The sequence below is a fragment of the Tachypleus tridentatus genome, chromosome 10 (genome assembly GCF_004210375.1).
Source record: "Tachypleus tridentatus isolate NWPU-2018 chromosome 10, ASM421037v1, whole genome shotgun sequence".
NCBI lineage: Eukaryota > Metazoa > Arthropoda > Merostomata > Xiphosura > Limulidae > Tachypleus > Tachypleus tridentatus.
This window is the reverse complement of record NC_134834.1, coordinates 92,777,801-93,066,158: the sequence shown is the minus strand read 5'-3', so window position 1 is coordinate 93,066,158 and position 288,358 is coordinate 92,777,801. Positions and strand designations below refer to the sequence as shown.

Below are 288,358 nucleotides of genomic sequence, written 5' to 3'. Positions count from 1 at the left end.
ATAATACAGGCAGGCCCATTTCTTTCCATTTGCAGCATAGATTGTGTTGAAGAAATTCCCTTAGAGAACAAAATAGATACGAATCATATAAAACTAAGTCCCGTTAAAATGGATTATAATTTACTTGTGACATATAAGACTAATATATTAAAGCCATACACATGTATATATACATATCTCTTTCTGAATATGTGATGGGGTACAGCAAGTTAATGTAATAAATATATACGAGACAATATGCTATATTTCCTAATACATATCAACGAATAACGTAATGCAGTTAATGGAATATGTAAAACTACATTATTTTATCTATGTAAATCTACATTATTTGTCGGGTCTTTCAAAGAACTTAAATAGCAGTATCAGGTTTGAATTTTTTAATAGTCACAATATTATCTTTGAAACATTTTTTTTTGAATGCGCACTAATTGTAAAATAGATAAGTTTAATAACTTTAAACGTAATATATATTTTAATATATAAATAAAATACTAATATTTTTAATGCTAGTTGATACTCATTTGTAGATGTTCACAATAGACAGAACTAGAATATTCTCAAGAATGTGAGAGCCTGGAACTGATAGTACGGTACTTTAATATCTTAGTTACAATGTGTTTGTTTGTTTGTTTTTGAATTTCGCACAAAGCTACTCGAGGGCTATCTGTGCTAGCCGCCTCTAATTTAGCAGTGTAAGACTAGAGGGAAGGCAGCTAGTCATCACCACCCACCGCCAACTCTTGGGCTACTCTTTTACCAACGAATAGAGGGATTGACCGTCACATTATAATGTCTCCACGGCTGAAAGGGCGAGCATGTTTGGCGCGACGGTGATGCGAACCCGCGACCCTCAGATTACAAGTTGCACGCTTTAACACCCTTGGCCATGCAGGGCCGTTACAATATGTATAAGGCATTTAGTATTTTCAATATGAATAGCAACCTATGCAACTCGAGGGCGGGGTGGAAGGCTTTCAGGTTTTAAACGTTTCTAATTTAGAACTGCAGCTCTCCTCTTCACCTACGTGGCGGCTTTAGAAAGTGAATGTCAATCCCACTATTCTTTGGTAAAAGAGTAGCCCAAGAGTTGGCGGTGGGTGGTAATGACTAGCTGCCTTCCCCCTTGTCTTACACTGCTAAATTAGGGACGGCTGGCGCAGATAGCCCTCGTGTAGTTTTGCGCGAAATTCAAAAACATACACTTACGTGGATACTCTTAATCGAGTAACGGAATTTCTGTTACTTTTAATGCTCCAATAGATAGTGTGAAACATGTTGACAGACGTATCACAGGCTCGAAACCTGATCCGCAGTCTCACCAAATGGTAATTTATCTCCGATTATTTATATTATGATTCGCAGACTGGTGTTGACGTTACACTAGAAAGATAGTAATTTACCTTTATTTGATATTCATCACCAGAGGAAGGAATGTTTTTTGTCAACAATGTATCACCGATTATTTGTCAGGAGGGCTGATCAGTAATCAAAAATCAGTCGTTAAGTTATAGGATAAAAACTAATTTTTCAACTTTCATTTGTAAGCTATTAAATTCCTTATCGTAATATAATTGTAAGGTTTGGATCTGACTTACCATATTTTAAAAGTGGAACTGCGATCTCATATCAGTTATTTATATACAGATTCTTCAGTTATGCAAAGTAACTGAGAACACGTGATTTCAGAAGAAAGTAATTAAGGATAGAGAAGTGGGATTTTAATAGTTTCTTTGTTGTTAAGCGCAGAGCTATATACTAATGTAATATTAATAATATAATATATAATTATATAATAATATATAATAGGCTATCTGCGATGTGCTTTTTGCAGGGAGCGAACCCCGAGGTTTGGCATTATAAAACTTTAGTCGTACAGTTGATTCATCGGAGAGTTTTTTTTTCTATGAAACTTAGAAGTACCCAAGTGGCATAGCAATATGTCTGTGAACTCACACCGCTAGAAACCGGATTTCGATACCTGTGATGAGCAGAACACAGATCGCTCATTATCTAGCTTTGTGCTTAATTCCAAACAAAAAAAACAGACTTAGATAAAATATAATTCTAATTAAATAAGGTAAAACAGTATTAAAACTGAATTTCAGTTAAATAGAAAATAAACTTGGTACTACGCCAACTCATACCCTGGTGGTATCTGTAGGTCATCTCATGTGACGTCACTGATAAATCGGAGTAACTTTTATGTGAATTTTCCCATCTTATCTCAATAAGTAAGTAACAAAATAACCTCTCCCCAGTGGCACAGTCTGCAGATTTACACCGCTAGAAATTGGGCTTCGATACCACTGGTGGGCAAAGCACAGATAGCCCATTGTGCAATTTGTGCTTAATCTCAAACAATAACACTATTTATCACTATTATTTTAATTATGACCAATTCACTTTCCAGTTTTGTCAGTGGTCAACGTTGGGTCAGCGTTAAGTTTACGGACTTACAATGCTAAAATTCAGAGTTAGAGTGTACAGAGCACAAAGAACCGAACGAATGGATGGTCACCACAAACAATATTTAGATTTATTTTCTGTTTCTGACGTTTGGTTTTCTGCATATTGTGAACACTTATGTAAAAGTTGTCTACATTTTATTTATCATCACAATAAATAAAGTGAGTTGACAAAATCATTCAACGCCACAATAAACAATACATTCAACAATTAATGTCTAATAAAATATTCCAGTTACATTTATCTGTGTCATGTCATCTGACTAGGACCATGCATTTTCGTGGTTAGTGTCGAAGTAGTTTTGTTTTGTTGGTACGAACCCATAAGCAAGATAACATAGACGGAGAAAGAGGAGTGCATTGGGGATAAATACCCCCAACCTTAAACCAGAAGCAAATGAACTGAATGGAGAATATAGACTTTTAACTATCAAGGAAAGACGCTGTTTCAGATTTTACTTCAATTGTCGCTATCAACATAGAAAGTAATGTGCCTCACAAAGTGTTCCGACGTTTATCTTCTTTGGTTTTTCTCTTTATCAGGGGTCGCAGTTCTTTATATGTGTTGTTGCCCTCTTCCAATCATCTTTGTTCATTGCCAAGTCTTCAGAAGTTCCTTTATTGTTCATGTCTTATTTTATCCCATCTTTACAATGATTAACTGGTCTTTCCTGTCTTCTTTATCTGACTACTAGTGGATCTAATGTTCATTTCTATTGCTTGTTCTTTTTCTCTTCTTATCACGTGACCATACCAGCTCAACCTATTTCTTACGTTTCTTCCTCTATTCTACAGACTCGTGACACTTTCTTCATTTCTTTATTCGTTCTCTTCTCTTTCAGAAAAAACCCAAACACTCATTTTCGCATTCCCACACCCGCTCTTATTTACAAGCTTTCTTTTTTTATCTTTAGGGTGCAAATCTTGGTTCTTCAGAGGATAACAAATTTAATCATCCACTTTGGCTTTCGCTGCCCTTGGTAGCCTTTTGTCGAATATTTGGTGGTTAATTCCTTCCATTTCCACCTGGATTCTATTTTTCACAACTTTCTCTTTCCTCCTGTTTTACTTTGGGTTATACTTCTCAAATACCTAGTTTTCCACTTGCTCTGGCGGCTTTCCATTTACATCTTTGATCTTGGTCTGTTTCTTTCTACTCCTGTTCACCACGACTTACATTTTTCTGGTTTGCACTTTCAAGCATCTTCTTTCCAAACTTTTCTTCTGCACGTTAACTTGCGTTTGTTGCTCATTCTAACTTTTAGAAGCTAGAACAAGGCTATTGGCGAATAATAGTTCCCACACTGGTCTCTTACGATACCTCTTATTCAAGATGTTGAAACAAAGACAGGTAGTAGGGAATAATAGCTGAACGTTTGGGTCAGCCCAATGTTTACATCAGACTTGTCTGCTCTTCCAAGTGGTTTATAATAACACTTATTCAAATGCCTTTTACCTTTCGAGAGCCATACATGACAGAGAGGATTCATGGTTCGAGTCCCCTTGGAAAAAACATGTATTACATTTGAGCCTGAGGAGACGCCATAAAAAAGTAATGACTAGGTCACATTATGATTTTTAGTTTGTTGCTAAACGTAAAAATTACACAAATAAACTATCAGTGTTCTACCCCCTCCAGAGGTATCAAAACCTTATTTTTAACAATGTGAGTCTTCAGACTTACTGCTCAACCAGAGGAAAAAATATGGTTTTGACGTGTAAAAAGTACTGAATAAAATTCAAATAAATAAAAACTGAAACAAGTTGTCTAATTTCTTTTTAAAAATACTTTCTTTTCTAATCTTGTAATTAACACATTGAATGAGTTCGTGGATTTAGGAAAACCATACCAAAGATATGTATATCAATAACTAAATTCAGAAATTTATAACTTCAAAATATCACGAGTGAGTTATTCAATATAACAAGGGCTCAAGCGTGACCTGGTGATTAGGGTTTTTAGCTTACAATCTGAGAGTCGCAGCTTCAAGTTCCCCTCACACAAAATATGGTCGTTTATTAAACCATGGGGTCATTATAATGTTAAAATGAATCCCACTATTCATTGGTAAAGAATTGGTAGTGGGTGATATGAATAGCTTCCTTCTCTCTAGTCTATCACTGCTAATGTGGGAGCAGTCAGCACAGATAGCTTTTAAAACAAAAAAAAAAACAAACTAGTAAACATAATACCCCAAGGGAGATTATAACAATGGTCAATTTTCATAATTAAATGAAAATTTTGTAAAGTAATAACAATTAACACTGAAACGTCGACACATTACTGATTTATAAGACTGAAGTAACTTATTGAAATTGGATTTGTCTGTTCAGTTTAGGAGAAAAATATAAGGATAAAACTTATTTCCTGAATTTGTCCTCAAGTCAATCTTTTATCAGATGATTCACAGACACGATACTTTCTGTTGAACTTATTTATTTGCACATTATGCTTTTTGGTGTTACATACAATGAAGAGAAATCTACAAAATGTACAAAACATAACAATTTCGTTAGTATAAATTCAGCTTGTGGCTCCAAAAGCTTCAGATTGAAACATATTATACAACCTATAAAACAGGGAAGTGACAAGCAGAGGAACAGCACTTCTTTGGCGCAGTCGACAAACAACTCAAGGATATTGAACAAAAACGATACCAGACAATCCCCACATGTTAAAAAGATATTTCGAAGCAATCAAAATTTTACATAAAGCTATTCAAAATATCAAATTAGAAAGAGAACCAAGTTATTGCCAAGGGCCACCACTTGGGACAATAATATATTTCTTGTGACCACCACCACCAGCAGAGCCTCCGTATCCATAGTGTCGTCTTGGTGGGTAATAAGGAGGTGCAACAGGAGCAGAAGATTGGACAACGACATCAGCAGGGTTTTCACTCTTTGTGCCTGGTTCATTGGTGTAGATATGAGCTCTGAATCCCTCTGGACCTGCTGTGTATTGAACTTTTCTCTGGCGTCCATCAGCACCAGAAAGTTTATACGATCCTCTCACCCTTCCGTATCCATCACCAGATTCCTGGCGTGCACTAAACCCACCAAGAGCAGGGGCAGCATAGCTGAAACTGTAAGGTGTAGGAATAGAAGGGTACACTGGTTGTCGGCCATAGCCTCCTCCGGCACCCTATTGTTAAGACAAATACTGTGATTCACTATCACTTCATTAGAGTTATATTAAGTTTAATCAGGTTAATCCAATATATAATTTTTTTTTCATGTTAATCCAATATACAAACAGATTAGACTTAAAAATGATAGATAATTAGACATTGTTTTTCAAGTTTTAATCTGTACCAACAAGAAATAAGCCTAACAAAAAAATATTTACAGTGACTATATTAACTTCTTTGTGCTTCTAAGAACTCCAACTTTGAGAACTTATAAAAAAAAATCGTAGTTCTATGTTTACTTTTATACAGTTAACAAGTTTGAAAAATATCCAGCGTTGCAATTAATGTTTTTTTTTCAAATATATCAAATTTGTTTTTTTCCTTCTATAAATATTCGACTTACGATCTGCACGGGAACCAAGTTGGCAAAGCCACCTCCTCCACCTCCACCATAGAGTCCACCTGTACCCCCTCCTCCTGCTCCAATGTAACCTGCTTCAGTAGCAACGAAGAATCCAAGAATAACTAATACCTGACAAAGGATTGTATAAATTAAAGACAATAATATGAAACAAAAGTTAAAACTCATTTGATTGGCAGTAGATATATATTAAACTATTTCTATTTAACAAAAAAACTTTAAAGCCTGGATAACTGTGATCTTGTACTCCAATTTTGCATGAAAAACTCACAAGCAACATAGTAGCTTTGTCTATATACAACTCGGCTTTACAGGTTTTTACTCGATTTCAACTTATATGTATCAATTCAAAACGAATAGTTTAATATATGGAGTTTCAAGAGAAGTATGACAAATAGTTTCAGTTAAAAGTGGACTAAGTGGAGTCTAATGGTTCTCAAGCACGGCCTGTGAGTCCGGGAATTTACGGTTTGCACCCATTTGCTGCATAAAGGTATTCTGCACTTTGGGCCTCTGTCTAGTATACCAGTTATAAGCTATAGTAGTTCAGGAGTTGGCGGAAGGTGGTATTTACTACCTCGTTTCTCTGTAGTTTATCTGAATACATTTACGGATGGTTATTCACAGAGAGCCCTTGTGTAGAAATATCGTCTTTCTTAAACAAACAAATTTTTTTTTTTTAAAGGCCTTTTAAATACGAAACAATTGCATCAAGCGGGTGAAAATTGCTTCGTAATTCACATGCTCCAGTTTTTCCATTACTCATGTTGAACGTAAACTTAAATTTCTACCTGAATTATTTCACCATCACAAGTTATCAGGAATGACGTAAATAGTGGAAATAACATACATAACACTAAACAAGATATCACGTGACTCATAACAAATGAACAAAAAATTAATTAATCATTGAGTCTCATTAGTCAGTTATACTGCGGATAAAGAGTTAAACCAACTTAGAGCCTGAAGGCCCGACATGGCCAGGTAGTTAGGGCGCCCAACTCCTAATCTGAGGGTCGCGGGTTCGAATCCCCTTCCCACCAAATATGCTGGCCCTTTCAGCCGTGTGGGCGTTATAATGTTACGGTCAATCCCACTATTCGTTGGTAAAAGAGTAGCTCAAGAGTTGGCGGTGGGTGGGGAAAATTAGCTACTCCTTCTCTACTCTTACACTGCTAAATTAGGGACGGCTAACACAGATAGCCCTATGTAGCTTTGCGCGAAATTCAAAAACAAACAAACAGAGCCTGGAAATCTTACCTTAATCATTTCTCAATGTGTCTATAGTTTATTAGCAGAGGATATTTGGTTAAGTGTGCCAAGTGAAGAACTCTATAATGCTTTTATAGCAGCAAGATCCAAGTTTCTTTCGACGTCACTTCTCATAAGCCAATGATACGGGCGATCAAAGTCAGTAGTCAAATGTCGATTACGTAGGCTAATTTCTTGTTCTAATAAACAAAGATCATGAGTTCTTCTGAGCGAGGCGGGAACCTCTGTGATCTATTTTCTGGGCTAATGCTACTGAAATCCTTGTCTCTATTTTCTAAGTAGCATTGGGTTAATTCATCACTTTCTTCTCCACTGAGAAACACTCGTGTATAAAAAACGTGTCCTACTTTTCTAGTTTCGAGGATGAAGGGATTGTTAAAACTAATTAGAAACCACTTTAACATTAATGTGACACGTGATAATAAACAATGACTTCAAAGATAACAAGAGTGTGAAGGTATAGTTAGATTATATTTTTAAAACAGATTATACGATGGAATGTATCTAATATGCTTTTCATTTCGGACACGAAGGTTTCTATTATTTTTATGAGCTCTGAACGACTTGCAGTTTGTAACAGGAGACAAATGTATACGAATGAGTTTCTTCGTTAGTAAAATTATCATTCTGTAGCTTTTCATTTCTCTGATTTAACTACATCCTCTTAGCTAAAACACACTTCAAAATACAGTTTTGATTAAGCCTAAGTTCATCTTGATATCGTATAATGACACAATTATCATGAACAGTATTATCTGCTTCTAATGAACTCACCTTATAGAAAATCTACCCTTAATAAAGTATTTCTTCTGTTTTGTATAACAACAAGTGTTTTAAAGGAAACATTTAACTTCTGAAGGTGATCACCATAATATACGATTTACGAAGTAGTGCAGCTCTGTTCTTTTGTTTGTCAGTCTTAAGTTTAACTTATAAAAATTAATCTTGACAGTTAACTGAAGTAACAATAAATATATTACTTCTAAACAATAAAATGTTAAATGACTTGAAGTAAGCATAAATTGTTACTGGGAATTTGTTAAAGTAAGATGTGAGATTTGCTTCTGAATATCTATAGATAGTGTGCTTGTGAATTACGGATGCAAATTTTCAGTTATTCAATGCGAATAGTAACTTTATTCAAAATCAATCCAAGTTTTCGATCAAGTAATATTTTAACGGGTCATGTCCTAGCGGTAGAGGTAAGAGCTGTGATAAGATGGCCCAAAATTCGAGTCATGTAACACAACCTCCTTTCCAATCGTGGAGTGTGATTATAACCGTGAAAACCAGTCCTACTTTTCGGTTAAGAGTAGTTACATGAGCGGAGGGTGCTTCAGACTGTTTGGCTTGTTTGTTTGTTTTGAATTTCACGTAAAGCTACTCGAGGTATATCTGCGGTAGCCGTGCTTAATTTAGCAGTGTAAGACTAGAGGGAAGGCAGCTAGTAATCACCACCCACCGCCAATTCTTGGACTACTCTTTTACCAACGAATAGTGAGATTGACCGTAACATTATAACGCTCCCACGGCTAAAAGGGCGAGTGTGTTTGGTGTGACGGAGATTCGAATCTGCGACCCTCAGATTACGAGTCGAGTGCCTTAACCACCTGGCCATGCCAGGCCGACTGTTTGTCTCTCTTATGGTCAAATATTCTACACTAAAGATGGCTGTACTTGAACTTTGTTACCTTTAACCTTGTTATTTGACCAATGTTGCTTATAAAGTGTCGTTCCGGTTGAAAATACCAAACTACCTAGTTATAATAGTATTCAGATTTGCATAAATATCACTTCATTATAGAGAACCATTATTTTACAAAATACAGACTTAAAAAGTTACTGAATCGACTCTAGACCGTTCAATACTCTAAAGAATCCAATACCTTATTATATTCCCACATCACACAATAATGACTTTAATGTAGTCTTTATAATAACCGGTTAATGATTAAACTGCTATTGTTTGTATATATTTCTTGGTAAGCGTGAAATGGTAAAATGTGATTTTGGAAGTTGTTATTTGCAATAGAAAAAACAAAAAATAGTAATTTTATAATTGTAAAGTTGTAAAATATGTAAAATAAATAAAATAATAAATAAATAAATAAATAAAATAAATAAAATAATAAAATAAAATATTACAAAAAGCTGACAGTAGAAATACGATCCATAATGGGGTTTATTGTTTACGTTTTTCACCCAGACTTACAATTTTAGATTATATGCTGGACAATTAATTAAACGTAACATTTTGTAGTTTACACAGGCATTATTAAGATAGCCTTTTATTATATTTCCAGTAAGTCTCATAGTTTAAAACGCTAAAATTCGGGTTTTGTTCTGACGGTGGGCAGATCTCAAACAGTCCACTATGTAACTTTTTACATCTCAAATAACGATATATATATTTTTAATTCAAAGTAAAAATATATATCACCCTTATTTTAAAAATGTCATTTTCAATCTTAACAGTAGAGGGCTTCAAGAGTTACCCTACTGTCAATCCTAATACGTTATCTCTTGTGTTGTAGGTCACGTGCTGTGGTGCGTTACAGGTTCAGGAAGTGTAATTATAAAGTGTTGTCTTAATGAGCTCATGGTCGGTCGTCACAGTGGATGAAAGTTGTCATTATCTAATTCAGAAGCCAAACACAGCAATACCTACCTTTATAGAGACAAAGATCCAACCTTTAGAGCAAGAAATGGTTAGGAGAAGTAAATTGGCCAAGACATAATGTAAATTAAATGGAAGGAGCGGTAAAAGGGTGGGTCTATTTTAGATAAGTCAAGAATAATAATAATACAACACGACGAATGTAGGCTGTTAGATCTGAAGGAACCGCTCGCCCAATTGTTTGAGACAGAGGAAAACTAGTCGTGCTCTCTGTGAGGTTATCACGTTTCTGGATCATAACCGGAAGAAAAACCGAACCTCAATAATCTAACTTAAAAGTACCCTTAAAAAGGCAGACATCTCGAACAGTATTAGCTTGTAGTTATAGCGTGCATTACTGTAACGGGAATAACCACTATTCTAAGAAAATATCTGCACGTGTGGGTAACAAGGTCTTGGGAATATAACACCTAAGAACGTGAAGTTATGTGCAAAAGCAGTAATAATAAATAAAACAACGGAAACCATATAATTCAACTGCTGGAAATCAAGGAGAAGACAGAAAGAACAGTTTTGTACCGTAAATGGTAAACAAACAGACTTAATCTGGATCACCTTGAAATCATTTTAAAATCTCTACTTTCTCATGACGTGTTGAAATTGTTATAACGATGACGTTGTGGTATAATTGTTTATGAACAAATGATACTATTTTTTTTATTGGTAACAGGAATACCTATTGAAGGTGATGTATCTGCACGCGAGATGTAAGAACGGGTTCAGATCACCTGAAGCCCAGCGTTTAGTCTGGGGTATTATAACGCTGAAAATGAAGTTTCGATACTCGCAATGGACACAGCACAGATAGCCCACTGTGTAGCTCTGTGCTTAATAGAAAAAAAGAACATTTTTAGAGCTAGCATGGATTTGCGGTTGAAACGATCGGTCCATAATTTGTGAATAGCGGGATCGAAACCAGTTCCCGAACATGCTCGCCCTTACAACCAGGAGGGCTTGTCAAGTGATAGTCAGGTTCACTTCTAAATTAGGAACGGCTAGCGCAGATGGTTTTCCAATAACTGCGCGTAATTTTAAAAGCCAACCAAGAACAGATTTATGAATTACTAATCAGGTATTCTGAAAGCTTTGTATCGAACCAAATTTTAACATATTGGATATTTTTATTTCGAGGTGCTACAAAAATAAAGCTTATGAAAATAAATTAAAATCAGAAATTCTAGTGTGTACTGAAGGATTTGTTTGTTTTGAATTTCGCCCAAAGCTACAGGAAGGCACTCTGCTTTAGTCGCCTCTAATTTAGCAGTGTAAGACTAGAGGGTAGGCTGCTAGTCATCAGACCCACAGCCAAATCTTGAGCTACTTTTTCGCCAACGAATAGTTGGATTGACCGTCATTTTATAACGCTCTCGTGGCTGAAAGGGTGTGCATGTTTAGTGTGAAAAGGATTCAAACATGCTAGCCTCACATTGTGATTCGAGAGCCCTAACCCTATGTCGGGTCGTACTGGAGTGATTTAGACATTCTGGTAATAAAAATAGGAAAAAAAAAACTTTAACTTTCCTGATAAAGATTAAAAACTGTCTTTTTAATTACGGTCAATTTTTTGTCATTGTGGCTTCAAAAAACGAAGAACATTCTGAACTCGAAGATTTTCACAACAATCAGAATCAGAAAACAAGGAGAATGAAAGAAACTCTCTGACCATCATTTAAATAAATAAATAATAAATCTTCAAGTAAAAAAATGAAAAGACACAAGGTGTGCCGTGAAACTGAGAACCCAAAACCGAACAAGAGGAAATCCTTAATAGTCACGGCACTTGAAATTCTTTTAAGAAGAATGAAATTGATTTGAGGCCTTAGGTGTGATCAAATACATCAATCGAAAGGGTTTAATCTTCTGAATCCAAAACTGTAGTTAAATCTCAAATTAGCGAACATATTACGAAGTTGTAAACTAAAGGTTTGTACTTGAAATAAAAAATAAAGCTGTTTTATGAGCCGTTACGTCGCGGTTAAGAAAAAAAAAGAAGATAGAACAGAAAAAGATAGAACCTGAGGTCCTAATAATATGCTATAACTTTATATACTCTACACTGTAAATGTGAATTCAAATTACTTAGACGTGAGTACGTTAAGACATTGGCAGTTTTTAAAGGAACAAAAATCGTATCATTGTAAAGTCTTTCAGTTAACATAACCTTCTGTGAAAAAGTTTAAAAATAACATAAGCTCGTTTGATATTATAAATGTAAATATATTGTAAGGTCACAAGCACAGTTTTAAATAATACGTTTGTAGAATTGGTTACTCTTTGTATAGAAACCAAATTATCATTCATTATTAAATTCTCAATAAATTAATTTCGATAATTACACAATGTAACAATAACACTATGTAACAAAATTTTTACTTTTTACTTGTTCATGGGCAGAAAGTGTTATTACCCAATTGCTTAGGCCTAAAGTAAATAGAAAAGACCTATTTTTCTCTTCAAGCTTTGCTTTTGTGACCTAAGAGCGTATTACGAAAACATGATGGGAGACTATTTGGAGGCTAATACGTGAAAGTGATTTACATTACAGTCGCAAATCTCGAAAAACTTCTCACTTCTAAACAGTTTTGTATAACTTTAGTATAAATACATGTAAATCTTGATTCATATGTTGTTTTATTCAGACCTTAAGTAAATGAAAATGTGCAAATTTACCCGTTTTTACAAAGAAAATAGGTTAATTTCTAAATTTCATTATTCAGGTTACAAAAGCAAAGTTTGAAGGGAATAATGGCCATTTTCTGTACTTTTACAACACAAGAAATTAAGAAATAACACATATTATCTAGGAACAAAATTTGTGTTACATAGTGTTACACAAAATAAATACATTAATTTTTTTATGTCTATTGTACAGAAAACTTAATTCTCAATCTCTGGATTATTATGGTTTATCAAATAAAAGCTAGATATCCCTTAAATGGACATCAAAACTGTGGTATTAATTCATACCTTAAGGAAAAGTTAGCAATTCCTTCATTTAATATTTGAACAATAAGTTTGTTTTTAGAATTTCGCACAAAGCTACTCGAGGGCTATCTGTGCTAGCCGTCCCTAATTTAGCAGTATAAGACTAGAGGGAAGGCAGCTAGTCATCACCACCCACCGCCAACTCTTGGGCTACTCATTTACCAACGAATAGTGGGATTGACCGTTACATTATACACCCCACGGCTGGGAGGGCGAGCATGTTTCGCGCGACGCGGGCGCCAACCCGCGACCGTCGGATTACGAGTCACACGCCTTACGCGCTTGGCCATGCCAGGCCCAAAACAATAAGTTCGCATGGTGCGGTTTTAAACAAAATCCCAGGAACAAGTAGATTGTTTATAAAAATATGTTTTTTTTTTGTTTGTAGTTAAGCACAAAACCCTACAATGAGGTAACTATGTTTTGCCCACTACGGGTATCGAAACTCGGTTTATAGTGTTATAAGTCCGCAGATATGTCATTGTGCCAGTGGAGCCGAAGAAACGTGTGTCTGAAAGAAATGATTGCATAAAAAACGTTATTATAAAGTCGATTATGTTGTAGTTATTTTCATGGTTCAAAGCTACACAATGGGCTATCTGTATTAATACACCGTGGGGAACTTGGAGATTAGGGTTAAAGGCCCTTAAATTTACCTCTGGTTCACTCGGAGACGAGTCGAATATGATAATAATATTATTTGTGAAATTCGATTCCGCGACCCTTAGATTACAAGTCGAGTGCCTTAACCACCTGGCCATGCCGGAACTTTTTATTAATGATGCTTTGTTTGTTTGTTTGTTTTTTTGAATTTCGCGCAAAGCTACTCGAGGGCTATTTGCGCTAGCCGTCACTAATTTAGCAGTGTAAGACTAGAGGGAAGGCAGCTAGTCATTACTACCCACCGCCAACTCTTGGGGTACTCTTTTAGCAACGAATAGTGGGATTGACCGTAACATTATAACGCCCCCACGGCTGAAAGGGCGAGTATGTTTGGCGCGATGGGGATGCGAACCCGCGACCTTCAGATTACGGGTCGCACGCCTTAACTCACCTGGTTATGCCGAGGCTAATGAGGCTTTAAAAAGTGTCGGTGGACAGCGGATTTTTATAAAATGTCATGACAAACTCACGTAAATTAGTTAAATAGTTAACAAAGACAGCTGGATAGCTAATTTAGTTTGGTGTATAAAGCATCTTATGACATACAAAACTAAAGGAAAAAAAATATTTTACTGACACAGCTTAAAGAAACATAACCAAAAGCATATGGACACAGCAAATGACTGTATAATTATTTCTCTTCCCCACTTCAAACTCGTTCTGGAGAAATTAGAACCACATTAAATGCTTATTATTATTACTACTGACATAGAAATATACTGAAGATTTACTTGAGTTTCAAGAATCAACGAAAGGTCTTGTACCGTTATAAAGTTTCAAGGATTCCACGTGACGCTCTTTGATATTAATCTGCCTGCATTTTTCTCACGGCCAGTCAGTCACGTTAGAGAATATCTCACGTTTCTTTGAATCACGTAAGAGATAGTATAAATTTTACAAAACTAAGAAAAAATCTCTCTACACACACAGAAACCCTGAGAAAAAAACAATAGGTTTTCAACAACAGAAGAAAGTAACAAAAGTTTTTGATTTGTGTATTAATGTCATACTTTCAAACAATATGCTAATACTTATTCCACACCTCCTGTGTATGAAATGAAATATAACAAGTCGATCCTGTTTGTTTAGTGTTGCGTGACGAAGGGATTACTGTGTTGATCGTTTCAAATTCTGAATTGATAGACTAGAAAGAAGGCTGCCAGTTAACTCCACCCATCGTCAACTCGTGTTAAACTGAGCAGTTATCCTTCTAACATAACAATGGCCTCAAAGTGTGAGGCGAGTATTTTTTAAGGAAGAGGCTAGCGAAACGTTAACCATTGAACTACGCTCGCTCCAAAATAGTGAGAAGACAACAGATAAACAGAAATGACCACCTGTGCTTGGAAGGTTCTAATCGAATGATGGCGTTTGACCGTCACTCTTATCACGCACTCACGATCCCAAAGTGCAGAATAGGAATATTTGACAACGGAATGTTGGGTTCGGCTGCATGCTTTTTATTATGTTATGCTCGGCGTAAACTAGATCTCAGAAACGAGTCACAAGCGAAGAAGATAAACAGAAATGTTTAAATAGTGAAATAGGATTTCAAGCAGTTGTAAAACTGAACATACACATAAACAAATACAAACATAATCATATTTATTTATATTAATTTGTGTTCGTCATAATGGTCGTTACCTAATATAATTCAATGTCAACAGACTACTATAATTGTTTATAAAAATACGACATTTAAAAACTGTATTAAAAATCAATCCTATTTTCAAAATCACCATTTATCAATTGAACAGCTGTTTATCTAAAATCACATTCATAAAATAAGCAGAAACAGCCTCAGTGAATAATCTGTTGGTTTGACTGATTTTGATATTAAAGTCTGAATAGCATCCGTTGTTCTATTCATGTTAGAACATGACTATAAGAGTGCACTAACGCTTATAAGTTTTATCTGAGAAAGTTAAATTCGGATGTTTAAAAACTTATTATAATTTATATATAAATAAATTAATATGTTCGCGAACAATCATTGATTTTATTTCTGTTGTCTCTTCTTTTCAATTGTACAAGTTCATTATTTGAGTAAAATAGGTGGTTTATTGTTTCTGAATTTCACGCAAAGCTACACGAGGGTTATCTGCGTTAACCGTCCCTAATTTAGCAGTGTAAGACTAGAGGGAAGGCAGCTAATCATCACCACCCACCGCCAACTCTTGGACTACTCTTTTACCAACATATAGTGGGATTGACTGAAACATCATAACATTCCCAAGGCTGAAAGTCGAATCCGCAACCCTCAGATTACAAGTCGAGTGCCTTAACCACTTAGCCGTGGATGTGGTTTATAGGTTCTTGCGACTGTTATTCGGTAGCACTACTAAACAAAGTGACACTGGATGCTCACCTTCGACAGGCGAGATCCCTAGACATTCCAAAGACAGATTTTTGCTGAGGTTTTCTTAAAGACAAACAGTTAATATCTTTTCTGAAAGATATTGAAATGCCCTCTGACTTGTCAAGATTTCCTGAATAATACTAGAACTCTAGTGTGTCTAGAACAATTCGATAAAAGAGCAGTTTTTGTTTGTTTGTAAGTAACATATATACTTTAATCAAACTTTTCGTTTCATAAGAATTTTGCTTCAGAGGCTAACAACCGACCTGCTGTCCGATGTCAAGAGAAGGATTTTTAATTGATTTAACAAGATGTCTTCATCAATATATTTGTTTGTTTCTTCGTAAAAGTTTTATAAAAAAATCCATTTTAAAATTAAATCTTATAACTTATTTTACCTGCCCAAAGTTCACCTTATCACTGATTCACAAGCTCCAAAGTACCGGTCAAGCTTCCCCATTATCGCTAATTACTTCGATAACTACCTCAAGGATACCACATACGAAACCAACCCCTAGTGATACCCAAACACGTGTGTCATGTTTAAAATCGCTAGATGAGGGTCGCGGGCTCGAATCCTCATCACATCAAACATGCTCGTTCTTTCAGCTGTGTGGTTGTTATAATGTTACTTTTAATCCCACTATTCGTTGGTAAAAGAGTAGCCCAAAAGTTGGCGGTGGGTGGTGATGAGTAGCTGCCTTTCTTCTAGTCTTACACTGCTAAATTAAGAGCGGCTAGCGTAGATAGCCCTTGTGTAGCTTTGCGCGAAAATTCAAAATAAACAAACAAACAATCCCACTATTCTTTGATAAAAGAGTAGCCTAAGAGTTGGCGGTGGGTAGTGATGACTAGCTGCCTTCCCTTTAATTTTACACTGCTAAATTAGGGACGGCTAGCGCAGAGAGCCCTCGTTTAACTTTGCGCGAAATTCAAAACACACAAACAAATTATGTGTACACTGTATTTACTGGAAACTTCAACAAAGTTATGAAATTTAGTTCTGAAAGTGTACCTATATATATAAATATTCATAAACACTTAATAATTCCATTATCGTTAATGTGTACTTGCTCAGTAGATTTCCCTTCCTCGAACATAAATTAAGTGCCTAAAATTTATATGTAGCGTATAAGTAACTTATCTTTATAAAAAAGTTAGATCATAGAAGTGATTTCGTCTAGACCCAGAGTTAGAGACAACTGAAAGTTATTCTGTATATTGAAGTTTTTAACATTAGTAAATCAAGCCATGCTTCGAAAGGAAAACACAGTAATAAACCAGATTTGGTTATCAAGACAAACAAATAACAATAGAAATAGTAATTATATAAGAGTTGCAAATTTTCTACAACTTAAAAGTAAACCTTTTGCTTCGTAGACTTGCGCATTACTTATTCTTACGCTGTCCCGTTGGTTGAGAAAAAACAAACAAACACACTCGGAGCAGCGTAGCATGCAGTTTGCTACACACACGCAAAAGATAATTATCTCTATGTGAGACATAGCTGAATAAATCTCGTTCAGAGGACTAGACACATCAACTAGTAACGTTTCAGTACGTTGTTAAAACCTGATCGGAGTTATCATAGCTTCGATGTGGAATATACAGATATGCTCACCCCACCTATAATAAAGCAAACTCGTCTGGTCATGCTCTGTTATACTGCTTAATGAAGCCAGATGTCACACGCTTATCTTAAGTTTATCAGTCGGAACCATTCTGCGCTAAACACTTTTAGAGAAGACAACATATCAGGACGCCAAGTAGTTCTTGATTGTTTCTAAAACTAAGTAAGCGCACTGTATATTACAAGAGACTTTAGCATCTAGTAAGAGCACGTAACTTCCTGATCAAACTGAAATGTGACCTACGGAAGTATCATACGTTTTTTTTTAAATATGATACAGATACCTAATTATTCATTCTCCTGAAAAACGATAGTCAAGTATTTGAAAGCACTCGAGTTTTGGGCCTTTTTTTTCCTTTCATTTTTTATATTTATACAAATACCTCGTAACACGTTAATGTGTAAATCTTATAGACCCAAAAGTAGACCTTCACTTTCAGCAATATCTGATACATACAACCTAAAGCAACATTTTAAGTATTTTGAAAACGCCTATTATTTTAATGGAACTGACTACACTATTGGTTGAATGCTGTAGGAAGCTGTTTTCGCGCTTTGTAAGCATGGTGTTAAAGACACAGGCAGTACACAAAATCTCTGACTCTCAGTGCTGACTTTCCCTCATCTCATCCTACATCCAAGTTCATATTTAACAGATAATTTGATAGCTAAATAAATTATCATATTTGATACTTGTAATCTTACTGTAATGGATATAGCATGCATGTCAGTATCTATGTATGTAACCAAAACCCCTACGCCATCTATTGAACGGCACCACAAACACAAATCAGTAAAATGTTACATTTTGGATAGTCAAGATTCAAACAATTAGAAAAAAACTGTGGTATGTCCAACAACCATTTTGACACAGAACACCAAGATACCCTCGTGGTATGTGTAACAACCATTTTTGTCACAGAACACCAAGATACCCTCGTGGTATGTGCAACAACCATTTTTGTCACAGAACACCAAGATACCCTCGTGGTATGTGCAACAACCATTTTGTCACAGAACACCAAGATACCCTCGTGGTATGTGCAACAACCATTTTTGTCACAGAACACCAAGATACCCTCGTGGTATGTGCAACAACCATTTTTGTCACAGAACACCAAGATACCCTCGTGGTATGTGCAACAACCATTTTTGTCACAGAACACCAAGATACCCTCGTGGTATGTGCAACAACCATTTTTGTCACAGAACACCAAGATACCCTCCTCGGAACATGAACATGACTTTAACCAGAACTGTACGTAAGAGTTGATCATATTTTTATTAATGTAATTTTTAAATGGAGTATTGAGAAACTGGAGTTCTTAAAAACTATTATTTTTTTTCAATAAGCGGTACTACTTTTAATATATGTAAACATATTACAATTTAACACTACAACTAGTAATTACTCGCACCAACAGCCGACTATTATTTTGGTTCGAGACTTAAACAGCACAGATTTGAGATAAAACTTCATTCATGAGTATTACTATTACATTCTATTTTCTTTATTATCTTAAATTACTCATTTAGTCCTTTAGGACAGAAGCTTTGAAGTTGTCATTTTTTCTGAAAGAAATGGAAGAACTGAAATTGCAGTTTGTAAATTACTAAATGAGCCAACAGATCTGCACCTGCAACCTTATTGGTTTTAATGTGCTGTCGGCTGACGTTAATTCCTGGTGTACACACGCATGTCTTGGTTTTTCGTTTGTAATAAAGAAAATGTGGTATTTATTGTTCCGCAATCAATAATTCTCAGAAAATCAACGATACCGCCTGATTCTGACGTGAACTAATTGCTAACTGTATATATTATTTCTTTGTTAGCTTTGTTACAAATGTACTGAAATCATTAAAGAGACCAGCAGGGGAAAGTGAAGCGCTCCCTTGCTTGTAGTTAAAACCACAGCGGTTTATTTCGCAGCCACCACGATTCCTACTTTAATGTCTCTTTCATCTGGTGTCCATACGTTTTACGATATTGGTTCTCTAGATAGTGTGCTCTTATCACGATGTCACGGAAATGTCATATTTTCTCTTTACCAATTTTTAAAAAGTTGCATTTAAGTAAATTGAACATATAGTGCTTAGTAGACTTGTCTATTGTGCTGGTCACACATACAGTTACAACAACATATTCCCAAACAAATCACACGAAGAAGCATAAATTATGCATTGCTCAAGCATAATGAAAGAATATTATATATATATAATGGGCCATTTTACTTTTGTAGTGTTCTTCTATTACACTTTCTACTACAAAAGAACTTCTTTCGTATTTTATACAGAAAATCGTTTTACTGATGTTAAATTCAGATATGGACGTCTATATAATATATAGTTCCAACAGCATAATGAATAACAGCATGTAATATCTGAAACTTGCAATCTAAACTCCTGAAGCAATGTTTTAAGAATGTAGGCTTCAAGTAATTTTTCCCTTCTTTTCAACTTGATAAATGGTCGTATGTTTTCCAGAATTTCAGGATATACCAAACTACCCCACGTGTTTGTAGGACACGCTGACATTTTCATAGTTTTTCATAATTCTACCTGGTTAACACAACGTTAGCTTGTAGTTTGATTATGAAGGATAAAAAAGACTGTTTTTCAAACTACGACTCTAAAGGAAAAAATCTGAAATTTCCATGTTGACAATAGACATTAAAAGGTTTCATTTTTGTTATTTACAACCAAATATAAAACTTATGTAATTACCACCAGATAAAACAACACAAAGAGACTAACCAAGATTAGACTAAACTTTACTAACAACCGGCACAGCTAAACAGTCTAGTTTGTATGCACGTGCAGATTCTGGGAGTAAAAAAAATGAAAGTCTTAACTTCTCTGATTTAAACAGATTTTAAGATAATGTTTCAATTTTCCTGACTTTTCAAACCCTCTTTCAATATTCTATACTGTAATTACTTTGTCCAACCGGTTATATTTTGCTTTATTTTATCATTTAATGTTATTGTTTTCTCGTAAGCGACAAGATCAGTAATTGGTGGTACATTTATAGAACTTGTTACTTGGATATCTGACGTGCAGTATGGGTTGTATCTATGATAGAACTTGTTGCTACTTGGTAAGCCAACTTATAGCGCGTCTGCTTTATGATATGTATGTATTATAAAACTTCTTACTTGGTTAGCCAACTTACAGCTGCGCCTGATGAACTATTTTATGTATATATTATAGAACTTGTTACCGGAATAGCCATGTTAAAGCTACGTTTACACTATGCTAAGGTGTGTGTGAGTTTAAACAGTAATCTGAAAGAGTTTTCTTAAGTCACTAAAACAGTATCTATTTTGTTGTTTCTTAAGAGCATGCTGTGTACTTTCTCTTCTAAGTTATTTATTATAATAATTTTACATCTAAAGGTTCACAATGGAAGCTATATTAACAAGTTTGTTGTGGCATTTAATTATTGAAAACTGCAAAACTTTATGGATAAAAATATAATTGAATATAGTAATATGTCTTTTCTCCTTGAATTTTACCCTTTATCAAAAAAGCACACACATCTGAAACACCTGTTGTAGGTTTTCAAACTTTAGGAAATTATACGAAACATACTATTTAAATTCCATAGGAATATAAATGTCGATGACACTATTGGTTTACTATGCATGTTTACAACGTACATAAATAATTTTTGTTTCAAGTTTTCATTCTAGAGCATTGTTTCTCACCGTGGCTTATGAATGACGTCAGATTGCAGGCCATTGCAACACTAAAACGTATTAATTTTGTGTCAGTTCAACTGATTAAAAAATTTAAGTGGTCGAGCGTCTACCTAACTTCTGAGTTTATTCCTCGATATTTTAAACAGTGGTTCCAAAACTGTGGGGTGCGACGTCCTTAGAGTGTGCAAACGTATGGGGAGGAACATGAGGGACATCAAAAAAATGTATTGTATATCGCTGTCATCATTGACTCCATATATACACGTATATAACGATTTATTTGAATTTTACTTTGGAGAGGAAAGTTTATTACAGAGAAAAAAATGGGAGAATGAACCAAAACGTTTAAAAAGCACTAATTTAAATTTCTATCTGTTTGACCGTATTCAACACGAGTTGAATTGTGCTCTTTGTATTTCATTTACAATTTATGATCTTCAGTCTTGTCCACCATGGGGCTATATAATGTAACACTTTGAACGAACGCCTCCTTCTTTCTCTCTCTCTGTGAGTTTTGTTACAGGAAACTCCAGTTTTAGGAGGATATTGAATTATGTAAACAAATTCGTGATTACTCTAGTGGCTCAGCGGTAAGTTAGGTGGTTTATTACACTGAAACTCGGACTTCGATATCCATGGGCACAGCATACATAGCCCATTTTTTCGCTTTGTGTTTGACAAAAAGGAAACGAAATCATTATGTGTAACACAGATCGTGTTTACAACACTTTCACTCTATTTTCCGTGACATCAAGTAGGAGCTATTTTTATGTGAAATAGACGTGTTTTTTACCCTATCTGGTTTTAGTATGCTATCACGGTTTTGATTATAAGTCCTTAGGATATAATATAAGTTCTAGTTTTTTAGACCAGTAACCGGTTTTAGTTTCGGTTTCGACTACTTTCCTAGACTTTAGCACAACGTTTTGATTTTGACACAAAGTGTATTTCGTTCCGGTACTAATTTAAAATTCTAGTGTACTATTCTGGTTTTGATTCCTGGCTTTAATTTGTCACTTTAGTATCAATTTCTAGCTTTATCACACGATTCTGATTGCGCTTCTGACGCTTGTTTGTTTTTGTTTTTTACGCCCCAAGGAATTCATTCCAAAGTTGTAAGTTACGCTACTACAGTGAGAATGTGCACTGCCATTCTAATAAAAGTAATGACAATCGGAGAGCTCGTGAGTTCTTATGGATTTTTCATTTTCAGGCATAATTTATAAACATCCAAAAAATGGTAATGTCTAAATCAAGAAGTGAAAAGGCCCTTTTAGAGAAATCAAAGTAACTGAACAGACATAACTGATAAAGAAATATTGTAAGATAAGAATGAATTACTGCACTTGTTTAGCTGAAACTATCCTCATATACTAAATAACAAGACTCAATAATGAAAACTCAAATTTAACAGCATAAACTGAAAACGTTCAATCTTTAAAAAAGGTTTTTACCTAGAAAAATTAAATATTTAGAGTTTCACTATGATGCTACTCGAAATACGTAGAAAATATTGTGTTCTAATTTGTTTCATTCATCCTTATAATAACGTACGTATACGAATTCTTTAGTTAAATTCAACATCAAGAAATTTTCTACAGTTAATATTCCATAATGCTTTGATTATAAATGGGCCCAAGCGTGTTAAGGCGTGCGACCCGTAATATGAGGGTCACGGGTTCGCATCCCTGTCGCGCCAAACATGCTCGCCTTTTCAGCCGTTGGGGTGTTATAATGTTACGGTCAATCCCACTATTCGTTGGTAAAAGGTAGCCCAAGAGTTGGCGGTGGGTGGTGATGACTAGCTGCCCTCCCTCTAGTCTTATACTGCTAAATTAGGGACGGCTAGCACAGATAGCCCTCGAGTAGCTTTGTGCGAAATTCAAAACAAACAAATTGATTATAAACGCCCCCTAGTGGAAGGGTGATATTCTACGGACTTAAAACGTTAGAAACCGAGGTTTGATACTCGTGATGTAGAGAGTATAGCTTTGTGATTAACTGCAAAGAAACAAATGATTATAAAATATCTTCTAACACTTGATATAAAACTATCACCATTTTCTCATGTCACTACCTAATTACTGATAAGGTTAAAATAACTTCTTTTAAGTAGTTGTATACATAACCAGATAGTTTGGATGTCGCTAAGACAGAGTTTAGAATTATACCTCTTCTTGAGTAAGATCTAGCGGTTAACAGAGAGGGCTTCAAATGAAAATACCTAATATAGAAGACAGAAACATGTTGTTGAAGGCGTATTATAAAAGTGACAGTCAATATCACAATTTTTTTAAGTATAGCTGTGCTTCTGACTGGTTGCACTTCCTCTGGATCAGCATTTGTAAAATAAAAATGCCTTAAGTCAGAGAACCGACTTCACTGTTAAACGTATATATTGCATAAAGTGCTGTATACGTCAATAAATAGTAAACATTTTCCACATCGGAATACTTATATGTAGGAACATTTTGATGTGAAAGAAAAAGTTCAAATATTATTAGACGGGTAAGTTTAAAATAGGAGATTCAAGCCGGATATAATAAGTAGATTAAGGCTTGTCCATCTGTTTTGAAACTGAGGCATAAATTTTTTAATCACGGCAACTTGCGTTTATTTTTTGTATCTAAGAGCGCCCCTTCCCCCAGAAATCACGTTTCGGTAATTGTGGTGGGCAGAGCACAGATAGCCCATAGTGTAACATAGCGTTTAATTCCAAGCAAGGCAGGACATGGCCAGGTGGGTTAAGGCGTGCGACTCGTAATCTGAGGGTCGCGGGTTCGCATCCCCGTCGCGCCAAACATGCTCGCCCTTTCAGCCGTGAGGGCGTTATAATGTGACGGTCAATCCCACTATTTGTTGGTAAAAGAGTAGTCCAAGAGTTGGCGGTGGGTGGTGATGACTAGCCGCTTTTCCTCTAGTCTTGCACTGCTAAATTAGGGACGGCTAGCACAGATAGCCCTCGAGTAGCTTCGCGTGAAATTAAAAACAAAAAAACAAACAAACAATTCCAAACAAACAAACAGAGTATCTATGAGTGTTTTAAGTAAACGTGAAACTTAGACGCCATCTGTCTGTAACTATTTCCTCGCTCATTCTGGAAATCCCTCTCAGCTGGCAATCCAAAACTTCACAATAAATGAATATAATCATGATTCTATACCTGCATGCACCAGAAAATTGTTAATAATTTCTAACCACTTTCGTTTATTTTAAAGGAATAAAAACGTGTAACATATGCTTTGGAACAATCATTTAATAAAAAAAAACAAAACAAAAATCAGGTTTTAGCAAGTCCTTGATTTCCATGCGGACGTTTCTACGAATAGAGCTGACGAGTAGTCAAATAATTTGTTAAATGCATTTGTAAGCAGACCACGTTACTTGTCCGGTTTTACATGACTGATTCAGCCGTCTTTAACACCGTCTAATTTATGCTGACCTACAACAGTCACGCCTTTCGATTTGGACTCATTCCATCAGTGGAAGAAACGAAAACACAAGTGATAACACCAAGAGGTAAAGCTTCCTGGTGCTTTATTTACTGCCCAAGAAAACTCGCCTCATTTTCACCTGACCTCTTTTCTTCCAATTTTCTAGAACATATCTGCTTTCCATTGCGCACTTGTTCTGCGTTTCTTTCATTGTACTTTTATATCTAAATCCGAACAGTAAGGCTTAGAAGTACTGTATGACAATAAACTAGTCTCTGGATCCTGCCACTTGGGGAAGACAACACTGGTGATATAGATAATGTTATTAATAAAATTATTATTTAATTTCTTTGATATAATGAAAATAATGAATTGTGTTAGTTAGTTTGCTTAGAATTAAGCACGAAGCTACACAATGAACTATCTGTGCACTGCCCACCACGAGGATCGAAATCAGCTGCACCACTGATTATACAAGAAGAATAAGACCCGTATCTAGAGGTCTTCTGAAGCAAGGGTTAAGATGCTTTACGGAGTACTAAATAATAATACACAGAGGTTTAAAAAACGTTGAAAATAATACACGAATTCAAATTTTCATTTCAAAAATCTTTATTTGATCAGACACAAGAAAACTTAAGTACCATTCGCATTTTTATTTGCAGGAATGAAACACATTTCTGAATGAGTGAGCCAAGAAAATAAGTGAGATGTCGCGTTAACCAGTGCAAGGAAGCTTAACCGTGTTTAAGCTCACTTTACTATTCGTTATAGGAAGTCGATTTTTGTCGTTGGCTTATTCACTCAGGAAGCTCAACCGTGTTTAAGCTCACTTTACTATTCGTTATAGGAAGTCAATTTTTGTCGTTGGCTTATTCACTCAGGAAGCTTTCCATTTCTGCTAAATTAAGTAGTACACCACACAGCTACGTAACCATTAGAATATACATATATAAATTCAAGTCTGCTGAGATCGACTAGTAGTTTTCCAGAGCTTGAGTATGTTACATGAAAACGAATTTGGAGCTTCAACACGTCATTACAGTCCACGTCGCCACCTCCGGTCATGCTTTATCTGACGACATTTTATCTTGAGTATAGCTCTTTTTCTTTAACATAGTTTTACCTCAAAAGGCTTCGTTGTTAGGCTGTCACGCCAAAAACGCAGTACTTCTCCATGCATTTTGTCCATAAGCCGTCCAATGTATCAAGACGAGAGTTTTACAGCCCTCGTTTCAATAGTCCGAAGATAGTGAAATCTATAGATGCTGTGTTTCATAACTTTATCAATTATTCAACAGTAAGACTACTTGTTGAATTATTCAGGTCTTTGAGATGTGGTCGCCTTAACAAATGGAATTCTTCCTTGATTACTTTGCATACTATTCCCTGGAGCATGCGAACAGCTTTTGACACTGATCTTGGTGTTTATAGGGTCTTATCTGTTACGAGACGTCGTAATTTGCTTACCCCAGCTGAGGTATGAGTTATTGCAGGTCTCTTTTTGGATGACACTGGTACCCTAGGTTGATACACATTCCCTTGTTTCTCTTGTTTTCTGATCCATCATGTTTATGGGATAGTCACATTTTGGAAGTTTCATGCACCCAGTCTAAACACATTTGTATATAGTGAGTGAGTGAATATTTCGTGCCGGAAACAGCTGTTATAAACACTCCCTAAATGTAATAAATCTTATGTGGATCACACTACCCAGGAAAATAAAAAAATGTTTACATGTAATTCTAATACATACCGTTTCATCGCGATTTAACTGTGGTTGTGACTTGTTGATTTGTATATTCAAAATTGATTTAATATAAGACAATGAATCTTCTGCATGTGTAAGAAAACACGTGTATAACTGTCAAAAGTAGCACAAACTTATAAACACTGACATCATCTCTGCAGTTTATATGTGTTATATAATTAGTCTGTTACTATTTAAACATCTTCTTAAATTTGACTTTCTACTAACTGTAAGAAACTACTGATTCGAATTTCCACAAGATTTGAATATTTATCAGGACGTAGAGACATGTAACTCCTGTATACTACATTGAGAACTGAAGTGAGTTTTGAGCGTATTTTTTCTTACCACCTTATTGCTACATCATCATAAAACTGGTAAAATATAACATCTGCGGTGAATCTATCTCAGGCAGCTAAGCTCCTAAGCCTACAGTATAACTATTATGTAGCATAAAAATTCAAACGTAAGTTTCAAGATTATTGATTTTTTAAAATTTTACTATATTTATCAATTATTAGAACTTATAAGAAGTAACACAAAATTAAACAACATTTGAAACATCAACGATGTATATTTCTATAATTGTTTCATGATTAACCTCCGTCTAGTTGTGCACCAGATGGCAGCAGTGTTTTATCAATGTTAATATTGCCTTCTTTTTTTTTTTCCATTGAATTTCAAATATTGAATGCGTATTTATTAACCAGTTTATATCTGCTGTTTGGACTTGCAATCACATTTGCAAACAACGCGATTCCCAGTGGTTTTGAATCAACTGATTTGTCTTGTCATAGCAAATTTTGTTATATGAGTGAACATGATAAGTGTTTGTTTATTCGTGTATTTAGAAACTAGACACCTTTATTATTTTTCTCATTCGGAGTCTGAAACTATTCAGCTCCGGTTTCCTTGAATATCCCAGTGTAATAAATTATAATATGAAAAGCTTTACATGACATAGCTAGGCTAATGGAAACTGATATAGCGATTGAACGAGATTTTTAATTAGTCATGATGTTGTTACTTGCTGTGATTTTGTATCTACTGAATTTACTGTCTGTACGTTTTTTTTTAATTTATAGTATCAAAAAGAAATAAATTAAAGCTTTCTGTGTTGCTTACCGAAATACCAGAAAATTACATTCCGAGAAGTAACTCACGAGCATTTGACACATTTTTAAAGGTTAACTTTACACCGAAAGCAACATCTTTCATCATAACGGGACATTTGTTGGGATTTCTGATAACAGCATTACTTTCATAACTGAAGCGGAAAGTTGTACTGTGTGATTGTTATTTTTTTATTGTTGTTTTTGTGTTTTAAACCTAGGCCTGTTAATACCTTACTAACAAGCATATTTCATCAACGTTCGGTTGGACATTGTTCAAACATTTAAGTAAATAAAAATCTAGTAGGTTTGCCAAATATTAAAACGTACAGTCTTGATCTACGGACAATATAAATAGCATATGATAATTAAGTGGCATAAAAATAACCAAATTTGGTTATACCAAACGTTATAATTTCCATAAGTTATTTGGCCAAAGTAAAAAAACAACAAACATATTTAATTTAAAAAAATCTCCAAATAATTCTTGCGAAAAAGGACACTGAAAGTTAAACTATGAGAGATTAAAAACACAGCTAAAAATTAAACAAACCAGTAACATCCTTGCTAATGGATTGATTGTAACTTTTATAAAACATCCACAGCTTAAGGTGTGCGTAATAAATATTTCGAGGTTTTAACGGATTTGAATCTGGTTAACCTGCTATGAAATCCAAAACTTTACCACGTCTCCAAGTCGTAATAGAAAGGAAAGAACAAGAAATGTGACAATTGTTCGGATAAAAGAATAAGTTTGTGTGATTCAAAAGTCGTGGAAGGGCTGGAGAAAAGCCCAACAACAACGTAAGAAAAACGTGAACAAAATATTATTTTAGCTCAGACATTTGTAGACATATATAGAACAGAGAGGACAGAATAATAAGTGTAACAGCTGTTCTAATAAGATTGTTGAGGGTTTGGCATGACCAAGTGTGTTAAGGGGTTCCACTCGTAATCCGAGGGGCACGGGTGTAAACAAGTAAAATGTATAACACAAATTAAACCCATAACTTAGAAACTCTTTTAAATGAAAAAAGAAAATAGATAAAGGCGAGAAAATGGCAGGGATTAAAACCCCAATTTTGTAGTTATCAATTGTTCGCAAAAAAATCATACATGAAAAGTGGAATTAGCACGTATTTCATTTCTGGAAATTACCAGTGATAGTGACCCAAAAAATACGTGAAACTTAGAAATACAATTGAAGCGAAACGTGAGAATTGTGTTTGGTAGACAACAACCAGATGAATGAAAAATATCTCGAGTTAAATTGATATAAATACATCAGCCTTTGAAATTACACCTGTTTATTAAGGGTTTCTATTTACTTCTTTGTATATATCACTTAGTTGACATGAGTGGATTTCAGTCTGGGTGTATACTGTCAATAAGGAATGCTCTAGTTCCTAAATTCCCTGATGTTATAGTTTCTGAAACCACTTTTCTTATCAGAGAATAACACCTATTACTTCAGGACAAACGTGACGTGATGTAAAATTACCACACTATCAGCCAAGCGTTTGTATGATTCAGAAATCGTGGAAGGGCTAACAAAAATTAATACGTGACCAAAGTACTATTTTAGCTCAGAAATTCCTTTATATTGCTTTTCTCTTTTAGTGAAATAATTCAGAACGTTTTTGTTTTTATTATTATAATGTAGGCTAGAAACTGCTGAAGGCATCATATTGGAAACGGATTGTTGTTGTTGATTTAGCTCAAACCTACGTTACGTAATTATCTATCTGCATGCTGTCAATTATGGAGAATAGATCCCCGGATATTAAATGTTCTAAGTGCATAAATTTACCCCTGACCCACTAGGGAATCTTTGATGGAGAACTGAACACACGCGAACATTTTCTGCGAAAATAGTCTTAACACTTCTTATAAAGATATGACATTACCAACGACAGTATTTACCTGCACGACGCAAGGAGCCTCAGAGATTATAAATACAAAGACACGCCAGATAAGCAAGTTAGTGGTGTTGAAGTGTTGGAATGATTTCAAAATCTCGTGAATTATGCGAAGTTGAGGAAGGAAAAATACAAGCTACTGAAATTGTTAAACATCAGGCCAATTACAGTGTTACCTTGTATCAGAACAATAAGATCCTTCCCTCTTCCCATTAGGTCAAGTACGGAGTTACCTTGTATCAGAACAATATGATCCCTCCCTCTTCAGGTCAAGTACGGTGTTACCTTGTATCAGAACAATATGATCCCTCCCTCTTCAGGTCAAGTACGGTGTTACCTTGTATCAGAACAATATGATTCTTCCCTCTTCCCACATATAATACTTTGAGATGGTGATATACATATATATATATACATGACTTCTTATAATTATTTACAAAAAATATCTATCATTCGCTGCAAAACTCAAAGCATTACTCACGACTTACAGGCTCCAATGACTTTGTTAATTAAGTTTTATATTTCAGATTTCTTGCTGGTCAGTAAATTAAGACAACTTGTAAGAAACGGTAATGATTTGTATTTATTATAATATTATAAAGAAAAGATAAAACAAAGCCGCTTTGTTACTTTATTCTCATATTTTTAATGGGATCTTATTTGTTCAAATATAAGAAAATCTATATTGCATGATCCACGTTGGGTAAAACCGTATGGATATGTCCTGACTTCATCTATTAAACATGGCTATAGGTTTAAAGTTGGCTAAACCCATATGGATATGTCCTGACTTCATCTATTAAACATGGCTATAGGTTTAAAGTTGGCTAAACCCATATGGATATGTCCTGACTTCATCTATTAAACATGGCTATAGGTTTAAAGTTGGCTAAACCCATATGGATATGTCCTGACTTCATCTATTAAACATGGCTATAGGTTTAAAGTTGGCTAAACCCATATGGATATGTCCTGACTTCATCTATTAAACATGGCTACAGGTTTAAAGTTGGCTAAACCCATATGGATATGTCCTGACTTCATCTATTAAACATGGCTATAGGTTTAAAGTTGGCTAAACCCATATGGATATGTCCTGACTTCATCTATTAAACATGGCTATAGGTTTAAAGTTGGCTAAACCCATATGGATATGTCCTGACTTCATCTATTAAACATGGCTATAGGTTTAAAGTTGGATAAACCCATATGGATATGTCCTGACTTCATTTGTTAAGCATAATTACATGATTAAAGTTGGATAAAAACCCATATGGATATATCCCGACTTCATTTGTTAAGCATAAGTACATTATTAAAGCTCGATAAAAACCATATGGATATGTTTCGACTTCACTTATTACACATAGTTTTCTCTTGTAAAATGTGATACACGTGTACGTTGATTTAGCTGTTGAGATTCCACTTGTTCGTGATAGCCCAAAGGCTCACACGTATCTTGCTCACACGTATGTTGTTCTACGTGATTGGAATGTGCTTTAGTTATTGAACAATCGGAATCAATTTTAACGCATCTTTATATGCATAGGGAGTTTTCATTTTTCATACCTATAAAATTTTATATATTTACTGTTATTCGATATTGAGATAATGTTTCATAGATTGTTCATACAAACATTTTGTAGAGAAAGATTTGAAAGTTAATCGGAATATAAATCTATTTTTGTATATGCTACAAATTAGACACCTGATGATCCATAACACGACTAGAAATGGAAATGATTTATCATTTAGTTTACATTCTCCACAAACGAATATTAAGTAGGGGATACTTTACAATTTTTACAGGGAGTGTGATTTTTAAGAACAGCAAATACACCTTGGCACGGATGTTATGTACTTAAAATTACTTGTCATGACGTATTCTCGATAATTCCTTTGAGAGAACCATTTGACTGACGGTTTTATAATCTGGTGTTACTTGATAGAATGCGGATCATTTCGAAATATAATTTCATTACATCAGAGTTGATTGAGATTGAAGCTGATTGAGGGAACCATTATCTCCATGGGTCAACCCTTTTTGAAGGAAGAGTTATCTGACCAGTTTAACACAGTGGGGGTGGGCTTTTTTGTTTTTCATTAGGCAAAAATCAAGACCATTGTAGCACATACGTGGACACGTGTATGTAAATCTCCCTGTTTATCTTTCTTGATGACATTTCTATCAATCCTGAAGCCATGTAAGGGATGAAGAAAAATATTTGCTTGTGAGAATCCCTAGGTATTTAAAATTTAAGCATAAACATTGTTAAAACCCTAAATACCTACCAGGTAGAAGGATATGATCCCAGTAGAGCCACAATAACTGTGCTTCTCTATAATAATAGATTAGATCTGGTTTCAGATGATTTTCACCTAATATCATCCGCACTTAGTGGCCACTTTATTAGGTACATCTGATCTTTCACGTAAGTAATCAAACATTGAATCACGTGGCTCCAACTAAATATATAAAGCATGCAAAGATGGTCAAGAGGTTCCGTTGTTGTTCGACCAAACATTAGATTGGGGAAGATGTGTGATATAAGCGACTTTCACCATGGAATGATTGTTGGTGCCAGACATAGTTGTTCCAGCATCCCAGAAACTGTTGCCCTCTTATGATTTTCATGCACAACAATATCTAGAGTTTACAAAGAATGGTGCAATAAAAATCTAGTGAGCGGCAGTTCTGTGGGCAAAAGCACCTTATTAATGAGTGAGGTCAGAGGAGAATGGCCAGACTCTTTCAAGCTGAAAGAAATGCTACAAATATTAAAAAAAAAACACTATTTACAACAGTGATGTGCAGAAGGGCATTTCTGAGCTCACAACGTCGAACCTTGAAGGAACTGGGCTACAGCAGCAGAAGACCACGCTGGGTTCCACTCTTGTAAGCTAAGAACAGGAAAATGAGATTATATGGACACCGGATCACCAAAACTGGACAATTGAAGACTGGCAAAATGTCGCCTGGTCTGATGAATTTTGATTTCTTCTGCAACATACAAATGGTAGGGTCACAGTTTGACGTAAACAGCGTGAATCTATGGATCCATCTTGCCTAGTGTCAACAGTACAGGCTGCTGGTGGTAGTGTAATGGTGTGGAGAACGTTTTTTGGCACACATTAGGCCCCTTAATACAAATTTAGCATCGTTTGAATGCCACAGCGTCCTTAAGTATTGTTACTAACCATGTGCATCCCTTTATGGCAACAGCATACCTGTTTTCCAATAGCTACTTTCAGCGGGATAATGCGCCATGTCACAAAGCACGCATCATTTCAAGCTGGTTCCATCAACATGACAGTGGCCTCATTGCACTCCAATGGCATGCACGATCCCCAGATCTCAATCCAATAGAAAACCTTTGCGATGAAGTGGAACGGGAGGTTCGCAGCGTGACTATGTGGTCGACAAATCTGCAGGAACTGCGTGATCCTATCGAGTCAGTATGGACCAAAATCCCAAAGGAATGTTTCCAACAAATTATTGAATCCATGTCTCGAAGAATTTAGGAAGTTCTGGAGGTAAAAGAGGATCCTACCAGGTACTAGATAGGTGTACCTAATAAAGTGGCAACTAAGTGTGTGTATTGAACTTTATTACAAAACACTAGGTACTTTTAAAATAAATTTGTATTGTCCTGCCATCTAGTGATGGTTATGCTAACCATTTCCAAATAAAACCAAAAGAATGGCTGGTTTGTTTCACACTTCCTGAATATTATTTACTAACAGTGTCAAAATTGCTGTTATGAGAAATGATAATCAGTTGTTGATAGTATGTTGTGGAGATCTTATACACTTTTCTATAATTCTTTTCGTTCTTCAAAAACCCTAAACTAGGAAATCATAACGCTGGCATCTATTGAAATTCACTGAAATCGAGTTCTGCATCAAACACTTTAAAACTTATGTCCCCTTCCGGTAGGACAACGATTACGTTAAACACATTAAAACTTATGTCCCCTTCCGGTAGGACAACGATTACGTCAAACACATTAAAACTTATGCCCCCTTCCGGTAGAACAATGATACGTTTAAGAATTTATAACGTTAAAATCAGGAGTTCGAATCCCCGTGGTAGATACAGCAGATAACGCAACGTGGCTTTGCTCTAAATAAAACTTTAAACTTGTTTGGAACACACAAGATATTATTTTTTTCCCTATGAATACAAACCTTTTTAACGTGTTTACAAGAAAATACAATTTCTTGTTTTGTCATAATTAAGTATAGTAATACTTAATATCAAGGAATGTGAAGAAAGAAAATGGAGGCCATAAAATATATTGTTTAAAACTACCTTTAAAGTGTCTAGATATTAACAATGACTATTTCACAGTAATGGCTGAGCAAAACTAAAACTTATTGTACTTATAAATCTCCCTAAATCACTATATACATGTTTAAGAAGTGAATCATAATTTCAGTATTTCAACAAATTTCCATTTAAGTAAGTACGTAAGCGACTTTTCCAGGTAAGGTTACAGACAAAATGACAAACCTTACGGCTTTAATTATTCCACATGACACAGTCGTCTGTGGTCCCAGTGATTTCTTTCTTGGACCGGAAAGGGCACGACCATATATATATATATATATATATATTTTAAGCATTAAATTATATTTGAGGGTACGTTGGTAGATATCCTGATGATAAATAAAACCGGATAGGGTATACACTCGCTCTACCCTTGGTACTGCTGGAACAAAAAATGCAGATAATATAAAACTACTTAATTTTACAAAGACAAGAATGGAAATTAATATACACGTAAACTAGCTAACTGTAGCAATACAGAAAGTTTCAATGCTATAAAAGGTATTGAAATAAGATAGTTAAAAACTACAAAAACTGGGTTACTTATTACTTTATATCTCTACTTTGGCTCAAAGTTGTTTGCTTGTAATTAAGCCCAAAGCCACACAACAGGTCGTCTGTGCTCTGTTCCCCACCTAACGTAGGGGTAAATAAAATATAATTTTAAGTAACTCACTTTCTCTAACTTACACTTTCTTGTTTCAATACTTCCAGTAGCATTAAAACTTTCTACATTACTGTAGCTAGCGAGGTTACATATACACTGCTGGCCAAAATTGTAAGGCCAATGAACATAAAAAAATATGCATTTTGCGTTGTTAGACTCAACCACTTATTTGAGTAGAGCTTCGAAAGATGACAATAAGAAAAGAGAAAATAAAATTTAAAAAATTTTTTAGCATTTAATAGGAAACTGTGAACACTATGAAATTAGCCTAAATACTAGCTGGTCAAAAGTTTAAGACCATACTGAAACGAAGCGTTAATCGGTAAACACATAACGATATTTAATCATTTGTGTTCAAGCATTAGTGTTGTCAACACCTCTCACTGACACTCCTGTGTTACATTAGGTAAAAACATGGCAGTATTTTCAAGCTACAAAAGCAAGGTCTCTCTCAACGTGCCATCGCTGGTGAGATTTGGCATAGTAAAACTGTTGTTGCAAATTTCTTAAAAGACACTGAGGGATACAGAACGAAATTTCAAGTGGTTGGCCCAAGAAAACTTCGCCAACGTTGAGCAGGAGAATACGACGAGTTGTCCGGCAAGACACCAGCCGATCGTCGAACCAGATCAAGGCCCTTACGGACTTAGAATACAGCTCAAGAACAATAAGACAGCATCTACAAGAGAAAGGCCTTAAAAACCGTAAACGTTTTCAAAGGCCACGTCTCCTTCCACACCACGAAACAGCTCGGTTAAACTTTGCTGAGAAACACCAAACATGGGACGTAGAAAAGTGGAAGAAGGTTTTGTTCTCTGATGAGAAAAATTTAACCTGGATGGTCCAGATGGCTTCCAACGTTACTGGCACGATAAGGATATCCCACCGGAGACATTTCCTACACGACACAATGGATGAGGTTCCATTATGATCTGGGGTGCTTTCTCCTTCCACGGAACAATGGAGCTTTAGGTTAAACAGGGGCGTCAAACAGCAGCTGGCTACATTGACATGTTGGAGAGAGCATCTTTATTGAGTAAAGGCCCTCGCTTGTGTGGAAATGACTGGATCTTTCTGCAGGACAACGCTGCAATCCAAAATGCCTGCAGGACAAAGGACTTTTTCATGGCGAATAACGTGATTCATTTGGACCGTCCAGCGTGTTCGCCCGAACTGAACCCCATTCAAAATGTTTTGGGGCAGATGGCATGGGAAGTCCTTAGAAATGGACGTCAATTTCAAACAGTGTATGATCTTCGTGAAGCCATCTTCACCACTATGAATAACATTCCAGCCAGCCTTCTGCAAACGCTTATATCGACCATGACAAAGTGAATGTTTGCAGAGGGGACGAAGAGGAACCACAAAGTTCCTCATCACCCCAGTTGGAGAGAGAATTCTTCAGATTTCTCTCTCTCTAAACTAAACCCCTGATACATTAGTTTGCGTTTGGGAATGTTTGCAGTTATTCGCAATGATGGCTGTGCAACTCACCACTGAGATCTCTTGTTGGGCATTTTCCTACCCTGTTTAAAGCTTCTGTATGGTATGGTCTTAAACTTTTGACCAGCTAGTATTTAGGCTAATTTCATAGTGTTCCCATTTTCTCTATTAAATGCTAAAAAGGTTTTTTATTTTTATTTTCTCTTTTCTTATTTTCATCTTTTGAAGCTCTACTCAAATAAATGGTTGAGTCTAACAACGCAAAATGCATATTTTTTCTTTATGTTCATTGGTCTTAAGATTTGGCCAGCAGTGTATGTAGATCTCTACTTGTTTTTATAAAATTAAAAAAAATTGCATAATTACTATGTGATAATCGTGTTTCAGTTTTATAGTTTCATACGTTTGTCATTTCGATTATTATTACATGCTGCAAACTAATAAAACTGTATTTGAGATTTCATCATCTTTATTAATAAGATGTGAATCACGCGACTTTAATCAACACGGTTCGTCTCTTGGTTGTCTTGTCTACAAATGTGAAGAACAAAGTCAAGTGATTACGTTTTATTGTATTTATTATATAAAGGCCGTCAACCTATTAATTTTATAAAATTGTAAAGGTTTAATGGTGAATGGGTCAGTCTTAAGATTTGAGGTTCTCGGGGTCCGTGTCCTTTTACTGCCAAAAAAGAAAAAATATATCGCAGTCTGCACTTTGGTATTCATAGTGCGTTATAAGAGTAACAGTTAAATCTAATTTTTTCTGTGTTCTATATTACACTACTACAAAGACGAAGTGTATTTTCTTCAAAACTGTGCATTGGGTGTGATTGAAATGTCGAAATTGTAATATTCGGGAAATAAAAATATGTTAGAACAAATTTATATAAAAAAAACTACTTGTTAGTTAATTAATGTCAAATTTATCGTAATATTGAATAGCTTTCAAAGCTAAAGCCAAAAAGTTGGGACTGGAATGAGTCCCTATTTACCATGAAATGTGATAGGATTGGCCCCGTGGTTTGTTTTTGGGGCTGCTAAGGTCCATAGTTCAAAACCTAATGTTGCTTAATTAACACCTTCCACAATTATAATCAACCCCATTAATCAGTTGACTGAGTTAGACATGACCATTCTGCTGCGAGTGATTCTTGCTAACTGTTTACCTTCTGTGCAGTAATTCAAAATCAGGAATGACTCTATCTGAATCCAAAGGGTCTCTAACCTGATCGTTTAGCCCATATATGCGCGAGGTAGCGTTTAGGCTAAAAGTTTCAATTCTGCTCGAAATGTATTTACAGGTAATGTAAAACTTAATACGTTTTAACCTAAAACCCTAAGAGACAGTCAAGTCCTATAACTTTATTCAAGGTTAAGGTCAAATAATTATATGAATCGGTTTGAGCTCATCAAAACCTGAAATGAGAAACTTAGGTGAGGGTAAGTAATACACTGAGCTAGTTTTATTTAACTGATAAGTTGATCTAAGGTAGTTATGTGAAATCAAGTAATTATACCGGTTCGAAATGAATGATAAGTTGAACTGAGATACTCAAATAAACTAATTAAATCTAATTAAAGTGACCAATAATCTGAAATCAGATATTTATAACAATATATTTAGTTTGTGCGTGAAAACTAGCCAAACGGCTCTGAAATTTCAAATTATAACTTATTTGAGGATGTGTAGAAACAAGCAACGTGGATAATATTTGCTAGTTCTAGTTCTCCATATAAAATTATTTTAGAGAGTAAGTCTCTTCATATGACGTTGGAAGTTGGAAGTGATGTTTTGTAGTAATAACAGTTTTCATAATATTAATTATCTCTTTGTTTGTAATTAAGCAGAAAGCTATCTGTATTGTATCAGCCATCGGTATCTAAACCCGAATTTTAATGTTATAAATCCGAAGACTTATCTCCGAGTCAGGACGACTTGGTGTAGGTTGCTGGTTAGGGCAAACAACTCACAACCTGCTAGCCATGGATTTGAACATCGTAATAGAATAAGTTTTGCAGCTAAGCACAAAGTTACACAATGAACTATCTGTGGTCTGCCAACCATGGGTATCGAAACCCGGATTCTAGCGTTGTAAGTCCGCAGACATACCGATGCATCACTGGAGAGTATAATGTGATGGTTAATCTCACGATTCATTGGTAAAGAGTAACCTAATATTTGGAGGTGGGTGATCTCGACTAGCTATCCTTCCGGTATTAATTCAAAATTAGGAACAGCTAGGGCAGATAACTTCACGTAGCTGCGTAGAAATTCATCAACAAAACAAATTTCTGTAGAATCTAAAGAAATACTTAATGTTTTTACAGCTTGACGTTAAATATGATATATCTGGATTTACATACATAAGTACATTACATTAAAGCGATTTTGAGCAAGTCACGTGACAACCACAGCCAGTAAAAATGATGGAACTGATGTTGTTTGCCATTTTGTAGGAAGAATTATGTCGCAAAAAATTATCCCTTCTCGGAAAGGTTAGTAACAGCCTTTTCCGACGAAAAACATTTCCATACTTGACTCACAAAGACTTGCTTAAATCGGAGAATAAAAATTTCCAAATCTGATTTATCCCATATTTGTGATGGCGTTGGAAAAAACAAAGGAATATCTGTCAACTAGGAGCATTAGAATCATCTACAAAGAGACCTTTAACAAGTAGTTCCTATCTGTGGTACAAACAGTGTGTCATCTTGTGTCAGGTGAGACCCTACGAACATAAATTTCAGTTACAGAAGTCGTGTCTGTGCCCTAGGCAACGCTTCGCTCCGTAATTCATATAAAATACAACACAAACCACGTGTACACACAAACTGTTTCCACAACATCTCATCTCAATTGCTGTATACTTCAAAAAGCTGGAGAATGATACGAAAAAGTGTTGGTGAAGTTACCGGCTGCAATGTCTAGAGAGATCGCGCCCTCGTTCAATAGATTGATTATGGAACACAACAGGTAGTTGTGCTAGCCGTCTCTAATTTAGCAGTGTAAGACTAGAGGGAAGGCAGCTAGTCATCACCACCCACCGCGAACTCTTGGGCTACTCTTTTACCAACGAATAGTGGGATTGACCGTCACAGCCCCACGGCTGAAAGGGCGAGCATGTTTGGCGCGACGGGGATGCGAACCCGCGACCCTCAGATTACAAGTCGCACGCCTTAACACGCTTGGCCATGCCGGGCCAAGAGGATATTCAGAAAAAAACAAATTATGATAAGACCATTTTTGTTAGAGAGTAAATGAAACTCGTACTCTCATGTGAAAATGACAAAACTATTCTTAAGAGTGGTGAAAGTTATAAGTACGTCTTGATCTTCGAGAATCAAAAAATGTTCTGCGAACAAAGAAACCAGGAATTTAACAATAATAAAGCTCTCAGTTAATAAAGAGCGAGTGCAAACAATGCATTATTAAATACTGTTTCTTTACTAGACTGAAACTTCGGTTTGAACGTATTTTGAACAAGAGTTACTTCAAAAGTGGCCGTTACAACTTTTAATGCGCCTTCAAGAGTGTTGAAATAAGTAAAGAACATGAAATCGGTTAATTGATGCTGGTTAGCTTTGTTACTTTGTTTGTTTGTTTGGAATTAAGTACAAAGCTACTTAATGTGCTCTATCTACCACGAGTATCGAAACCCGCTTTCTAGCGTTGTAAGCTCACATACATACCACTGTGCCACTGAGAGGCAATAGAGGTCAGCACCAGTAAGCTTGTTCAGTTGACTTAATCTATTTCGAAATTACATTACTTAATCTATTTCGAAATTACATAGTAAATACCGAATAATTTTAAGTTAATTCGAAACAGCACTTCTAATGATTGTACCAACTAAACTTTTTAAAATTCAAATAGGTCAGGGTTTGTTTTTTACATGCTGTGTGCCTCAAAATGAGTACACCTGTTATTGGGGACGTAAAATAATAAACTATATTAATTTTTTCGTTAATAAAGGTGTTTTTTAAAAATTTTGTTTAATTAGTGTCGCTAAGGTACTAGCGTTATATTCACTGGATAAGAAAATAAAATACTTTATACACTATTAAACGCATTTGTGGTGTGTGAATGATAAAAATCAAATGTTTTATTTGTTGTTTCAACTGCACCGATAAGAAAAAATGGAAGCATAGTTACAGTTTGTTTGTTATTGAATTTCCCGCAAAACTAAACGAGGGCTATCTGTCCCTAATTTTTCAGTGTAAGACTAGAGGAAAAGGAAGCTAGTCATCACGACCCACCGCCAACTCTTGAGCTACTCTTTTACTAACGAAGAGTGGGATTGACTGTAACATTATAATGCCCCCACGACTGAAAGGGCGAGCATATTTAATGTGACAAGGATTCAGACCCGCGACTCTCAGGTTACAAGTCGAGCGCCTTAACCACATGGCCATGCCGGGCCGGATAGAGTTATAAAATTCATTTCTGGTTATGGCTTCAATGACATACGTAAATAAGAAAGTATATGACCAAGGTAATGATTGCTGGGAATGTTAATAGTGTGTAGTTTGCAATTACTCTTTATCGTCACACCGAAAACAGAAGTAAAACATCATTGAAACGAAAACGTTTTTTCTAGTTTAGGAAAACTTCATAGAATTACGTGGACATTTCTTCACTATTTAGTGGTATTATTCACAATAAACTACAACAACAAAAAAAGTGAATTGAACTTGTTCCAATTATCATACAACACTTTGGAAAAAGACAATTTTTATAGCAACTACTATACGATAACGATAAAAGAATTTTTGTATCAAAACCAAGGAAAGTGACAAAACCAATTTTCTTACAACCTAGTACAGGACTGTGAGAAAAGACAAGTTTAATGTGACCTACTATGAGAGTACAACAAAATACAATTTTTATATTACTTACTACAGGACTGCGACAAAATACAGTTTTTATGTGACTTGCTACGGGACTGCGACAAAATACAGTTTTTACATGACTTACTACAGGACTGCGACAAAATACAGTTTTTATATGACCTACTATAGGACTGCGACAAAATACAGTTTTTATGTCACTTACTAAAGGACTGCGACAAAATACAATTTCATGACTTACTACAGGACTGCGACAAAATACAATTTTTATATGACTTACTACAGGACTGCGACAAAATACAGTTTTTATATGACTTGCTACGGGACTGCGACAAAATACAGTTTTTATATGACCTACTATAGGACTGCGACAAAATTCAATTTTTATATTACTTACTACAAGACTGCGACAAAATACAATTTTTATATGACTTACTACAGGACTGCGACAAAATACAATTTTTATATGACTTACTACAGGACTGCGACAAAATACAATTTTTATATTACTTACTACAGGACTGCGACAAAATACAATTTTTATATGACCTACTGTGAGAAACAAATTGTTTGACGTACTATAGGACTTTGAAAAAATACAATTTTTATGATTTACTGTACAACTGTGAAAAAAGGAGATTTTTATATAACCTACTATAGAACTATGACAAAAGATAAGTTTGATGTGGCTTACTTTGGGAGTGCAACAGAATACAAGTTGAAACGACCTATTGTCGAACTGTGACAAAAACAGTTGCTATATGACCTACTAGACCGTGACAAACACAATTTTTGTATGACCAATAGTTAGACTGTGAGAAAAAATATTTCTTTGACCTACAACAGGATTATGACGAAATAAAATTTTTATATAACCTATCGAAGGATTGTGAAAGAAGATAATTTTATATGGCCTACTTTAGGACTGTGAGAGAAGATAATTTTTATATGACCTACCGTAGGAGTGTGAGAGAAGATAATTTTTATATGACCTACAATACGACTGTGAGAGAAGATAATTTTATAGACCTACTCTAGGAGTGTTAGAGATGATAATTTTTATATGACTACTGTAGGACTGTGAGAGAAGATAATTTTTATATGATTTACTGTAAGACAGTCAAAAAGCAAGTTTAATATGACCTATTATGGGAATGCAATAAAACACTATTATTATATGACCTACAATACGACTGTGAGAGAAGATAATTTTATAGATCTATTCTAGGAGTGTTAGAGATGATAATTTTTATATGACTACTGTAGGACTGTGAGAGAAGATAATTTTATAGAGAGAGATGAATTTTTTATATGACTGTTACTGATAATTTTATATGACAAAGTCAAAAAAAAGCAAGTTTAATATGACCTATTATGGGAATGCAATAAAACACTATTATTATATGACCTACTACGGAACTGTTATAAAATAATTTATTTTTAGTTTCGCGATGTATTGTACGTTTTTAAAAATTAAATTTCCAGCAATATATTTGTCTTCATATTCCAAACGAAATTACTTATGTTTTCTGTTTGCAAAACTTCATCTGTACCAATACTCTGAGAATGTGGTGTCGTAATTTTTCTGTGAAACGTTGAAAGTTACTTGAGTAATGATTATCTTTAGATGTACAATGTATTTAATGGTTTTTGTTTGTTTAGAATTAAGCACAAAGCTACTCAATGGACTATCTGTGCTCCACCCACCACGGGTATCAAAACCCAGTTTATAGTAGCGCGAGGCCGCAGATATACCGCTGTGCCACTGTGGAGTCATTGTTTAACTTTGGCTTTTTCTGTGAAAGTGATTTTGATTTCCAAGAGCAAGAAAACATTTTATCAATGAGGAAAACAAAACTTGTCATAAATGTTGTACGTAATAATCATGTATAATATATCTTGTTATATCAATAAAACTCTAAGTGATAATCATGTATAACATTGTTATATCAATATGTATAACATATCTTGTTATATCTATAAACCTATAAGTGATAATCATGTATAACATATCTTGTTATATCAATAAAACTCTAAGTGATAATCATGTATAATATTGTTATATCAATATGTATAACATATCTTGTTATATCAATAAAATTCTAAGTGATAATCTTGTATAACATTGTTATATCAATATGTATAACATATCTTGCTATATCTATAAACCTATAAGTTATAATCATGTATAACATATCTTGTTATATCAATAAAACTATATCATGTATAACATATATTGTTATATCAATATGTATAACAAATCTTGCTATATCTATAAACCTATAAGTTATAATCGTGTATAACATATCTTTCTATCTATAAAACTATAAGTGATAATCATGTATAACATATATTGTTATATCAATAAAACTATAAGCGATAATCATGTATAACATATATTGTTATATCAATATGTATAACATATCTTGCTATATCTATAAACCTATAAGTTATAATCGTGTATAACATATCTTTCTATCTATAAAACTATAAGTGATAATCATGTATAACATATATTGTTATATCAATAAAACTATAAGTGATAATCATGTATAACATATATCGTTATATCAATATGTATAACATACCTTGCTATATCTATAAACCTATAAGTTATAATTGTGTATATCTTGCTATATCTATAAAACTATAAGTGATAATCATGTATAACATATCTTGTTATATCACCAAGATTGTAAGTGATAATTACATATAACATCTCTTGCCATATCAATATGTAGAACATATTTTATTATGCCACCAAGGTAATAATCACGTATAACATATCTTGTTATATCACCAAGATTGTAAGTGATAATTACATATAACATATCTTGCCATATCAATATGTAGAACATATTTTATTATGCCACCAAGGTAATAATCACGTATAACATATCTTGTTATATTGTCAAATTTAAGAGAGAAGTGGCTATATCTTACTATAACATCTCCTATATACTTCGCCAGGTTTTAGTAACCAGTAAGATACACCAAACCTTTTTATTAGTAATATTGTGATTATTTACACAACAAGATATGTTATACATGTTGACCAATAAGATACTGACCATATAAAAATATATGTTTTACCATTTTATCATTAATCAAAAGGTGTAGTATATCGTGTTATATGGTGAAATCAGCACGTGCACCGTATCTTTTATATTTTGCAAACCTTTAGTAACCTGCATATATCACACTTTTTAATTACCTCTTTTGATGTTTTTTTTTGTTAGCACCTGAATTATTTACTGCGATTGTCCCATAGGATTAGTAAATGGAACTTTTAAATTATTGAAATGCACAAAGTAGAGCACAAGTTGAGGTTAAAATCCTTTTATATATTGCTTCTTTGTAGATAAATGATCTTAGATTGACTACAAATAAAGCGTGTTAAATGCTTCTGTAGAGTTGAAATGTATATGGTCATTAAAACTACGGTTACATCGAACAATTTTTCAAAAAAAAATATTACTAACAACTTCGAATCTGATTGGGTCAATTTTTTAATATGAGCATTCTCTACGCAAAAGATATGTATCTTTATAAGTATGTCTTTGATCATAATATCTTCAACAAAGTAATTTTTTCAGTGTATTTAGTGTTGCGAGAGAAATCTAGGCTGATTAAAGAAAATCAGAAAAACACCCATTAATAAAGACTAGAATCAGACGTATATTTGTCAGGTCAATTACTAACATAAATTGTTACGACTTTGGCTCGTATAATCTATACAACTTATATAAGTTAAGTTTATTTAAAGTCGTGAAACTCGTATACTGTATGACATAGTTTGGAACTTTTGTCATCTGCCCCCCTCCCCGAATGTCTTTAAGCCTTTGCCAAAGATTGAAAGATTGCTGTAGAAATAACGACAATTTTAGTTTTTCTTGTTTAACCTGGAAAGTTTAATAAGTTAGGTTTACAATAAAGAAAAAGTCACGAACGTGAGCTCATAGTGTTGTTGATTCAATGTCTAAGACACATAAGTTCATATTCTTAAATACCAGTAAAATGTGGTTATTCATACCTCCAACTTGTCTTTCATCACACATACTAAACTAGGGCAGTTTTTCCACCGTCATCCCTTCATGTGGAAGAAGGGGATATTTTGAACCAAGGCTGTTTGAGGAAACCAGAAAGTATCCTACGTGACTGAAATTTGATATTGTATTTTCGTTACTTTAAGATAGAACAACTCCCATTGGATTGTTATGAGTGACGTCAGTAAAGTAACACAGTTCGTGTCAGTATAAAAGTTGCTCAAAATCAAGTAACTAACAGCTTCGTCGAACTATCCTTTTAATACATACTTCCCATTTCTCGAGGTCTGTTTAATAGTTAGAATGATTCAGGTGAGTATATATGTGTATATATAATACTTATTTATATGTAAGTCTGAGTTTCGATTCGCGTCATATCTAGAAAAATAAAGCACACCGTCAATCCAATGATACGATGCATTTCGCTACCATTTCGTTCAAATGAATGCAATAATTTTCAAACTGTTCTCGTAAATCATTAATTATTTCACGAAAATATACTAACCTGTCAAAGAAATTACTATTATTAAGCACTTTCTGAAATACTATTTGTGGTAAATTAAAAACGCAATATGGTTTTATTTGTGTTTACAGTTGTTGCTTTATTTACATATCTAGGTTCTGGTGATTTTGGCATTCTTTGCTGCAACAGAAGGAGGATTCATTGGTGCAGGATTAGGAGGCGCAGGTAGATTTATTACTGGAGGAGGATTAGGGAGATTTGTCGGGGGAGGAGCCAGAGGATTGGCTGGTACAGGATTGGTAGCTGCAGGTGGTTATTTCCATGGAGGACATGCTGGAGCATTTGCTGGTGGCGTAGGAGGAGGCTTAGCGGTAAGTTTTGTTAACCTGGTTTCTGTTAATATTTCAATTAATCTATTAATCTATACCCGTTTCTCTAAGACATTCATATAATACTGTTATACCTACTTGAATAATTTTATAAAAGATTCCTTCCTTTAAAGCCCACTAAATCATCTTCTAACACATTCCCTTTTTTGGAGCAGTAGTGTGGTTTTTGTTTTGTTCGATCGTCCGCGCATCACATTAGTGGTCCATCTGTAATCTAGTAAGCCAATATATTTTATAACCCAGTTAACAATCATATAGAACAAGCATGCTGGGTGGTAAGGGATTCAAACTCATGACTCTCAGATTGCGAGTCGAAAGACTTAATCACTAGGTTATACCAGGCCTAATGTCTTGTTGATAGAAAAACATAACACACACACACACACACACACACACACTTCATGCTAGTTGATATTAATCAGATCTGAAATGCAATAGTGACCTTAAGTTTGAAAAACACGTGATAAAATTGTAAATGTTTGTCTATTCTGTGTATTAAAAAACAAACAGACGTAGAAGAACTAAAGAAAAACCAAATGTTTAGCGCTCCCTCTGAAAACAAATATAAATCTTTAGTTACTTAAGAAAGTAAAATTATAATGCTTTTAGTACCACTATCTCTTATATAGCAGGAAGAAATTTTTTTATTTTATTTTAAATGTTAATGTAGTGACAAACGTTCACCTCGTGGTTTGAAGTGTTAAAGTAAACTTGTTAACAGTTGAAATTCATAAAATTTATTTGTGGTTCATCATCGTTATTTTACTAAAACTTAGAATCTTTATATGAGGAAACTGTTACATGCACAAAGTGTCAAAATACAAAGCTTTCCTAAATATTAGACACAGCCAACTAAGGGGAGGAAAAAATACCAAAGTACAGACAATTTAGTGAAAAAATAGTACCAAATATACAGATAGGGCAAATTAGTGATGAAATAGTACCAAAGTATAAAGATAGAACAGTTTAGAGAAGGAAAAATACCAAAGTACAGATAGCACAGCTTTGAGAAGAAGCAATACCAGAGTACAGATAGGACAGTTTAAATAATAAATAATACCAAAATATACATAGGACAAGTTAGTGAAGAAAACTCACCAAAGTATAGATAGGACAAGTTAGTGAAGAAAACTCACCAAAGTATAGATAGGACAAGTTAGTGAAGAAAACTCACCAAAGTATAGATAGGACAAGTTAGTGAAGAAAACTCACCAAAGTATAAATAGGACAACTTTGAAAAGAAGTGAGACGAAAGAACAGATAGGATAGCTTAGTGAAGAAAAAATACCAACTCTAACGTTTCACTTTCATTTTAAAAAAATGTTACATTTTGTAGTGTTTTTGAACGTGTATGTTATTATTTACATAATAAATGATGCCTTTTTAAAAATTCCTTGTAATGAAATAGGTCAGTCACGATATTGACAAGAGAATATTTAGAAGCGAATAACTCAAAACGAGTTTATTTTTCTGAACAGAGAGGCTACTACGGCCAACAACCAGTGTATCCTTCAGTTCCCACACCTTATTCTTTTAGCTATGTTGCTCCCGCTATTGGTGGTGCTAGTGCCCGCCAGGAATCTGGCGATGGATACGGAAGTGTTAGCGGATCCTATCAACTCTCTGACGCCGATGGACGCCAAAGAAATGTCCAATACACTGCGGGTCCCGAAGGATTCAGAGCTCACGTCATTACCAACGAGCCTGGAACCAAGAGTGAGAACCCTGCTGACGTCACGGTCGAATCCTCTGCTCCTGTCGTGCCTTATCATCCATCCAGAGGAGTTTACGGACACGGGGGTTATGTTGGTGGTGGCCATCATAAATATGTTGTTGTTCCATCTGGCGGACCTTGGCAATAATTTGATACAATTTTGTGGCACCTTGAATAAATCGAAGATAAATATTTTGCAAGCTTTTGGCTTTCTCAGAATACGAAACACGTAACATGTGTCTAATGTTTTTCAGTAAGCTTTCTGTAACTTTTGGATAATATGTTAATAGCTTGATACTTTTAAGTGCTTTCTTTTTACTAGTATATATATTTATTCATAAGATTTGGTTAGCATCTTCTGCGACGGCAAGTTGATTTAGAGCTTTAACTGTAATGTATTGTAAATTTTGTGTATTATTATAATTTGATGTCCACAAGATAAAAATACAGTTTTCGAATAAAAACGTTTTGTAGACATTTATGTATGAGCTACAAGATTACTTGATGAAAATCCAACTTTCACGGTGTAGATATTTAAGAGGGTAGATCTTGATAGAGTGGGTTTTATTTACTAAGTAAGGCCTAAAATGAACATTTCTTTTAGTTTAGGTTGTCATGTTTCACTTCAAAATTATTTGAAAACAAAATAGTCCTTCTGAAAATGTACCGTTCCGATTCCTTTTCATTGGCTTAGAACAATTTTCTGCAAAATTCATTGAACATTTAAACGTCTAAAAGTGGAAAATTTAAACACATTTCCTGATACTTGTTTTATTCAGATGCGTTTGCTTGTTTGTTTGTTTTGGAATTTCGCACAAAGCTACTCGAGGGCTATCTGTGCTAGCCGTCTCTCTTGGGCTACTCTTCTACCAACAAATAGTGGGATTTACCATCACATTATAACGCCCCCACGGCTGAAAGGGTGGGCATGTTCGGTGCGACCGGGTTTCGAACACCTCAACACGCTTGGCCATGCCGGGCCCGCCGGTGTCACTATGGACATTTACAAAAGGGGAATAGCGCCTCGAAAACCCAATAAATAGCTTTAATGATATTTAAGCTTGTTAAAAGAAGTCCAATGTCTTATTTTTAGATATAACTTTTAAACAGATGAAAATATAAAGCGTTAAACTCAGGTTTATACCTGTTAGCAGTTAACACTGAAAATGACGACCATTTGTGTGGACGTTTGATCTCATCTTCTTATTATTAAGAATTCCTGATCAAAATAAGTTATTCATTTAGATCAGATTTAAAATAATTTAAAAAAAACAACAACTAACTTATCCATTACTAAATCCAGTCTGGTGTAATAATCTGTTTAAAAATACTTAACATCATAAACCAAAACACCAATAAAGTAAAACCCATGAGGACCGGAATCCATTGAATTATCACTTGAACACCAACAGAGTGATATTTTCAACTGTAATCGCAATAACACCTCAAGAGGTTCGATTAATTGGAAAATTTTGGGTAATCATAAAACTGTATACTAAGCTAGCATTTCTAAATAATCTCCATAAGTATAATTTTAATAAGAAATGTTCAAACGTTATTAATACATTTATAACCAACAAGCTGAGGTACTCGTCCTTTGTCGGATTATGAACCTTAAAAAGTCTGGGGGTGTATTATTAATAAATAATACAAGAATACTAACTTTCACGCAATTTATTAATAAAGTAACACACTATTATAGCTTTCATTATTACCTCACCAAACGTTTTGTATAAACTTTAATAACTCAATATGTATATACTTAAAACATAGTGTACACTGTGTATTGGGCAGGGTAACTTTATAGGAAGAGGTAGCGACCAAAGTCGTGACGGTAAGGGTATTTTCTGTTACCTGCTTTCAATACCCAACGCTTGCTTGCAATCCTTTCACAGTGTTTCGTCTGATTAATTAATGAACGATAATTGATAGCAGAAGTGTATTATGAGGCGAAGTTGAAAGTTCACGGATCAAAGTATTCCGGAGGTGGGTATAACTAAAAAAAAACGGCTCTTCATACCAGCGTTATGGTATCTGTTGAAGTATAAGTTTGTTTGTTTGTTTTTTAATTTCGCACAAAGCTACTCGAGGGCTATCTGTGCTAGCCGACCCTAATTTAGCAGTGTAAGACTAGAGGGAAAGCAGCTGGTCATCACCACCCACCGCCAAGTCTTGGGTTACTCTTTTACCAACGAATAGTGGGATTGACCGTCACATTATAACGCCCCCACGGCTGAAAGGGCGAGCATGTTTGGCGCGACGGGGATGCGAACCCGCGACCCTCATATTACGAGTCGCACGCCTTAACACGCTTGGCCACGGCGGGCCATTGCTTGTTTGAAATCTCATATGTAATTTGTAACTCATAAGACTTCGACTCATTGTTTAAAAGTTATCCACTTTTATTATTTAAATCTAGATCTTGGCAAAATATTTCACATTTTTTAAAATTCAGATCTCTATTCAAATATATTTCATTACTTGCCCAGTTAGCAGCAGTAAATGTACGGTGTTTTTTTTTAAAAAATATTAATCGAATATTTGAGGCTTTATAAACTCCAAGAATACGCAAAAAATTTTTGAATTCACAATAAAATCTAGACAGACGTTTAAATGAACACTTTTTAAAGTTATATGACCAACCAGAAACGTTTGTATGAAAGTAAATAGATGTAAACTGATTTCAAGTAAAATTATATTACATAAACTGATAGTAAATTGACATTTCTAACCTGCAATACTTGTAGGGAAGTAAGCACATGTAAACAGTTTAGAGTAAAAGTATATTACACTAACTGATAGTAAATTAACAAGGTCAACCATCACCACTTGTACAGAAGTCAGTAGATATAAGTTATTTGGGGCAAAATTATATTACATAAGTAAATAATTGCTTGTTATTATTACTTGTACTTAACAAAAATTCCACAAAAAATCCCATGTTTCATATATATAATGGTTTTAGGCAGTCTTGTCTCAGTTGTTATTTCGAACTGAATTACAGGGCTTACTTAAAATGCTTCAAGTTGTTCTTGTACATAAGTAAATGTCAAAGACCATTTAATCTTTAAAAAAATATCTCTCTGATATTTATGTACTCCATGCTTATAATTCTCCCGAAACGGGCTCAAAGGGGTCACTTCTTTTAATCACTCGCAATATTATACATTATTGTGTTGTCTGTCTGTCTGTCAGTCAGTCAGTAGACACTAAAATGACATTACACAAGGGACGTTTAGCGTTTTTACTGTCACGATGTCAGTAAAACGTGCTGTGCTATGAATCACGAGAAAAATTATGCACAATGAAGGCTGCAACACAGAATGACATTACAAACTTCAAAATCAGTAAATCAAAATATTTGTTGCTCTTGATTTTAATGTTATTAATTTTGAAATAATACATTTTCGGGGACTCTGCGGAAGTACATATAGTTTATATATTTTTGTGGACTTCTCTTCAAAATTTCATTTACTTTATTTTAAGAAACTAACTTTTGGTTTCAGTTCTCAAGATTTATTATCAGAGGTCAATAAAATAAGCTTCGCGTCCCTCTTGTGCTAAAGTTCAATGCCCCTAAGCTCCTTGCTTTTCTTACCCTGCCGTTTATTTGTAACAAATGCCCTTGTTCCACAAATGTGTATTAAAACCATACATTCGCCTTTAAAAAATTAAGAACAAATTAACAAAAATGTTTGTTTGTTTGTTTTGGAATTTCGCACAAAGCTACTCGAGGCCTATCTGTGCTAGCCGTCCCTAATTTAACAGTGTAAGACTAGAGAGAAGGCACATAGTCATCACCACCCACCGCCAACTCTTGGGCTACTCTTTAACCAACGAATAGTGGGATTGACCGTCACATTATAACGCCCCCACGGCTAAAAGGGCGAGCATGTTTGGCGCGACGGGGATGCGAACTCGCGACCCTCAGATTACGAGTTGCACGCCTTAACACGCTTGGCCATGCCGGGCCACCACAAAATGTTACTTCTTGTTTAATCTGTAATTTGAGTTTTTCTCAATAGTTTTTAGGTAATGCTTAAATCTAAAAGCTGTTATATAATTTGCTATCTTGTTTCATTCTTTACTTATAAAAAAAAAAGAAACTGTCGTATTGGATCGAATTTGTGGTTTCTTGGCCAGCTCTACTAAATCTTTAATGATCGTGTTCACGAACCAAAATTTCAACATTTTGTACAATAGCATTGTTACTTCTAACATCAGAACCATTGTCTTTGTGTTAACCATTCAACTACTCTTGAAAATCGTAAACAAACTCTAACAGGGACACGATTCACCTCGGTGGGCTCAGCACATAGCTCAATGTGGCTTTGCTATAAGAAAACACCGACTCCCCCAGAAACAATCTCTAAAAATAAATACAAAAATGCTCTGAGACAATATTTTCACACACCTGTCTTAGCGATACAGTACGGATTGAAATAATTAAATACCGTAATCCTCAGTATTTTGCTTAACAACAAACAAATTATTTACAGTAATAAGCATCATGTAATATATTTGCAATTGGTCAGGATAGTTAGAAAGTTAAACGACTGAGATTGCAGGTCAACCACACTAGCCTTTACTAGAAGTAATTAAGAAACCATTAGTCTCACCTCTTAGGTGTATATCAAAAGTAAACAGTGTGTAGGTGACTATCATGGAAACAAACAATAAATGTTGACTAAAAAATTGGGTTACGATTAAAATATTTAAAATTCCATAACAACTGGTAGAAACGGACATGAAACTTTCCTGTTTCTCGTAATCCAAGGGTCGCGGGTTCGAATCCCCGTTACACCAAACATCGTTGCTCTTTCAGCCGTGGGGGCGTTATAATGTGACGGTCAATCTCACTTGGTAAAAGAATAGCCCAAGAGTTGGCAGTGGGTGGTGACGACTGACTGTCTTACCTCTAGTTTTACACTGCTAAATTAGAGACGGCTAACACAGATAGCCCTTGTGTAACTTTGCGCAAAATTCAAAAACAATCATTTCAGAGTAAAACAATGCAGAATATTTGTTTAAGTATATTAGATTATCTAGTCTACAATAACCAGCCGTAACACTACACTTAGTTAATTAGACATTGAGTGTAAGAGTACAATATTCATATTTTAGAGCCACAATAAACAATATTAGCATGTGGCCAACAATAAAGACATAATTTGCAGGCTAGCTTGATAGGGGTTAAAGAGACTATCTCCTTTTTTCTCATAGAATTAGATAGATAAAGGCATCAAAGGATATCCAAGGGAAATTAAACCTGAGGCCTTATTTTTTAGAAAGAAATAACAAAACGTCAGCTAAATAAGCAGGCAAAATAAGTTGTGGTGATTCAGCGTGATGCCGAAAATCAAGAGAAACAAAAATCAGGTGAGTTAGGTATAGAACTAGTGATAAAAAGGAAAAAAATAATGAATCCAAGAAGAGTTTGTTTGTTTTTTTGCGCAAGGCTACACGAGGGTTAACTGGGCTAGCCGTCCCTAATTTAGAAGTACAAGACAAGTCATCACCACACACAGACAACTCTTGGGCTACTCTTTTACCAAGAAATAGTGGGATTGGCCATCACATTATAATGTTCTCACTGCTGAAAAGTCGAACATGTTTGGTGCGATGGGTATTCGAACCCACGACCCTCGGATTACGAGTCACACGATTTAACCCACCTGACCCTGTCGGGCCCGGAAAAAACGAAGAACAAGGGAAAAGAAAAATGAGTTAAGTTTGATATTCAACCATTGATGTAAACATATGAAATAATGAACCAGGAAAACAAGGAAAAACAAAAATCGATTGCGTTTGTATATAACCTTTGATTTAAAATGGATAAGTAACGAACCAATAAAAAAAATGGAGAACAAGAGAGAAGAAAAATTGGTTGAGTTGGCATACAACCATTAATTTAAAACAACTATACAATGAACCGGGAAAAACATTGACTGATGAAGAGCATCTAAATGCTGGATGTTCAGAGTTTCAGAAGCAAAGTAATGAGAAAAACATGAAAAGACAGAATTTGTAGTACAATAAAAACTTAATAAGAAAATAAAAAGAGAAAATATCATTTGGAAAATTACCAGCTTTTCGTGTAGTGTTCATGATTAGTTATTAGCTTTACTTCAGATGACTTGTTTGTTTAAATTTCGCGCAAAGTTACAAGAGGGTTTTTCGCGCGCTAGTCGTCTCTAGTGTAGCAGTGATAGACTAAAGGGAAAGCAGTTACTGAACGCTACTGAACGCCAACTCTTGGTATACTCTTTTATTTAACGAACAGTTGAACTGGCTACCATATTACACAACCTTAATTACGCCCTGACCACAAGAGCATGTAAGACTGATTTCTGAAATTGGTAACTAACTGCCTGACGATCTGCTTAAATGATAGAAAGTCAATTCTAAATAAATAAAGCAATTCAGCCAATAAAAGCGCAATTATGTCAGACCAAAAAACAAAGTGAACAAACAAAAACATTCCATATATGCATATAATGGTATCTGAATGAAAGCCAATAAATTATAGCGTGGAGTTCAAAATTAACCAGAACCTACTATGAATGTTCATACCACAAGTAACACGTAGTAGTTTGATTGCTGACTAGCATTATTTTAATCTTGCCGATACACCTTCGTTATATAGGTGTGTGTTTTCCTATAGCAAAGCCACATCGAACTATCTACTGAGCCCACCGAGGGTAATCGAACCCCTGATTGTAGCGTTGTAAATTCGGAGACATACAGCTGTACTAGCGGGGACCCTCATTATATAGGTGCAGTTAGGAGGAAAATGTAATACATTTACATTTAATTCAGATGCGATTGCGCAACGCTTTCTTGATGCGTAAAATTATAAATGTCTGCTACGCCAATGAATTTAAAACTATGATGTAGAGAAAAGAGTGAGGTTGAGCCTCGAAAATCGAACTTAAGAGTGTATTTAACAGATATACGAGTTTTCGAAATTTGTTAGTTTCTTAGAAATCACAGAAATTATCGTATAAATAGAATTTTTTAAGTCCTCTAATAAACATTTCCTGATCCGAAGCATGAGAAAATCTTTTATGGACTGATCAGTCGGTCATGACTACTACCGGATCGACTTGGCCAGATGGTTAAGACACTCGACTCATAATCCAAGGGTTGCGGGTTCGAACCCTCGTCACACCAAACATACTCGCCCATTCAGCCGTGAGGGCGTTGTAACGCTACGGTCAATCCCACTATTCGTTGGTAAAAGAGCATTTCAAGAGTTGACGGTGGGTGGCGATGACTATCTGTCTTCCCTGTAGTTTTACACTGATAAATTAGGAACAACTAGTGCAGATAGCTCTTGTGTAGCTTTGAGCGAAAAAAAAAAAACAACCAAACAGTTTATTTTTTTTCAAATAGGTGTTTGGAATTTTACAAAATACGTACGTTGTGATTTGTCAGTGATTTTGGTTTATTCATGTTATAATCTATTGTGGTGGATGCCTACTTTCATTGATGTTTCAATATTACTTTTATATATTTATCCTAGTTTATTAGGGTGTTTCAATGTTACTGCTATGCTTTTACTTCATGTATTAGTGTTTAAATATCAGTTTCACACATTTAAACAACGATAAAATATACCACTAACCTTTGAAAGGCGTGAAAGATGGTTTACAGTACTGAGCAAACAAAAAAAAAAGTGTTGGGACAAAAGAATATTTTGTCATTTTTCCTTTTTTGGGGGCTAATTCTTCCCTGCCATTACAGAATGTAACTTTCAACACTGTGGTAATGCTTCACTGATCCGTACTGTCAATTCAATGAGTCAGGGTGGGAATATTTATTATTTTTTTAGAATTCCCATGTACATGTACCAATGGCATATCATAAAGGTTCTGCTTGAATGAACATACTTTTCAAATTTTGGGTCTAAAATAAATATCACGATACAATAAGCAATGTCTGAGCTACATAGAAAGAAGCTAGCAAGGAGCTAGCATATGATATCGGTATATGCAAAAAACAAAATGATTTTAATAACGTTCCACAAACAGACCTTAATAAAGACAGTGTTTAACATTATAGATTAAGTTTTGTTTTCATATCACAGCCCAAAAAGCGTAGATAATTGTCAGTAGAGCAGAGAGTTATCATAAAAACTTTACCTTATGCTGATTGGATTCTCTGATAAATTGCTCCAGACTCGAAATGTTTTTTCAAACTCTATCATGTACACCCTGGATATGAGACCGAAACAAATAAATCTGGATATAGTAAAGTAAGAGGCAGAACACCTAAACTAAATGATACTGATGCTAAGTATTTTCGTTTATGCAGCCTTTAGGACAGAAGGAAAACTGTTACTGATCTCAAGCATGAGATAAACAACCATGCAACAAATGATAGAAAAGTGTCCAGATGTACAGTATCAAGAAGACCCAATGAAAATGGAATATTTGATCATGTAGCAGTTACAACTGTTTATTTCAATCTCAAAATGTTGTCAAGAAACTGGAATTTGTTAAATTTTATAAAAAACTGGACTGTTGATAATTAGAAAATGATTCATCCAAGTTCGAAATATTTGGTTCAAAACGTAGGTTGTACATCCGACGGAAATATACTTACTTCAATGCATAGCACCTACCTGTGAAGGTTTGAGAGTGTTTTTTTTCCTGATGAGGCAATAAAAATCTATGCAAAATAGATGGAATAATATACCAGTACAAGTACCATCAGGTAGATACTGATCCGTCATGATGTACCCATTTTGTGCGTATTATTGGTGAATGATTCTACTACCAAGAAGGTAGTGACCACAAACACTCATTTGATCTATGCAGAAATTACATAACTAAGAAAGAAGCTTCTAGAATCATTCAAGTAATGCAGTATTTCCCATAAAGACCAAATCTCAACCCAAATGAGCAGATCTGGAATTTGGTAGATTAAAAGCTTGACAAATCAAAGTTTACTAAAGACATTTGGAGCAAAATGCCAAAGAACATTTGATTAAATATGTTGTAACAGTGTCCGAAAGACTCTTCAGTTATTAAAGCCAAAGGAGAACACACAATATTAACTGTTTGTTGAGCACCAGTACTTCATTGAATTTCTGTTGTACTAAAGGTAAATATTAATAATATTTTAATGTTTCACCTGTGATTTACTTTCCATTGTTCTCTGAAAGTAGCCTGAAATCTGCTTTCTCCTAATATATTTGCACACTGTTGTAGTTGTAAATTTCCTATGGCTAGGAAATTATGCACAAAATTATGATAGAAATAAATAAAAACCTATAACCCGAGCGCTCTCAAAAGGTGGGCCTTTCTTCTTCAGGGACAAATTAAAATTGGTAGTGTAATCGAATGAATACAAAACCATGATAATATGTTTATTCCATACTATTTATTTCGTCAGTTTAGTTCCTTTAATTCAAATTAAGACATCGTCGAGGTAAAGTTGTTGTTTTTGATGTGAATGCGATCTGTATGTAGGAATTTAAAGATAATTGTTTTTAAGATAAGTTGTTGTTTTTTATTTTGCCTAAAGCTACACAAGGGTTACTGCGCTAGCCGTCCCTAATTTAGCAGTGTGGGAAAGACTAGTGGGAAAGCAGCTAGTCATCACCACCGACCGCCAACTCTTGGGTTACTCCTTTACCAATGAATAGTGGGATTAACCCTCACCTAATAACGCGCCCACGGCTGAAAGGCGAGCATGTTTAGTGCGACGGGAATTCGAACCCGCGACCCTCAGATTACGAGTCGAACGCCTAAACCCACCTGGCCATATCCGGTCGTTAGATGAGTTAAGTCAATGCTTATTTTAATATAACTTTACAAATAAACATGATATCTTATTGTCTGGTTTGTAAACATTCCCTTCTTGTTTTCAAATATTCTATTATTGTTTTCTTCTTGTTGTTTTGTTTTTTAAAGCTAAACATTTAGGAGGTGCATCTATATCAGTTAATTTATATTAAGTCACTGTCATTTATATAAGCATGACTGATTTTGTTTTTACGGTGGCGCTGATAGCGTAACTGCTTTGTGCCATAAAGTCCCAATTAACCAACGAATATTTTACGATTTACTAGTAAATGTATATTTTATAATGTGGGGCCAGGTATGGCCCAGTGGCTAGTGTGCTGGGCTGAGGTTCCGTGATTTTCGCCATGTTACGGAAAAAAATGCGCTTCACATTTTGGGTCTATAGGTGCGTTATAAGTGTGTTTTTCTTGTAGAAAGTCACATCAGGCTATCTGCTGTGAACCGAGAGGAATCAAACCTGTGATTTTAGCGTTGAAATCCGTAGACTTACCGCAGTCCCAGTGGGAGACGTTATAAGCGTGACAGTCAAAAACCCAATTTTTCTAAGAATAGTTCAAGCATTAGCAGTGGGTGTTTTGACCAATTAACTTTCAACTCATATATTGCCTCAAACGAAGGAATGGATGTCACATATAGCCCTAGATTCAAGTAAGAATCTACAAACAACTTTAACCTGTTGACTGCCAAGTATTTCAGCTGCTATGGGTTTTTTTCAGCAAAATCGAGTAATTTTGGAAATAAGCAACAAATGCTTTTTTTTTTAAGTCAAACTTATAGTGGTACACAAAATGAAAAAAATATGTACAAAACATGAAACAATAATGCACAAAATGTCATTTTTGGGTATTGAAATACATGACACATTTAATAATTCACTTTCGTGTGAAATGTTTTGAAGCAGGTGTCAACAGAAAGAGCCACTTTGCAATCAGTACATTCATATCTGCTTTCCTCCTCGTGGATTTGTCAAAGCACACTTTACGCTTTCTAGTGGGGTTCATTTTCTTTCCTGTTTGGGGAATAAGTGTTGGGAAGTGACGTTCTGTGAGGTAAAGGGGGATTTCCAAGGAAGGCCGGCCGGCCTCCAGTGGATTTTGGGCGCTAAGTGTAGTAATTTTCAATCAGGGTACGGATGACTCCGAGTCTAAACTCCAGGAGAGACAGGTTGTTTCCCAGTGATTTGTAAACTACCAAAGCATTGTACACTGCTATATCCATCATATGAAAAAATACTTTTTTTGTACCACTTGACAGCCTTGCTCATACTCGGATAAGTATGCAACACACCGTCACATAAGTCAACCCCTCCCATATAACGATTGTATTCAATGACACATTTTGGTTTTACAATAGCTGTACCAGTAGCACGGTATATCTTTCCAGTGCTTTGCATGGTATTGTCACGTATTGTACTCAACCTGAAAATGTCCCTCTTATCCTTCCAGTGAAAAACACCAATTTTGTCTTTTTGTTCCACTTCCATTTCTCCCCTTTGGATATTTGTGAAACATTTCGGCATCCCAACTCGATTTTTTATTACTGTCCCATACATATAGGTGTCAGGATCAAGCAATGACTTCGCTAAAGTGGGACTTGTAAAAAAACACGATCCAAATAGAGCTTACAATTTTGTCCAAACAATAATTCCATCAATGTGCGTACAACACGTTCGCTCTGTCCGCCCTCTTTAGTGCTGTACTGTGTAGTAGCACCAGTGTAGATGAAAAAGTCCCAAATATAGCCTGTTACACTTTCACATAGCTCACAACGTTTGACTCCAAACCTAGCCCTTTTAGATAGAATGTACTGTCGAATTCCCAGTCGACCCTTCCTTAGTATCAAAGATTCGTCAATACACACATATTCGTTTGGTACATATGAGGTTCTAAATTTTTCTCCCGTAAATGGTCAATAATGGGCTGCATCTTGTGCTGTCGTTGGTAACAATATTTTCCTGAGTATTGTCAGCAAAGTGTAGCATCGATAGCAGCAAAAAAAAAAACCGGTTTTTTGACACGCACTGACCAAAAATGAATGTGGCAAGCAAAAGGTCAGAACTGAAGTACATGGAAATAGTTGGTTTTCTTTCTATGCCCATTAGCATTATCAGACCCATAAATTCATAAATTTCCTTCTCATTAGTTGACTTCCATGATTTTACTCTAGAATGTTCCTTCAAATCAGCGCGGGCCATCATAGTTTCTGCATATTCATTGGTCTCTGTTACAATATGGTTAATAATTTTGGGAGGGAAGAACTTTTGAAACCAACGAAAGGGCTTTGAGTCTTGGCTCAAATCGTCGTACTGGACATCATGATTTCCTGAGATGGGGTTTATAACTGGAGCAGCAAAGGATTCAGCACTCCAATCATTGTCATTAGGGCACTTTTTCTTGGAACCGTTCTTATCCCGACCTACAATTTTACGTCTGCTCCCTGTTGTTATCACTCGTTTACCAGTGATGGTTGATGGCCAATTATCATCATCTTCACTAACATCTGAGCGTTGTAGTTCCGTATTTTTAAAAGAATCTTCAAAGTTCGAATCTTCTGAATCGCCACTGCTATCTTCAAACTCCGAACCAAGTTCAAAATACAACTCTAATGCTTCTTCATTTTGTAAGTTTTTTCGTGACGCCATTTTGGATCGAAATTTAAACAATTTGTAAGTAGGTCAAATGCATGTATGGTGCTGACATCTAGCGTTGACGTTAGGTATTATTGAGAACGAGAAAACTCGTCCGTGGCACTGTGTTACCGATCGGCTTGGATGAGTTATCTCGTCGACGGCACTGAACAGGTTAACGTGTGCTAGTGACAAATTAATCATTCAACATTATGCAACAACTATGGTACGTTCTGTCTTCGAAGTGTTGCAAAAAGTTACAGTTGTTGTTTAGAGCGCTATTCTTATAGAATGTATCACCCACCATTAACCTTCCAAACAAGTCGTCTGGTGGGACAGCGGTGTGTCTATAGATTTACAACGCTAAAAGCCGGGTTTTGAAACCACTCGCTCGGACACTCCAATGTGGCTTTGCTCTAAAATAAACAAACAGATCTTACAGATAGACTTTAAGCTCGTGCTAGATCAGCTTAACTGGTGAATTCTGGATTTAAATCTTTCTTAAGAAGATACTAATGGTCGACATTAAATTAATAGTGCAAATTTAGTTTTCATGTAACTCTGGTTTTAAATCCGTGAAGAATCAATCAACAAAAAATATCGTGTTAAAAAAAAGTACACTTAAACATGAGGTATCAATAGATATCCCAGAAGGGCAGAGATTTCTCAGATATTTTATAACCTAAGGGTATCAGCAAGTAACCCCCATTGGACACTTCTGAAGACGATGATCCAAATGGAACTTACTGGAAGGTTCCAGAGAACTACAAGTCCTAATGTCTATAGTTTTATCAAAAAGTCAGGCAAAATCCTTCTGGCGTCTCCCGATTTTCCGTGGTGTCTCTAATACTTTCTTTTTCATCTTATATGCAAAGTATGAGCACTCTCCAACAGAATAGTGCAACTGTTTTCTTTAGGGGTTGCACAAACAATTACACTCGAGTCAATAGTGCAATAACACAAAATTCAGTGTTTGAATGTAATTTTAATGAATGAAAATAATACATAATTACATCATTACATATCGGACCTTTTTGTGTATCTGAGTGTTATGTTTCATCGCTTAGTTCAATTTTTACTCATTTAAAAGAAGGTGATAAGGTGCACAAAAAACTAAACTTATTAAAGGGAGGGAACAAAAGTTTGGGAAAGAGTAAGGTAATACAAAACTAGTTATTACTCATTCTAACAACCAAACACGTTTCGTCCTTTTGAATTTTGCGCAACGCTACACGAGGGTTATCTGCGCTAGCCGTTCCTAATTTAGCAGTGCAAGACTAGAGGGAGTGTAGCTAGTAATCACCACCTATCACCAACTCTTGGGCTACTGTTTTACCAACGAACAGTGGGATTAACCATTATAACGCTCCACGATTGAAAGGGCCAGCTTGTTTGGTGTTAGAGAGATTCGAACCCGCGAACCTCTGATTACAAGTGTTCTAACCACTTGGCCATGCTGCGTTTTCTTGATACTGGCGAAATACATTACAATGAAAATTTGTTCTCTTAGTGACTAAGGAATTATAATAACTTGAGATAAAGAAACAAAAACAGGAAACGGATTTTTGTTTCTCATGTGGTAATTTAACTAAGCGTTTAATACCCTTGTATTTATAATCAATTTTTGAGCTTTCGATCTGAATGTCATAAAATGTTTGATTCAGCATAAACTCCGGTCATGAAATTCGAATTTAACGAATAGCTTTACTGTCATCATAACCTGTGAAAACGAACTACATACGAAATGAACAGGACAAAACATTACAGAAATACGACTGTTTTCATTTCATATAAAGTTTTCATTTCACTGAATGCAAAGCGAACACTTTAAGGCGATTCACGAAGGATGAAATAAAAAAAAATGTTTTCTCGTTTATTTATTTGTTAAATTTTGCGCAAAACTGCTCGAGCGCTATCTACATTAGTCTAATATATACTAGAGGGTAGATAACCAGTTAACACCACCCATCGCCATCTCTTACCTACTCTAATAGAATAGTGGGATTGATCATAACGTTATGACATCACCACGGCCGAAGGGATGAGTATATCCGGCGATGGGATTCGAACCCGCATGTTGCGAGTCAAGCACCGTAATCACAAACCTATGGCAAGCCATAATCACGAATAGAGTAACATTTGAAATCAGTTTTAATATGACATGAATAACTTTCTTACAATGGTTCTTAGTAGAGAGTTTGTTTTAAGACGAAATATTATGTTAACTCTTTTGGTGTTTAGAAGTGACAAGAGTTGAAAAACTCACGTTGCACTAAAATTATTACTTCAAATATGATATACAGAATACGCTTATTAGTGAATGATTCTGTAGTTTTGTTAGTGATATCTTGGTAACGTACGTGGCGAGTCTTCTTGATGCATTCTTAGTTTATTTTAAATTGATATCTAACGTTTAATAAACTACACCATTATATTGCTGAATGTGTGAGACAAGAGGCTTTAACAAAATACGTTATTAATAGAAAAAATAGAACATATTAGACAATATGAAACTACACGACAAACAACAGTTGTGTCTTAGATCAAACGAAGCCACAAGACAACTAAAAGTTGAGTCTTAGATCAAATGAAACTACATTACAAAAAACAGTTGTATCTTAGATCAAATGAAACTACATGAGAAACAACAATTGTGTCTTAGATCAAACGAAGCCACATGACAACTAAAAGTTGAGTCTTAGATCAAATAAAACTACATGACAAACAACAGTTGTGTCTTAAATCAAAGGAAACTACATGACAAACAACAGTTGTATCTTAGATCAAATGAAACTACATGAGAAACAACAATTGTGTCTTAGATCAAACGAAGTCACATGACAAACAAAAGTTGAGTCTTGGGTAAAATGAAACTACATGACAAACAACAATTGATGACTTGCCTCTCTCAATATGCTACTTGAGCTTGAAAGTATTTTATAGTACACTCAACAGAACAATAATTATAGGAACTTGTAACATTATGCAATAACTAAGGGGGAAGTAATTGCTACAGAGAAATGTTCATGAACCCTTTCCCAATTTATTGTTATCGAAATCAGGAACTTATGATTCTTTATTCAATCTGAAATAAAAATGAGTGGGTTAATCTGATGTTCATCGCAAGAAATCGAATTCTGGATTTTACCGCAATAAGCTGTTAAACTAACTATTGAGCCATGGGAGGGATTAGCATTGTCTCTTGGGAATTAATCCTATTGTTTAAAGTGTTCTCAGAGGTCCAGTCACAATTCACGAACAACTTTTGTTTGTCATGTAGTTTCATTTTATCTAAGACTCAACTTTTAGTTGTCATATGGCTTCGTTTGATCTAAGACACAGTTGAAACAGGTGTAAAGTTTTTCAAAGTGTTCTTAGTAGACTGTGAAATTGCTTCTAGATTAATGGTTTAGTCACTCAGACATCTGGACATGGTAAATCATCAACCATAACATTCACCTTCTGTTGTTTGTGAATCTTTATAGTTGTAAATCACCTTCCACTTTCTTGTGTATAAAGCATTACATTAACAAACGTATAAACAAAGCTGAATTGAATAATTAAAATACACCTGAAAGATATAATATTTGAGTTATTAATGGCTATAAAAAATAACAAAGTTACCCCACGTGTTAATATTTTTGTAAATCAATCATTTCGTGTTTGGTTGTTTTAGCCGATGCTCTTTAATAAACATTTACTAACTCTATATCGTTACGATTCATAATATTTCTCTTTAATACGAAATATTGCTACAATAGCATACATGGGTGGCCTGTCATGAATGTCACGTGCGTAAGATGTAGTCGCTGTTAAGATCGCGAGGTGTTCTGAACTGTTAACTTTAAAAGGTGTTTTCAGAGCATCTTTAGAATTTACAGTCACATTATGGTATATGACGCGTCTTTTAATAGCATTCAATGCATTACCCATAAACGATGAATCGTCTCTTCTTCAAGCAGTATCATGACTAATTAGCATCGTTGGGGTGAACACTACTTTTCATTAAACTAAATTTTTAGTTCACCACCAGATGGCAGCACAAAAATCGTAGTATGTCGGACCTATAATTTACGGCATTAATGGTATCTTTCCACAAGATATCCACCGATATTTTTTTTACTTCCCCACAGTATATTTCCATCACTCCACCAAATATGTCACTTTCCCTTATACTAATGGGATTGGATTTGATTTCAGAATTTGTCCAAATAAATTTATGCCTGTCGTTTGGTTGCAGTATAAAGCATGTCTCATCCGTGAATTTCAACATGTCGCTGAGCCACTGGCGTGATGTAGTTTGTGTTTTGCTATAAGAGGAATCATACAAACTGGTCTTACAAAGTCCATTTTTAACAAAGTGTTTACAGCATATGACCCACGATTGTGACGAGCCATATAACTATCGGCTTCCTGTGTTGTAAGTGACACAACATCTGGATTAAAAACATCAACGATTATAATATCCTTTGTTGCCCAACGTGGTGCGTCGATATGTTTTAAAGCCATTCAATACTGTGAAAAAACAAAAGTCAGGGATGGCACTGCCAACTGTGCAAAGAAACAGAGTTTACCTGCTGTTATATAAATAATTCTGATTATCATATTTTTGTTTTGTGTAGTGAGGATAATACGTTTTTTCGACAGTCAGAAATCTCAAATATTTTCTAGTAAAATGTGATCTTAATACTGTGTAAGTTTTGTACGTCTTGATGCAAACTTCAAGCAACAAACATCAGAGAAGTATCTTGAAAATCTGCACTCAGGAACACACAAAAGCAGAAACATTAATTTCAATTCCTTCCAATCTTTTCCAAACTCGTGAATTAAAGCCAAACACACATGCAAAATAATAAAAACAGAATGAAATAAAGTATTTTTAAACATTATTTCTATTAATTATCCTTCTAAGTAGTCAAAACGAAGAAATATAGCCAATCAAAATTGTCAGCATTTCTTAACCTTTTCACCAAGAGCAACAGTTATAAGGAAGCTGCAGGAAGTTAGAAAAAATAAGTTTATTTATTCCCTAAAATTTATATTTCTTAGCAAGGATGTTTGTTATACTTTTCGATAAAATAATCAATTACTTCATTTTGTATATGCTAAAACATATTTACAAATGTTAAAGTCCAATTTATTCTGTAATAATTGTTTCAACCAATTAGCTCTTTTTTTCCTCCAACCCTTTGATTACTAAATTCCACGTTGGATTGTTTTTCACGTATAAATACATAAAAATAATATCAATAGTTGTTTCATCCTGGTGACAATGCGTGAATCTTCTTCGATCATGTGGTAACCAGTTTCCCTTCTTGTGAAGGTTTCCACATTGTAGAAGTCTGTTAATCTCGCTACTTTTATCAATAACCAAATAATTCCCTTTTCTAATTGACTTATTAATATCTTTATATAGTTATAATATAATGAATTATTAATTACTTTATTCTTTTTTGTTTTAGTGTTGTTTAAGCGTTTATCGTAATGTTCTTACAATTTCCTCTAACGGGGCCTCTTTTTTCATACGTTGAATAACTTGGTCAATTTATTCCTGGCTTAGCCATTTGATAAAGCAAGTAAGCCATGTGGCTTTCTCGATACAGTTCTTTAATTCCATTATCTTTGGATATATATCTTCGTTCATTTTAAAACCATAATAACACATTGGACACGTTTTCTAATCACTTGATAATCTACACTTGTATCTCCCGCTTAAATTCATTACAGGTAATCTGATTCATTTCTGTCTAAACTTAAATTCCTCTTGATACATTTTTTAAAATTTATTAAGCTCTTTGTTATCACTCAAGCCTAAAACTTCAACTCCATACAACAAAACATTTTGAATGAACCTTTTTTTAAAAAATATACCAACTTGATTATACTTAATTAACCTTTTCGATCTAATCCACAAGTCACGCAGTTAACGTGTTGACCAACATATTATACACAGTGTTAAGAAATGTGATTCCTTTATACATTTTTAAGTTGCCTTTATCGTCATTGTTGTAGACTATCAAATTAGTCCATTCCTCTATCTATCGGACAGGTCACACTGAATAGTCTCAAAATACCTTTCCTTATTTTATGTATAAGAGAATTCATTGCTTTCCATGTTCTCACCAGGCAACTTTCCAGTATTCATTATCTTTCTTTTTTTTCTAATTCAACCTCCATTTTATTATTTTCAAATTGTAATCCTTCATGTTGGAGTTCTTGCCAGCAATTGTAGCTACTTGTTTCGTCTCATTTTAATAATTCCAAAAACAAGTGCTCTCTTTCTTGGTCATTTTAACCTCTGAACTTAACATGTTACCAAAAGAGTTTCTTTTTTCTTTTTCTTATTAACTTCTTTCCAATTTTATATTTTTCTGATTTTACATTTCCTAATATATCTTCCTGATATTTATTTTCGCTCTAGTATAGTGTATCCTGTCAACTTCTTGTCTTGTCTTCCTAAAACATATCAGTAATCTTATGACCAATTTTTTCATCAACTTGTTTTCGTTATCTTCACATTATTTTCCTCTTAGTTTCTGTCTTATGACTGATCCTAATTTCCTTTGTGCTCTTCTTAAAAATTTCATTAAATACCCGTATTCTCCTTTCCCAAAGTTTCTAACTTTTCAATTTCCAACAGTCACGTTCCAGATTAGCTAGAAATTCTCGTCTTTTAGTTAGGTTCCATTCATAGTACCACCGACTCCTAAAAACTTATTCCTTCTTATGTCCAGTTTCATTTTTTTACATCACTTCAATTGACAGATGGTCACATTCGATTCTTTCATCAATAAACATTCCAATAATATAATTTTGGGTATTACTCTTAGTGCGGCCCGGCATGGCCAAGTGTGTTAAGGCGTTCGAATCCCGATCGTACCAATCACGTTCGCCTTCCCAGTCTTGGGGGCTTTACAATGTGACGGTCAATCCCACTATTCGTTGGTAAAAGAGTAGCCCAAGAGTTGGCTGTGGGTGGTGATGACTATCTGCTTTCCCTCTAGTCTTACACTGGTAAATGTGGGACGGCTAGCGCAGATAGCCCTCGAGTGGCTTTGTGCGAAATTCAAAACAAACAAACAAACACTCTTAGTAATGACATAGTTAATGTCATTATTTCATTCGTATAAAATCACATATTTTTTTATTCTTGGCATCAATCTATTAGTTTGTCCCCTCTGTATTGGAGGTTTTATCTTCAAAACTCCTTATTAAGGTATATCATCCTTCTATTTCTTCTATCTTGAAATCTATTTGATGTTTCTTAAAAGTTATTGTGTTAAAGGTTCCAATTGAAATAACGTGCGCATCCTCCGTATAATTGTTGAGATAAGTCCACAGACATAGCAACGAGCCAGTGAGATTCAGTCCTTGTTCATATCGTAGTCAAAACGGTAAGTATTCCGGGTTCTTTTCCGTCATACCTCGCACTTTAATCATTATTCCGTCATACCTTAGTAATAGTAATAACTTTTAAATAAATATATATTTATATGAATATAAGAAGAAAACATAGAAACATGCATTCCATTCATTCAGTATTTCTAGAAATATATTAATAGCCACAGTATTCATATAGTAAAAACTTACTATTTTCGTGGGTTTAATGGAACAGTAACGTATTATATTTAAAATAAAATCCAAGTAGCTAGTGTGAGGTAGAACAACTGGTTTAGTTGACCAATTCAGAAATACTTTGGTGAATATAGTATATATATATATCCGTATTGTTTGAGTCCATAATTAAAACTATTGAAACTAAAAGTACGTAAAGAGGAGAGAGAGAAAACAAAAATCACCAGAAAATATTTTTAATAGTGAGTAGTATTACTTCAGCAATGGTTTTAATTAATTATTTTGATTATACTGCAACTTTTTAATTTGTTTGCCCCATTTCAAGCTTCTTTTGCCCCGGCTTCTAATAAATATATGTAACCCAATATCGTTGAGGGTGTTTACATAGCAGTCGCATTTCGGGTCTGAACCAGTGGGGCAGAGTAGGTAAAACGTTTTAAAAGTTATGATAACTATATGTATCTTTGTAAGACGTTTGTTAAAAATTTCACGCTATTTATATTCATCTCAACCGACTAAAATAAAACAGGGCAGATGGGCTGTTTATTACACATGGAACTAAATGCTCAGAATCTTATGAGATATACTTTGTCAGACCTAGCTGCACAACCTAAAAGTTTTTATATATCCAGTCTCGAGCACGGTTCAGTGGTTAACGAAGGATCCAATTATTGCAAATATTTTGGCCGTAGATGCATTATAAGAGTGACAATCAAAACTGACTAATCGATATGTTACTTTGTTTGTTAAACTTCTTACAAATTTACTTGAGGACTATGTGCGTTAGCCGTCCCTAATTTTGCACTGGTATAAAAGATGAAATGCACCTACTCATATTGATTAGCCCTAGTGTAGCTTTGCGCGTAATTCAAAAACAAACAAACAAACTGATTCGTATTACACGCAAAGCTACACTAGGGCTATCTACTCTAGCCGTCCCTAATTTACCAGTGTAAGACTAAAGGAAAGACGGCTAGTCAGCCAACTCTTTGACTATTGTTCTATTAACGAATAGTGGGATTGACCGTCATATTATAACGCTCCCGTGGCTGAAAGGGCAAGCACGTTTGGTGTGACGGGGATTCGAACCTGCGACCCTCAGATTGCAAGTCGAACATCCTTACCACCTGGCCATGCCGGATCGAGAATCAGTTTATCGACTCCTTTGCATACCGTTCTATGCCCACGTAGTTCACATATTGCCTCGTTTTGATTCTATTAATGTATCTGCCTTTTATATCACTCAGTGAACAAACGAAGTGGACAAAATAAAAATTTCCTTTTTAAAATTCACAACAAGCCTCAGTAACAATTAATATAATTAACTGTAACATTGACGATGTTCATACTTTTTTGTGTGGTTCATAATATACTGAGGGTCCTGTAACCATAAAAATAATAAACTTACAAGTAGCTTGAACCTATAGTTCAGAATAATTGGTCTTAAAGAACGTTATTGTATCCATCTATTTTTAATTCTAGGGCTAACAACGTAGAGAAACGAGCTCAAGCACAATTATAACTTTGCATAATTTTTTTTTAAGATACCTTATAAAGTATTTGGTGTGAGCTAATTGGTCGTGAATGATTTGTAATTGTATTCTAAAAGTAAGTTCAATTTATAGCCTAAACAATATATATAGAACGTTTCTAGAGCAGACTTCATCGTATTACTATTTTAGATATGAAACATTAAGACGAATAATGTGTATAGCACTTACTTTTTTGTTAGGTAGTGTTTTTTACAAGCACATCTGAAAATTGTTATAATTTTTGTCGTTTTAAGCATAGCATGCACAGAGACTGCGTAAATTGTTGGTTGCTCTATTATAGCCACTGGTATTGTAGTTATGTGTTGAATTTTTCAAATTGTTGGTTATTAGTTCAGCTTCTGCTATTCTGACTATAAAGTAGGACGGGACGAATTACGTAATACGTTTGTATTATTCAAATACTGATGTTAAGAGGAATGAGGGAAGAAAATCGCTCCATTATGACCTACACAAATGCAACTGATATTTTTCAACAAGCTTCTAATTTATATTTATTTATTTATTCGCTTAAGTACAAAAATAATCAAATAAAAGAATTTGTTGTTGTTTTTTTTTAATTTCGCGCAAAGCTACACGAAGGCTATCTGCGCTACCCGTCCCTAATTTAGTCGTGTAAGACTAGAAAATGGCAGCTAGTCATCACTACCAACCACCAACTCTTGGGCTACTCTTTTACCAACGAAAAGTGGGATTGACCGTAACATTATAACACCCCTACGGCTGAAAGGGCGTGCATGTTTGGTGCGATGCGAATTCGAACTCGCAACCCCCCTCAGATTTCGAGTCGAACGCCTTAACCCACCCGGCCATGCTGGGGGCTTAGATAAAAAAGAGAGAGATCACGTTTCAAATTAAGAAGAAAAAATTTTGCCTTCAGTATTATATAATAAGGTTGCATACCACTTGTGTGTAAAAAATTATAACATATGCTTTAAATAAGCTAATATTAGGCCTAATGGGTAACATATTTTATGATAATTTCATTGAATTGTTGCACATTAACATTCATAAAAACACTGATGTTAAATGTAAATAGAAAGACATTACTTGATCACATTCTCTATTTAAAAAGTATCACATTTCTAACATGCGGAGTTCAGGAAAATAATATGAAATTTAGTTTAGAGTTTGTTCATGTGTTACTTTTATAAAATGTTAATGTTGGCTACTATTGTAGTTTAGTTTAATCCTTTCTCTTCTTAATATTGATCGAAAAGATAACTAACTTATAGTTTTGGGGATATTGTAATAATAAATGTATTTTAAAGGTGATTGAAATCCCCTTTGCGAAGCTGGTAATACGAATATTTGTCCAGATATCAGAGTATTGTGAAATATCATTTAACAACGCCATCTCTAATGTGGTTGGGTTATAAATACCTTAACATTTTAACAGAAATATTGTATACGTACGAAATCCGTTAGCATGATTGGTGAAACGTTATAACTGCTTTCTTCTACGAATCACGCTACAACTGTCATCCGGTTAACGAGGTGTGAAAGAATTATCAGTTGAATTAACTTATACGTACAAATTATGTGATTATACTCTCATTAGTTGCTTTTAATTATTCTAAGTTGTAAGTCATTAAATAAAGCATTAATGCCGTTGCACGTTATAATAATTGAAACTTATTTTTATACTGAACCCATGGAGTTTGCGTGTGATAACACCCTGTATGGTGTAAAATATGGATACATTTTCTTTATGAACAATGTGAAAGACTAAATTTCAAAGCGTTATCTGAAGTAACATAGCAGCTCATCCATTTCTCATGTTTAGATGCAGCCAGTTCACTTTCTTTGTTAAAGATTTTATCCCCTGATGAGAAGCGGTAAGTCCAAGGTTCGAGTCCCTTCGGTGGACACAGCAGATAGCCCAATGTAACTTTGCTTTAAAAGAAATAAATGAGCTGCTTTTTTCTTTCTGTTGCAAATGTGTGCTTTAATGTTGCCATATGATATTTTCTTTCAGAAGTTGGAATACATTAACTTTTCATACGTTTTACGTAGAAAAAGCATTGGAATTTGTACTTTTTTTCATGGCAAAGGTAAGTTACACATTTATGTGAAATAGTGACGTAAAACTTTACATTGTGGAAATATTGCTAGTTGTCGCTCGTCTAGATGCATTCCAGTGTTTGGATGGATTACTGTAAATTAAGGCAGCTGCCATATGGGGAGGATGAAGACAGAAGTGCTCCTATCTTCCACGTTTCAGACTTTCCCTTAAACGACATTTAAAGTTCACTGATATTTACACAAACTGCCACACAATGATGCTGAACCCTATAAGTTATGCATAATTTATACATTTTCAAAACTCTTAAAATGTCTTTTATAATTTCTCTAAATTGTATAATTTTTATTTGAAACTTCAAACTACATCGCTGACTGTCCGTAGAAACAATGACTGCTTAAATGTCTCAGTAGCATCAATAGGCCACGTGTATCAGAATCAAAGTTAAGTCTGCTCATCCTAATATCTTAAATAATTTTTAGACGTGCCATAATCTACACCATTCTTATGAACAGGAAGAGAGGTAAATTGTTAAATTAAAAACAGTCGTCCCAACCATTCGTTAATTATTCTAACAAGTCTATTTCACGGCACAATAATAAATGATGACTTTAATATTATTACTTTAACACACAATATTTTTGTTTAGAGGTTTTCAGACCAACGAATTTCTAGACTATTTTTTACTTTACTTTGCACTCAATCTTATTTTTTGTTATCATTGTCCAAATCACATGTATACAGATAAGTAGAACATTTCTCATTCAAGCGTCTCGTTTTATTCTTAAAATATGTTTTCGAAAACCAGTAAGTACAAGTCTCAAATTCAATTGTTAATACTAAACTGTTTTCATTTGCCAGAAAGAGACTTTATTGGCTTATGATCAATGACGTCAGATAATGGTTTGCTCGTTTCAGATATAAAAGCTTTACAAATTTTGCAACCAATAGCTTCATTCAGTTTCTCTCAGAGTCAAGAAAGCTTTAAGGCAGACAAAATGATTGAGGCAAGTAGTAGTTACGTTTTACTTTTTTTCTCATTTCATTATAATTTGGGTAAGAACAAAGTATGAAAAACGTCCTACAGTTATAAATATATAATATGTTACATAAGTAAATGTACATTATATGTTTGTTTAAACAAGTGATACAATCAAATAGAAATAAATAGCAATTATTCGTAAAAAAGGTTCATATAGCCTATTTCACCACAAAACAAACACAAGCTTTGTTTAGACTTTTTGTTGCTTTATAGTGCTTAATACGGTTAGAGATACAAAGAAACGAAATAGTCTTTTTAACGCTTAATGTGTTTTAACTTTGAATTATACGTATCAGGTTTTGGCTCTTCTGTGTCTTCTCGGCGCGGCTGAATCTGGTTACAGTGGTGGAATTTCTAGTCAAAGAAGTTATTTTAGACTTTTTCCTATCCACACCGTAAGTTCTATTCTTTTCGTCATCGACTTTCCTTCTTCAAAAAGAAATGTTTTCTAAGCCAGCATTATTTTTAAATGATGAAATATAAGTGAGATAATTAATATAGTAATTTTAATATCTTGTAAAAAAAACAACACCACGAAATTTGATAATTATAAAAACATTAATGCTATCTAACGTTTTGAGTATGTTGATAAAACGTTAATATTTTCCTATATGATTAATGACTGAAGAAAATAAGACGCTTAGTAAATTATAAGTACAGAATTTCTTTAGTGAATTTCAAAACTTTTGTTTTCATAACGTAATTTCCTCCCGGTGGGACAGCGCTAAGTTTGTGGATCTACAACACCAATATCCTACTTCGATTCCTCGCGGTGGATAAATTAGATAGCCCAACTTGCCTTTGTTCCAAAATAACAAACAAATCTGGTGTTATATTTAGTTTATTGTCAGGCACAAAGCTGCACAATAAGCTATCTGTGTTGTGTCCAACAGAGGTATCGAAACCCAATAGTGTTATAGTGTTATGCACATTCAGACTTATCGCTGGGCCGCTAGAGGAAGATGTAATGTAAACTAACAACTCTAATTGTCCAACAAAAATCAATAAAGGATAGCCTGAATGCCCTTTGATGTCCATCTTTTTTGTCTTTTTTGATAACAGTTGGGTCACCGTTACGTCCATCAACCAGTTTACCCTTCAATTCCAACACCATACGCTTTTAGTTATGTCGCTCCAGTATATGGTGGTTTTAGCTCTCGTCACGAATCGGGAGACGGTTTTGGTCACGTGAGTGGATCATACAAGGTTTCTGATCCGGATGGACGCCTAAGGAAAGTCCAGTACACTGCCGGACCCGATGGATTCAAAGCTCGCGTTTACACCAATGAACCAGGCACCAAAAGTAGCTATCCTGCTCACGTCAACGTCCAGTCTTCTGCTCCTGTTCCACCTCCATACTACCCACCCAAGAGAACGTACAGCTACGGAGGTGTACACAAGAAAATTATTATCATTCCCGGTAGCGGTCCCTGGAAATACTAATTTTTATATGATATTATGATCTACGTTAACCCTTTATTGTACATACCATGTAAGTACGGTGTGAAAATATTTTTTTGTGAAACATATTTCGATAAGCTATGAATGAGTATACCTATAATCAACAACGTTTAGTTTATAAACCAACAACAATTAAATGTTCTGTTATATAGAAGTGAGAGCATTCGACAAGAACAATAAAGTATTTACAAGTGTATTGTGTAACAAAGACAGATTTACTTACAATGTTCAATAGAGGGTTACATTGTACTTGGTCTAAAATTGCTTTGGAATAAAAAACGGTTGTAATTTCAACATTTTGTAAACGTCTAATAACATTTCGAACAAGTAATGGTTGCACTTCCTCTATTCGTGATTTTGATGACATACACGCTGATTTATATGTATTTATTATGTGTTGCATATTGCTCTGCATGTGCAAAGTATGAATGTTTATTGACCACATAGCACAAGCAAGTGAATTTGTCTCATGTATGTCTTTTCTTAGACTTATGCTAAACCACTGCTATATATTTGATAAATGCAACTCGCAAATAAAACTATTCTGAAATTATTATTTTCGTACTTTTGCATCCGCATATACTGGAAATAACCTTACGAAGCAAAAATGTTTCAAAAATAACATATTTAAAAATAACACTATATATATTTATTCCGGAGGGAAACTTGTGGATCGCTTCGGACGTTCTTTTGTAATTATTACTTTGCTGTGGTATTTTACATATAAATACACAAAGTGTATAATATATAAATGCAGTGTTGTGTATTTAAAGTAATTAAAACAGTTATGTGACCTTCTCAGACTATTTACTTATGAGATTAGGTATGTATAGTTCCGAACGAATCTGATGTCCGTGTTAGGCGTCTCAATGGCTGTGAGGTTAAATCTAGATAGATTAAATGTATTCCATAACATATGATACCCACCAAAAACACCTCTAGTACAAAATACCCTTTGAGCTAATTGATCTGATCAAAAATGATGAACCGATGAACCAGTAAGAAACACCAGATCTAGGGTTAAGCATTAAACGTCTCATAACATTTCGAACAAGTGATGGTTGCATTTCCTCTTTTCATGATCTTGGTTCAAATATCTAGAGACGCTTCAAAATTTGTGTATCGAAGTAGGTGGCCGTGATTGGTACCAATTCCTTTTAGAGGGTTAGATTATACTTTGCCTAAAATTCCTTTCAAATGAAGACAGTTATAATTTCAAAGTTTACATGTGTATTAAGTAACAAAGATAGATATAACTCTGCTATATAGAAGTAAATTCAAGTGATACCCTTTAAGCTGATTAGTCTGATCAACAACTGAGAAAAAAATGTTTGGTACCTGTACGTTACAATGTGCATTAGAGGGTTAGATTGTACTTTGCCTAAAATTGCTTTGAAATGAAGACAGTTGTAATTTCAAAATTAGTTATTGAAACACTTATAAAGATAGTGTGACATAAATATAATAACCTAGATTAGGAAATAATGCTTATTATTAACGCTTTATTTGATTTCAGGTACTATGGTGTTGTTTATCGTTCATAATTATTAACTTATTGGTAATTATATTTCATTTCGCGTGCTTTCGAGTTTCTTTACTTTGTTTTGCATTTTAATCTCATAAGCTAGTACAGTATAACGTATTCGGTTGGCTTTATCCTATTTGAAAGACTATTAGTATAATTTACAATACAGAGTATCTAGCAACAGTAGCGATTAGTGAGTGAGAAAAGTGTGTGACGGCTACTGAAGAGGTCATTGTGTTGAATATAGGCTACATGATCTAGTGTTAAGATAGTTTAAACTATAATTTAAGAAAAATCGTAATATAATATTACTTAATTTCTGTAGTGCATACTGGGGTATAAAATACATATTAATACTAATATAAAAGACCATAAAACGCCATAAAATAGCTATTTTTTTCTGGTATTAAATACATATAACGTTATTCTTACCTTTTATATGAAGACCTAATAATAAGATACACTTGTCTTGTATATTGGATTTGTATTAGCTCTGTATCTTGAAAGTTTATAAGAAATATACATACCACACGAAATATTTAAAAATAACATTTTTATACACATAGAGTTAAACAAAACCTGAACACAAGCTACAAAATTTGTTTATTGAAGTTTACGTAAAGTTACACAATGTTTTTCTCACTAATCATTTCTAATTTTAAAATGTAAACTAGAGGGAAGGCTGCTACTGTTAACTGGTATTTCTTTAATTAAATACTTGGGGTTTTATCATTGCTTATAAAATATAATCAGGAACAACATGCAAGCGTGATTTTGGGGTAACGAGACGCATACCATGAATCCTTGAGTTCACAGACCATCACGCTGTCCACCAGTCATTCTAGTTACAGAAAGAAAATTAGTAATTGTTGATCCCCAGTTATCTAAGCTACGAAATTTATCTGTTTGTTTGTCTTGAATTTCACACAAAGCTATTCCAAAACTATATGTATTAGCTGCTTTTAATTGTAATAGTAATAGGCTAGAGGAAAGGCAGTTAGTCAATATCACCCATCGCCAACTCTTGGACTACTTTCTACTAACAAATAATAACATTGGTCGTCACATTATAACGCCTCCACGGCTAAAAGAGTTAGCATGTTCGGTAACTAGATTAGAACCTGGGACTTTAAGATAAATAAAAAAGAAATACTGTGGTAGAAATAAACTGGATATAACACCTGTAGACCATGTGAAACCACTAAATTAGGAATATATCTAGTAGGACAGCCAACTTCGTCGTCGGATAAGTTCTATTTTTACTCATTGGGTTTGATTGTTTTCTAGCCTCAAACTCAAACTCAAACTCAAACTAACGTGGCAGGGGTTTAGTTTAGAGAGAGAGAAATCAGAAGAGTTTCTCTCTCCAACTGGAGTGTTCAGGAACGTTGTGGTTTCTCTTCGTCCCCTTTCGTGAATTGTTATTGGGAATAAGTTGGTTTTTTTTTAATTAATTATTATTATTATTTTTAACTCTTTGGGTGGAGGATGTCTCTCTAAATGATGTCTTGGGTGGAGGCAAAGGCAGCACCGGAAAGAAAGGCCGAGACCTGTCCCGAAAGGAAGAAGTCAAGCAAATGTCAACATGAATAGAATTCAAATCAAATCAAACGGCGTTTTCAAGCCTATTATAGTGCTTCTTTTATATATTAGAAGAAAGTAACAACTTTTATATATTAGAATAAAGTAACAACTGGTTGAAGACAGTGAATTGGAGTTTAAATATGGAGTTTTGCACTACATCTGTTCCGATATTGTTATCTGAAATCGCTGTAAGACAAAGTGAAAAAAACGTTACATCCTGTAATCGCATTAACTAAGTTTAAATTTTCGATCTATATTTTGAAAAATGTAAGTTCATAAAGGTTTGATTCTAAATAACCAAACTTCACAAACGTCTTCTTTACATCAGACTAGCCCGACATGACCAGATGGTTAAGGCACTCGACTGGAAATCTGAGGGTCGCGGGTTCGCCCTTTCAGCCGTGGGGGCGTTCTAATTGTGTTCTAATTTGTATCTATTCATGCCTATACGAATTCTTTAGTTAAATTAAACATTAAGATTTTTTATACAGTTAACATTCCATATTGCTTTGATTATAAACGCCCCCTAGTGGAACGGTGATATGTCTACGTACTTAAAACGCTAGAAACCGAGGTTTGATACTCGTGGTGTAGATAGTACAGCTTTATGATTAACTGCAAACAAACAAATGATTATAAAATATCTTCCAACATTTGATATAAAACTATCACCATTTTCTAATGTCAATACCCAATTAGGCCCGGCATGGCCGAGCGTGTTAAGGCGTTCTAATCCCGGTCGCACCAAACATGCTCGCCCTCCCAGGCGTGGAGGCGTTACAATGTGACGGCCAATCCCATTATTCGTTGGTAAAAGAGTATCCCAAGAGTTGGCGGTGGATGGTGATGACTAGCTGCTTTCTCTCTAGTCTTACACTGCTAAGTTAGTGACGGCTAACGCAGATAGATCTCGTGTAGCCTTGCGCGAAATTCAAACCAAACAAACCAATACATCAGGTTATTATCTAACATTATAAAGTATTTAATATTTTTTTAGTGTTTGATTCTTCAGGGTTTTCAATGTTTACGTTGATTTTATTCAAAATATCAGTAAACACGATAATTACTATTTTTATATTTGGCCCGCGGCGAATTCCATATGATTTGACATTACAATGTCACCAGCGAATATTTTAGGCTTAGCGAATCAGAGACGAGAAGAATAGTCATTCAAACAACGAGTTTGTTACACGATTTAAAAAAATGGAAGATTCTATTTGGAAGAAAAAATGTCGTTATTCTCCTTGTTAGCGGACAAAACGTGTATAGTAGTACATTTAAAAATGCAACAGGCTTCGAAACTATACTCGGATCAGTATCTCGTCTGCAAACTGGAGTCTATGGATACGAAAGAAGACCCTTCGCTTGAAAATATTATTGCAATACTGTCAATAATATTATAAACAGGGATTTAACATTTACGAAGGCTCACAGGCCAGACGTTTACAAAGCTCGAACCATGGATCGAAATGAACGACTGTTTTTACTAGAAAAAAAAACAACTGAGAAACCGAATGGTAGCAGTTTCATTCTAACTCATATTTGCTTAAATGTGGTCTTATACGCCAATTCTATGCACAGTGGAGAGATCTCTTAAAAGCTTCTCGAGATCTGTGGTCAAAAATTTAGTTTGAAGCCCTTCGCAAAAGTCATTAGAATCGAAATTGCAGTATCGAACTAAATGTACGATCTAAACACAACTGGAGTAGTTTCAAAGCAATTCATCTAAATATAACTAGATAAGAGTATTAGCTTAGTTTGGAAACTTACAATGAAAGCAAAGATTAACTTAATATAAAATAAGTATAGATGACAACTAGAACAGCCAATAGAAATGTTTATTTTATGCACACACACACATATATATATCAAATTCACTTAACAAATCCAGAGTTTATATAATTATTTTATTACAACAAAGCATGCAGTTATGCAGTGTAATTGGATCATACTTCGTCACATTTTGCTACAGTTTGTTTTTAATTTCGCACAAAGCTACTCGAGGGCTATCTGTGCTAGCCGTCCCTAATTTTGCAGTGGAAGACAAGAGGGAAGGCACATAGTCATCACCACCCACCGCCAACTCTTGGGCTACTCTTTTACCAACGAATAGTGGGATTGACCGTCACAATATAACGCCCCCACGGCTGAAAGGGCGAGCATGTTTGGCGCGACGGGGATGCGAACCCGCGACCCTCAGATTACGAGTCGCACGCCTTAACACGCTTGGCCATGCTGGGCCTCTTTGCTACAGAAAAATTCATTTTTATATATTAGATCATCCCACAAGTAATGTCCGAAAATTTAATACAGAAACTTTATCAAAACTTCTGTCTTTCTTAGCTTTAACGACTAAAATATGTAGTAGGACGTGTATAAAAATGTTCAGACAAATAAAAGAAATTAACCCAACTCCACTTTTTAGATAATTAATGGAATAAACCCTTATGGAGCGGATGTGTCTGAGGAACACATTAAACATATAATGCTTTATGAGTTTAATAAAGGCAATAGTGCAGGAGAAACTACACCAAACATTCAAGGTGTTTATGGTCCGGAGTCTCTCAGTGAAAAAAAATGTCGAAGGTGGTTTCAGAAGTTCAGATCAGGTGACTACAGCTTAAGTGATGCGCCACGTTCAGGTCATCCTGTTGAGTTTAATGACGACTTGCTGCTGGCTGAACGTATGGGTCCCCATACGTTGACAAAAGCCAATCTCAGAATAGAAGAGGACATTTGCACTTCTCTGCACGCTCGTGAAAGTAACTTACCTTTGTTGGACGGATTAGTGACTGATGATGAAAAATGGATGTTTCATAAAAATCATAAGCGCCGCAGACAATGGCTCAGTGCAGGTAAACTGGCTAAAGCACAGCCCAAAATGGACATTCACCCTAGGAAAGTCTTGTTTTGCGTTTGGTGGGATATTGTTGATGTGATCCACTTTCAGCTGCTGCCAATCAATGTAACAATTACATCAGACTTCTATTGTCAACAGTTAGAGCGCTCGAATGTTGCACTGAAATAAAAGAGGCCTGCTTTGATCAATCGTAAAAGTGTTGTGTTACACCAGGATAATGCACAGCCACATACAGCAAGGATCACATCTGGAAAGACTGAAGAGCTAGACTGGGAAAAACATCCACATCCTTCTTGTTTTCCAGGCCTAGTCCCATCTGATTACCACCTATTTCGAAGTTTGCAGAACTATCTTAATGGAAAAGAGCGCTTGGAACTCATGAAGATGTCAAAACTACCTCTCTGCATTCTTTTCCTCTAAACCCCAAGAAGTTTACAGAGGTGGCATTCAGAAGCTTGTGAATCGTTGTCAGGAAATAGTTAATAATAATTGAACATACATTATTGATTAATTAACATTAAAAGCGTTTGAAACCCTTTCTATTTTTCTGAACCTAAAATAGGACATTACTTGAGGGATCACCTGATATATATATATGTTAGTTGTGCTACCAAGTTACTTGTATTTCAAAGTCAGATTGGATATCTTAGGGTATTTATGAATAACTTCGATTTTATGTTCATGTTTCAGCTCTAACAGATTGGAATTAGTTATTAAATATAACTTTCCTATTTGTGAAATCTAATAAAACAAATCAATATAACGACGATTTCCCTTCCAGGTTACATCAAAACACGTTTCTTTCTCCTCCTATAAACCAGTTATGATGTGTTCTTAGTTCAAGAAGGTAAAAATAGAAATAATTATATCTTAAATAGATAGAATGTCTGAAAATAATAAACTGTAAAAAGAATATTTAATCATACATATTTGAATACGTAAAAATAAATAAAAGATCTTTTGTTTGAATTTCGCGCAAATCTGCACGAGGGATATCTGCGTCTTCTTGTTCGTTTGCTTGTTTTTATAATTTCGCGCAAAGCTACTCGAGAGCTATCTGCGCTAGCCATCCCTTATTTAGTAGTGTAAGACTAGACGGAAGCCAGCTATTCATCATCACCCACCGCCAGCTCTTGGACTATTCTTTTATCGTCGTATAGCAGGATTTGCCGTAAAACAAGACGTCTTCACGTTTGAGAGGGCGAGCATATTTGGTATGATGGGAATTCAAACCCACCTTAATCCTCAGATCGCGAGTTGAGCTCCCTAAACACATGGCCATAGACAAGGTTTCATAATGAAGTAAAATGAAGACTCAAACCTTCTAAGATACATATAGATTTGAGTTTTGATTATAATATTTCACACTTCCATACTATAAACATACGGGCTAAAGGTCGTTCATGTCCTAAACACTATCTCCCACTTTTCTCTTGTTACCCATTATAATTCATCTCTGACGAATCTCCGATTTATCATGTTACCTACATTATGTACTACGATTTTAAATAGCCGAAAATTTTAATTTAGAAGTTAATTAAATATCAAAATGCATTAGATTTATAATATTTGCTAATAAGATTGATACATACAATTTTCTTTCTTAATAAAAATATATTTTAATATACAGGCAACAACACAATTAATAATAACGGTTATTACAAATAATGGTTTATAAAAAATATTTTACAAACTCACTAACAATATTCATTCTTCTATCTGATCAATAATTGAATATTTTATCGATGATCCACGACGAGCGAATGAACTCTGAGTTGATATTGTTACACTTCTCTTGACGGGAAAGCTAGCTAGCTCTATCCTGGGTTAGCCTCACGGGATTTATAAGGTCACTTTTTACCGAATAAGATGTCTGATGCCCTTGTAGAAATTATACCATTCGAAGTTGAGTCTCTGAAGTTTAACGTTTCTAATGTTCTAAATCTATAACCTTTCTTGGTTAAATATCTGTAGTTTTCCGATCAATAAGTACTTGTAACAATCATAGATTCCAAGGTCTATAGTATTTTGACTGTAGCTAACCAACAATATTCTACTATCTATTGGCACGCCGATTTATAAACAAGAGTATTCGTATTTTTCACGTTAAATACTCTATTTAGTAACAAGAGTATTCGTATTTTTTATGTTAAATACTCTATTTGATAACGGTGGTGTTCGTATTGTTTTTTACGTTAAATGCACTACGTTGGAAAATCGAAGTCTATTATAACATGATGAAAACATGAAATAAAGCAACCTAGTTTTGTTAATGAACAATTTATTTGGTGCCCAAAATTTTTAGTACCAATTTGCTTAAAATTGTGTTTCAGGAAACTGAAGTCAATCTGTGAAACACTGCTTGACAAGTATTTTGAAATATTGTCAAATATTATCTGTTTTATTTCTCTCCAATTATTTCTCTCAAGTCATAGAAAGATTTAGAACGAAAGAGGTTTATTAATACACTGCTGGCTAAAATCTTAAGACCAATAAACATAAAGAAAAAATATGCATTTTGCGTTGTTAGACTCAACCACTTATTTGAGTGGAGCTTCGAAAGATGAAAATAAGAAAAGGGAAAATAAAAACCTTTTAGCATTTAATAGGGAAAATGTGAACACTATGAAAATAACCTAAATACTAGCAGGTCATAAGTTTAAGGCCATACAAAAAGAAGTCCTAAACAGGACAGGATATGCCCAACAAGAGGTCTCAGTAGTGAGTTGCACGGCCGTCATTGCGAATAACTGCAAACATTTGCTTTGTCATGGTCGATATAAGTGTTTGCAGAAGTTGAAGTTTGTTTGAACTTCACGAAGATCATGCACTGTTTGGAAATGACGTCCATTTCTATAGACTTCCCTTGCCATCCACCCCTAAACATTTTCAATGGAGTTCAGTTCGGGCGACACGCTGGACGGTCCAAAAGAATCACGTTATTCGTCATGAAAAAGTCATTTGTCCTGCGGGCATTGTGGATTACAGCGTTCTCCTACTGAAAGATCCAGTCATTTCCACACAAGCGAGGGCTTTCAGTTAATAAGGATGATCTCTCCAACATGTCAATGTAGCCAGCTGCTGTTTGACGCCCCTATATAACCTGAAGCTTAATTGTTCCAAAAAAAAAGATAGCACTCCAGATCATGGTGGAACCTCTTCCACTGTGTCGTGTTGAAAATGTCTCCGGTGGAATATCCTTGTCGTGCAAGTAACGTTGGAAGCCATCTGGACCATCCAAGTTTTTTTTTTTCTCATCAGAGAACAAAAACTTCTTCCACTTTTCTACGTTCCATGTTTGGTGCTTCTCAGCAAAGTTTAACCGAGCTGTTTCGTGATGTGGAAGGAGGCGTGGCCTTTAAGACGTTTACGGTTTTTAAGGCCTTTCTCTCATAGATGCCGTCTTATTGTTCTTGAGCTGCATTCTCCGTCCGAAAGGGCCTTAATCTGGTTCGACGATCGGCTGTTGTCCTACCGGACAACCCGTCGTATTTCCCTGCTCAACGCCGGCGAAAGTTTCTTTGGGCGTACCACTTGAAATTCTCGTTCCATATCCTTCATGGTCGCTTAAGAAATTTTCAAGAGCAGTTTTATTACGCCCAATTTCACCAGCGATGGCATGTTGAATGAGACCTTGCTTTTGTATCTCGACAATTCTGCTATGTTCAAACTCTGTCAACATTTTTAGCCTTTGCCATGTTTTTACCCAATGTAACACAGGAGATGTCAGTGGGAGGTGTTGACAACGCTAATGCTTTAACACAAATAACTAAATTTCGTTACGTATTTACCAATTAACGCTTTATTTCAGTATGGTCTTAAACTTTTAACCAGCAAGTATTTTGGTTATTTTCATAGTGTTCACATTTTCCTTATTAAATGCTAAAAAGTTTTAATTTTCTCTTTTCTTATTTTCATCTTTCGAAGCTCCACTCAAATAAGTGGTTAAATCTAACAACGCAAAATGCATATTTTTTCTTTATGTTCATTGGCCTTAAGATTTTGGTCAGCACTGTAAATCTTCTCACACCCTCAGGACTGCTTGTGGAACACATAATGCCCTCAGGACTACTTGTGGAACACGTAATAGTGAGAGTTTATCATCATCATTATAACGCATCCTCAGTTCCAAAGTATGGATAGTAATTTTTTTTTTTTAGAATTCGGATCTGTTGTAAAAGGAAACACAAGTTAGCGCTAATTATACAACGTATTTTTAGTTTATGCTCCTCAATGGCACGGCGGGAAGCTTCAAGGTTTATAACGCTAAAATTTAGGTTTTGATACCTGGCACTTATGCTACTGTAATATCTATAACCAGAAAAAGTGTTTGACATGTTGGGAGAATGTATTTGTTCTTTATCAAAATGTTGCGAAAAATATACATGTTCATTAAGAGGCACTGAACTACATTTTTGGTCAGTAGTAAGAGATTGTAAGTCATGAACCTACTGTGTTTCTAACGCTTCGCAAATCTCAAGAACCTTATAACATCAAGAGTTTTATAGAAGAACAATTACAATAAATCCTGGCACGACATTACATTATTACGAAACATTTTTTGACGCAGTCTTACGCACCATGATATGATGTAACCAACAGAAATTTAAAATAATCTATTACTATAGTTATAGCTTGTGTATCCTCCATTCAAAATACGTCTAAATAATGTCTAAAAACACGAGAATAAATAGCGGGTACAAGAAACACATACACCATGTATGATGCCAACCAACATTGCGCTTAATAAGGAATTAACAGCACAGAAAACAAAATCGTTTTGCGGCTTTAGAGATGAAAATTTATCGTTAACTATCACAAAAGTGACTGAGTTTCCTTCGCTCGATTTATTTCTATTTACGGCTAAAAAATTTACACATTTGTAATTCAAACGAAATAGGATATACACTATTCGATAGTTGCGCCATCTTTAGATAAATAAATGTATAACACGATTCTTACAAATACGAGTTAATGTAAATTATTTTCAGAACTAATATTTCAATATATATTTATACGATTAGGGAACAAAGGTTAAAGATATTTTTTCATGATTAAATAAAGTAAAAAAATTATAAAAAGGTATTATATTATACCGAAATGAATTAATGAATGTTTAATAACGTAATCTTTGTACGAGAGTTTAAAATTTCATATAATTTAGTTGGAAAAAACATCATGCGATCATTGTTACTTCAAACTGCATATTAGCAAGATTAAGTTGCCTTTTAATGTTTCGTTGTATACCATTCGAGAGATACCGATATACTAAATCTATCTAGTTGATAACTTGAATATTTCAAACTTGTTACAACATCTAACATACCACATCATTTTATGTTCTGTTTTTTCAAATACTATAGTAAGCCAGTTAACAAGAAAATCCTCATGTAGCTATCTATCGTATGGGTTGGTCTCGCAGTATATGAAATTGAGAACAAATCTACTAAACCGCTTTAAAATTTCTTATCGTTTCACTTTTATTTCTTTTTTTATGGTGTGACATTTTGAAATTATTGTTGTGAAATACTATTAAAAACACTTTGAAAATAGTTTCTTTCACCTTAGAATTTGAATATAATTATTGATCATAAAGAAATAGTCAAAACTGACAGATATTCACCTATGACGTAATAAATCACCTTTCAAAATAGCGTCTCTCTTATCTCGGTGAGGCTAGGTTTCGTGATTTTTGCTAACAACAATATGTTGATATCAAATTGAATTTAATACATATAGTAACTTTTCAATAAATAATAAGTTTTATATTTGTATGTGTCGTTCAATAAATAAATGAACACAACAGTGGTCAAATTAAACTTCCCTGAAGTATTTTCAAACGTATGCAATTTATTAGGAAAACATTTTCAGGAAAGAAAATAAACTCTATAGGAACTGTTATTTATTTTTAAGTCTTCTAAACTTCCCACCCCCAAGTGGCACAGTCTCTGGACTTACATCTCAGAACGGCTGGAATGGGCATCAACATTTTTATTGATGAGGAGAGAACAACGTTTTTTCACCTTTCTAGGTCATCTTCAGGTTAACAAAGATTGAGTTTGTTCTCTGCTTTATTAGTAAAAGTGCTAATACCCATACCAACCGTTCTGAGATACGTCAGTGAACCAATTAACCGGAAAAGGTTCATATATAACTGTTTCAAGCCCTCATCTTACATTTAATCCTATACTTCTTTTTTTTAAAAAAAGAAAAATAAATCATACCATCATTGTTAAATGAGGCTTAGCAAATGACCTGTTCAAAATGTGCTAAACGCTAACTTCTGATTGGTTTGTTACAAAAAGGAATAAAATTATTGTACACAGTAAGCTCAGTTTGTGCTTCCTTATTGCTCGATTTAAAACAAAGGCGTAGAAATGAATAGCACAGACTTTGTAGAAGAATAGAAGTAAGAGAAGTTATACAAAATAACAAAGATTTTTCGTTATGTATTAGGCCTAAGATGCAATTGATGTTGCTCTGTAAGCCAAATATTTTAAGGGCATAAATATGCAATTTATACAATTTATAAAATATGGTAAATCTCAATACATTTTAATCAATTAATTTCAATACAAGAATGAAGTTAGTCAGTCAAATCTTTTAATCATTTAAACCCTTTCTTTCTCCTAACAATTTTTCAAATGTCTTAGGTCACGTGACCACTTTTCATCGCCCAGTTTTCCTGCCTCCAGGATATGGAATTTATTTAATCCCCCACACAAATACGTACAGAGCTGATTCCGATATGCTTGGTAAATGTAATAAAAATAACTAAAAATAAAACTCTTGGTGTAAGTCCAATAAATCTTCGAACTCTATAGCGGTCCTAAAAACTGACTAACAAAGCTCAAACTCGAGTAACTTAAATCAAGAGTGTCTGCTGGTTGGAGTGTAGAGCAGGTAGGGAAAGTTCCCTGTTTGAGCATTGTATCCAATGGGGACAATATCTTAACAGGAGTTCCTTTCAAGAGCCTTGGTATTCTTATGTTTTTGCAAAAGCATAATAATGACCAATTACTTTGTTGGACCAGATTTTACTAGGTGTAACAAAATTAATTGTTTAAAAGAACGGAAAAAAATATTGAACAGGCTTTGATAAATGGGATGACTTTTCTTACAATCATATAATTTTCTGCAAATAATGTTTTAGTTAAGAAATAATGAACAAACAAAAGCTCAGTGACAGAGCTCAATGGTTAGAGAATACACGTGTAGAGATTGCGGACAACCTAGAATGTAGACAAACATATATGAGACAGTAGGGATGTCACAAACTCTAATTGCTTTTTAGTCGACTCGTTACATTAGTCGTAATATATAATCAAATAATGATAGTGATAACGTTTCTGGTAATACAGTAAAACAGTGAAATAGAATATGTTATAAGATACACCTTTTCTATGATCTTGTTCCATAAATACCAGTGACACAATGTGTCCTCAGTTTGATCGTCTATAGTCAATTTTCAGTCACTGATAATGAAACCTACATGATTCTAGCGGTCTTCTATCTTTAGCAACTGTGTTATCAAAAACTGTATTGACAGTTAAGAAATTTAAAAAAAGAATAGTTACGTTTTTGTGTAAACTTCTAGAAGATCCAAATGGAAATAAAGTTTAATATTGCTTACTTTGGAGAGTAGTTGTGTGTTTGTTTTTGAATTTCGCGCAAAGCTACACAAGGGCTATCTGTGCCAGCCGTCCCAAACTAATTTAGCAGTGTAAGACTATAGGGAAGGCAGCTAGTCATCACTACCCACAGCCAACTCTTGGGCTACTCTTTTACCAACGAATAGTGGGATTGACAGTAACATCATGACGCCAACACGTTTGAAAGGGTGAGCATATTTGGTGTGATGGGGATTTGAGCCCGCGACCCTCGGATTACGAGTCGAACACTTTAACCATCTGGTCATGTTGGGCCCTTCTGAGAGTTGAAAACCGATTATATGTCTATACTGGGAACAAAGGTTTTGTATCCTGAACATGAGCTCGTAGTGTTGCGAAATGAACGAGTTGACTCTTGTTAGCCTTTGGTGTCACTTATGACCAGCATAGGTTGTTCGTGATGTTCTGTCGACAATACAATGTTCCTATTACTTAACCTTTAATCTGTGAAAAATGGATTAGCATTATAATCCAAAAAAAAAACGTAACAGATGCTGAAGGATACAGGATAAAAACTGATGTAAAAGAAATACTTCGTGGGGAAACTGTTAGAGTTTACAGCATGATACCATATTATATGGAGCGATATCATGAGGGCCGATCATTAAGAAAATAGAGTACGGTGTATATAAATGTTTGTATCAGGTTCCACGCTGTATGGAGAGATATCATCAAGTTCAACTCTTTTAAAGACTTAGATGTACATGTTGAAACTGGAGTAACTCTACATCATGTTGTATGAAGATATATCATTAAGGTGATTCATAAGAAAGTGGGTGCGGTAGGACAAAGAAACTGGTTCATGAGTTTAAACGTTTTTCAGGTAATATTCCTTCCGCATAGACACTAGGGCACTAACAAAATAAGTTTTCCCTAAGCTTCACCATTTAAAGACTAAAGAACTTAAAGATATTAATCATACCTAGAAAACACACATAGTTAGATTTTACAGGTGAAATGGAAGTGAAATATGTCATGCTAACCTGAATGCTGTAAGTAATACAGATTGAAGGAAAACATGAGGCAACTGCGATATCTCAATAACTGATCATGCAGATTGAAGGACAACATGAGGCAACTACTATATCTCAATAACTGATCATGCAGATTGAAGGACAACATGAGGCAACTGCTATATCTCAATAACTGATCATGCAGATTGAAGGACAACATGAGACAACTGCTATATCTCAATAACTGATCATGCAGATTGAAGGACAACATGAGGCAACTGCTATATCTCAATAACTGATCATGCAGATTGAAGGACAACATGAGGCAACTGCTATATCTCAATAACTGATCACGCAGATTGAAGGACAACATGAGGCAACTGCTATATCTCAATAACTGATCATGCAGATTGAAGGACAACATGAGGCAACTGCTATATCTCAATAACTGATCATGCAGATTGAAGGACAACATGAGGCAACTGCTATATCTCAATAACCGATCAGATCTTTTGATGGTTTGGCCATTTTTTTTACAGTTTTAGGTGAACACTATTTTTATTCTATTTGCTCGCCTAAAATGCACTGCTTTACACGTGTGACATGCACTCTAAATTTATGTTATATTTCTTTCATGAAAGTTCGTGCGAAAAAATTTCTATTTAGATATAACTCCAGGGAATGATATATCATGTTGAAGAACGTTGTTAAGTTCGTCCATTCCACAATATCCACTTATCATTTCTGTATTGCATGCCAGATAGCCTTTAACCATTCAATTAAGTTAAAAATTTTCTTCTTATTTCGTTATTTACAAGTTTTACGTTATTTTGTTTCTCACAAATCGATAGATAAACCTAAGGAATTTCATTCAAACGTACGTTTAGAATGCTACTATGTACGTGACTTGATTGCGTATAGAGTAAAAGATGCTCAGCCATTACTTTTAGTTAATTTTCTAAAAGCAACTTGTCACGACGAGATGGGATTGATATATTCTGTTAATGTTAGACGTGAGGCTCTTAAAGCAAGATGAAATCCTAAATAAATTTTAGAGTAAAAATCTATTTCAGCAATTATCTTCTCCAATATACAACAAAACACTATTTTAAATGTGTTATAACATGGAAAATTAGTTAGCCTTCCAGACTATTGTTGTCAATATTAAAAGGCCAAAGGATTTTAAGGAGCAAAATTTCTTATAATTCTAAAGACTCCAAACTATTATTATTGGCAATTTTTCTTATGTATTAACTGGTTAGTTTTTAATTTACAACATTATTCTGAAACCTGGCTCGGCATGGCCAGATGGTTAAAACAATTGACTCGTAATCTGAGGGTTCGAATCTGTCTCATCAAACATGCTCGCCCTTTCATGACGGTGAATTCCACTATTTGTTGGTAAAAGAGTAGCCCAAGAAATGGCAGTGGGTGGTGACGACTAGCTGTTTTTCCTCTAGTCTTACAATGCTAAATTAGGGACGGTTAGAGCAGATAGCCCTCATGTAGCTTTGCGCGAAATTCAAAACAACCCAAACTAATACACTGAAACCTTACTTTTAGTTTTCTTCGGCATCAACTTAACAGAATATTTAGAGACAACACGGGATCTGTTGATCCATCTAGGCTGTCCCATTCTGTAAGCCAAGCTGAAACTATTAAATACACAAATTGAAGGCAGATCTTATCATTTATATATCCGTCAAGGTTTCTTGTAAACTCAGCCAAATTTACTGTTTCCACAACATCCGCAATCATTTCATTCCTTAGGCCAACCACCATCTTTGAAAAATAAAATGATCTTATGTGAAGAAAGCTTCTATCTTGCCTATATGTATGGCCAAGCGCGTAAGGCGTGCGACTCGTAATCCGAGGGTTGCGGGTTCGCGCCCGCGTCGCGCTAAACATGCTCGCCCTCCCAGCCGTGGGGTGTATAATGTTACGGTCAATCCCACTATTCGTTGGTAAAAGAGTAGCCCAAGAGTTGGCGGTGGGTGGTGATGACTAGCTGCCTTCCCTCTAGTCTTACACTACTAAATTAGGGACGGCTAGCACAGATAGCCCTCGAGTAGCTTTGTGCGAAATTCCAGTACAAACAAACAAACAAACAAAATTGCCTAGATGTATATTTGTGTCCCCTAGCTCTATAGTTCTCTCTGTTAAGTATGAAAATGATGCTGCATCAACACTATTAATTCCTTTAACAATATTAATCCCTCCTGTATAACAACATCTCTATCCAAGGTACCATTTTAGTAACTCTCCTCTGAACTCTTTTTAACAGTTCAATGTTTTCTCTAAGCTAAGGAGCCCAAGACTGAACATAATATTCCAAATGTGACTTACCCAGTAACCTATACAATAAAATTATAATCTCTATAAACTTGTATTCAACATTTCTGTACATAAAATACTACTTACCATACTACCCAACACATTGCTTGGATGGCTTAAGAGACTGATCATCCACTACACCAAGATCCTTTACTTTCATGACAATGTTAATATTATTCCCAACCAAATTATACTTACAATTCAAATTATGACAACCTACATGCAATATCTTGTACTTATAATAATTAAAACCCATCTGCCATTTATGACCCAACTCACTAAATGATCTAAATCCTTTTGTAAAGCAGCGGCACCTTCTTCAATGTCTGCAACACCCAAGACCTTCATGTCATCAGCAAATTTAAGTAAATTATTGATCTATGACATTGATATAAATCAAAAAACGGCAATTATCCTATGACTGAGCATTGAGGTGCTCCATTTGCAACATTAATCCAGTTTGACTGAACTCAATTTATAACAACCCTCTGCTTTCTTATATCCAGCCAGTATTTTATGCAATTAGCTAACTTATTTTCCACATCTATAGAGAAAAGTTTCTTTACAAACCTTTTATGTGGCACATTGTCTACTACTTTCTGAAGATCCAGATATACGAAATCTACACTCCTACCCTCATCTACATATGCAGTAACCTTTTCAAAGCTTGACATATCTGTAGTTATTTCTGACCTATTCCATTTCATCTTTAACAACATTTCTACGATTTTATTTGTATTTTCCTTTAGGTTTCAAATTGTATGATATTTACTCCAGCTCTGACTAAATTGGTCTGGCTTAGTTTTTCAGGATGCTTCTTAACAAAATCATTAAACTGGATCACTTCAGGTTTTAGTAATGTTTGTGCAATACATTTTTTATCTCTGTGCGTTTTATTTCTATAAAACTGTTTCAGTTTTGTTTGTTTGTTTTGGAATTTCGCACAAAGCTATTCGAGGGCTATCTATGCTAGCCGTCCCTAATTTAGCAGTGTAAGACTAGAGAGAAAACAGCTAGTCATCGCCACCCACAGCCAACTCTTGGGCTACTCTTTTACCAACGAATAGTGGGATTGACCATCACATTATAACGCCCCCACGGCTGAAAGGGCGAGGATGTTTGGCGCGACCGGGATGCGAACCCGCGACCCTCAGATTACGAGTCGCACGCCTTAACACGCTTGGCCATGCCGGGCCAATGTTTCAGTTTTACCCTCATGAAGTGTTTTGCAATTATCTCTGGAATGCATTTGTTTAATGTTTCTACAATATTCTATTATCTCTTTGTCTCCTTTTGGTAACATCACTTGCTTCGTTGTTTTGAATTTCATTGAAAGCTGCTCGAGGGCTATCTATGCCAGCTGTCCCTAATATAGTAGTGAAATACTAATTGGAATTCATCAAGTGATCACAACACTCCGTCAACTCTTGGGTTACTTTCTTTCCTAACAAATAATGTGATTGACCTTACATTATAACGCTCTCAAGAATAAAAACACGAGAATGTCTGGCGAGATGTGAAAAGAACTTGAACTCATAAGCAGCAGATTTTTCATGACCTTAAAGAAATAACCTCAGTTAACAGCATCCAAAGGGTTTCTGTAAGACATATTATTCATTCTGTTGGAAAGGATTTCCCATGATCTTGAATAAATAAACCAATAAATAGCATCGAAAAGGTTTGTGTAAAACAAATTACTAATTCTGTTAGAAATAAATTTATCATGACCTTAAATATATGAGCCAGTTCATAGCGTCCAATAGGTATATGAGAGATACAATGTTTATTCACTTATGTGTTGTTCTAAATGCCCTTTGAGTCAGATCTTTTTCGTATTTGAACTTCAACATAATTTAAGTAGACTTTTACTCGGTCATTTTAGTGAAACAAACATAAAATACACCTTTACTAATGTTCTATTTCAACTAAACATCCAACTGGTAAATATCTTTTCGCAATTACGCTGATTGTTTCAAAACGTAATCAGATGTTTATATTTCTGGTTGGAATACAGAAAATACCTTTCACAAACTAATCGTCTTCATATATTTCTCCATTGTAGCGTTTCTAAGATTCATTTCTTTATTATTAAAGACAAACTTACACAAAAGATTAAGTGCTTACCTCGTGTATCGAAACCAAATTTTTAGCGATTCAGAATTACCGCTGAATTACATGAAAAGATGTTTCTAAAATACAAATTATATTTAAATTCATTGGGTTACTACATTTTCTAGGTCTTTTAAAAGTGATAAAAGAAGATTATTACAAGAGTAATAGAAGAAGGTTATTACAACAGCAACGAATAATGTTATTAAAAAAGCAACAGAAAATGGTTATTAAAAGAGTAACAGAAGATGGTTATTAAAAGAGTAACAGAAGAAGGTTATTAAAAGAGCAACAGAAAATGGTTATTAAAAGAGTAACAGAAGATGGTTATCAAAAGAGTAACAGAAGATGGTTATTAAAAGAGTAACAGAAGAAGGTTATTAAAAGAGCAACAGAAGAAGGTTATCAAAAGAGTAAAAGAAGAAGGTTATTACGAGAGCAACAGAAGAAGGTTATTAAAAGAGTAACAGAAGGTGGTTATTAAAAGAGCAACAGAAGGTGGTTATTAAAAGAGCAACAGAAGGTGGTTATTAAAAGAGCAACAGAAAATGGTTATTAAAAGAGTAACAGAAGATGGTTATTAAAAGAGTAACAGAAGTGGTTATTAAAAACAACAGATGGTTATTAAAAGAGTAACAGAAAATGGTTATTAAAAGAGTAACAGAAGATGGTTATCAAAAGAGTAAAGAAGATGGTTATTAAAAAAGTAACATAAGAAGGTTATTAAAAGACAACAGAAGAAGGTTATCAAAGAGAGTTATTAAAAAGTAAAAGAAGATTATTACGAGAACAACGAAGTAAAATAAAAGAAAGGTTAAAAAGTTAAAGGTTATTACAACAGAAAGAATAATAAAAGGTTATTAAAAAAGTAACAGAAAATGGTTATTAAAAAAAAAGAAGGTGGTAACAGAAGGTGGTTATTAAAAAAACAACAGTTAAGGTAACAGAAGGTTATTCAAAAGAGTAACAGAAGATGGTTATTAAAAAAGTAACAAAGAAGAAGGTTAAAACAACAAAAGAAAGTTATCAAAAGACATAAGAAGGTTATTACAAGAGCAACAGAAGAAGGTTATTAAAAGAGCAACAGAAGAAGGTTATCAAAAGAGTAAAAGAAGAAGGTTATTAAAAGAGTAACATATGAAGGTTATTAAAAGAGTAATAGAAGAAGGTTATTAAAAGAGTAAAAGAAGAAGGTTATTAAAAGAGCAACAGAAGAAAGTTATTAAAAGAGTAAAAGAAGAAGGTTATTAAAAGAGTAACATATGAAGGTTATTAAAAAAGTAACAGAAGAAGGTTATTACAAGAGAAACAGAGGAATATTATTATTCTATGTCACGTCAATAAGCAACGTAAAGACGTTTCATCTGGTAATGATAGAAGTTATAGTGTACGATCTTTAAGTATATTCCGAGATCATGACTGAGTGAACTTACTTACTGCACAAAGTAATAAGACCGTACTGAGAAAAAAATTAGTAAAACTCTGCTGTTGGGTGAAAAAGAGTTTTATGGAAAGATAATTACACAACAAATGAGTACTTACAGCACATAATACCAATTTCTAAATAATTCTGCAACTTTCGTTAATACAAAGAACTTAAATTCTGGCATCACACACATATATTTACTAAACACTCGAATACTTTATTATAGGGATTTTATTTAAAAGGTTCATCATACATTTCCTGGCTTGAACTTCAATGATGAAATTCTGGAATAACATTAAACTATTCTTTTAGTTAGTTTCTTAGATGAATAATTATCAACATGTCTTAATTGTTATTATCCTACAGATTTTTAGGTTTTTCTTCAGTTTATATCCGGACTAAAACATAATTTTACACTAGAACAATTTTTGTATAATTGTTTGACCTCAGTACACGTGAGTGCAAAGTGTTTACGTAATTGTTTCGTCCATGGTCAAAGATTTCCTCTAGAAGATGGTAAAGTTTTTCCAATGTTCTTCTCATCACTACAATATTTTGTCCTGATACAAGACGTACTGTTCCGTAGTTCGTCTACATGCTATTAACTGAATCAGTTTGCATATTTGTCTGATATATTTTCGTAACAAGTTTTCCTGCTTTTGAAAGTAACTGATCATTAGTTGTAATTCTGAGCTTATAATGGATTTAAAGCAGTTTTCCTGTTACATCTATTCAAAATGTAACATAATGAATACCAAACTATCACAGTACGCGTTTCAAATGCTATCATACAGTTCTGTTATGTCTTTTTGTATGATTTTGTTTTAACATAGCCATAGTGGGATATCTGTTGTGTCCACCGCGGGACTAATAAAATTTCATGATTTTTATGTTGAAGTGACTCTTTTACAAAATAAAAAATTATATGTATATATAGTCTCTAAATCAATATTTTCTAAGGTGTGAAAATGCTGTCTTGGGGGTACATGAATTATAAGGGTAAAGTCAATGCTACAATAATGCAAAATTAATCGTTGTAATGTACTTTTATTAAGAAAAATTAAGCCATACTTATTACAGAGATTTGAGGATGACGAAGGTTTGGGTTTGTTTATTTATTTTTGAATTTTCCACAAAGTTACACTAGGGCTATCTGCGTTGGAGGAAAAGCGTATAGTCATCACCACCAACCGCCAACTCTTGGCGTACTCTTTTACCAACGAATAATGGACTTCAGCGTCATATTATAAGGTTCTCACGGCTGAAAGGGCGAGTATGTTTTGTGTAACGGAGATTCGAACCCACGACCGTCAGATTACTAATAGAGCTCTTTGACCACCCAGCTACGCTGGACCAGGAAGGTCTGAAGAACGATGCATTAAAGTGTTTTACGCCCTAAGGCGTACAATACACATATTGTAGTAAATATATTAAACTTTTTATAACCATATTATGCTCTATGAAAGGTCAAAACAACTCCAAGTTACAGACAAGTAATTATACGAGTGCAATATCAGACAAGCTTAATTTCAGATATTACAAGAAAGAACGATACGAATGTGATAGTCGATTCCTTTTCATCAATGATGATCTGAAAAATGCTTCAAAAACTGAGAAAAAATTTAAAATATTGTCCAATCATCATAGAACATAAAAAACATACCGTGTAAAAGTAAACATCCAATTCAAGAGAGCGTAGTTTGGCGACAATGCAACGAACAATATTTATAAAGCTCACTGAAAAATATAAACATTTATTGCCCTATAATTGCTTTATGCACGCATAATTTTGAGGTTCTGAAGTATTTATGTAAACTATTTTAAAAAAGTTATATATTTTTTACATAGAAAATTGGATCATTATCAGGATCGGCCGCCTAGCGGAGAGGTCAATGTGGTTTGGCTCCGTAAAGTGTAACCATCCCCAAGATAATACCGTCCATTAAGCTAATTTTAGATTTGCTTTAAATTAAGCCCTATTATATGTGTCATTGTACCTCGAAATAACCAGTGAAGAAAATATGTTACCAAAACTTATTGCTATGTTTAGCTTGTTGTAAAAAACATTTGCATATTTTAAGTTCTCTTCGTAGGATTACCTGGTTTTTAACTTTTTTCAGTTGTTGTTAATAAGTCAACTAAAGAATGCTACTTGTTCGCGTAAGTTAGTAAGTGTTAAGTTTGATAAATGGATGGAAAACAAAAACACCTCAGGCATTGGAAATTATTATTTAAACAAATTATTCGTATTTTTCAGGCTTTATAGAAACGTCACTAATACTATCTGTCTTCGTATTTAATTTTGAAATACTGACCAACAGGAAAATAGCCAGTCAACGTAATTCACACTTTGCGAATGACTGCTGCCGATATAACCCACCTAAAGTTTAAACTGCTGAAAATAGCTCATGGCATGGCACGGATTCGAACCGTTACTTTTACATTTACATAAATTGTCTTTCTGATGAAAAAAAAGCAGTTAGGCATTGTTTTAGTATTAGCTTTAAAAGTAACTTTCTGGTTTTTTAATTGGATTATTTGAATCTATATAAATCTAACAATATCGTCCGTTGTGTATTTACATAACTACTTCGTAGAGTGAGGGTGGACTTCCACCAAAATTGGTATGGAGAATCATTAGGTCCATACAAAGGATACAAACTAATTTCATTTTAAAATATCGTTTTACGGATTTTATGAACGTTTTATCATTTTTTTAACACTACTTCGCCCCTGTAAATGGATTTTCACCAAATCTGGTATGAAGGTTCATTGAGTCCGTATGGAAATTTACACAAATCTTCAATTTTCCATTTTGCATTTTGTGATTGTATGAGAGTTTGTGTGTGTGTGTTTCTGTGTTTTTTGTTGTTTTTTTGCCACCACTTTGCCTCCTGTGAATGGATCTTCAAATTTGGTAAGAAGGTTCATTGAGTAGCTTTGTGCTTAATTCAAAACAAACAAACAAACACATTATATACATAGTTTTCGGTAAAAAAGATACATATTTATATTATCCATGTCATAGTTTGGCCTACTTAAATTAAAATAAATGGTAAATAAGTTACAGTTTCAACGATAGTTGTTTGCATGATGAAATTAAATGAGGTATATTTAAGATGGACATAAACTTTTGTTTAAAATATCAATATAATTTCAGAAAACAGTTTAGTACTGAATAAATCAGAGAACTCTAGCTTGTTCTATAACATGGCCGGTTAATATTTTGGTATCATCTATGTCTGATGTGTGTAAAGGACCAATTTATGTCCTTGCATACTTAAATAACGTATTTCGTGATTACAGGCAATAGAAATACAGTGAATATTTTGTTTTTCGGATGACTGTGCCATATTTTCATAATTGGAATTTCGAAGTCTTACATGAACTGAGTGAATTGGAACGGCGTCCAGTAACAAGTGTCTTCCTTTATTGAAAAGTGTTTTAACTTTATGAAATACTTATAGTAATGAACGTAATAAGTTACTGTTGTGAAACTGGCCCAACAATGAGCAGAAAGGTTTGTTTGTTTTGAATTTTTGAACAAAGGCACAAAGGTTATCTGGGGTGGCCACTCCTAATTTAGCAGTGTAAGACTAGAAGGAAGACAGTTAGTCATCACCACCCACTGACAAGGCTTGGGCTACTCTTTTACTAACGAACAGAAAGGGCTCACATGCTTACAACAGATATCTGACTGTAGTTTCTGTGTGTTTGGTTGTTCTTACGCACAAACTTACACAGTGAGCTAGCTATCTGTGCTCTGTTAACCATAGTTATTGAAAATCTATATTTAGTGCTATAAGTCATCGAGGAACCTCATATTTCTGAAGTATACATACGTATTTTATCTTCAGTTAAGTAATGGAAATTTGATAAATATCCTACAAATAGATTTAGACTCGTTAAAATCAAATGTGTTTGAAATATCGTTATTAATTTAAAAACAAAATGAAACCTCAAATTAGGTTTGCATTATTAACGTAATTTTTCCAGAAATCCAGAACTATAACTTTATTTATTTTAATATACAGCTATAAGTCACGGTTATGGTTACCTATAGGCTTTACAGAATGAAAATGGCAAACTTAAGACAATAGTGTTATTTAACCATGTGAGAAATACAGATATCACATACCCATGATGAAACGAATAGGTAAGCCAGTTAAGCAGTAACGGACGTGCAGTAGTTTATTTGTTAATACAATCCTTTGTAAGGCGGCCCAGCAAGGCCAGGTGGTTAATGCACTCGACTCGTAATCAGAGAGTCGCAGGTTCGAATCACCATCACACTAAACATGCTCGCCCTTTCAGTCGTGGGGACGTTATAATGTTAGATCAATCCCACTATTCGTTGGTAAAAGAGTAGCCCAAGAGTTGGCGGTGGGTGGTGATGACTTGCTTCTTTCCCTGTAGTCTTACACTGCTAAATTATGGACGGCTAACGCAGACAGCCCTCGTGTAGCTTTGCGCGAAATTCTAAACAAGCAAAACCGAAACCTTTGTAAGGCTAACTTATTAAACAATAAACACATTCATTTTAGCTAGACATAAGTTTAATTTAAGTTAGTTAAAGGTTGAAAAGATGAATTTTGACTATTACACAAAATCATAGTAAGTATTACACTTGCACAGTGGAAAACTGAAATGGTTGAAACTTTTAGAAGTCTATCGAAGTCACCATAGGAAGTTTCTGAAGGAAGTGGAAAATTAGAAGGAAACATCGTTTGGTGGTTTTGTTTTATTTACTTTTTGCGTTTCGTGTACAAAGAAGGTAAAGTAACTCATAATTTAACAACTTTAAACGAAAATCTAGTTGACCAAAATTTCGAACACTTATGCTCATTAAAATATGTCAGCGTTTTATTAACAGTTTTATAGATTATTCTAATAAATTATAATGTATTGAAACAACACTACGTGGCGCTTAAGAGCTACTAAATCACAAATAAAAAGGATGTGTGTAGTTTTGCTTACTTACTGACGCCATATTTGGGTGAAGTTTTGCGATTCGAATGATACTCGGTTCACTATTCTACCATGCCATAAAGCTGTATGGTAACACTTTATGACAGGTGTTACTAAACATATAATATAGTAAACTTAGGAGCCTTGCTTCAAGTCCACACTCTTTGCCCCTGGAAATTTTGATGAGGAACTGAGTTGAATAACAGAGATATTCTGAAGTGGATTGCACTAATTCACAATGGCGGGTGTAAGTGTTTTGTCTCCAGTTTTTAGTTGGATAACGTGGAGTGTGACAATATTTGCTTACGGTGCATTCTGTGAAGGTAAGAAGTTAAGTTACTTTAAATACTAATAATAATGAATTATAATCAAGTTTATATTGTGTAAAATTATTCAGTCGTTTTTATTAATATATTAAGCGAGAATTACAATGTACACAAACAAATTGAAATATCGAGAGTCACGTAGATGTTCTTGGTCACAACCGAAGGATTGTTTAATTAATATTTACTTTATCACAATAAAAATAGAAATAATATTACACAAAACGTAGTTTTAAACAATGTTAGAATCTCGCAACACGAGAAGATCCCAAAATAATGTAATAATATTCAACGCATAAATATATACATTTCGATATATATATATATACATTACATTACTTTTGATCAAGTTTTATTCATTACAACTTTCAACGTCTTTATGTTTCAGGTTTAGAAATTCAGCCTTTTCAGTTCCCACGTGACATACAAGAAGGACAAGATGTGCAGACTCTCTGTAGTGTTGTTGGTGGTAAAAATGAAGTGAAATTTACGTGGTTTAAAGATTCTTCTAGAATACAATCTGAGAAACGATGGAAAATTTTAGACCATAAAACTTTCTCTGTGTTGGTGGTTCAAAGTCCATCAGTAGAATCATCTGGGAACTATTCGTGTGTAGCCCAGAGTTCGAGCGAAGAAGATAGATACACAGCTCAGCTTCTTGTAAAAGGTAAGGTGTGAGAAACATAATTAACATCATTCTCTTATATGTGTTATTTTCATTTTTAATATCGAACAGAAAAATAGTCCTGATTGCGAAGGCTAGGGAAAGTAGTTCCTGAATTTATATGTGTGTGTGAGAGAGAGAATTAATATAATATAATTTGTTCACATGAAATAAATGGTCTTATTAACGTTAAAAGGGAATTAGTAAAAGAAAGTGGAAAACAAACTTGACATTAATATTCAGGTTTGGATTGTTTTCAATATAAAAATTATTATAGTTCCCAATCAGGACATTTTTAAACTAACGTAAACGTTGTTCCTTCTTTGAAAAAAAAATGCATTAAAAATACAGCCCATTAATTAATAAAGTATATTTAACCAAAATACAACTGGAACGATAGAAAATAATTGTAATAAACTAAATACAGACAGCTTAAACGTACAGAATTAAATAAGGTATTATGGTTTAAATATTACACATCATTAGAGCGATACTAAACTTAACTTTAATGAAAAATTAATAAACTACTTATTTGATTAGAAATTTATTTTGTTTCTTGTGGTATGAACAGGATCTCCTAAATGGAAGCATGAACCACGAGATATATCAGCAGCCATACGAGAAGACATAGTGTTAAAATGTAGTGCTTGGGGATACCCTCGTCCCTCTATTCGCTGGAAACGCCGCCAGGGTACGTGACACTATTTTTTTTACTAGTAAGTATCAAGTCGTGGTTTAATTTCAAAGCAAACTGGAGAATCAGTTATAATCTGTATTTATAAATAACATAACGACAGTTGCGTTTTATACGAGAATTAATATTATAAAACATACATTGTCTTTAAAGCAAGTAAACATTCACAGTTTAATGTCAGGAACATCATAGATAAGTAAGTTGCAAAAAACATCAAACGTTTTATACGATACAGTTATTTTCTCTCGTAATTATTGTGTTAAAAGAACGTATTTAATTTGAAGACGTTTAATTAGATTGGTTATTTGTTATCTATCTAAAATGCAAAGATTTATAACATTTTGTTTTTGTATACGGGTAAAAAGTGTTTGGGAAGAAAATATACTTTGTTATCTGATGTTCACTATAGGTGATAGGTTGGTGCCTGTTGTAGAAGATGCAAGAACTGGCTTACTTGAAGATGGTTCTCTAAGGATTTTAGGCATCACACAAAATGACAAAGGATCATACACTTGTGAAGTGTCTAATGGGATTGGTAACAGCCTTATGAGGACCATACAGTTATCAGTAGAGGGTACCATATCTTGAGACATTATTTACCACTATCAATACCAGAACTCAAGATTATATTTATTTGTCGTATTAAACGTATGCATTCTTTGTTCTTTGCCCTAAAAGTACAGGTTATTGTACCATAACTGGAATAAAAAACACGTATTTTCCTGTTGTTTATTTAAAAGATATTTTCGCGATGCAAATACCATTTGTTTTACACTTGAAGTATATTACTGATTTATTCTGTTACAAGTAGCAGGAAATGAACATAAAACCATATTTTCTTTTATCGGAACTGGCTTTATTTCTTTTATTTCAATGTGATTTCGTCTCAAACATGTCACATAAAAATTTCATAAACGAATCTCTACACATGCACCGTGATCGAACATCAACCACATGAATAGCTCACTTGCAGTCTAAGACAAAGTTAGCTTTAAAAATAAAGTTCACATTTCGCTTTATTAGTTATAATAACATCATGAACGTAAATATACGTCTTGTTTGGCATAAATCCTAGAATTTCGGTTATGAATTCCAAGCATTCACGCAAATGAATATGTACCACGTTTACTTTCGACAAGTATAAGAAGTAACATTTTGTACAAGGTAACCCCAAAGTCACGTCCCTCTGAAATGTTTATACATTAGAAAGACACCCAAAATATCAACGGCAAAGCGTAGATAACAATGAATGAAACTTCTTAAACCAAATTTCGATGCTTAGGAACAATAGTTATGGGTACGAGATTTACCTCTTTTATACGTGTGGAGTTATACCACAGAAGATCGAAATTCGACCATAGAAAAGGTAGCCTTACACAAACCTAGGTTTGAGATGCAACGTGAAACTTTCGTATAAGGAAGTCATTACACTAAAAGTTGTATTCGTATTAATGGAACTATTTCCATAAGAAGTTAGTTGTATCAACTGAATTATTTAAGAAAGCACATAGCACTGGACTGCAACTGCTTTGAAATATTCTAAGTAATGATTCAGTATTAAGTTGAAAAGGCCAAGCACGGCCATGTGGTTAGGACGGTCAACTCGTAATATGAATATTCGTCACACCAAACATGCTCGCCCTTTAAGAATTATAAAAAAGGGTTGGTAAAAGTGTAGCCCAAGAGTTGGTGGTGGGTGTTGATGACCAGCTGTCTTACCTCTAGTAAGCCCGACATGGCCAGGTGGGTTACGGCATTCGATTCGTAATCTGAAGGTCGCGGGTTCGAATCTCAGTAGCACCAAACATGCTCACCCTTTCAGCCGTGAGGACGTTATAATATAATGGCCAATCCCACTATTCGTTGGCAAAAGAGTAACCCAAGAGTTGGCGGTGGGTGGTGATAACTAACTGCCTTCCCTCTAGTCTTACACTGCTAAATTATAGGCGGCTAGCGCAGATAGCCTTCGTGTAGTTTGTGCGAAATCCAAAGAACAAAGAAAGAATTTAGTTGAAGAACAGTTTACCGGTCTTACCTTATAGAAATGCTCACCACAATACTCGGGCTGCTACGTCTTACCTTTTAGAAAGGCTCACCATAAACCTCGGGCTTCTACGTCTTACCTTATAGAAAGGCTCACCACAATCCTCGGGCTGCTACTAGATGAGAATCATCATATTAGATGATAGGAACTACATGCCATTAGCTGCATACTATTGTCTTTATTTACGAATATACTCAACATGGGGAACCAAAGAAACCAACAAAAAGCAAGCAATTTTGACAACGAAGCTGCCAAATTAGCATCTGTTACACTTCAGGAGTGCTTTGAAAACAAATATTGGTTGTTTCCTCCTATTTCTTAAAATTTTTAGTATGTTCACCTTATCTGTTTTATGCTTGTATCTGTTAATGTTGCAGAGTGAATCTTCTGTACCTATCACTGGTGCATAATACATACCAAACATTTTTTTCTGAAGTTTACAGTAAAGAATCTCAGTGATTCCATCAAAGGGCAGGTCCTCTCATTCCAATCCATACTTCTCCAATTCTGAATCACCCATCTGTCAGTTGACCTCCAAACTACACAACATCTAGCGCAGATGTAGTTTACAAAAGGGGAGTTGCATGGATGAATGCATAAGAAAAGGATGACGTGTTTTTTTCGAATTTGTAGACAGGTGACTGTTTGTGTGCATTCTTACTGGTAATGTTATTTGAAGTTTATCTAAGTCTTAGAAGCGAATATTTTTGGTAGAGTTTTCATTAATGTTATTAAAATGTTTGGTTGCATGCGTGTCCTCATTCTGTTTCTTTGTTTTGAATCTTCACACAAATATACAAAAGGGTTATATGTATTAGCTGTCCTTAATTTTGAACTGATAGACTAGAGAAAAGTCAGCCAATCAAAAGCATCCATCGCCAACTCTTTGGTTACTCCTACTGATTAGTAATATCCAATAGTGCTCATATAACGCACTCATGCATGGCCTAAGAATGTGAATATTACTATGTCTACACGTTGACTCAAGGGTCAACAGTCTGGTATGCTTATTATTTGGATAAGTCTGATCCTAATGTTTTGTTGTTTAATATATGATCCCGATATCCTCATGCACGATGGTCAAGCTAGCATCCTACCTATCTCACATAAAACTGACCACACTGTACGCACCATGATCTGTTTTAATGCCTGTTTGGTGCAGAAATTGACTTTATTACCATAATTACAGATACTCTTGAAGGTATTACATGAACTATAAAAAACTAATTACTTTAATGTTTCTTGAAATGAATAGTTAAAGAAATTACAACAGAGCACGATTGTTAATAAACCTCCTAATAAAATGTATATAGTGTAAAAATCTATATATGTGGATCTTTGCATAAACTAAATAGTGCATTTTTATGACAGCATCAATCCTAAGTTTGATGAGTAGATTACAATATATGTCATGATGCATAATGAAGAAATGTCTTCTAGAACTGATAATGTAATCACGAGGTATTAGGTAACTCCCCTTGTTACAATATACGTCATGATGTATAATGAAGAACCGTCTTCTAGAACTGATAATATAATCACAAGGTATTCGGTAACTCCCCTTGTTACAATATACGTCATGATGTATAATGAAGAACCGTCTTCTAAAACTGATAATATAATCACAAGGTATTAGGTAACTCCCCTTGTTACAATATACGTCATGATGTATAATGAAGAACCGTCTTCTAAAACTGATAATATAATCACAAGGTATTCGGTAACTCCCCTTGTTACAATATACGTCATGATGTATAATGAAGAACCGTCTTCTAAAACTGATAATATAATCACAAGGTATTCGGTAACTTCCCTTGTTACAATATACGTCATGATGTATAATGAAGAACCGTCTTCTAAAACTGATAATATAATCACAAGGTATTAGGTAACTCCCCTTGTTACAATATACGTCATGATGTATAATGAAGAACCGTCTTCTAAAACTGATAATATAATCACAAGGTATTAGGTAACTCCCCTTGTTACAATATACGTCATGATGTATAATGAAGAACCGTCTTCTAAAACTGATAATATAATCACAAGGTATTCGGTAACATGATGTATAATGAAGAACCCTTGTTACAATATACGTCATCACGATGTATAATGAAGAACCGTCTTCTAAAACTGATAACATAATCACAAGGTGTTCGGTAACTCCCCTTGTTCTACCGTATTTCTAAAATGTGCAATCGAGGTTTCTTTGGGTCTTCCACCATATACATCTTTACTTGTCTTACAGAAATTATTTCCCCATTACCTTACCATGTAAGTTTTATCAATCCTAGTGTCTGCAGGACCTTGAGATAATTCGATTACTTATTCAGAAAACTAAATAGCTTCTTGGATTTTTACGTGCTTAAACTGTATTACCTTTCTATGTACAGGGACTTAGTTGTGGTTTTGGCAATTAATAATCCGTCAATGTCTAGCAGTTTTCAACTCTCGTTCACAGGGTGATAACTGCATCCTCAACTCGTAGCTTCACCTCAGTAAAGATGATTAAAATTCTGAATGGATTTCTGGGATATTTACTTTTACTAAAATTATTCAGACCAGCAAAGCTTCCTCATTTTCTCCCTCAAATAAGAACAGTATAACCTACTACCCGGCCACTTGAAAGTCGATAAATTCAATTTATATTATATCCTTTTCAGTCACCTGTTGGTGGATTTGTTTCCGATGAAGAGGTTAAGCTCGTTGCAGCTAGCTAGAACACATTGCTACTTCGGACCTGCATAGATATTTATGTAAGTTGAGTTATGATTATCGAATAAGAAGCTTCAAAATCCAAAACCACTTGGTTGACCCATTAACTAATGTACGACATCGTTCTGTTCTACTGAGTTTGATTCATTGACTGGCGTACAACATCTTTCTATTGTACAATGGTTGACCCAATAATTATCGTACAACATTGTTGTGTTGTACAATTTCAATTAGCTGTATTTTTTAATTGCCTAATACTATAAAGGGCCCTGCATGTTTTATCTTGAATGGAGCTACGCAGTGGCTAAAGTTTGCTCTGTTCTTTTCGGTTTCTCAAAAGTACAGAATGCTTCCAATTCCATAGATGACTCTAATGCATGTCTGATATCACATAACAAATTTATTCATCCCTGAGAACTTATCCAAACAGTTCTTTGGATAGGACCTTAAATTACTCAAGTTATATTTGAATATAAGCGAGGTGTGTTAGTCAATATAGATTTAAAGTAATTGTTCTCTGTTCTGTCTCATTAACTTAGTGAACTGAATTCTTAAGAGTTTCCTTCTGTAAGGATCTTGTATGTCGGTTTTATTTTTCAATTTCCAGTAAATCTTCTGATAACCATGGAGTGAGAATTTTCAAACATTTCACAAATTTATTACAAGTTATACAACATTCTAATCGTTAGATCAGGCACCTGCTTTGGTCCGTATTTCAAACTGTTTATTGTTATTATATTCTGTTGATTTCTGTGTCACCTCAAGTGCTGTAACTAAAATGTTAGTTGTTCTTGAAAGTTGACACTCCACCAATGAATATTAATTTTCTTGTTACTCAATACTAAATATATTGATATTCCAAAGTTCTGGTTAGGTCTTAAAGGTGCCATATCATTGGATCCAAAAATGGAGATAAAGGTCTTTCTGTTTTTTTTTTTCATATTTGCTTGTTTTGTTACTAAACTCACAGGTATATGTACTTGTTGTTCCAGTTGATCTGTTTTATTATTTGTGATTTTTTACTTTCGTTTCATATAGCCTGAGCTTCCTTCCTATTATCTGTTTTGATCTCCTGAGATAAACCTCTGTGATGGTTTGTACTTGAAATGTTAATGTTTCCTTATTTTACACCCACTCATTACATTCTTTCTGTCTGGTTGCAGCTTTTTTGTTCTCTTTCTGGATTTACATAATAATCGCTACCAGTTGGTTCACATTCTTAACTGTTTTCAACTAAACTCTGTATTTTCTCTCCTATTAATCCATTATTCTGTTTTCCTTTTATCTCATTTCTATCACGAATATTCTCAGGTTTCTTTCTTTGATTTAAGTCCTATGTAACTGTCCCAGTGGCTTACTTTCCAAAATATTTTCTTTGTCAGTCCTTTAAATAAATATCTAAACCAAACCTTTGTATAGTTTATATTTATTCCTCCTTCTATAGTTTTTACCTTCAAGAATTTATTGAAATACAATTTACTATTTAAAATCTTGATTAGAGTATAAATAATGTTATTTTTTGAAACTGTCAAAATCAATTTTTGTGGTATTATAGATAAATATCCCTCATTTTAAAGCAATATGACTTATAAAACTAATATTTTGTTTATATTATTGGTTGGTGTAATGCAATCATGTTGGTTATTTAAGTCATAGGTTTTTTTTGGTGATTTGTCGTAACAGTACTGAAGTCACTTATTTTATCTACGATGGCGTAGTGTTTTTCAATATCTATAAATATCAAAATAATATTTTCTTGGTAAGATAACTCAGGTGAAAAAAATATGACAGTGCTTTAGCAGAGTAAACTGAACATTAGTGAAACCAAGTTGAAAGGATATATATGTTAGATTTACACTATGGGCGTTTTTACTGATATGTAGATGTATTACCTTGTGTATTGAATAATGGTTGGTGCAACTTGACACGGTATCAGTCAGTTTATTACAACACTTTAGTCCATGTTCTGCCGTATTTGGAGAAATCTTGTCTTCTCCTGTTCTAAATTGGTGAGGAGTGGACATTTTTAGCTCCCTGTGTAGGTGCTCCTGTACGTGTTCTATGGGGTTCATGTTAGGGTTATGTGAAGCTCACGGCAGGACTCTAATGTCTCTTTATCTCTTTCATTACGTTGTTGTTTTTGGCTGTATATCAAATGACACCATCTTTCTGAAGAGCATGAGTGTAAGATTGTAAAATATCTCAGTAGAAGAGTAGTAGGAGAGATGGTTTTGTAGAAATGATGATCTAATTGGCAGCCGCTAAAGGACCGTCAACAAACTCAAGGTGCATTTGTTTCTACTTCTCATAAAATTCATTTATATCCTTACGCGCATGACAGTGAAAGTAACAAGTAGTTGTACTCTTTTCAGGGATCTTAATTTTATTCTACAAGGGTACTGTATAATTTGTTGAGCATTAGATAGCTATAACCTACAATGCTTATTGGTTAACAAATGTTAGACCTCTTTCTATAAATCCGGTTTACAAGCAACATATTTTAAAGTTACTGTTTATGTTAGGTGTAATAAAAGGCGCTTAGGCCTATTTTTATGACTAATCTGCTAATTGAAAGGAAATGCAAGTTCCATTTTTAAAGACATAATACATGGTGATACTTCTAGTCAAAAAGTTTTGCCTCTCAGGAATTGAATCTCCTTTTTATGACATGTTTCTTAAAGGCCTTGCTGACCACATTGCTTACTAGGACTCCTTATGTACCTAAAAACCTTTGACTATTGAAGAAAACACTGAAGTTAGACTCTGTTCAAATGAAACTGATGAATTTATAAACAACTTTACTGAATAGGAAATAACGCAAACACAACGTAATCAATAACTTTACAAATGTCCAACACATTGAATCATTTTTATGATTCAAACAACACGAGTATTGTTTTTCTAAAACATATTTTCCAATTTCTTGTGAAAGAATACATCTTGACTATAAACCTATCTGACAATATGAGACGTTTCATATCTTTGTAATATTAAAAATATATATTTAAGAAATATCATGAAAGTCTGTATATTTGTTGTTAAGCACAAAACTGAACAATAGGCTAGCTGTTCTCTGTTCACCGCGAGTACCAAAACTCAATATTTAGCGCCATAAATCCTCTGACTTCTACTTTCTTAGTACGATTATTAACAGTGACTAAATTTTAATTTATTTATGAACGAATTTTAAATATAAATATCATTCACCATACACGTACATGAGAAAGTGTTTAGTGCTTAATAGTACCTCCGTTATTACCAACATAATAAAGTTGATAAATTAGCATTAGTTCAAGCACTGGACAACGCATGGCGCTGACGTTCCCACTATTGAAGTCCTTTTTTATGAAAGTGTTGTGGTGCTAGGCGTTCTTTTGAACTTCATGAAATGAAAGATATAGAAGTTTTAGGAAGCAATGCATGATATTTCCCGAAACGATTCTTCAGTTTGCCATATCGTTTTAAAGCTTATTTGATATAAAATATAAGTTGTTATATATAATAATTAAGTCGCGTTTTTGATTAACGTGGAAACTATCTCTGTGTAACTGAGTGCCACGTAACTTCGAGAGAAGAAAGATGGCGTGGTATGAACTATCCTATTCGAAGGTTCTGATTGGAGCTGCATTCGGATTCACAGCCCACATAACAGCTTGGATTACATCTTTATGTGTGCTGAGTTGTCTTCTCAGCGTTTCTGGAGAAAGTAAGATGTATTTACCTTTTTGTTTGGTTTAACATTTTAATTTCGTGTTAATTTCCAATAGAATATATGTGTTAATTTGAACACATACACTTACGTGCCTGGCATTATTTAAGTGTTTGCTCATGTTTTTCATAGCGTATGTGAAGATACAGCCATTTACTATTCCCACGACAGTGGAGGAAGGACAAAAAATTCAAGTTGCATGTGGATTAATTGAAAAAGGAAGCTCCCTTTCTACGGAATTTGTTTGGTTAAAAGATGGCAAACCTTTAACTTCAACTGGAAACCTACGAATATTTTCCCCAAGTTCAGATATTTCGCTACTGGTTTTGGACAATGTTGTGGTTCAGAACTCTGGAAACTATACGTGTGCTGCCAGAAACAGAGATGGAGACGGAAGTTACACAGCAAGACTGACTGTGAGAGGTAAGTTTCATACATCGTTTCAGTTGCCTAGAAACAGGACTATCTTTTGATTATCAAATATTTTATAAAACTCAGAAATACACTCGAAAGATTTAGTAATGGAGTGTGACATATTGCCTGTTACATGGAATACATTTGTTATTTTTCATATGACTCTGGAAAACCTTCAAGCCTAACATATTTAAAATCTTAGGAATTCAAATGTTTGATATTTTACGGAAGTTTTTCTGCTAAATATACTCCTGTCTGTGTTCAGTAAATCTTCCTGTATTGAGGGTTTCTATCAATTGAATCTTTATTATATAAAGATATTTACAGTTATATCCCGAAGTAAAGTGACAAATGAGGGACATAAAATACTTCAGTAAATAAAACTCTGATATACACACAAAACTTCTGTGTATATGCCTTGATTCCAGAAAAAAAAAAGTAGGCCTAACAAATGTACAAAGTAATGTTACCCAGATTAAAACATTTTATGTTTGTTAAATGAAAAACCGTGATCTTACCTTAGATTGAATTATCATATTTAGTATATTTGATTTATTTATAGATGTTTTACATATGATAGGATTAAACTAAGATACGTCTTACTTTAACTCCTCTGGTTATTAGACTCAGAACTATTTTCATTTTTTATACATTCTTGACGCTCAGTGACTTTAAATAAGCTGATATGAAACATTATTGACTCTAACTACTGCACATTAAGAGCAAAAGATAAGACAGCGACCTACCCTCTCTCATGGCTTCATTTTATTTGCTCTACTTAAGCTACGAGTGTTGTTTGTATTTTCGGCTGTATAAAGTTTTGCGCAATCATGCATTAACTAAATCCTTTTGTTTATAATAAATATAGCTTTAATACAATATCTTCTATTAAATAAATATATGCTACATGTTATATTTTGGTTAAAGATGACTCTTAATTACTATATTACGTTCGTTATGTTTTTATCAAAGCAATTTGTTAGTAGTCTATAGCAAAGTTTTAAGGCATCATAGGATTGGAAAAAGTAAACACTTTATTATTAATGCAGGCAAAAGATTTGTCAGTATTTTATCGTATGTTCTGGTAAAGATGGATTAGTTTATGCATATCGCTGTGCAATCATTCTTGATTCAGTAAAAGACGAGTTAAAACGAACAAGCTTCAAACGCTTTCACCAAGGGCATTGAAACTCTCATTTGTTTCATAAAAGATACTCTTAAAATTCCTTGTCCGGCTGTTGTTTTAGCAATTTGTATGATGCCATGAAAACTTCCTGCCCGGCAGTTGTTTTAGCAGTTTATATGCTGCCCTTTATAGCTACCAATTAACAATATATATTGTCTTCTAGGTCCTCCCAGATGGCAAGTCGAGCCAACAGATATACAGAGCAGAATTGGAGAAAATAAACGTCTTGTATGTAAGTCGTGGGGATATCCAGAACCCCACATTGAATGGAAGAAACAGATAGGTAAATAAGTCTGGCTTATTGCTATATTTTTTGCTTTATTCCTGCTTCTATTAACACTTTGTCTTATTTTCAAACTGAAAAACAAAACAATATTCAACAATGCAAAATCAATATCTCCATTAAACATCCACATTGAATTACAATGTTTATAGTTTCGTTGTATAGTATTTGTTTTGATGGTATAGTACAGTAACATTTTATCTCTGTAATATCATGATGTTTTGTTTCTTTTCTTCGATGGTCATGTTTAATTCAACCATGTTTGTAACTGTGGCTTTATGCTATATTTTTTGCTTTGTTCCTGCTTCTATTAACACTTTGTCTTATTTTCAAACTGAAAAACAAAACAATATTCAACAATGCAAAATCAATATCTCCATTAAACATCCACATTGAATTACAATGTTTATAGTTTCGTAGTATAGTATTTGTTTTGATGGTATAGTACAGTAACATTTTATCTCTGTAATATCATGATGTTTTGTTTCTTTTCTTCGATTGTCATGTTTAACCCAATCATGTTTGTAACTGTGAAACAAATATAACAGTCTTGATTTTGGGTGTACGTTAGAACATTGTGTAATGTGTTAATATTTTGTTAGAAACATTGTGGTCTCGTGCCTGAATTCATACTATAAAATAATTTTATCGTAGTTTGTTTTGGCAGGTAAAGAATGGAAACTATTGGAACACCAGATTGTAGAAAAAGGTGTGTTGAATATTTACAATGTGAAAGTTGAGGATGGTGGACACTACCGCTGTGAAGCATCAAACGGACTAGGCGAAGGTCTTCAAAAAACTGTACACCTTTCTGTAACAGGTAGACTCGAGAACTGTCTCTTTCATAACTGATGCCTTGTATTTTTACTTTATATAATAAAGTAATGGTTCGTGTAGGTAGTCGTTTATTGCATTCTTTGTTCTTTATAAACGCCAAACATACATTTTCTAAATACTGGTAAACTGATCTCTGCTGTTAAATTTTGTGGACATTCTTAATAAATAATTTTGCATCTGGTATAGCAATTGAAAGTAAAATTTAGTACAGCTTTTATTGTGTATAAATTTGATAGTTAATAAGTATGGTAATACATTTTTATTTTTATGACTTCCTTTGAAGGTCTTACGTCTCAGTTATATCAGAACATTATTTCTGGTCTTATTATTATTTTGTGGTATTGTAACTCGGAGTAACTGAAACTCTGATTACCAATTGCAACTTAATAAACCTCATTATCCTATTGTTTCTATTTTCATTTTTTACTGCTAGTTACGCAAGATATTTTCGAGAATTTCATGCACACACAACGGCGCTGCAAGCGTGAAAACAATTATACCAATACGTTTTGTAGCATATACGTCTGGGTTTCAATCCTAAACGCCATTTTGTAGTTTGACCAAGAAGAAGGTAAAGAAGTGAGTTCGTGGTTGTTGTTGCGCATTCTTCAAACTCATAACTGTTGTTTTGAATACGCTGCTTTGAATGTGCAAAGTGTACATGTTTTATTAATGCAATTTGAGTGTGAATATATCTAGAACCACAATCTGAATTTCATTCCAACCATCGTCGATGTGTTTACTTAGGTTTTTTCTCGTCATTGTGTCTCTTCACTACAATGCACAGTTTCTCTCCTGCTGATTATGGTCAGTAGTCTCACATCATGTATTAACGGTAAGATTTTTGAAATGTTTAATAGTAATAAAGTTAATCAAAAACTATCCCAAAATCACTTATACAAAATACATACTTTTAGAGATATTGTGATTAATTAGAAGGAGAAATGTTGTGTAATTCTAGTTGTAACGAGTATCTTTAGGCTAGCTTGTTTTATTATATATACATATATATATTATTATAAACGTTAAATTTAACCAAACTATTTTCTAAAACTCCATAAATAAATCTAAATTCTAGAATGTAACAGTTATATGCAAGGAGTAAATTTAAAATTTAACTTTATGAAAAGTGGATCGTAATCTTCATATCAATAATTTTTTTTTTTTGTAGTACCAGTAAAAGTCCAGCCTTTCGCTTTTCCACAAGACGTAAATAAAGATGAAAAGATCCAAGTCGTTTGTGGCGTAAAGTTTGGAGATGAACCCATTCACTTTGAATGGTTTAAAGACCATAAAATGTTGAAGACCGGTCAAGGCGTGGTCATCCTTAACCACCCTAGTATGTCCCTATTAATAATAAACAGTGTCAATGTATCAGACTCCGGAAACTACACGTGTTTGGTTCGAAATAAATACGGTGAAGACAGTCATACTTGTCAACTCCTGGTTAAAGGTAATATTAATTAAGATGTTTCAGAACAAAACTTTTAAAAAGACATCAGTTTCACGTTTTATTTATGTTTGAGAGTTGTTTGTTTATGGTTCTTTACTTAAGTGATATCTTCCTCCACTTAGTTGCTTTTAAGAGTTTCAATATTTTTTTATCTCAAAGAAATAAACGAAGTTAAAATACATTTCATGGAGTAATTTGCGTTCATTTATTTTAGGTTCTCTTAACCTTTTTTTTTCTTAAAATATTCTTTCCGTTATTTCCTATATTTCTATCAGTATATAAAATACTTTTGTAAACAAATACTTGTTATTATTTAACCTGTTTTACTATTTGTATATATATATAACTGTTGCTAGGCCCACCTGAATGGAAGGATAAACCTGTAGATGTTTCAGCTGAACTTGGTGAAAACGTTAGTTTTAAATGTTCAGCGTATGGGTATCCGCCACCTACTGTTGAATGGTGGAAAATGAACGGTAAGTTTCTTAAGAAAATCGTCCTCAAAATTCTAAAGGCAAACGAAATTATGTTATAATATTCCTCATCTGTTTTCAAATCTATCCAAAAAATACATAAAATCCTCTTCGTTTATTTTTGATACTTAAATGTTTAATAGAATCACAAATGTGTAAGAAAATGTTTAAAATCACTCATTCTTTTCATTCGTGTTGCCTCATACGCCCAGTTTTGTATAAAATAAAGTTATTTGGAAAAGTTTATCTATCAAACATGGTATAGCTAGTAGAGTAAACTGTGAATATTTTTATTACTTAGTGATTTGTTGAATGTTCTTATTGGTGACTTTTACTTCTTGCTGGTTAGATTAATTTTTGAAATTTCTCTGTTTTTGCAGATTTTTAGGTTTTTCAATACCCCAATAAATTCGGTAAATTTTTCAAGCAAGTTCAGTAATAGAGTGTTTTTAATATAGATAATATTATTCTTTGTATTGATAACACTGTGTGAAGTCCTTCTGAAAGCTCGTTTGTCATGCTTTTATTTTCATCAGAGGGCCTTCAAACTGAGAGAGTATTTTCAACAGGACGAGTCAGAACGTTTCAGAATGGTTCTCTACATCTTTATCAAGTCACTGAAGAAGACAGAAATAGCTTTATGTGCAAAGTCTCAAATGGAATTGACAGTCCTTTAACTGACACCGTGCAACTTGTAGTCCGAGGTAGAAACTTTGTGCGGACCATCAAGTCTTTTTTAACAGGAACTATAAACCAGTTTATCTTCTACTGTTTTTCAATGGCAAATACGAATGGAATTTGCCTTGAATTTCAGTCTCGGAAGTTTGCGTTGAAACAGACTACACTAAGATTATCTCTGATAGTTGATCGAATTAATATTTTTATGATTAAAGTTATTACATCTGTATAGTATTATGATATTTTATAGTATTTATGGGAACTTAGTTTGTTAAGTGACGCAGTTTTTATTGGTGACTTTTACTTCTTGCTGGTTAGATTAATTTTTGAAATTTCTCTGTTTTTGCAGATTTTTAGGTTTTGTTTAGTTTTAAGGTTTGACGACATGTGGCGCTGATAGCCTAGCGTTGTATGTTATAAAAAAAACCACACAAATACGCCATATTTGAGATATAGTTTGTGTTGCTAACAAGCAACTGTAAAAATCTCTCTGACCGTGTTCATAATGAAAGGAGTTTCCACGTTTGTACTTGAATAATACCAAATACGTTTTCAGTGTTTACTCTGTAATATATCTTAATTTGAATCCTTTTTCAGTTAGAAAATCGTAATAGATAGTAAAATCCGTTGCCAAATTGGTACAGATTTTCGGAAAATAACGCAAGACACCATCAACAACAGTGCTCCATGTTCCAGCGAACACTTAAAGGATAATAGTCAATGAAGAACTTAATTCTTACGGTTGTGTTCTCCTTATGTGTTATTGCTCAAGGTGAGAAAAAACCTGTCTTTCTTTTTATAATTAAAGTTGAAGGCTTTAAAATACCGTGTTTGATAAATGAATAGTAAATTTAAGAATCACGTATTAAGAAGAATGCCCGATTATAATGTGAATACAACTTAATGACGATGACAATTTATTTGTTTTATATTTTTTTCAGTGCCTCCAAAGATACAACCTTTTGGGTTTCCTGAATTTGTTGAAGAAGGTAAACTTATTCAGGTTACTTGCGGATTAGAAACTCACGACACTGCTGATGAGTTTCAATGGTTTAAAGATGGCCGACCTTTGCGTTCGGACGAACAATGGACTGTACTTTCTCCGGGCATAGTATCTGTTTTAGTTATAAAGAGTGTGACCACAGAGACGTCAGGAAACTATACTTGTGTTGCCCGAAATTCAGCTGGTCAAGATGAATATACAGCTGCACTTCAAGTTAACGGTATCGTTTATTTTGTGATCGAAGTGCATATAGATTGTACTTATAGAAATAAAATTGAAAATTACCAAAATTATTTTTTTTCTAAAAACAACAACAAACAAACTATATAATCGTACGTGTTAACATATTTTAATTAATTACATATAGTTAGTATGACGTAAGAAACGTTTTCCATATATTAGCCCTTACAGTCAATTCGTTTAGAAATTTATGCTTATTTTTAATTTGTCCAAAATTCGCATATATTAAAAATTCATTTGTGACTTAAGAAGCGTTAATTATTTTAAAAGTTTTAACTAAATCTATTATATGAAGTTCTACACGTGTCCTCCCCTAGTGGCATAGCGGTATATCTTCGGATTTAGAACGTTAGAAACTGGGTGTCGATGCCCCTCGTGGGCAGAGCACAGATATCCCATTATGTACCTTTGTGTTAAATTACATTAAAACATAGTGCGTAAATAAAAGTTTCCTGTTGTTTTGGTTCAAATGTATTTTATGCTAAATGAATCAACTGAAAACTCAACTCCCTGTTTATAACTGTTCCTAAGCGAACATTTCATTATTTTTCAAAACCTTTCGCCCAGTTATTTCAATTTTATTTTTGATCAAAGCTATTACTTTGAGTAATGGCATTCTTTATATAAGAGATTTACCTTTCCTTGAGGTGAATAATTAGTGTTTTATCCAATACACATAATATGATAAATTAAGTTTTTTTCTCATCAAAGCTATCATTTTGAGTAATGTCATTCTTCAAATAAGAGATTTACTTTCACTTGAGTTATGGATCATTAATCATTAGTGTTTTGTCCACTACAAATAATGAATGATTTCCAGTACGGTATTGCTTGATTTTATTTGTATTTAATTTTATATTCGTAGATTCTGCTGCGAGAAACTTTATTGAGTTGTAATTTTTGTGAAAATAAAAACTTTACAACATTTGTTGAAACAGATGATTTTGATTTTTTGCCAGAGCTTTGTAATTTATTACATGTTTCTAAAAAACAGCGTTTTTGTACCTTTTATGTATATATAGTGAGTGCAGCACGTGAAGTTTTGTTTTTTTAATCATGTTTGATTCTAGGACCTCCAAAATGGAAACATGAACCCGAAGATATGGAAGCGGGAATTGGAGAAACTGTGAGCATTCGTTGTAGTGCCTGGAGTTATCCGAAACCAAGAATTTTGTGGATGAAAACTGAAGGTGCGGTTAATAGATACGTTGATTACTAAACTTATTGTTGCTGACTGAGTTGGGAAGATGTTGAATTGATTATTTCTGTTTATTATTTAAAATTGTTGATTTCCATGAACTTTAATATCTGTTGATCAGCTTAGCAGTAAAAAAAACCTCTAGGTAGTTTGCTAACAATCCTAGCTGCTAACAACTTTCTAATCAGTTTGCTAACAATCCTAACTTCCAACAAATCTCTAGGAGTTTGCTAGCAATCCTAGCTGTCAACAAACCTCTTGTTAGTTTGCTAATTAGCTGCCATCAAATGTCTAGTTAGTTTGCTAACAATCCTAACTTCCAACAAATCTCTAGGAGTTTGCTAGCAATCCTATCTGTCAACAAACCTCTTGTTAGTTTGCTAATTAGCTGCCAACAAATGTCTAGTTAGTTTGCTAACAATCCTAACTTCCAACAAATCTCTAGGAGTTTGCTAGCAATCCTATCTGTCAACAAACCTCTTGTTAGTTTGCTAATTAGCTGCCAACAAATGTCTAGTTAGTTTGCTAACAATCCTAACTAACTGCCAACAAATCTGTAGGAGTTTGCCAGCAATCCTAGCTGCTAACAAATTTCTAGTTAGTTTGCTAACAGTCGTAACTGCTAACAAACATCTAGTTAGTTTGCTAACAATGCTAGATGCTGACAAATTTCTAGGTAATATGCTAATAATCCTAGTTGCTATCAAATCTCTTAAGTATTATGATAAAGTCGTCGTGATGCAAAACGTAAGTCTTTGGTCTTTCACAATTAACAAAGTTATGAAATTGGCTGATCATGTGAAAGACAAAAAGTATTTACGGTATAATTTATATGTCGCACAACAAATCTATTCCAATCTATAAAACGTCAGAAACTTCACTGCAGAGTCTAAAGATTAATATTAATGTAAAAATATTATTTTATGTATTTACGAATCCAGATTAGCACTGAGCTAATTAAGAGGGCATATCTTTCTGTGTACAAGAGTTTCTTGATTACTATACGTCAGATTGAGTAACAAACGTTTTTGTATATTTGATCACAGTCACTTATCTTTCAGATAAGAAACGTACACCAAATCTTTTTTAACGTACCTATAAACAGTTTACAGTTTCGATTATTTTCTAAACCTTTCTAGCCGTAAGGGAAGGGGAATAGTAAGCTCAAAGTCCCAAAAGTTAGATATTTTAGTAAGTGTTATCTTGCCGTTTCTCAGAACTGCAGACTTTGACGTAGGCTAACGAAACTTTAAAGTGTGAAATATATTTTTAAACAGGTGAGGAACTTGTCGAAGTACAGAAACGTTCGGAATCTGATGAAACTTTAAGTTTTGAAGGTGTAACTCAAAATGATGCTGGACTTTACACATGCCAAGTGACCAATGGCATCGGAGAAGGCTTAAGAAAAACAGTCAGACTCTCAATAAGAGGTACAGACTGTGAGGTTAAGTTGTGTCAGAACATTGTCTATCGGGACCATGCTCTAATGAATATGCTTCAGATCAGTCATTAAAGTATATTAAGAGATCTGGTTTCATGGTTGTATTTCATTAATTTAGGTTATACTGTTATGGTCTACAAGATGCTTAATGTACACAAAGTCCCTAAACGTATTGTGGTTTATTGTCATCTGTTTACTTAGGATACTCGTTTATTATTCTACAAATACAAAGATGACAACAACATTCATTTCAAATTATTTGCTGTGGTTAAAAAACGCTGATGTTTCATAAAATTCTGTGACAATAACTTGAGAAAAGATCAATCAGGTTCTATTCTGAAAATAAGTAACTGAAGAAAGAAATGTAGATTTTTTTTCTGGTTTGAGGGTAAAAGTGAAGTAAAGACGTAACAAAAAGTATAATGATTTTCAAAAATCTCATGCTGAAAGGGAATAATGGTTTGATTATACTTTCTTAGACACTTGGAACACTTATCGTAATAGATACCTAATGGAAGAATTTTATTAAAATACTAACTGTTAGTAATTTCGCAAAATTCCATGATTTTTAAACTTATCAATACGTGGCGCTTTTGCCGTGCAATGGAACTTGGGCTTGGTTGTGTTGCTCTAAACACGCCATTTTGAGCTTGTCTTGGTAAAGAGAAAACACATCATTTTTTCACTTTTACTGATGAATCTATTTCAGTCTCGTGTGTGATGATATATTGTTAAAAATAATTATTAGGCTAAAATCGAAAATGTCGTACATCTGCATTAATGTCGTGTGAGGAGGTTAAGAATTTATTGGACTTCATGTTGAGGTTTTTTGGAAAGGAGTTTCCCACGTCATTCGTCGTAAGAAGAACATCGCTGGAGCTGATCCTTTTACTTATAGCTTTGAATCTCTACGTCACAGTAAATACAGAAGGTGAGATGGTTTTGTATTGTAATTGTTTTTATTTTAACTAATCATTTGTGGCTACCTAATATTTAAATTTTATATATCTGTGATAATGCTATGAAATCACTCAGTGTATATGCTAGCAGATACCGCATTTTTTAAAGTAGTGTTTGGAATGTTATTTGTGGAGATGCTTAGAATGCTGTAATATGTGTAAATATTTTATTAATTTTGCGCATGCGGTGAGAAGTGATGTTTACAATGTATTGTGAATATAAGTAATAAACTTCTATGGAATCCAAGCCTATTAAACGTACTTAATTAACCGTATCATATTCTAGCGAATATACAAATTCAACCTTTCACCTTTCCCCAAGAAGTTGAAGAGGGAGATCAGGTACAGTTCACGTGTGGTGTTAAAGCCGGAGATGATCCAATTGAATTTTCTTGGTTTAAAGACAGTAAAATTCTCCAAACCGGGAATATCTGGACCATTCATAGTCTTGCTCGTGTTTCTTTACTTATAATCAATGATGTAGAGGTGACAGCTTCAGGGAACTACACTTGTTTGGCCAAGAACAGCTATGGGGAAGAAGGTTTCACCTCCGAACTTCAAGTTAAAGGTAATGTAATACATGCTTTTCAAAAACACAGTTAGGTGCTACTAGCATATGATAAGCGTTCCTACCATATAAAATAGTCCATAACCACCTAGTGCCCTGTTGGATGTAATATTGACAAGCAATGTCCTTTTTTTTTATCAATCCTTTATTTTCGAATATATAAATATCGCTGTATATACTTAACTTCGGATTTTTTGTTCTATCGTACATGTGTGTGTGTGTGTGTAGTACATAAGCAAAATCCCTGTTTCTACAGTTTTAAGTATCGTGCATATATTTGTTTATAGGGCCACCCCAGTGGAAGAATAAACCTCAAAACCAAGTTGCCAACAGCGGAGAAACTGTTGTTTTCAGTTGTACAGCATACGGTTTTCCAAATCCAAATATTCAATGGTGGAGAATTATTGGTTGGTACAAATTATCTTATTAAAGTGGACTTTACGATAATGCTAACATTCATGTTTAATAAAACCTTGTAAATTATTCTTACTTCTTCATATATTTCCTTTGTGTACAAACTAGAATTGTCTATTTTCCAGTATCTTTCACAATTTACTAGAGATATTATACCAAAAGCATACAAAATGCAGTTATAATTTCATTATAGTATTCTAATTTTGTACAGAAGACGAAAAGGTTCATCCTTTATCATCCTCTGGCCAACCTCTAAATGGTAATGGAGGCGAACTCATCATTGAAGAAGTTACCCAAGCTGATGATGGAATCTTCAGATGTGACGTATCTAATGGCATTGGAGATTTGTCTACTGTTGTAACTCTGAAGGTTAAAGGTAGAAGGATACAGGAAACTAAACCTTAAATTAACTAAGAATAGATAATTGCATCCTTCATGTGTATTAGATGAAGCACACGAATGAGAGAAAAACGTACCTGTAATATGGAGTTTAATATTTATTTATCAATTTATTATTAAAAGTTTTCATATGTTAGGCCTTTACAATATTTCTGACTTTACTGGAACGTTTGTAAAACCCGTTTTGATAAAAGTATACCATTTGTTTTCTTTTTGTCAAGCATTGGTTACAAAAAGTATTGTTTATGTTATTTTTAATCTTATCTTCTCGATGCCTGATTGATAAGTTTGAGGATTTATAAGTTTGAAATCTGGGGCTCGAATTCCGACAGCACAGCTAGTCTACTGCGCAGCTTTGTGCTGAACAACAAAACAAGCTTTATTATTCTTTCCAAGTAGCTTCTCATGTTAAATGAAATAACAATAGTAATCGAGTTGAAAAGGTTTGATAGATCATTTTCTAAGACCTGGTGGTTAGAACAGTCACTACTTAACCTGCGGGTCGAGATTTCGAATTCCTTTACTGAATATGTACCTCCTTTTATAATGTGACAACCAATACTACAATTAGTTGTGTTTTTTTAATATTAGATCAAAAGTCGGCGGTAGCTGGTGTTGACTAGCTGTCTTCCATCTGGTTTATCACTTAAAAATTAGGGACGGTTACCACAGATAGGCTTCGATTAGCTTTGAAAGAAGTTCAAACAAACAAAAATTTTCTAGGAAAACGCATCGGCTTCGCGGAATGTTGTGCTTGATGGATGTTAAACATTAAGAAAATCACTACTTTTTAAGATTAAATGTATATGAAAAGTGTTATTCAATGAACATGCCTGACATTCAACTTTGCAAATTAACAATATGTTTGACTTGATATTTTATCATTACCATCTAAGCTACTAGCTTAACCTGTCTTTTATATTTTAAAGCATTTGAAGTTTCATTCACGTTTATTATTTTATGAAACTGTTCGTATATACTGAAAGAATGGGTGTATTTATAGGTTATGTGGTACATCTAAAAGATACAAGTATTATCACAGACACGAATATTATCGTAGGCTGTGTGACACTTCTTAAACACACGAATATTATCATAGGCTGTGTGACACTTCTTAAACACACGAATATTATCATAGGCTGTGTGACACTTCTTAAACACACGAATATTATCATAGTTTGTTTGGCACTTCTTAAACACACGAATATTATCATAGGCTGTGTGACACTTCTTAAACACACGAATATTATCGTAGGCTGTGTGACACTTCTTAAACACACGAATATTATCATAGGCTGTGTGACACTTCTTAAACACACGAATATTAGCATAGTTTGTTTGGCACTTCTTAAACACACGAATATTATCATAGGCTGTGTGACACTTCTTAAACACACGAATATTATTATAGGCTGTGTGACACTTCTTAAACACACGAATATTATTGTAGGCTGTGTGACACTTCTTAAACACACGAATATTATAGTTTGTTTGGCACTACTCCTGTAAGATTCGAGTATTACCATAAGTTATTTGGCACTCCTGTAAGATTCAAATATTATCATAGGTTGTGTGGCACTCCTTTAAGATTTGAGTTTATATATTGTTTAGTTATAGGTTGTGTAGCACTTCTTAAATATACAAGTTTTATTAAAGGTTGTGTAGATGCAGTTAATATGGTTAGTTTTGATCATTGAACTACTCAGGAATTTAACTGAGATTTATTGAATTCTGAGGCCACATTGAATTTTGGTGTTTTAAATATTTACAACTGTGTTGTCCCTTAGGGGTATAACCAATGTAATTACGATTTTTAAGTAGCTTTAAGCTTTAGAGATATTCTGTGTTTTCCTAGCCTCTGAAGCTGGCACCAATAATGAATTTCCATAAACAACTCGAAGTAGAATAGTTTATTTTGTTCAATTTGTAATAGAATAATATCAATATGATTCAGATTTTCTAATTTTATACAGTTTGTTACCTACAAACACTCCATTTGGAGTAATGACTTAGTAAAACAGTTTCAACTTGACAAGGTAAAATTTGTCGGGCGATTTCAATTTATGACTTCATCTGTGTAAGGTTTAATTTTAATACGTTGTGCTTCGTACGTTTTTCATACATCAGGTCATGGATATGTATTTGACACATCGCAGTTGTAAAAGTGTTGTATAAAACATTCCTTAAGGAATTAGTTATTATTTTACTTGTGGAATTTTAAATCACACTAATATCATTTCACATCTTCGATAATTAAATGAAGTTGAATGAACTTTTATATGTTTGTCTCAGGCTGTTTACTTTACGAACATGTTCTACGAAACATGAGTCAGCTTATAAATTTATTAATCAAATTACATTTTTAGCATAACCGTAAACCCTAACTCTTGTCGTTTCACATCATTCAACTGAACACTTTTGATTGCAGTATTAATCCTAATTACCGACAATGAGCTCAAATTCAGATCTGAAATAATCTGAGTTTTTACATCATCAGATATGAAATATTCTCGATATTTTATTAACAAACAGAATACTTTTTTAAGACATTTTAATGTATTTTCATTTTTTTCAATACGCGGCGCTACAATAGCATACTCATCAAACAATCCTGTTGTTGGAGAATACGACGCCATTTTATCAATGGATCACTTGATCTGAAAGTCGTCTTGTTGTCGACATGCTCTGCAGAATATGGCGTTTGTACTTTGCTAGCTTAAATAAATATAGAAAAAACGATTTGTATCAGATACACAAACAGATTTTTGTTGGTGGTAAAAACAGAGCTTGGATAGTTCTACATAATTTTTTCTGAATTACATCACTTCCGTGTGTTGCACTTATCATGAAGTATTCCACATTCGCAACGACGAGAGGATTGACCGTTTCTATACTGTTCCATTTCTTCTTTCTCGTGAACTGGTCTTCTTCTGAAGGTAATTATGGACTCATATATTTTTATTAGTTCAAGTTTCCTCACTGAACAATCATTGTTATGTGGTATAGATATTGTAGAATACTTATAGCAAATTGTACTTTTATATATAATATTTATTAACTTATTATATACATTGTAAACCAATCGTTTTGTTTCGAACCTTATCCATTTGTAGAGTCTTAAGGTTTTAATCGCTCAGAAGTAAGAAAAGTATATCTGTATACCACATACTTTTCTTAACTTATTTCTGAAAAGTTCTGATAAATATGATACCTTTTTACAGATGTAACACTTTAAATAGATCTTATTCTGTTTTATTCCAGAAATTGTTAAAATTCGTCCATTTAGTTTTCCTGAAGGCGTGGAAGAAGGCGAGGAAGTGCAAGTTGTATGTGGATTAAAAGAAAGAGCTGGAAACGTAAATTTTTCATGGTTGAAAGACGGTTTAATGTTAAAGTCTCGAGAAGGACTTAACATTCATTCTACTGATAAGTTTTCTCTTCTTACCGTGACAAATGTCCACAGCGAAGAATCAGGAAATTATACCTGTAAGGCCGAAATTTCAGCGGGAAGAGATATGTACACAGCCGAGCTTCTTGTTAAAGGTAAAAGTTTTATGTTTTCTTAAAAAATACTATTTTGTGATTGGTTAGTATTCCATATGCTTAAATTTTCATGTAACTCAAATATTGCTTATCATAATATGTTTTCGATATAATTAATAAAATGCGCGAAAACGCTAATGAGATCCCCAGCACCACTCTCAAGCCATTTCATCGCTGTATATTTATGTTATTTTATTTAAAATATTAGCAATATATCTAATACTTCTGGATAAAAGAGAAATATTCTAAGAAGTAAAGTTTGATGTATAATAATAAATCACAAATGTGCAGAAACTTCTGTGGTGTTGTTGGATCTGAAATGTCCGAAGCAACGAGTTCTAATCTGGGAGTTGTTTTTTTAAAGAACTTGCGTTTGTCATAATGTTTTCATACGTAGGTAAACACTTGCATGTTCCACAATAGAACTATATGTTAGGATTTATTGACCGACTCTTTTCTCTGTGGTTTTATAGGACCTCCATCGTGGCATCTGAAGCCATCAGACACTTCCGTTAATCTTGGTGATACTGTGAAGATTCCGTGTAGAACATTTGGTTTTCCAACCCCAAGAATAACGTGGACGAATGAGAACAGTAAGGAATAAGTACATATTGTAAAGTAGTTTCCAGTTTTGTTTTTCGTGTTTATTATTCCCTCATTCTAAATAAAATAAATATAGGATATTAAAAAATTCACGCTTCTTTCCATAGGCGGAATTTGGAAAGAAATACCTGGGAATACAATTCCAAATCGTGTTTATGTTGTTGATGGCACGCTTGTCGTGGAAACTGTCAAAGAAGAAGACAATGGTCTCTATACTTGTAAATCCTGGAATGGTATTGGTGAAGAATTACAGAAGACAATACGACTAACTACAATAGGTGAATTTTAATAAAAATCAAAGAGACTGCTATGATGTGTTTTTTAGTGATCAGTTTGATTATTGAAATAAATAAATTTGTATGTACATGAACGAACTTTTATACATGCATTATCAAATTTGTACGTACAAATGCCTATTGCGTTTTATATATTTTTTATAATTATATTTTAATACTAGTTAACTATGTACTGATTTGAAATATTATTAAACAAGTGGTTTAATGTCGAATTGCATTGTGCCACCAGCTCTCAAAGAGCACAAGTGAAATATATAACTTATTCAAATGCACATTAAATGTTGGCTTAAAACAATCAAATTTTAATACGTATATCCGTACAGATAATAGTTTGTGGTTTGACATTTCGTACAAAAACATTGTTTACAAATATAACTAAATATGAAAAATAATTTTCGACGCTGCATGGCGCTATCACAAAGCTTTGCGGAAAACCTTCGCAAACAGTCGCTCGCCATCTTCAAATGTTGTAACTCTGGCATATTATTGAATTTGCCTCATTGCAGAGACCTGAACGACTTTTTGTACAATTTTTCAAAGAATCTTAATAATGGAAGTTAGCCCATCCAAGAGATGGAAAAACTTCTAAGAATATTTTTTATGTTTCAAATTTGAAAGAACGTATCAGATGGAATGAGAAAACGAACAAAGAACATTATCATCATGGTTCTTTGGGTGTATCTGTATTTTTCTAATGTCTGCTGTGGTCGAGTGTTGCCGATTGTCATCTGTATCTTCAGGCTATTCGTCACTATTTCAAGTACAGGTAAGCTCTCGTCAGCTGTTTACCTATCTAGATATATGTATATATTCATATTATGGAGACTTAATCTTAACGCAACTAAAATTTTTAAACACATTGAATATTGTCAATACGATATTTGTAAGATGTTGAATAAATTAACCAAACTTTGTTCTTGGTGAATAGTTGAATTATTCATGTTTTTAAGTTAAACATGTTTTGTTAATTTTAATGTTATCTGATATACAGGAACACTGAGAATTCAGCCATTTCAATTTCCCTCAAACCCAACAGAACAGACCAACATCCAAGTAATGTGTGGGTTAGAACGGGGAAATTTGCCAGTGGACTTCCAGTGGTTAAAGAATGACATCGTGATCACCAAAGGAAGTTTGTATGATATCTTGTCATCTTCAAGTGTTTCTGTTTTAACTGTTAAAAATGTGACAGTGAAAAGTTCAGGAAATTATACGTGTAGTGCACGGAATTCAGTTGGAGTAGATCTCTTCACAGCTGAGTTACTGGTTAGGGGTAAGTAAAAGTAGTGTTGAATATGAAGCTTGTATCTGTAAGGATGTTTATTGTGTCGTTTTAAAAAATCTTCTGGTTATTGTTCCGTAATTTATCCCAGCTGTTAAATTTGTTTAAAGAATCTTAACACGTCAATGACCAAATAAGCATGTATAATACTGACCTCTGTAGACAGTATACGTTTAGTAATCAGCAACTTTTCTTGATAGATGCTCGTAACTGTAGGCTACATTATCTGACTGTGGTACCATTTCTGAGATGGACAATAAATTTTACTTTGCTATATCCCAAACTCTGTTACACTATTCTGTTGTAAGGGGAAGGTAATACTTAAGAACTGGTAGAGACGTCTTCGTTAAATTGCAAGACTCTATTCAAATATTGTTAGACAATATCCTTTATACAGTGTTATACTAGTTATCCAACTTCCACAGTCATTTTGTTGTCTCCTCTAGTAGATTGGATTCGGTACTGTATAGTTACTATATCATTGAAGTTATGAGATACTTGCATATAGAATTATTCATTCATAAACTTGTAATAATTTATAAGGTTTAGTGATGAAATATTTACCCATATAATGTGCGATATAATGAACAGAAACGAGACACAAACCTGGTATCGGCAGAAAAAAATGTGTTTGTTTTCTGGTTGAATATTTAATAACATCCTAAATACGTGTAGATTAAGCTCCGAATCAGCCACCATGGCTTCTATTTGCTTTGCAGTTCATATACGAGAGTGCTTTAGAACTGTAATATAAGCTCCATAGGTCGGTTTTACGAATGTGCACTGGGATTATTAAAAACGGTTTTCAGATAGTGTTTCGTTGATAATTACTGAATCTGGCCTTGGCTGACCGTTATTGGTTATTTCCAAACTGTGTTGAAACGTAAATTGGACTGTTTGACTTTTGAATCAGAATTAGCTTAAGACAACATGGCTTTTGATATTATACATCAACATAAACCAAAGATGGTAGTTAAGAGAAGATGATAGCAACTATCTCTGGTGCAGTGAAAGTGTAATGAGTTTGGTGTACAAAACAATGTGTGAAGGGTATAATGTACACAACTGTAAGTTAGTGTGATGAATCTGTTGTACACAACTGTATTTATGTGTAATGGATATATTATATAAGTGAATATATTGTTCACAACTGTTTCGTTTTTTTCTCATGAGATCATCTTTAACGTTATAGATCAGGTGTGGCCAAACTTGCTTAACGTAAGAGTCACATAGGATAAACTTCAGATGTTTGACAGCTGCATGACAAATATTACACACATTTTTTATTGTTACATGAACATTTTGTTACATAAATTTTATATAAATATTAAGAAATACATGTATGTAATAATATTTATTCATGTATGTAGTTTTTAAACTGTTAACTTGTATTAGTTTTAATAACCACAAAGTACATATATATACTATATATTTTTTTTCAAAATCCTGGCTGATTATTGTTTTAACTATACTTAGTGTATTTAATACGGTAATGAACTACGGAACTATCTAAGAAAAATATTTATATTTGTATTTCATTAACATTGGATGAGACAGCCAAAAATAAAAATAAAAGTGGTAAAAACAGATATTTTAATGATATTTATTTGTCTTAGTAAATATCTGGTCAAAACATGGAGGAAAATATGTAAAACAATGAAATTAGAGATATATTAATCAGATACCACCTTACAAAATTTTAGTCTTATTATAATGTTTTTCTGACACACATTGATGCACCTGTCAGGCTATTTACTGCCAGTAGAGGTCATGTGAGTTTCCATCTTGGTTGTGAAGCGTTGAAATTCCGGCTGATAGGTTGTCAAGGCTGTACGAATCAGCTCCTTCAGGTGTGGTTTGTAAGGATTGCACGATGCTTTGATTTCACGAACTTCATTACAGAGTACAGTGATTCACAGCAGTATGTTGTGCTGAAAATTGTGATGAGTCGCACACTGGTTTTCTTCAGTTCAGGATATTTTATTTCTGTAACTAGCTTCTAGAACTCAACTGTTGAATGAGATTTATGGATCATATTTAGACCCATGTCCTCCTGTAGTTCTATTAGTTCCATTTCCATAGCAGATGATTCTGTAACCAGAGGTTCAAGAATTGGACAACCATCATTGATCACACCAACCATGAATGGATTTACAAGAAAGGCGAAGCAAGTCCTCAAAACTGTTTAGGAAATTATTAAGCAGTCCTTGTAGTTTATCTTTGTATTCTTCCAGTTTGTGGTCTTTTATTTCAATTTCATGGAATGTATTTACTCTCCTTTTGAGATTGGGAAAGTAACTGAAGTTTCTTGACAATATGTCTCTTTAAAAAAGTTTTATTTTATTCGGAAAACTGAAAATTGTCTGAGTAACATCAGAAACAATCCTATCCTTACCCTGGAGTACCAAGTTGAGAGTTTGTAGATGATTCATTATATCAGTAAGAAACATTAGATCTTGCATCCATTCATCATTTCCCAGTTGATGATATAATCTTTTATTTTCTTCAAGAAAAGTAATAATAGGCTCTAACAGATCCACAAACCTATTTAACATATTGCTGGTTGATAGCCACCTCACAATGCAGTAGAAAGATACATTGCTGGGTTTATCTCCAAGCTCTAGTTCTTTAATAAAACTTTTGAACTGTCGACGGGTCTTCCCGTTTAAGCATATGAAATTAATAATTTCAAGAACAAATTTCATAACATCTTCGTACTTGAAATATCTGTTTGCCAGGTGTTCACGATGAATAATGCAATGAACAGGAAAAAACTCTGGAAAGCTGGGTTCACTTTTCATCAGTGCAGTTAATCTTGCATTTTCCCCACCATTGCAGATGCTCCGTCTGTTTCAACACTGACGAGTTTATCCAGTGGAAGATCAACATTTGTTAAGGCTCTGTTAAGCACATTTTTAATGTCAACACCTCGAGTTGTTTCTTTTAGTGCCACTAAGTCCAACATCTCTTCTTTCACAGTTACATCAGAGGAAACATAACGAACAAGTACCGCCAGTTGTGGGTTGTATTGTATGTCTGTAGATTCGCCAAGGGCTAAGCTGAATGCAAGGGAATTCTTTAAATCATTTTGCATTTTCTGTGCAACATAAGCATTGATCTGGTAGATACGTCACTCTTTAGTGTGGCGTGAAGCTGGTGTTTGTGCTGTTAGTCGCTGAAGCTTTGAGTTATTTGGATCTAAAACTGCAATAACTTCAGGTATATTCTTCTTAATAAATTCACCATCAGAATATGGGCATTTAGCACGAGTAATATTCCATGATATAACAAAACTAGCTTCAGTCGTTGTGTCAACTTCCTTACCGAATGTTGTCAACAGCATCTGCTGGTGACAACAGCTGTTTTTCCGTAATTCTGATTTAGGTGGATAATCAGACGAAAAGTTTTTTTGATTTGTTTCGTAGTGGCGTTTCAAGTTACTGACTTTGTAATGACTGAGTAACACATTGCAGATAAGGCACAAAGGTTTACCTTTAACAGTGAATGCAAAATCTTCCTTGCACTATCGCTTAAAATTTCTGTTTTCATATTCATACTTTCGTTTTTTTACAATTTGAGGATGCTATCTTTCTTCTCAAAAATTTCAGTCTCTTCTAAAAAACTAAAGTGAAAAGAAACAGTAAGCTCCAACACGCGCAACGCAACCTAACTCTACAGCGCCTAGTATCACACTACTTCGCTTATTTCACTGTCCGCAACACAGCCACACACGCCACAATTAAGCGATCGCAAGCCACGCTCACTAAACTAATATTGTTAGCACCGGCTTGCACAATTACTGATTCTTCAGCACAATTCATCTGTAATCTTTTCTGATCCGAAATATCTTTAATCCCTGACTCAAATCTAGCATTAAAATTAGGATTTAACTTTTTAAATATATTTACTCCAGTGGATTCTCAGTTTATATCCGGTAAATAATTATAAAGCTTAAAAAAATTTTATTTACCTTTTTTGTTAATTGTGATGCACAAAGGAGCTCAGACAACATATTTCCGCGAGCCACACGTCACATGTCAAAGAGCCGCATGTAGATCGCGAGCCATGGTTTGGCCACCCCTGTTATAGATGGTTGCGATTCCTAGTTAAAGCCAGCAGCAATTTTTGTTTTTTAATGGCCGAATTTCAAGCATCATTATTTCTTAAATCGTTTTTGTAAGGTTAATCGTGTATTTGTTTTTAATGTCAGTATTAATTTGCTATAACTGTTGTTACAATGGGTTAAGAATTTTATTTCTGTTTTTTTCCAAAATATTGGAATTTTTCGTTTTATAAGGTATTCTTTTTGTATTTTGAAAAAAGCCTTGTTAAAGCAAATTAAAATAGCAAGTATTGATATTAAAAGTTCTGTCATTTTTAATGATTCTTCATTTTAAAATATAATTATAATTTTAAGACGTTATCTTAACTATTCTGAAACTATAGAGTATAATTTTATGCTGAATATTTCTTCATAAATTTTATGTTGTTTATATTGGAAAGTTAGAAAAAGCAAGGATTTGTAATATATATATATATATATATATACCTTTAATAAATGCAATTAGTTCTATCACTGTTGAGGCACCTTGTGCATAATTTGTAAAGTACTTTTATTAGTTTATTTAGAAACGTCATAACTTGTTTGATACTTATTGATTCAGGTCCACCAAGATGGCAGACGATTCCAAGAGACACGGCAGTTAGTTTAGGAAGTCCTTTACAGTTATATTGCGATGCATATGGATATCCTACTCCAGGTGTTCATTGGACGAAAGACGGTGTGTTGTTTTTACATTGCAATCTGTTTTTTTAACATGACATAAATATTAAATAACATATATCTTATTTTCTAAAGTAATAACAGTATGCTGATACTGTAAAATAAAATAGGATAAAGCAGTATACTTTAAGTTAAAAGTACATAATTTGCGTAACGTATTTCATTCGTGAATATTAAATACTTTATCATTGGATGATAAAATCGTTTTATTAGCAATTACTGCTGTTAATATTTTTTATTGATACAACAATCTCAAGCCTTTTCGTTAGAGTTATTCATGTTTCGCTAGTGTCATGAGGAACCCATATTGGGCTCAAACAGTCATATAATCAAAATTTCCTACTAGGTCATATTTCTACCAGAGAAAACGAACAATTCGATGAACGACGTTGGCGAATTTTCCTGAATGGAACATTAATTATTGACGAAACTACGTATGAGGATGGTGGAAAATACACATGTACAATATCGAATGGCATGGGTCAAAAACTGGAAAAAACTGTATACGTTAACATAAGAGGTAACTAATTGACCAAAGTAAATTATTTTATCCGTGGAAGAAACTCCATGATAAATCAGTAGTCCTGAACGTTTGAAGCAACTTGGAAAATGTTCAGTGAAATTATCCTGATAACATTTATGAAACAAGATGTATTAAAATTTTAATATCAGTTTTTGTTGTCTCTTGCATTTATTCTCTCATAAAATTTGTGAAAATTCCCCTTTATCTGTACGACTAGATTTAAAGCTGTAGATTTTGTCTTTCGTGGTACCGACGTAGTAAAATTAGATTGTTTTACTTACAGCTATATGCTTTCAGAAGTTGCCAAATGTTGCATAATGAAGTCACATTTAAGCCTCGTCTTTATATGTAGGACAAATAAAATATCATATTAACTGTTCGTTCTTTTCTCTTTAAACACATTTTCCTTTGAAATTTGTCTTCTGTTTTTATATTTTATTATGAAATTTCTCAGGTTTTGCATAACCTTTTTGTAACTTAAGGATTTGACGATGTGTGGCGCTAGACGTATTTTCTGGACAACAAAAAGGAATTAAGTTACAGTGTCCCTTCAGGAGCCATTTTCTGGTGGTTTATGATTGTCAGGAGTTAGTATATATCCCAGTGTCTGAACTCCAGAATTTGGTTTATTAAGCTGTATTTTTCTGAAATGCTTAATATATTTTATTTATAGTACTTGATTTATTCGGCAAATTTACCTAAAATCACAATAATTAGATTGTGCTAACGCGATCATCAATTCCTACGCCTTCTCTGATGAAGAAACAGTTGCTGCTAGTGTGGATATATGGCATGTACTTTATTCGTCTCACCTTTACAAAGGGTAAGTTGAATTATTAGTATTTTTAATTGTTAGCATAAATTATCCAGTTATTCTATAATTATATTTACATCTTAATATTTTAGGATATTTTATTAAAAAAATCTGTAATATGTAATTCTGTTTTTTATTTTTATAATTATGATGATGAAGGATGTTTCACGTGTCGTGAACTTTGTAAGCTTATTATTTTAATATATTGTTTTTATCTAGTAAATCGTATAGTCCACAGAAATGTACATTATATGATAGAATAAGATATATGGCTTGGAGTGAAACTGAACAACAGATATGCCGACCTGTTCTCTTGAAAGAATACTACAAATTAGAATTCAAACAATTCGATATATTTATGATAACAGTTATTATTTTAATTTATGTATTATTCAGAATTATTTTTGTATTGGAATATGTTTCAGTGCCTTTGAAGATTCGACCTTTCACGCTTCCTCAGCTAGTGGAAGCAGGGAAGAAAATTCAACTGATCTGTGGTTTAGAGGAAGGAGATGGTGAAGTGGACTTCACATGGTTCAAAGATGAAGTGCCGATTGTTTCCAACACCCATTTGACTATTGTTACTCATGCAACATTTTCAGTTTTAGAAATGGATAATGTAAAAGTTACTGATTCTGGAAATTTCACATGTGTTGCATCGAATGTTTTTGGAAAAGATCGACACACAGTGGTCTTATCCGTACAAGGTGAATATTAACTGGTTATTGTTGTTTTAATGTGAAAATCTAAGTATTGTACATTACGACATTGGATATAAATTGATCATTATTTAGACCTATAATTTATAAACGCACTACCGAAGATGGTGGAAAAATATTGAATCTTAAGCTCTTGAACTTTAAAACTCTTGAACGTTTTTCGTATTAATATTGTATTGTCGAAATGGCTTCGGTCGTATTGATGCGTTTGTCAAATGCAGAAGAAATGTATTAAATTACGATTATTATACATGAAATCACTTCAGAAAAGGAAGTATACCACTATACAAGTTCGAAACTGTTCATATTATGAGCAATCCCCCCCAGTGACATCACTAGGTGCTGGCATGCTGGGCCTGTGCCCCGATTGTATTTGACAGTACCGCGAATACATTTCTTGTGCTCTTCAGAATAGGAAACTATGATAAAAAATTACCAAATATATAGGTTTTCATATTGAGCATCGTACAAGAGCAAGGCCCTTAGCAGATCGTGCTCCAATCAGCAGTCATCTCTTACTCAAGAATATCAGATGTCAAAACCAGCATTACACAAATATATAGCTCAAATACATATAGAAATGTCATTTAAATATCTAATGTTTAGCATATCTATAGATTTTTTTTAGTAAAATGTATGTAAAATCAAGATTTATTGCGAATTCTTTTTCCAAAACAACCACCATATTGAATTACAACATGGCTACCATTGAAAATCGATGTTGCAAATCTACGATTTTAATCTAGATAAAAATAACGTTAACGAAAACTACATTTTTCTGCTAGGAGTTTAATTATAACATTGAATTTAGTATATTAATCTTTCTAATTTCAATATAGTTATTAGTTAATGTATAAAACACTATATAGTACAAAGAACATTATCAGTTCAGATGACATTTAATTATATGTTGAAAAATTCTTAAAGGCATCTTTCTTGCATCAACAAAATTTGTTGAAACATATATAAGTAGCCACATCCAAAAATATTTAAACCAAATATTATACAGATTACATAGCATGTGTATTAAGATACTCACTTGTCAAATGTATACTGTAATAGGAAGCATCATCCATCATAAATGTAAGCTTTACTCGCTTACAAATATTTATCGCACTTGAATTCGTCCAGTTCGCCCCCGCAAAAGAAAGCCCCGCCTTTCGAAAGCACGCGGTGTATAGGTTGTTTTTATTTCATTTCCATCAAGACTGCACGCGGTGTATAGGTTGTTTTTTTTATTTCATTTCTATCAAGACTGCACGCGGTGTATAGGTTGTTTTATTTCATTTCTATCAAGACTGCACGCGGTGTATAGGTTGTTTTTATTTCATTTCTATCAAGACTGCACGCGGTGTATAGGTTGTTTTTATTTCATTTCCATCAAGACTGCACGCGGTGTATAGGTTGTTTTATTTCATTTCTATCAAGACTGCACGCGGTGTATAGGTTGTTTTTATTTCATTTCCATCAAGACTGCACGCGGTGTATAGGTTGTTTTTATTTCATTTCCATCAAGACTGCACGCGGTGTATAGGTTGTTTTTTATTTCATTTCTATCAAGACTGCACGCGGTGTATAGGTTGTTTTATTTCATTTCCATCAAGACTGCACGCGGTGTATAGGTTGTTTTATTTCATTTCCATCAAGACTGCACGCGGTGTATAGGTTGTTTTATTTCATTTCCATCAAGACTGCACGCGGTGTATAGGTTGTTTTATTTCATTTCCATCAAGACTGCACGCGGTGTATAGGTTGTTTTATTTCATTTCCATCAAGACTGCACGCGGTGTATAGGTTGTTTTATTTCATTTCCATCAAGACTGCACGCGGTGTATAGGTTGTTTTTATTTCATTTCCATCAAGACTGCACGCGGTGTATAGGTTGTTTTATTTCATTTCTATCAAGACTGCACGCGGTGTATAGGTTGTTTTTATTTCATTTCCATCAAGACTGCACGCGGTGTATAGGTTGTTTTTATTTCATTTCCATCAAGACTGCACGCGGTGTATAGGTTGTTTTATTTCATTTCCATCAAGACTGCACGCGGTGTATAGGTTGTTTTATTTCATTTCCATCAAGACTGCACGCGGTGTATAGGTTGTTTTATTTCATTTCCATCAAGACTGCACGCGGTGTATAGGTTGTTTTATTTCATTTCCATCAAGACTGCACGCGGTGTATAGGTTGTTTTATTTCATTTCCATCAAGACTGCACGCGGTGTATAGGTTGTTTTATTTCATTTCCATCAAGACTGCACGCGGTGTATAGGTTGTTTTTATTTCATTTCCATCAAGACTGCACGCGGTGTATAGGTTGTTTTATTTCATTTCTATCAAGACTGCACGCGGTGTATAGGTTGTTTTATTTCATTTCCATCAAGACTGCACGCGGTGTATAGGTTGTTTTATTTCATTTCCATCAAGACTGCACGCGGTGTATAGGTTGTTTTATTTCATTTCTATCAAGACTGCACGCGGTGTATAGGTTGTTTTATTTCATTTCTATCAAGACTGCACGCGGTGTATAGGTTGTTTTATTTCATTTCCATCAAGACTGCACGCGGTGTATAGGTTGTTTTATTTCATTTCCATCAAGACTGCACGCGGTGTATAGGTTGTTTTATTTCATTTCCATCAAGACTGCACGCGGTGTATAGGTTGTTTTATTTCATTTCTATCAAGACTGCACGCGGTGTATAGGTTGTTTTATTTCATTTCCATCAAGACTGCACGCGGTGTATAGGTTGTTTTATTTCATTTCCATCAAGACTGCACGCGGTGTATAGGTTGTTTTATTTCATTTCTATCAAGACTGCACGCGGTGTATAGGTTGTTTTATTTCATTTCTATCAAGACTGCACGCGGTGTATAGGTTGTTTTTATTTCATTTCTATCAAGACTGCACGCGGTGTATAGGTTGTTTTATTTCATTTCCATCAAGACTGCACGCGGTGTATAGGTTGTTTTATTTCATTTCTATCAAGACTGCACGCGGTGTATAGGTTGTTTTATTTCATTTCTATCAAGACTGCACGCGGTGTATAGGTTGTTTTATTTCATTTCTATCAAGACTGCACGCGGTGTATAGGTTGTTTTATTTCATTTCCATCAAGACTGCACGCGGTGTATAGGTTGTTTTATTTCATTTCTATCAAGACTGCACGCGGTGTATAGGTTGTTTTATTTCATTTCTATCAAGACTGCACGCGGTGTATAGGTTGTTTTTATTTCATTTCTATCAAGACTGCACGCGGTGTATAGGTTGTTTTTATTTCATTTCTATCAAGACTGCACGCGGTGTATAGGTTGTTTTATTTCATTTCTATCAAGACTGCACGCGGTGTATAGGTTGTTTTATTTCATTTCTATCAAGACTGCACGCGGTGTATAGGTTGTTTTATTTCATTTCTATCAAGACTGCACGCGGTGTATAGGTTGTTTTATTTCATTTCTATCAAGACTGCACGCGGTGTATAGGTTGTTTTATTTCATTTCTATCAAGACTGCACGCGGTGTATAGGTTGTTTTATTTCATTTCTATCAAGACTGCACGCGGTGTATAGGTTGTTTTATTTCATTTCTATCAAGACTGCACGCGGTGTATAGGTTGTTTTATTTCATTTCTATCAAGACTGCACGCGGTGTATAGGTTGTTTTTATTTTTTATTTCATTTCTATCAAGACTGCACGCGGTGTATAGGTTGTTTTTATTTCATTTCTATCAAGACTGCACGCGGTGTATAGGTTGTTTTATTTCATTTCTATCAAGACTGCACGCGGTGTATAGGTTGTTTTATTTCATTTCTATCAAGACTGCACGCGGTGTATAGGTTGTTTTTATTTCATTTCTATCAAGACTGCACGCGGTGTATAGGTTGTTTTATTTCATTTCTATCAAGACTGCACGCGGTGTATAGGTTGTTTTATTTCATTTCTATCAAGACTGCACGCGGTGTATAGGTTGTTTTATTTCATTTCTATCAAGACTGCACGCGGTGTATAGGTTGTTTTATTTCATTTCTATCAAGACGCGGTGTATAGGTTGTTTTATTTCATTTCTATCAAGACTGCACGCGGTGTATAGGTTGTTTTATTTCATTTCTATCAAGACTGCACGCGGTGTATAGGTTGTTTTATTTCATTTCTATCAAGACTGCACGCGGTGTATAGGTTGTTTTATTTCATTTCTATCAAGACTGCACGCGGTGTATAGGTTGTTTTTTATTTCATTTCTATCAAGACTGCACGCGGTGTATAGGTTGTTTTTATTTCATTTCTATCAAGACTGCACGCGGTGTATAGGTTGTTTTTATTTCATTTCTATCAAGACTGCACGCGGTGTATAGGTTGTTTTTTATTTCATTTCTATCAAGACTGCACGCGGTGTATAGGTTGTTTTTATTTCATTTCTATCAAGACTTCTTGAATCTTATGTTTTTCTAGCATCATGAACATTGCACTTGAGGTTTGTTTGTTTACTGAATTTTGCGCAAAGCTACTCGAGGGCTGTCTGCGCTAGTTGTCCCTAATTCAGCCACACACTTAAGACTATAGGGAAGGCAACTAGTCATCATCCCCCCCACCAAGTATTGGGCTACTATTTTATCAACGAATGGTGGGATTGACCGTCACATTATAACGCCCCAACGGCTGAAAGGGCGAGCATGTTTGGTGTGACGGGGATTCGAAGCTGCAATTCTCAGGTTACGAGTTGAGTGCCCTAACCGTCTGGCCATGCTGGGCCCATACTTGAGGTAATAAGTATCTTATTTTGTATGAATGACATGGTTCATTCAAATACGCACATAGTCTACACTATTGTAGACAAATACAATGTGAAGTATATCCCAACTATCATGGGCTTTCAAAACATTAGTGCGGTACGGAAACTCAGTGTAGTGTGTATCAGGCTAAACCTGCATACTTTCTCGCGGGAGCATGGATAACCTCATTACAATATTTTACAACAACTGGTTTGGTTGTCTACAAGGACATCCAGCCTTGTTATGCTTGCACTCGCCCTAACCTGGCATCAGTACATCCTCTTCAGACGGTAGTGATTGTCCATATATGATCAGTCTGGTAAGTAACTTTTTACAATCTTCCCAAATGCGACCTACGTTTGAAAAACGTTTACTTCTGTTCCTTGGGAAAGGAGGACATGATGAGCCTGGTCCACATTAATAATTGGGCAAGTATAGTTGTACATTAACATAGTCAACTATTTTGTTAAAGCAAGATCTCCCCACATGATATCTTCTGGTGTTCCTAGAAGGTTTGCAAATGCTGTAACCCCATAAGTATATGCCTTTCACTTATAAAATGCAGTTTTCTTTCCTCATCCGTAGAAGGTCGACACAGAACTGCAGTCCTTCAGTGTGTGAACGAAGGTAAGAGACTTAAATGTGCTTCAAACAAAATCATTTGTAATGCTGTGTGACGAAATGTGTGCAACGTTTTCGGCAATTCCAAAGGTAGTCTATTATTCCAAATGTGTAAGTTGTGTTCATGTGCAATTTTCAAAACTAGAGCTTTATCCATTGCAAGTGATAATTATGGTACAGGCCTGGCAAGGCCAGGTGGTTAGGGTACTCGCCTCGTGATATTAGGGTCTCGGGTTCGAAACTTCGTCACACCAAACATGCTCACCCTTTCAGCCGTGGAAACGTTTTATTATCACGGTCAATCCCACTATTCATTGGTAAAAGAGTAGCCCAAGAATTGGCAGTGGGTGATGATAGCTAGCTGTCTTCCAATTAGTCCCACACTGCTAAATTAGATATGGCTATCCCAGATAGCCCTCGTTAAACTTTGGGCAAAATTCAAAACAAACAAACTTATAGGAGAAAATACATAAAAATCGTCTTACTGAAGTAATTCAACGATGTTACTTAGCGCCATTTAAAATCTGTTTAGGCCCAACATGGCCAAGCGTTTAAGGCATTCGACTCGTAATCCGAGGGTCGCGGGTTTGAATCCCGGTCGCACCAAATATGCTCTTCCTTTCAGCTGTGGGGCGTTATTATGTGACGATCAATCTCATTATTTGTTGGTAAAAGGGTAGCTCAAGCGTTGGCGATGAGTTGTAATGACTAGCTGCCGTCCCTCTAGGCTTACACTGCTAAATTAGTTATGGACGGCTAGCACAGATCAAACAGCTTTCGTGTAGCTTGATTTTCAAATGGAGCAGCAAACCAGCAATGGCTAGCAGCGTGTTTTAAATTTACAATGGTTTATATCTTTATTTAATTGTTAAAATCAAGCATAATGGTCAAGACAGTGTGTTTAAACATTTAGATAACATTTCTCTGAACGTCGGAAGAATGTAGTTATTTTGTTTTTTGGTGGTGGCTATGGTAGAATCTAAGTTGTTAGCTGTTTATCATAAGATCTGTGATAACTTTTGCATTGACATAAATTTCCATATGAAAAACTACGTGTACGCCAAACCTAATGTATTTAAAGGACATTTTTATATGTATTTGAAGTATACAGTTTGAGTAATACTAGTTTTTATATGGCAGCCATGTTGGAATCCAAGATGATGGCTTGTTGGAACAATTGTGAATGTTTGCCCGCTGAACGAAAGGATCATGTTATGTTAGTTCGTACTTTAATGAAAGAAACAAAAACAATTAGGTTTATATATAGACTTCAGTTTACAAAGAAAAATTGGTTTAATTTTCTCTGTTTAATTAATATCTTAGGGCCACCGACGTGGAAAGACGAACCTTCTGATACGGAAGTTAGAGTTGGAGAATCAGTTGCTCTTCGTTGTTTTGCTTATGGATCACCAACGCCCTCTGTTGTGTGGACAAAATTAGGTAGTGTATGACGTTATTAATTTATTAATTCACTTTGTTATTCCTGTTTGGTACTGTTGTTTAAACAAGCTGAGTAGGTTTTTTTTCGAAAATATTTAGATTTTAACCACTAGGGCTACAGAGTGATGCATATTTGTTTTCTGAATACCCTATAACTCTTGATAACTATATGTGTTGATAAAGCTTCATATCTTTTTTTGCTTTTTCGTTCGTTGTTAGTTCATTTGTCAACTGATATGGACAACTTAGGCATAATAATTATAATTAGTGAGCTGTATGTTACTAACCACCCTCATTCTATAACATATAGATAGTTCATCCGGTACTTCTGCGGAAGACCTCCAAATGTTTATAGATAAAGATGGAATATTTCGTATAGAAAATGTCCAACGAAACGATGAAGGATCTTACACTTGCATCGTGCAGAATGGGATTGGAAGTCCATTGAAAAAGACTATCGAAATTAAAGTGAAGGGTAACATCGAATCATTTGTTAAACTGCTGTAATATGTGACTTTGTGGAATCTGTAATTTAAAACGTATTCTTAGACGTTGCAGTTCTGTTTTATAGGAACTTCGTATGTCATAAATCTACAACTGTCAGATAATGTAGTATATTGAATTGTTTGTTAGACTGTTATAGTTTTGTTTGTTTGTTTGTAAGTCCTGTAAATTAACAATATAGTACAATGCTTTATTACACTGTAAAGATTGCTTTGTAAATTCTAGAAAATGTTCTATGAACTAAAATTAAATTTATGAAACATGTTGAAAATATGTCATTTAGGCCCTAAGTTCTAATTTGTATTTGCTACCTATGTCACATAAGTACAAAAACAAACATCCTTGTGTTTAGATGTTTACACATCTGCTAAATCAGCCAACTTACAGGAACGGGCTTTTGTAAAATTATTGCCATATTTACCATTATTTTTTTAGCTATTTGCGTTTCTAGCAACTTACGGTATGTGGCGCTGCTTGGGGAAGGCCAAGTTTCCTCTCGCAAGTATTGGATCGCCATATTTAGAAAGTATATCACAATGAAAGTGTACAATAATACAACTTTGTGATGTTTTTGCAATGGTGTTGCGAGGTCACAAATATTTTCGACTTATTTTAAAGTAATTATAGGTAATAAGAGATAAAATCACTTTTATAAATGTAACTTGCATAAAATTAATGCGAAATGGCTATCTGGAAGACTTGTAAATGTTCATTCTATATGCTGGTTCTTCAAAGGATTATAGATGTCATCTTAATGAACACTACCAAGCTGATGGACGCCAGCGCTCAGGGTGTGTATTAATTACGTATTTTCTCAGATATGTAATAAAATTAGTGAATTATATTCTCGATCCATACTTTCTTTATATACTGTACTGTTGAATATAACATAAATGATAAATATTTTTTTTACGTTTTTGCTAAATTTATGATAAAAACTGAATGTAATGGATGATATTTTTTGACATACCCAATGATATTTCTTAGTTTAGTTTGAACATAGTATGAAAATATTAGTGTTGAAAATTTGATGGTAGCGATTAAAATGATATATTAAATAGCTCCATCATTTATTACATTTTTGCAGTATTTTCGTTCAGAAATCCGATGTTTTGTTTAATGTATATTCATTTACCTGCCAGCGCCATTGAAAATTCGACCTTTCAAGTTTCCCGAAACGGTAAAAGAAGGGAAAAATGTTCAGGTAGTTTGTGGTCTAGAGGAAGGCGAGATGGATGTAGAATTCAAATGGATAAAAGACGGATTACCTATTGTTTCCGATTCTTATTCAACAATCGACACGAAACCGAAATATTCTGTGCTAGAAGTAAATAATGTGAAAGTTGTTAATTCTGGAAATTATACTTGTATCGTGAAGAATGAAGATGGAATGGACCGCTACACATCTGCTCTAGTGGTACAAGGTTAGTTGGAGTTTTGTTAACCCACATAATATATTACATTGGTAAATCCGTTTTACTTAGCCACTTTTAACAACATTCACAAGAGTTAATTTGTTAATCAAGGTCATTGGAGATGAGTGTGGCTTCAAATACAATCAACATAGGTTGTGGATTCCTAGGTTATTACAGAAATTTCTTTGGTATTCGTTTAGATGTTAAACCTACTGTAACATAATTACTAATCATATCCTTTGTTATTTACATTTTACGACCGTAGGTCCACCGACTTGGAAGAAAGAACCTGTTGATGCTGAGGTTGCGTTTGGAGAGTCAGTTGAAATTCATTGTTCTGCGTACGGTTTGCCAGCTCCCTTTGTTGTTTGGACTAAAGAAAATGGTAAATAGTCAATTAAATGCTCTTCAGTATCAATAATGAATAGTTGGAAATAGGATTCCAAAACGTTGCTCATGCGCAAATGTGACCTTTATTTGTAATGTTTCTCAAGAGAGTTAAGAGTATTTTACCCCACGAACTAGTACTGCTAATTAATAATATTTAATGTTTTAATTTTTCAAAGTCGTTAGGGCTTTGCACAGTTCTGTAAAGTGTTATAACCATCAGCATTTTGAATTTATTTAGGAGGAAAATCAGATGGTTCATTTGGCGATCTTCAAGAGTTTGTTGATGAAGAAGGAACCTTGAGTTTGGTTAACGTGCAACGTAGTAACGAAGGCTACTACACGTGTATTGTAGAAAACGGATTTGGAAATTCGTTGCAAAAAAGGATAGAAATCAAAATAAAGGGTAAAGACATGAAGTGTTTGTTTAACAATGCGGATGTTGAATAAAGACTCGTGAAAAAAAAGTATTCTGAGAATGTTTTTTACAAAGTGCCCTATAACTGTTTTAGTCAGGACAAAGATTTGAGGTCTAATTCTAAAGACCATTCATTTAATAAGTGTGAGAATATTGATCACTTTGAATCTTCACTCTTGAGATTCTGGACTCATTTTCTAATGTTGATTTACTCACTGGTTTGTGAACTTACAAAAATCTGAGCATTGATATTTCTATGGCTTCTGAAATGGTATTCTCTACCTTTTACAAATTTCGAATACATCAGGGTTATTTTACTGTTGTTTTGCTTACGGCTTATAAGACGGTTGAAGCTAATTTTTCCTTCACTGCTAAAGATGATTGAAAGTCTCTTAATTTTAGGAGACTGGAACTGTGTAAATTTAATTGAAACGTTTAAGTATTCACAGCAAATATGTAAAAGATTTTTGAAGTATTCGTACTTTCAACATTTCACACTATGTGGCGCTGTCATAATAACATTGAGGGTTGTTTTGTTGTTGTTTTTTTCGTTTTGTTCGAATCGCCATTTTCTATAAGTCTTGTACTAAACGTTCTTGAAGGTGGCTGTTAATCTAATGGTGAATTGGATCGCGACTTCATCATCATGTTTCATATGTTTGCACCAAAAGCACTGGATTTCGTGGGTCAAAATTATATAACGTGTTAAACTTTTTCCCTTATAATCTCAAAGCTGAAAACGTCTACAATGATCCTGCGATCCGGGAAATGTTTTTATCCACATTTTCTTCAGAAGATCCAATGCGTCGTCTTGGTGATCTTGGCCAAAACAATTTTTGCTTATGCGTATGGTAAGTGTCTGTTTAATAGAACTAAACAATCGTAGAATAACTTATTTTTAAGCACAGTTGCACTTTGTTGTCCTTGCAATGTACAGACGTAGACAGTGTGTGTAAAACAAATAAAGTTAATTTATTTTAGCTCACTTATTACGCTTATATCGTAAGCTTAGAAATGTTACAGGTTGGGTTCAGTTTTTCATTAAGTTTATTTTAATTTTTTTGCAAAATACAATAAGAGACTATAAGTTATGTTTTTAATGCTTACATTTTAGTTGATGTTTGTTTTGGTCATCATCACCCACCATCAACTGTTGGGCTACTCTTTTACTAACGAATAGTGGGATTGATCGTAACATTATAACGACCCCACGGCTGAAAAGGCGAGCATGTTTGGTGCGATGGGGACTCGAACCAGCGACCCTCAGATTGCGAGTCGAACGCCTTAACCCACCTGGCTATACCGGGCCCATTTTAGTTGAATTATTTTTTTTGGTTTTTTAATACGACAGCCCTTAAAGCGCCCTCTGTTTTTGGTGCACTATTTTTAGATAGTATAAATACGTGTAACTTGTCCACTATACCTAACACATTGAAAGTCGGGTATTATGTTTAATATTTTTAATAATTATCTTCATCTTGTATAGTTAATATGTGTTATGTTAGATATATATTAATAAAATTTGATTAACAAAATCAAAACGTTCTTTGAGAAATCTAATGATTTGGTCTTTCCTACCCTTTTATTTCTGCTTCCCAGATTAAAAAAAAATCTCATGAAAATAATTTTAATATATTTATTGAAATATCTGTTTTGATTTTCAAGTATCAGATAAATGATATGAACGGAATGCAATTTTCGTAAATAGTTGTACAAGTTTTTTATTATTATAGTTATGTATTTATTTTGATCCAACGTGCATAGTTCCTTTATAACAAAATTACAAGGTACTACTAGTGACAATTCTAAATTTCTGTTTAAATAAACTTGAACACATGTCAACGTCCGGCACGGACAAGTGTTTAGAGCACTCAACTCTCACTCTGAGGATCGCGAGTTCTAAACCCCGTCGCGCCACACATGCTCGACCTTTCAGCTGTAAGTGCGTTAGAGATTGACGATCAATCCAACTATTCGCTGGAGTAGCCCAAGAGTTGGCGGTGGGTGGTGATGACTAACTGCCTTCCCTGTAAGGGCGTTAGAAATTGACGATCAATCCAACTATTCGCTGAAGTAGCCCAAGAGTTGGCGGTGGGTGGTGATGACTAACTGCCTTCCCTCTAGTCTTACACTGCTAAATTAGAGGCGGCTAGCGCAGATAGCTCTCGTGTAGCTTTGTGCGAAATTCAAATAACAAACAAATTATGAATGTTTTCCCCAAACACTTGTTTGTAGTAGTCCGGTTATTCATAAAACTTGCATGTTTTACTTATTATTTAAGGAGCTAAGAATTGGTTAAACTGACCATGCACTTCTTCTAATTAATATTATTAAATTATATAATTGTCTAGTCCACTGTAGCTGTTTCTTTCTCTTAGTTAAAGCGTTTTTTTATTTTTTCTAACTGAATTTTCATTAGCAAATACGAGTATTCTGAAATATTTCCCCTTAGTTCCGGTCAAAATCTGAATTTTCATTAGCAAATACGAGTATACTGAAATATTTCCCCCTAGTTCCGGTCAAAATCTGAATTTTCATCGGCAAACACGAGTATACTGAAATATTTCCCCCTTATTTCCGGTCAAAATCTGAATTTTCATTAGCAAATACGAGTATACTGAAATATTTTCCCCTTAGTTCCGGTCAAAATCCAGCCATTTTATTTTCCGGAAGTAACAGAAGAAGGAAAAACAATACAAGTTACCTGTGGTTTGGAAGAAGGTGATGATCCAGTAAAATTTAGTTGGCTTAGAAACGGAAATTCCATTCAGCCACAAAGTCATTGGACAGTTCACACCATTGGAAGGCTCTCAGTTCTAATGATAAACAAAGTGAATGTAAATGACATTGGAAACTATACCTGTGTAGCAACAAATCCGGAAGGAAAAGACAGCTTTTCATCTGAGTTATTAGTGAAAGGTAAGACGCCATTTTCTGTCTGTTTTGATTTACAAAGCTATGTATTTCAGATAATTATTTTGTCGTGTCTGTAACCCTGTGGTAAAAAGAGATCAAAATCGCTATTTACAAAAATATTTTGTTGAGGAAAAGCCCCCTTTTTTATTTCTTCTAAAAATCTCTAAATTTCGCCCATTATGTGATTAATTCCATAATAGAAACAGTAGGTTATGTTAAGTTTTTCACAGAATCATTAACTGATTCTCATCTAATATCAATGCCACAGAGAAGAGTAAGTTATGAAGTAAAATAGTTACTTCTTAAATAAATCTTATATTTAACGTGCTGAAATATGTCTTTTACAGTATTATTTTGATTTTTTTTGTATTAAACTTTTTATCTATATAATTTCTTGAAGACTCTGACCAATGATATCATGAGCTAGTCATTTAATAACAACTGTTTGTTATAAATTTGTCTTTTTTTTTTCTTTTGTAAATAATTATATTTGTTTTTCATAATTTTATGCTATGGATGTTAAATATTCTTACGTTTATTTTAGAGAAACATTCATAATGTTTCTCTAGAAGTCCTTATAGCTCAACATTGTCTGCTATCAGGAGCACAGCTGTATGTCTGCGGACTTACAATGCTAGATTCCGGGTTTGATACCCGTGGTGGACAGAGCACAGATAGTCCATTGTGTAGATTTGTGCCTAATTACTAACAGCAGTATACATTGGCTAGCCACTGACGTTCTTACAGTTTTATGTTCGTTTGTTTTGAGTTTAGTTAACTGTATTTATGTTGTGTTCACCTCAAGGCCCTCCCCGCTGGAGTCACGAGCCTCAAGATGTTACTGTTAGCATTGGAGAAAAGGCTATCTTCAACTGCGCCGCTCTAGGATACCCGAAACCGGTTATACAGTGGAAAAGATACTCAAGTAAGTTTAACCTATCGATTAATTAATTTTATTAATGAATTTGATGATATTGGCCCTTACTTTTCGTTTAGTATTAGGTAAATAATATATGACTTTCTAATCCCTATTGAGTTGATATTGACTTCTAACAAAAGATAGCTACTTGATTAGATCAAAAATAGAAATAATTCCAATAATAAATATGGCTATTTAGATATATTGTGCTTACTTATAACTATGAGAATGCATTGTTTCATCAGTTGGTTGCCCTGTCTGTTAACGTTGCTTTTGACAGTAAATTCAATATCTCGCTATATTCGGTCAGCCAAAGTGATTTAGGTTAGTCCTAAATCCACACATTAAGCTGACTTAACCGAAAGCTAAATATTTTCTTTCTTTCATTAACTGGTTTCAGACCTTTGAGAAATTGTATGATTTGGGTAAACTGAAATATTCATCTAATCCATTTTCTGTATAATTTCATTTCTTCAGGAATCACGCTGTAACAGTCTATTTTTCATGTAACAAATGAGTTTTCAGGGAGTTGTTACTCTTTAAGTCTAAATAATTTTGCCTCCATGATGTTGCTGTTCGTTTCAGTGTTGTCATGTAAATAAATAAGTGTCAGATATTTGTTGCTCCGTATTTATTTTCTTATTGATTGTGAGAAGTTTTTACGTTATTCAAAAAACAAGAAAATCTTCAGTTCAAAGTTGTCCAAATTAAGTAGCTAAATCATGTAAATAGCACAATTTAGTCCTGTGTATCAGTGATATTTCTATAAATGTGTATCAAATGTAAAATATATCTTAATGAAACCAATTTCCTATCCAAGATGTACTAAATTAAAATAAAATTTGTGTTTTACCATTTTATAATAAGGTCTAAAAACTGGAAGATACGAAAGAAATACAAATTAATAAACTTAAGATTCCTTTGAGTTAAATTACAATTTAGTATATAATATATCTGTAAGAAGTGATCTAAAAATCCTCAGTATTTATTTGTATATTATGTATAATAACCTGCGTTAGTGTTTTAAAGCTTACTAAAAATGATTCGTGTCATTTTATGTTATTTTATTTTGCAGGGGGTGGTTCAGATTCGGACATTATAGGGTTACCTGAAACTAGAAGCAAAATATATCCAGATGGCGCTCTTACCATCAGCAACGCTCGGGCTGAAGATGCTGGTTATTACTCATGCCACGCATCGACCGGAGTTGGAAGAGATATTGATAAAACTGTATTGCTGACTGTAAGAGGTGAAATTGTGATTTTCTATGGAACGTTGAGCCTTCTTTCACTTATATTCGAATAATTATATACTGTGTGGACAACAATAAATAAACTGTACTAGTGTTGGTATTTATGTTGAAATACACACCTCTTTTAGATTGGTAAATGTGTTATATAGAAACCTGTTTTACTTCAGTAAATGTGTTATATAGAAACTTCTTTTACATCATTTTATTAACTTATACAGATGCTTTTTTTATCACTTGAAGATGCTAAACAAGTAAGCATCCTTACGTCGTTACCGTGGTACAAAACTAAAAGATTCATACCATAGTTTTCGACATTTAATGACGTCATAATGATCAAGTGTCTTGTATTATTTTATATGCATATAGGAACAAGCAGAATGCGACATAAATTTAACGTGTATTTAAAGAAACAGCAAAATATAGTATACGAATTATTTTTATTAATTCAGTAATTTACAAAACATTACACACGCGTGGTTCCTGTCATTTTAAAGACACAATTTGAGCAAAATTTTAATAAATCATTTAACACGAGTATTATGTAATGTTAGAATTAATATTAATATGACTTGAGTGTCGTCTTTACAAAATACATTATTATAGCAGGCAAACTAGAGTGGCGCTGCTGTTCCACGGTTGACACTCATGACAGTTTTGCTCATCCCTCCATTCTCTACCATTCGATTGTTGCCGAGTTTTATTTTCTCAGCTTAATTGTGAAATAAGCCAAGTATCAAACCTGAAGTTTGCAACATCTGCCCTAAATAGTTACTAGTTGTACATTGGTCATTATTTCACAAAGCCGAAAACTCAACCATTAGGCTATATCTAATCCAGTTCACCGTGGAAACTCGTGCAAGCTGACGGTAAAATATTACGTTCGTCCCGTTTCCTAAGAAGTTTGAAAACCGTGCTGGGATGGATGTAACACCGTTTTTTATCGTATGCCTGCTGTCTCTGGCATCACTCGTGAATGGAACAAGTAGGTTTTATTTTCTGTTTTTTTTTACTAGCGTGTATACACCTGTAAGGTATCTGAAAACGAAATAATTTAATAAAAATATTAGAACATGTGATATTTTAAGACAGTCACAAGTTCTAGAAACGTTCACAGTTAAGACCTTTTGAAAGTAGACCAGATATGTGTGACATAAAAATTAGCAGGTAGTTGTAGAGTAAAACTACTGTAGTTTTTAACTTCTGATAAAGGTGGTGTGAAAATCCAGGTATATGATTAGATATTAAGTGAATAAAAATATATGTATGCTATAAAGGCATAACATATCGTGGGTACTTAAGACGTGTGTAGTTTAGCTACGCCTGTTTTTGACGTAGTGAGATTTAAGTTAGGTATCAATAAATCAATTAGTTATACACTTCATTACAGGTGCACCAAAGCTTCAACCTTTTACTTTTCCCAAAACATTGCATGAAGGCCAGACTGTAAAAGCAATTTGTACACCAACAGAAGGTGAACGACCATTAGAATTTCAGTGGCTGAAAGACGGGCACCCACTGATGAAGCGCTCTCTGGTGGACATAAAGACATTTGAGGATTATTCTCTGTTGAAAGTGAGTTCTATTGGAGAGAAGGATATTGGAAATTACACCTGTATCGTGAGAAATCACCATGGTTCTGATCAGTTCACCACATCACTCAGTATACCAGGTGAGCTTTGTAATTTCCTACCAAATGTATTGTTCACAACAGGCACCAGTAACGCAGAATTAAAATAATGAGGTTATACAAGGACCACTGTTCACGTTATAACGTATTATGCCCTATGTTTGGTATACACGACTCTTCGGGTTGCTGTTTTACTAGTTGCATATGTGCAGTATCGCTTGACAGGGAGTTAATCCATGAAAATTAACTAACGAATACTAGCTACATATGGCAGAGTAGTTTAGAAAGTAAAAAGTGATAATTAATAGAAATTGAATTATGACAGAGAACATTATTCATTCATGTGTTGGTGAATCTCTTAAAGTAAGTAGTCTACAATGAATCATCAGAATATGTCTTGAATGTGGCATACGTCACTACCACCTCAGTGTTTCCCTACTTTTGTTGCAGGTCGATTAAGTTTGAAACTTGAATTGTAACAACTCAGATTATTAGAACGAGGGTATTTGGTAGTTTCAAAAGCACCTGTGACTTCTTTGTACGTGTAACGAAGTTTATATCTTTGATCATTTTATGTTCATTATGTTTCTCTTTACATGGTATGAACCCTTAAAATATTTTATTTATTTCGACAATTAAAAGTGACTGATGTTACAATATTTACCGTAAATTAAAATTTGTAGTTAATTACTGAAGTTGTTTTCTAAACTGTTAATTGTTGTTAAAATGCGCACCTCTACTCTTCTGCAGTGATGTGCACAGAACAAAAGTCTATCTTCCAGTTCACGCTAAACCAAAAACTGTCGGTGTTGTCTTACTATACAGTTTAGAATAATTCATTTTTTTCCAAAACTTGCACTTCAGAATAATCAGAATTACTTAGTGGAGGGGGGGACTTGTATTTATTACTTTAAAAATATAAGATAAACGAATACATCTCAGGAAACATAGCTCTGTATATGTATGTACTTGTGCTCTCTTTTTGTAAATACAAAGATTCATGTTCCACGTTCTGTAGGCTCGGCATGGCCAAGCGTGTTAAGGCGTGCGACTCGTATTCTGAGGGTCGCGGGTTCGCATCCCCGTCGCGCCAAACATTCTCGCCCTTTCAGCCGTGGGGGCGTTATAATGTGACGGTCAATCCCACTATTCGTTGGTAAAAGAGTAGTCCAAGAGTTGGCGGTGGGTGATGATGACTAGCTGCCTTCCCTCTAGTCTTACGCTGCTAAATTAGGGACGGCTAGCACAGATAGCCCTCGAGTAGCTTTGTGCGAAATTCCAAAAAACAAACAAAGAAACAATCCACGTTCTGCTGCCACGAAAACGTGATACCCACTTTGGGTTGTGGTTCAAATAGGAATAACCAAAACCTCTGGGGAGGACTGCTGACTATGTGTCTTCTTTCTAGTCCATCGGTTTAAAATTGGGGACAACTATGCGCAGGTGGATATTGTTTACACAGTTTGTGTGAAAATACCAGAATAAACTAAAGCTTTATAAGCCGGAAGAGGAAACTTGTGTGACGTAATAACTGACAGTAGGAATAAGAGATTTGTTTACGTAAACTTCGAAATTATTTGACTAAAATTTACGGAATTTTTGTATGTGGTAAACTGATTCTATTTTCTCCAAACCCTTAAGTATTGTCTTTCTTTTTTCTTTATTATAAATATGATAAACGTGTAACGCCATAATTGGAGAATGTTTTAATGAAATGGCGTCATTTGACACGTGAACACGTGGCTTTAATTTATCTTAATGACAACTGTAAAACGTTCCTGTTGGAGGATGAATACAGACTGCGTCACACTATCTCCTGGACAGTTCTCAACACCTGATAACGAATTTGTATACAACTATATTTGTGTCATAAATCAGCATCATTTTGAAGTTTTATTGATGGACGTATCACATCGTAATGTATAAACAGTTTGATCTAATAAGACCAGTAAATATAAAAGTAGGAACTCCTTCATTTTGTTAAAAGGTCACGTGCTATGAATATTGATATTTACCAACTACTTATCATACCACATTTATTTCATCAAATAATTACAGTAGCATTACCGTAATTATTATATGAATAGGGCATGTGCTATGAATAACAGTTCCCATCAGTTTGACGTACCACGTTTATTCCACCAAATTAGTTTACATTCAAACGATTATATATCCAATTTAAAACGACACCGTCACCTCTTCCCAAACGAGTTGTTATGGATAAATGATAATTCGGTTTTTTATCGATATTGTTGTAATAATTTACAGTGTAATGACGAGAAGGAGGAATGTTTTTATTCTATCAAATCAGTTTTCGGAACTGCTGAAGGTGGTTACATACTGACGATCAAAGCCTTTTTCTGTGGAATATAAAGATTAGGCCTAAGTTTTCACAAATAAATACACATATTTTGACCATTCCTCGATATTTCCACGAAATTTACAGATGTTGGTATTCCAACATTATATCATATTTGTTCAAAAACATACCTTTGCCTCATTGGTCTTAACACTTAATTATCCTCATTGGTCTTAACACTTAATTATCCTCATTGGTCTTAACACTTAATTATCCTCATTGGTTTTAACACTTAATTATCCTCATTGGTCTTAACACTTAAATATTGGACCTAACAGTGCGTTATGCGCTAATGTGAAACGATTATGAATATTTTCTCGATTATTTCAACCCTTATTGGGTAGATTACGGGCAATGAGAACAACATCAGTTTATTACACCACTGAGAGAAAACGACTTTGATAAGGAAAGAAGAATCATTTTTAATGGCATGATTTAAAGACATATATATATTTCGTATCAGTTTATAAGATGGCAAAAATAAACTTGTATGATAGAGAGTTGGAACTTAACAATTTATTCGAAAAGTTGTTTTATGTTTAGAAAGTAATAATTATCCTCAATTTGACTTTAAACAGACGAAATCTGTAAAATGTTTATATTGTTTTACTTCAATTATAGTTGCCCCTAAGTGGATCAGGGAACCAACCAGTGTCTCGGTTTCTCTTGGGAACAGTGTAACGTTAGATTGCATTGTTGGAGGACATCCTAAACCAATTGTAAGCTGGACATTTCACCCGACGACTGGTAAGTTGTAAACTTTAGGTAAACGGTGATAATTTAAATATCCGTTATGTTCGTTTAAGTTTTAAGTATTTAGTAAAAATTATCTCTTATACAATTTATTCGTATTCAGGGTCAGAGGAAGCCAAGTCGGTGACTTTTAAAGAACATTTCCAAGTTGCGACAAATGGATCTCTCGTCATTACCAGTGTTCAAGAAGAAGACACTGGAAAGTATAAATGCTCAGGAAGTAACGGAATTGGAAGTGATGTCACGAAAATGATAACACTCTCACTTTATGGTAAGATTAGTTGTACCTATTGGAATATGACTGACTGTGGTCAAACTGGCCGTGAACTTCGGAGAGGTTTGTTTCGTGCTCAGACAAGCCATCAAAGTAGAACAAATCTTTCAATGGTCACTTCATCATATCTAGAGAAAATTTTAACTTGTAAGATGGAAAAGGTTGCAAATGTTTCGTCTACAAGGCCACTTACTGTTGGCACACACCTTGTTGCTAATTCAAGACCACAATTAATGTACTTGTTTTTGAATGTATAGAGGTAATTACTATGCATGTTTTTGACTGAACAGAAAACGTCGAAAGATAGTGTGATAAAATTTATGTAGAAAGCTTATTTAAGTATTTTATAAGACATGAATAAAAGATTTCATTTTTCCATTTACAGTATTATTATTTTTTATTAATATAACTCTTAAGTGAATGCTAAAAACTGTGGTATTATTGTTAAATATGCTTTTGTAAATCCAACACAGCACAATGGTAGAAGAAAGTACATTAATATTGTTTGTAATTCCAACACAGCAAAATGGTAGAAAAAATTACATTAACCAAAAATTATTCATAATGCATAACTGTCTTTAAAATAGATAAATACTTTATTTGTTTTAAAGAAGTATTTTTAAAGAAAATCAAAAGTCAGAAACACTAACCGTACTAATGTATGTACATATTTTTATTTAATAACTTACTTCAAAGCATGAAAACTTAATACAAAGGCCAATAGTCCAATCTCACAGAAAGTGAGTAAGTAGGCCTATTCACTTACAGGCATTGTTTGTTGAATTTTTGTTAAAGGTCCAAAAACAAACAGTGCGGATCATATTTGAATATATATATATATATATATATGCAAATGACAGCAATACGAATTATAAGCTAAAGGGTTTCGCAGTGTCACGTGCAGCATTGAACGTGCGTTTGAGAAGAAATATCAGCAATGCGTATCGTAACAAAATGGATATTGTTTGTTCAGTTAACAAATTTTATCTTCAGTGTCACATTCAATAGATGGTTCAATATAAAACGCAAGTTTACAGGCAGTTCATTTTCACATTGTTTTAGAATTTTATGTTGTAAAGTTGGTTAATCACCCATCCATTTGAACAGACACACATATGTGAAGTAAACACAATATTAAATGTGATGTTTCTTTTGCCTCGAACTTTATAACGATAGTTCTTCCCTCTACAGTTTCAGTAGAAGTTGATGAGAATGTACTGGGTGTAGCCTAATAGTTGACGTGTCACGTGTTGGATTTGGATCTAAATTATAAGGCACATGGGTGTCTGAAATTCTTAATATTGTGATTTAGACAGTGTATTGATGATGTAACAAGGGTGAAAATGGTTGTATCAGAAATTAATGGAAAAAGATTCGCTGAAGTGACAACGGTTAAAAAACACCCTGTCTTCCATCTTCAGGACCTTTAATACAGTTGAGGTCCGTTTTTACGTTATAAAAATATTGTGATGTAATATTACTTGTTCATCTTTATACACATGACTGACAAGAGGTTGCACGAGAGGCTGTAAGTTCAAAAGAGTGCTTATCATGAACACGTTACGTGAGATTAACATCTCTGTTTTACTGCTTTCATTGTGAAAGGTTTATTCTGTAAAGTTTAAAATTCATAAAACACTAAAATAATGTGACTACATCTTAATAAACTAGGAAACAATCCAAGTATTGGCTCAGCATGGCCAGGTGGTTTGGACGCTTGACCCCTAATCTGAGGGTCGCAGGTTCGAATCCCCATCACAACAAACATGCTTGCCCTTTCAACTGTGGAGGCATTATAATGTGACGGTCAATCCCATTATTCGTTGGTAAAATAGCAGCCTTAGAGTAGACGGTGGTTAATGATGACTTTCTGCCTTCCCTCTAGTTTACACAGCTAAATTAGGGACGGCTAGCGCAGATAGCCCTCGTGTAGCTTTGCACAAAATTCAAAACAAACCAGTCTAACTTGTTTAAATTAGGGTCGTATGAAAAGGTTTCCATTCTTCCTTAAATAGGCCCCAGCTCATATTTTTATACGTCAGTCGTTTTCTATTCGTTAACTCTCGTTCGCATTATTATTTCTGTTATTAATCCATCTAAATATTTTACTTGTTCTTTGCAATTTCATAACGTATAGTGTGTGGGTTTTACGAATAAATATTATTTAATAACTTTGTATGTTGGTTTTTTTTCCTCACAGAAATAAACGTGCACGTTCGCATATAAGTAGCATTCAGTGCTATAACGTACCTGATATAAAATAATAATAACATTAATTATTCAGCTAATTACAACTGTTACCACATTATTCGTTGAGAAGAAAATTATATAATGTACATAAACTTGCAAATAACATTGTTAGTAGTTATGTCCTATAACTTCCTGTAATTACTTCAGTAATTACTACTTGTCGATGGTTCACCAGTAAGCTGTAAAAGGCTTGTAATACCAAAATTCGGAGTTTATTCCCTGCATAGGAGACTGAACAATAGCTCATTGTGCTACGTTACGCTAAAGTAAACACATAAAGACTTCGTGATCAGGTTTCTTAATTGCACAAGAAACACTGGGAACTCGCAGATCGTTTTGTAAATTCGTATATAGTTTACCGGTTGACTAGTAAATAGTTGGGCGGGGCATGGATGTAGGAAGGTGTGAGAAAACTAAGTCCTTGATCTATGTGCGGCGGATTATTATTCGGTGTTACTTTCTATAGCAGTGGGGTGTGTGTTGAATAATCAACAAACCATTGTTTAAAAAATTGCTATTTATTTATTGTGTGTTCAATTCTCTGAAATCAAGAGTGCCTTAAAATGGTGAGTCGTACCTGTTGCAAGACAAAAAATACTCTATTCCTTATTTCTGTGGTAGAGCAAAAATTATATTAAAAAAGCCACTCATTAATGGGCTCTAATCCGTGAGTAATTACAATGTAAATTAAGTATACAGGTGAAAACTGTTAAGAAGAAACGACACTCCCGAGCAGCATTTATATGGAATATTCTGTATTAAAGTGTTCTTGCAAACTACTGTATACATAATTATTATATCAATCGATTTTCTTATCGCGAAATATTAAGAATTGGTGATCCATTATCTTTTAAGCAATTTGTTAATCCAATGCATGTTCAACATTCATCTAGATTAAAATCAAATTGTCACGCTATAACTTAATAAAAAAACAGACGATCTTATAAAAGTTATTTCTATTTATCGATCAGTAGCTCTAAAGTTACTTAAGTTAGACTTAAGAAAAGCGTCTGCTCAAAACGTCGCCTTGGAATTGGAAACAAGGGTTCAATTTGTTTACTGTATATTGAGAAGTATTGTTGTAATTAACAACAAAAGTATCAAGTTTAAAAAAATGCAAAGAACAAAGAATGCTGTAATTAATTTATAGTTAAATTTTTGTAAGTGAAATTTAAGTTTTCAGAAATGTATGTTCTGATATATGTAGCTAAATGTATCTTGATACTGTATATATACTGGTACACAACACTTTAGTATTTAAGTGAAATACAATTAAGTAAGCCTTAATATAAATCTCAGTTTACTTTAATATAGTTTTCAACCAAATTGTACAATAAAAATTTTGATTTTGTGACATTTTGACGTGGAAATGACAATTGCAAAGGACAGGATTTATGTGGTATAAGCCTCAGGTATTTAGTAAACATTTAATAGTCTGTTCAACACAAGAGTGTTTTAAACCGCAAGCCTCGATTCTATACTTAATTTAGCATTACTTATTCAGCCTTTTGTTCAAGAAGACTTATATCGCATGGTGGAAAGCATGTTATTTACGTTATTATCGACACGTTTATTAAAACGTGTATTAAAGCAAATCCATTTTCCGTTGTATATAAACATTGTGCATTAAATTATTGTAATTTAATGTTTCCGTTATTCGTTTAAATAGGACAATTTGTGTTGTAATATTTAAAAGTGGTGTTAAAGCAAGCTTAATATTAGTTAGATGTCAGTTTTCACATGGTTTTTCTAATAGTACCTGCTAGATTTGAGGAAAAATTCGACGTCAAAAGAATCCACCGTGGAGACTCTGCGAAGTTGGAATGCGATGCGCGTGGTGACAACCCTATGACCATTACCTGGAACAAAGATAATATTCGGTTGTCGAGAGTGGACACTAGCCGGTAGGGAGTCGAATCTTTTTATTTAGCTCTGTTAATACTTTACAAATTTTCATCATTTTTTCTATAAAAAAAAAAAAAAGATCTCACTGCCGTGTTTGTTATGGAATTGGCTTAGAATTAATGAAAACTTGGTTATAATTTACTGACTTGTGGCAGATGCGAACAAAATTTCGTAAGGCCTTGTGGTGTCTGAAAAAATTGCAAATTCAAATTAATGCCGATACTGAATTTTTTTAAGGTTAATTAAAACTGAACAGAAGTATACTGGTGAATTGTGGTGATGATTTTAAACACGAAATGTCAACATTCGGCGTCAAATTATACAACTTGAGGTTTCAACTTTCTTACAATAAGGTGTGTGCAAACTTTGGTTTTATTTTTAAAAACTTGTTTGAATATAAATTACTTTCTTGTAAGCTCCGCGCTAGTACAGCGGTATGTCTCCGGATTTACAACGCTAAAATCAGGGGTTCGATTCCCCTCGGTGGGCTGAACAACATAGCCCTATGTGGCTTTGCTATAAGGAAAACAAACTTTCTCGTAAAATCTTCTACGGATTTATCAGAAGAATATAACTATTAAACAACCTTATCTGGTTTTGTTGGTTACAAAGAAATAGGATGTGCTAGTTATTAACGACTTCTAACCTTTTACCAATATTTTTCAATAGTGTTATAAAGTATGAACATTCTGCGAATAGATTCTAATACATAAACAGGGGTCAAATTGGGGATTCAGGTCGTTAGACTTCACGGTTTTCTGATTGGAACGTTAAAGCGATCGCAAGAGGGAGCTTCACCTTTTCCAAAATGTCAGTTTCACCATTGGTTGTAAACAGTATAAATATGACGTCCGTGATTCTCAACGGTAAATACTATCGCTTATTTTCTTGAATTCGCAGTTGTGTCAACTGTTGTCGAAAGCTTCACGTGAAAGCTTGGAATTTAGGACAGTTTTATAAAGTTACTGCGACTTCTATGTCATATTCTGAATAAGTTTTTTTTTTTCAAATTCTTTCTACACGTTCTGGTTTCCAAGGACAAACGTGTTTCCCTCTTCTGATTGTCAGACATCTAAAGTTAAACATCAGTAGGCATGCTTTAGCAGACTTACCAGTTACCTTGAAACTTTGAACAACTCTTAGTTCCACGCTATATACTCTAGAATTGTGCTAATAAATCACCTTGAACTCTAAACAATATCGACTTTCAGTTAAAGACATAATATTTAACCCAAACACCTAGCACTTTCGGTAAGTTATCTTTAAAACAATGTTAGCTTTCGGTTTGGGATGGGAAACTAACGAACTGTCACGAACATATAAATCACAGGCAACATTTTTCTAGTTGTGTAAATTCAGGTATTAACCAATAATAACTTCAGCTTTATGTAATTAATAAACCGATCAGTGCTTGCAGCAAATGAAATGTTTTAACAAAAGTTTCACCTACGTATACTCTAGCTACCAGATCTTTGACAGAACTACAGAAGGGGGAATGTTGTCGGAGATACAAGTTCACGGTGTGGACCGTAGTGACAATGGTCTGTTTACGTGTTTAGCGAAAAATACATATGGTGAAGACCAAAGGATTATAAAACTCATTGTCCTTGGTATTTACTTTTAATTATTATTATTATTATTAATTTTTAATTCTAATAATTTCACAAGTGAACATTTTTACTTTTTCGCAATAATCTAACGAAGTACACTAAGTTTCAGTTATTATTATATATAGTTATTTTTTTTTTACGTTCTCTGATATATTAGACTAAGTTTCGTCTCACGTTGCCAGAAACCGGGTTTCGATAACTGTGGTGGGCAGAACACAGGTAGCCCTTTGTATAGCTTTGCGCATAATTAAAAATATAACTAAATTTTGATTTTGTTACACAGTTCTTATGTTTCGTGATGACGAGAAACCTACTTGAAGTGAAAATGTTCCTTAGTACGACTGGTATGGGTATTAACACTTACTAGGATGGTCGAAACGTTGTTCTCTGCTTTATTAGTAACAGTGTTAATACCGATACCAGCCGTCCTGAGATACAGTTCGTACGTTTATCCAGTAGATGATTTCTCTATTTTGTGATTTTTAATTTGCTGTGGTATATTCAAATCATCATTGAAGTGTACAGTTTATTCACCATTTACTTCTGAGTCGATATTTTCATAAAGTGTAGTAACATGAACATTAAGACTTACCTTTTTGGAAATAAACACTCGAAGGCAGTGTTTAAAACCTGATTGTTTTTGTTTTCACTATTATTTGTTTTTCAAATTAATTTTTTTATTTGAGTGCAGGCCCAGCATGGCCAGGTAGTTAGGGTACTTGTCTTACAACCCGAGGGGGTCATGGGTTCGAATCCTTGTTACACTACACATACTCGTCATTATAATGTGACTGTCAGTCCCACTATTCGTTCTTAAAAGAGTAGCCCAAGAGTTAGTGGTGGATGGTGATGACTAGTGCCTTCCCTCTAGTCTTACACTGCTAAATTAATGACAGTTAGTGTAGATAGCCCTCGTATATCTTTGTTCGAAATTTAAAACAAACAGATATTTGTGTTGTAACAAGATTGTTTTTTCCATTATTTAAAAGATGATTTGTAATGAAGAAGTTTAATTAAACCAGTGGGTGATTGTTCAGTATAGCTATTAATTACTTTCAGTTTATGATATGTTGTTTTTCTTCACAAAAACCTGTAGAACCACCTTCAGCCCCCTCAGATGTTCGTGTTGACCAGGCATGGAGTAGAAGTATCAGTGTCACCTGGACAGTACCCTATAGTGGAAATAGCCCTGTCAACAAATACTTAATTCAGTATTGGAGAAATCAAGGTACATACATTTTATTTTTCTGCATTAGTATTACTTTTAAGTTTAATAATGACAGGAAAAGCAAAAACATTTAGTTGCCAGTTACTTACTGTGTACTTTCTAAATTTAGGTGCTCCACATCGACTAGAAGAAGTGACTGTTTCTTCAGCACAGACTTCAACAATACTTCGAAAACTTCAACCAGGAACATCATACGTAGTACGAGTGATAGCAGAGAACAATGTAGGGAAAGGAACACCATCAGAAAACCGACGTTTTCTTACAAAGGAAGAAGGTACATGTTACACACAAGCCTTTGTCATTGTTCCAAGTACAGACAATGTTTGATCACAGAATGTATGTAAATACATATGGTTAATTGTACTTTCTAAGAATACTTTGTTGGTCTGTACTGCCCTTGAAACTGCTTCCTTGGTCAGTAACCATGCTCAGTGTAATAGCCCTGGATGTGCCATTTATTGGTTATATATTTTTTGGTGTGATGATATTTTGTAACAAATCACATTTCTTGACACCGTTTTCACAGACTTTGTGTGAACGTCAGCGTCTTAGGTCGCATTTAAACAACCCAAAGGCAGAAAAGTCCATTGAAAGCTGCGTTAGAAGACTTAACAATTGTTTGTGGTCGATTGTAAATGTTGTGGTTCCATTTTGGTATGAGAGCCTTTATTAACTGTAGATTTTCATTTATCATTCTGTTAAGAATTCCAGGTATAAGCAACAGGAAGTCTGTGTGTGTGAGATCACCACCATCATGTAATAAACGAAAACACCACTCGTGATTGGGTTGTGATTTTAAAACTGGTTACTCACTTAACTATCTGCTGTGAATGTTTTATCACATTTACGGAACACTTTGATCATTTCCTTTTTCAGGTGTTTTGTCCATTGCCTCCTTTTGGTTTGTAACCTTGTTTCACAAATATCCTTCCTCATAAAAGATTGTAACATATTTTTCCAACAATAACTATGTTCTGGTTGGATTACATTGCTGAATGGTTCACCTGGTGACATGCCAGTACATTATCATGTGCAACTAGTTCTTAGTGTATATTTCTTAACTTCTGTATAACAATATTAGTTTAAAATCATTATGATTATGTGCTTTATAAAAGACATCCAGTAACCATGGTATTGTGTTGTTTAATTACATCCTGGTTTTGATGTGGAATTTCGAGTAACCTTGGGGAACAATTCATGATGAATTCGTTTTTTAAAACTACATTATTTTAATGTAGTTAATCATGCATGTATTTGCTACAGAAATATTGTGTGATATTTGACAAAATCAAGTTTAATGAAACTTTCCCATCTGTGATGTCTTTACACACACACACACACACACACACACTGTACTGTAAACAGGTGCCTCTAATTAATTTAAAAAAAGAAGAGCCATATAGAGAACTCAACAGTGGGTACAAAAACATTATCTATGATTATAACGTATTTACTTAGCTTTAAAATGAGTGTTTTTTACACTTAGCCAAAAATTACACAACCTTTCTTACCATGTGACTATCATAATAAAAAAAAACTTATTTTTTTGTTTCATAAATCTTGGATTATCATAGTTTGCTCTGTGCTTCTACTTGACAAAAAATATTCTGTTTGTAGTACATATTAAGAGTTTATCAGCTTTTATTGATTTAGTAACAATCCCTATAATTAAGTTTGTATCTGAGTGCTTTGTAAACAACAAATTTTATTATGAAATTTGGCATTAAAGTGGTTTTCTATATATGATATATTAATATATGGAAATTATAGATTACTGTGCACTTTATATAATATATTATTAACTTAAGAACCTTTAACGTTAGTTGAAAAAGGGTGAAAACATTTGTGTAGCATGTGCAGTTTGCAAAATGTTGCTTTTCACCCATGTAATCATGATTTCAGTGTGTCACATAAAGTAAGTCGTTATTTCAGTTCATATATTAAGATCAGCTAATACAGGTGAAGAAACATTTTTTATTGGAAACTTGTTTGTAATATTTGCCCTTTCTGACCTGGCATCACCTGGTGATTAAAATTACAGTAGTAGATAACCTTAGATATTTTGCTACAGAAAAAAACATCATCTTTCAACCAAATCAAAACCTCTCTAATCAGAATCAAATTTTTTGTCATTTATTCTTAGTTATTTGAATACAAGTAAAAATTGAAAAAAAATAATGAAAGCAAATATTTTTAACTTCAAAATTATTTTTGTGGGTTAAATACGTACATTGGTCTGTTTGTTTAGCCCTAATAAATATGGAATATAGTAGGTTTTAGGTAACTTATTAGGTTCAATTAATAATTAAATTATATATTTAGTTCAGTTACTGTCAGTTACACTGTGGATATATTTGCTTAAGTAAAATGAGAGTTTTATGTACAATAATAGCATTTTATGGTCCATATTCTTTAAGAACCAAGTGCCCCACCTACTGATGTACAAGTTGAAGCCAGAGGAGCTGGTACTTTTCATATCAAGTGGAAGGTTAGTATGTTAGATAAGATTGTAGGTAAATATATTTTTTTAGGGTGTGTTTCACTTTCTGTACATTGTGCTTGTGTAACTGTGTAGAACATAATGTTATATTCACTTAATTATGGTAAAAATATTCTTTATTATTTCAATACAGTTATGTTCTTAAGTTTTTGCCAAGTTACTTACCAGAATCACACGAACAATGCTGGACTTAGCTGTGTATCTCTAGGAAACATATGAAGAAAGGGATGATTCTTAGTATTTGGAAAATATATAACAGAACACTGTGGTATATGTACTAATGAGTCATATATATGTTTCATAGTTTAGTCTTTAAGAACCAGTTATAAAATTAAAATTTATGCAGAAGGTTACCCTTAATAATGGGTTGTCTAACTCGTCTTGGCTTAAGGCATATCAAAGAAAATCCCTTTCATCTTTGATAAATTCATGGCAATTTTCAGATTTCCGAGATATCTGTAAGATATTTTGTAAAAAGTCACAAATGTTCTCTGTATTTTTTGATGAAATATTTCAACATTCAGAGAGTGCTCTAGTTGTTGAGTTTCTTATTTTGAGTCATCCAACTCTAATACTGATATCTGGGGTTTGGTTCCCTTCCATAGAAATAGGGCATATAGTCCATTGTGCACTAAAAACAAACAACCAGTTAGTAAAATAGTTGGTTATTTGAGTATAGCATTATACTTCCTGAATGAGACTAGACTGCACTAAAAATATCTGAATATTGTTTTCATCTGTGCTGAATTAAAATTTGCAATAACTATTATATTTTTGGTTTGCCTGAGCCTTGTATCAAGTTCTAATTATGGAAATGGTTTTATTGTCAGGCACCACCAAAGGACCATTGGAATGGGCAACTGAAAGGTTATTATGTTGGCTACAAAGAAAAGGATTCAACTGATTCTTACTCTTACAAACTTGTTCCATTTAGTGAAGGTCTTGCCGAAGAATATTTACTTCGACACTTGCTTAAAAATACTGACTATGGTATTGTAGTTCGGGCTTTCAATGATGCAGGTACAGGACCTGAATCTCAAGAAATTCTAAAGAGAACCAAAGATTCAGGTAAATAATGGCTTTTATTTACTTAAAGAAAATGTAATAAGTATTCCAAATAAAAAATAAAAACTACAAATCTGCAGTTTATAGAATTGGGACATCATTTATAGAATTTGTGTTGTAATGATTGTTTATTAACAGAGTGTTTTTAATTAGTGAAAACAAATCATATTTTCTTGCACAGTGCTTGTTGGCTTAACTAATAAATATAATTTATTTAAATGAAATTTTAAAATTATATTTTTTTACATCTTTAGATCCACCACCACCTCCATCCTTGTGGGTCAGTGCTCAATCAGAAACCTCTATTACTATCAATTGGGAACAAAGCACTGATATAATCTCACGTAAGTGCCTTTCTCCCAATTCTGTTTAGGCTTAAAAGAATCACTGTCCATAAGTCTTTATGTGGCAGATAGCTGCCCGTTTTTTGTTTGTTTTGAATTTCACACAAATTTTTCTGTTTGAAAACTGTATTATTAACCAAATATAAATGTTTTATTTTATTATAACCTTTTAAAGAATAATGGTACTTGATAATAGCAGTTTAAGAATAATAAGTAAATGAAGTTTTTTTTTCCCATTGTATGAATCTGATCTTTAAGAAACTTACTGCCTTTTACTTCAGATTACATCTTATTTTACAAAGAAGACTCTGGCACGTGGACTGAGGTAACAATCCCTCAGACAGAGAAGAAGGTATATACCTTGCAGGGGCTCAGGGCTGGAAGTGTTTATCACATGTATCTTCAAGCTGCTAGTCAGATAGGAAACAGTAACCCAAGTGAAACGGTGTCGGTTAAGACAGATGGGGCGAGTAAGTCTGCAAAGGCTGTGTCTAGTTTTGATTAGATAATTAAGTTCAACAAAACAAATTTTATGTTCCTTCTTCCAAAGGTTTTCATGTCACTAGTGTGAACAAAATGAGTTATTAACTTTTAAGGAAGCTTATGATATAAAAGGAAAACAAACCCCACTAATATCTTTGATATTACAATAACAAGTAAATAAAAATTGAAGGTGCAACTCCCAAACCCAAATACCTTGAAGTTTCTATAGGTGCTGGGTTAATTTTTACAAAAATTAACTGGGGTATCAGGTCTAGGCCTAGTACCTGTAATGGTGAATAATGTTATTAACATATTTGTAATTCTTGAAAGTTGAATTATTTTACTGCAGGACTATATATACAATTAAAAATACACTAGAATTGCTGATAGGAACCACATGGATCCTCATTAAATTGTTAAAGACATTTTTATAATCTATTACTTGTGGGCTCAACAGTTTGGTAGTTGCACAGAAAACGTAAACAGCAAAACCAACAATACTGCAATTAATGCTACTACTAGGGTGTCATATGTAATTTACATAAAAATGATCTATAATGATTCACCCATAATTTTGGTCAGTTTTTCACATGAAGTATTGTAATAGGTACGAACATAAAATTACTGAACATGATACAGTGTATAGAACCCCCCTAGATAATGAACTGTATGGAAACAAATTGGTGATTATCAGTGATGACAAGAAAACCCACTTGTAGAGAAAAATGTGTATGTAAAAACGGCTGGTATGGGTTGAAAAAATTTTATCTAGAGGACCGAACATCATTTCGACCTTCTTTGGTCATTATCAAGTTTCTATATACAAACAAATGGGCTAAGCATGGGCAATCCAGTATTACCAGTTCTAGCCAATATTTTTATGACACAAGTTGAAACACAAGCAATTAACATAGCATTACATCCACCACTATACTGGTACAGATATGTAGATGACACGGTTGCAGGATTCAAATCTACAGAACACATACTTAATTTTATTAATCACACTCTGTACATCCCAACATTAACTTCACATGTGAACAGGAAGAAAGCAATCAAATATCATTTCTTAACCTCAAAATTACAAGAACTGATACACAATTTAAAACAGAAATCCACCGAAAAATCACCCATACTGGACTATACATTCCTTGGGACTCAGCACATGAAACAAAACAAAAACTCAACATACTAAGAAACCAAATAAACACAGCCATAAAACTATGCTCACCAGATAAAATTAACGATGAATTAGACAAAATAAAATAATACTTCATCAACATCAATAAGTTTCCTCCACAAACCGTAGAAAACATTATACGCACACACCGACAAAAAGCAAAATCAACCAACAAAAGTAAATATATCCCACGAATTAAAAAATCACGAAACCATATACTGCTGCATACTATATATTCCCGACATCATCAGAAAAATAACCAACATTTGGCAAAAACTAGTAACAAAATATGACATTCCAGTTAATACCAAATTTATTAAAAAAACCAGGCACAAAACAAGTCTATACTATGTAAAAACTACACCGACAAACACCACGCCAACATTATTTATAAAATACAATGTGATAACTGCCACGATTTTTATATTGTAGAAACAAGTAGAAAAATGGAAACCAGATTCAAAACACACAAAAAGTCACCTTCACACGTTTTCGAACACTGCAAGTCAAATAAACACAACATAACCATAGAAAACACTCAAATACTAAATAAAGAAACAAACGCAAAATTAAAGAAGCCTTACTTATACAACAACTCAAGCCCTATATAAACCAATACAAAGGTACACCTGTATACCTATATTAATAAATATAATCACGCATCTAAATACCCCCTCTACATTCCTACACTCAGTTACACAACCCCCTTCAAACATGTAGTCAGCTATCGATCAGTTACCTCTTTCTTTCTTTGTGAACTTGACGATGACCGATGAAGGTCGAAACGTTATTCGTTCCTCTACATACATTTTTCTCAACCCAAACCAATTTTACACATAAATTGGTGATTATAGTTAAAGTTTTTTTTTTAAAGTATTTTCACCCAGTTAAAGAAACTACTAAATTTTTACGCTATAACTTTACTTTTCAGTATAATTTATTATGGATGTTTAGCAAGAAGTATACTGTATTTACAAACAGCACTTAAAATGTTAAAATTTCTGAATTTTCAATGGCATTTAAAACTTATATTTATTATGAATATTTGACTTAGGTTGATTTAATTATTACATTTCTAATTAGGCTTAAGAAATTAATGCACTTGTAGGTAAACTTGCGAGTGGAATTAAATATAAGGTTGTTCACAGTTTTTATTATCAAAGACTTGTAGAATCTCACAATCACAAACTTGGCATGTACATTTAAATAAAAGGCTACAAGTAAAAACTGTCTGGAGAATAAAACATTGTCTCTTCAGAAGGGCCGATGAAATGGAATTTTCATGCTGTAATCACGGGTGAAGAAGAACTCCCAGTTTATCTTCGTTTACCGGTTCTAGCTCCATTAGCAGCTTCTGTAGCCATCATAGTCTTTGTCCTGGTTACGTCTTGCGTCTACGTGAAGAAGGAACAGAGACGATATAACAGGGCAGTGGGTGAGTGACTGTAACAAAACATTGATAGATGTAATTTTGGTTTAATAAAGCTTCGGTCCTGACCTGGTGGTTATGACACTTGACTCGCAATGTGAGTGTCATAGGTTCTAATCCATGAGCCATTATAATATGACGGCTAATTTCAATAGTCGTTGATAAGAGAGTAACCCCAGGCTTGATGGTAGGTGGTGATGACTAGTTGATTATCACTGCTAAATTTGGAATGGCTAGCACGGATAGTCCTCGTGCAGCTTCACCAGAAGTTTAAAACCAAAATAAATTTCACTTAATCGCGTGTTTAAAAGATGTATGCTACCCGTCTGCACTTAGTACGTGTCAGTAAGTTGAAAAATATAGTTGATAGTATAAACATCGTACAACAGAACCTTTCTTCTGTGGTCGAGTCTTTACGTACTTCTTAGATTCTCAGCACAACGATGATTGGTTCGCGTTGCTTTACATACGAGTTCCGTGTGCGTATGACATATAACGGAAACACATTAGTCGACAGATAAGTCCTTACGTCATTAAATTAAAATAAAGTATGGCAGGTATATTCTGTAGACAACAAACTGTATGTGTTTGTACGAGAAGTTTTTAAATATTGAAAACTTTACTTTCGAGAAGAAAAATATATTAATGAACACCAAATATAAAGATATGCTTTAATATAAAACGTCAAAAATTTAACTTTATTTTTAAAAAATGCTTATGCTATCCAGGGGCGTAGATTTTTTACATTAGAATGCGTCGAGTGCACCGGTCCACCTGGCAACTGTTCGGTGTTCTGGTGGACCAACCTGCCCCTGGGACAGTGCCTCCTCAGTAGGTTTATTTGTATGTACTAGCATACACTATTTGTTGGAGCAATATTTAAAGGAACGGCGTTTGTTTTCTGAAAACAAAAACAACATTCATTTTTGTCATTCTAGCTTCACATTGTGTCCATAATGTTGCTTCTTCACGAAAGTGAATAATTTCAACTTGTGTATCGTGTATAGAATATACTATCTTATTTTAATAGAATGGTAATTTACATCCACAGTGGCAAATGTACGCATCATTGGATAAACTTACTCATAGTGAGAGATCTGATTAAAGGAGTTCATTTGGATACAATATAAAGTGGGATACAATATAAAGTGGGATACAATATAAAGTGGGTTTTAATTAAACTTCTTCCATTTCCAGAAGCAGTGACCGAGAAAATCTACCCGTACAGTATGAATGGCACCTTACCCCATCGATATGTAGACCTGGAGAAAACCCGACCACTATTACAGCCACCTCCACCACCTCCAATGTTCCCACTGCCACCTCCACCACCACCAGATGACTACCCTGCCTCCTCCTCTACGTTACCAGTAAATGGTAATAACAATACTTCCGGTGACAGAAGGAGGTTAAATAAAGGAAGAGAGCCCAAGTCTAATGAGGTATTTACAGCTTTATTTAAAATTTGTGATATAAAATTATATTTTTGGTGGTTTGTGCAAAATGCAATCGAAAAAAATGTATATAAAAATGTCCGTTTTTATTCAGTTAGTAATAATATTGACATTCATATCACCAAGGCACATAATTCAATGAAACTTAGAATTAATGGGGAAAAGTGTCTCATTAAGGGAATAATGGAAGCTCATGTTACGTATTATAAAGTATCCCAGACTAATCTCCCATTTGTTATGTTACGTATTACTATTTCAAATAGCCTGAAATTTTGATTAATGAAGTTAATTGAATGTCGGTATGAATTAAATTTATTATATTCGCCAACAAGATTGATGAACACGTTTTTCTTTCTTAACACAAATCTGTTTTAATGTACAAACAATACAATTTATGATAACGGCTATTACAAATATTGACTTATGCAGAGGATTTATAAACTTACAATTGTACATTACTGAATTTTCTCTCTGGTCTGGAACTGAATATTTTATAGACTGTTCACCCTGGTAGAATTAATTTCGAGTCGATATCGATACAGTTTACTATCTAGCTCTTCACACAGCTAGTAACGTTTGAAATCTACTTGGTCAGATACAGTGGAGCGCCATTAAGCCGCGGACCAGTAAACCGCGAAATCGCTTAAGCCGCTGTAGCAAGTCTTGTCCCAAAATTTTTGATGTATTAAATCATTAAAAAATGTGAAATAAAATGGTTTGAAATGTATTTTATTTGTTTTTTCTTATTGTTTAACTGTCAGTTAATAAATTCGGTATTAAAAATTTAATAATTTATGCAACTGCGCAATATCGCTCCCATGCGATTTAAAATGACGGCCCGCACGTAACACGGGAAGACGAAACTTTACAGGGAAAAGCGAACCATCGCAATGCATTGGTCGTTTGTGTTAAAACGGCACTTGTCAATTGTATCTGAATAGTCTATACATTAATATTATAATGATCACGCAATGGCCGGATGAGGCTCCTCGGCGGAGCTGTTGGCGACTTCGGCTTTTCAGTCACAAAGGTTTAAGCCGCGGTTAAGCAGGTTGACCCCCCCCCCAATACCGCGTCTTAACGGCGCTCCACTGTATTTATAGTTTCCTGATTAATAAACGTTTATCACAGTTATAACTTCTAAGAGTTATAGTATACTGACTATAGCTGACCAATATTTGTCTATTCCCGTTCCGTTGATTACCTTTTATAAACTTGAGAGGATATTTTCTAAAATTTCCAGCTAAGGCAACAATACTCGTATTTACATACATACACATTGTTGATTCTTACACTCAAGACTCTTCTACAAATCTAGTGAATAGGTGGAATTTCGCAATACACATTTAACAGCATAAGTTGCATGTATTTCTAAATGTGTATTTAACTGAAACAAACATCGATAATAAAGTAAATAAATAATAGTAAATACATTACAGTCCTTTGTAGATTATTAATTCCTGGGATACATCTATAAATAATAATGGGAAATGAACAAAAGGACTGATGTTAGTCTTACGTTATTTCAATAGAGAATTAAAATATCATGGATTTTACAATATCCTGATTAGTGCTAATTTACATCGGTATTATCCTATGCCCTGTGACATCGTAGGTAGTTTGAATATTTTCACTACCGATATAGAAACCATACAGAAGTTCTAGTATCATCATCGCTTGCCACATAAAGCCAGGCATCGAAATATATTTGAATTTAATATGCTAATTGTGAACTTGCGAGGAACTTATTTCTCATGTAAGTCGTGATCATTGAGTTAAAAAATGAAACAACTACTTTCCACTTTATATGTATTACGAACCGCCGTGTCTCCCTGAGTGTTCGTCAGTATTTCGTTTGAAAGACCTGTTCTTACAGTATTCACTGTTGAAATGAATAATGGGTTGATGCGAAATTTTATTTCACAAATCAGAATATTCTACACTAAATTGTTAGAAACTAATAACACTGTCATTCAGATTTCAAACATTGACGTAACTTAAACAATAAAAATATAGATTTACTGATGTTATTGTTGAGTGTATTTTAGCCTGACTTAAATGTTCAACAATTACTTTCCATGATGGGAGGTGTAAGTAGTTTTTCGCTCTGGTTCTGAGCGAAACCAAGAGTGTAACAAAATTAACTTTTCTAAAGTTCATGAAATAATTTAAATTTATATATTGACTTAAACTTTTCCATCACTGGGGACGGGTACTTTTGTCTGTAATAATTATACACAAATTCTCTATTCTCCATTCAGTGTAGCACTTCAGTAACAAATCAAAAATGTTCAGACAACATCAGTTCCCCTGACTCTTATGCTCATTAAAATATTTTAACACCCTGCTAATTCTGTCAGTTACATACACGTTGTATACTTTGGCACATCTTTTGTTGAAAGTAGATAGGGTTGACAAGTTTATCTCCAGGGGAAACTGTTCAATTACAATTGCTGATCTGATGCAAACGTAAAAACTTAAGTTCATAAACTATTGTTTATTTGAAACTTATTTACTTTACAATTACTTATGATGCTTTGTATAAGAATGTAATGTTTTTTTTTGTGGGTATGTTTACATTTATTCGATTTAAAATAGTATTTCTTCCACATTCATAATCTAGTGAGTTCTTAATATTTCAAGCCTTATTTTGATTCTTATGTCCTTTGGAGCCATTCAGTCCCAGTCAGTTGAAACTATATTTTCTAAATCCTTGTGTAAAAAAAATCTAATCAAAACACCTTTGACGTGAAAAAAAAAGGTTCGACCAAAGCGAATTTAGTAAACGACTGTAAGGAATTAAATCAAACCTGGTGGAAAAATTGGTAACTACATTTATAGTATTGGTAATAATTTTACAGCAATTATTCATTCATTAGTTAACTAGGCCTAGTATTTTGTTTTACTCACCTTCATGGCCCAAGTTGACCGAAAACGCGGTCTGATTAAGTAATGAACTTTCTGTTAACAAACCACAACAAGTAATAAAGTAACACTTGAAATTAACCATTATTAGTTTTAGGATCGCATCCTATAATTCGTAACAGACCTATATTTTACAGAAACAACCAAATTATATATAGTAACGCTGTGGAAACTAGATTAATAGTTTCATGTCATCACCCGAATGCACTCGGTATAGCCGTATTAAGCATCATCATTATTTAAGTTAATATCATATGATGCTAATCGCTCTTTAATCAGGATAATTTTAAAATATTTAGTACATTTTAGGCTAAAAGCGGGAAATTAATAATCAATAATAACCATCTACTGGTGTGATTATTTTGAAAACTTAAGTTATAAACTGCTATGCTCTAAATCAGCCATCTTTGATCCGAATGAAAAAAACAACTAAAAAAAGGTCAATTTTACTTCTAGCTGAAGCTGTAGTAAAAATGTTACCGATAGCTTACGTGACCTTTTGTGTAGGGATATGCAACAATGTTGGTCAAAACTGAGCGGCTTTTGTTAGCTAACTTTGCATATGTGACTTACTATTTGACAAATAATTGTAGTTTACAAAGATCTATCATTGTTCCAAATTTGATTTTAAAAAAATTCATGACAATTATTTTTTATCACAAAGAAAAGAAAAAAAACAGTCCGTCAAAATTAGAGATTTAATATCTCGTGCATTTCGTAATAGATTCCCTCGAATTTGGGTGTATGACGTAAGGATCCAGTAAAGCACATTCACTGAAAATGTGTGATAGTTTCGATCATCGCAGCCTGAGCTACAGAAAGTGGGGAACTGCTAAGTCATCACTCCTGTTAACACATAGTGTGTCTTGTATGTTGTTTTGGTGGCCAGAAACACTGCCGAATGTCTTGATAATAAACCAGTTTATTCTGACTTCTGCACTTTAAAATTATCTTTCATTTTATAGGTTTTGAAGTTATAAAGACACTCTGGTGTTTAGCTGTTATTACCTCTGTTCTAGGGTGGAGAATTACTAGCTTAGAACTAATAAATTATGATAAAATACTGTACTGGAAAGAGAGGGGGGGGTAGTTAGCCTTAATAGGGTACTGGAAAGAGAGAGGGGGGTAGTTAGCCTTGTAGTAGAGCCTTGGATTTCATAGCTAGTGAGCAAATTTCAAACCCTTGCGATATTACTAAATATCCTCTTTTTTTTGCACAAAATTTAAGCAGTGGGTGTGTTGGTGGTAGGGTGCTGTTGTCAGTATTTAAAAGACAGACGAGATTATTTAAAATTTGACGAAAAGGCATTTTGTAAAGTTTATATATAAATATCGTTTTGATTGAACATAGGTGAATGACATTTCATAAGTTTAAAGCAAACAGAATACCGGGAATATACGTATGCAGATTGTTGTGCTCTCGCAGAATATGAGTTAAACATAGTACAGTATTTTTCAGTGTTTGAAATTACCAGTTAAGTAGCCCCTCGCCAGTACAGCGGTAAGTTCACGGATTTACAACGCTAAAATCAGGGGTTCGATTCTCCCCGATGTGGCTTTGCTCTAAGAAAACAAAACCAGTTAAGTTGTGGAGTTCAGTAGCCTGAAGCAACGGAATGATTGTGTTGCCAGATAACTGTTCGGGATTTGTAAAATAAAACGCACAATAACTGGCGCCAGGATCTCTCTTTATATAACTAGCATAGCCCTGAGACTGTTCGTTTGAGAATAATGGCTTCATAAATGAAACAGATCCATGACGTTTTCATATATATTCATGTTCTGTTGAACGTAACAAGTTATCGCCAAAATGAGCATTTCCGTTTTTCGATTTTCTGTTTTGTAGATTGTTACAATAATAAAGCTTCATACTTCGTCATACACGCACGTTGAAACATGTGCAACGAGTTAGAACTGAGTGTTTGCCCCAAGATTGAGATGTTTTACCAGCATTATTGAACAGAAGAGTTGTTCATTTGAGGTAAACTTGCTTACCCGTTAAGAGCACGGGTATTGCTCCCAGCTTATCTGGTGATACATGTGACCAAGAAATTTTACAGGATACAAGTATTTTAATTGGATCGGCCTATTTACAGAAGTATTACTAGCTTGTACAAAATTATACTTCACACTCAGTGACGGATAAAAATTAAAATATCCACGACCGTGTGTATATAAAAGGACTAGCCTCGCCTTATTTTCTGAAGTAACTTCCTTCACTCCAGTTTTAAAATAACTTCGACACGTACAGTAATAAACGTGATGATGGTAATACATGGGTTATATACATATTGGAATCATAAACAAGTAATAATCTGAAATAAATAAAAAACTAGTATTTTGTATGTGGGTTACTTTGTTCTATATTCAACTTTGCATCTAATTTTTGTTATATAATTTACCATCCTATGTTTGTGAAATATGGTTTTATATATCCCGTATTATTTTTTATAATTCAACCAAGTTATTTAATTGCCTGTCAGTTTTTACATAAGCACATACAGCCTTAAGAACGTTTAGACTGAAACTTTGCGCAGGTATAGTTTTACATTATTTGTCATATGTTTGAGATATATGTCTTGCTTAGTTCTTTTCCTGGTAATTGGGTCAGAATCTACCTGTACTTGTTAACAGTCAGAGTGCCATCACCTTTGTGTAGATCACGGACACCATTGGTTGAGATGCAGCTCCAAATGTAAATGTATATTGATTATGATGCTGCTTTACATTTAGAACGAACTTTCTGTCGTTGGTCGCTTTCTCCAAATTCAAACTTGGATTTGTTATGTAAAGTGGACACGTCTCCCACTTTACTAATTCCAATGTTTGCGATTTAACTTCTATTTCAAACCTTTGATCTGGTTAACTGTTCTCAGCAGTTACGCGTCTGGCTGCTGCTAATGTGTATTTCACTGTTCTCAAAATAATATTCACATTTGTATTTATAACAAGCATTTTGGCAACACCCGTACTTCGTCTGATACGTCAAGAATATACCTGAAATATTTCACATCATTTCTCTAGTTCTTCTACCATAAACAATGTCAGTTTCACTAACCTTTCAGAGTCTTGCATAAAGTTCTTGTACCAAAACATGTGTTATTGATCAGCCAAATCTTTTGATTTCTACATGCTTGTCATATAGTATTTCATTCCTAGGAGGAAGCCATTACTAGATTCGTATTACTACTGCTGGGCACAGTATGACTGCTTGTAGTTTTATAGAATTCACACTGGTGTGACATTTTTCATTGGTTGGATTGCAGCCAATCACAGTGTGAACTTTCAACATGTCTGCACAAATATTTTTACCTTTCACAACCTTTATCCTTACTATTACCATAATTATTTATGATATTGTATCACAATCATTTGGTTTTAACAGTTTCCAGTTCTAAAGCACATATCACTGTTTTATATAAACATATGAACCCATCGTCTAAGAACATAGATTAGTCGTTAGTTTTTATTAGAATAAAATGGACGATCAGAAATAGGTTGACCAATATGCCTGTGGCAGTAAAATTTAATATATTATCGAACGTCGCCCATGGTATGTGCCAACTATCATTTCTGAACATTTCAACAGAAGAGATCCGTTTCGCCCACAGTCGGACGTACGAGTGTTCAAAGTTTCCCTCAACTAACGCATATGCCACACTACATATTCTTAGGCTGAAATAACTGTTACAGGAGATTATTTGAAACTAAAGTAATATTGGTTAAGCTTACATCATGAACTTCGACTCCTGAAACAGAGTAATGTAACTGTTGAACATTACCTTGTATTCATTTCTCACAAAACAATCGCAACCAAAGTCAGCTGTCGGTGAAGTCCGTACGTGATGTCTACGGCGTTTCGCCTTTTTATCTGAAAGCCATGGGAAACTTCAATACCGGTTAGAATACGAGGGCTGTTCAAAAAATACGCGGACTGACGTCATAAAACAAAATGTACTTTATTTAGAAGTTACAGGTGTGGGACCCTTTCAAAGTACTCTCCTCCCCAACGCACACACTTATCCCAACGGTGTTTCCACTTGTTGAAACAGTCCTGGTACGCTTCTTTTGTAATGTCCTCCAGCTCCTTCGTCGCATTTGCCTTAATCTCGGGAATCGTCTCAAATCTTCTTCCTTTCAAGGGTCTTTTGAGTTTGGAGAACAAGAAAAAATCGCAAGGAGCAAGGTCAGATGAGTAGGGGGTGGGTGGGGAAGAACAGTGATCGAGTGTTTGGCCAAAAACTCACGAGTTCTGAGGCACAAATTTCGCAGCAACGCAGTGCATCTTCAATTTTTCGGTCAAAATCTCGTAACAAGATCCAACTGATATCCCACACTCTTCAGCAAGCTCCCCTGACAGTCAGATGTCGATTTGCCCGCACCAGGGTGTTGATTTTGTCGACGTGTGGGTCGTCAGTTGACGTGGAAGGACGTCCAGGACGCTCATCATCTTCAATGGACTGTCGACCATCCTTAAAACGTTCATGCCACTTGAAACATGCCGTACGCTTCTTAGCAACATCACCGTAAGCCGTGTTAAGCATAGCAAAAGTTTCAGTCGCAGATTTTTCAAGTTTAACACAAAATTTCACAGCAAGTCGTTGCTCCTTCAGGTCATTCATTCTGAAATCCGCCAAACGAAAAAATCGCACTTCACTTGAAACCGCGTAGCTGATACACAAATGAAGATATCTGCAATCGGGAAATGGCGTCGTAATCAGCTGATCTGTGCGAACCTAGCGACACCAAGCGGATTCCCCTGGAACCAACTGGAGCCGCGCAATTCAAACAGTCCGCGTATTTTTTTGAACAGACCTCGTAGACCAACTGCCCTTCTCTCACTAGGCTTTTGTATGGTCACATTATGTTCGGAGCAACCATAGTCTCCCTTCCTCTTTCCCATAAGCATTTTGTGTGGATGTGTCACTTATAGTTTCCCATTCTAGTGTTAGTCGCTCACTTTCGAACTAAAAGAAAAACAAAACGAGGGACTTTAGAGAATCGTATAAAACTTCTTCATATAATTCTCTCTCTTTCTTTATATATATATTTTAAACTAAACTCCTAAAACACCGACCAGTATTGGAAAAACATTGCGTAGTGTTTTCTTATCTATTCATCGTAACATAAGTACATTATTTTCCCACAGACTGTGTACTAAGTTGCATATTTTACAAAGTTAGGTACATTTTGTTGACAGTCTCGTATATTAAAACATATTTCATATATGTTTCAGTCATGGATTCTTAGCATTTATAATTTAAAAACTGATCGGTAGGTTTTTGATTTTTTTTGCACGTCACACACACACACACACACACACACAATTATACTGAAGAATCAAAACATTCTTACATATACGAATAATTTTGGCTGTTTAAAGTTTTTGGACATCTTGCTAAAAATATATAGTTAAAAGTGGGGGGATGCAAGGTTTATGTGACCGAGCGGACAAATGGAATACGCCCAACCTTATAGTGGGGTCTTGGAAGCTCGTGGGTTCTGCATTGAATATCATGCATTACCCTGGTTTTTGTGAGGGTAATTTTACCAATTTTAATACTTTTATGGTGGGAGGGGATAGATTGAAAAGTGCTCCTCTCTCCCGCCTGCTACGCTACACTGGTACTATCCGTGTATATCCGGAATGTAGTGAACTTATAAACAGAAACTAATGTTTTCTATATAATTAAAATTAACTGAATGTGTAATTTAAAAAGAAAAGGAGAAGTGCTCTACTGTGAAATGAGAGTACCACCTTTTTACCGCAGATAATTAATGACAATCTATCTTTTAGGGTTCAATCGACAGCCGACGGCAAGGGGGTGGAAACATGATCCAGGAACGAGCAGAAGTGCACAATTATGACGAAGCAGCATGAGACACCTCACGTGTTAAAGATCACGTGGGTTCTCATTAACCTATCGCGGCCCTAGATGTTGTGAAGTTTTTTTGCTTGGTTATCTTCTTTCTCGATGTGGGTGTGTTCAGTTGAGTGTTATGGGTTACCATGACAACCTATAAACATACCTGTTATGCTCATCACAAGAAATTTTCTATTTGCTCGAGTGACGAAATTGTTGTTACCAAACGCCGAATTTGTTTTGTTAACTCGAATGATGACGTCATCTCTGGTGACCAAACGGCAACAAGAAGAAACTTAAATAGCCAATCAACAACAGAAGGTAACTTGTAAGATGTGGCGTAAACAAAATTTAGTAGGAAAGAAAATAACGTCTTTTTAGTTTCAGTAGTAATAAAATATACCCATATATATATATATATATATATAGAATCTCGAATGCCATGGGCATGTAATACAATAATCAGTGGTGGAGTTAATCCGGTTGTATTTGTATATTATTAACCCCATCTATACGTACTTTCGCTTCAGCCACTTCTACACGAGAAATAGTTGCTGTTTTTATTATCTGATGCCATAGAAGTGTCACACATGTCTAGTATTCATTGGGATACTTGAAAAATCACAGAAAAAGTTACTTATGTAGGGATAATAAGGAAACATTTCTTCAACACCCCTTCCCCCCTTACGTGAGTAGAGGAAGTTTCTCTTAGGAAATATGATGTCCCTATATCCCAAATATTCCCTTTTTACTTGGATGAACGCAGACACCCACACATTACAGGTAAAGATATGATTCCATCCAGCAAAACCGCATGTACCAGTTCTGAAAGGACTTGACATATAGTCGTTGATATATTAATTCCTGATAATTATAGAAAGATGACGTCATTCTCCGTGTGGGCTTCACAGGACGGTGTCGCTTTAAGGTTGCTTATTGCTGTGGTCGTAATAACGTATTTATAGAAGGCCAATCTTTCACTTTTGAATAATAAGTAAGTTGTTCATACGGGCCATCCTCATTGTTTTGCTATTTAGGATGTTGCTGTGCGTGTGTATTTCAGTATTGTAACCATTCGTAATTAAGCCTTACGATTACCTGATGTAGTTACGTCACTACTGATGTATGTAGTTGCTTAAGGGCCCAAGATGATTTTTTTTTTTTGTCAGGAAATGATGAAACTTGAAAATCGCGCGAGATGTTACAGTAGCTATTTTACGAGCATTTAATAGGTGGTTGTTTGATTGCGTAAAATTTATAGAGTAGAGCTTAACAGATTGGTTCCTGTCCTCTACAATACTGTGGCATATTCCTTCCTAAACTTTAAATATTTCTAACTTCGATATCGTAACAAAACCACAACACATGAAACGACTTTTGACATCGTTTCAAAACATGGGAGCAGCGCTGCTTCACGTGGAATAAATTTAAGAAAACACAGTAGATCAATCACACCATTATTGCCGTGTTTCGAAAGAGACCTGGATAATGTAACACGGAACCACTCTTCTCTTCTATGAGGTTTTCGTTTATAGTCTGTGTTGTAGACGTAGTATTGATATTGTAGCGCATTTGTACTTTTGTAAACTATTAATTAATGTCTATAATTATTTCAGTTATTATTCATCAGTTTTTTTCTCTGTAAACTATAAACGCGAATGAGTAACAATTGTTGCTATCATACTTTATTTTACATAAAGGTCTGAACTGAGTAAAGGGTTTAACTTGTTCATTTATGCAAGTTTTATTATTAAAGAAAATAATGATTACCCTTTAGTTTACTATTTATTGTTTAGTGGAGATATGTGAAATGTGATTCTCTTTTGAAATGTATACTTAATTTTATGAAGGTTTTCGTGATATTCATTTGGAGATTTTTTAAAATATTTTGTATGTAATATTTAAGTGCATTACGTGTTTATTGTATTTTTTTCTTTCAAACATAGGCAGCACACTGCAGCTTTCAGTAAAAGGCCAATTCAGTCAGTGTGATTTTTAAAAATGTGTATAGGTGTTTTATTTCTTACACTTACATTATGAAGTTTTAAACAGCTAAAACACAATTTTTAAACCCCCATATAAGTTTGTTTATTATAGTACCCAGACCTAAACGATACAACTTCGTTATTAAACAATATTGATCTGTCTATTTCATAAGCAGCGATCACGTGGCCAGTGTCTTGGTTTTATAACTTTGACGTTTAGCGACGTGTTTCATTATCAAAGCTCATTAAGCGTAATAGCTTTTTTTGGTCAGTTTTTATTTGCAAATCATACGTTCACTCTTAACTTCTCCTCTGAAGGAAAAATTACGGGAAAAAAGCTTGAGTGATTTTAGGGAAGTTCAATTTCAGACTTTTCCATTTTGTAATCTTAGGTAACTCACTCCCCACGTGATAATGCTAATACTGCAGAGGAAGAACACAACACCAAACGATCGTTAGATAAAACTTGATTGGTCCGCATTATTATTGACATGACAACAAGAGAACCTTTCAGTGTTAAATCCCAGAATATTTCCAGGTTTCGCTGAAATACAAGGATTTTTTTTTTCGTGAACGTTTTAAAATTAGAACTTGCATAATTCATTGCATTTCTTTGTTTATAATATAAATACTTGTACGATGGCCTGTTTTAGGGTTAGCGTCATTCTCCCATAACACGCATTGTACGTAACAATTACTGTCGTTTATAGCACGTGACTTATCTTCCACTATTTAAATTTTCAGGATATAATATTCTTTAGGGGGAGGATGTTACAGTGAGGGAACGAACGTCGCCCATCTATCCAGGGTTCGTATACAAACGATACACGTACTTAAACTATCGCTACTTACTACGTGTTAAACATGTCTCTTTACAACAGTTACCTCGTGTTAGAAGTAAACACGCTAACAACAGTATTTATATTTAGTAGAGTCATTCTTGATATTATATTTTCACTTAACGCTATCCAATTAGTCTATCAAATCATAAAGTTACCACGGTAAATCACGTAAGATGTTCGCATATGATGGTGCTGTAACATTGTTATTTGTACATAGTTTTTTTTTGTGTGCTCATATTTTTATCACCAGAATAACCCTTACGTGTGTGATGGGCAACATTGTTACTCGTATCCTGTCTATAAAATAACAACATATTAATTAGGTAAAACCAAATTTCTATCATGTATGTAAATTATTTTGAAATCGCTTTATTCCCATATATAAATTGTCTTTAGTTAAATATTCTAGGCACAGTATAAAAAATTCACTTTAAAGATAATTTTCACGAAGTTTCTTAATTAGGTTATTGGTCGTAAACGTTAGGGGGAAATTAGGTTGGTCTTAAAAGTTAATTTTATTTGTTGTGTCTTTATTTTTCGAGAGAACACTTTTTATACAATATTTTCGACGTTTCGTGAGCCTTTAATCCATTTTCTTAAGTTGTTGTCAGTTATTAAGTTTCATTTAGGGTCTTTATTGTTCATTATGCAATATGCTTCTTATACATGTTTCCCTCTATCAGTTTCTGCCACATTAGACTTAAGAGTTTGTAGTCCTTTTTAGACTACTTTATTTGTGTAAATTTTCAAACATTGAATTAAAACTTACCCAAACCTAAAAAAAGCGTATCTTTTGTAATTTAGCTTCTAAAATTCATGCCAATAATGTGTCCAGTTAATGGAAGCTTCAAAACACCTGAATTATTACAATAGTAAATAAATGAATAATTGAATCGATACTGACAGGAATAACGCAAGTATTATATGGATGTATCGCTACATATATTTATAAATTCATTAAATATTGTTTTTACCTTTTCCTACATTAAATCGTTTATTTATTTTCACGTTTCTTATTTACTTTCTTGCATTTCGATCTTCAAGAAACGCACGTTTCTGTCAATCGTAGCCAATGGACAGGCATCGTTTACTCCACTGGTTATTCAGAAGTAGTTACTATTAAATGGAAGAATATGACAGGTCAATTGATAATGGCAGCGCTTGTCAAGTCGTTTATTTTAAGTAACAGTTTGTTTTGTTTGTGAAAAAACAATTTGAATTATGCATTTAGATAAAAACACAAAAAACTGAATGTATGGGTATATTTCAAAATGCATCTGCGCAACGAGAACGTTCTGTATCATGGAAACTTAGTAAGATCTAAAACACTGTAAAAACAACAATAAACATTGGAGCTAAAGCCTTTAAATACTGATTGTATTTTTTTTAGATGTGGCCCGATGGTTAGGACTCTTGACTCGTAATCTCTGTGTCGCTGGATCGAAACCTGTCGCCCAACATACCCTTTCACCTACTATATATAATAAAATGGTCAATCCGACAATTTGTTGCTAAAGAGTGTTCTAAGAATTAGCGGTGTGACTAGCAATGATCTCTCTCGTTTATCACTTCAGAATTATGGACGGCTGGCAACTAGTTCAGAGTATTTTAAAGTAAACAAAACACCTATTTTCAACTTTTGCGACAGAGTGTAGTGACCTCCTGGTGTGGACGGCCATCATCGTCATTCATCACTGTTCATCAAACTGGAGACGTATTTTCCCAATAAAATAGTGAAATTGTTAATAATTCACGTGATTTCTGACTATTCGTCTATCCGTTCACCCGAAGAGGTCTGAAGTTTGTTGGCATCTTCTACACCCATTTTTTGTTGCATTTAGCATCTTCCTTCATGTAAAGGACGCTGTGTGTCGGAGTGGGTTTCGTTAAGATCATTGCATTTTAAAATGGTGAACTGTAGGATGCTATTTTCACCAATATTGTTTATTCCTTCATTTCTAATAAGTTATACGATAAAGCTAGCAATACAACGAGACCCTTTACGTAGGATTAGAGTAAATTAGCCTATGAGACTGTTCTTTCGTTTTATTAGCTACATTTTTGTGCGCCACCAATATCAAGCGCAGGGCGCGCGAGTAGCTGATTCGTCTTTTGTCTTTGGAATTTCGCACAAAGCTACTCGAGGGCTATCTGCACTAGCCGTCCATAATTTAGGAGTGTAAGGGAAGGCAGCTAGTCATAACCACCCACTGCTGCCAACTCTTGGGCTACTCTTTTACCAACGAATAGTGGGATTGACCGTAAAATTATAACGCCCCCACGGCTGAATGGGCGAGCATGTTTGGCGCGACGGGGATGCGAACTCGCGACCCTCAGATTACGAGTCGCACGCCTTAACACGCTTGGCCGTGAGTAGCTGATTCAGTTTTATTACTTATCAGAATTTCAACCAACCTACCCTCAAACTGAAATTCTTTTAGACATAAATAGAATGAATTAATTTCTGATACCTTTAGTGTGATTAAATACATCAATCAAAAGGGTTTGACCTTCTGAATCCAAAACTGTAGTTAGATCTCAAATTGTTTATGAGATCATCTTTTACTTGTGCTTTGGATCATTTGATCATTTTCTTTCTCTGATCTAGAAATTTATTTCTCTCACTAAAGTGTAATTTAAACAACTGTTTAAAAAGGGGCACACTAAACTCGCTGACGAAGTCAAAATAAACTTCTTATAATTATTTATTAAAATATCTAGGATCTTAAGAGAAGCATTTTAAAAGGATTTTTTAATCTCTCGGTAAAAAAAAATTGCAAGTTTGCTTTTATAGCCCTAACATTTAGCGATTAGTTCCTTACTGAGGATGCATTAGATTTATTTTTAAAATCTCGAGTATTTGCATTTTTTAAATATAACCTCCTCCAACGAAATTTGTAAAAAAACAAACTATATTTTAAATCTTATTTCAGAACGAAAGTATCCCATAATATTTCACTAATGAAAGTTTATTTTCGTTATAGACCAAGAGTAGATTAAGAAAGAAATTATTACATATGATCTTACCATACGTAATGGATATACGATAAATATAAAGAGATTGAAGCACTTGACGTTGCCTGAAAGTCCAGACGAGATTTTATCATTCAGCACTTGGCACTTTGCCAATCATCGCTGTAAGCTACAGAAACCCGTTTGTTTATGTTACAGACAGAAGAAAAAACACAAAGTTACATTTCCTCTTCTCACATACACATCCACTTTTATTTGATACTGGAACTGTTTTCTTTTCCAGTCGATAGAACTTTACATCTAATGGTGTACAATAGTGATTTTAGCTTTGTTTGATATCGAACCAGAATTTTTTTTTCATAAAATAAATTTAAAAACTCGACACAACAATCTCTGTTATAATATACAAATATCGAGCCTCTTCGATTCACGTATCAAACCAATCGATAATAATAATAAAACTAGATGTGTGTTGTAAATTATGTATGTCTTCACGTGGTAAAAAAAGACAAAGTAAGGAGGATGTATTTCGTGTATTTATAATGTTAAAATATCTGAGAAATATTAGGAAACTTTATTTCCTAATAAAGCCTAAAGTTTATTATAGATTATATATACAATGTGCACTACGGATATTGAAACCCAATTTTTAGTATTATAATCCCTTAAACTCATTTCTGAGCCACTAGGGGGCCAAGTTAGCAAATGAGTAGTTTCTCTCACTATGTTTACTAGGCTACGATTAAACTAATGGGCGCATTAAAACGTTCGGTGGAACATTGTATCTTTTATACGTGGCAATCATCTATGGACATAATCTCAGTTGACTAAGATATTATCCACAGACATCATATGTTACCAGCAATGATAAGCTATATGTTGAAAACGAATAAAAGAGTATAGTGGACATAGCTTAATTAATATTTTAAAACTAATTAGCGAAAACTTGAATTACATTAAGCGATGGAGAAAGGTACTACTGATCTAATCATCAAGTTCTTAGTGTTCTGAAAGGTAAGTTTTAAATTTCAAAACTTTGACTTATTTTTCATAATCCATTTTTGCCGGATAGACATCATTTAGTTAAACTACATATTCAAATTTCGGTTCCGTGATCTTACCTAGTATTACATTTAGTGGAGTTAAAATAGGGATTTGTAGTTTGAATAAATAATGTCTACAGTATATCCAGTTTGGTTTCCTTACTTTTTAACCATCTCTGTTTACAGGTTTTTAAAAATTTCAATTATTTATTTATCTTGTTTGATGTTTTTTTCATGCTATATGGGCAAAGTTTGGTATGGTAGCTAGCTTTTTGCATTGTAATGATAATAAACATAGCTAGTTGATATGTTCATGATTATACATTGTAGCCATTGACTATTTGATCGCATTAATTCGGGATCTAAAATTTTAAACTGCTGCAGCTGGAGAAGATTGTCATGGAGACTTGTTTGAGAATATAGTGACCATTTGTAGTTTCTGTGCGACTAAATTCTGTATGCAAACAATATGTCTTAGACTACTATACAATCCCCACTAAGCACGTTTAAAATTTTACCATTAGGAAAACAACCTTTTCGGTTAAAATATATTTGTCTTTAAATAAACCTTTGTGAATTTTAAAGTAATTATTCTACGAATTTGGGAAATGAAGTTTAACGTTATGTGTATTGAATTTTTTAAGCTTCTTCACTTGGTACATAATATAGACTGTCTCCCTAAAGACACCGATTGTATAGTGTACAAAGCATTAAGTATGTACACGTTACAGTCATCTAATGCTCATCCGTTATTGGGTACAGCGGTAAGTCTACGGATTTACAACGCTATAATTAAGGGTTCGATAGTCCACAGATAGTCCAATGTAGCTTTGCTATAAGAAAACACACACACATACGTTATTGGATGGTAGTTTCTGTTTCATCCTGTACTTAAGTTTTTTAAAAGAACATGAGGTATTTGTAGGAAACAAAACATCAAGGGGTAATGATAGCATCGCTTACACTTGAATGATGATGTTTTAGCTTACGTTTTAGCTTTAGAAGGAATAAATCGATTTCCCAGTCCCCCTACGACCTTTGTTGTACCTTGTTTAGTATTATACAAAAGATGTGGGTGTAATTACAAGATTGTTTTTATTGTAAGCTGGCACGAACAATTACAAACAGATCGTTTTGAGCGGATTTTCTTGTAAGTCGAACATGGATGCTTTTTGTGCACTTCTATATATGTACAGCCATAGTAGTCAATAATAAAGGTTTTAAAGTGTTGTTTGAACTGACCCTTCACTGTTTAAGGCGCTTTTTCCCAAACGTTCTATTTGGATTTTGGACTTTTTAATAAAGTCTGATCAAACAGATACTGGAGTCGCACGCAGCTGTTATCAAGCAACAGAAAGTTGAAGGCATCTGTTACATGTTTGTTTATTCATAATTATAGTGTTGAGTCGCAGTTTGACATTCATTTTCTTCTGACAAACATTTGTCAGTCACATATAACTTTTTTTTTCTGTTTTAATAAAGTCTGATCAAACAGATAATCGCACGGCACGCCCAATTTAATTGAAAACCAGAAGATTAACCAGTGAAAAATCCAGTCACAGTTAATTGTTATTATTGCATATGGTAGAATACGCCCGAGTCTTCTGAATATCGAAAAACATAATTCACCAGAAAAGAAAAAACAAAACAAAAAACGTTTGCTATAGCAGACATGCTAACTATATTATAGTGCACTTAGCGCCCAGTAGCGTGTCAGGTGCCCTGTGTATGTATTGGCTACCATCTGGCATGTGGAGGGGTGAATGTCTTTTCACCCTACGAACATCGCCGCACCTGGCGAAAAAACGAGAAAACATCTGTCGTTTCTTGTATATTTACTTGTATCGTCTGCCCTGAATAGGTGGTAGTCGAACAAAAGGAATTTTCTAAAAGCTGCAGAAGGTACTATGATATTACAAAAGTACACTTGAACATGGATTAAATCTCTGGTTTCTTGATGTTCCTGATACTAGGAACCAAAGATATGGCATTAGTTGATGATTTTATAGTCAGCTGCGACAGGCTAGATCAAGGATCGTAACTGAGATAAAACAAAGTGGATTAATTTCACTGCCATTGACTGTGCTTATTAACACGGACCGACAGCTGCTTTACTAAAAAAAAAAAGCCTTTGTAAAGGCTAACTAAAGTTCCTGGTTTTATGATTCTCAACTTATGTTTTCTGTGGTTACTTTTAATCACCTACAAGTACGTCACTCGTTTCGAACCAATGAAAGGAAAACAGGGAAAAATAAAATAGTATTGGTTGCGTTTCTGATGAAAATAAATCAGAATTCCACAGGAAGCTACACAAAGGTTGTCTGCGCATAGCCATCCATGACTTTGAACGTATACGCTAGTGGGAAGACAGCTGAGTAATAGCACCAACCGCCAACTCTTAGGCTCCTTTTATTTGACTAAATAGTAGGAACTAATTATCATACATACACATGGAAAGTCTACCGATAGATTTTGTGGATGCTGTTGACTAACAGCTCTCCTTTTAGATTGGTAGTTCAAAAATTGTGATGTGCACTTTGTGAAAATTTGTGCAAATATTCAAAATAAACAGGATTTACCGCCGATGAAGGCGTTCTACATCTAAAGACTAAAGGACAATACTGTCTGCTCTTTTAATCTTTAAAATATATTTTTCCGATGCTAATAATTTATGTATATATATGTATAAAGACGGAGTGAATTCTCACTAAAGTATTGTTCTAAATTAGACATGGGGTCTATTGAGTATACTACAAATGTAAGATGTATGTGTTTTCTTATTGCAAAGCTATAGCGGGCTATCTGCTGAGCCCACCGAGGGGAATCGAACCCCTGATTTTAGCGTTGTAAAAATATAATATTTTGAAATATGATGAATATTTTTGTGTTTTTATTTTAGTTTCCGCACCTGAAAAACAAAATACCTTCTTATTTTTAAAGTAATTGGCATTTATTCATAATTTGTACACTTGCACAAACCTTTAATACGAACAGTATTTAATCATTTGAATACTTAAAAATAAGAATGCAAAACAAATTGCATATTGTTCTAACATATGATATCGTTGAGCAGGTTCGTTTCTATTATTCTTAAAAACAGTGCTAATCTCAATCGATATTGTGTTAACAAATTAATTTATTCAACAAGGTTTGTCCACTGTGGAACAACGGTAAACTTTCGAACTTATAATGCTAAAATCAGGGGGTTTGATTCCCTTCAGTCGACACTGCAACCACAATGACGAAGTTTTGGTATAACAAAACGCATACACTCAGTAAGGTTTGTTACAGGCTACGTTTACTTGGGCAGAAATTGTAGAACTAAGTCGGCAAACAAACTTTTCAACTTAATTACGTTTAAAGGATTTTTTTTTTATTCGAAACAAATGAATACTAATTTACTGAGTAGTTTCAGAATAACTTCCCCCGCTGGCACAGTGGTAAGTCTTCGGATTTACAACGCTAAAATCAGGGCTCGATTCTCGGTAGACATAGCAGGTAAGAAAAAACATCTCTCGAACTCGATCAGTCTCCACCTCATTCATTCACACACTCAATACTTAACTGATTTCTTGTTCATGACGCAATAACTTCCCAATAAATATCTCATTTTGACTAGCATTCTACCTACTGAACTAATGCTTCGATATTTTCTATATTTTATAATGAATTACTCATCTGGATATTAGTTGAAGTTGTCAGATCGTAACCTCCTGTACTGTTTAACATTCAAAACATTGTTTACAACAGTATAAACACGTGGATCGTGGGTTGCCAGAATTCTGAAACATGAAGTGATAGATCATTCGTATTGTTTATATGATCTGGTTAAGTTTTATACGGTTAAAATTAAATTATGATATATAATTAACAAAATATCTTAATAGAATGAGAATGTCTGATTTAAGGCTCTTCTCCTAATGGGATATCAATAAAAACCTTAACATGTTGAAGCAGGATTAAAACTGATTCATACAACTACATAAGAAAAAAAACAACTAGTATCAATAACCAGTATTATAGTATAATATAGTTACCCTTCGTGGCTTTATATTAAGGAAATATGAGTGTCCAATTACCCACAGTATGTAATATTTGATACTAAGTTGTCTGAATTATGTTGCTGCCTGTTTTTAAATACGAAAATGATACGGCCCTTGTAAAATTTGTTAACAAATATAAACGTATGGCCGTTTCAACATCCGAACATTTCAATTGTAAATAACGGAGCTAAATCTTCATATAATTATTTATTATGCAATTGATATTCCTGTGGTTTCCATGTCATGACATGGGGCGTATTTATAAAGGTGAAACAATCAACATAACAGAAGGACTGTCAACAATCACTTGGACGTCTTCTGAAATGTTCTGTCCACCTTGGATACTACACTACGAGGGTTCACTTTACACTACATGTACGTAACGTAACAATGGCGGTGTATATATTTAATCTTTACGACTTCGTTCCCCGACGGTTGTCTGATGACGTCTACTGTGATGTCAGAAAATAGAGCGCCGTGATTAGTTGGAGAGCCATCGATTTGAAAGACTGCTAGATAACTAGGAAGCCACAGAATTCATTAATTACAAAAACAACCAGGTTGTAGAATACACACAAAGCGAAGGGTCACGTGATTTTCAACGAAGTATTGATTTATACACGTACTTTAATCTACCACTACAGCAATGTATTGACTGCTGACACTACACCTACCAAATGCAAACTCTGGAAGGAGTGTATAGTGCGTTTCAGAAAAGCTGGATGTCCTGATGAAGCTTTAAGTAATATATAATATTTAGAAAAAAGCGCTTTGTGCTACATTCATTACTTTGAAATATAAAGTAACATACTTTCTGAGACCAACATGGCCAAGTCGTTAAGGCACTCGACTCGTAATCTCAGGGCGCGGTTTCGAATCCCCGACACATCAAATATACTCGCTCTTTCAACAGTGGGGGTGCTATTATGTTACGATTAATCCCACTATTCGTTGGTAAAAGGGTAGCCCAAGAGTTGAAGGTGGGTGATAATGACTAGCTACCTTCTCCTCTAGTCTTACACTGCTAAATTAGGGAGGCTAATGTAGATAGTCCTTGTGTAGCTGTCCGCGAAATTCAAACCAAACATTCTTTCTGCTCACATTCTTCTAATTCATGTCATGTTAGGACACATTTATTACTACAATTTTTAAACTAGAAATATACGAATAGAGTAACAATAATTTACGCTTCACCAATACCACATCTACCTTTTTATGATAGGTGGTTGTATCATAAATTATAGATTTTACTTAACATATAAATTCAACATATACCTGTAATAAGAATATGAATAACGAAGCCTCTCTCATAATTACGGTCTTTCATCTTTGTCGCGGAGAAAAATTCAACTATTTGAAAAAAAAAAAAAATGTGTTTCCTTACTTAATAAATTTGACGAACCTTCGTTCAGGGTAGTATAACACCAACAGAATATACATTAATACAAAACCTATCAAAAAGTGGACCTTTATCTTTAGGGTAAAATTACATGTAATACAATACTAGACAGTCTTAACAAAACATTTGGAGAAAAATATTTATAATGTGATATAATTACTTACTTACGGTCGGGCATGGCCAGGTGGTTAAGGCGCTCGACTCGTCATCTGAGGGTCATGAGTTCGAATCAACCTCCCACCAAACATGGTCGCCCTTTCAGCCCTGGGGTTGTTATGAAGTCCAGTCAATCCCACTATTCGTTGGTGAAAGAGTAGTGTAAGAGTTGGCAGTGGGTGGTGATGACCAGCTGCCTTCCCTCTTGTCTTACACTGCTAAATTATGGCCGGCTAGCACAAATAGCCCTCGTGTAGCTTTGCGAAAAATTAAAGACAAACACTTAGTTAAATTGTGAGAATTTAGATATTTAACGGAGAAGTAAGACCACGAACCTAGTTACTCTCTAATTAAAACAATATAATAGTCACAGCAGTGAACCTCTTACGTACAGTTTTTTTTTTTTACTCAAACCGAAACTTATTTTCATCCAGTACAATAACTGGTGACTGTGAGCACTTCTATCAGATACCTAACCATGAATAGAAAAATAGAACATGTAATAAGATCTAAATAGTGCCTAAAGTTAAATACTTTCATGTCGAGTGTATTTTAGTAAAAATGGTACTCCAATTATATCAACTCTTCACAATAAGTGCAATGAATATTTACCAAAAACATTAAGAGACGAATGGATTCACAAAGTTAAAATAATACTAATTTTTTTGATATCCAAAATGATTATTTAAACCTATTTTGCGAAGTTTTATCAAACGCTATAAGTCATTTCATACAAAATTGAAAAAAAACAAAAAACAACGAAAACTTCTGTCACCAGTTAGCAGCACCATACAGCTTAACCATTCTAGGAACACCTCAGACAAATTCAAGTTTTTTCGTCATACTGTTAGATGGCAGCACTAATAAAATATGATGTTATCAAATACTGGATGGCGCCACTATTGAAAAGTTGTTTTACTTTTTACCGCCTTTTAATAAGAAAATTTATCCAGTTTCTGAGCAAGAATTAATTACAAAAATATGGCTCAAAACTTATAATTTACTCAAACGCTGTTAAAATTTCTTTCCATGGATTCCAATGCCCGCTAAATGCACCTAAATCTGTTGTATTTTAGAACATTTTTTTCAGCAGTTGCGCAATGATCTGATAATTAAAGAACATTTACGAGCGTTTAATCATTGTATTTTCACCTATTATTCAATTGAAAGCATCTTTGAATTATTTCATTCATTGAAAATATGTTTCGAACAATTTTTTATCTCATTCTTATCTATACTGAAGAGCCTATAAAAAAAAAGAAAAATATAAAGTTTAAGCTAAATTTTTTTCGAAGTTTATTAAAGTTTGTTTGTTTTGAATTTCGCACAAAGCTACTCGAGGGCTATCTGCGTTAGCCGTCCCTAATTTAGCAATGTAAGCCTAGAGGGAAAGCAGCTAGTCATCACCACCCACCGCCAACTTTTGAGCTACGCTTCTACCAACGAGTAGTGTGATTGACCGTCACGTTACAATGCCCCACGGCTTAGAGGGCAAGCATGTTTGGTGCGACGGGGATTCGAATCCTCGATCTTTGATTACGAGTCGCACGCCTTAACATGCTGGGCCATATTGTGAGTTTATTAAAGAAATTTTCAAAACTGGCCAGATGGAGTGGCCTTCTTTAGATAAAATAGCAGAGTTGAAAGTTATGAAAATAAAACATTAAAATAAAATATATTTGTTTTGAAGTCAAGCACAAAGCTTCACAATGAGTTATCTGTGCCCTATCTATCACGGTTATTGAAACTACGTTTCTCCAGTTGTAAGTCTATAGAAATACCCCTGGACCAATGGGGTAAAAATAAACCTTTAGTGAAAACCCATTTAGTTGTGAGGGAATAGTCATTTTTTTTATTACTGGTCACAAATAATAAAATTTAGGCCGGGCGTCAAGGGCAGGTAAAGACCCAAGTTTCTTGGAGGACATTGATTGTGATTAGGGTGCACAGAGAAATCGTCTGTACACCCTAGCTCTCAAACGCTCGAATACGTCGACTTGACGTCTCTTTTATATGATTAAAAATTTAAAAAAGTTTTAACTTTAAATTTGTATAAATTCACAATTTTTAAAAGTAGAAAATATTTCCTAACGATAACACTTTAAAGAAATGATTCAGATGCTTACTTTCAGTTACTGATTTGATATCTTTCAAAGTTCTTTATAAACGATCCTCTGAAGTTTCTAATCTTTAAAACTTTAAATATTATATTTATTTTAATTAAAAAACATCACATGCATTATTGCTACGTTTACCATTACAGGCTTATAACGAAAATGACTTTCTTACCACACTAAAATTATGAGCAGTCCAGTTTCATATAAACAAGACAGGGAACACCTTGATTACAGTCCACTTTCATATAAATAAGAAAAGGAACACCTTGCTTACAGTCCAATTTCATATAAATAAGAAAAGGAACACCTTGGTTACAGTCAACTTTCATATAAATAAGAGAGGGGCCACCTTGGTTACAGTCCATTTCCATAAATGTGAAAGATGGGTCACCTTGATTGCAGTCCAGTTTCATAAAGGTAAGAGATAGGCCAGCTTGATTACAATCCAATTCATTTCAAGTAAAACATGGGCCATCTTTGTTTCGGTCCTGTTCCATATGGGTAACAGATGGACCATCTTGGTTAGTCCAGTTTCATACGACTAAGAGATGAGCCACTGTAGTTACAGTCTAGTGTTTTTATGTTCTGATTTTGGAAAACTTTGAGCCAGTTGAAACCATCTGTAAGATTTTGACACCTATGCGTTACTTTTTGTGTGTGTTCATGATTTGACCGGTCAGAGAAGTTATCTACTCAATACGTAAAACAATGTAGGTTTCTACTATTTCCTGAGGTAGTTCCATACACAAATAATACACCCTGTGTGTATAGTTTTGCTACTATTAACTCGTAAAGGTGTAGAGTCAAAGTCGTAACTTCTTGCTATTTTCTTACCATGTGTATGCAATGTAACCCTTAGATTAAGTTAGATTTAACTCAGTAGTTCCTCAATTTAGTTTCTTGAAAAAGAAAATAGACTGAGAAGATAATCGAATGAATTTATACTAATAGTTCATTAAGTTGCTTTATTTTCCATATTTTTATGTGTAAGAGTTTTGACAAACATATTTTCTTGTTTTATTTCTATTTTATTACACTGCTCATTAATCACTGCACATTTCATTTCTGCACTTTAGCTCTTCGAACTTTTCGTTTTTGCGGAGATCCACAAACTCTCTCCAGGCATAATTTTGTGTTTCCGTATCTGCATAACGAAACAGCCGTATGACTATGACGAATGTACATGTTGCAATGAAGTCTTGAAAATATTAAAGTTGTGATTTTTGTGTCCAAAAAACAAGAAACAAAATTGTTCTGTTTTGTATTACAACAGTTTGTTTGCTCATGATTTTAGTAACCTTTTGAGGCCCGGCATGGGCAAGTGTGTTAAGGCGTTCTACTCCGAAGGTCGCGGGTTCGAATCCCGGTCGCACAAAACATGCTCGCCCTTCTAGTCGTAGGGGCGTTATAAGGTGAGTGTCAATCCCACTATTCGTTGGTAAAAGGGTAGCCCAAGAGTTGGAGGTGGGTGGTGATGACTAGATGCCTATCCAGAAATCATGCACTGTTAAATTATGGACGGCTAACGCAGATAGCCCTCGAGTAGCTTTGCGCTAAAATAAAAAACAATACTAGGCTTTTGAACACTTCGGATACTGTTTACTAAGTTATATTTATATCATTTATCTTATGTAAATTAATTAAGTTCGTCATTAATTGAATAAATATGAAGATTTAAATAGTCATCAAATATAATAAATGTTAAAACTCGAATAAGCAATACTGACCTATTAAGTTATTTTTGGAAGTAAAATTTATTAACATTGCCTTAAATACTTTAAATGTGAACGACATAAAAAGTTATGATAGTTATTTCTTTCACGGACGTAGGTTAGGCATGGTGAGGTGGTTAAGGCACTCGCGTTACCATCTGAAGTTTGCGGGTTTGAATTCCCATTCTACCAAACATGCTCACCCTCTTAGCCGTAATGGTTTTATAATATGACGGTTAATCTGTTGGTAAAAGTGTAGTCTAAGAACTGGTCTTGGATAGATGAGTAACTCTCTTACTTCGTGTAGCTTTGCGCGAAAATTCAAAACAAAGAAACAATTAGATATTCGTATTCAGTATTAGTTAAATATAATACTACTTTTTAATTACCTATCTTATTCTTCTTATAAATTCAGTATAATTTCATACCAAACTCATTCGGTTAAGTTGAAGAAGAAATGGCTGATGTAGTTTGGTTCACCACAGAAAGTAAGAGAAGTTTTAATTTGAGTTTTTTCGCCTGTGTGAAAATGAAAAGAATTACACACTATCTGAAACGGTTGGGACTGGAAGTAATACTGGAGTTAAATATCATTGAAACGTGTACTGGAAGGTTATAAAGTGGGTAAATCACCAGGTACTTGATCTTTTTATTCAAACCAAATCTTTTGTCATTTCACAAAATTATATTGCGCTTATTATTCTTACTAATATAACTTGACAGCTGCTACAAATATTAACTAACAAATATGACAATAAATTTGTTCTCAATGTTATTAATAAATGGTGTAGTGGGCTCTTTATGTTAGAGATGCCGTCGTTACAGTGGTATTCGTAATCTTGGTCTTTAGCTCTTTGATGTTTTTATGTTTGTTGGCGACACACGATATCCCTAACATACCCCATACTTCTTTCCTGTACTAACATCTGTAATTATGCTGCACCACAGTTTTCCACATATAAAACGATTTACTTGTTTCCTTTTATTTAGTTTCTTATGGCAACATAACGGCATTTAAAATCACAAAACATTATAGATTACTCACTGCTAGCGAGGATAGCCGTCGTGTAGCTTTACGCGAAGTTCAAAATAAGTATTCTTTCTGTTTACTTTTTTTAATTTACATCATGTTACAGCACATTTATTATTACGATTCTTAAACTAGAGATATACGAATAGAGTAACAATAATTTACGCTTTACCAATACCACATTACCTTTTATGATAGGTGGTTGTATCATAAATTACAGATTTTACTTAACATATAAATTCAACATATACCTGTAATAAGAATATGAATAACGAAGCTTCTCTCATAATTACGGTCTTTCATCTTTGTCGCGGAGAAAAATTCAATTATTTCAAAAAAAATGTGTGTTTCCTAAATTTGACGAACTTTCGTTCAGGGTAATATAACACGACCAGGATATACATTAATACAAAACCTATCAAAAGTGGACCTTTATCTTTAGGGTAAAATTACATGTAATACAATACTAGACAGTCTTAACAAAACATTTGGAGAAAAATATTTAAATATGATATAGTTACTTACGGTCGGGCATGGCCAGGTGGTTAAGGCGCTCAACTCGTCATCTGAGGGTCATGGAATCGAATCAACCTCCGACCAAACATGTTCGCCCTTTCAGACCTGGGAGCGTTACAACATGACAGTCAATCCCACTATTCGTTGGTAAAAGTGTAGCCAAAGATTTGGCGGTGGGTGGTGATGACCAACTGCCTTCCCTCTAGTCTTATACTGGTAAATTATGGACGGCTAGCGCAGATAACCCCGTGTAGCTTTGCCTAAAATTAAAAACAAACACTTACTTAAATTGTGAGAATTTAGATATTTACAGATGTAAGAAATACGGCCACGAACTTTACAGCTAATTCCTAGTTATCCTCTAATTAAAACAATATAATAGTCACAGCAGTGAACCTCTTACCTATACCTTTTTTTTTTTTGGTCAAACCGAAACTTATTTTCATTCAGTACAATAATTGGTGACTGTGAGCACTTCTATCAGATACCTAACCATGAATAAAAAAACAGAACATGTAATAAGATCTAAATAGTGCCTAAAGTTAAATACTTTCATGTCGAGTGTATTTTAGGAAAAATGGTACTCGAATTATATCAACTCTTCACAATAAGTGCAATGAATATTTACCAAAACACATCAATGGATTCACAAAGTTAAAATAATACTAATTTTTTTGATATCCAAAATGATTTATTTAAACCTATTTCGCGAAGTTTTATCAAACGCTATAAGTCATTTCATACAAAATTGAAAAAAAAAACAAAACAATGAAAACTTCTATCACCAGTTAGCAGCACTATACAGCTTAACCAATCTAGGAACACCTCAGACAAATTCAAGTTTTTTCGTCATACTGTTAGATGGCAGCACTAATAAAATATGATGTTATCAAATACTGGATGGCGCCACTATTGAAAAGTTGTTTTACTTTTTACCGCCTTTTAATAAGAAAACTTATCCAGTTTGTGAGCAAGAATTAATTACAAAAATATGGCTCAAAACTTATAATTTACTCAAACGCTGTTAAAATTTCTTTCCATTGATTCCAATGCCCGCTAAATGCACCTAAATCTGTTGTATTTTAGAACATTTTTTTCAGCAGTTGCGCAATGATCTGATAATTAAAGAACATTTACGAGCGTTTAATCATTGTATTTTCACCTATTATTCAAATGAAAGCATCTTTGAATTAATTCATTCATTGAAAATATGTTTCGAACCATTTTTTATCTCATTCTTATCTATACTGAGGAGCCTATAAAGAAAAAGAAAAATATAAAGTTTAAGCTAAATTTTATTCGAAATTTATTAAAGTTTGTTTATTTTGAATTTCGCACAAAGCTACTCGAGGGCTATCTGTGCTAGCCGTCCCTAATTTAGCAATGTAAGCCTAGAGGGAAGGCAGCTAGTCATCACCACCCACCGCCAACTTTTGGGCTACGCTTCTATCAACGAATAGTGTGATTGATCGTAACGGTATAATGCCCCACGGCTTAGAGGGCGAACATGTTTGGTGCGACGGAGATTCGAACCCTCGACCCTTTGATTAAGAGTCGCACGCCTTAACATGCCGTGCCATATTGTGAGTTTATTAAAGAAATTTTCAAAACTGGCCAGGTGGAGTGGCCTTCTTTAGATAAAATAGCAGGGTTGAAAGTTATGAAAATAAAACATTAAAATAAAATATATTTGTTTTGAAGTCAAGCACAAAGCTTCAAAATGAGTTATCTGTGCCCTATCTATCACGGTTATTGAAACTACGTTTCTTCAGTCGTAAGTCTATAGAAATAACCCTGAACCACTGGGGTAAAAATAAACCTTTAGTGAAAACCCATTCAGTTGTAAGGAAATAGTCATTTCTTTTCTACTGGTCGAAAATAATAAAATGTAGGCCGGGCGTCAAGGGCAGGTAAAGACCCCAGTTTCTTGGAGGACATTGATTGTGATTAGGGTGCACAGATAAATAGTCTGTACACCCTAGCTCTCAAACGCTCGAATACGTCGACTTGACGTCTCTTTTATATGATTAAAATTAAAAGAAGTTTTAACTTTAAATTTGTATAAATTCACAATTTTTAAAAGTAGAAAATATTCCCTAACGATAACACTTTAAAGAAATGATTCAGATGCTTACTTTCAGTTACTGATTTGATATCTTTCAAAGTTCTTTATAAACGATCCATTGAAGTTTCTAATCTTTAAAACTTTAAATATTATATTTATTTTAATTAAAAAACATTGCATGCATTGTTGCTACGTTTACCATTACAGGCTTAATAACGAAAATGACTTTCTTACCACACTAAAATTATGAGCAGTCCAGTTTCATATAAACAAGAAAGGAACACCTTGCTTACAGTCCACTTTCATATAAATAAGAAAAGGAACACCTTGGTTACAGTCCACTTTCATATAAATAAGAGAGGAACACCTTGGTCCACTTTCATATAAATGGTTACAGTCCATTTCCATAAATGTGAAAGATGGGTCACCTTGATTGCAGTCCAGTTTCATAAAGGTAAGAGATAGGCCAGCTTGATTACAATGCAATTCATTTCAAGTAAAACATGGGCCATCTTTGTTTCGGTCCTGTTCCATATGGGTAACAGATGGACCATCTTGGTTAGTCCAGTTTCATACGACTAAGAGATGAGCCACTGTAGTTACAGTCTAGTGTTTTTAAGTTCTGATTTTGGAAAACTTTGAGCCAGTTGAAACCATCTGTAAGATTTTGACACCTATGCGTTACTTTTTGTGTGTGTTCATGACTTGACCGGTCAGAGAAGTTATTTACTCAATACGTAAAACAATGTAGGTTTCTACTATTTCCTGAGGTAGTTCCATACACAAATAATACACCCTGTGTGTATAGTTTTGCTACTATTAAATCGTAAAGGTGTAGAGTCAAAGTCGTAACTTCTTGCTATTTTCCTACCATGTGTATACAATGTAAGCCTTAGATTAAGTTAGATTTAACTCAGTAGTTCCTCAATACATTTTATCGAAAAAGAAAATAGACTGAGAAGATAATCGAATGAATTTATACTAATAGTTCATTAAGTTGCTTTATTTTCCATATTTTTATGTGTAACAGTTTTGACAAATATATTTTCTCGTTTTATTTCTATTTTATTACACTGCTCATTAATCACTGCACATTTCATTTCTGCACTTTAGCTCTTCGAACTTTTCGTTTTGCGGAGATCCACAAACTCTCTCAGGCATAATTTTGTGTTTCCATATCTGCATAACGAAACAGCCGTATGACTGTGGCGAACGTACATGTTGCAATGAAGTCTTGAAAATATTAAAGTTGTGATTTTTGTATCCAAAAAACAAGAAACACAATTGTTCTGTTGTGTATTACAACAGTTTGTTTGCTCATGATATTAGTAACCTTTTGAGGCCTGGCATGGCCAAGTGTGTTAAGGCGTTCTACTCCGAAGGTCGCGGGTTCGAATCCCGGTCGCACGAAACATGCTCGCCCTTCTAGCTGTAGGGGCGTTATAAGGTGAGTGTCAATCCCACTATTCGTTGGTAAAGGGTAGCTCAAGAGTTGGAGGTGGGTGGTGATGACTAGCAGCCTATCCTTAAATCATACTCTGTTAAATTAGGGACAGCTAGCGCAGATAGCTTTCGAGAAGCTTTGCGCTGAAATAAAAACAACACTAGGCTTTTGAACACTTCGGATACTGTTTAATAAATATGAAGATTTGAAGAGTCATCAAGTATAATAAATGTTAAAACTCGAATAAGCAATACTGACCTATTAAGTTATTTTTGGAAGTAAAATTTATTAACATTGCCTTAAATACTTTGAATGTGAACGACATAAAAAGTTATGATAGTTATTTCTTTCACGGACGTAGGTCAGGCATGGTGAGGTGGTTAAGGCACTCGCGTTACCATCTGAAGTTTGCGGGTTTGAATCCCTATTCTACCAAACATGCTCACCCTCTTAGCCGTAATGGTTTTATAATATGACGGTTAATCTGTTGGTGAAAGTGTAGTCTAAGAACTGGTCTTGGATAGATGAGTAACTCTCATACTTCGTGTAGCTTTGCGCAAAATTCAAAACAAAGAAACAATTAGATATTCGTATTCAGTGTTAGTTAAATGTAATACTACCTTTTAATTACCTATCTTATTCTTCTTATAAATTCAGTATAATTTCATACCAAACTCATTCGGTTAAGAAGAAATGGCTGATGTAGTTTGGTTCACCACAGAAAGTAAGAGAAGTTTTAATTTGAGTTTTTTCGCCTGTGTGAAAATGAAAAGAATTACACACTATCTGAAACGGTTGGGACTGGAAGTAATACTGGAGTTAAATATCATTGAAACGTGTACTGGAAGGTTATAAAGTGGGTAAATCACCAGGTACTTGATCTTTTATTCAAACCAAATCTTTTGTCATTTCACAAAATTATATTGCGCTTATTATTCTTACTAGTATAACTTGACAACTGCTACAAATATTAACTAACAAATATGACAATAAATTTGTTCTCAATGTTATTAATAAATGGTATAGTGGGCTCTTTATGTTAGAGATGCCGTCGTTACAGTGGTATTCGTAATCTTGGTCTTTAGCTCTTTGATGTTTGTATGGATGTTGGCGACACACGATATCCCTAACATACCCCCATACTTCTTTCCTGTACTAACATCTGTAATTATGCTGCACCACAGTTTTCCACACATAAAACGATTTACTTGTTTCCTTTTATTTAGTTTCTTATGGCAACATAACGGCATTTAAAAATCACAAAACATTATAGATTACTCACGGCTAGCGAGGAGAGCCGTCGTGTAGCTTTACGCGAAGTTCAAAATAAGTATTCTTTCTGTTTACTTTTTTTAATTTACATCATGATACAGCACATTTATTATTACGATTCTTAAACTAGAGATATACGAATAGAGTAACAATAATTTACGCTTTACCAATACCACATTACCTTTTTATGATAGGTGGTTGTATCATAAATTACAGATTTTACTTAACATATAAATTCAACATATACCTGTAATAAGAATATGAATAACGAAGCTTCTCTCATAATTACAGTCTTTCATCTTTGTCGCGGAGAAAAATTCAATTATTTCAAAAAATTGTGTTTCCTAACTTACAAAATTTGACGAACTTTCGTTCAGGGTAATATAACACGACCAGGATATACATTAATACGAAACCTATCAAAAAGTGGACCTTTATCGTTAGGGTAAAATTACATGTAATACAATACTAGACAGTCTTAACAAAACATTTGGAGAAAAATATTTATAATGTGATATAATTACTTACTTTCCGTCGGGCATGGCCAGGTGGTTAAGGCGCTCGACTCGTCATCTGAGGGTCATGGGTTCGAATCAACCTCCCACCAAACATGCTCGCCCTTTCAGCCCTGGGGGTGTTATGAAGCCCAGTCAATCCCACTATTCGTTGGTGAAAGAGTAGTCTAAGAGTTGGCGGTGGGTGGTGATGACCAGCTGCCTTCCCTCTAGTCTTACACTGCTAAATTATGGCCGGCTAGCACAGATAGCCTTCGTGTAGCTTTGCTAAAAATAAAAGACAAACACTTAGTTAAATTGTGAGAATTTAGATACTTAACGGAGAAGTAAGAAATACGGCCACGAACTTTACAGCTAATTCCTGGTTATCCTCTAATTAAAACAATATAATAGTCACAGCAGTGAACCTCTTACCTATACCTTTTTTTTTGGGTCAAACCGTAACTTATTTTCATTCAGTACAATAACTGGTGACTGTGAGCACTTCTATCAGATACCTAACCATGAATAGAAAAACAGAACGTGTAATAAGATCTAAATAGTGCCTAAAATTAAATACTTTCATGTCGAGTGTATTTTAGTAAAAATGATACTCCAATTATATGAACTCTTCACAATAAGTGCAATGAATATTTACCAAAAACATCAAGAGACGAACCGATTCACAAAGTTAAAATAATACTAATTTTTTTGATATCCAAAATGATTATTTAAACATATTTTGCGAAGTTTTATCAAACGCTATAAGTCATTTCATACAAAATTGAAAAAAAAACAAAAAAAACGAAATCTTCTATCACCAGTTAGCAGCACCATACAGCTTAACCAATCTAGGAACACCTCAGACAAATTCAAGTTTTTTCGTCATACTGTTAGATGGCAGCACTAATAAAATATGTTATCAAATACTGAATGGCGCCACTATTGAAAAGTTGTTTTACTTTTTACCGCCTTTTAATAAGAAAATTTATCCAGTTTGTGAGCAAGAATTAATTACAAAAATATGGCTCAAAACTTATAATTTACTCAAACGCTGTTAAAACTTCTTTCCATGGATTCCAATGCCCGCTAAATGCAACTAAATCTGTTGTATTTTAGAACATTTTTTTCAGCAGTTGCGCAATGATATGATAATTAAAGAACATTTACCTATTATTCAAATGAAAGCATCTTTGAATTATTTCATTCATTGAAAATATGTTTCGAACCATATTTTATCTCATTCTTATCTATACTGAGGAGCCTATAAAGAAAAAGAAAAATATAAAGTTTAAGCTAAATTTTTTTCGAAGTTTATTAAAGTTTGTTTATTTTGAATTTCGCACAAAGCTACTCGAGGGCTATCTGTGTTAGCCGTCCCTAATTTAGCGGTGTAAGCCTAGAGGGAAGGCAGCTAGTCATGACCACCCACCGCCAACTTTTGGGCTACGCTTCTACCAACGAATAGTGTGATTGATCGTCACGTTATAATGCCCCATGGCTTAGCGGGAGAGCATGTTTGGTGCGACGGAGATTCGAACCCTCGACCCTTTGATTACGAGTCGCACGCCTTAACATGCCGTGCCATATTGTGACTTTATTAAAGAAATTTTCAAAACTGGCCAGGTGGAGTGGCATTCTTTAGATAAAATAGCAGAGTTGAAAGTTATGAAAATAAAACATTAAAATAAAATATATTTGTTTTGAAGTCAAGCACAAAGCTTCACAATGAGTTATCTGTGCTCTATTTATCACGGTTATTGAAACTACGTTTCTTCAGTCGTAAGTCCATAGAAATACCCCTGAGCTACTGGGGTAAAAATAAACCTTTAGTGAAAACCCATTCATTTGTAAGGAAATAGTCATTTCGTTTCTACTGGTCGAAAATAATAAAATGTAGGCCGGGCGTCAAGGGCAGGTAAAGACCCCAGTTTCTTGGAGGACATTGATTGTGATTAGGGTGCGCAGAGATATAGTCTGTACACCTCAGCTCTCAAACGCTCGAATACGTCGACTTGACGTCTCTTTTATATGATTAAAAATTAAAAGAAGTTTTAACTTTAAATTTGTATAAATTCACAATTTTTAAAAGTAGAAAATATTCCCTAACGATAACACTAAAGAAATGATTTAGATGCTTACTTTCAGTTACTGATTTGATATCTTTCAAAGTTCTTTATAAACGATCCATTGAAGTTTCTAATCTTTAAAACTTTAAATATTATATTTATTTTAATTAAAAAACATTGCATGCATTGTTGCTACGTTTACCATTTAAGGCTAATAACGAAAATGACTTTCTTACCACACTAAAATTATGAGCAGTCCACTTTCATATAAATAAGAAAAGGAACACCTTGCTTACAGTCCACTTTCATATAAATAAGAAAAGGAACACCTTGGTTACAGTCCACTTTCATATATATAAGAGAGGGGCCACCTTGGTTACAGTCCATTTCCATAAATGTGAAAGATGGGTCACCTTGATTGCAGTCCAGTTTCATAAAGGTAAGAGATAGGCCAGCTTGATTACAATCCAATTCATTTCAAGTAAAACATGGGCCATCTTTGTTTCGGTCCAGTTTCATATGGGTAACAGATGGGCCATCTTGGTTTGTCCAGTTTCATACGACTAAGAGATGAGCCACTGTTGTTACAGTCTAGTGTTTTTAAGTTCTGATTTCGGAAAACTTTGAGCCAGTTGAAACCATCTGTAAGATTTTGACACCTATGCGTTACTTTTTGTGTGTGTTCATGACTTGACCGGTCAGAGAAGTTATTTACTCAATACGTAAAACAATGTAGGTTTCTACTATTTCCTGAGGTAGTTCCATACACAAATAATACACCCTGTGTGTATAGTTTTGCTACTATTAAATCGTAAAGGTGTAGAGTCAAAGTCGTAACTTCTTGCTATTTTCCTACCATGTGTATACAATGTAAGCCTTAGATTAAGTTAGATTTAACTCAGTAGTTCCTCAATACATTTTATCGAAAAAGAAAATAGACTGAGAAGATAATCGAATGAATTTATACTAATAGTTCATTAAGTTGCTTTATTTTCCATATTTTTATGTGTAACAGTTTTGACAAATATATTTTCTCGTTTTATTTCTATTTTATTACACTGCTCATTAATCACTGCACATTTCATTTCTGCACTTTAGCTCTTCGAACTTTTCGTTTTTGCGGAGATCCACAAACTCTCTCCAGGCATAATTTTGTGTTTCCATATCTGCATAACGAAACAGCCGTATGACTGTGGCGAACGTACATGTTGCAATGAAGTCTTGAAAATATTAAAGTTGTGATTTTTGTATCCAAAAAACAAGAAACACAATTGTTCTGTTGTGTATTACAACAGTTTGTTTGCTCATGATATTAGTAACCTTTTGAGGCCTGGCATGGCCAAGTGTGTTAAGGCGTTCTACTCCGAAGGTCGCGGGTTCGAATCCCGGTCGCACGAAACATGCTCGCCCTTCTAGCTGTAGGGGCGTTATAAGGTGAGTGTCAATCCCACTATTCGTTGGTAAAAGGGTAGCTCAAGAGTTGGAGGTGGGTGGTGATGACTAGATGCCTATTCTGAAATCATACACTGTTAAATTAGGGACGGCTAGCGCAAATAGCTTTCGAGAAGCTTTGCGCTGAAATAAAAACAACACTAGGCTTTTGAACACTTCGGATACTGTTTAATAAATATGAAGATTTAAAGAGTCATCAAGTATAATAAATGTTAAAACTCGAATAAGCAATACTGACCTATTAAGTTATTCTTGGAAGTAAAATTTATTAACATCGCCTTAAATACTTTTAATGTGAACGACATAAAAAGTTATGATAGTTATTTCTTTCACGGACGTAGGTCAGGCATGGTGAGGTGGTTAAGGCACTCGCGTTACCATCTGAAGTTTGCGGGTTTGAATCCCTATTCTACCAAACATGCTCACCCTCTTAGCCGTAATGGTTTTATAATATGACGGTTAATCTGTTGGTGAAAGTGTAGTCTAAGAACTGGTCTTGGATAGATGAGTAACTCTCATACTTCGTGTAGCTTTGCGCAAAAATTCAAAACAAAGAAACAATTAGATATTCGTATTCAGTGTTAGTTAAATGTAATACTACCTTTTAATTACCTATCTTATTCTTCTTATAAATTCAGTATAATTTCATACCAAACTCATTCGGTTAAGAAGAAATGGCTGATGTAGTTTGGTTCACCACAGAAAGTAAGAGAAGTTTTAATTTGAGTTTTTTCGCCTGTGTGAAAATGAAAAGAATTACACACTATCTGAAACGGTTGGGACTGGAAGTAATACTGGAGTTAAATATCATTGAAACGTGTACTGGAAGGTTATAAAGTGGGTAAATCACCAGGTACTTGATCTTTTTTATTCAAACCAAATCTTTTGTCATTTCACAAAATTATATTGCGCTTATTATTCTTACTAGTATAACTTGACAACTGCTACAAATATTAACTAACAAATATGACAACACATTTGTTCTCCATGTTATTAATAAATGGTATAGTGGGCTCTTTATGTTAGAGGAGTCGTTACAGTGGTATCCATGATCGTGGTCTTTAGCTCTTTGATGTTTTTATGTTTGTTGGCGACACACGATATCCTTAACATACCCCCCATACTTCTTTCCTGTACTGGCATCTGTAATTATGCTGCACCACAATTTCTCACATATAAAACGATTTACTTGTTTCCTTTCATTTAGTTTCCAATAGCAGCATAACGGCATTTCAAAATCACGAAACATTAAGGATGCTCATATACACACATATTCGCTTACATCTCTGAATAAGTTGAAACATTTCTGAATGTGAAAATGATGAACCTCTCGAAATTTCAACATCATCTCGGTAAGTTTTGACTAAACGTGTGTGTGTAATGCAAATCTACTAATTTTAATCTTCACACAGTAAATATAAACATAGTTCTTGTCTAATATCAGAATTTTACATTTTAGACCAGAAACATAATTTTGTAATTTAATTGCATTTTAATACAAGTGGAACATTTACAGACAGCAGTAATACCTAGGTAACATTTGTTTAAAGTTTAAACAAATATAATTTTCCATCAAATGATGTTCTCTTCATTAATATAGCTGATAAGCCACGTGCTTGCCATGTGAACTAAAATTTCTATTATTACGACTATAATCTCTTATTTACTAATTCATGTTCACACAATGCCTACTAAATACTGATTATTACCTTAATAATGTAATTATTGTTAATTAGGTCCATGTTTTTCTCTTAAAGTTTCTGAGGGACTTATAACCTTTTAATGGAGTTAATAATGAAAACCACTCACAACTATTTAAGGAACAATCTTTCAAAACATGCGATTTTGTAGTTGCTGTTCATTAAAACAAATTAAATTTGCTTCTGAGTAATGCTATGGAAGTTGTCTTATCAGAGTATTTTAGGAAGTAATATTTTTAGCTCAACTGAGGTTCCTATGACCACTTTCTATTATTATTATCAAACAGCCTTTCCAGAACTCAAATGCCTTTGAGATTCGATTTGACAGAATAAAATTTATAATATTTATTTCCATAACTTGACTTAATAATTACAATGTCTTTATTTAGCCATTTCCTGAAGTGTAGATCTTTTAGACAACTGAATGTATGTGGTAGTTCAGCACTCTCTCTGGTTTGGCCAAGAATGTATCATGCTTTCCTCTTTTTAATTGAAAACAATGTTTTTCGCGCTCAGGTTGAGGGTAAGGCTTGTTTCCGGTCACATTACGCCAACTATGACGAAAAGAAGGAAAACACTTTTTGCTCTCTTCATTAGTTGTTTTGTTTTATTCGAGATATATTGAGTTTTTACATACAGTCGATTAAAAGCAACGTCCTTGGACTCGATTTTCGAGTCTACAATGTAAGCGATGAATATTTCGTTGACCATACTGACCTTCACTCCAAAAGTTGATCTTTACTCGGACATTACTCATTTCCCTGGACATACTGATTTTGTTGTTTACGTTGGAGTAATTGCTATTCTGAAAGCCAACACGTAACAGATTATACGGACCTCCACTGCAGAAGTTGGTCCCTTCTCTGATACTGTTCGTCATCCTGGAAACACTGACGTTGTTATTTACGTTGGAGTAGCTGGTATCCTGAAAGTTGACATGTAATCGAGCCAGTCTAGTCTTTAAACAGGGGAAAAAATATCTGCAAAAAGGTTCGTCGATATTGCTGACTGAGAAGACAATAAAGAATAAAACTCCCAGCGGAATTAATAGCCATTAAGAAGTTAAAGATGTTTCCTCATCCACGAGTCATGGGATTTGGGGGCTGAAACGTGGTGTACACCAGGAGAACAGCTGTGGGCAGCTGGCAGACCATAAAGGAGACAACTACAGCAATCAGCATAATGGTAATCTTCCTCTCCTGTCGAGAATAATTCCGATTGTTTCGGCGTCTGGTCATCGTTTTCCATTGGTTTTTGGAAGCATGTACAGACCTGATCAAGAGAACGTTGTAGACAGTCAACATAACAAGTGGTAAGAATACGAACAAAGATACGCATAACCAGTAATATATGTTTGTGTAGAGTATATTCATTCCAAGTTCAGAAAATGTTGGCTGTACTTTGGTCTTGTTCGTAAGGGGGTCAGTGACCTCTATAACACTCCATTCGAAAGGAGTCGGAATAGTCAAACAAGAACATACGAAGGCCACAGTTATAACCACCATTTTGGCGCGAGACTTGGTACAGTACACCTTTCCTTTTATTGGGTAACACACGGCGACATACCTCTCGATTGTAAAGGCTACAGTCAACCACACAGAAGTATTACTACAGGCATCATTAGCAGTATAGTATAGGGCCACAGTCGCCAGTAATTAACATGGTGGAAATCAGTCATACCAGGGTAGTGAGAAATGGACAAGATCAGAATACACATTAAATACAACATGTCAAAAATGGCCAAGCCGGTTAAGTAATTATTGGTAGAGAAGCGCATATGTCGACGGGTCATGATCACGATGGTCGAAAGTTTGCCTACGACACCGACAAAAGAAACTTAGGTTCAGAAATCGTAAGTGTGTGAGCTCAGAACCAATCGTTTCATTTTTGTTTCGTTTTCTAAGTTAAATACTGTTTCCACGGTCTGCCACAGGTCGCAATATTCTGGTGACATTGAGTATAGTTCCAGTGTTCAGTCTATAATGTTACAGAGTAACAATAATTTACGCTTTACTAACATCACATCTTCCTTTTTATGATAGGTGTTCCTGTCACTAGATGGCAGCACTATACACGTTAGCCATTACAGGAATAAATCATTCAATTTTTTTTGTCATTCTGACAGATAGCAGCACCAATAAAAACACAATTTCAGCAGAAGAACTCATAGATACAACAACAAACACCAAAAATAAATCACCAGGTGAAGAATGGCACTTCGAAATTATTTGAACATCTCACAGCAGTTTTTAATGTATCATTATACTCTGGCTGTATTCCGGTTTCTTGGAAGCATGCAAATGTATTAATGTTCCATAAAGAAGGAAAGCCAACCAATAACCCAAATAGCTACCGACCAATCAGCCTGACTAGCTGTGTAGGCAAAATTCTAGAGAGAATAATCAGTAACAGACTCTCCACATTCCTGGAGACAACATCAAAATTACCTGAAGAACAAAATGGTTTCAGAAAGTTCAGACAAACAACAGACCACTCAGTCAGATTAACCGAAGCAATTGTTGATAGTTTTAATAAACGAGAATGCACTGTCGCTTGTTTTCTCGATATTGATAAGACATTCAACACTGTATGACATAACTGTCTCCGTTTCCGAGACTACCGAGGGGAACTATTCGCTGGTTGTTAAATTTTCTGTAAAACAGTTCATGTGAAGTAAATGTTGAAGGAACCTCCTCTGAGAGTCTCACTCCAGAAGTTTGTGTCCCTCAAGGAGGGGTGGTTAACTCTATCCTATTCGTTATGCACGTGAATAATATGTCTTTAAAAGATCCAAATAATGGATACTCCTCACAGTTCGCAGACGATGTAGCAAGCTGGAAAAGTGCACCAACACTAGCAACAGCATCCACAACATACAACCACAATTAAATAGAATATTGTCAAAAATATAGAATCAAAATAAACACAGCTAGTAGTATTCACTAAGTTAACTAAACATAAAAAAGCACAACCACAGATCTATATGAATGGAGAACAACTCCAGACTGCTACATCTGTAAAATTTTTAGGACTTACGTTCGACTCAAAACTAGCGTGTGTAAACCACATAAATAATATTATAACAAAAATTTGGCAAAGAACAAACTATGCTAGGAATCTAACTGGCAAAACCAGTAGAGCTACGACAGACAACATCATAAAAATATATAAAACATACATTAGACCCGTCATTGACTATGCAGCACCTGCATGGATAAACGTAAGCAAAAGATTTCTTCAAACAAAACTACAAACAATACAAAATACACTACTTAAGACAGCTTACAAAGTACCTGGTACAACATCATCTGAATTCACGCATAAACCCACACACATAGAAACAATAGCAGATAGACTCCTACATAGTACAATAAACTATTTTGATAAAAATTGGATGAAAAATGAACTGGTAAGCAAACTTGACAGGTACTCCATACATGATGATAATAGACCTAAGCACTTTTCCCCAGTAAATATATATCTTCTAAATAAATAAAAGGCCACCTATAAACTAGACTCCACATTAGATTAGGGATTAATTACTAAACATTGAAAGGGTTTTTTTATGTGAACATTTTACAGTTAATACCTAACTAATGAAAGTGCAAATAATTATGGAACTATAAGAGAAATGTTTTATTTGTACCAAGTGTATATGTAGATAATACATGGACATTACCCTGAAAGGGGCCTGTGTAAGTGCGGGTTACTCTGGCCCTAGTGAACCATATATAAATACACTTGACAGTTGTAAAACCAAAATTTCAAAGAAGGAGGAACAGGTTAATGAAATCTGACCGTCCTGGGTAGATAAACATCCATACCCAAATACATATACAGAGAGAGAGAGAGAGATTGTTTGTTTGTTTTTGAATTTTGGACAAAGCTACTCGAGGGCTATCTGCGCTAGCCGTCCCTAATTTTGCAGTGTAAGACTAAAGGGAAGGCAGCTAGTCATCACCAGCCACCGCCAAGTCTTGGGCTACTCTTTTACCAACGATTAATGGGATTGACCGTCACATTATAACATCCCCACGGCTGAAAGGGCGAGCATTTCCTGGCCATTCCTTTAGATTACTATGTCATCTGCAAATGGAACTGTTATTCCAAGATCTACTGATTTCACCTTTTCAACTTTTGACACACACACACATATTGAATAGAACAGGATAAATGGGAAATTACTGAGCCAGTTCCGGTGAAATAGTTTGAAGCTATCATGTCAACATCTTTGGAGAGAAGAAGACCTTCCTTTCAAATAGCGCCACTATAAATCAATTAACACTTCAATGATCTATTTTGTTGTCCTTCACGATGTGCATCAAAGTGTTATATTTCACCCTATTCTAGACATCCTCTAAGTCCAGCATAGCAGTCACTATTTCAAACTTTTTTCTGAAATCCCTCACACACATCTTAAGCAAAGATTCTTGCATTAGCCCAAGTGTCCTTTTTTTTTGGCTTATAGCTTCCGAGAGTGTCTAGCAGAATTTTTCTCTTTTCTAATCAAGCATGAACCTCATAGCAATGAGAAATCAAGAATCAACTTCTTAGTCATACACATTTTACATTATCTTTCTCTGGTTAGGCAATGATTTTAAGTTTGTTTGTTTTGTTGTTTTTGAAATTCGCGCAAAGCTACTCGAGGGCTATCTGCGCTAGTCGTCCCTAATTTTGCAGTGTAAGACTAGAGGGAAGGCAGCTAGTCATCACCACCCACCGCCAAGTCTTGGGCTACTCTTTTACCAACGATTAGTGGGATTGTCCGTCACATTATAACGCCCCTACGGCTGAAAGGGCGAGCATGTTTGGCGCGATGGGGATGCGAACCCGCGATCCTCAGATTACGAGTCGCACGCCTTAACACGCTTGGCCATGCCGGGTCAAGAGAGAGAGTAAAATGTTGTGTTTCTAAATGTCCTCATTTTAACCTACTTATTATCCAAACAAAAATTACCACCTTTCGAAAGTTAATCAAGAATGAGAACAAATTTCTAAAATCGGTAATTTCGAGTGTATTATTACTTTCTCCAAAGAAGTGTTAAACGTAAGACAGTTGTACCAGTTAAAGAGAAGATTGCATCTTGAATGTTGGGTAGTTTTTATGATGTTTCGTCAATGCATTCTTCTTTGTAAGAATTTATTTCAAGTCAGTGTTGAACTGCTCTAACCAGAGAGACGACCTGGAATGATATAAGATCGAGACTCCAACAAACGTAGATTAAAAATCTGCTTATTTTCTAGCAAACGGAGGTTTTCGAATATAAATCTGAGAAGCGAACCGCTGTATAACGTATGTGATGTTATCGATATTATTTTTAAAAGCGAAGCATTAAATTACATTTTTTTAAAAATCAGACTAATTAGTGGTTGATTAATTTTTTCTGTATGTTAAGTCATATTTGGGCCGGGCATGGCCAAGCGCGTAAGGCGTGCGACTCGTAATCCGAGGGTCGCGGGTTCGCGCCCGCGTCGCGCCAAACATGCTCGCCCTCTCAGCCGTGGGGGCGTTATAAGTGCGGTCAATCCCACTATTCGTTGGTAAAAGAGTAGCCCAGGAGTTGGCGGTGGGTGGTGATGACTAGTTGCCTTCCCTCTAGTCTTACACTGCTAAATTAGGGACGGCTAGCACAGATAGCCCTCGAGTAGCTTTGTGCGAAATTCCAAAACAAACAAACGTATGTCGTGAAACATTATACGTAGGTTGACTGATTGTTTGAAATTAAGCACAACGCTACACAATGGGCATTTATACAGGTGTTCGGAAAGTCACTGTGCAGTTTTGTAATCATGTTTTATTCAGCCTATTTCAAGCCAGCAACTGATAGCGGTGTTTAGAAACAAAATAAGAAGGATCCAGGCCTGTATTGATGCCAACGGGGGGTCACTTTCAACATTGTTTATAATTGTCATTCATATTTACCTCCTGTATTCTATATTGAAACATGTCTGTTAATGAATATATAAGTGCACAGAGACTTTCCAAACACCCTGTATATAAGAGAAACCAACAGATTATTAGTTGAACGTACCCGAGAAGATCTCAGTGATATAATAAATTTTAACGAAAATAAACCAGTGACCCGACACTTCAATTTGCACAATCAAGCTCTTGTTTAATTTTAAACTACTTGTTTTGAAGAAGGACCCTAAAGCAAAAAAAAACCACCAACAACAACAAAGAAACAAATAAATAAATAACCGTAAATTACAAGAAAACAAACTATTTTTTTTTTATCTGGGAACTTTCCACACCAATGTGTTAAATGAACATTCTAGTTTCTTGTTATCTTTCTCATTTATTTTTACCTACACGTTAAATGGTACAGTGAATTATGTATCAATCTATTGATTTTTTGAGCTATAATATATATACATATAATCATATATGTGTGTGCATGCACGCGCACGTATGCATGTATCCATATATCTGGATTTTTTCGATGTATATATATATATATACAATGCTTTTATTTACGGACTTAGTGTTTATTTAGTAATACTTAAAGAAAGGCACTGTCCGAATCGTGATATAAACAATGGTGTGTGTATATATACATATATATATCTGTAGTTAACTTTTTGGTTAGTTTGCATTCAACATTTATATTTTAACATGTGACATGGTTTAAGAAATTCAAAATAAATACTAGATACAGTGGTTATAGAGTTCAAGGTAACTTTAATTTCACACAACGTTTCACACAATCTTCGGATGATGTTTGTTACAGCTGTAAAATGAAAGATTTTCAGAAAACACTTCTTCTTCATGTGTCAAATCTGCGGCAGACATCGACGACCATGGCATGTCAGACTTCTCTGTTGTCAATCCTCCTTATCAACTCGATGTTGCTCATTGAGTTCTTGGACATATTTTTAGTTTGGCTTGCCATAGGTTTTTCTTTGCAAACAAAGCAATTACTTGCTGTAGGAGCAGTGTCCATACAGGACCGTTCTGCCCAGCCATTGTTCCTTAGATTGGAGTCATCTGCCTGGCCAGATTGAGTGTTGCGCCATTAATGACACTATGTCAGTTGCCTCGCACTAAAAGGTAATAATAGAGGAACGTACAAAGCCAGGGTTCAAAGTGTGTTATAACAATAATTTTAAATCGATTGTTGTAAAGAAATGACGTCAGTGAAAGAGTATTAAAACAGTAACGTAAATCTTGTGAGGGGTAACAATAGGAAATAATTGGAAGTTGGAAGCTGTCAAAAGTCGAATAATTAAAAAAGAAAATTTTTCCTTTAAACCTAGTTAAGAAATTATACTTGTACGCAAAAAAAAAAAAAAAAAAAATCGTTCTTCGCGGCCACACGTATAACGTTTTGTTGTCAGAGTAACAAGTCTGAGATCTGACATGGAATATTTGTCGTCCATAATTTTATTCTGTGTATACAACTTTAACGTTATATGTATATGTAACATACATACATTATACGATTTTAACGTTTAGAATATATGTTATGTGTTCGTAACGTACAACATATATTACTTACGAGAAGTATCAAAATAATAAGAACTACATAACGTTTTATGAAGAGAAAAATATGCAAATAAATGATGCTAAAACATTTAAAGTTGAAAGTCTACAAAGTTTACTAGTAGTGTTAATACAGACTGTAAAATTATGTGATACCCTTGTAGCAGGGGTCGGCAGCCTCTTTCCGCACAGGGGTCAGAGGCCATGTCTGTGAGTGGATGGAGGGCCGCATTAAGTTACAAACTTGAATTATGTTTTTATGACCACCACAGGCAGGGTGGATGTGATATTTCGTTTGGGGACTGAGGGCTTGTGTCATATTTTGCTAATTATTGTCATAGTAAATCTATGATGTCAAAATTTTTGACAATTCTGTAAAAAACGCTTCTTTTATCTCATGTGACAAGTCTTTAAAAGCATCTCATTGAAGGTTACTGTGTATATTTCAAAAGTGTGAAAGAGCACACGGATTGGAAGTCCCTTTAACAGTAGCACTTGGCACGTGGTTAGGGTTCTCGACTCGCAACCTGTGGGTCACGCGTTCAAATACAAATATTTTCGCCCTTTCAGCCATATGGGCGTTATAGCATGAACTTTAATACCCACATACATATCATAAGTCAATCTTTGAAAGTGAATTAACCTATTAAGTATTCCGTGTGTCAAAAATCAAAGCACTCATTCGTGAATGTCATTAAACGCTGTCTTTCGTGATGTAAACTACTTGTTTCCACAAACTCTAACGCCGATATTCGATATTGAACACTAAATACGTATGCTTAGTTAATCTTTGAAACTGCGTTAACTTATTGAGGACTCTTTGTTTTATAAATCAAAACACACATTTGGAGTGTAATAGCCTTAACAGCATTAAGAAGATCATGGTGTCGTTGTGTTTATGATGTCTTAATCCATCCAAGGAGTAAGATGTTGCTGGTGGTTCTTCTGTTGATTTAAAAAGTAATATCTCAAATGACCTGCTTCTATGTCATCAGTTATAAAACAAGATAAAAAACGTTAGTTTTATACTTCTAAATACTTTTTCATTGTAAAAAACTAAACGAAATGAAGTAAAGAAATAAAATACGGTTTATAATACACTGACATTCTGTATTTATAATATTTATAATACACTGACATACTGTATTTATAATATTTATAATACACTGACATACTGTATTTCAGTTGTTCAGTGATGATCCATTTCTCTTTTTTTTTGCACATGTTTCTTTGAAATGGACCACACTAATACAAGAACAGAACGTTCACAATATAATTATAATACATGCTATGTTAGTTTCTATAGACCAGTTCATCATGTTAGGAAAATACACAAGTAAAAATAAAACAACTGAAAACAAAACTACGAAATTCCATAACCCTAGGGCATTTAAAAGGTTGACCCATTCTCCCAGCACTTCCAAAAGCGCTCAGGTTATCGAGTTTTTTACTTCCATGCACGCCCGGCATGGCCTAGCGCGTAAGGCGTGCGACTCGTAATCCGAGGGTCGCAGGTTCGAGCCCGCGTCGCGCTAAACATGCTCGCCCTCCCAGCCGTGGGGGTGTATAATGTGACGATCAATCCCACTATTCGTTGGTAAAAGAGTAGCCCAAGAGTTGGCGGTGGGTGGTGATGACTAGCTGCCTTTCCTCTAGTCTTACACTGCTAAATTAGACACGGCTAGCACAGATAGCCCTCGAGTAGCTTTGTGCGAAATTCCCAAACAAACAAACAAACTTCCATGGATTGAGGTAGTCTGAGTATATATTATTATAAAATCACCTCAAAAATAGAAAAGATGTAATGTGTGAAAACTGAAATATAGCAAGAGAGGTTAGAGAAAAAAGAATTCTATAAAAAAACACTTATTATCTTAGAATGAAACTGTTAAATAATAATTAATTAGTGATACTGTTAAATTAATAATTAATAAATTAATAAACCTGTTAAATAATAATTAATTAGTGATACTGTTAAATTAATAATTAATTAATTAATAAACCTGTTAAATTAATAAATAATTATTTATTTTATGTTTTTCCTCCCACTAGCAACAGCACTCTCCTTTTATGGTTTTAGAGACTGATCAACCATCACACCAATATTCCTCTCTTTCATGACGCTATTAAGGTTATTCCAATTATCTTGTATTTATTACAGTTAAAACCCATTTATAATTTATTTCCTCAAGTCACTAAATGATATAAATCATTGTGTAAAGCAGCAGCAACTTCCAAGTTCCTAATTTCCTGTTTGATCAACTATTTTAATCTGCTATAACACCAGTCAGATTAATTTTTTTAAATTTGTTATACATTTCTTTATTTTTATCTCTTACTTCTTTTGTGAGCCAATCTTTTTTTTTTTGCTTGCATCTACAATTTTCTCTCTATATGGAATATATTTCTTTAAGAATTTTCCACATTTGCCCAGTGCATACGAATACTTCAGCTGCCCATATTTAAAACAAATAATTTATATTGCGTCTAAATTTATTCATTTCTTTGAAATTTGGAATCAAAATATCATTATTACTGATTTTTTATATGCAGCAAATCATGAAACCTAATACAGCAGTGATCACTTGTACCTAGGTGTTTTACAGTTTTCACTATCTCAACCATTTATATACTAGAAATTAGCAACAAACCTAAAATATATTTACAGTAGGATTTTTGACAAATTGTTGAAGAAATGCGTCTTGAACAGTTTCCAGAAATATTTTTCTTTTATGGTTTGACTCTAACGATTCCCAGTCAATATATCTGAAATTAAAATGATCCATAATTATTACTTCATTAGCGGTTCAATTTTAATATCACTGTCAAGTTTTTAATTAATTTCACCAGTTTCATCTGGTGGTCTGTTATAAGTTGTCCCTTGGTATCTACTAACAGAAACCAAAATGGTTTCAGTATCCTTAATCTTCTCAACTTTAGCAGGATGTAGCTCTCACATTACATATAAAACCGATATTTCTTTCTTTGTACTATTCTCTTCCTATTAAATAACCTATAACCATGTATTTCAAAGAAATTTCTGTCTTCAAAACCAGTTAAATTTAATCGTGTTTTAGTTATTTTAATTATACCACAATATTCTGTCCCTGCCAATGCCCAAAAGTCATCTATTATTTCTTATACTTCCTTGTTTGAATTTCGCGCAAAGCTACACGAGGGCTATCTGTGCTAGTCGTCCCTAATTTAGAAGCGTAAGAGTAGAAGGAAGACAACTAGTCATTCTCACCCACCTCTAAATCTTGGGCTACCCTTTTACCAACAAATATTGGGATTGACCGTATTAACGTCCCCACGGCTGAAAGGGTGAGCATGTTTGGTGTGACAACAATTCGAGCCACCGACCCTCGAATTACGAGTCGAACGATCTAACCACCCGGCCATGCTGGGACCTTCTTACACTTCTAGCATTACAATAGTAACAATTAATCTTATTGTTATAATTAATTTTATACTGAGTACTTATAGTAAATATTCCCATACGTCTCAGTTTTTTGTTTAGTTCAGTTTGTCTTTGTCCCCACTGCTATCGCTTAATTGAAAACTTTCATTACAGATGAGTTAAAAGCCCTTGCAAATATGCCATACTCATTTCTACTTAAAGGTAAACCATCCATTCCAGAAAGTTACCTCCTCCCTCTAAACTGATCTCACACGTCCAGCCAGCTAACCAGCTCATCCTTACATATTAATTTTAGCCTAGCACTTAGCCCTAATGACCTATTATACAGTTAATTTATGTCATTTATCCTTATATGCTTTTATTAACGTCTTATGCTTATTAATTAACACCTCTGACTTACTCTTCTCTATATTATTAGTCCCTACATGCACACCAAAAAACTGCATAGTTTCCAGTTACCTTCCTGTTTGATCAACTATTTTAATCTGCTATAACACCAGTCAGTTTCAGTTTAATTTGTTTTAAATGTCTTATGGTTTTCTTTAATTTTATCTCTTACTCCTTTTTGTGAACCAATTTGTTTGTGCTTGCAGGTACCATTTCCTCAATATAAGGAATATATTCGTTTAGAACATTGAAAAATTTACTCTTTAAGAATCTTCCGTGTTTGCTCAGTGTCTATCAAGTCTATATATTTAGGTGTCAGCATATTGTGTATGAAACCATTATAGGAGCTATGCACGTGACGTCATTGAGCGTAAGAACAAATTAGTGAAATAACGACAACTCCAGAAGTTAAATAAATAATTATCAGTCTCTAATTTAGCAGCGAAAGACTAGTGGAAAGGTAACTAGTCATCACCACCCACCGACAACTGTTGGGTTACTCTTTTACTGACGAACTGTGGGACTGACCGTATAACGCCTGAATGGCTCAAATGGCCAGCATGTTTGGGAAGATGGGGATTCTAACCCACGCTGACATTAAGAGTCGAGTCATCTGGTCATGTCAGACTAATATAGTGTTCATGATTGTACACCAGTTATATAGTGTTGGTGAAAGTTGTTGAAACTGTAAAATAACCCATAGCAGTGTTAAAAATGAAAGTAATATATATTATGTAAAACATAAATTATTATTAATTACTGGAAGTCAGTATAATAATCGATATAGAAACAAAGTTAACAATGGTTCTGTTGTTCCAAGCTGATGTACTTCACTTTTTTTTCTTAATTCCACTAAGTTTAAGGACTATCTCCATCTCGGAAAGTCCTTCATTTGAACACATCTTCATAATCCACGTACATGATCAGATTTCATGACCATCACATACTTTTCCAAATGTGACAAAGTTTTGGTAGCATCAAACTACATACTAAATTCCAAATCATACCACTGGAAACTTATCAGATGTGGTTGGCGTTCGAGATGTTGATTTGGCTATTCAAAATTATTTTAATATAACATTCTGAACCCTGTGTATACTACTAAAGAAAAGATTAAAATGTGATGCAACTAAATCATCACACATGTACATTTCAATATTTTAGTAGAAGTAGAAATGCTCAGTTTTTGTGAAATCATAGTTTAATATTGGATGAGTCAGGTAGATCGCACACATCATGAAGATTAAAAAGCTTCTTTGTTAGAATCTTTTAAACAGGTCTATCTAATATTAGTACAACTATGCAAGGAAACGATAACATGGGATCAAACAAAGAGGAACTTTCTTTGTAAGATGGATGGTAAGTGTATACGAATGTTGAGTATTCCAATGTTCATATAACCGTCAGAACACTTGGGAATTGAAAGAACACACTGTGCAAAAGATCTTGTAGAAAAGAAAGGAATGGATAGAGGGTTTTAGGGTACCTTCAACAAGGTTCCATTGATTGTGTCGTTCTCAATGGCAGGAGTGAAAGGACTTCCATCATAACCTTGACTACAAGAAAGAAATTATTTCACTTGTAGACATAGTAGAAGAGGATCAACCTAAAAGAAAAGGAAGAAAATTCAGTCCAGATGAAAAATATAATGAAAAATACTCCTAGGTGAAAGGGTTAGAAAAGTAATATGAAATTCAAGATTCATGTTCAACTGGAATGAATTTAGAAAGTACAGTTACATAATAACTGTATAAAATAAAGACAAAACTAATGAACAGCATGAAAGCGTTAAAATAAATGTAAAAGGGAAGATTTTATCACATCATGAAACTAGTGTGCCAAATGTAAAGGTGAAGATGGGGACCACAGTTTTATTATATCCTTCGCAAAATACCCGGTTTTGGAAAGTTAACATTTCCTACGTGAAAATACATTTCCATCAGATGCTTACCCTTTTACACAGAGATGCTACCTTCTGTGAGCATCTGCTTTGAGTATTTACAGGATACTAGCTTTTAAGGGTCTCTGACCTAAACTCATGTATTTTTTCGTGATCTATATTATTGGATAATGGTGTTATTGTGCAGTAAAAGCCCTATACCAACAGAAAAGCGAATCAACTCCCTCTTTGCTAGCTCCATCTATACTGCTACACTCATAAAACTTCAATATTAACGAGGAACGGAGTCGTAAGTATCCAAAAGAAAGCATACTCATCAGAAAACTTGTGAATGAAGTGGCTATTTGATAGGCAGAACATGATACAGATGGAACATATGATCTGATATGAGATCCATCACTCCCAATACATGAGAATCTATAAAGCAAATTTATTGGATAGCTGCCCAGTAACGAAAGTCGAGTGCTTAGAAACAAAGTGTCAAAAATCTGGTGTGCACTCTGTGATCGATTTACAAATCAACAATGAAATTGTCAGAATAAATCATAATTAAACAACCCATAAGCAGAGGTAAAAAAAATGCAAGCATGTTCTGTGGACATAACAAAGGTCAAGCACACTGATGTGGAGGAATTGCTTATGGTGGTCCATATATCTGATGTGAAATTGTTGTTCAGAGATGTATCAACCGGTAAAAGAAGCATCTGTGAAGACGTATAGGTTCTCTGTAAGAGAACCTCAATAATGGTAAAGGATTGGTCTAGCCACCACAAAAGTTTCTAGAGCACACTAAGGTACAGGCAAAGTGGTTGGATCAAAGGGCTCCTTGAGGTGCCCCAATGGTTTCGAAAATCACGTATGAGCCATATATAAAGGAACAAACAGTTATAATTAACACCATGATCCCCAAAATGGATAGAACCTCTTGAATAGAATGAGTTTTATAACCTAGTGACAGATAGTTTCAGAGCGTATACATGAAGAAGAGAAAGGTTTGAATGGCTGAGGATGGAACTGAAGAAAACCCCTAAGTGGGTAAGGTATTAAGTGGGAGTGAGAAAGGATTTGAACATTTTGACAAATCACCCACGCTGAGAATAATGAAGGTATGACTGGAAGACTCTTTCAACGAGTATTGAAAGACAAGCTGATTTTGCATCAAATAACAAACCATGGGCCAAGACAATAAAGATGTCAAGCAAATGCTCTGACCACGTGACTGAAATCGTTGGATCTGATGTAGTGTTTGAAACATGAAAATATAGTATCAACGGATGAAGCAAAAGAAGCGTCTAGAGGACTCTCCAGTGGGAATATGAAGTGAGGCATCAGAAATATAGACCTTAATTATCAATGAACCAGGAGTAAAGGTCCAATGAAGGGAACATAATTTTTCAAACAAATATGTTGGACAGATTGATAACTAAATGTCATCTCTGGTCTTTTCAGGAACAAGTAAAACCATGTAGGAGGGATAATAACCCTCTTCACAGCTGAAGAAGGTAGAAGGTATTCTAAAGAAGATGATACTGAATAGGTTTAGAAGTGATAGTAAGAAATAATACAATTGAAGTAATAGTCCACGTGTAAGAATGATGGTAACCCATCCGTCCGTTGGCGTGTGGTACCAGAGGTGTGATATTTACGACATACCCTATTCACTGGGTGTGAGTTCTTGAGGGTGTCACAAAATACACTGAGAAAACAGACATCTGACAAAAACTAGAATGTGGAGAAGTTTGGGAGCAGGAAGTGAAAAGGTAGTATTGGGAAGAGAGCCCCAAGTACCGTGGAGAAATGGTGGGTTTGAAAAAACTGAAATTGGAGTGTGCCAAGAGACGATTGGTGATATATAGCTTCTTCCCTAGATTCAACAATATCTAGAACACCCTCAAAATGTCATTGCAGAGAAAAGAGACGGGGCAACAGATCCCAACAACGAAACACAAAATCCCAATAACAAATTAGCGAAGTGAGTAGAGAGTGTACTGAATAAATAGAACAAATCACAATAGAAAGTAAGTGGGAACAAGAATCCTTCCAAACGGAAATAACTTCTCTATGATGTACTTATTATATGAGATGAAGGGATGAAATGTAAGGAGATTTAAAGAAAGGATCAGAAACTGTGTAGTTACTCTGAACTCAGTGGAAAGCTTTCCAAACATGCAAGAGATTCCAAAGTCTATGAATATAAGACGGTGCAAGTAAGAATGACTATAACTCATAATGAAGGGATCAGTAAGGCTGCGAGGACCAGGAATATGGTCCTGAGAATGTAACTGGTCTAAAAGAAAATCAAATGCAAATATAAGGAAAAGGGATAAAAGAACACATACACCAGGATTATATTTATGCAAAAGAAACTGAGAAGTGTTGTGAAAAAGAGGCAAAAGAGCTGGAATGGAACATACCTGAGTTACTCTACACACATAATGATAGAATGGTCGAATACTGTCCTAAATAAGAAGGGATGTTCACGGAGCCTAAGTATTAGATGTAAATAAACAATCAAGTTGACGTCTTCCTAACTTTCCCTTTGAAATCGAGGTGATGAAAGAGAATAAAATGGATGACAGTGAAATTGCAGGTTGCATAATTGTGCTCACTAATACATGAAAAGTAGCTCTTATGTTATCGGCACATAACGTTCTTTCTCTAGCCACTGATAAAATTTGACTTATGAGGAAATTCTTCTCTCACATTAGATGGACAAATAGTCATATGAACTTATGAGTTCATAAACAGAAAAAATATAAGTTGAAAACCCAAGGTAAATCTCTTCCATTTAATAATTCTTAAATTTCCAAAATACATTTTTTAGATGTACAGTGGAGCGCCATTAAGCCGTGGACCAGTAAACCGCGAAATCGCTTAAGCCGCTGTAGCAAGTCTTGTCTTTTGATGTATTAAATCTACTACCTGGCTTTTTAAAGTTTCTCACACTCTTCTTGTCTTTATAACTTCAAGGGGATATTTAAAAAGGATTTGCTTTAATTTGGGAAATAAATAAAATATATTACAATAGAAATCGACCGTTAATCTACCTTATCCGCTCTCTATGCCAGCTTTATGGAGGCCGCCATTGTTACCGAATCACACCTCTCCATACATTAAAGTTAATCCGCGGTAAATCCGTGAAAAAAGTGATCAATAATTAAAGTATTATTTTTAATTCGATAATCCGATATTTTTATGGAATTGTATAAATATTGGCCACAAACCCAATAGAAATCACTTCAATTTCTGAATTAATAGTGAGCATATCATATTGACATGGCGGCCCGCATGTAACACGGGAAGACGAAATTTTACAGGGAAAAGCGAACCATCGCAATGCATTGGTCGTTTGTGTTAAAACGGCACTTGTCAATTGTATCTGAATAGTCTATACATTAATATTATAATTATCACGCAATGGCCCGGATGAGGCTCCTCGGCGGAGCTGTTAGCGACTTTGGCTTTTCAGTCACTAAGGTTTAAGCCGCGGACCACTTAACCCGCGGTTAACCCCCCCCCAAATACCGCGGCTTAACGGCGCTCCACTGTAATAAGGAGGAAAGAAGTTAAGTTTCATGAGGGAAAACTGTAGAATAAGTTGGAAAATAAGAAAGTGGTGTCTAATGAAACTGGTGGAAGGCTTTTGCTTCATTATAAGAAGTCTCGTGAGTTAAGATGGCAGTTGCTCTAAGGCAAACGAACACGGAAGAAAGCTTATCTGTGTGAAAAGGTTTGTCTTGTTTTAGAAGGAGCTGTACCAGCCAAAGAATATATCAGTCGGTTGAAAAGCTCCTGTCATACCATCTGCTGCAGGCTGACTTTTTGGAAATCCGGTGTGGAAGTGGACCAGTTCCGATGTATTGTGTTGGCTAGGATACTCCCCTCCTCTCATGGAAGAGAAGGTAAACAAGTAGGTGTATCTACATTTAAGAATGTTATTCTCATTTTTACACTCAGTTCAGTGACCTATACTTTCAGAATGGGAGAAGAGTATACCCGGTTTGTGTGTTTTTACACTAGTGTGTTCCTCCAAGAAGAGAAATCACCTCCAAACTCAATTATTTGGATATTTTCCGAGGAGTGCTTGTCTAGATAGATTATACACTGGGTACCCCACCAAGTCAATGTGAGATTCCAGATATTATGTGAGTTTGGGTAAGGTATCCTATCGAAGTTAATATTTTCTTACACTGAAATTACATTTCCTACAGGTACTTTGCTGTCTTCGCACTTCCCGTTTCTGATGCTTCTTTTCCGTCCAATTTCGAATTGAAGATTGTGGTCTATACTGAAGAAGGGCCAGCTGTGACAGTAATATGTTTCAGATCAGCTGTGACAGTAATATGTTTCAGAGTTGTGATTCCTTAATCACATTCTACATAGCAGCTGAACCACGTTGAAACTTGACATAGATGAGAGTTTCAAGGCAATGGCGAGCAAAAGCATTTTCGCTTATTGAGAGCTGCACTGAATAAGAATAGCTGTTACGTGAGAACGAAAAGAAATCCTATAGAAAATATTATGAAACCAGATATTTTAGAGTGTGCATAATAATCTGATATTTGTGTATAGTCTTAATTTGTTATAAAACGGTCCCTAACAAAACTTTTCGGGATCGTTATAATATTGTTTTTCCAAAATAAAATTTTGGACAGTCAATAAAACTACAAACACATATATACCCAAAAACATTCATAATATTCTTAATTCATTCAATTAAAGTGGCAGACAAACAGAAATCCATTTTCTCCCTCGTCTTTTGTTATAATTTCAATTAACACTTCAGCCAATAAATTTCAAGTTATCTCAACTAATTATGCTGTAGCATATTTCTATCAAAATAAACCATTAACTATAAGTACAAATATCTAAATAAATTTGAATATTAAGCATGGCAAATGATAATATACGTAATATTTAACACCAATTTATAAATAAAATAAGGTTAATAACTTTATTTCATATATCGAAAATAAAAATGTCATTGAATAATATATTAAAAATGTTTTGAGAAGTACACATCTTTGTAAGGTTAACAACGTTAAATATCGGGCTGTCTGATGTGTATATTGAGAATAATTTAAACCACGATTGTAATGTTGTAGCTCTGTAAAATAAGTGCTGTAACATCTGGGTATTAAATGATATTCTAAGAGAAATAAAGTATGTGTTACATATTATATGTTGTAAAAGCAGGTGTTATATGATAGTAATCAAAATGTTAGGATTAAATATGTTTGAATTATTTGTATATAACTGAACCTAAAGTTGTTAAACATCTCAGAATTCCAAAGAGATTTTTCAAACATTCCGTTTTTAATCTTCTCTTTATATCTTAGTGTGTAGTGTTTTAATAAATGACTTTAATGTCCTTAAATATAATAAATTAATTGTGCCTTAAATGCTTGAAAAACACCTTTTAAATCTAGCTCGACAATTTGATGGAGTTCCTTAAGGCCCTGGGGTGTGTTATTTATTCTATGAATTGAAAACGCATAACTCACTGACAGTCTGAATTGTTGAATATGACGTTATCTGGTTCAATAAGAAAAATGTTACCTTTTTGATGGATTGTGAATCTTTCTATACTGATGCAAGTTATTAAATTACTTAGGTAATTATTTTTAGAGTTAAAATTAACTTCAAACAGACAATTATCATGACAACTAAATACGCTAATACTATCAAAATTCATACAGTTGTAGTTCTGAATGTCTACTACAATAGATAATACAGAATAACACTTAACTTACACAGGTGTCTACTATACTATTTGATAAAAACATTTTTTGTTGAGATAACTTTATGTTTGAGAAATACAGTTTAATTTCAATAAACTTAACAAAATCCAATAAATATAAATTTAAATAACCATTTTATTATTTGCTTTCACGTACTAAACTTTCTAAGGCTATATTCCTTACATGAAGGTTTGGTTTTGGAATTTCGCACAAAGCTACTCGAGGGCTATCTGTGCTAGCCGTCCTTAATTTAGTAGTGTAAGACTAGAGGGAAGGCAGCTAGTCTTCACCACCCACCGCCAACTCTTGGGCTACTCTTTTACCAACGAAAAGTGGGATTGACCGTAACATTATAACGCCCCCACGGCTGGGAGGGCGAGCATGTTTGGCGCGACTCGGGCGCAAACCCGCAACCCTCAGATTACGAAGCGCACGCCTTAACGCGCTAGGCCATGCCAGGCCCTCCTTACATGAAGGATCGTTCATACCTTATAACGGGAAAAGTTTAAGTTAATCTATCAATTTAAACTATTTATATGACCTACGGTATTTCACTATGACACGAACCTACTTATACCAACTACTACCAGAAGTAATGGATGACTATTTCAACAATAACATACCGTTACGTCATATTTTGATATGTTAATTGTAGTGTGATTAATTCCTAACAATATAGTGTAGGTTATCCTGTTCTGAAATAAATATGTCATCAACATTATTTATACCTGTTCTACCGTTACATAAAAAAGTGTATGTTGAGCTTTGCTTTTGTCTGCAGCTTTTCAAACTGAGCACGAGAAGAGGCCGTCACAGGAGACAGATGAAAGGTACCGCGGTTCACAATATAAATAACACAAGTCGTACATAATATAATCTGTCCAATCACATTCGAAGTCGTCCGCAGTTTTTCTTCAAAGCCGGCCTTCATTGGTAGACGTTGAGATAGAATTTTGTAATATTATAAAAGGGTAAGGCAAAAAGGTTGTGCCAAGTAAACCATTAAGGAAATTGTACAAAAACGAGACATGATTAGTATCTCAATAAATGATAATTAGTTAACAAATACAACCACAGGATTTGGAATTAGGAGTTATAAATCAATAAATAGGTTGTCTACTGGAGAAGCTTGTCAGAGCTCACACGTAAACAAGCAAGAAAGTCTGTATTTAGTTTTCATTTTTCCTTGTGAGTTAATAAATGTTACAAAATGGTAAATTATTACACATTTTAATAATAGAGGTAGAATAAACAAACAGCTTTCAAACGTCACGTAATTATAAAAACTCCATTTATTTTAACTAACGTTTCTCCTTTTGTGGCTTCATCGGTGATATTACATGCTACTGTTTGATATTAAAATATTCGTTAAATCATAAAACTAGTATTCTCCAACCTGCCGTAACGTGTCCTTAACAATGTATAAATTATTGTTGTTGTTACACTGTTGTTATGGTGTATTTATTTTACTAACTGTATCGCTATACAAATGCGCGTGTATAACAACGCTTACGAACACTTGAACAAGAAAGTTATATATACATCCACACACATGCGACTCCCTATATATATGCGATATATATATATATATATATACACACACATAAATACATCCAGATATTTATACGCACACACACACACGTATGACTATTTTTGTATTATAGTTTTAAAAAAATGGATAAATAGATATAGTACATGGCCAAAAGTATGTGGACACCTGACCATCTCACTCATATGTGCTTGTTAAACATCTCATTCCAAAACCATGGGCATTAATATAGAGATGGTCTCCCATTTGCTGCTTTAACAGCCTTCACTTTCTGAGAAGGCTTTTCACTAGATTTTGGAACATGGGTATGGGGTTTCGCTCTTATTCAGCCCTATAACATTAGTGAGGTCGGGCACTGATGTCGGGCAGTCGGCGTTCCAATTCATCCCAAAGGTGTTCGATGTGGTTGAGGTCAGGGGTCTGTGCAGGCCAGTAAAATTCTTCCACACCAACTCGGCAAATCATGCACGGGGGCATTGTAAGGCTGAAATAAAAAAGGTCCTTCCCCAGAATGTTGCCACAAAATTGGAAGCACAGAATTCTATAGAATCTCATTATATGCTGTAGCATTAAGATTTCCCTTGACTGGAACTAAGGAACCCAGCCCAAACCATGAAAAACAGCCCCAAACCATTATTCCTCCTCCACAAAACTTTACAGTTAGCACCATGCATTCAAGCAAGTAGCGTTCTCCTGGCATCCGCCAAGTCCAGATTCGTTCGTCAGACTGCCATATAGTGAAGCATGATTCATTACTCCATAGAACGCATTTTCACTGTTCCAGAGTCCAATGGCTGTGTGCTTTACACCACTCCAGCAGATACTTAACATTTCGCATGGTGAATTTAGACTTGTGTGCAGCTGCTTGACCGTGGAAACCCATTTTATAAAGCTTTTTATATAGTACTTTTATTGATGTTGCTTCCAGAAGCAGTTGTGGACAGACGATTTTAACGCGTAACTCGCTTCAGCACTCGACGGTATCATTCTGTGAGCTTGCGTGGCCTACCGCTTCGTGGCTGAACCGTTGTTGCCTCTAAACGTTTCTACTTCACAATAACAACACTTACAGTTGACCGGGGCAGCTCTAGCAGGGCAGAAATTTGACGAACTGACTTTTTGTAAATTTGGCATCCTATGACAGTGCCACCTTGAAAGTCACCGAGCTCTTCAGTACGACCCATTCTATTGCCAATGTTTTTCTATGGAGACTGCATATCTGTATGATTGATTTTGTGCACATGTTAACAATGGGTGTGACTGAAATAACCAAACTCACTAATAAGAAGGGGTGTCCACATGTGGTGTACATAATTCACTGTAGAAAACCATTTAAGTGTGGGTAAAACGAAAGTGAAAAATATTACAAGAAAATAAAAAGTTGATTTAGCGGGTGGAAAGTTCTAAAATTATTTTGTTTTCTTGTATTTTACGCTTATGTTAGGTTTCTAGAGGTCTTCTTCTAAACAAGTATGTTGAAATGGTCTAGGGTATGGTTATGAAAATTAAAGTGTCGGGCAACGTGTCCGGCAACTGGTTTATCTGCGTTAAATTTATTATATCTTTAATATATTCTCGGGTACGTTCTGCTAATAACAGTGGTTTGTACGTTTTATAATGTTGCACAACTTGAACAAACAATACAATATATGATGCACTTTGATGTGCAGGTACACTGATCCTTGATGTAAAAACTCGATTTAGGGCCTTGCACAGATGTTCTTGAGACAGTGTAAGCATTCGTGTCACAGCGCATGTTATTATAAGAATAGCTACATACAATAAAATGTGTGTCTGTTGAGGTGAGTTTTTTAAGGTTACAATAGATTAAGTCGCTGGGGCTTTGGAAAAAAAATATGTTTAGTGGTGAGGTTAGAATTAATATCAGTATCGTAATAGCAGAAAATTATGTGGGGGCTTTGGAAAAAAAATATGTTTAGTGGTGAGGTTAGAATTATTTACAATGGTATGTGAGGATAAGGAGTAACCTCACACAGAAGAGTTATGTCACGTGACAGATGATGAGGAGATGTAGTTGAGGATAAGGAGTAACCTCACACAGAAGAGTTATGTCACGTGACAGATGATGAGGAGATGTAGTTGAGGATAAGGAGTAACCTCACACAGAAGAGTTATGTCACGTGACAGATGATGAGGAGATGTAGTTGAGGATAAGGATAAGGAGTAACCTCACACAGAAGAGTTATGTCACGTGACAGATGATGAGGAGATGTAGTTGAGGATAAGGAGTAACCTCACACAGAAGAGTCATGTCACGATGACAGATGATGAGTAACCTCACACAGAGATGTAGTTGATGATAGTTGAGGAGTAACCTCACACTCACACAGAAGAGTCATGTCACGTGACAGATGATGAGGAGATGTAGTTGAGGATAAGGAGTAACCTCACACAGAAGAGTCATGTCACGTGACAGATGATGAGGAGATGTAGTTGAGGATAAGGAGTAACCTCACACAGAAGAGTTATGTCACGTGACAGATGATGAGGAGATGTAGTCCTGATTTACAGAGTTTCGAGAGTTTTACAGAATGTTTTTGAAGTAGTTACGATCAAGGAAACATTATTCCAATTCTGTTGAGCGGGAATTAAAATCATAGTCTAATGAACTGGGATTTGGAGATGTTCTTTTTTATATGTATGGAGTTGTTAGAATTAAAGTGCAATTAATTGTGGGTATCTGTAGGTTTATAATGAACACTGACTGTTATTTTATCAGAAGATATAGAAAGAAGAATATGCAAGAATGATACTGATGAACTGGAAATGTTACGCGTGTGAGACAATGAAGATGACCTAAGAAAGTCCAAACGTTGTTCTTTACTTTGTTTTAATGAAAGTTTTAATACTCGTACCAGCCGCTTTGAGATACATTAGCACGAACATCTCTGCATTTGTCAATGTAAGGGCAAGCGTAGTCACGACATTATTTTTAACGGATGTCTTTCTATCTGAAGATGGCCCGGCATGGCCAACTGTGTTAAGGCGTGTGACTCGTAATCTGAGGGTCGCGAGTTCGCATCCCCTTCGCGCCAAACATGCTCGCCCTTTCAGCCGTGGGGGCGTTATAATGTGACGGTCAATCCCACTTATTCGTTGGTAAAAGAGTAGCCCAAGAGTTGGTGGTGGTGGTGATGACTAGCTGCCTTCCCTCCAGTCTTACACTGCTAAATTAGGGACGGCTAGCACAGATAGCCCTCGAGTAGCTTTGTGCGAAATTCCAAAACAAACAAACAAACTCTCTGTGGAATTATTTAACATGTTATTTTCTGCCAACGGTGGCTGCAGATTATTTGGAAACACAATTCCCAGAGTAATGAGTAAAGAGTAGAGTAATAGATAGAGTTAAGGTTTTCTTACTGTAATATGCACTCCTTTTGCATATAATATAACGTTTTGCGTTACCTATCTAAAATGCTCGAAATCTAAAGGAAAAATCAAGGTTAATGCTGTAACTATATTTCACGTTCGTAAAACTTTAAGAAAGGCATCATGAGTTTCATATCTGTCTACTTCAGTCAGTGAGAATTGTTCAAAGGTACCTTTATAAAAAGTCTCACCTGGATTGCTTGAAATATTAAGAATAACAGGCTAAAATTCCTTAATTTGGGATTTTTTTTTGTCTTATGTAAAAGCAAAGGAAAGGTACAATCCCATATCCTGTTTTAGTCTGTGCGGGTTGTTTCAGTCTATCTTTGGACCAAATCTTGTTTGGACTTATGGAAATATAAGGAAACTGCAGGTTAGAATATAGTGATCATAATTTTGTCGAAATGGGGTTATAATTAAATAAATGAAAAACAAAATGTCTGGGTGTTTTGGACTAAGTTGTATACCCTTCAGATTTATCAGATACCCTATCCTGTTTTAGTCTGTGCGGGTTGTTTCAGTCTATCTTTGGACCAAATCTTGTTTGGACTTATGGAAATATAAGGAAACTGCAGGTTAGAATATAGTGATCATAATTTTGTCGAAATGGGGTTATAATTAAATAAATGAAAAACAAAATGTCTGGGTGTTTTGGACTAAGTTGTATACCCTTCAGATTTTAAAACGATTAGCTCTGAAATAAATGATTGCTACGCAGATGCACCTATAAGGGAAAAATATGCAAGAAACATAGGAAATATAAGTTTTTCTCCCTAAGGGGATTGGATAATAAAATTTAAATTTGGGTTTTAATCCGTGTGAAATAACGTTTGAACTTGCCCGCCAGTATAGGTTTCATTTCCTCTGACGTGGTATATTACGATATTTTTAAATTCTAATACTTTAGAGCAGAATAATAATAATAATAAGCCATATTAAAGTAATTAAGAGATCATATAAACTAGTGGGTTTACAGGATATATATATATATATATATATATATTTTTTTTTTCCAGATTGTCGTTTTTCTATTTTATACGATAACTTAGGATGAAGACGAACAGAATATGTTTACATTGGGCAAACGTAAGTACATAATTACGTTGTATGAATGTGTCTAATAATTATTATATGTTTTAGAAATAAATTCAACCAGTTTAAATAGGCACCAAGGAAACACACGTTTTACAGGATGATAAAATAGAAACGCTGATGTTTGGCTTTAATAATTCAATTACATTTCAAGTTATGTATGTAAAGAACAGATATAACGGTGGAGATATGGTGATATAAGTGTAAGAAATATTCATATGATATTCAGATCTGAATAAAAAGTTGTGTTAATTCTACTAAATGATAAAGTAATCCAATTAAACGAGCTAAACATTTGTATCTAATCTGAAGTCTAAAGTGCTTTATCACATTTTTATAAAGAAATACTAAAGACTATGATATATCACACTTGTTTACGCCAAAAATCTGCAAAACCATATTTCGTCGTATATTAGAAAATATGCACACATTAAAAACCTGATCAGTTGTATCCAAATATGACAGTTCTACTATTTCATGGTATAAAAATAGCCGAAGATTTGGCGGTGGGTAATAATGACTAACTGCCGTCCCTCTAGTCTTACACTGCTAAATTAGGAACGGCTGGTGCAGATAGCCTTCGTGTAGCTTTGTGCGAAATTCAAAAAACAATTAAACATATTACAAATGATGGTTTATATATAATAGTTTTACAAACTATACTGAGTCTTATGTTCGGTCTAGAACTGAATATTTTATCGATGGTCCAGGTCCACGACGAGGACATTACTTCTGAGTTGATATTGTTAGGCCTCACTTAACCTATCGTTGTCTTTTCCTTCATTGACCTCACACCGCATATGACCTGACTCCTTCCATCCAAGATATTTAATTTACTCTTAGAAATACTAATGTCAGAAGTAATTCACTGAATTTAAGCGGTTTATAATATTCAAAATTCCTGATCAAATTCTGTAATTTTCCGATTAATAGGCCAGTGACGGTGCCAAAGGGGGGCTTGAGTCCCCAAAATGAGCCAAGCCCTCCTCAGCCCCAAATATTGTTACCTACATATATTCATAAAATATGGAAAACACAATCGTCTTTGTTGCTTAACAATTAACATTAAAGAGACATAGATCTGTATGATAGTGCTTGAGATAAGAGTTGAGAAAAATAGTTTGGCTTCTAAACTGCATAGTATTTAAGACCCAACTACGATATACGTAGTGTAAATAACTTTTATACATACAATTAACTTGTTTTGAATATATTGTTTGAAAAACAAGTGGAGTGCATGCTGTTCATTTAATTTTTAGATTTGTCTCTAATAAGTCACAGACACCTACTGTAAAAGAATCAGTAAACCACCAAAACCTCATTTAACTTACTATATATATATATATATACTAATTTTATTTGTCTTATACTCTCTTTATTTCCATCAAAAAAAACACCGTATAACAGAAAAATTCTCTTTAGGCGTAATTTTACTTCTGATTTTGCAGATATTTCAAAAACAATTCTAATATTAATATTAATATCTGACATGTTTTTCTTAATTACATGCATTTTATAACTTGTATTATTACTTTAAAGATATCTTATAAATAGAATTTTATCCTTAAAATAATTTTTTCACGTATTTTTTATTTATTTTTTGTTTCTTCTGCAAATTTACCCATCTACAAGTATTATTTATAGCGTCTCTATTAAAGACTTTTTCTCCAACTGACTATTCAAAGACATCTGTCATAAAAATCTATCAGTAATGGTAATTAAAAGAGTATAACATTATGAAACAATATGAGTTTTACCCATTGCTCAAAATAAAAAAATACGTAATTGACAATTAAGAACCTTCAGACTATATCCAAAGTAAACAGTATTTTAATAACTAGTCAGGATTAGACCACTTGCTTACAATAAACGCTCAAATAACATTACAGAAACTGCTGTGTGATAACACAACTGACAATATTTCTTATCTTGAGTACAAACAGGAAAGCACATACTATTGGGTATTTAGCCCGCAAGCTATGATAAGTGAACAAATTGAGTTGTATGGGGCGATCTAATTAGTACCGTTCAGCTTTGCTTGGTTTTCCAACGTTGCAAGCAGCTGACGGCCTGGCATGGCCTAGCGCGTTAAGGCGTGCGCTTCCTAATCTGACGGTCGCGGGTTCGCGCCCGAGTCGCGCCAAACATGCTCGCCCTCCCAGCCGTGGGGCGTTATAATGTGACGGTCAATCCCACTTTTCGTTGGTAAAAGAGTAGCCCAAGAGTTGGCGGTGGGTGGTGATGACTAGCTGCCTTCCCTCTAGTCTTACACTGCTAAATTAGGGACGGCTAGCACAGATAGCCCTCGAGTAGCTTTGTGCGAAATTCCAAAACAAAACAAAAAGCAGCTGACGGTGATAAAATATTTTTGGGGCATAAAAATGTTAATAGTTGAATCGTTTAGTTATCTTAAAATAACGTTTTATTATTTGTAAGTACTCTAACTATAATTTTTTTTTTTTCATTCTGGTTCAGAAAGGTGAGTAATTCTTGTTCACAAGAAATTTTGGAATTAATCAAACGTAACATATGTTTCGATTCTTATTGACACTAGACAAGAGAGAGTTGGATTTGAATTGTTCCTAAACTGTTTATGTATAAATTATGCATTGTGCCTAAATTGTTTATGTAATTGTTCCGGATAATTTTCTCACGTTGATATTGTCTCTCTCTCCAGGAAAATATTGTTCTAGAAATGAACAATTAAATATAATATACAAATATTTCCAGTAATACTAACCACTGGCATGTCTTTTGATACCCAAAGCTAGTAATTCACTATTTTTGTTTAAAGCCTGGCATGGTGAGGACGCTCGACTAACGAGGTGCGGGTCGTGACCTCGAATCCTTTGGGCTCCAAGGGAGCGTTATAATGTTACAGTCGGTCACATTTTTCATTGATGAAAACGTAGCACCCAAGAGTTGGCTGCCGTTAATGTTTACTAACTGCATTCACTGTACTCTGTCACTTCTAAGTTAGAGACTGCGAGTACATATGGCCTTCGAGTAGCATTACAAGAAACTTAATAACAACAAAACACTGTTACTTATGGAACCATTAAGAGTGACTTGAGTGACGCCCTTGCTTTGAGAGACTTGATCCTATTGTTTATATATATACTCGTCACCAGTCGATATTTAATAAACATATTATTGATAGTTCAGATTCATTTTGATCTGTCTCCAGGGAGAAGCACCCTCCTTTATTCCATCGAACATTTCGTGTTATTTTGTTGAATAAAGGATTTCACTTGCAGCTAGCCTCTTCCTTCAAGTCAACCAGATGAGAAGCTTATTTTGAAGTCCACGTTACATTTTCTTGCCATTTCTCCAGTTATTGCGGTTACTATTCATAAGCCTACTTAAGAATACCGTGTAGTAGAATCCAAAATGTATTTGAAAGTAACTGCCACTGATGTTCATCCCTCAATGCTGTATTTTCATCCCAATGGACAAAGAGTAAACATGAGGAGTTCTGAGATAAACTTGAACCGTGCTGAATCTTATTTGTTCCATAATTCTTCGCTGCACAACAAATAGAGACCATGCTCATTGACAAAGCACACAACAATTGAAAATTAAACATATTTACAGTTAAGTTTGGTTTGTTTTGAATTTTGCGCAAAGCTCGCCGTCCCGTGTTAGACTAGAGGAAAAGTTGCTAGTCATCACTACTCACCGCCAACTCTTGGGCTACTCTTTTACCAACGAATAGTGGGATTGATCGTTACATTATAACGCCCCCACAGCTGAAAGGGCGAGCATGTTTGGTGTGACGGGGATTCGAACCACGACCCTCAGATTACGAGTCGATCGCCTTATCCATCTGGTCATCCCGGGCCTCACAGTTAAGATATAACTTTTATGTAGAAGTATAACAGTAAATGTACAGTTAAAGTTGTTTTTAATTGTTTTTAGTGCAGAGTATATCCAGAAGTTATGCTTGGATATCACAAGAAAAGTGCTATTTCTCTAAGGTAATGGCATACCCAACTTTTAAATTATTATTTGAAAGGAAAAATGTGATTTAAGTTTTTTTATGTAAAGGAGTGCTCAGACTTTATTTTACTGGGTGATAACTGTGTTAGAATTTTACAGTTTTGTTTTTTAGATAAAGGCGTGCCCAAACACATATAAAAATATTCAAATGTATCTTGGTTATATTTTTTTTTATTATTCACGGTGTGCCCAACTCTTCGTTAAGGTATTCACATGTAGGCCAGTTTAAGTTTCCTTCGAGTCAGGGCGTGCTCAAATTTATATTAAGATACATTGTTGTAGGTCAGTTTAAGCTTTCATTAAGTCAAGGTATACCCAACATTATGCCGAAATATTCCAGTGCCAGTCAGTTTAAGTTTACCCTGGCTCAAGTAGTTGTTAGATTTTGTGCTGAGTTATAACAGAAGAATATTGAACTCCGGATTTTTCGTTGTTAGTCCTGAACTTATTGCTGTCTTGTGCCTACCTGGTTACGTACATTCTGGTTTCGTTGCATTTGGAGTAGAGGGCGTCCTTAGTAAGGTCACAGTTGAAAATCCAGTAATTAGGATAAAACATGATTATATTTTACCATTTTGATAATTTATACGATATGAAAATACAAAAGACTGGTGAATTATGCTTCATAGCTAAACTCAATAATTTATATAAAGGAAATGTTTCACAGCTTACATTCAGGTGTATCGTTAATAATGTGCGTAAGCGATAGTTGTGAAGATATGTATCGTAACATGTCCAACGTAATGATTTCTACCAAACAGCATCATTTCAACTAGTAACATAGTTTTATTTCAAATAACAACGATTACAATAAATTATAGAACATCAACAATAACTGATGTATAGAAGAAAACTTCAGTTAAAGACAAGTAGAAAGTAAAACAATGAGAAAAGTAAAGAAATAATAAAAGTGAAGTGGAAGACTGATAAAAAATAGGCTTAGCAAGTTTTCAGAATAGGAAAATAGAGAGAGTTTTTATTGTTGTCGCTTATCAAAAACTGGAAATCTGTGATCAAAGAAGATGGTTTGACATAACTTAAACGTTGCTTTTCCATCAATCATAGGAAGGGCAAGCTCTTCAGGGATGGCTAAATAAAATACAAAGAAAATTTTATGAATAAAAATTAATTTACCCTTGTTTGTTCAAAATCGATATCATAAAGAAGTTTGGCATTAATTGAAATCGCATCATGATATTTCATTATACAAAAGCAGTATTCATTAAAAATTATTTTTCTTCTTTACAAACAAAAGCATGCTAGTTCTAATTTAAAATTCAGAGTATGTAAGTAAGTGTGAAATAATATAGTTTTGATGTTATTGTACGGGATAATTTGGTAACTTGAAGCTTGGGCCAGTATAATGGATCATTAACGGTTTCTTTTTTTTGGAATAAATATATAAAAAGTAAAATAATAATATATAACGCTCACATTTGAAACCGTTCGAAATCTAGTATAAAATATAAATTTTTTATGCTTATATGAATCTGGTTAAAAAGAAATTATAATAAAAGCGAAAAAAAATTACCAAAAATAATTTAGTGGTACCCATAGCCGTAGTAGGCGGGAGCGTAGCCGTAACCATAACCATGGTGGCCATATCCAGCTCCTACTTTACCGTAGGCACCATAACCGTGGGCAGCGGCCAGGTTACTAGCACCATAAGCACCATGTCCGTATCTGCCGTAAGCACCGAGATTGGCATGTCCGTAGTTGTCATGGAGACCATAACGAGCACCATAGCCAGCAGCAGCTCCACCACGGTTATGGTAACCAGCCTGTTTATCGTAGGCGTAAGCTTTTGTGTATCCGGCTCCCTTGTTGCGAGCGTAGGCTCCGATGTCTCCGTAGTGGCCAGCATAGCCGCCATGGGCACCATAGGCGTTCAGGTTACGGTGTGCAGCATTAGCTTTGAGACCATGAGCGCCATAGCCGTAAGCTCCGTGTTGGGCGCTGGCAGCAAGTCCACCATAACCGTGAGCACCATAAGCAGCTCCTAGATGTCCGTAACCGCCATATCCGTGGCCGTAAGCACCGTGTCCGTAAACGACAGGAGCGACGTAGGATTCGGCTTCCTTCAGGTCCTCTTTCTTTTCTTCGGCCACAACGGTTGCAACAAACAGAACAGCAATAACAAATAACTGCGTAAAATACATAACAAGTGAAAAGTTAGTTTGAAGGAAAGAATATAGTTTTTACATTGCTTTACATTTTAATGTATCTTTCTCACAGAGTGTTTTATTTCTGTGAGGCTACTATATTACACATACTCTATATATTAAAACACAAATAATGTTCTTATGTGTTAAAAGTAGCATCACAGTTATCCACAGGTTCATGTAGAAACAATAGAAGAAAACAAAAAGTAAAACTTACGCTCTTCATTTTGGCCTTCTATAAAAAACAATATTCTACTAAGGTATACGAGGTTGTTCAGTTGAATTCAAGTTAATATTTGGTCTGTCTGCTGCAGTATTTATACTCTAGAAGAACGCATAGAGCACAAATTGAAGTACTCTATTACCAATCCATGATATGATTGGTTGAACCGTTAGATTTGGAAATAACAGAACCGGAAATGATGTAAAATACCTTATAGCCATAATATACTTTTTTGACCTTAAAACACTTTAGATGGTAATGTGCTAGAAATTTAAAGTATAACAATGTAAAATTGCCCTCTGGCAGCAATTCTGAGTAGCTTTAATCATGTCAAAATAACCGTAATGCTCGAAATGGGCGCTACAGGTGTATACAGATATGCCTTGAAGCTAGAGGGCGTTGTTCTTGGTTACCTATTATATTTTATTTAACTGAATTTTTTTTCTCTATTCCAGGCATAGACAAAGAACAATGACTGTTTTATGAGGCTGAGATCGGAAAGTATTTCACAAGAGTTATACTACACCACTTTAAAACTACAGAAAAATAAGAATAATACTTTGAAGAAACGATCTATGTCCATTAGCGTAGAACTGGTCAATGCAAAATAAAGTATCAGTTAATGTTTATTTGTTTCTCTCTTGATTAAAGATTATATACAGACATGCAATAAGTGCTTGACTTTGAAACTTTGTTTATGCCCATTTCTAAGTGTTTCTCCGGATCTAGACATCCAAATGTCACTTATGTGAATAAAAACAGTATCTTTCTCAATAGCGTTTTGGTCTCGTCACCTTTCAACCTAAATCTGTTATAATTAATTGTGTCATTTTCTTGTTTCTTACACCATATCGTAAACATTATTAGAATATAGCCTAATTAAAAACAATATCGAAACAAGTGAGTGTCCTTGAATTTAACTCTCGTAAATATCGGTAGTAATTATTTTTTTTTAAACGCTGATAACTGACATAGATTTATAAAGTGTTGCGAAAAAATGGTTTTTTTTTACTTACACTTGATAGTGTGTGTTTGCTTATAGCGAAGCCACATTGGGCTATCTGCTGAGTCCACCTAGGGGAATCGAACCTCTCATTTTAGAGTTGTAAATCCGTAGACTTGCCCGCTGTGCCAGCGGGGGACCACTGGATAAGAAACTGAAGGGAAAGCAACTAGTCAAAACCGCTAACCGCCCACCCTTGAGCCACCCTTGTCAGATCAGATGGAATAAAAAGACATGACCATCACTCTTATAATGGACCCACAGATCCAATGAGCAGATTCAACTGACCATTTTGTTTTTTATTGTAGTGGTAACGGAACGTTAACTACGGAACCTAAGCTTGGAAGTCCGTTACACTAACTACTGGGCTGTCATCGGTCCATGTTGGTGGGAAGGCAGCTAATCAACATTACTTATCTCCAGCTCTTGGGCTATTCTTTTAAATTCGAATATTGGGGTTTGATGATCACTCCTAAAGCGCCAATTCTGAAAGAGTGCGGAGCGCATTTGCATATAAATATGAAAGGAAAAACATTTGTTAACATACTTCCTAAGTATTTGTATTATTTTAGTACAAAGAATATTTTTGTTGTCTTCACGTACCATAAAGAAATTAAATCGTGAATATATTTAATTATTGTTCAGGTCAAAACAAAATATAAGTTGAACAAGAGATTTCGTGGTTGGAATATAAATAAAAGAGGAATATTGGAATACTTTATAGAATTACACATTTAGTGGTGTCATTTAGTGGGAATCTAATATCACTCTTTCAGCTAGGTTAAGGCCCGGCACGGCCAGGTGAGTTAAGGCGTGCAACTCGTAATCTGAGGGTCGCGGGTTCGCATCCCCGTCGCGCCAAACATGCTCGCCCTCCCAGCCGTGGGTGCGTTATAATGTTACGGTCAATCCCACTATTCGTTGGTAAAAGAGAAGCCCAAGAGTTGGCGGTGGGTGGTGATGACTAGCTGCCTTCCCTCTGGTCTTACACTGCTAAATTAGGGGCGGCTTGCGCAGATAGCCCTCGAGTAGCTTTGTGCAAAATTTAAAAAAAACACACAACAAAAACAAAACAATCAGTCTGTATTTCTTTCAAGTACTTTTCTGATGGATTATGTGTGGATTATATTATTTTCAATTTGCTTTACAAGTCATTGATGTATTTCTAGTCAATTTTTATTAGAAGGATTTGGTTTATCTTTTCCCACAGTCTCAGAATATCCATAGGCGTACCGAAGGGATAGATGTCCTTGGTACCCAAAGTTTTCAAGTAATATAATCGTTATTTTTTATCATAATATATTATTTCTGTAATTACTAATCATAATAATTTCCAATACTATTAAGCTAATACGGAAACAGAAAAGGGGAGGTAATACGGAAGGTATGGGAGGTAGGAGTGGGACAAGCCCATGCTTTATAATATATTGGTGTTCGTAGTTATGTGGTTACCAAATCTATTTCCTTGTACGTTATACTCAATAGATATTACAGTATGTAAATAATGTATATTGTGCGTCATAATAATTATCAACTCTAGATTATCTGCATAACATATACAGGTGTCAGATAAGTTTTTAATTTTTACGTCAACAAGTGCATCAAACAACCTCCAGTGTACTACGAGTACTGGATATCAATGACTTCCCATTGTTATAGTGGGGACATCTTCTTTTAGGGTTTAAAGGAGACATGGTGATGTGATAATGTTTGCTTACCTTATAGAAATAGCTTAAGAAATGATATACGTTTTTCAAACCCTAAGACTTAGGACCTTGATGGAAATTATAAATTTCATCGTCTTTTTATTTCTTTTCACGTGAGAGAGAGAATGAAGTGTTTTCAATGAAATTAGTAAAGCTAACAGTTTAATTTGTTTTAAATGCAACAATTATTAGATAAACTATAAATTAATTTTTGAATTTCGCTCGAAGCTACATGAAGGCTATCTGCGCTAGCCGTCCCTAATTTTGCAGTGTAAGACTGGAGGTAAACTCTTGGATTACTCTTTTACCAACGAATAGTGGGATTCATATTATAACGTCCCCACAGCTGAAAGGGCGAGCATGTTTGTTGTGCTGGGGGATTCGAACACGCGACCCTCGGATTACGAGTCAAGTGTCTTCACTACCAAGCCATGCCAGGTCATAAATTAATTAAGTCGGACAAATGATTTAAAACGTAACACCAAGGGCCCGACATGGCCAGGTGGGTTAAGGCATTCGACTCGTAATCTGAGGGTCGCGGGTTCGAATCCCCGTCGCACCAAACGTGCTCGCCCTTTCAGCTGTGGGGGCGTTATAATGTGACGGTCAATCCAACTATTCGTTGGTAAAATAGTAGTCCAAGAGTTGGCGATGGGTGGTGATGACTCGCTGCCTTCTCTTTGATGTCACACTACTAAATTAGGAACGGCTATCGCAGATAGTGCTCGTGTAGCTTTGCGCGAAATTCAAAAAACAAACAAACGTAATACTAACTCTGCGATAATTCTTTAATTTTACTTTAAATCGGTGTATTTGGATCTCGATTAATTTTCAAAAAATAAACACAGAATTAGGACGATTAAAAATAATTGCTGTAAGTTTTAATAGCTTATGTCCAATTACGAAGCAAAATATAACAGTATTGTTACAAAATATATAACGTAAACATAATTATAGTAACCTGTCATTTGTAGGTCCAGTGTTATTATAAATTGGATAGTCTTTGTTGTCTTTTACGGACCATTTTCTGTCACATTTTAAAATTACTGTCACCATAATATAGACGTCACATGTCACATGATATTTTAATGCGACCAATCAGTACAGAAATCTTTTATGAATATATATATACCCCAATACTATCCGAAGCTTAAGTATGTACATGCATACAACAGAATATTTGCGTTCACAGAATAAAAATTCTACAATAATTAAATGCTGTAGAATACAGTCTCAAGCGTACACACCCATAAATCTTTTTGAAAACGATATTTAACTTCGGGAAGTTATTTTAATATCGCTATTCCAGTTCCAAACTACTAAGAGTATTTGTTGAATCTGTTTGAAGAAGTAGGAATAATCCTCATTATTTTTCTTCAGTAAACTGTTTTACACTTTCATTGTATTAGATATGATATTCAGCCTGAACCCCCTTCTTGTTATTTATAACTTTTTCTGGATTTGACAAAATGAATTACAGAAATATTATTTATTGATTTCTAATTTTCAGAAACCGTTTGGATTCTAAAGGAAGTGTTTGAAAAATTAATTATAGTTCAACCTATGAATAATAAAAAGAAAGTGTACAACTTTTTATCTTAGAAAATATAGTTTTGTTTTCACTGAGCAAACTATATTTTCATGACTAAAGTAAAAGACTGAAGTCAAATGAAATAAGTATAGATTTTATTGTCATTTTAAACTGACATACAAGCTACTGCAAACGTCTAATTCAAATGCTCAGCATTTCTCTGCCTCCAACTTTTTAAATCTTTTCGTCCACATTTCGCCCTAGTTTCTTGGGGTTAGTAGTTTATGCCCTTTAAATCTTAAGAACAAGGTATAAGAAACTTGAGACAGACTTCCTGTATTGTGGCATGTATTCCACCTAAATCGTAAAGTACTTTGTAGGTTAAACTGATTGTACTCTTATAATTCATAAATTACAATGTTTCCTAAGATACTATGACTGTAGGAAAAAAATGAGGAAATTATGTAAATTTTTTAATTAATAAAATTAATTTATATATGATAATCTAGTTCTCGAATAAACCTTCATTTTACAGAGCAACTAATACTAAGTTCAAGTTAAAATGAATGTATCGGTTGACCATATTTCATTGAACATTAACAACTTAGATGTTATTTATTGAGGATTTTTTGCAGTAAGCGATTTTACGTTAATAGCTTATTTGATTTTAATTTTTTTGTTGTTGAAATTTATTTAACGTCAATAGATTACTTGAATTGTAATGTTTTTATGGTTTTCTGTGGTACATGATTTAGTAATTTAGCAATACATTACTTGCTTGTAATGTTTTGTGATTTTGTGTAGTAAATGATTGAACACATGTAAAGTACTTGGTTGTAAGTTTCCTTGATTTTCTGTGGTACGTGATTTAGTAACTTAACATCAATAAGTTACTTGATTGTAATTTTTTTATTTTATGTAGCAATTGATTTAGTAATTTAACATCAGTAGATTACGTTGTTCCAAGTATGTAATTTTTTACCTGTTTTATTTATTTTACTTCAATATAAATCACTCAACATTGTTATACACGTTCTTATTTTTACAGATTAACCTCCTTTTATTTTCGTGAGTTTATGCAGTAAATGATTTAGTAAATTAACACCAATAAATTACTTGTTCGTAAAATCTAAATGGTTCTAAAGAAAATGTGAATAAATGAAATATATTGATCAGTATTATTTGATTTAATGGCTTAATGTTAAGGCAATATAACATGAAATGGACATCTTGTATTGAAGTGCAGAAAGGAGTGGTGTGCTTTGTAGATGACAGACTCATGACAGAATATATTGCTATGTAGGACAAGTATAAAGATTTCTGGTAATCAGATATAACATGACCGGATGTGACGATATGCTCAGTAAAGACGTTGCGAAGCTCCCAGAAAAAGTTAATATGACTTACTGAACCTTTGTCTCTATATATATTTTCTTCAAGATTTGGGCATTCTTCTGGTTTCGTCTGGTAACATACATGCTATAAATGTGTGAGCATAAATTAATTTATATTTGAGAAATGGTTCTCTCATTTTATTAGGAATTATTTACTGCAAAAAAATCTCCAACATTTAGCTTACATGTATTGTTTTCATATATTTGGATTGTCCAGAATGTGATATTTTTGACTGAGAGTTTTTTTCCCCATTCGGGCATAGCTATAAGAACTTGATGTGCCTGTAGATATATTTATTTCTCTTGAACTAATATGAATTATTCTAAGTATCTGAAAATTTAATTTTAAAATTCATTAGAAAGATCTGTACTCGATCATCGTATATCTCATAAAAACGTAGTATAAGATACATAACACTTACAGAGTTGTAGTTCCTCACCTCGATCGCATCTAATATTGACAGTGTCGATATTGTTTCTTGTACCATCTTCCTTCTCGCATAGAGTGTATATTGAATGACAAACAGTCATAGAGTAAACTGTACCAACATCACTACTCTGAAGCAGTTTACACATATAAGTCAACATTTTCAAGACGGTTGTAGGCTTATTGCACAGTACTTCGGAGCAGTGAAAGGTTTCTTTAGTAGTTTGTCGAAATAAAGTATTTAGTTTCGAACATAAAGTTTCAGATTTTTCCTTTGTAGAGCTTAATAAACCGATTGTTATAATAAGCTATAAAATTACAATCTTTACAAAAAAATCTGTATTTTTACTTCTTCAGGATGTACATATTTTATTAGTATTAAAACATTTGTTTCGTTGTACCAACACCGGTTGCAGATTACCTTTTCATGTATATATGACAGTGAAATCCGGACTAAATATTTTATTGTCATGAACATAAAGACATGAATAAAACCAAGGCCCGGTATGGCCAAGCGCGTTAAGGCATTCGACTCGTAATCTGAGGGTCGCGGGTTCGAATCCCCGTTGCGCCAAACGTGCTCGCCCTTTCAGCCGTGGGGGCGTTATAATGTGACGGTCAATCCCACTATTCGTTGGTAAAAGAGTAGCCCAAGAGTTGACGTGATGACTAGCTGCCTTTCCTCTAATCTTACACTGCTAAATTTGGAACGGCTAGTGCAGATAACACTCGAGTACATTTGCGCAAAATTCAAAAAACAAACAAAATAAAACCAAACAGATTAGATGTTACCAGAACCTAAAACTAAAGTAACGAACTTAATTTTACCTATATCTTTTTATTTCTTAGTAATCTTAGGTTCTGATAAATGTTTATTTTCAGAGCTCATTCACTTCTTTTTTACCAACTGAAAAAATTACATCTTGAAAGTTAGATCATGAAACCTGACAGATTTCTTTTTAATCTTCAGAACAACACAACAGTTTTTTATGTAGAATCTAACAATACTGTGTTGAGGTGCGTACCACGTTTCCTCAAATAAAGCAAGATACAGTCTTTATCTGTTTTCTTTTAACGGGTAATTGCTAAATGCCGCTATTAATTCATAAAAATGCTCGATTTTTTTGTTGAACACTTTAACACCGAAATCACTGGCAGAGTCCATATTTCATCAGCTCTTTAAAAACACTTTTATTTAAACTATTTATTTCTCAGATCATTTGTAGGTCTATGATTTTTTTTTTTATTCCAAGGTTACTAATAACAAATTGATCATGCAGAAAATGTAAAAACCAAAAGCTATAACTATTACAATTAACACCATAAATTGCTGCCGGAGTCCCTTAGGTATCTTACATCGGAAATAAAAGTAAAATAAGTATTACAATTAGTCCTATGAATCTCTTCTCGAGTAATCTACGTATTTTGAATAGAAAACATAAACACAAATATGTTCTTCCTAGTGGTTTGGCAGAATGTCTGATTGCTTGTAGCGTTAAAAATTGAATTTCGATTATCGCCATGAACAGAACACGGGTAACCCATTGCAGAGCTTTGGGCTTAACAAAAATAAATAAGGAAAAATCGTGTACTTTTATAGAAAAATAATCACGATCACAGAAAAATGTAGATACAATTAATACCAGTACTGCAAATAATCTCATCAATCAATACCAGTACTGCAAATAATCTAGTCAATTAATACCAGTACTGTAAATAATCTAGTCAATTAATACCAGTGTCGAAGGTTTCTGGTCAGTTTTCTACACCGAGTATAATAAAACGAAATAAAAACTACAACGTAAACATCCTCAACAGGTAAACCTAACTGGTGAAAAGCATAAAAAATAGTTTTTAAGATAAGTATTTTGCAGAAAATTACCTATAAGAATTAAAATACACTACTCTTAAAAATTGGCATTCAGTGATGCCGAGAAAACCCACTTGTAGAGAAATATATATGCAAAAACGGCTCCTTTGGGTTGAGAAAATATTTTACGTAGAAGAGCAAACAACGTTTCGACCTTCTTCGGTCATCGTCAGGTTCACAAAGAAATAAAGAGGTAACTGACTGGAAGCTGACCACATGTTTGGAAGGGGTTGTGTAACTGAGTGTCGTAAACATCTAACACCGCCCTCTACATTCCGACATAGTACATAATTTATTTATTGTAAAGTTTTATTTAAGACCAATGCTGAGTCTTAATATCAAAAAACGTGTTTGTATATCTAACTCTAACTTGTTCAGCTGTAGTTATATTGTGCTGTGGTACAACGTTTGATACACGAGAAAGAGTACAAAAATGAATCTTTAATATTGTAAATGATAAAAAAAGGACAACCCGTAATACCGTCTTCAGATTTTGTATGGTTTCAGGTGGAATTATTTAGATTTTTGTTTGTTTGTGAGATTAAAAGTACAAAAATTTAAATTTATGGAAGCATAATCTCTGGGTCTTATTTTGTAAAGACACACAGAATATCCTGATTACTACTTTTGTTTGTGTGTGAGTGTTTTCATATAGCAAAGTGACATCGGGCTATCTGCTGAGTCCACCGAGGAGAATCGAACCCCTGATTTTATCGTTATGCTAGCCGGGGACTTTTGTTTATGAAGATTGAACTAATAATAGTTAGTGTGGTTGAACTCATTTTTAACTATCTTCACGTTTCTTCATTTATTTCTAACTACATAATGTTTATCATTAGTTGTATTAGAATGGCCATCATCTAGTTATAAAACAGAATGAATACTAAAAAGAAATTTTTTTTCTTCGCATTTTTGTTTTCACACATACGAAGTCTACACGAATGATAGAAAACGAAGTGTTCAAGAGCGGCGTCAGTTTTAGGAAATCAAAGGTTTTGCAAAGTACGTAATAAGATAACAGTACAAAGAAAATTTCAAAGCATCAAAAGACGAAATATTAATCAGAAAAATAGTGGTAATAGGAAAGTTGTTAAAAACAAGGTGGCGCCACTTTGAATACACAGATTAAGCCAATCTGTGTTTAAATTTCGCACAAAGCTACACAAGGACTATCTGTGTTAGCCGTCCATAATTTAGTAGTGTAAGACTAGAGGGAGGGCAGCTAGTCATCACCACCCACCGCTAACTCTTGGGCTACTCTTTTACCAACGAATAGGGGAATTGACCGTAACATTATAATGCCCCCACGGCTGAAGGGGTGAGCCTGTTTGGTGCAACGGGGATTCGAACCCGCCACTCTCGGATTACGAGTCGAGCGCCTTAATCACCTGCCCATGCTGGGCCTGAATACACGGGAAGTTATACTTTGTGAAATGGATACAAAAGATTTCCCTGAATTACCTTTAAAATAATCGAATTTAAACGAGGAATACATTTGCAATTTATCAAAATTTTCTAAATACATGTGAATTAAAAATCGAGATTTAATTAGAAAATATTTGTTATGACATGACAGAAACAAAACAATAATAATAATATATTTCACGAGTAAAAGATAAGTCGTTTCTGTTGTTTTCTTAGCGGAAAGTTACTAGGCTATTTGTGCTGAGAGAATCTGGTCCTGTATTTTAGCGTTATAGTCTGAAGTTTATTGCTGAACTATCTGGAATATTAACACTTTTTTATAGCTAGAAATATTAATAGCATATTTTTTCCCACATCTGTACAAACAAGGAGAAGAACACAACTATATTTAGTTATAGTACATAGTTAAAGAATAGTAATTATTAAGTTTCTTCAATTTTAAGAATGAAATATGTCAGTAACTGTCTAAGAACTTTGAGTGGCAGACACCAATAAATTCGTAAATGTCAGGCCTAGTTTGAAAACCGCTTTATGTCATGGTAGCATCAAGAGTGAAAAACAGAAACATGGTAATTATTTATCATTGTTAATGATAAAAGTGAAAGTTATTAATATATTTGAATTTTAAGGTAGTATTTAATGCAAAACATACATATATTGAAAAGTATCCGCCATACATAGAGAGCACAGCTGTATACGTCACCGTGACTGTCCTGCGTGGTTCCAAGATGCCGTGAGCAGCGGCTAAGCAACACAGTAGATTCCCCTGTTCGTGTTTGCTTTAGGTATTAAAAGTTACTATGGTCGTAGTCGGTATGGATACTTCACCCAATAGCAGCTCCACAACAGTTTCTATAATCTGCCTGATTATCAAGCACACAATATCGTATTTATTTAGCTCCTATGTTACAGAAATAATCCAAAATATATCTTTATAACCAGCATGAATACATAAACATTCAGGACTATGACGAACAGTTTTACCTCTGAGGTTATGGGCAGATCAGCAACGAACGTTGGCAGTAGAAATACATAGTAAACATGTTTCTCATCATTTTAACAGTAAAGAACACAGCTAAATGGTGGGGTGGGAGAGTCTAAAATTACGTTTGTTTGTTGTTGTTTTTAACTATAACGAAGTAACGGAAAACTGTTTTCCTCGTGTATTAGATAGACTATAGAAAACACTCAAGGAAGAAAGGTTTCCTTTGACAATGACAATGTTACTGGCCCGGCATGGCCAAGCGCGTAAGGCGTGCGACTCGTAATCCGAGGGTCGCGGGTTCGTGCCCGCGTCGCGCTAAACATGCTCGCCCTCCCAGCCGTGGGAGCGTATAATGTGATGGTCAATCCCACTATTCGTTGGTAAAAGAGTAGCCCAAGAGTTGGCGGTGGGTGGTGATGACTAGCTGCCTTCCCTCTAGTCTTACACTGCAAAATTAGGGACGGCTAGCACAGATAGCCCTCGAGTAGCTTTGTGCGAAATTCCAAAACAAACAAACAAGACAATGTTACAGCGAAGTATTTTGCAGTTAACACTACACTGCAGGGCTCTTGTCACGATAGTCGTATGTCAGGTAATAAACCATGGTCGGACGTGACGAATGAGATGACATCGGCGTGGTGAAGCTTCAAACTCGTTTTAATAAAGCGGACGTAGCTTTCATGCAGCTTAGACGTTTCTAAATCTGTTTACTTACGTCTCTTCTCGTTTGCTCTACTGTTAAGCTTTACGCAGTTTATTAACTCAGAGTTATTTAAATCTGAAATATTTTGGACTCCTTTTAATTTATTAAGCGATATACAAATATTCTTGTAAAAAAACAATTTGTATATCTGAATTTTATATCATTTATAATGTTTTGAAAAAGGTATAATTAATGGAGGGTTAGTGACTGATCTGTGTGTACACATAACGCTTGGAAAGTTCTTCATTGCTTATACATTCATCAGTTTAATCTGATATTTTGTGTCGTAAAGCGTCTTAAAGTATTAAAAAGTATTAGTACCCTACAACAAATAATTAAGAATTTTTACACTAATTTGGGTTTTGATGTATAACAATAGATTTAAAAAAATTATAAACATTTTCTGCATCTGTTGTAAAGGTTTCAGTAACAAACGGAGAAAGGTTGCAAAAACAAGTGAGTTACAAACAAACTACGTTCAACCCTTAAAGCATCGTTTAAATTACTGTGTATAAAAGACAGCCAATTGATATTACGCAATTGAGTCTTTAAAGTTTTATACCTTGTTGTGCTGAATTGGTCTGTAAGTCTGCAAGATATGCTATAGTAAAATTTGATCTCAACTAAAATTTTTATATACCTAATGTTAACATTTCATCTGTAAAAATACACACAATTTACAGAAAAAAAATTGTTATCTGATTTTAGTGGACTAGTAAAATGGACTTTTGGTATCATTGGATAAATAAAGAGAAAAGCACAGTAGTTTTCATAATATAATGTCGCTTGCAAAATAATTAAATTATTACCTGCATAATTTCTGAAACTTCCAACAAAATTACGCTACGAAATCATAAAGAATTTTAAGGTGCAAACTATGTTTCTCGATCTTACAGCGCTTGGCAGTTTTGATACCATATAGAACAAAACACAGTTAAGAAAAAAGGTGTGGTACAGTACGCGACCTGTTTGTTCTATTTAAATAATTACCAGCTTGTTTCAAATGTATTTGGGGCTATTTTTCTTAGGACTAAACCACGGAACGCAAATAATTGCATTTAGTGTCTTTTAAGTGTAGATTCCAAGAAATATGACACAAATAATTTGCATTCACTGTAATTTAAATGTAGATTCCAAGAAGTGAGGTTCGTATACTCGTATATTATTAAAAATAAAAAAAATATTAGGATATCATCAAAAGTACATTACGTTGATCTAATTATTTGGTTTGCTTTGCTTTGAATTTCGCGCAAAGCTACACGAGGGCTATCTGCGCTAGCTCCCCCTTATTTTGCAGTGTAAAACTAGAGGGAAGGCAGCTCGTCATCACCACCCACCGCCAACTGTTGGGCTACTGTTTTACCAACGAATAGTGGGATTGACCGTCACAATATAACGCCCCCACGGCTGCAAGGGCAAGCATGTTTGGTGTGACGGGGATTCGAACCCGCGACGACCTAATTATATTTTCACTAATGAAAAAACAACTTTATTTATGTCAACAATATTTAAATGCATTCAGAGAAACCAATAAATATATACATGTAAGAAGCTAATCTCCGTCTTATTAATTGTGAAATCCCTTCCACAATTTAAGTCCAATTTGAATAAAACTTCGTGCGGTTTTTCGACATCATAAGGGTTGGTTGGTTGGTTGATTTGGTGTTTTATGGCACAAAGCAGCTAGGCTATTTGCGCCACATCATAAAGGGAAGTTGCTAACAAAGTTTCATAACAGTTGAGTTTCTTAGAAAAATGTTTATTTAGTGCACGTGTTCATTTTTGAAAAAATAAGTAAGTTTGTTTGAAGTTAAGCAAAAAGCTGTACCATGGGATATGTGTGCTCTGCCCAAAACGGGTGTCGAAACTCGGTTTGTAGCGTTATAAGCTCGGAAACATACCGCTGTGCCCTTGATTAAATTAGAAAAAAAGGACATAATTTTAAAATATTTTTTTTCTAAATCCTTTCCTTAATAGGCAAATGGTACTTTATTCATTTTTCAATAAGGTACATTAATTTTGTACATTTATTATTACTAACGAAATTAATACTTACAACTTGGCGAAGTGTGTTTTATGGAGAATTTAAAAGAGAACACTCTGGTAGAAAATCATTGTGATATGTAAAAAGAAAAGTGGCTTTTTTTTTTGCTCGAAAATCCAACTGTACGGTAAGAAGGATCGTAAGTCCTTCGTACGGAGTCGTTGCATACAAATTTATAGGAAGTTTGTAACAACTCGATCTTCGTAAGTTACACAAGTATTTTTTTTTTACTTCAATATGAGTAGAAAAGTGATGAAAAACATCGAAAATCACGATGCCAAAAATTGCGAAACGAAAAAGACATCGCTAACAGAGTCTGAGACTTTGAGAAAGAGAAAGAAACGTCAAGATGCAAATTACTGAAAGCAAGAGCAAAGTAAGAAAACATAAATAGGCTTGTTCAGCAAGTTATGTGTAATATCCAACTAGAATAAGCCAGGAACATGTTCAATATAAAACACAGAATGGCCCGGCATGGCCAAGCGTGTTAAGGCTTGCGACTCGTAATCTGAGGGTCGCGGGTTCGCATCCCCGTCGCGCCAAACATGCTCGCCCTTTCAGCTGTGGGGGCGTTAAAATATTACGGTCAATCCCACTATTCGTTGGTAAAAGAGTTGGCGGTGGGTGGTGTTGACTAGCTGCCTTCCCTCTGATCTTACTCTGCTAAATTAGGGACGGCTAGCACAGATAGCCCTCGAGTAGCTTTGTTCGAATTTAAAAAAAACAACAACAAACAAACAATGAAACACAGAACCACATCGAACGTAACCCTAGATGTATTGAGGAAGAATGGGCAATTTTGTAACAAAGAAGCAAACCGTTCAGCTTGTCAAGATCCTGACTGAATAGCCGCCCATAGAACAGTAGTTCTGTTAGTATACAGTTTAACTTAATTGTATGAGTGTCTACTAAAACAAGTATATATTGTTCAATGTTATGGCTATGGATTAAAACAAATATACATTATTTAAATAAGAGAAATAAAAGGAACGTATGTTGTTCGCTTAAAACGATGTATGTAAATTAATTATGTATTTATCTAAGTTCTCTGACATATAAGTTAGTCTCGGGATCACCCCAAGATTCTGGTTCTAACAGTTAGCTATGCAAATAAAGGTAAGGGTGCTCATAATCTATGATATTAGAAAGTATTGGTCATTAGGATTTTTTATATCTAGATTTTAGATGGGGTGACCGACAAAGAGGAATTGACCTAAGATTTTAAAAATTTTAAAACGGTTGAAATGGCGAGCATGTTTGGTGCGACGGGGATTCGAATCCGCGACCCTCAGATTACGAGAAGGGTGCATTGACCACCTGACCATGGCCGGCCAACTCTATATTCAAAGTAGTAATTTTGAGGGGTCAATAACCACCACATCTCTCATATTAAATTTTCACTTAAACTCCAGTTAATTCGTCAATTTAATATTCTTCTCCATAACGTGAGATGTGCTTAAAGCATGCTGTGTTGAAGTCGATTCATTCACTTTGTATATGATTACTACAAGTTTATATTTTTTAATTTAGAATTTCAAATTTGTACACTATTGACCAATATGCACTCAACTACAAACACAATAAACTAGGTGAAAACCACATTTGTCAACTTTTTTTTTTTATTCTATCTTTTAAGCTTGAGGTACCATTATTTAACTTAAAGAGAGAAATATACTTCATTATTAAAAACTAGCTGGAGTACCTCGCCCTCTGGACGGAAGTTATATGAATTCGTAGTAAAAGAAAGGTGCGTTTGTGTTTTTTTCCTTATAGCAAAACCACATCAGTCTATCTGCTGAGCCCACCAAAGGGAATCGAACCACTGATTGTAGCATTGTAAATCGGTAGACTTACCGCTGTACTAGCGAGGGTCCTTTGGTAATGCAAAAAAATTATTGGTAAGTAATTGTTTGCAACGGAATGTGGGTTTCTCGTCATCATGACCAAGAACTCACACTGTGTGTCATTTCAACCAAATACATAATATACTGAATATCTATAAGTAAAGTAATTATAATTATTGAACACTTTACATAAAAATTTATAGTTCTTTACCTGAATTTATGTTATAATATTAACTGATGAACTAAAGTGTCTAAAGAAGTTACTTCCCTTATATGTAATTGTAAAAAAGCACTTATAAAAACTAAAAACCACAAAATATGAAACCGTCAAAAACGCCCATAAAAATCGCTAAACTGAAAAAAATTTATGGGCCTAGTGAATATCGATACCAATTATGCTGAAGATCCGTATACACTATCGTGGAAAAGGCGGATAATTTTCATTTTCGGGGGTGGGAGACAAGTTGTTTCAACCGCAAACAGTTTTTTGTTGTTGTTGTTTTTTTGTAAACCGATGCTGAGAGAAAAACCATTAATCCGTTTTCACTGACTCTCTGTTTTAATCTCCATTATAAACCGAATATTTTGGTTGTTTAATTTAGTGGTATAGCCGTATATGTGTGTGATCATGTATGGTTAATCCAGTAAATAGAATATCTGTCTTAAAGAGGTTGGAAGATAGGCGTAGTTTTTTACTGATATTACATTTTGATACATTTGATTAATGTGCATTTGTAGCATAATCGGTGACAGAAGATATCTTAGAATAGTATAAAATATAGGTGTAAATTTATACTGATGTTATATTTGCACAAATTTAATTAGGGCATTTATAGCATACTCAGTGATAGAATATCTATCTTAGATGAATAGATTTGAAGATAGGCATATCTTTGTGTTGATATTATGTTTACACACAATTAATTAGTGTGTATTTGTCTATCCTAAATGAATAGGTGGAGTAAAAAACATATATTTATGTTACATCTGTATATATTTAATTAATACAGTAACATATATTTATGTTACATCTGTATATATTTAATTAATACAGTAACATATATTTATGTTACATCTGTATATATTTCATTAATACAGTAACATATATTTATGTTACATCTGTATATATTTAATTAATACAGTAACATATATTTATGTTACATCTGTATATATTTAATTAATACAGTAACATATATTTATGTTACATCTGTAAATATTTAATTAACACAGTATGCTTCAAGCAAAGTAAACAAACTCGAAGTAAAGAAAAATATTTATTTTTCCAATACTAATTCATAACAAAGAAAAGATTCAACAGACCAGAAAAATCTTGAAACACTTAGAAAACAAAGTAAACACATTATATGTGCTTCCCTGAGTCGAGTTATTTTGTAGTTCAAAGATTTGTGAAAGAATGTGAAAATTAAAGTGAAAGTCGAAGACCAAGAAGTCAATAAATAGGAAGTATTTATCGATGTGCAAAGGACTTCGTTTTCTGATTTCGATGCAACTTGGCCATAGCTGGCTCTTTTCTTCAAAGACGGTTCTATACAACTAGAGTTCGCTCAAAAAAGCAAGAATATGGCCAGTAGCTGACGTTCTGTAAGAGATATACATGTTGATTTTCCATTGCACAAATAACACATTACAACGTTTAATGACTAAAAATTTACATTATTCGCATTAAATTGTTCAAGACTCAATAACATTTATTTCTACGAATATTTTGCAAATAATAAAAAATCAAAATTTATCTTTAATAATGTTTGTATTGCATGTTTAGAGTCCGTATTACTTCACCATGTACATACAATTTTTTACATCTATTTTATATGTAATAACTCAACCCTAGATGTTTGCAGAAAATTAATTAAACTTATGTTGCGTGAACTTCAAGAGAAACAATATTTACCATTTCTTAAATTTAGTGGTAGACATGGTAAACGCCAGGGGCATAAGCATGGCCGTAACCATGGCCATAGTATCCGTGGCCAGCTCCCAGACGTCCATAAGCACCGTAGCCGTGGGCAGCAGCTAAGTTAGAAGCACCGTAGGCACCGTGTCCGTATTTGCCATAGGCATTAAGGTTAGCACGACCGTAGTTGTCATGGAGACCATATAGAGCACCATAGCCACCAACAGCTCCACCACGGTTATGGTAACCAGCCTTTTATCATAGGCGTAAGCTTTAGTGTATCCGGATCCCTTGTTGCGGGCATAGGCACCGATATCGTGGTAGCGGCCAGCATAGCCGCCATGGGCACCATAGGCGTTCAGGTTACGGTGTGCAGCATTAGCTTTCAGACCATGGGCACCATAGCCATAAGCTCCGTGACGGGCGCTGGCAGCAAGTCCGCCATAACCGTGAGCACCATAAGCAGCTCCTAGATGTCCGTAACCGCCATATCCGTGGCCGTAGGCACCATAACCGTAGTAAGGTGCGTAGCCGTAACCATGGTAGCCAACAGGGTAAGCGTAGCTCTCAGACTCCTTCAGTTCCTCCTTCTCCTCAGCGAAGACAACACCAACGAAGAGGATGGCCACCAAATATAACTGTATGTGAACAAGAGATATTGTATTTACATAATTGGTATAATGCATTCGAATAAATGAATATGAAACAAGACACGAATGAGCCAACCCTAACGTACTGCATAGAACACTGTTTTCTTACGAATTGGACCTCATACTTACAGTCTTCATGTTAGGTTTCTGATCTGTTGTTCAGACTGATTCCAGGTGCAGTTGTAGTTCTGCTTGTTCGTTACAGTTTTCAAATATTTATACTTGTTTTAACTGTAAAAAAAGAAGTAATTCATATATTAAGAAAAAATATTCGCTAAGTTTCTCCGCTGTCTGATTGGTTTCATATTAAACAATAATTTAACCTAGTATCGCCCTAGAACCGGATAGAAGCTTTTCTGTCACATATTTGTAGGTTGTAAGAAAACTTCGTAAGAGTAACAACAATAAATAAGATAAAACAGGTTTTTATTGGCTTTTATCTGAAAGAATTTTCAGAGGTCTGCATTGTAAAGTGTCAAGTTCATTTTCTAAGTCATCGCCCTCTTGTGTAGAACAGGTCAAACTGCTGTTTATAGAAGGCATAGCTTGGGCTTTCTACCCCCACTTTCTTTCAGAACACATTTGTGTGAAGTGAAAGCTAGATTTAACATTCCAGTTGGGTGTGGTTTTTACGTACTTTACGTAAGCAAAAGAAACCATATTTCACTACTTTGTGAACCTTACTCTCTCTCGTGTGTAACTGTACCTGCCACGAGGCTTATCTGTTTTCGCTGAATTTTCGCTTTTGGCTCATCAATATGCAAACCAGTGAGTCACGTGACAAGCAAGCTCTATAGAAAGTCGGTGTGAAATGGAGTGTATCAGAACTATATTTTGCTTTTCGTTGATAATGTGATGCCACCGGAAAAAGTGTCTGCTTTTGGTAAAGTATGAAACAATTCTTTCCAATGAAAAATATTAATGCATTCAGATCACAATGACATTAAAAATCAAAGAAATTTGTATCTACTTGGAGCACCAGGACCGTCCACAAAGTCGTACCCTCATTACGGTAAGCGAAAAATGCGATGGTTGAATGGATACATCACGGAAAGAGCTTGTGTACTCTCAACCTGTGTCACTTTTCCAGAAGGAGCTCTTTTTTTATTACATAGTGCACGTGAACATCTTTTGCTAGTGATTTTAAAAGTAATCCAGCTTAGCCTGATGATTAAAGCCAGTGTATTATGTTGCACAAGTTAAAAGTTACTGCAATTATTCTAAACAAGTGTGTTATTTGATATTGAATAAAAATATATCGTGGTCGAGTTGAAGAACTTTCTTGGAGGAAGGGGAAACTTCACTATGCCTTAATTTAATTAGTAGGGTATCAGTCTTAAAATATTGATCTAGTGGTCTCAATGTCAATCACAGCTCACGATATAGCATTTTTTACTTGTTTCATATTACTCCTATGTGCTTGGTGTCCATAACAGCCTTGTGTAGGTGCTTTTTGCATTAGAAAATACTTTGCATTGTCGTCAGAAATAATAGGACCGAACGTAACAATATGGACTTATGACGTTATGGTGAGGCTAAAAAAGTGTTTTAATATACGGACTTTAATCCCTGTATGTTAGAAGTGTCAAAGTGCAATGAGCAATATGTTAAACGTGTTTTAGATAAGATTAAAAGGAAAATAGCAAAATTAAACCAAATTAACTGGAAAACCTCTAGTAGAGTAACAATGAATACCAACAAAACACCGGGTAAAGCCAAAGTGAGGAACGTTGAGGCAACCCCGAGAGCTAAGTTTAGCTTGATCGCTAAATATTGTAAAACAATCTTTCGAATTGAAAAAGAATGGTATATCAAACGTGTGTTTACCCAACATGACGTTTAACTTAATAAAATTTTACACGTCAAGAGACTTTCGTTCTATTTGGAATATTTATTAACAGAATAAACAGCTTCTTTCGATTTCTTAGTTGTACAATGGCTATTTCATCTTTCATTTATGCATTCTGAGGGTCAAGGGTTCGAATCCCCGTCACACCAAACATGCTCGGCCTTTTAGCCGTGGGGCGTTATAAGTGAAAGTCAATCCCAATATTTGTTGGTAAAATAGTAGCCCAAGAGTTGGCGGTGGGTGGTGATGACTAGCTGCCTTCCCTCTAGTCTTACGCTGCTAAATTATGGACGGCTAGCGCAGATAGCCCTCGTGTAGCTTTGCGTAAAATTCAAAAATCCAAATCATTTATGCACAGGCTTATTAAAGAACGTTATTTTTTTATTTTTCAACAAGGAGTATTTTTAAACAACAACATCAAATGGACTTTGCGTGCTTAGAGATAAAACTTAATGTTTCATTAGTACAACACACTTTTCTACATCATCGAAATGCAAATTTAAAACGACCCAGCCATGACACTGTGATGGAGAGAAGTCCAAGGACCTGTGCAACGGGCCTCACATGCTGCACGGCTGGCTTATCTTTTATGTTTTATGTTTTACAAGCATGATAAAAGATCAGTATACTGTCGTTTACAACACTTGATTTATTTTTTGACTAACACTATTGTCAAAAACCATGGATCGCACCAACAACACATTTTTGCGTCAATCCAATTTATGTCTGTTTGATGGCGTGATGCAAGATTCCTTCTTTCAATGACGCAATCACATTGTTAGGCTATTGATCATCTTAACTATAAGTAACACAACATTTACTTGGGGTGATGTCACGCATGCGCACAGTTCACTTCAAGCATAAAAAGATGCTTATATCTAAATAAACAAACTTATTAATTTTGTACGATTTTCTTATTTCCAGTGCTTTTAGAGAGGTTAATTAGTTTCATAGTAAAGGGTCTGAAAGAAAGTACACTACGAAACTTGTAAGTTACTTGTTGTTGAAAAGGGATAGAAAATGAAAACTAAAAATAAACTGAAATAATTATTTATCTGATCGCCATCTTTGTATATATGTATATATACTATTTCTTCATTAGTTTTTTCCTGAGAGTTTGTTTGTTTTTTGAATTTCGCACAAAGCAACTCGAGGGCTATCTGTGCTAGCCGTCACCACCCACCGCCAACTCTTGGGCTACTCTTTTACCGACGAATAGTGGGATTGACCGTCACATTATAACGCCCCTACGGCTGAAAGGGCGAGCATGTTTGGTGTGAAGGGGATGCGAACCCGCGACCCTCAGATTGCGAGTCGCACGCCTTAACATGCTTGGCCATGTGGGGCCATTTCCTGAGAGAGAGAGGTTCTCAAAAAAAGAAATATAAATTTATATAATATATATTTGTTTATGTGGTGGATATTTAAACAGACAAACAGACGTAATATTATAATTTTACTCAAAAATATTGATCTGCATACACAAGGAAAAAATTATAGGTTTAGTTAAATCATAATCCAAAGAATAAAGAAACAACTTTCAGCTCAACTGATTTCATTTGGAATAAAATACAGACTAAAATTTCAGCTCAACTGATTATATACGAAACAAAATACGAAGTAAAATTTCAGCTGAACTGATTACATTTGGAATAAAGTACAAAGACAAATTTCAGCTTAACTGATTGTATAGAAAACAAAATACGAAGTAAAATTTTACCTCAGCTGATTACATTTGGAATAAAATATAAAGACAAATTTCAGCTTAACTGATTGTATAGAAAACAAAATACGAAGTAAAATTTCAGCTCAACTGATTCCATTTGGAATAAAATACGAAGAAAAGTTTCAGCTTAACAAATTACATTTGGGATAAAATACGAAAAACTTTCAGTTAAAATGATTATATATGAAACAAAATACGAAGAAACTTTTAGCTCAACTGATTATATATGAAACAAAATACGAAGAAACTTTCAGTTAAAATGATTATATATGAAACAAAATACGAAGAAACTTTTAGCTCAACTGATTATATATGAAACAAAATACGAAGAAACTTTCAGTTAAAATGATTATATATGAAACAAAATACGAAGAAACTTTTAGCTCAACTGATTATATATGAAACAAAATACGAAGAAACTTTCAGTTAAAATGATTATATATGAAACAAAATACGAAGAAACTTTTAGCTCAACTGATTATATATGAAACAAAATACGAAGAAACTTTTAGCTCAACTGATTATATATGAAACAAAATACGAAGAAACTTTCAGTTAAAATGATTATATATGAAACAAAATACGAAGAAACTTTTAGCTCAACTGATTATATATGAAACAAAATACGAAGAAACTTTTAGCTCAACTGATTATATATGAAACAAAATACGAAGAAACTTTTAGCTCAACTGATTATATATGAAACAAAATACGAAGAAACTTTTAGCTCAACTGATTATATATGAAACAAAATACGAAGAAACTTTTAGCTCAACTGATTATATATGAAACAAAATACGAAGAAACTTTTAGCTCAACTGATTATATATGAAACAAAATACGAAGAAACTTTTAGCTCAACTGATTATATATGAAACAAAATACGGAGAAACTTTTAGCTCAACTGATTATATATGAAACAAAATACGAAGAAACTTTTAGCTCAACTGATTATATATGAAACAAAATACGAAGAAACTTTTAGCTCAACTGATTATATATGAAACAAAATACGAAGAAACTTTTAGCTCAACTCATTACTTATAAAACAAATAGGTAGAAGACATGTGCAAAATTTCAGAGTAGATGATTATATTTGCCACAAAATATAAAATTCTACATTTTCCACATTAAACTCATCTCTCACAGTCGCAGTAAAAACTTTTTCTTGGTGAGCCACAGGTAAAGAAAGTAAATATAAAACTAAACAAACAAGTTATTTCACAACTGGTTTGATTGAATTTTCTAGTGCTAGGTCTAGAGTAACTAATGGGTGTGGAAAGTAAAATGGAATACTTTCTAATAATTCGCGTCTACTATTTTTGTTAACCTGTCTAGGGAGAGCTGTGCCTGCTTTGTTTTATCTAGTGTTTCTGTGTGAGTAGGTGTGAACGTTTCGTATCCAGTTTAGTAGGAAACTTGACTACCACCCAGAAAGTTCTGGAGTAGGCTTAAATGGAGGTCAGTTAAATGCCAACATCACAAAAAGTCAATAACCTCCATTAAAATGGTCGTTCTGAGAAATTTTGAAAATAATATACTTTTCTGAAATGTTATGCAACGAAATCACACACATGTGACTGTTCGGTATTGATAGACCAAAAATGTTACATATATATAATCCATTCTCATGCAAGTTTTGGTTGCCTAGCACATTAGGGATGTCGTTTCGTGTTTTGAATGTATGTGCTTCGGTAAATTCTTTCCAAAGTTATATGTTGCTCACGGTGGGAAAATAACACGCAATTTCGTGATTACTTGTTAAGTTTATTTAAGCCTAAAATTAAAAGTGCAACTACTTCCTTTTGTGAGGGGGATATTGATGCTCAATAAAACATCAATACTGCAATTTTATTTTGTATTTTAAAAGTCTCTAGATAAAACATGGGTGACATGAAATAAAATATACAAAGTTATAGTTTCTAAAAGAGTTTGTCTTTAATTAAAGTAAAATTTAACTTTACTTTTTTCAAGAACACACAAGTAACCATAAAAACGTTGCTAGTCTTATAATAAAATCCCCTACACATTTTAACATTACTCACAGTCTTCGTATTTTGTTAAGTATCGGAAATAAAACGATAAAATCATACTTTTCTTTGGTATAGATTATATCTAGTATCCTCATTGTATCTGGTGTATATTATATCTAGTATCCTTATTGTATCTGGTGTATATTATATCTAGTATCCTCATTGTTTCTGGTGTAACTTGTACCTACGGACTTTAATTTATCTGGTGTATATTATATCTAGTATCCTCATTGTATCTGGTATAACTTGTACCCAAGGACCTTATTTTATCTGGTGTAATTTATATCTAGATCCTCATTGTTTCTGGTGTAAATTATACAAAAGTTATTGTACCTGGAATAAGTTGCTTTGGATATAAGTTATATCTAGCGTCCTCATTGTATGTGATATAGATTGTATTTGGTTCCTTACATCTCGTTATTTAATTGTTATTCGATACGTAATCTTATGTTTATGATAAAAACAAACAATTAATTTGTATACCCATTTTACAACATTTTAAAATAAGATAAGAGTATCCTTCATAGCCATGAAAATACCACTTTAATCTTTTTAAATTAATAGATCAATATTCAATACCTTACGTAGGGGTAAACATTTGGAACGCTGCTCTTACGCAACATAAAAGAAAGGAACTCTTGGGAAAATAAATTATGTTTCAAAAACTGTTTATTAAATGTATGTTCTATTTAGTTATTTTTAAATTCAATTAAAATATGCTATAATGCTATTGCCAATCAGCTTGTTGTTACACGTTGTTTTCCTTTTGTATTCATATTGATGTTTATTTTTAAATTAACTGTTTATCTTAAAGCAAACGTAATTTATATCCACATCTTTTTATGCCTTTTGGGTCTATTTTGGTTTACTACATTCTTCGTAGTTAAAACTGTTAATTATTTACAACATACTCTATTATGCAGTACGTAAATAAAATTGTATTGAAATGAAGTATATTTTGTGTCCTCATTGTCTCTGGTATAAATTATAGTAATATCTTCACTCTTTCTGATATAATTAATATGTAGATTTCTTGTCGTCTCTGGTATAAATTAATCATCCTTTCTTTCTCCTGTATAAACCATAACTATCTTTCTGATTTTGTCTGATATAATTTAAATGTAACTTTCTCAATGTTTATGATATACCTTACATCTTGCTTTCTGACTTTGTCTGATATAAATGTAACTTTCTCAACGTCTCTGATATACGTTACATCTTGCTTCCTGACTTTGTCAGATATAAGTTAAATGCAACTTTCTCAATGTCTCTGATATACGTTACATTTTGCTTCCTGACTTTGTCTGATATAAGATAAATGCAACTTCCTCAGTGTCTCTGATATACGTTACATCTTGCTTCCTGACTTTGTCTGATATAAATATAACTTTCTCAACGTCTTTGATATACGTTACATCTTGCTTCCTGACTTTGTCTGATATAAATGTAACTTTGTCAACGTTTCTGATATTCCTATATTCCTTGCATCTTGCTTCCTGACTTTGTCTGATATAAATGTAACTTTCTCAACGTCTCTGATATTCCTTACATCTTGCTTCCTGACTTTGTCTGATATAAATATAACTTTCTCAACGTCTTTGATATACGTTACATTTTGCTTCCTGACTTTGTCTGATATAAATGTAACTTTGTCAACGTTTCTGATATTCCTATATTCCTTGCATCTTGCTTCCTGACTTTGTCTGATATAAATGTAATTTTCTCAACGTCTCTGATATACGTTACATCTTGCTTCCTGACTTTGTCTGATATAAATGTAACTTTCTCAACGTCTCTGATGTACGTTACATCTTGCTTCCTGACTTCATCTGATATAAGTTAAATGCAACTTCCTCAGTGTCTCTGATATACGTTACATTTTGCTTCCTGACTTTGTCTGATATATGTTAAATGCAACTTCCTCAGTGTCTCTGATATACGTTACATTTAACTTCCTGACTTTGTCTGATATAAATGTAACTTTGCCAATGTCTCTGATATTCCTTACATCTTGCTTCCTGGCTTTGTCTGATATAAATGTAACTTTCTCAACGTCTCTGATATATGTTACATCTTGCTTCCTGACTTTGTCTGACATAAATGTAACTTTGTCAACGTTTCTGATATTCCTTACATCTTGCTTCCTGACTTAGTCTGATATAAATGTAACTTTCTCAACGTCTCTGATATACGTTACATCTTGCTTTCTGACTTTGTCTGATATAAATGTAACTTTGTCAACGTCTCTGATATTCCTTACATCTTGCTTCCTGACTTTGTCTGATATAAATGTAATTTTCTCAACGTCTCTGATATACGTTACATCTTGCTTCCTGACTTTGTCTGATATAAATGTAACTTTCTCAACGTCTCTGATGTACGTTACATCTTGCTTCCTGACTTCATCTGATATAAGTTAAATGCAACTTCCTCAGTGTCTCTGATATACGTTACATTTTGCTTCCTGACTTTGTCTGATATATGTTAAATGCAACTTCCTCAGTGTCTCTGATATACGTTACATTTAACTTCCTGACTTTGTCTGATATAAATGTAACTTTGCCAACGTCTCTGATATTCCTTACATCTTGCTTCCTGGCTTTGTCTGATATAAATGTAACTTTCTCAACGTCTCTCTGATATACGTTACATCTTGCTTCCTGACTTTATTTAAGTTAAATGCAACTTCCTCAGTGTCTCTGATATACGTTACATCCTGCTTCCTTGTTTGTGTGATGTAAGTTAAATATAACTTCTTCGTTATCTCTGCATAAGTCATATCCAACTTTCTTGTTGTTTCTAGCATGATTTTTATCTAGCTGAGCATTTGAATGCAAACGCTCCATAACATAATACCAGTCCATAGAACACTAAAGCCCTTCGTCATATATCACACCCATTTCCTGTTCTAACAAATAACATGATCAATTCGATACTGGTTTTCACGCACGAGCTGTTCTAGTTTAGTTTTCTCTTTTGTTTAGTGGTATCTAATCTTTCATTAGGTGAGATATTCTTTGTATAAGACAACTTTCACTTGAGAAAGCTGGTGAAAATAGTATTAGTGTCATCACTACCTCAGTTTATCCTGTGAACAGTAATAAATTGGAAATCAGGAAGTAAATTTTGCTATGAGGATAAAAATATGGGGTGTAAAATAGCAGCAAGCAAACTCGTATAAGGTTCGACTTCGTTAAATTCTTTAATGCGGACTAATACTGGACTGGAAGTCGCTGATACAATTAAACCTGTTTGATGATCTAAGGTTTGTTCTCGAAACTAGCATACAATAACTGTTTTACAAGACACATTACGGAACAGTTGTTGTTGTTGTTTTGAATTAAGTACAAAGCTACACAATGGGCTATCTGTGCTCTGCCCACCACGGGTATCGAAACCCGGATTTTAGCGTTGTAAGTCCGTAGACACACCGCTGAGTCACTGGGGGGCTTACGGAACAGAGGATACAAAGACTACGAAACATGGAATAAATTTTATTGTTTACTAAAAATAGGGCTATAAATTTTGTTCTATAACAGTGACGTCAAGCAATTTCTCACAGTTTGTTCTATAATGATGAGATTAGAAAATTTGTCATAGCTTGCTCTAAGACATCAAGATTATGAAACGTATCATAATTTGATCTAAAACAGTAAGATTACGAAACTTGTCAGAGTTTCTTTTGTAACAATAAGATTACGAAACTTCTCATAATTTTATTCTATAACAGATTACAAACATTTTTCTTTGTGTGATAATATAAAGCGTCATAAATCCTAACAAATGTTTTATTTCGTGTGTTGTTATATTCTCAGAAGTCCAGATAATACAAGAACTTTGGTACTAATTTGTCTAAATTCAAAATTTTCATTAGATTTTTCAATGGTTATTTGGTTAAATCACACATCTGCACATTTGTCATTGCATTGGACATAAACTGATATGATTATTATCACGGTACACGTAGTTATAATTATCGTTTAGAGAAGCCCTCTACAGATAATCTGCCAACATAGATTGTTCAGAGAGTGGTTTATATCACGACTACCTTAACGTTGCACGATTGAGACGACTTAGATGCTGATAAAGTTAACTTAGCTTTCCTGCACAAATTTGAAGAGGCCAAGACTCATAATAACGACTTTTATATTTTCACTGTATATGAAACAGCAGAAATTGATTATGGATGCTATTCTTTCCTCACAGCACACAACACTAGAATATACAAGGCCTATTGATTCTGATTGTTATTTCTTCTCCAGAATATACAATACCAGAAATTACAAGCCATCTGAGTGCTGTTTCTTCCCTACAGCATACAACACCAGAAAATACAAGCCATCTGAGTGCTATTTCTTCCCTACAGCATACAACACCAGAAAATACAAGCCATCTGAGTGCTATTTCTTCCATACAGCATACAACACCAGAAAATATAAGGCCAACTGATTCTGATTGTTATTTCTTCTCTACAATATACAATACCAGAAATTACAAGCTATCTGAGTGCTGTTTCTTCCCTACAGCATACAATAACAGAAAATATAAGGCCAACTGATTGTGATTGTTATTTCTTCTCTACAATATACAATACCAGAAATTACAAGCTATCTAAATGTTATTCCATCCTTACAACATACAACACTAGAAATCACAAAGTTGATTAACTTCGACTCTAATTCCTTCAATAAAATATACAATGTCAGAGATGAAACAATACTGAATGTTATTACTTCTCTCTTGTATACAACGTCAGAGGTAAGAGGGCTGATGAATACTTCATTTGATGGCTAGCTTTATAATTCAGTTACAAAACACAGATTAATTGACACCGGATCTTACCTTCAATATACAACTCTAGAAGTGACAGGGAAAACTGATATTGAGCGTTACTTTACCCCTAAAACAAAGGTATTTTTAGAAGAATTGTCTGTTAATTTAAGCGCAATCACTATTTATGTTAGGACTGTAACTTTCTTAGTTACTTAAAATTAAAAGTTAGTTGAAATTTTGTACCGAATCCTTTGAAAATTTTCGTAATTGAAACACTGAATACTATTATATCTAACTGTCTTTTTATAATAATTTGTAAAAACGATTTATTGTGTTTCAACTGTTAGTTAGAAAAGCTATAGTAAACGTTTAAATGCCGTTCAGTATTTCTTCCGATAATTTAGCGAAATGTTTAGTTACGTTTAATCTGTTAATTTGACACTACAATTAACTTTAGCAACTGTATATGTGTTTAGAGGATGCATGTGTGAATTATTGAGCAACAAGACCTGTGTGTGTTACAAGAAAGCCACATCAGGCTGGGATTGAAACTCGATTTTCATTGTTATAAGCTCACAAACTTATCACTGAACCACCTGGTGTTTCAAGAAAAAGACGAGAACTAAACTGTTGTAACAAGTATGTTCTAAAAGTTACACAAAACAACATTTTCGACATCTAAGACGTAAATATTTAATATATGTATGTAATAACTGGCTTTTTGCTATGCATTGACTATAATTAGTATCAGATCAACTGCTATTTTGAAAAGAAAAACACTCTCAAGAGTTATGTATATTTTATGATTTAGAGAACAGTAAAGTTAAAGCTTGGACAAATCTTTGCATTTATAGCCAACAAAATATAAAGCAAGGATTGAATAATCACAGGTTAATAAAAGTGTGGTCCCTAAGATTATGAAACTAAAAGTAATTTAACCTACTGATATTCCTTGCTATTTAGCTCGTGCCTGGGCCCGACATGGCCAAGCGTGTTAAGGCGTGCGACTCGTAATCTGAGGGTCGCGGGTTCGCATCCCCGTCGCACCAAACATGCTCGCCCTTTCAGCCGTGGGGGCGTTATAATGTGACGGTCAATCCCACTATTCATTGGTAAAAGAGTAGTCTAAGAGTTGGCGGTGGGTGGTGATGACTAGCTGCCTTTCCTCTTGTCTTACACTGCTAAATTAGGGACGGCTAGCACAGATAGCCCTCGAGTAGCTTTGTGCGAAATTCAAAAAACAAACAAACAAACAAGCTCGTGCCTGTGTGATTTGTTTTAGCTCAAAGCCACATAATGGACCATCTGAGGTCCGTCTACCGCACGGAATCGGACCCCGAATATTAGCTTTAAAAGTCGGTACAATTACCACCTGACCTTCTCAGGCGATAATCAGGTAGGTAGCTGTCTTTATGTTTCACGATTTAGTACTTCCAAGACATATATTAACGTTTCTTTCAAGTTTTAGGATTATTAACAGCGCTACTCCAGTCTGTGTCTGATCTAGTTATTTCTGGGATCTAAACGTGTGTGTGTATTTTTCATATAGCAAAGCCACATCGGGTTCTCTGCTGTGTCCACCGAGAGGAATCGAGATCTTGAATTTAGTTTTGTCAATCCGAAGATTTACCGCTGTCCCAGCGAGGGACAGGACCTCAACGAATTATCAAAATTTGATTAATTAATTTTTATTCTCAACATGACTTGTACATAGTCGCCTAACAAGTCTTGCATTTTGGAAGAGATCGTTGATTTCACAAAGAACCACATGGTATATGGAAAACATTCGTCATCAGCTGTGTAATTATATAAACTTTTATGTGTTACACCCTAACGGTTAACATACAACAACAACTGTAATTTTGGTTAACATATATACAGATGATCTAATAAATATAAGTTTCACATTATAGGCGAGATCGCGTCCTACAAATCAGTGTAGGTGATTTATGTTAATAACGTGATACTCAGTTGTCATTTGCTTAGTGCGAAAGGTTAAGTTCCTTGTTACTATGAGCACACACTGGTACGGTGAACTGCGTGGCTCGTGGATATTGGGAGTAACTTAAAGCGTGACCTCTTTCAAGTCCATGGTTTCACTAATGCCAACACGTGAATATGATTCGATGTATCCTATATTGTGTGTCATGAATCACTTTGATCTGCTAAAAAACCTGTTTGAATTTTTTTCCAGATTTTCTAAAAGACTTCGTAATATAATACAAGTATGTTGCGCAAGGGTCAAGATATATCCAGTCCAGTTGATGAACTGTATAAAGTCGGTCTACCTTTATAGAGAATTTGCATATTTCGATTGAAAACTAAAGTGTGACTTTAGGTTCGTGTAGATTCACATTAAGAAATATTTAGGTTTATCAGTCAAGATAACCATGAAAGATTGGTTTCTTACTCTTTCACTCTCTTGTTGTTGTTTCTTATATGTTTTTCAAGAGTTAATTTGGTGAAGACATTTATTTCCAGCAATGTTGCAGTTGGTTCATTTATGGACATCAGCCTTCGCTTAATTAGCTTCTAAATAAACCCAACTTGGGATTCGTTTTTATCAGTATTTATTTGCGCTTTTAAACTGAAACAACAATAACACATACTAGAAGGTTAAGGACAGAAAAATAATGTAAAAGTACAGCTTAAAGGATTAGCGACAGAAAACTGATACAATATCATAGTTTAGAAGGTTAAGGACGGGAAACTGATACAGTATCATAGTTTAGAAGATTACGGACGGGAAACTCGTACAGTATCTTAGTTCAAAAGGTTAATGACGGGAAACTGATACAGTATCATAGTTTAGAAGGTTAAGGACGGGAAAATGATACAGTATCATAGTTTAGAAGGTTAAGGACGGGAAAATGATACAGTATCATAGTTTAGAAGGTTAAGGACGGGAAACTGATACAGTATCATAGTTTAGAAGGTTAAGGACGGGAAACTGATACAATATCGTAGTTTAGAATTTTAACGACAGAAAACTGCTACAGTATCGTAGTTTAGAAGGTTACGGACGGGAAACTGATACAGTATCATAGTTTGGCAGGTTAAGGATGGGAAACTGATACAGTATCATAGTTTAGAAGGTTAAGGACGGGAAACTGATACAGTATCATAGTTTAGAAGGTTAAGGACGGGAAAATGATACAGTATCATAGTTTAGAAGGTTAAGGACGGGAAACTGATACAGTATCATAGTTTAGAAGGTTAAGGACGGGAAACTGATACAATATCGTAGTTTAGAATTTTAACGACAGAAAACTGCTACAGTATCGTAGTTTAGAAGGTTACGGACGGGAAACTGATACAGTATCATAGTTTAGAAGGTTAAGGATGGGAAACTGATACAGTATCTTAGTGTAGAAGGTTGAGGACGTGAAACTGATAAAGTATCATAGCTTAGAAAGTTAAGGAAGAAAATTTGATGTAATATCATAGTTTAGAAGGTTAAGGAATTTTAACGAGAGAAAACTGATGCAGCAGCATACTTTAGAACGTTACTATCAGAAAATGATGCATAGAAAACTAATGAAATGTAAATTTCATAGGGTTAAGGATAGCAAACCGATGCAACAGCATAGTTTAGAACGTTACTAACATAAACTGATGCAAAGCACAGCTAAGAAGGTTAAGGACAGAAAACTAATACAATTACAGTTTATATGGTTAAGGATAGCAAACTGATGCAACAGCATAGTTTACAAGGTTAAGGACAGAAAACTAAAACAATTACAGTTTATATGGTTAAGGATAGCAAACCGATGCAACAGCATAGTTTACAAGGTTAAGGACAGAAAACTATAACAATTACAGTTTATATGGTTAAGGATAGCAAACTGATGCAACAGCATAGTTAAGAAGGTTAAGGACAGAAAAGTGAGCCGACAGAATAGTTTAGAATATTAAAGACAGGGAAACGATTCAACAACATGATTTACAAGGTTAACGACAAAAAAAAAAAAAAAACTGATCTGACAGCTCGTTCAGAAAATTATTGAGTGAGAAACTGATGCAACAACACAGTATAGGTGGTTAAGGATACGTAAACCGATGGAATCACCCAGTATAACGTTCTACACCTAGTGGGAAGAAAGGAATGCACAATATAACATAATTTTGAGAGGCTAAGCATCATTGGGAGTTTTATCTAAAATGATTTTTTAAACCAGTTCTTATATAAATGGACGAAATACATTAGACCCTGAAGTGTAGACGGAAACCTCTTATTTTCGGGACGACATTTATGTTTCGTTAAATAATGTAGATAAAGAGGTCTGTCAGAAAGTTAAATGGGTAAAATGCTAATTTACATATTCACGAATGTGTCTATATAATTTTTAAACATAAATTAAATTAAGTTGCCCTCCAATATTATTTCGATATATGAGCCAAACTACGCAAAAACTATCTGAGTGTGACATTCCTAATTTTAAACTGATAGACTAAACCAAAATTTGTACCTAGTCAACGACACCCTCTGTCAATTCTTGAACTACTCGAATCGAATAAGGAGATTTAACTGTTATTCTTATAGCGCGCATTCTGACCCATAGTACGGGGTGTATTTTTTAAAATGTAACAGGACGCAAGCAAAATACTTTAAGATACTCCAGCTATAACACTAGCTACCCCATTTTCTTTTATAGAAAAAGATGAAAGTTCAGATTTTCAGTTAGAACCATTATGGTTCGGTATGGCCAGATGGTTAAGGAGCTCGCCTTGTAATCTGATGGGTGCGGGTTCAAAACCCCGTGACCCCAACTATGTTCGCCCCTTTCAGATGTGGATGCGTTATAATGTGGTGACCAATCCCACTACCCTTGGTAAAAGAGTAGCCCAAGAGTTGGCGGTGGGTGATGATGACTAGTTGCCTTCCCTCTAATCTTACAGTGCTAAAGTAGTGACGCCTAACGCAGATAGCTAATGTGTAGCTTTGCGCGAAATTCGAAAACAAACAAACAAAAATAAAACTACTATAGAAGATTAACTCATACAACATTTTGAAACAAAGTAAAAACGAATTACAAATCAGTTATTTCTGATTCGAAGTCTACATTTACTTATATATCATGCACGAATCTTTATGCATTATTTTTCATAACTGGCAAGTGCTTAAGGTGTGGCAATTTGTTTGTTTGTTTGAGGTTAAGCACAATGGGCTATCTGTGTTATGTCCATCACGATTATCGAAGCCCAATTTCTAGCGTTGTAAGTCGGCAGACATAACAGCGTCCCACTGAGGGGCACGGTGTGGTGGAAAATGAAACACGTGAATAAACATAACGGCTTTTCTAGACAGCGAGAGTAGGTCACGTGGGTAGGTTTAGTTTCTCTGATAATAAAAATGACCCTATTTCTTTATGTTATTTTAATTTTCCCTTCCGTCAACAGGTGATCGCACGAAACCCGAGATTTTCACCACACACATTTAGACATCATACCTGCATGATATTTTCAACCATGAAATAAAAATTATTTAAATGGAAAATAAAAGTACATTTGGTTGGCGAAAGATAAAATTTCAGGGTACTCATAATATATGTTCCTTTGTTGTTAAACACAAAACTACACAATTTACACGCTGGGGTATCTATGTTATTCCCGTCGAAACCCGTAGCGTTGTTAAGACCCCAAACTGAACTACTGTGGGAAGTGATTATAACTGTTAGGGTTAAATATATTTCACGATATTATATGTCTTTTAAGTTGATAATTTTATTTAACTTCGAACGAAACGCTGGATAAGTTATTTGGTTATAGTTATGGAATAGAAAAATAGAAGATTTAGATCTTTTAAAAACGTATTTTAAATTCTTAAAGCTGAAACTTTAGACGTATAGTAAAGTCTATTCTGTAACCGATCTCTGGTTTCCAGCACACTTGTCTCTAACACTGGCCATTTGATGTAGAACTTTTATTTCGCAAAGCCACCTCAGACTATTTGCTGAGAGCCCCCCAGTGGCTCAGCGGTATGTCTGCGGACTTACAACGCTAAAGACCGGGTTTCGATACTTGTGGTGGGCAGAGTACAAATGGCCCATTGTGTAGCTTTGTGCTTAATTCAAAACAACAACTATTTGCTGAGTCCACCGAGGGAAATCGAACCCCTGATTGGAGCGTTGTAAATCCGTAGACTTACCGCTGTACCATCAGGGGACTTGATGATTTGTTGGTTTATGACCACGTAACTCTGAAAAGTATAACGTTTATATCCAATAAAATGCTGCAAATATTTAGTTTTCGAATGGTCACATAATAGCCACTAGATAAAGTGCCGTTGTAGCGTTTACTTTAAATATTAATTTGTTTTGTTTTAAATTTCAGCATTTGATGAATTTTTTCCTCAGATGTTTTATAAGTAGCAATTAAGATAATTTATTCTACTGTGAAAAATATTAAGCTCATTTGTTTTAATGGGAAAAAAAACATTTTTGTTCAAGTGGATAATTAATTACGAAGCACCAGATCCATAACCCTTTCCTGGAAATGTTAAACGATCAGTTAATTATAATTTGAGTATAGATGTAAGAGTCATTTAATACTATATTATTATTATTATTATGCCAACCGATTCCATGAAGGAACATAGGGCCGCAATCGCTTGAGGATTCATTAACACGCTGGTTTTTTAAGTGAGTAAATTGTTAGCCTACTGCACAACCCCCAGCCTGAGCCGTCCCTAATTTAGCAGTGTAAGACTAGAGGGAAGGCAGCTAGTCATCACCACCCACCGCCAACTCTTGAGCTACTCTTGTACCAACGAATAGTGGGACTGACCGTCACTTATAACGCCCCCACGGCTGAAAGGGCGAGCATGTTTAGCGCGACTGGGATGCGAACCCGCGACCCTCGGATTACGAGTCGCACGCCTAACGCGCTCGGCCATGCCGGGCTAATATTACAGAAAAGTGGCTTATTTATCAGAGCTGTAACCAGACGCTAGCGGAAGGTTACTAAACATAGAATTATGTTGCTTGTTTTTGTATAAAACTTAAAATGACCAATTTTAGCTATGTTGTATTTCTAATAAACTTGTTAAAAGTGAACTCAAAGGATGTTTATACTTATAAGAAGAGTACAAGAAACATTGAATATACCCTAATAGACATAACTAAGTTTTCCAAATAAAAACCGGTACAGATTAGGCATTCTTCTGTACTTCTTCCTCTTTGGTACAGATAATTTAAGAATAGTCTAATTTAATCTTTCCCTAACAGTCTGAGTGTTCGGTGGATTGTATTCTATCAATACAACAAGAGCAAAATCAGTTTTAAGATTCCCACTTAAATTTGAAGCCCCTCAGTGGTTCAGATATAAGTCTGAAGGCTTATAACGTCAAAACCGAGTTTAAATACCAGTGGTGGGAACACTACAGATCACCAGAAGTCTTCAGTAAAGGTAAAGAGAAGACATTTTCCTACAGGACAGATCCTCTTAATCGACTGCTTACAACTAATATATCTAATAGAGATATAATTAAACATCCCCCAGCAGGAATGATCTTCCAAAACACACCCATTAGGGGTATTTATTAAGAATCAAAGCTACACAAATAGTTACCTGGTGGATTTTTCAGGAACTATTGCATTCAGTTGCCATTTGTCCAACAATTAACTCTCTTAAGAACAGGAGTTCAACATTCCACTGAAAGGAAGTTTTGTAACTGTAACTTTTTACTCAACCATTGACATCCTGTAATAAAAATAAGTAAAAACGTAACCACTTTGTATGCTCCAGGGTCTCAACAGGTACTTTAGTAAGTTCAGAAGGTAAATATATTCCGCCATAGAATGGATCTTCAGAAGCCATTACTTGCCACTAAATCACCAATAAATCCAAGTAATAATTTCTAAGAAGTAAATTGCCAATTACAGGGAGATTATTCATGTGTTATTTGCTATTGGACAATAAATAGGTTCCAATATTATTTTTTAGAGTGGATCTTCAGAGATTATTACCCCTTAGGAACCTGCAGTATAAAAAGAAGTTAATTTTTATTCCATAGGATGGTCAAATTCTAACTTTTCTTGTAAAAGACAGAAGGTACGGTTTGGTTCTCGCCTGTTAGAGATAGGCAGTTAAATGGATATGAACTTTTTTTTTTTTACTCGTAGGATTTTCATAAGTTCTTATTTCTCATCTATTCAAGAGGATCCTCAAGTAAGAGCACAACAATTTCGTAGTAATTAATACAACTAGTGGTATTTATAAATTATGTTAAAACTTTTCTTTTGGTTTGTTTTGGAATTTCTCGCAAAGCTACACGAGGGCTATTTGCGCTTTTCTTTTGGTTGTTGTTTTGAATTAAGCACACGGCTACTGAATGGGCTATCTGTGCTCTGCCCACCACGGGTATCGAAACCCGGTTTTTAGCGTTGTAAGTCCGCAGACATACCACTGAGCCACTAGGAGGCTTTTCTTTTGGAGGTTTGTCATTGTTAAATAAATACATTTTGATCGCAGTTAGAATTTAATATAAACATTTAATGTTACACATTATTTATTACATACGGTACGGCATGGAAAGGTGATAATGGGGGTTCGACTAGTCTTCTGAGGGTCACGGATTCGAATCCTCGTCACACCAAACCGTAGGGGCGTTATATATGACTGTGAATCTCACTATTCGTTGGTAAAAAAGTAGCCCAAGAGTTGGCGGTGGGTGGTGATGACTAGCTGCCCTCCCTCTAGTCTTACACTGCTAATTTAGAGACGGCTAGCGCAGATAGCTTTTCTGGAGTTTTGCGCGAAATTCAAAACAAACAAACCCAGTGAGAATAAAACCGTCGGGAGTTCCAGATGGTTTCAGAAAGCTAACTTTAGTCGCGAGTTCTCAGAATGAATCAAATTGAATGATAATATATCATTACATTACTGTCGAAACTGTATTCACCTTGTTGAAATATAAAATATTTATATAAGTAGGAAGGCAGAAAGGTGGGGGGAATATTATCTGAAACTTCACATAAAATTATAAAATGCTTTTTCTAGAAATAAAGCAAGAACTGGTTTTTGCCCTTCTAGCTCAGTGCGAAGTCTGCAAGCTAACGATGCTGAAACTTGAGTTTCGATACCCGTGGCGGGCAGAGCATAAACAACCCATTGTGTAACTTTGCGCTTAATAACAGTTAAGCCAAACTAGTTTCTGATAAACGTACCCACCCTTCATACGCAAACAACATGTCATTAGTTTGTCAAAAGGGAAACTACACCTTTGGGTGTATTTACCTTCACGGTGTAATTTCAGCTATACATTAGGCTAAATAATTATAACATAAACAAATTTTTACATATTGTACTATCATCATACTGTTATAATAATGCTTTATAGAAACCTGAGTTGCATTACAATATGTTGTATTTACCTGCATCTTTAAAAAGAGATTCCAAAACAGTGAGCCTGTTTATTTCTACTGTCGGGAAATTTGTTTTTTTTTATGACTTTCTGGCGATAAAAAATAAACGCATGCTTTCTAATCAAGTATATGAAAAACAAACTTAGTTATGTATCACAGTAAAGAGACAACGCAGCCCTGAAACTATGAGGGTTATATACCCAACAAACTTTTTTTTTTTTTTACTTTTGCTGACTACACGCCAACGGTTAAGAAAGATCATGACGTACAACGACCGTTTAATGTTGAATTTAAAATAATGTTTTCTACACGATTTTTCAATATGTTCTGATATAAAACAAACACGTGAATATGTTTGCTTTCTCAACTCCTAAATGTCAACATTCCTACTGCTTATAAACACCAGGAGAGAGCACCTAAAAAAGCGTTGTAAATAAGGAGACTTACCGTTGTCTCAGCGTGGGACATGAACCTGTGTTAAATAAAATTAAACCTTATCTTATTAACTTCGTAATTAACACGTAAAATACGTGAAGGTAGAAAGTGGTCAGTGACTCAATCATATTGAATATTTTCAACTGGCTTTCCTTATGTCTCCTTTAATATTCTTATTACATATATTATTTTAGTTAAATTCTATTTCATTTCTTTGAATATGCCCGGCATGGCCAAGCGTGTTAAGGCGTGCGACTCGTAATCTGAGGGTCGCGGGTTCGCATCCCCGTCGCGCCAAACATGCTCCCCCTTTCAGCCGTGGGGGCGTATAATGTGACGGTCAATCCCACTATTCGTTTGTCAAAGAGTAGCTCAAATGTTGGCGGTGGGTGGTGATGACTAGTTGCCTTCCCTCTAGTCTTACACTGCTAAATTAAGGACGGCTAGCACAGATAGCCCTCGAGTAGCTTTGTGCGAAATTCAAAAACAAACAAACAAACTCTTTGAATAGTCTTGTTGAAATACAATAAGTAAAATAGTTCGATAGTTTGGAAAGCTTTCAAATAAAGTCTCTTAACTTTACAGGTAAAATTTGTCTTGTTTACTAGTTAACTATTAAATGTAGAATTCATCATTATATAGGCTGTAAATAACAGTTCTAGAAATACCTGTAAGAAAAAAAAATCCACGTCATAGTAAACTAGTTTTGTGTCGTGAGTCACTGCTGATTCAAAATAGTTTGTTCAGATTAGGGCAAGAATCTGGGGCCATATCATTACGTGATTTGTAAACAGTGTTGCTGGCCTTTTGTTTAACACACCTTTAGGTCTGTTGTGCACTAGATTTTATTTGTTGAAAGTAAACGTATATCTAAAAAAACATGTCAGTCGGTGACTTTACATGAATATTATGTTTGTCTGTATTCGAGCAAAGTCACATTGGGCTATATGCCGAGGGGAATATTGGGTTACCTGCAATTTTCAATGAGAGGAATCGAATCGCGTTTTCAACATAAAATATTCATACTCTCAGATCACAAAGAAAGATTCAGGTTGGAGATTTAAAATTTTCAAGATAGGGATACCCGTTGGACTTATGACTTTGCAAAGTAATATAATGAACTTGGGGACCCAGGACTATCCAGAAAGAGACTTGTAATAAGTTTAACCCCAGGCGTGGTAAGTAATGCGGCGTCATGTAAGAGGTGAGAATTCCAAAACACAAAGGTCAGTAGCAAAAACTATCCACTTGTCGCAGGCAACTGCACACATAACATAATGAAGAAGAATTTCCTTCTGAAAAAGATACACAATTCACGAGTACGTAAGATGTTCCACGACATATCAGTTCAACCGTCATACACCTCAAAATGAAACAAATATTCGATATGAATACATACTGGCTAAGTCGCTTAACGAACCTCCTGTTGATTTCTGTGCGATCGAACCGTTAAAAAGAGGCGCTATGAAATTAACCATCGTCTTAGAACACCATTTAGATTATGAAAATCATGTAAGAAGGAAGTGGTGTGCTTTGAGGAGGACAGTTTTACAAAGGAGTCTTTTGTAATGGATATACTCTGCAGGGCAAAGGTAAACATGCATTGTTGCCATATATAACATGATCGAACATTGCAACATGAATTATAACGATTGATGAAGCTCTAAAATAGCTTTAATATCATGTACTTAGACGCTGTATAGAGTACAGATATTCTGATATATCTTGTTCATTAGTTTAACTCTATTAAAGTTTTTCACGTCTTGATTCGTATTTTGTTTACAAAAGTACATAAAATTAATCAGCGTATTAACGTTTCTTATTATGAACTGTGAATTGTAATAAAAACATTAACTTACGATATTTATTTTTGTTTGTCCTCATCTTTCCGTTAACAATGTTGGAAAACAATCATCTGAATATCATCTTACTGCACACTTAGCAACGTGTGTCATAGATTAATTTAGTGATTGTAAGTGGGTATTATGGAACATGTGTGATATATTTATTTCGTTATTGTAAATGGTTATTATCGTACATATGTGATAAATTAGAGATGATACGATACGTATGATAAATTAAATAAATTTCTTGTTAGAAAAAATACTTGTAGTAAAAGTTATAATTCTCTTACATGGCTAAATAAGTGTTCGGATAGTAGATTTAGAATTTTCTACTCATAGGTAACCCCTTTATTTAATGACATTTGAAATTAAATGAGCATGGATCAAATTGGGACACTAAAGCCATTTAGAAATAGACTAACAACAACTCGTGCACGAGTCTTGGTTTCAAAATGTAATATAATGTAACAGTAAATAACTCACGAACAAAAATACCAATGTCAAAAGTGTCAACCCGTCTCAGTTAACAATATACAATATAATCAAGAAATGAGATCAATAGGTTAAGGATTCATCAAGATAGGGGTTCCAGTTACAGGCCCCATTCAACCACTACATACCTTAAACAGCTGGAGAATGAAACTGATATTTATACCACTCCATACAAAGACACTTGTGGATTTATGTGCGATAAAACCATTCAAATATATGCTGGAAAACCTTCATCTTCGTATGCGAGACAGATTATGGAAAAGAAGCAGGAATGACTGATGTATTCTGGAAATGACAGCATTACAACGAAGTTTGTTTTGGTTTTTTTCAATAGAAGCTATGCTGCAGGGCTATTTTTGAGATGCAAGGTTGTTAGGTGGAACATGACTGGACGTGATGACATGGACTGTAATATGTGGTGAGGCATTAATCATTTTAATGCAACGTTTTTTGTTTGTTTGTTTGTTTTGGAATTTCGCACAAAGCTACTCGAGGGCTATCTGTGCTAGCCGTCCCTAATTTAGCAGTGTAAGACTAGAGGGAAGGCAGCTAGTCATCACCACCCACCGCCAACTCTTGGGCTACTCTTTTACCAACGAATAGTGAGATTGACCGTCGCTGAAAGGGCGAGCATGTTTGGCGCGACCGGGATGCGAACCCGCGACCCTCAGATTACGAGTCGCACGCCGGGCCCCATTAATGCAACATACTCAACCTTTTGTACATTAAATGTATACACCGTAAGTTGAGAGGTCATCAGTTTCGTCTCCAAGATCAAGGGGTTCCACAGTAAATGTGACAGTTTTAGGGTAAATTTGTCACTGTTGTGTAAAGTTTAACTGTAATACATGTTTCTCTAAATAAGATGAAAACACGATAGTATAAATATAACCACACTTAAATAATACATCTCATGTAAAACCTTAATTAGTGTATCAAGTTACGTAATCATTAAACAAATGGATGAACCACACGAGAACGTGAATATTTAAAAAAAATATTCGTTCGACTTTGTCGAATTTTATATATCAGTTAATTTCATAGTACACAGTCATATGTATATATACATATAGTATTGTTACTGTATAGTTTATCATTAATTAAAACAGCAAATAATCTAAGTAAATATTATAGCGAAAGAAATAAACTAGGCTCGTACAAGCTATTATAAGAATATTCAACTTGAAATCATCCATTGAGTTGTAATATATCACTGTAATAGGCTTGGATTGGTTTGTTTTGAATTTCGCGCAAAGCTACTCGAGGGCTATCTGCGCTAGCCGTCCCTAATTTAGCAATGTAAGACTAGAGGGAAGGTAGCTAGTCATTACCACCCACCGCCGACTCTTTTAACAACGAATAGTGGGATTGACCGTCACATTATAATGCCCCACGGCTGAAAAGAAGAGCATGTTTGGTGCAACAGGGGATTCGAACCCGCGACTCTCAGATTACGAGCCAAGTGCCTTAAATATGCCGGGCTTACTGTGATAGAAATGAGGGAACTAGAATTAAAACATCTGTAGGTAAAATAATTCAATCGTTTTTTTTTTAACAAATGTGATCACATGACATTATCTTATGTGAAGTATCTTTGAAAAAAAGAAATATTTTAAAATATTTCGACAATTCCATAACACATTCAATCTTCAAGTACAGGGATTTTATTATCAGTTCAAGATTATTTTGAATTAATTAATACCCAGGTTAGTATATTTATTTTCAAAAAGTACTTCAGGTTTAAATGGTTAAAGTAGTCTGTAAACACCCATAATATTTCAATAATCATTTAGGAAATTCGATTTTTTTATTTTCTCAATCACATGTTTGTTTTGAAAGAAAATATAAACTGTCATTAAGTTTCTATCTGTAGCAAAGTTCTCACTGGCTTCAAAACGGGAAGGGGTTATTTGAATGGCATTATGTGTTTGAGATGAATGTGAGTTATTATTTCACCCTTTTTAATACCCCCCCCCCATAATTAAGCTAAGCATGTAGCTAGGCTAGTAACATCAACTATAATTTATAGGGATAGAGGGACAATTAGCTAAAAGCAGGGTCTCTTCTAAGGTCTAGGGGATGAGGAATGAGGGATACCTCTGAGTAGAATATGTCTTTGATCCACTGTACAACAAGCATTTTTAGTAAGGTGGTGCGAAAATATTGTACTTGTTCCTCATAAGACAAACAAAAAAGTGCTTTACTTATTTAACAATGTTACCTTACAGTAGGTAACCTAAAATTCCATATTTGTGTCATTATGTTGACCGGTTTTCCTGATGGAGAAATGGTTTCCATTTTAATTTGTCCTGTTCTTCGTTCGCAAACACGTGAATGTTGAGCAATATTTTAATTTTGTTCAGTTATTGTAAATTAAGACGTGTACCTTGTTTCGATACAGCACATGGAGCTACTTCATAAATAACACAGTCACGAGGCAAGGAAGTGAGTGAGCTCGTTATGGTTGTTGCTAATGCATACTGGTGTACGGTGCAAATATCCTGCCATTTTTCAAACACAAATGTAACATTGCACGTAATGCTAGGAATCAGTGATTTCTGCCTCACGAACTTTAGTGAACAAGTTTTATCAAAATCATAAACCTCGACCTGTCTGAGATACACGTTTTGTTTCCAAATTTGTTGTTAAAATATCCAATGTTTCACGCTTGTTACCATCCAGGTTTGGTTAATTATAATTACATGATAAATAATGTCATAGATAGAATGTAACACGATATCATGTGTCAACGTATATATACTCATAACGTGCTGTTTGAATGGCTACTACTCAAGTTCAAGTTGAATAAAACACAACCATTAATAACTAACAAATCAAAGCACATATGTGTTGGATGATGTAGTCTTTCTGTTGACTTGTTTTCTCCAAGCTAAATTCACGTAATCAGAATAACGTACTAAAAATTAAATATAGTTTCGGATTTAAACAACGTAAGTTTTGGTTTGTCAGAAACACCTAAAATGTGTGCATTACTTTCGTTGCAAAAGTCAGTTGTGTTGTAGTTCACACAGGTTTGTGTTTACGAAACACGTTTTTTGTTGTTGTTGTGAAATAACTCAATGTTTAAGTTTATTTATAACACAACTTTTCTATATTGTATAAATAAGATAGTCCATTAAAAGACAAAACTTTTCACATCGACGAACCACAAACATGAAGAATCAGCTGATTAAACACTTTATTATTTTGAAACATTTACACGTAATATTAAACACGTACAAAAAGCACACTTCGCTGCTCAGAGCACTTTTGTTTCACAGTAGTTTTATTGTATACAAGTTTTAATAAATATCCATTGATAAAATAAGTTCAAAATTGACTTGGTGAATTGTCTTACGAACATTACCTTAGTTTTGTCAGAGGAACCAATACTGCTTATATCCTGTTTATTTATAGTTTTGCTTTTAAACAAAGCGGCTAATAGGGTCATTCAAAGATAGATTATTATATATAAATTCTATAAATCACTTTGCAAGTTAGCTTACATCATTCACCGGTAACTAATCCACCATTGTACATTTCCAAATTTCCAACGTACAGTTTCACCAGAAAATCCTAATAAGAGAAAATAATTGGCTTTTAGGTGGCCTTCAGCTCGTCACACACACTACAATTAAAATCCAGAAGCAAAACAATTGATGTTAATTCAAAAAGGATGATGAACTGAGATGTTAAGAGAGACGGACATAGCAGGTCACCGTTTGTTGAGGGAGGAAAGGTTACTTACAGGTAATTTCATCTTCTTGCAGTTTCCTTTGAAACGTGAGTGCGTTGAAATTACTAATGGTGATATTGTCATTTTGTAGCAAAATTGTAGTTCTACATCATCTGAGGCAAAATATTTACCGCATTCTTTTTAATTTTGTGGAAGTTTCAATGACACGCAAAGTAAATTCAGGTTTATTTCTCTAGATTACTAACACACCTTATAAAGGGCCTCGTGTATATATAACAATACAAACAATTACAGTCCCGCCCTACTTAAATTATGGACAGAACGCAAAATACTTAAACGCAAGGTATTGTTCTAAGTAGCGGCAAAGGCAGCTACCGTAGCTTTATCTGATAAACTAAGTTAATCATTTTTAAAGCATGTTGGGAATAGAAACACGACACAATATAATGATAAAACCAAATTAATTTGTGTCAATTGATGTTAAAGTGTTAGCAGAGAGTAGCATAGCTGCTATCAAACACAGTGCGCATCTTCTCAAATTATTTGTTTCTTTGTTTTCCTTTCTCTTCCTTTTCACGAATAACCCACGGCCTTAATAGCAAAAATACAAAGTTTTTGTAGTAGTTGTTCATTGTGTTGTTCAGGGTTGGAGTCGATAAGCGCTTATAGTGACATCTCTTGGGGTTTGCAAGTACTCAAAAACAAAAATTGTCGTTAACCTAATTTAACTTGTAATTAAGCTATGAAATCCAATAATCTATAATAGTACGTGATAAGTGAATTACTGGCTTTTAAAATTGACACCTCTTGGAGATTGCAAGTAAACTAAAACAAAATTGTCGTTTAACCTAATTTAGCTTGTAATTAAGTTATGAAATCCAATAATCTGTAATAGTACGTGATAAGTGAATTAAACCCTAAAAACTAATAATCTCGTATACTACATGATCAATCAAGTTTGTTTGTTTTAGAATTTCGCGCTAAGTTACACGAGGGCCATCTGATCGGTAAAGTTCTGGCTTTTAAATTGTTTAATGAAGAAAATGCTGAGTACAAATGAATAACTTTAATGAAGGTTTAAGGTACAATATAAAGTTGTTTTGATGTTGTTAGACGTGCGAGTTGACCCTAGGGATGTAGCTTTGAATTTCAGAGCTGATACTCTTGATTCAAATTAAACCAGTTCATATAAATACATTAGGATTAATATTAACCAATACTGTAAACTACTGTATAGTCAGGGAGTAATGATGTTCGTTATGTATTTGTTTGAACAAACTAGTAATTCTGTATTTAGATATTTTAGTTAGGGTTCTATTCCATGTCTTCACTACTTTTCTGCAGATGGCAGCACTTTGCTGAAGGAAGGCAAAAATGAGAACGGCACGTGTGTTGTACTATCTCTAAAAGATTGAATACAACGATTTGTTCTTTTGCATTTTTTACTAGGTTACCGATAACCCACTTTCTTACAAACTGGTTAGTGTAAGCGCAAGTGCGCACACACATACAGAGTATAAGTTAAGATTACAGAGAATACTTATGTATAACGTCTTCAAGAAGAGAGAATTGTTTTAATATTTATTTACTTAAACAGTGGAAAAAACTTATAAGACTACGCTGAGATTCGTACTTGAAATTTTGGTCAACTTTTCTTCTTTCTCTATAGAAGGTAGCACCATACTGAATTAGGGTAAAACAGGAGAGACACGTGTGAAGTATTATCTACCTATGAAAGGTTAAAGAAAACGATTTATTTGATTTGTCTTTTGCTATATTACTGATAACCCAGTTTTGTTGCCAACTGGCTAATTTAAGAAATGTTCCAAACTTGAAGACTAGCCCTATCTTTACGTTTACAATAAGTATTTTCATATTACTTGGAAACGGTTCACTACTTATAATCTCTTATACTTTTAGCTCAGTTATCTGTGAGGATTTTCTATTACTATATATATATATATATATATGTACATCAAAATTACTAAACTATTCCGAAAATTGAGTGCAATTCGACACAAAAATTTATATCTTATTTTTGAGTTTCATCGTGTCCCACACTTGAAACGGCAAATTTGTTAAATACTTGGAAAGCTAAGTGTACTATCGCAAAACGTTTGTCAGTGATCGCCGATGCCTATAGAGAGTCATCTGGTTTCTGATTTTAAATAATATTTTTTTATGTTTTAATTTAGGGTTCTGATAAGCTAGCTACATAAAAGGTAGAATGGCATTACACAGGGAGCGGCAACATGGCGCATGAGTTTCAGTGCATTCAGCACGTTGCTATGGGACGCATGACACATACTCCGTCTTAATGAAGACGTTGAGTTCTACAGATCTATGTCTCTTTGATGTTAATTGTTAAGCAACAACGACGATTGTGTTTTCCATATTTTATGGATATATGTAGGTGACAATATTGGGGGGCTGAGGGGGACTTGGCTAATTTTGGGAGGAGGGGGCTCAAGCCACCCGAAGTCCCCTTGGCGCCACCACTGGTAATAACTGTAGAAGGTTTGGTTTGTTTTGAATTTCGCGCAAAGCTACACTAAGCCTATCTGCAATAGTCGTCCTTAATTTAGGAGTGTAAGACGAGAGGGAAGGCAGCTAGTCATCACCATCCACCGAGAATTTAGATGAGGGTCAGGACATATGGGTCTACTAGAACAATACACTGGGTTTATTTATTTACTGTTATCAAACTTGTGAGATATTTTAATTATCCTTCTGGAGTAGTTTGTCTATAAGGAACGTTTTGGGAGTTTTTTTTTGTTTTTTTTTTTTCATAAGGCCTGGCATGGCCAAGTGCGTAAGGCGTGTGACTCGTAATCCGAGGGTCGCGGGTTCGCGCCCGCGTCGCGCTAAACATGCTCGCCCTCCCAGCCGTGGGGGCGTATAATGTGACGGTCAATCCCACTATTCGTTGGTAAAAGAGTAGCCCAAGAGTTGGCGCTGGGTGGTGATGACTAGCTGCCTTTCCTCTAGTCTTACACTACTAAATTAGGGACGGTTAGCACAGATAGCCCTCGTGTAGCTTTGTGCGAAATTCAAAAACAAACAAACAATTTTTTTTCATAAAGTTAAATTTAATTTCAAGAACAAAATAACAAACGGGACTAAAAATGAACACTGTATTTTAATATTGTACATTTGATGAAAGTAAGATTACAACGACTCAGTTCAGGTAACAATAGTTACAGAATACAAATCACTCGTTATTTATTTTCTAGTCTTCAGTGGAAAAACCACGAGTTTACAGAATTACAAAAACGTTAAAATCCACGACTCGATTATTCTCGATAAACAAGAGTCCAGAATGTCCGTTGCGTAGCTTTGCTCTAAAATAAACAAAATGTAACAAAACCGGCTTTACGTGATCATTGTTGTAACAAAAATACTATTGTTGCATAGTCTATAATAGTATCAAAAATCCTATCATTAAATGGTCATTGATAAATTACCGTTGTTGTTATTGTATTTCAAGTTACAGTTTTATAACAGGTAAGACGTGTTCACCATACACGAGTTTTAACGGTCTGTAAAGAAAGTTTTAGTACTTAAATCAACATTCAACAATCGAACAATGTATTTAAATATTAGAATTGATAATGGTTACTTATGCGCGTGCATATCAATACGCTTGATCGGCAGATTGTTTATTTATGGCTGAAGATAAAAACAAACAAAAAATGAATATAAAAATATGAAAAATGTTAAGAAAAATATTTGCATAATATTAAGAATGTCTGGGAAGACATACAGAGATGTATCTGGATATTTGATAACTGTGGGATTATTTGGTTTCATCAGCAAAGCTTCTCTGATGTTTCTTCACTTTATGTCAGATTCATGTTTCAGCATTAGTGTATCATATTGGGAAAAACTATGTTTGAATTTTCAACATCCCAGTAAACAAGACTTAGTTTATTAAGCCAATTTACCATCAAACCAAAAGCAGGCCCATTAAAAAAATCTTTTCTTGATAAATTTAGTAACAAAAACTTCAAAAATACTAAATATTGAGAAGCCTATAAAACAAAATTTAACATTAGCAAAAAGAAAAGTTCTAAAACTCCTTTGGAACAATATTTGTTTGTTTTTGAATTTCGCACAAAGTTACACGAGGGCTATTTGCACTAGCCGTCCCTAATTTAGCAGTGTAAGACAAGAGGGAAGGCAGCTAGTCATCACCACCCACCGCTACTCTTTTAACAACGAATAGTGGGATTGATCGTCACATTATAGTGCCTTAACGATTAAAAGGGCGAGCATGTTTGTTGCGACAGGGGATTCTAACCCGCGACCCTCAGATTACGAGTCGAGTACCTTAACCTATCTGGCCATGCGGGGCTCTCAAAATGAGTATCAATACAAAACAAGAAGACCTAATCGAACAACTAGCCATACTTATTTCCTTTTTATAGAGAAATTGTTATTTCCTCCAGTAAGACTAACTTGCCATGAGAAATTCATTATCAGGTACTCTAACTGCTCTTTTCTTATACCACATAGAAAAACATCTCATAGTGACTTTGATAAGTAAAGTGACACTTCCACGTAGATAACGACTTTACTTGTCAAGATGAACAATAAAAATTATTCATCACATAAACAACCAACATAACGTTCACAGTGAACAAAGAAAACAACAACATTATAATTTTAAAAAAAAACTTTATCGTTACATGACCCCCGATAAGGCTACACCATCAGATTCGTAGAAGAATAAAACACACGTAGAACGGAAGCTACATAAACTGGTTTTCTAATCACGTAAATCACCAGAAACTAAGCACTCTAGAAGGCCTATTAAATTTAGTATACACTACATAAAACATGGACGAATAAGTTACGTACTTAACTCAATGATTTATTAATGTTAACCAGTTTCAAACTAAAGAAGTTACCAAAACTATTCCCAAATTGAAACACAGAAAAGAGACACTGAACAAATGAACAAACGTAAAATACACTCCACATCCACAATAAAGGAAACCCGATCACTTTCACTGTCTCATATAGCAAAGAGTAATTTAACTTTAACACAAATTTTGAAAAGTCTGCAAATAAATATAAACTTATCGTAATGCACAGACTCGTTTTCTCGCCTGGAATGTAAATTAAACCTATATTAAGAAAATTACACGACAATCCCTCTTAACCTAAAAAAAAATACAATGTAACAATTGCGCAGCCTTTTACACACGTGAAACAAAACATAACTTAAAGATCAGGCAGAAAAAACACATGGAAACTCCTTTCCAAGTCCATGAATATATATAAACAAAAACAAACAGTTGTTTTTGAACGGAATATTACAATACTAAAACATGAACCTGACACTAACAGGAGAAAAGTCATAGAAGCTTCATTAATGAAATCAAACAATCCCACAATTATCAAATATTCAGATACATCTCTGTATATCTTTAATCACTATTTCCCCGAACATTCTTAATCATATGCAAATATTTCTAGCTAGGGTGTGTTGTGGGTGCGTTTTATAGCAAAGCCACAGCTGGTTATCTGCTGAGCCAACCGAGGGGAATCGAATCCCTGATTTTAGCGTTGTAAATCCATAGACTCACCGATGTACTAGCGGGGAACTCCTAGCTGGGGTCCTCGCACTTTGAACGGAAGTTGTGTAAATTCATGATTAATGAAACGTCATTTTTGGACATGAAAAGTTGTTTCCTTTATATATAATTAAAAAACAAAACCAAAACATCCATAAAAATAGCAAAACACTAAAATGTGAAATCGCAAGTTTGCAAATGTCTTCTCATGGACACAACAAAATCTTTATGTCCAAGTGGTGATGATACATTAATAGGGGAAAAGTAGTGGTAAGAAAACCCCGCAAAAATAGTCATAAAACCGCAAAATGCAAAATTGAAAATTTATGCGTATTTCTCCATGGACTTAATGAATCTCCGTACCAGTTTTGATGAATATCCATCCACACCCTACGAAGTATTTGCATGGACATACAATAGACAGTACTATTATATTTATGTAGATGGCGCCAGTGCATTAGATCAACATGTGACATATTCTTGACATTATATCTACACCCTGAGAATGGAGAAAAATAAAGTTATTCCTGAGAAGAAACGAAGGCAAAATGGGAAAATCGTGACCCCTAGTGCAAATTTACATGCAAACATAATAAAAAAATTGCGAAGTTGGGGATTGCACGTTGTGTCATAAAAAGGTTTTTGCAGTATCATATAAGCAAAAGTTCCATTTTAGTATGAAAACCTTCTTTGTCGACCTTTAAAATTTGTGAAGTTGGTAATGATTACTTGTCATCGAAACGTCGTATCTGTTGTAAAATTAAATCTTCCTTGCTGTAAAAGTTGTAATTTGTAGTAAAATAATATCTATAATCAGTAACAAAACTCAAAAGAAACTGGCATTGTTTTTATAAAATAAATTATTGCTCTAAGGTAATTGCTGTTACCAAAGAACCTATAATTACGTAGCTACAGCCATTACCAGTTTTACACATTGCAATTTCATATAGCCTAAAACCGAGTTAAATTGTAATTTATACTTTGAAGTTAAATAAGTGTCGATATGTATCCAATTTGTCAAGAAGATTGATATACATAGTTTTTTTAAGACAATACATTTTAATAATAATATTATTTACAATAATAGTTATTTCAAATAATGATCTGTGTACAAAAGTTTCAACCCTATAAACAATATTGAGTGTTTTTTTTCTGGTCTCGAACTTCCTTGATGTCTTATCAAGGGTTCACGATGAGAGAGTTAATTTCTAGTTGATGTAGGTAATTATTACTCAACGGGCAGCTAGCTAGTTCTGTACTCGTCTAATTTCGCCGACCACACACCGAGTTATTTCACCAATGAAGCTATATAACATGTTCGTAAAAGTACTAGTGTCTGATGTGAACCTGCTAAAGTTAAATGGTTTATTATTTATAAACGTTCCTCGTCAAATATATGAAGTTCCCGATTAGTAAGCGTTATATTAATCAAAATTATGGCTTCCGAGGTTTTACAGCACCCCAGCTGTAGTAAATCAGTAATATATACCATTAAGTAGCTATTGTTGTCATCAACGAAATAACCTTTGTAAGGTTGTCGTTTTTACCAAAGAGCCTATTACTGTGTAACCATTGATTTTACTGAAGAACCCATTACCAAACGATCTAACAAAACGTTTCTAATAAAACAAAGTTTTCATTCACTAATAAAAATAATAGATCATTTAAACCACAATTAATTATTAATTTTCCTCCGTGTTGTTCTAGTCATGATGACTGGAACAAATGTAGTCAAACACATATCAAAATGTCTTTGCTTCTGCCAGTAACAAGTAAATGCGTCTTAAATAGTTCATTACTTTACGAATTATACCAGAAGATATAAGAGTGAATCTATTAAGGTTTCATTACACGACTTACACTGTCAAAGCAAGGTCTGCATTTTCTTTATGCGTATTCGATGTTTTTGTTCTAATTAACGAGCAAAAGTTAAGGTTTGGCTAAGAAATTTAAACTATAACAATATATAACTGATCACTTTCTGTTTACATGAAGTAATAATGCGAAGGACAAAAGTATGACAATCTTTATTCTGTTTGTTTTTATTTACAAACAAGAGAAGAAAACACAAGTGCAGAGTTATCAATTTACACGAAGAAAAGAATAATCTAATAACAGATTCATTTTTATATCAACAACATCACGTCAACAATATAACGTTTTCATACAAATAAATAACTGCAGAAGAAACAGAAGTTTGAAAGGAAATAACCGAGTAACTTTTCACTAGCGACACCTGGTTTTGAGACGAATTTCAGGAGACGAGTCTTAATCAGCTAATCTTGTTTGTCTTAAACTCTGAAAAATAAAAATAATATATAT

The 288,358-nt window shown here is 34.3% G+C and overlaps 12 protein-coding genes, 1 long non-coding RNA gene and 1 pseudogene across 18 annotated transcripts in view; 9 read left to right on the top strand and 5 right to left on the bottom strand.

Moving 5' to 3' along the window:
* Positions 1-4,887: 4,887 nt before the first annotated feature.
* Positions 4,888-7,423, bottom strand: LOC143229883 (uncharacterized). The gene is made up of 3 exons (XM_076462748.1): positions 7,281-7,423; positions 6,003-6,131; positions 4,888-5,613 (listed from the first exon to the last, which is right to left on the bottom strand). The coding sequence occupies exons 1-3, from the start codon at positions 7,287-7,289 to the stop codon at positions 5,218-5,220; spliced, it is 534 nt and encodes a 177-aa protein (XP_076318863.1). The 5' UTR covers positions 7,290-7,423; the 3' UTR covers positions 4,888-5,217.
* A 37,607-nt stretch (positions 7,424-45,030) lies between these two features.
* LOC143229882 (uncharacterized) lies at positions 45,031-47,906 on the top strand. Its single transcript, XM_076462747.1, has 3 exons — positions 45,031-45,171; positions 45,478-45,693; positions 47,190-47,906. Exons 1-3 carry the CDS (start codon positions 45,163-45,165, stop codon positions 47,571-47,573), a joined length of 609 nt encoding a protein of 202 aa, XP_076318862.1. The 5' UTR covers positions 45,031-45,162; the 3' UTR covers positions 47,574-47,906.
* Positions 47,907-71,898: 23,992 nt separating this feature from the next.
* Positions 71,899-73,710, top strand: LOC143228402 (uncharacterized). Its single transcript, XM_076459667.1, has 3 exons — positions 71,899-72,018; positions 72,350-72,448; positions 73,116-73,710. The coding sequence occupies exons 1-3, from the start codon at positions 71,899-71,901 to the stop codon at positions 73,494-73,496; spliced, it is 600 nt and encodes a 199-aa protein (XP_076315782.1). The 3' UTR covers positions 73,497-73,710.
* A 25,218-nt stretch (positions 73,711-98,928) lies between these two features.
* LOC143229878 (cell adhesion molecule Dscam2-like) lies at positions 98,929-101,471 on the top strand. The gene is made up of 4 exons (XM_076462742.1): positions 98,929-99,266; positions 99,655-99,933; positions 100,502-100,621; positions 101,034-101,471. Exons 1-4 carry the CDS (start codon positions 99,182-99,184, stop codon positions 101,210-101,212), a joined length of 663 nt encoding a protein of 220 aa, XP_076318857.1. The 5' UTR covers positions 98,929-99,181; the 3' UTR covers positions 101,213-101,471.
* A 6,453-nt stretch (positions 101,472-107,924) lies between these two features.
* LOC143229880 (cell adhesion molecule Dscam2-like) lies at positions 107,925-111,764 on the top strand. Its single transcript, XM_076462744.1, has 4 exons — positions 107,925-109,089; positions 109,225-109,515; positions 110,856-110,975; positions 111,630-111,764. Exons 1-4 carry the CDS (start codon positions 108,963-108,965, stop codon positions 111,644-111,646), a joined length of 555 nt encoding a protein of 184 aa, XP_076318859.1. The 5' UTR covers positions 107,925-108,962; the 3' UTR covers positions 111,647-111,764.
* A 40-nt stretch (positions 111,765-111,804) lies between these two features.
* On the top strand, positions 111,805-115,138 carry LOC143229879 (cell adhesion molecule DSCAM-like). The gene is made up of 5 exons (XM_076462743.1): positions 111,805-112,647; positions 112,984-113,265; positions 113,622-113,741; positions 114,275-114,442; positions 115,014-115,138. Exons 1-5 carry the CDS (start codon positions 112,617-112,619, stop codon positions 115,025-115,027), a joined length of 615 nt encoding a protein of 204 aa, XP_076318858.1. The 5' UTR covers positions 111,805-112,616; the 3' UTR covers positions 115,028-115,138.
* Positions 115,050-180,902, top strand: LOC143229876 (cell adhesion molecule Dscam1-like). 6 transcript variants are annotated; one of them, XM_076462740.1, is made up of 16 exons: positions 140,389-140,501; positions 141,266-141,321; positions 141,673-141,954; positions 142,211-142,330; positions 142,574-142,738; positions 156,857-157,004; positions 158,467-158,615; positions 159,712-159,843; positions 159,953-160,117; positions 162,261-162,331; positions 163,174-163,411; positions 163,663-163,752; positions 164,034-164,222; positions 166,674-166,850; positions 168,042-168,286; positions 177,021-180,698. In XM_076462740.1, exons 2-16 carry the CDS (start codon positions 141,285-141,287, stop codon positions 177,102-177,104), a joined length of 2,292 nt encoding a protein of 763 aa, XP_076318855.1. In that variant the 5' UTR covers positions 140,389-140,501; positions 141,266-141,284; the 3' UTR covers positions 177,105-180,698. The 6 variants fall into 6 exon arrangements, with proteins under 6 accessions (XP_076318854.1, XP_076318853.1, XP_076318855.1 ...); XM_076462739.1 differs by lacking the exons at positions 140,389-140,501; positions 141,266-141,321; positions 141,673-141,954; positions 142,211-142,330; positions 142,574-142,738 and adding exons at positions 115,050-115,188; positions 115,358-115,639; positions 116,730-116,849; positions 118,135-118,287; XM_076462738.1 differs by lacking the exons at positions 141,266-141,321; positions 141,673-141,954; positions 142,211-142,330; positions 142,574-142,738 and adding exons at positions 132,247-132,491; positions 132,908-133,189; positions 139,910-140,026 and having other exon boundaries at positions 140,337-140,501.
* LOC143229877 (cell adhesion molecule Dscam2-like) lies at positions 118,299-126,202 on the top strand. Its single transcript, XM_076462741.1, has 9 exons — positions 118,299-119,229; positions 119,544-119,825; positions 120,113-120,232; positions 120,451-120,615; positions 123,900-124,181; positions 124,655-124,774; positions 124,892-125,062; positions 125,699-125,846; positions 126,072-126,202. The coding sequence occupies exons 1-8, from the start codon at positions 119,079-119,081 to the stop codon at positions 125,773-125,775; spliced, it is 1,368 nt and encodes a 455-aa protein (XP_076318856.1). The 5' UTR covers positions 118,299-119,078; the 3' UTR covers positions 125,776-125,846; positions 126,072-126,202.
* Positions 126,137-132,252, top strand: LOC143229881 (cell adhesion molecule Dscam2-like). Its single transcript, XM_076462745.1, has 4 exons — positions 126,137-126,353; positions 131,027-131,143; positions 131,492-131,665; positions 132,123-132,252. Exons 1-4 carry the CDS (start codon positions 126,137-126,139, stop codon positions 132,131-132,133), a joined length of 519 nt encoding a protein of 172 aa, XP_076318860.1. The 3' UTR covers positions 132,134-132,252.
* Positions 180,903-182,721: 1,819 nt separating the features above from the next.
* Positions 182,722-237,375, top strand: LOC143228147 (uncharacterized). Its single transcript, XR_013015218.1, has 2 exons — positions 182,722-183,901; positions 237,202-237,375. It is a non-coding gene; the product is annotated as an uncharacterized LOC143228147 (long non-coding RNA).
* LOC143227902 (FMRFamide receptor-like) lies at positions 206,353-227,064 on the bottom strand (annotated as a pseudogene).
* Positions 235,399-236,878, bottom strand: LOC143229875 (uncharacterized). Its single transcript, XM_076462734.1, has 3 exons — positions 236,741-236,878; positions 235,893-236,505; positions 235,399-235,450 (listed from the first exon to the last, which is right to left on the bottom strand). The coding sequence occupies exons 1-2, from the start codon at positions 236,747-236,749 to the stop codon at positions 235,903-235,905; spliced, it is 612 nt and encodes a 203-aa protein (XP_076318849.1). The 5' UTR covers positions 236,750-236,878; the 3' UTR covers positions 235,399-235,450; positions 235,893-235,902.
* A 15,564-nt stretch (positions 237,376-252,939) lies between the features above and the next one.
* LOC143229874 (uncharacterized) lies at positions 252,940-254,493 on the bottom strand. The gene is made up of 3 exons (XM_076462732.1): positions 254,373-254,493; positions 253,591-254,231; positions 252,940-253,278 (listed from the first exon to the last, which is right to left on the bottom strand). Exons 1-2 carry the CDS (start codon positions 254,379-254,381, stop codon positions 253,713-253,715), a joined length of 528 nt encoding a protein of 175 aa, XP_076318847.1. The 5' UTR covers positions 254,382-254,493; the 3' UTR covers positions 252,940-253,278; positions 253,591-253,712.
* A 33,551-nt stretch (positions 254,494-288,044) lies between these two features.
* The window catches only part of LOC143229873 (uncharacterized), a 2,534-nt gene continuing 2,220 nt past the window's right edge, over positions 288,045-288,358 (bottom strand). Inside the window, exon 3 of the mRNA XM_076462731.1 lies at positions 288,045-288,334. The gene's annotated coding sequence lies outside the window, so the exon portion shown is untranslated. The remainder of the gene's footprint in view (positions 288,335-288,358) is intronic.

Bases quoted from the DNA above. Each gene is read 5' to 3' on its own strand.
- LOC143229878 (XM_076462742.1), top strand. From the start codon at position 99,182: ATGGCGGGTGTAAGTGTTTTGTCTCCAGTTTTTAGTTGGATAACGTGG. The intron at 99,934-100,501 runs GTAAGGTGTGAG...TGGTATGAACAG, and splicing joins AGCTCAGCTTCTTGTAAAAG to GATCTCCTAAATGGAAGCAT. The intron at 100,622-101,033 runs GTACGTGACACT...TGTTCACTATAG, and splicing joins TCGCTGGAAACGCCGCCAGG to GTGATAGGTTGGTGCCTGTT.
- LOC143229880 (XM_076462744.1), top strand. From the start codon at position 108,963: ATGGCGTGGTATGAACTATCCTATTCGAAGGTTCTGATTGGAGCTGCA. The intron at 109,090-109,224 runs GTAAGATGTATT...TGTTTTTCATAG, and splicing joins TCTCAGCGTTTCTGGAGAAA to CGTATGTGAAGATACAGCCA. The intron at 109,516-110,855 runs GTAAGTTTCATA...ATTGTCTTCTAG, and splicing joins AGCAAGACTGACTGTGAGAG to GTCCTCCCAGATGGCAAGTC.
- LOC143229879 (XM_076462743.1), top strand. From the start codon at position 112,617: ATGGTCAGTAGTCTCACATCATGTATTAACG. The intron at 112,648-112,983 runs GTAAGATTTTTG...TTTTTTTTGTAG, and splicing joins TCTCACATCATGTATTAACG to TACCAGTAAAAGTCCAGCCT. The intron at 113,266-113,621 runs GTAATATTAATT...AACTGTTGCTAG, and splicing joins TTGTCAACTCCTGGTTAAAG to GCCCACCTGAATGGAAGGAT.
- LOC143229883 (XM_076462748.1), bottom strand. The intron at 5,614-6,002 runs GTAAGTCGAATA...TCTTAACAATAG, and splicing joins ACTTGGTTCCCGTGCAGATC to GGTGCCGGAGGAGGCTATGG.
- LOC143229881 (XM_076462745.1), top strand. From the start codon at position 126,137: ATGTGTGGGTTAGAACGGGGAAATTTGCCAGTGGACTTCCAGTGGTTA. The intron at 126,354-131,026 runs GTAAGTAAAAGT...TTATTGATTCAG, and splicing joins AGCTGAGTTACTGGTTAGGG to GTCCACCAAGATGGCAGACG. The intron at 131,144-131,491 runs GTGTGTTGTTTT...ATTTCCTACTAG, and splicing joins TGTTCATTGGACGAAAGACG to GTCATATTTCTACCAGAGAA.
- LOC143229882 (XM_076462747.1), top strand. The intron at 45,694-47,189 runs GTAAGTTTTGTT...TTTTCTGAACAG, and splicing joins GCGTAGGAGGAGGCTTAGCG to AGAGGCTACTACGGCCAACA.
- LOC143228402 (XM_076459667.1), top strand. From the start codon at position 71,899: ATGACGTCAGATAATGGTTTGCTCGTTTCAGATATAAAAGCTTTACAA. The intron at 72,019-72,349 runs GCAAGTAGTAGT...TATACGTATCAG, and splicing joins AGGCAGACAAAATGATTGAG to GTTTTGGCTCTTCTGTGTCT. The intron at 72,449-73,115 runs GTAAGTTCTATT...TTTTGATAACAG, and splicing joins GACTTTTTCCTATCCACACC to TTGGGTCACCGTTACGTCCA.
- LOC143229876 (XM_076462735.1), top strand. From the start codon at position 143,499: ATGATCCTGCGATCCGGGAAATGTTTTTATCCACATTTTCTTCAGAAG. The intron at 159,844-159,952 runs GTACATACATTT...TTCTAAATTTAG, and splicing joins TCAGTATTGGAGAAATCAAG to GTGCTCCACATCGACTAGAA. The intron at 164,223-166,673 runs GTAAGTCTGCAA...TTGTCTCTTCAG, and splicing joins GGTTAAGACAGATGGGGCGA to AAGGGCCGATGAAATGGAAT.
- LOC143229877 (XM_076462741.1), top strand. From the start codon at position 119,079: ATGTCGTGTGAGGAGGTTAAGAATTTATTGGACTTCATGTTGAGGTTT. The intron at 119,826-120,112 runs GTAATGTAATAC...ATTTGTTTATAG, and splicing joins CTCCGAACTTCAAGTTAAAG to GGCCACCCCAGTGGAAGAAT. The intron at 124,182-124,654 runs GTAAAAGTTTTA...GTGGTTTTATAG, and splicing joins AGCCGAGCTTCTTGTTAAAG to GACCTCCATCGTGGCATCTG.